Source organism: Aegilops tauschii, chromosome 7 (assembly GCF_002575655.3).
Source record: "Aegilops tauschii subsp. strangulata cultivar AL8/78 chromosome 7, Aet v6.0, whole genome shotgun sequence".
NCBI lineage: Eukaryota > Viridiplantae > Streptophyta > Magnoliopsida > Poales > Poaceae > Aegilops > Aegilops tauschii.
In genome coordinates, this window is record NC_053041.3 from 252135749 (window position 1) to 252424106 (window position 288358).

General features: G+C 45.9%; 5 protein-coding genes, 1 long non-coding RNA gene and 1 pseudogene across 57 annotated transcripts; 5 read left to right on the plus strand and 2 right to left on the minus strand.

Moving 5' to 3' along the window:
* The first annotated feature begins 121446 nt into the window (after positions 1 to 121446).
* On the plus strand, positions 121447 to 201577 carry LOC141027075 (uncharacterized; annotated as a pseudogene).
* A 1184-nt stretch (positions 201578 to 202761) lies between these two features.
* LOC109774328 (uncharacterized) lies at positions 202762 to 203256 on the minus strand. Its single transcript, XM_020333052.1, has one exon. The coding sequence runs from the start codon at positions 203254 to 203256 to the stop codon at positions 202762 to 202764; it is 495 nt and encodes a 164-aa protein (XP_020188641.1).
* A 4517-nt stretch (positions 203257 to 207773) lies between these two features.
* Positions 207774 to 214586, plus strand: LOC109774306 (pyruvate dehydrogenase E1 component subunit beta-1, mitochondrial). Of its 2 annotated transcripts, none has more exons than XM_020333028.4 (14): positions 207774 to 208048; positions 208135 to 208218; positions 208848 to 208928; positions 209014 to 209040; positions 209144 to 209206; positions 209316 to 209402; positions 210175 to 210300; positions 210713 to 210846; positions 210928 to 211000; positions 211107 to 211172; positions 212643 to 212681; positions 212791 to 212915; positions 212983 to 213097; positions 214155 to 214586. In XM_020333028.4, exons 1-14 carry the CDS (start codon positions 208019 to 208021, stop codon positions 214203 to 214205), a joined length of 1101 nt encoding a protein of 366 aa, XP_020188617.1. In that variant the 5' UTR covers positions 207774 to 208018; the 3' UTR covers positions 214206 to 214586. The 2 variants fall into 2 exon arrangements, with proteins under 2 accessions (XP_020188617.1, XP_073358904.1); XM_073502803.1 differs by having other exon boundaries at positions 207821 to 208048; positions 208337 to 208928.
* On the minus strand, positions 213240 to 213566 carry LOC123495046 (uncharacterized). The gene is made up of 2 exons (XR_006666881.2): positions 213318 to 213566; positions 213240 to 213276 (listed from the first exon to the last, which is right to left on the minus strand). It is a non-coding gene; the product is annotated as an uncharacterized lncRNA (long non-coding RNA).
* Positions 214587 to 215896: 1310 nt separating the features above from the next.
* On the plus strand, positions 215897 to 220981 carry LOC109774304 (uncharacterized). Its single transcript, XM_020333027.4, has 7 exons — positions 215897 to 216361; positions 216992 to 218491; positions 218586 to 218843; positions 219202 to 219282; positions 219916 to 220072; positions 220155 to 220588; positions 220780 to 220981. The coding sequence occupies exons 2-7, from the start codon at positions 217334 to 217336 to the stop codon at positions 220834 to 220836; spliced, it is 2145 nt and encodes a 714-aa protein (XP_020188616.1). The 5' UTR covers positions 215897 to 216361; positions 216992 to 217333; the 3' UTR covers positions 220837 to 220981.
* A 2124-nt stretch (positions 220982 to 223105) lies between these two features.
* Positions 223106 to 230897, plus strand: LOC109774302 (uncharacterized). Of its 50 annotated transcripts, none has more exons than XM_073502814.1 (14): positions 223106 to 223510; positions 223646 to 223708; positions 224374 to 224557; positions 224774 to 224821; positions 224883 to 225240; positions 225306 to 225778; positions 226156 to 226227; positions 226437 to 226534; positions 226673 to 226929; positions 227566 to 227603; positions 227697 to 227724; positions 229047 to 229160; positions 229262 to 229422; positions 230416 to 230897. In XM_073502814.1, the coding sequence occupies exons 9-13, from the start codon at positions 226803 to 226805 to the stop codon at positions 229333 to 229335; spliced, it is 381 nt and encodes a 126-aa protein (XP_073358915.1). In that variant the 5' UTR covers positions 223106 to 223510; positions 223646 to 223708; positions 224374 to 224557; positions 224774 to 224821; positions 224883 to 225240; positions 225306 to 225778; positions 226156 to 226227; positions 226437 to 226534; positions 226673 to 226802; the 3' UTR covers positions 229336 to 229422; positions 230416 to 230897. The 50 variants fall into 50 exon arrangements, 22 of the variants coding, with proteins under 22 accessions (XP_073358915.1, XP_073358920.1, XP_073358914.1 ...); XM_073502819.1 differs by having other exon boundaries at positions 225100 to 225240; XM_073502813.1 differs by having other exon boundaries at positions 224383 to 224688.
* A 5605-nt stretch (positions 230898 to 236502) lies between these two features.
* On the plus strand, positions 236503 to 239746 carry LOC109774346 (uncharacterized). 2 transcript variants are annotated; one of them, XR_005763400.3, is made up of 7 exons: positions 236503 to 237052; positions 237433 to 237756; positions 238181 to 238361; positions 238440 to 238632; positions 238867 to 239015; positions 239095 to 239194; positions 239450 to 239746. XR_005763400.3 is itself a non-coding variant. In XM_020333064.4 (6 exons), the coding sequence occupies exons 1-6, from the start codon at positions 236910 to 236912 to the stop codon at positions 239140 to 239142; spliced, it is 1038 nt and encodes a 345-aa protein (XP_020188653.2). In that variant the 5' UTR covers positions 236504 to 236909; the 3' UTR covers positions 239143 to 239746. The 2 variants fall into 2 exon arrangements, 1 of the variants encoding a protein (XP_020188653.2); XM_020333064.4 differs by having other exon boundaries at positions 236504 to 237052; positions 239095 to 239746.
* Positions 239747 to 288358: the final 48612 nt, after the last annotated feature.

The window sequence follows — 288358 nt, forward strand, 5'->3', positions numbered from 1 at the left end:
CACCACGGCTGCATCAGCCTCCGTCTTCCTCGAGGTCCTCGTCCTCGTCGGTGCCACAACTATCATGGCGCTGGAGTCCTCGTCATCATCATCCTCATCCAAGGCGAGGTTGGCATTGGTGTGTCTAGAGGCTGATCGCCGCTAGCGAGGATGCGTACAGGGACTCAGTGAGGCTACAGGCGTTGAAGTAGTGCGCTAGGGAGATGAAGAGTGAGATGGTGTTCAGGAACCTCGTGCTCACCAAGGTATCTTTGCACAACATCCACACGCCGATTTAGTGGCATATTGCTAGACGCAAAATTACTCAAGAGATCTCAAGGTGAAAGTATTGTTGGATGATGGATCATTTCAACTTTGCTTCCTATTCAATTAGGTGCATATTTCGTGGGATAATCTCTGATCTTATTTTAATTTTCTTGTGGATTTGAAGATAGGGGCCAATTTATATAGCGGGGGGGGGGGGGGGGTGGTGTCAATAAGCAACGTGATGATGTTCTGTCTATTTTTTTGTACGGTTTGTTCCGAGGAAGTCACACCGATTTTCTCGACACGTGTCTATTTGCGGAGAAATTGGTTAAAGGCAGGCTTCAGTTAAGACTGATCTCGGACTGGGCGAACAATGCCAACATTAGGTAGTTGTATGTCATTTAGGGTTGTCTAAATTTCGTAACACCCGGAGTTGTCTGATGTCTCCGAATATGTTCATCTCACGAGGTAATAATTTTTATAGCATTATACTTAGCATACTTCGGAATGACAATTTAAACATGCATGTGTTTAGGAACTAATTTCAAGTTGGATTCTTTAATTTCTAAGTTGCGAGCATTTTTTCTGGCAATTGTTGGGAAAATATTTGTTATGTTTAATTTACGTCTTTCTTACGCCTTTGGCCATCACGGTAACATATACTCCCTCCATCCTGAATTATTTGTCTAGATATGGGTAGACACGTTTTAGTGTTAGATACATAAACAAATTTAAGACAAGTAATTTGAGACGAAGGTAATATTTTGTCGTAATGCATGGACATTCAACTATGATATCAAGTAATTATTCACTGATTCATCAATGAAATTGCTAAAGGTTGCTCGTAACAACGTACAGGCATGGTCCAAGTGCACAGTGGTCCTTGGTCCCATTTTTGTTATATGAGAGGAAACAAAATGGTACTACCAAAGTGAAAAGATTGTTGCGTGATGGATCTTTTCAAATTTGCTTCATATTCAATTAGGTGCATATGTCGTTAGATAATCTCTGTTTTTTTTTCTTGCGGATTTCAGGATAGGAGGGCAGTTTTACGCGGCGGGGTGGGGGGGGGGGGGGGGGTCAATGAGCAACCTGATGATGTTGTGTCTATTTTTTCAACAGCTTGTTTCAAAGAAGTCACACTGATTTCTCTCGATATTTGTCCATTTGCAAAGAAGGTAGGCTTCAGTTAAGATTGATCTAGAACTGGTTGAACAATGCCAGCATTACATAGTTGTATGTAATTTACTCATTTAGGGTTGTCTAAATTTCATAACACCCGGAGTTGTCTGATGTCTCCGAACATGTTGATCTCACGAGGTAATAATTTTTACATCATTATACTTAGCATACTTCAAAATGAGAATTTAAATATGCATGTGTTCAGGAACTAAGTTCAAGCCGGATTCTTTAATTTTATAAGTTGCGATCATTTTTCCTGGCAATTGTTGGGAAAATATTTAGTTATGTTTAATTTTTGTCTTTCTTACGCCTTTGGTCATCACAGTAATATATACTCCCTCCGTCCTGAATTATTTTTCTAGATGCGGATAGGCACATTTTAGTGTTAGATACATCAACAAATTAAAGACAAGTAATTTGGGACAGAGGTAATATTTTATTGTAATGCATGGACATTCAACTATGATATCAAGTAATTCTTCACTGATTCGTGAATGAAATTGCTAAAGGTTGCCCATAGCAACGTACACGCATGGTCCAAGTGCATAGTGGTCCTTGGTCCCATTTTCGCTATATGAGAGGAAATAAAATGCTATTGGGTCGCGGACGGACCGAAGATGGATGTCCATCCATTTGTGTTGGCGCGTTGGGCCGCGTTATGTCGGCTTCAACCCAAAAGGATAGGGACGGACCAAATGCGGTCACGCATTGGAGTTGGCCCAAAAGGAAGCAAGAGACGAGAGGACGTGCCAAAAAAAGAGGAGCAAATGAAGGCCTACATCAAGCTCCAAACAAAGAAGCTCGAGGTTGAGCTGACCAATGCGAAAGCAAAAGAGGTAACGCTAGCTTTCATTGTGAAGGAGGTGAAGATCATGACGGTAGACTTGACCAAGATGTCCCTGAAGAGAAGAATTTGGTTCGAGAAGAAGCAAAAGGCGATGCTCGAGCTACCGCCAAGAGCGACATCATTTTGTATGTCGGCTTGAGTGCCGGCATGAACTAGGGTCGCGAGACATGAACTATGGCCTTTTTTGTGTGTTGGCAAGGTGTGCCGGTGTGAACCCTTGTTTTTTGTAGGATGGCATATGTGCTAGTCACTGATGCTCTGGTCGACATGAACTATGGGCGTTGGCATGGCTTTGGATGCAGGCTATTTGAGTTTTTATTTCAATTTGCATGGCGGCCGGATGAAATGCGTCTGCCAGTTGGGCGTACCAGCCAAGTTTGGTCAGGGGTGGCTGGACAACACCCCTTTGCCCGACCAAAAAGGGACAGAATTCGGACAAACCGGACGTCCGTTTAGGGTCGCGGGTTGAAGTTGGCCTTGAGGGCATCTCCAACGCCGATCCTCAAACCGCTCGCATATGTCCGGACGGCTTGCACCATCCAACGCGGGCCTTTATCGGTCTGCCGAGCAATCCAGACGCACTTTTTCCCGCAACGTGGAAGAAAAGTTTGGGGGGGGGGGCTTTGCGGGAGTCCGGACAGCATCCACGTAGGACTCCGACACCTCGGCCCACTAAATCCCCTTCTTCCATTCCACCCCTTCTCCCCTCTTGCTTTGCATTCGCACCCTCCTCCTCCGCCGCCGCCGCTATACCTCCCCGGGCGGCACACACGCATTGTCGGACCTCCGCAACCAGCACCGACACGCCCCGCTCGCCTTTTACAATGGCATCGTCCACCCAGGACCCGTTCGTAGGCAAGTACACTCTACCCCCTTGTCGGCGTCGCCCATGAGGGACACCATGCCCGATAGGTGTTCGGTCAAATGCTATTGCGCTTATTTTCCAACGCTCACCATCTACCTTGGTTGGTGAGATTTTTGAATTGAGCCTTATAAACCGAAAAGGAGGGAGTACTAGTCTAAGTTACTCCCCACTATGACCAGCCTTATTGCCACCGCCCGAGTGAAACACAACAGTTTTGCTTTTGTCTTAAATGAATGAGTAAAGTATACTTTTCGTCTCTTACTAACTTTTGACGCAATCTAGATTTAGTCTCTCATCTTCAAAACCGGATAACTTGCATCCCCAACTACTGAAACCGAACAAGATTCATCCGGTTTTGTGCGGTTTTGGTGCTGGCTCACCCCGGTTTTGACCGGTGCTGACTTAAATACGTGTATATATTTCAAATCTGTAAATCTTTTGAAATTCATGTGCTTTTTCCAGATCTCTACACTTTTTCACGTTTGCGTAAAAATTTCAAAATCACATACCTTTTTGAAATCCGCACTATTTTCAAAATCGACCTACTTTTTCAAGTTCACATAATTTCCCATATTCGCATACCTTTTTCTAGTTTGCGTATTTTTCTCAAATCCGTGTACCTTTTTCATGTTCGTTTACTGCTTTCAAATCCGTGTACTTTTTCAAATTTATGAACCTTATAGAAAGTACGCGGATTTGAAAAAAAAAAGCACTTGAACTTGAAAATGGTATGCAGACCTGTATAAAATAAACGGATTTGAAGATAGTACGCGAATTTGAGTCAAAAACCGGCAAAAGTCAGCACCAAAACCGGTCAAAACCTTGTCCAGGGACGAAACTTGTCCGGTTTTAGTAGTTCGGGGTGCAAGTTGTCCGGTTTCGAAGTTTAGGGACTAAAGACTCTGTCAAGACTTGAGAGACGAAAAATATACTTTTCTCAAAATAAATTTAACTTACCTTTTCTTTAATTTATTAATACTAGCACACTACTACCAAGCCTTGATCACACTACTACCAAAGTCTCCGGAAGCATGCTCTATCTTCGACTTCCGACCTATATGCCTTGTGCACAGCATGCCCAAGATTGCTTCCAAACTCCTAACCGCAAGACTCAGACCGCGCATGGGAGAGCTTGTTCATGCGAACCAGTCCGCTTTCATCAAAGGGCGATGTTTACATGATAACTTCCTTCTAGTGAGGCAAATGGCTCGCTCGATGCACCGAAGGAAAGCGAAAGGAGTGCTGCTCAAGCTTGACATAACCAAAGCGTTTGACTCCCTGGTGTGGCCTTTCTTGTTCGAAGTGCTACGAGCCAAAGGGTTTTCGGAGCGGTGGATATCATGGATTGCCACTCTTCTGACTACTGCCAGTTCGAGAGTGATAGTGAATGGTTGTGCAGGTGATAAGTTCATGCACGCCAAGGGTCTGAGGCAAGGGGATTCAATTTCTCCTTTGCTTTTTGTTATTGCCATGGATGTTTTTACGGCAATCATTATCAAGGCACATGAGGCTCGAGTGATGAGTACCATCAACGGATGTAGCCCGGTGCAGCGCTTGTCCTTATATGCGGATGATGTGGTTCTTTTCATCAAACCCACATGGCCAGACCTCTTGTTCGTTAAGGAAACCCTCACCTTCTTCGGAGTGGTATCTGGGCTTAAAGTGAATTTTACCAAATCTGCGGCAATCATGATCCGTGCGGAGGACGAGGACGAGGAGCTTGTTAAGTCCGCGCTACCTTGGAAGATTATCTCCTTCCCATACAAATATCTAGGGCTCCAGCTAAGTATAAGACAACTCAAAAGATCCGAGTGGCAGCCGGTGGTGGATGCGGCCTTGCACATCTTGCCCGGATGGCAAAGGGGCTTGGTGACTAGACCACGAAGGCTTATCCTTGTCAATCAAGTCATGAGAGCGCGGGCCACTCATCATCTCATGATTGCAGAGGCGCCTAAATGGGCTCTGTAGTAGGGCCTTCTTCTGGGCCGGGACGGACGAAGTGCATGGCGGCAAATGTGTGGTATCTTGGGCAAGAGTATGTAGGCCAAAGCACATGGGAGGATTGGGCGTCATTGACCTCTTCAAGCATGGCATTGCCCTAAGATTAAGATGGGAATGGCTTCGACGTACAGATGCATCCAGGCCTTGGTAGGGTCTCAACTTAACCGCGGACAAAATGGTAGATCAAACTTTCGGGAGCCTGGTTAAATGGAAGGTGGGAGCGGGAGACAAAATTCTGTTTTGGAAAGATCGGTGGCTCCACGGTGCAACCATCACGGATATTGCCCCTCTGGTCACGGCGACTGTCCGTACCCAAGTGGCCAACATGAGGTTGGTGCGTGATGCTATGTTCATGCACGCATGGATGAACGATGTGGTGGGTAACTTATGCACGGAGGGCCTAACCCAGTTCATCGGGCTTTGGGAGATCATTTTGGAGGTGCAACTTGACGCTCAGACTGAGGACAGCCCCATTTGGGCGTGGAATGTGGCTGGAGTATATTCTGCATCTTCAGCCTATAAGATGCTTTGTGAGGGAGGAGTCCGTTTCCACTCCTTCGGTGCCATCTGGAAATGTTGGGCACCTCTTGCGTGTAAGATCTTCATGTGGCTGGCCGTGCAATATAGATTATGGACGTCGGATAGAAGGACTAGACATGGGCTACAAGACCAAACATCTCAATGCTACCTATGTGACCAGGAGGAAGACACGGTCGACCACATTTTGCAGCAGTGTGTGTTCTCGCGGCAAGTGTGGTCTTGTTGCATTGCTAGGATGGGACTGAGGATGGAGCTTTGCCCAGCAAACGACTCTAGGTTGGTGCAATGGTGGTCAGATGCCAGAAAGCGAATACACAAGCAAACTCGGAAAGGATTCGACACGTTCGTAATGCTTATCTGCTGGGCATTATGGAAGCAGAGGAACGCGAGAGTGTTCGGATCGGGCCACATCAGGAACGAGTGGGATACGGTGGACACGATCTTCGACGACTTGAGGACTTGGGCCACGGCAGGAGCGTTTGGAGCACAACATGTACCTGAGTAGTAAAGTAGCGTGAGGAGCGGAGTGGAGGCTTGGTTAGGGTCGGTTTGTGGCTCTTAGCCAGCGCTTTGTTGTAGGAGATATGCCCTAGAGGCAATAATAAATGATATTATTTATCTCCGAGTTCATAATTATGTTTATGTTCCATGCTATAACTGCTATGGTTCTCGAGTCTGCAATAACCACGAGGCTCGGAGGAAGACTCATATGCACGTGTGGAATAATAAACGGTAAAATGTATTCCTAGTCTGGCCTCTAAGACTAGCTCAAGTGTTGCATGATGGTTATGTTTTCCTGATCATGGGCATGTCTATGTCAGCAACCTTGAGGGCATAATGTTAAGAGAACATTTGTGTTGAATCGACCCGGCATGATGTTATGCTATAAGATTCATTCGTCACAAGTTTATTGGTACATAACACAGAGATGGTTAACGTTTGCATGATTCCTTAGACCATGAGAGTATCGAGTTTCTTCATGCTTGCTTCATGAACTTTGGGGTTTGTTAAACGTCATCCGTAAATGGGTGGCTATTACGGCGGCTTACGGGTTCATGGAAAAGTGTGTCAAGTAACTTGATAGCTCAAGATTGGGATTTGCTCCTCCGACGATGGAGAGATATCTCTGGGCCCTCTCGGTGTTACGGTATCCATCATCGTCTGGCCAGACACTTTGTGATTTGATCACGGGGATGCCGGAACACGATAACGAGAAAAGAGAACAATACCGGTAACGAGGTAACTAGCATAGTGGACAAGTTGTTGATCCACGGGAATGCCAACATGTCTCACCTCGGGTATTTGTAACATATCGCGAAGCAACAGGAATAGCACACGACAACTGGAGGTTCACTCGAATATTTATTCGTGTGGGTATAGGGGTCAATATGGGTGTCCACGGCTCCGATGTTGATCATTGATCGGAAGGGGTTCCGGGTCATGTCTATACTTCACCGAACCTATAGGGTCACACACTTAAGGGTCATCTATCTGCTGAATACTAGACAGGGAGTCTGAGAGAAAATCACCGAAAAAGTTTCGGACACCGAAAAGTTTCGGACAGCGGAATCGTACCGCAGAGAGAGGTCATCGGATAAGTTTCGATGATACCGAAAAGTTGTTTCGGGATATACCATTAAGTCAAATTGGTTTCGGCACATGCCTGATAATTCTTGGAGGATGCCAGAATCATTCTGGAAGCTTTTTGGAATTTTCTGAGATAAAAACCGGAAATGTTCTGGAGCTGCCGGAGCCACTTCATATGCGTTTCGCAGATGAAAATCACTAAAACCGGAATTGTTTCGGAACGCGTTGAAAATCATTTTAGTGGGTACTGGAAATGTTCTTAGCCCACATAAATATTTTCAGTTCGATCAGACGCTGAAAAATGTCGTCGTGAATAGTGAAAATCAGCTTTATGGTTACTTTATGGAAAGCCACCTTTTCGGGCTTTGCTCCAAAAGATCTTGGGGATGACATGGATGGATAGGAGCCATTTTTTGGGCCCCTCATGAGGGTGTGGCCGGCCACATGGGGTATCCCCCCTTGGGGACCCTCTTGTTCCTTGGTTTCACTCCTAGGTCCTTGTGGAAGGACTTCATTCATGTGCATTTTGGGTTTTTTGTGAAACTACCCTACCCCCTTGGGATTTCCTATAAATAGAGGTGGAGGGGCAGCCCTCCACACTCATCCCTTGCTCTCATACACATGCCATGCATTATCTGGCTTCTTCTCTCCCTCCCACGAAAAGAGTTTCGTAGGGCCGTAAGGCTGTCTGGGTTCCGGCAGGAACTAGTTCTGGACGGCAAAGCCCTGCCGGATAGATGACACCGTATGTGTGCAACTCTGTAGAGAGATCGTAGTTTCGGTCTTAGTTCGTGAGTGCCTCCCGAAGGGCTGTCCGCGTGACCGTCCGAGTTTCGAAGGTCCTCCCGAAGGGCTGTCCGAGTGACCGTTCGAGTTTCGAAGGTCCTCCCGAAGGGCTGTCCGCGACACCGTCCGGGGGGCTGTTCGACCGCCTCCTGGAGGGCTGTCTGAGGAGCAGATGAGGGTATACATCCTCGCGGTTGGGAGGTTGTAAATCCTAGCTGCGGGGATCTGCACCGCCGATCGTCATCGACTCTACTTCCCGCTGCGCTACGAGTCGGTAACGAAAAAGATCAAACCATGTATGCAGTCTCCATAGTGGTCCTGGGCTGGTGCGTAGGTCGGAAATTTTTTTTTTCTGCTGCGTTCCCCTACATTTGTAATCTCTTGTACATATCTTTCTCTCTTCTATAAAGCTAAGATACGCCTTTGGCGTACCCTCGATATTAATACTAGCACACATGCCCCTGCGTTGCAACGGGATAAATAAAATTACATGCATCTGGCTCAATATAAGAATGGATCATGACCCCCAAATGTCCGTATTCTCTAGTTCAACACGACACCATTTAATTAGAGCCAAACCAGTATATTCTCTTTTATTGGCACGTGCCCACAATTTCCTTCTATTATAATTAACCAGCATATTCTCTTTTATTGCCACATGGAAGCTACCATCCACAATAATTTATGGTGTCCCTTATTCTGAACAAGCCGAATAAGCTCGATATGCCAGATGCGGAGCAGTCCAAGTATGGAAGTGATCGAATGCACGGCCTCAAAGACCCGATCACATGTTCCTAGCCACACAAACAAACGCGTCATGTTAACCAATGCAGAGCATGCCCAGTACGGAAGTGAATATTTAGGAATATATTGCAATCTCATATTCGAAACATTTATTCATTTTTTCCAAATTTTCAAAAAGAATGAGAAGTATGAGCTGCTAAACATACTTGGCAAAGCGAACAATTTTCCAAATTATGAGAAGTATTCTGAAAATTCCATACATTTAAAAAAACTACAACAAAAAATTGAACAGAACATTTTTTTGAAATTTACAGACATTTCTTAAAAGCAGGAACCTTTTATTAAAATACGAACATTTTTTGGAAATGGGAGCATGTTTTGAACATTTAGAAGAAAAAAAGTAGAAATGTTTTTTAATGCAAAATTATTTTCAATTTTTGAACATCTCACTAAAAGAAGAATATTATAAATTTTATAACATATTTTAAATAAATCTTGAACAAAATTTAAAGAACCCAAATATTCTTTTTCGATGATTGTTTTATCCCATTTTGAAAAAAATGGAATAACAAAATTGCAAACATTTTACAAATAGGATCACAATTTTGAAATGCATAGGTTTTTTATCAATGCCAAACAGTTTTTTGAAAATTTCGAATTTCGGAAAAAGGGGAAAATATTTTTGGAATGGAAAAATAAAAAAGGGACAGGAAACAAAAAGACAAAGAAACAAAAGAAGAAAAATAAAAACAAAACACAAAAAAAATGGGTGGCCCAGTCATTCGGGCCTTATGCCTACGTCGATCTATTTGCCGCACTGTACGTCAAATAGGATTGTTTTTATTACTGTGTGGGCAGGAAAAATGGGTTGAGTTTACTGGGCCATAGCATGCGCGGCCCATGTACATAATTCTGGAAAAAATAATTTTCCTTTGCTAACCGACGGATTACAAAAGTTTAGTACGTATGCGCAGCTAAATATACTTGGCAAAGCAAACAATTTTCCAAATTATGAGCAGTTTTTTGAAAATTCCATACATTTAGTAAAACACCAACAAAAAAATTGAACGGAACATTTTTTAAAATTCACAGACATTTCTTAAAAGCATGAACATTTTATAAAGATACGAACATTTCATAAATTTGTGAACTTTTTTTGCAAATGGGATCATGTATTGAGCATTTAGAAGAAATTTTTTAGAAAATAATTCATTAATGCAAAATTATTTTCAATTTTTGAACATCTCACTAAAAGAAGAATATTATCAATTTTGTATCATATTTTAAATGCAATTTTTAAATTTTGAACAAAATTGGAAGAACCCAAAAAATGGAATAACAAAATTGCAAAATTTCAAACAGTTTACAAATAGGATCAAAATTTTGGAATTCATAGGTCTTTATAAATGCCAAACTTTTTTTTTATTCTGAATTTCAGAAAAAGGGGAAAATAGACTTGGAAAGGGAAATAAAAAAGTAACAGGAAGCAAAAAGAGAAAGAAACAAAATAAGAAAAATAAACAAAAAAATGGATGGCCCAGTCTTGGCCGCCTTGTGCGTACGTCGATGTATCTACCGCACTGTGCGTAAAATAGGATTGTTTTTATTACTGCGTGGGCAGGAAAAAATGTGCTGAGTTTACTGGGCCATAGCGATCGCCGCCCATGTACGTAATTCTGGAAAAATCGATTTTCCTTTGCTAACAGATGGCTTACAAAAGTTTAGTACCACCTCGGATAGAAAAGAAAATTGGTGGTGAACGGTTGAAAAAATCGGAGAAACGCACCTTGCTTTAGGTATATAGCACACATGCCCGTGCGTTGCAACGGGATGATAAAATTACATGCCTCTTGCTCAATATAAGAATGGATCAAGACCCTCACATGACCGTATTCTCTAGTTCAACATGGCATCGTTTAATTAGAGCCGAAGCAGTATATTCTATTGTATTGACACGTGCCTATAATTTCTTTCAATTATAATTAACCTGCATATTTTTTTTATTGGCACATGGAAGCTATCACCATTAAAATTTATGGTGTCCCTTATTCTGAACAAGCTAACTTAGCTCGATGTTGCTAGCCACTCAAACAAACGCATCCTGTTAACCAATGGTCAGCGTGAACATTAAAGAACATAATGCAACGTCAACTTCAAAACATTTTTTTGAACTTTTCAGAAACTGATAACAATGAACTGCCAAATATACTTGGCAACGTGAACAATTTTCCAAATTACGAACATTTTTTTCGAAAATTCCATACAATTTAAAAACACGAATTTTTCTTTGAGCGGAACATTTGTTGAAATTCAAAGACATTTCTTAAAAGCATGGAGATTTTTTTAATTTATTTACAATTTTAGAAAATGTGTCATTTAATGCAAACATTATTTTCAAATTTTTCAATATATCACAAAAACAAGAATATTTTTCAAATTTGCAACATTTTTAAAATCTTCAACAAATTCGAAAAAAATAATATTTTCCAAAAACATTGGAATAATTTTTAAAGTTCAGAAGAAAATCAGAATGATAAAAAAAATTAAATTGCAAACATTTTTTAAAATGAACACAATTTTGGAATTCATAACTTGAACTACCGAATATACTTCGTAACGTGAACAATTTTTTGAAAATTCCATAGATTTTAAAACAAAGCAAGAACAAAAATTTGAATGGAACATTTCCTGAAATTCACATAAATTTCTTAAAAACATGAACCTTTATAGAAAATACGAACAGTTTTGAAGTTGTGAACAATTTTCTAAAATTATAATATGTTTTGAAAATTCAGAAGAATTTTAGAAAATGTGTTTCTTTAATGCCAACATTACTTTCAATTTTTGCACATATCACTAAAACAAAATATATTTCGAATTTGGAACATTTGTCAAATGCTTTTCTTTAATCTTGATTTTTTGGAAAATAACAACATTTTTGTTTGGAAAAATAGGAATATTTTTATAATTTTGAACAACTATTGGCTTGAGAGAAAATTCCAAACATCTTTTAGAACAGGAACACATTTATTAATTCGTAACTTTTTACGAAATTTCAAATAAAAATTGAAATTGCAAACATTTTTTGTAAATTTCGAATTTCAGAAGAAAAGTAAAAAATAGACTTAGAATGTGAAAAATAAAAAAGAAACAGGAACTACAAGGAGAAAGAAACAGAAAAAGAAAAATAGAAACAGAACACGAGCAAAAATGGTCCGCCGAGTCTTGGGTGCCCTGTGCGTAGCTGTAACTATTTGTCGCGTTGTGCGAGAAATATGAATTTTTATTGGTGCGTGGGCAGGGAAAATAAAAATATGAACCTTTATAGAAAATACGAACAGTTTTTAAGTTGTGAATAATTTTTGAAAATTAGAATATTTTTTGAAAATTCAGAAGAATTTTAGAAAATGTGTTTCATTAATGCCAACATTACTTTTAATTTTTGCACATATCTCTAAAACAAAATATTTTTCGAATTTGGAACATTTGTCAAATGCTTTTTTTAAAATCTTGATTTTTTGGAAAATAACAACACTTTTTTTTTGGAAAAATGGGAGTATTTTTAAAAGTTTGAACAATTATTAGAATGAGAAAAAAATTCCAAATATTTTTTAGAATAGGAACACATTTTTAATTCGTAACTTTTTACGAAATTTTAAATAAAAAAGAAATTGCAAACATTTTTTGAAAAATTCGAAGTTCAGAATAAAAGGAAAAAATAGACTTAGAATGTGAAAAATAAAAAAAAGAACTACAAAGAGAAAGGAACAGAAAAAGAAAAATTGATACAGAACAGGAGCAAAAATGGGCTGCCGAGTCTTGGGTGCCCTGTGCCTAGCTGAAACTATATCTCGCATTGTGCGGGATATATGATTTTTTATTGCTGCGTGGGCAGGGAAAACTGGGCTGACTTTACTGGGCCATAGCGCTCGGGCACAGGCACGTAATTCTGCAGAAATCGTTTTTCCTTTGCCAACAGACGACGACAAAAGTTTAATACCACCTCGGATAGAAAAAATATATTTTGATGGTGAACGGATGAAAAAATTAGAAAACGCACCTTACTTTATTAATAGGTATAGATATAGAGGTGTAGATATAGATATAAATATAGACTAGGAAACATGTCTGTGCGTTGCAACGGGAGAAAAAAAATTTACACGCTAGCCAAATAAGTTTGACTCAATACCTTGACATATGAGCGTTCTCTATTTTAACACAGTGACTGCGAACCAACCTGTGGTTGAGATGGTTAGGTGGACAGTGGTATCCCCAGCCCACCAGGGTTCAAATCCTGGTGCTCGCATTATTTCTGGATTTATTTCAGGGATTTTCGGCGATGCGCTTTTAGTGGGAGGAGACATTCCCGTTGACGACGAGGCGCCTAGGATGACTTCATAAATCTCAAGATGATATGCCGGCTCAGTCGTTCGGAGGTGCTCATAAGGGTAGGGTGTGCGTGTGTACGTTCATAGGGATGAGTGTATGCGCGTGTATATGAGTGCTTGTGTCTGTACTGATGCTAAAAAAAACACAGTAACTCGCGATGTTGCGAACATGTTTTTATAATTTGTGAACAGTTTTGTAAAATCTAATATTTATTGAAACTGCGAAAATTTTATGATTTCCCATACATTTCTGAATTCACAAACATTTTATGATTTCTCAAACACGTTTTCCAAAATTTGCAATGTTTTGAAATTTGGAAATATCGAATTAATTTAAAGAAGGAAAAAAAGAAATGAGAAAATAAAAGAAAAAGAAAAAAGATAAAATGAAAAAAATTGGGGAGTCACGCCCTGCGTGCCGGCCCATGAACACGCACTGGGGGAGGGGAGGTGCATCACAAAAAGAGGGGGGAAATCTGCAGAACCCGAGGATAAAGAATTACACTATAGCCAAATAAGTATGACTCAATACCCTGACATATGAGCGTCCTCTATTTTGACATAGTGACTCGCCATGTTGCAACTTATCTTTCTTCCAACCTTCGCTGATGATAGATGCGATATCCATGTGATCGCACTGTAGTCGACATGGTAAATCCCAAGGCAATGAGCTTGCCATTGCGCGGCACACTTTTAAACTTTTAAAACAAATCTCATCGACCACAAACTTGCAACTTTTTTGAGTTTTTCAATATTTTCGAAAATTTCATGGACATTTTTGTTATATTCACGATTTTTTTTGAATGCACCATTATTTTCAAAATCATGAACATAGTGTTATTTCCTGTCATTATTTTTTTTCCAAATTTTGATTTTTTTAATAATTTGCGAACACTCTTCTAAAATCACTAATATTTTTAAAACTGCGAATTTTTTGTGATGTCCCACACATTTTTTAAATCACAAATATTTATGATTTCTCAAACATGATTTAAATTTTTTTGCAACATTTTGAAATTTGGAAATCTCAAATTAATTTAAAGAAGGAAAAACACAAAAAAAAAAGAAATGATAAAAAAAGATAAAAGACGAAATGCAAACAAAGAAAAAAAACATAGGCGTCACGCCCTGCGGGCCGGACCATGAACGCGCACTGGGTGAGGAGGGGAGGTGCGTGACAAAAATGGTGGGGAAAATTAGTAGCAACCTGGGATTCGAACCCTGGTTTCTGCGCTGGGACAGAAAGGTTTGAGCCACTGCGCTATCTCTGTGTTTCCTTTATATTTTCAGTATCACCTATATATAAGAACTGAGGTACGACGGCGAATTTGGAGAAAACGAATCATTTTTTAATTTTACTTACGGGTGGCATTGGAGGTAATTCTTGCCAAATTCGAGGGTATTTTTTATGATGTACGACCAGAAACCCAATTTGCTTTATTATTTTATATATATATATACACTAGGTATATGCCCGTGCGTTGCACCGGGAATTGAATTTTTTATTGACGCGACAGGGGAGCATACGGGCACACATCATGATGCCAATAAAATAACAAAAAAGAGATTATGTTTTAGTTATGAAGCATAGAACTTCTGACAACTTTGTCCTGAGATATACTAAAGCCAAAGAATATCACAGAGGGAAATCAAATTATCTGAACGACATGATGTTATTTCCCAAAAGAAGTTAGCTTTACATTTAAAATTTATAATTTCCAATTGGTCCGCTTTATATGTAAATAAAAAGGTGGGTGTCAATATTAGAATACACTTGCCAAACATGTTTCTCTACGAAGAACTATGACCAAGAATCACCTACCAATAATAAAAACTGAGAGCAAATCTGCAAAATAACAAATTGTTAACAATACCTTCAATAATATAAATCTCACTGTTCTTGCACACCCTTGAGAGCATACCATTTTTTCCTTCAGACTATACTCTCGTCTATGAACAGAAAAAAAACCCATAGAAACTAAATTCAAGTCTGCAGAATAACACAAAGCATCATTAATAGTTTAGTAATATAATTACCTTTTTTTGCACACCATGTGAATGGAGACACACCATACCGTCCTTGTTACCTTCTAACTGCACTTCTATTTGTGAGAATTCCAGTAAGTAGATGGAAATTTAGCAAAGGAGCTCACTTAACAGTTTGTATAGCGCATGTAGAAGCTGGTCCGCTTATTGCTAATACGCGAATGCAAGGAGCTCACCTCGGCGGGTGCGACGGACATGGCAAACGGAGCGCGGAGGCAACGGCGGCCGTGGTGCAGCGTCACCGGGAGGACGGCCTTGAGGTGCTTTACACCGGTGAGCCCATCCCGGCTGCCGGCGTTTCGCCGACGTATACAGGTTCTCTTCCACGACTGATGAACATGCCAACAAAGGATCGGCTAGAGAGAGAAGAAAGAGATATATGCACACAAATGATTGGCTAGAGATAGATAAAAGAGATATATGCAGGATCGGTCAGAGATTTTTTTTTTATATGCAACAGCCTAGAGATTCATTTTCATTGGCGCGAGGTAAAACATGGTGATAGAAGAAAGGAAGTGATTGAAAGAAGGAAGGAGATTGATCACCGTTTGATTGAAAGAAGGAAGGAGATTGATCACGTCATGAATGAATTGATTGCCATGCATGAATTGATTGCGTTTGGATTGATTGCGCTTGGTTACCTTATGTGAATTATTTGTTACCAAAGATAGAGGAGGGAGAAAAGAAAATCGGTAAGAAGAAAACCGGTGGGGAGAAAACCGGTGGAGCGAGAAAAGAAAATCGCTGGAGGGCAGGGGGAGTCCTACCATAGGGTTGGACGAAGAGGCGAAGGTAAGAGGGGAAACGGATAGATATAGACTTTTAAAGGATTCCTTGTTCATTCGCATAAAAAATTCTTTGTTGACAATATGTACCATACGGCTCGGACGCGTGTATGCAACGGACAGTGCATTAATAAACAATTGGATGAACAAAGCAGATTTGATTCGTATTCGCATCGTCGGCCGAGAGGAGAAATCAGATTCATTCTTCCTGCCGGAGCTTAAGTGAGCTGTGAGCCGCATTGTCTGGAACATAATTTGAGAGCGCGTAAGCAAACTGAACTCGCACCAATGGACGTGCCTGGGCGGGCGGAAAGTTGCGTTACGGTTGATGCGCGTCCGTCTCGGAATGGTTAGCCGCTGAGAAGTGTACATATATGCACAAGTGTCTCTATGTCCTGCTCTTCTTAGGCCAACTCAATCGCACGACCCCAGTTTTGTCTGAATTCTATCCGTTTGGGATGACAATGGGTGTTAAAATGAACATGCATGTCCGGGTCAAGTTAAAAGCGCCCAACGCGCCGAGCGACCCCAAAATGTCCGCCTCGTCCTCGCGCCTCAACCGCCCGCGAGCTTGCGCTCTCGCTCCGCCGGTGCAGCCGCCGCTGCCGAGCTCGCCCGCTCCGCCCCGCACCTGCCCGTGCCCCCGCCGAGGCTTGCCAACCGCCGCGCGCACGCGCTGCTCCACGCCCCGCACCAGCCCGCACCGTCGCCGCGGCCTGCAGGCCGGCGTGCGCCGCGCCCGCCGCGCCACGCCCGCCCGCGCTCTGCGCCCCTTCGCGCCACGCCACTCCCAGGCGCGCCCGGCGGCCCGCGCCACGCCCCCACGGCCTGCGCCCCGCGCCCGAATGTGCCCCGCGCGCCCCGCGACGCACTGCTCCGCGCCCGCCGGCGCCAGCCTGCGCCCACCCGCGCCGCGCTGCTCCCGCCACGCGCACCGCCACGCGCCCTGCTGCGCCCGTGCACTGCCGCCTGCGCCCCGGGCGCCAGGCACAGCACGCCGGCTCCGCCGCGAGCCACGGGTGGAGCCCCGCGACCTGCGCGTGCTCGGGAGGCTGGTGCTGGTGCTTGTTGGTCCGCCGGCGGGGAGGAGCACCGGCTCGGCCGTGCTTTGAGCCATGGCGTGTGCGGCTGCATCTGGCGCCTGGCAGAGAAAGGGAGGGGAGAGAGAGAAAAGAGGAGCACCACCGCGCCCCAGCCTCGCCCGCTCGTCGTCGACTGCAGCCAGCAAAGAGCCGGTGGGCGGCGCGGCGTCGTGCGCTCCAGAAGTAGCCATGCAGGAGTGTTGGTGGGGAGAGAGAAAAAGGAAGAGAGAGAGAGAGTGATGGGAGGTGGGGTGTGTGGGTGACAAGTGGGGTCACCCCGGACTGGTGCGGACGGAGAGGACACAGAACGTGTCCGGTTCTGTCCGCTTTGGCCCCAAATCCAGCCCAAGTTTGGTCTGAAAATAGAGTCAGACGGACATAAAACGGAAGAGATGGGTCCAGTTCATTGCGCGCTGGATCGTGGGGTTTGTCCGTTTTATCCCAAACGAACAGGGCCGGACAGGATGGAGTCGTGCGGTGGAGTTGGCTTTAGTGCACCCCACTTCATCCTCAAAAGTTATATGAGGCGAAAATTTCTGTTTTGGGAATTAACATCGATCTAGCTCATCTGCCATTTTTCAGTTCAAAAAATAAATAGCTTTTCATCCATAACTTTCCCCTTGTCCCATTTTTGCACTGAGAAAAGCACGTCCCTGTAAATATAGGGAGACCGCTCCACTTCCCTATTCATGGCATGGCGGCTCGCATATGCCGGCCGATTGACCCGGGCCTGTTTATAAAATCCGGGCGCCGCCCTTCTCTCAAACCCTATCCCATCCCCACTTCAACTATTTTTGCCGTCGTCGTCCTTGATTCAAGCTGACGACGCCTCCCTCGAGCTCGAGTCGCCACCGTCCCTCGAGCACCGCCGCATCACGAGCCCCCGCACCGCAACTTCGATGTCGCAACTGCTCCCCGCGCGGCTCGCCGGCGCCCCCTTGATCTTCCGGCACTTTCTTCCTCGTCGCCACCTCCCTGAGCTCCCGTGCGACCACTGATCCCCGCACGGCTTGCCAATGCCTCCCTCATTCTCACGTCGACATCTTGAGCCTTCTTCCGAATCGATGTCGCCGAAGTACCATGGCATGAGGCTTCAGCCATGGAGCAAGTGGACGGAGGAGATCCGTAACCCGCAAGCGGTGGCGCGGGTGTGGCTTGTCACGTACCTACCCCTGACTTTTCTCCACGCGCAGTACTCAGGAGAGGAGGAGCGCCTCGCGCCTCTGTACAAACACGGCCCCGCCGGTTCCGGCCAACCAGGCTGCCGGTCAACGAGCCTCCCAGCAACGCCGACTCTGGCGCCACACAACACGCTTGGCTGCCTTCCATGGCCTCCGGCCACAAGATGAACATGGAGGTCCTATGCTAGCCACTGGGCGACGAAGCTGCATGTGCTCGGGCAAGGGCAGAGGACAGCCACCGCATCCGGTCATGCCCATCAGAATGGCGCCGGGCTGGACCTCCTCATGCCTAGGAGCTTCCCGGCGATGCAGACAAGGTCACAAAGTGGACGAGCTGGATCCGACGGGTGGCATGTCCGCCAGCACACGTGGAGGTCGCGTCACGCTCGGATCCGTTGTCGAGGCTCCATGAGGGGCCGCCGCCACTTGTATCTATTGCCAGGCAGCCTAGGGAAGTCGGCGGTGCTCGAATCCGTCGTTGGGACATGGAGAGTTGGCTGGCGATGGTCGTGAAGCATCGGGGGAGCTGTGGCGCGAGAGGTTGCTCCGAGGCGGTGTGGTGCCAGGCCGAGGCTGCTTGCTGGCAACGGGGTGGTAAACGACGGTCTGTGATACGTCTCCTTGCTTCATACTATTATATTATCATTTTCTATGCTTTATAAGTCATTTTTACGGGCTAACCTATTAACTTAGTGCCCAGTGTTAGTTCTTGTTTTTTGCATGTTTTTCTGTTCCATAGAAAAGCCATACCTACCGAAGTCCAAACATGATGAAACTATACGGTGATTTTTTGGAACATAAGCGACCCTAAAAGCTTCGGAGAGAGACCAGAAGACACACGAGGGGCCCACAAGACCTGGTGGCGCGCCAGGGGTAGGCGCGCCGGATGAACTTGTGGGCACCCGGATGTTCCGTTTGCCCTAATCTCTAGCCTATAAATTCCCTAACATTCCAAAACCCTTGAAGCGAGACCCGAAGCAATTCTTCTGCCCCCGCAAGCCTTTGTTCCCAAGCGATCCCATCTGGAGGCCTTTTCTGGTACTCTGTCGAAGAGGGGACCCATTAGGGAGGCAATCTTCATCGACCTTGTTGCCTCCATGATGATGTGAAAATAGTTATTACAGGACCTACGGGTCCATAGCAGTAGTTAGATGTCTTTCTCTCTCTCTTTTGATCTTCAATACAATGATCTCCTCTGAGATCAATTCGATGTATTTTTTAGGATATGCTTGTTGGGATCCGATGAATTGTGGGTTTATGATCAGATTATTCACTGATCCATTTTGTGTTCTTGAGCACTCATTATGTTGTATGTTTTTGAGTTGTAAGTAAAGTAAAAGTGTGATGATCATCATTATTAGAGTGTGCCCCTACCTGTGATGTTATGAAACGAAGGAGACTTATGATTCCTTGAAAAAGGGATGAGGTCCATGAGGCCACTTCAAAAAAAAAGAGGGAAAAAGAAAAAAAATGTGAAAGAAAAAGAAAAAATGAGAGAAAAAGAGAGAGGGGCACACTACTATCATTTTGCCACACTTGTGCTTCCACGTAGCACCATGTTTTTCATACACAGAGTCATATACTAGTGGGATTTTTCATTATAGAACTTAACTTGCATATTCCAATGACGAGCTTCCTCAAATGCTCGAGCTCTTCATGAGCAAGTAAGTTGGATGCACACCCACTTAGTTTCATATAAAGAGCTTTCATACATTTGTAGTTGTAAGTGCATCCGTTGCATGACAATCCCTACTCCTCGCATCATTATTGATTGACTCTCCATTGCCTAACGATCTAGCCTCATTGATGTGAGACTTTCCTATACTTGTTGTCTTCTCCTACAAACCCCAATCATCGTTATATTTTCCATTCTAAGTGCTAAGGACCTTGGTTCATGCTCAAGTATTGCGTGAAAGTTTAAAAAGTTGAAGCGATAAAAGTATGATTTAATTGCTCGGTTTGGAACCGGGGTTGTTCTTAATTTGATATCTCTATGCAGGGAAGACTGAGTGTGCCATGCTTATCATGATTAAGTGTGTAGAGATCACTTCCATTAACATCATTATCTTGAAAGGCAATAATTCTTTACTTACATGTTTATGTATTATTGTTTTAATGTCAAATTGATAGATTGTTGCCTTGAATCATTCATACCTCATTATTTATATCCAACTTACATTGTTTGATCAAGAACATGTTGGGTAGAATTTCACATCAAAAATTCTTTTTGTTGTCTTTTACCTACTCGAGGCCGAGTAGGAATTAAGCTTGGGAATGCTGATACATCTCCAACGTATCTATATTTTTTTATTGTCTCAAGCTATTATATTATAATTCTTGTGTGCTTTATATGCCATTTTATATTATTTTTATGGACTAACATGTTAACTTAGTGCCTAGTGTTAGTTCCTGTTTCTTGCATCTTTTTGTTTCGCAGAAAAACCATACCCACCAAAGTTGAAACACGATGAAACTTTACGGTGATTCCTTTTCTGGAACATAAGACACCCTAGAAGCTTCGGTGAGAGACCAGAAGACACACAAGGGGAGCACAAGCCCCAGCAACGCACCGAGGGGGGTAGGCATGCCGGGTGAACTTGTGGGCCCCCTAACGCTTTGTTTTCCCTAATCTTTGGCCTATAAACTACCTAAAATTCCAAAATCCTCGAAGCGAGAGCCGAAACAATTCTTCCGCCATCGCAAGCCTCTGTTCCAAAGAAATCTCATCTGGAGGCCTTTTTCGGTACTCTATTGGAGGGGGAAACCATTGGGGAGGCAATCTTCATCAACCTTGTTGCGTCCATGATGATGTGTGAGTAGTTCCTACAGGACCTACGAGTCTACAGTAGTAGCTAGATGGATTTCTCCATCTCTTTTGATCTTCAATACAATGATATCCTCTCAGATCAATGTGATGTAATCTTTTGCAATGTGTTGGTTGGGATCTGATGAACTGTGGGTTTATGATCAGATTATTCATTGATCTATTTTGAGTTCTTGAGCCTTCATCATTGTGTAATTTTATAGCTTTGTATTTCTCTCCGATCTATCGGCCTACTTTGGCCAAGTTTGATTGATTTATCTTGAGTGGGAGAGGTGCTTTGTGGTATGTCCAATATTGTGGTGATCCTATCCAGTGACAGAAGCTAAGGCAGTGTGCCTGCTCCCCTGGGCGCACCATGTGAGCTTGTGGGACCCACAGGCCCCCCTCAGTTGGTGCACTTGCCCACTACTCCTTCCTCCAGAAAAAATCATGCTTGCTCTAGTTCTCATGTTCTTGCTCATTTTCGTGACATTTCGATCTCCTTGCTTAGAGCTTCGTTTCCGAAACTGTTCGGAGGAATTGCTCCTTGGTATGTGACTCCTCCGATGGTCCAATTGGTTTTATTTTTCATATTTTGCTACTGTTGGCGGCCTTGAAAATGAGCTTGCATGTTTGATTTGCTTGATTCTAAGTAGTTTTGATGCATGATATAGCCTCTAGGCACTTGTGGGACTAATTGCTATCAATTTTATTAAGTTTTGTTCACCTCTTATTTGTGACCTAAAAATTTCAGAAATTTTTTAGATAAGGGAAAAATGCTTAGGAGGTTCTTGAGAGGCTCTTCAAGTTGGGGTTCTGCCAAAACACTGGAGGAGAGGCACAAGTACAACCTTCCTCACGAAGCCGAGGTGCGACTGTGCGAATGGTCATGCGATACGTTCATGGGGGAAGCGGGTTTCCAACATCACTTCTATCAATTGGTGGGGAATGCTGGACTCACATCCTTCCTCGAAGATAAGTGTGATCAGTATCTACTCCTCACTAATACTTTTGTGCAAAATTTTAGATATATGTCTAGAAGGGATGTGCCTACCGTATCATTTCATCTTTATGATAAAACCTTCGAGATATATGTTGCCCTGTTTTATCAAATATGCGAAATTCCAAATGAGGGCAATGTGCTAGAACCACACACTAGTGATTTTGAGGACTTCGTGCATGAATTAATTGTGGGAGAGATGAGAGGGGTCTCCAAAGCTAGGGTTGCTAGTTTACATTTTTCCTGTTTTGTGTTACTTTGCTTTATTTGCCGAGAGATGTCTGACTGATAGATGGGAGAGTGTGAAAGAACATGTGGTGCCCCCATGTGTGGTTTTGGTGATTGATGACATTCTCTATGGACTAATGGTTGCCTTGAGTTATATTCGTAGGTTTTGTACATAGGCTTTTCTTGAAGTCCATTGGTTGGTTTCAAGGAGTTTATGTGTTGGCCAAGGTGCTTTTCAAGGAATTATCCAAAGACTGGTCATGTGAGACTTGAGCTTATTGCAAGCTTGTCTTGAAGAAGAAGATTGTGTGAACATTCATGTTTTCCTTCGAGACATCATCCTAACGAAGAGAGTTGGAAAGATTCAAGGTTGATCAAGACTAAGTATAGAGAGTGATTCAAGTTGATCAACACACAAAGCATAGAAGATGTATCGAGTGGGATCAAGTGATCGCATGGTATGGTAAGTATTGTCCATTATGCTTTGTGTACTAACCCGTGTTCTACGTGAGAGTTCTATGTGGGGTTAGGTGTGTTTCCCATGAGCTTGCCTCAAGAGGAAGATCTAATACAAACCATGGAGGATGACATCAAGTGGTGATCGTCATCAAGTTGCGAAGTGCAAGTTCAAGTGGAGCATCACGAAGAGATCATACTTGAAGCTTGTCGTCCATTGCGGTGTAAATGGACTTGTGAAGATATTCCGAAGAGTGGCTCACCCATAGTGGAGTATGTTGGGAATCGTAGCATAATTTAAAATTTTCCTACGCTCACCAAGATGCATCTATGGAGTCTACTAGCAACGAAGGGAAAGGAGTGCATCTACATACCCTTGTAGATCGCGAGCGGAAGCGTTCCAATGAACGTGGATGACGGAGTCGTACTCGCCGTGATCCAAATCACCGATGATCGAGTGCCGAACGGACGGCACCTCCGCGTTCAACACACGTACGGTGCAGCGACGTCTCCTCCTTCTTGATCCAGCAAGGGGGAAGGAGAGGTTGATGGAGATCCAGCAGCACGACGGCGTGGTGGTGGATGTAGCGGTTCTCCGGCAGGGCTTCGCCGAGCTTCTGCGCGAGAGAGAGAGAGGTGTTGCAGGGGAGGAGGGAGGCGCCCAAGGCTGTTGTGTTCTTGCCCTCCCTCCCCCCCTTTATATAGGCCCCTGGGGGGGGGGGTGCGCCAGCCCCAAGAGATGGGATCTCAAGGGGGGCGGCGGCCACAAGGGGAAAAGGGGTTGCCTTGCCCCCCAAGGCAAGGGGGAACTCCCCCCTAGGGTTCCCAACCCTAGGCGCATGGGGGGAGGCCCAAGGGGGGCGCCCCAGCCCACTAGGGGCTGGTTCCCTTCCACTTTCAGCCCACGGGGCCCTCCGGGACAGGTGGCCCCACCCGGTGGACCCCCGGGACCCTTCCGGTGGTCCCGGTACAATACCGGTAACCCCCGAAACTTTCCCGGTGGTCGAAACTGGACTTCCTATATATAATTCTTCACCTCCGGACCATTCCGGAACCTCTCGTGACGTCCGAGATCTCATCCGGGACTCCGAACAACTTTTGGGTTTCCGCATACATATATCTCTACAACCCTAGCGTCACCGAACCTTAAGTGTGTAGACCCTACGGGTTCGGGAGACATGCAGACATGACCGAGACGCCTCTCCGGTCAATAACCAACAGCGGGATCTGGATACCCATGTTGGCTCCCACATGTTCCACGATGATCTCATCGGATGAACCACGGTGTCGAGGATTCAATCAATCCGTATGCAATTCCCTTTGTCAATCGGTATGTTACTTGCCCGAGATTCGATTGTCGGTATCCCAATACCTTGTTCAATCTCGTTACCGGCAAGTCTCTTTACTCGTACCGCAATGCATGATCCCGTGACTAACGCCTTAGTCACATTGAGCTCATTATGATGATGCATTACCGAGTGGGCCCAGAGATACCTCTCCGTCACACGGAGTGACAAATCCCAGTCTCGATCCGTGCCAACCCAACAGACACTTTCGGAGATACCCGTAATGCACCTTTATAGTCACCCAGTTACGTTGTGACGTTTGGCACACCCAAAGCACTCCTACGGTATCCGGGAGTTGCACGATCTCATGGTCTAAGGAAAAGATACTTGACATTGGAAAAGCTCTAGCAAACGAAACTACACGATCTTTTATGCTAAGCTTAAGATTGGGTCTTGTCCATCACATCATTCTCCTAATGATGTGATCCCGTTATCAATGACATCCAATGTCCATAGTCAGGAAACCATGACTATCTGTTGATCAACGAGCTAGTCAACTAGAGGCTTACTAGGGACACTTTGTGGTCTATGTATTCACACATGTATTACGATTTCCGGACAATACAATTATAGCATGAATAATAGACAATTACCATGAACAAAGAAATATAATAATAACCATTTATTATTGCCTCTAGGGCATATTTCCAACAGTCTCCCACTTGCACTAGAGTCAATAATCTAGTTACATTGTGATGAATCGAACACCCATTGCGTCCTGGTGTTGATCATGTTTTGCCCTAGGGAGAGGTTTAGTCAACGGATCTGCTACATTCAGGTCCGTGTGTACTTTACAAATATCTATGTCTCCATTTTGAACACTTTCACGAATGGAGTTGAAGCGACGCTTGATATGCCTGGTCTTCCTGTGAAACCTGGGCTCCTTCGCAAGGGCAATAGCTCCAGTGTTGTCACAGAAGAGAGTCATTGGGCCCGACGCATTGGGAATCACCCCTAGGTCGGTAATGAACTCCTTCATCCAGACTGCTTCCTGTACTGCCTCCGAGGCTGCCATGTACTCCGCTTCACATGTAGATCCCGCCACGACGCTTTGCTTGCAACTGCACCAGCTTACTGCTCCTCCATTCAAAATATACACGTATCCGGTCTGTGACTTCGAGTCATCCAGATCTGTGTCGAAGCTAGCGTCGACGTAACCCTTTACGACGAGCTCTTCGTCACCTCCATAAACGAGAAACATATCCTTAGTCCTCTTCAGGTACTTCATGATATTCTTGACCGCTGTCCAGTGTTCCTTGCCGGGATTACTTTGGTACCTTCCTACCAAACTTACGGCAAGGTTTACATCAGGTCTGGTACACAGCATGGCATACATAATAGGCCCTATGGCCGAGGCATAGGGGATGAAACTCATCTCTTCTATATCTTCTGCCGTGGTCGGGCATTGAGCCGTGCTCAATTGCACACCTTGCAATACAGGCAAGAACCCCTTCTTGGACTGATCCATACTGAACTTCTTCAATATCTTGTCAAGGTATGTACTCTATGAAAGACCAATGAGGCGTCTTGATCTATCTCTATAGATCTTGATGCCTAATATATAAGCAGCTTCTCCAAGGTCCTTCATTGAAAAACACTTATTCAAATAGGCCTTTATACTTTCCAAGAATTCTATATCATTTCCCATCAATAGTATGTCATCCACATATAATATGAGAAATGCTACAGAGCTCCCACTCACTTTCTTGTAAACACAGGCTTCTCCATAAGTCTGTGTAAACCCAAACGCTTTGATCATCTCATCAAAGCGAATGTTCCAACTCCGAGATGCTTGCACCAGCCCATAGATTGAGCGCTGGAGCTTGCACACTTTGTTAGCATTCTTAGGATCGACAAAACCTTCCGGCTGCATCATATACAACTCTTCCTTAAGGAAGCCATTAAGGAATGCCGTTTTGACGTCCATCTGCCATATCTCATAATCATAGTATGCGGCAATTGCTAACATGATTCGGACGGACTTCAGCTTCGCTACGGGTGAGAAAGTCTCATCGTAGTCAACCCCTTGAACTTGTCGATAACCCTTAGCGACAAGTCGAGCTTTGTAGATGGTCACATTACCATCCGCGTCCGTCTTCTTCTTAAAGATCCATTTGTTTTCTATGGCTCGCCGCTCATCGGGCAAGTCAGTCAAAGTCCATACTTTGTTTTCATACATGGATTCTATCTCGGATTTCATGGCTTCTAGCCATTTGTCGGAATCCGGGCCCGCCATCGCTTCTTCATAGTTCGAAGGTTCACCGTTGTCTAACAACATGATTTCCAGGACAGGGTTGCCGTACCACTCTGGTGCGGAACGTGTCCTTGTGGACCTACGAAGTTCAGCAACTTGATCTGAAGCTTCATGATCATCATCATTAACTTCATCCCCAGTCGGTGTAGGCACCACAGGAACATTTTCCCGCGCTGCGCTACTTTCCGGTTCGGAAGGGGTGACTATCACCTCATCAAGTTCCACTTTCCTCCAACTCAATTCTTTCGAGAGAAACTCCTTCTCTAGAAAGGACCCGTTCTTGGCAACGAAGATCTTGCCTTCGGATCTGAGGTAGAAGGTATACCCAATAGTTTCCTTAGGGTATCCTATGAAGACGCATTTTTCCGATTTGGGTTCGAGCTTTTCAGGTTGAAGTTTCTTGACATAAGCATCGCATCCCCAAACTTTTAGAAACGACAGCTTAGGTTTCTTCCCAAACCATAATTCATACGGTGTCGTCTCAACGGATTTCGACGGTGCCCTATTTAAAGTGAATGCAGCAGTCTCTAAAGCATAACCCCAAAATGAGAGCGGTAAATCGGTAAGAGACATCATAGATCGCACCATATCCAATAGAGTGCGATTACGACGTTCGGACACACCATTTCTCTGAGGTGTTCCAGGCGGCGTGAGTTGTGAAACTATTCCACATTTCCTTAAGTGTGTACCAAATTCGTGACTTAAATATTCTCCACCACGATCTGATCGTAGGAATTTTATTCTCCTGTCACGTTGATTCTCAACCTCACTCTGAAATTCCTTGAACTTTTCAAAGGTTTCAGACTTGTGTTTCATTAGGTAGACATACCCATATCTACTTAAATCATCAGTGAGAGTGAGAACATAACGATATCCTCCGCGAGCCTCAACACTCATTGGACCACACACATCGGTATGTATGATTTCCAATAGGTTGGTTGCTCGCTCCATTGTCCCGGAGAACGGAGTCTTGGTCATCTTACCCATGAGGCATGGTTCGCACGTGTCAAATGATTCGTAATCAAGAGACTCCAAAAGTCCATCTGCATGGAGCTTCTTCATGCGCTTGACACCAATGTGACCAAGGCGGCAGTGCCACAAGTATGTGGGACTATCGTTATCAACTTTACATCTTTTGGTATTCACACTATGAACATGTGTAACATCACGTTCGAGATTCATCAAAAATAAACCATTGACCAGCGGGGCATGACCATAAAACATATCTCTCAAATAAATAGAACAACCATTATTCTCAGATTTAAATGAGTAGCCATCTCGAATTAAACGAGATCTAGATACAATGTTCATGCTCAAAGCTGGCACTAAATAACAATTATTGAGGTTTAAAACTAATCCCGTGGGTAGATGCTGAGGTAGCGTGCCAACGGCGATCACATCGACCTTGGAACCATTCCCGACGCGCATCGTCACCTCGTCCTTTGCCAGTCTCCGTTTATTCCGTAGTTCCTGCTTTGAGTTACAAATATGAGCAACCGCACCGGTATCAAATACCCAGGAGCTACTACGAGTACTGGTAAGGTACACATCAATTACTTGTATATCACATATACGGGTGTTGCCGGCCTTCTTCTTGTCCGCTAAATATTTGGGGCAGTTCCGCTTCCAGCGACCACTTCCCTTGCAATAAAAGCACTCAGTCTCGGGCTTGGGTCCATTCTTTGACTTCTTCCCGGTAACTGGTTTACCGGGCGCGGCAACTCCCTTGCCGTCCTTCTTGAAGTTCTTCTTACCCTTGCCCTTCTTGAACTTAGTGGTTTTATTCACCATCAACACTTGATGTTCTTTTCTGATCTCCCCTTCCGCTGATTTCAGCATTGAATATACCTCGGGAATGGTCTTTTCCATCCCCTGCATATTGTAGTTCATCACAAAGCTCTTGTAGCTTGGTGGAAGCGACTGGAGGATTCTGTCAATGACCGCGTCATCCGGGAGATTAACTCCCAGCTGAGACAAGCGGTTGTGCAACCCAGACATTCTGAGTATGTGCTCACTAACAGAACGGTTCTCCTCCATTTTACAGCTGAAGAACTTGTTAGAGACTTCATATCTCTCGACCCGGGCATGAGCTTGAAAAACCAGTTTCAGCTCCTCGAACATCTCATATGCTCCATGTTTCTCAAAACGCTTTTGGAGACCCGGTTCTAAGCTGTAAAGCATGCCGCACTGAACGAGGGAGTAATCATCAGCACGCTGCTGCCAAGCGTTCATAACGTCTTGGTTCTCAGGGATTGGTGCTTCACCTAGCGGTGCTTCTAAGACATAATCTTTCTTGGCTACTATGAAGATGAGCCTCAGGTTCCGGACCCAGTCCGTATAATTGCTGCCATCATCTTTCAGCTTGGTTTTCTCTAGGAACGCGTTGAAATTGAGGACAACGTTGGCCATTTGATCTACAAGACATAGTGTAAAGATTTTAGACTAAGTTCATGATAATTGAGTTCATCTAATCAAATTATTTAATGAACTCCCACTCAGATAGACATCCCTCTAGTCATCTAAGTGAAACATGATCCGAGTCAACTAGGCCGTGTCCGATCATCATGTGAGACGGACTAGTCAAGATCGGTGAACATCTCCATGTTGATCGTATCTTCTATACGACTCATGCTCGACCTTTCGGTCCTCCGTGTTCCGAGGCCATGTCTGTACATGCTAGGCTCGTCAAGTCAACCTAAGTGTATTGCGTGTGTTCCGAGGCCATGTCTGTACATGCTAGGCTCGTCAACACCCGTTGTATGCGAACGTAAGAATCTATCACACCCGATCATCACGTGGTGCTTCAAAACGACGAACCTTTGCAACGGTGCACAGTTAGGGTGAACACTTTCTTGAAATTATTATAAGGGATCATCCTACTTGCTACCGTCGTTCTAAGCAAATAAGATGCAAAAACATGATAAACATCACATGCAATCAAATAGTGACATGATATGGCCAATATCATCATGCTCCTTTGATCTCCATCTTCGGGGCACCATGATCATCTTTGTCACCGGCATGACACCATGATCTCCATCATCATGATCTCCATCATTGTGTCTTCATGAAGTCGTCACGCCAACGATTACTTCTACTTCTATGGCTAACGCGTTTAGCAATAAAGTAAAGTAATTTACATGGCGTTATTCAATGACACGCAGGTCATACAAAATAATAAAGACAACTCCTATGGCTCCTGCCGGTTGTCATACTCATCGACATGCAAGTCGTGATTCCTATTACAAGAATATGATCAATCTCATACATCACATATATCATTCATCACATCTTCTGGCCATATCACATCACATAGCACTTGCTGCAAAAACAAGTTAGACGTCCTCTAATTGTTGTTGCAAGTTTTTACGTGGTTTGTAGGTTTCTAGCAAGAACGTTTTCTTACCTACTTATGACCACAACGTGATTTGCCAATTTCTATTTATCCTTCATAAGGACCCTTTTCATCGAATCTGTTCCGACTAAAGTAGGAGAGACAGACACCCGCTAGCCACCTTATGCAACTAGTGCATGTCAGTCGGTGGAACCTGTCTCACGTAAGTGTACGTGTAAGGTCGGTCCGAGCCGCTTCATCCTACAATGCCGCCGAAACAAGAAACGACTAGTAGCGGCAAGAAGAATTGGCAAACTCAACGCCCACAACTTCTTTGTGTTCTACTCGTGCATAGTAACTACGCATAGACCTGGCTCATGATGCCACTGTTGGGAATCGTAGCATAATTTAAAATTTTCCTACGCTCACCAAGATGCATCTATGGAGTCTACTAGCAACGAAGGGAAAGGAGTGCATCTACATACCCTTGTAGATCGCGAGCGGAAGCGTTCCAATGAACGTGGATGACGGAGTCGTACTCCCCGTGATCCAAATCACCGATGATCGAGTGCCGAACGGACGGCACCTCCGCGTTCAACACACGTACGGTGCAGCGACGTCTCCTCCTTCTTGATCCAGCAAGGGGGAAGGAGAGGTTGATGGAGATCTAGCAGCACGACGGCGTGGTGGTGGATGTAGCGGTTCTCCGGCAGGGCTTCGCCGAGCTTCTGCGCGAGAGAGAGAGGTGTTGCAGGGGAGGAGGGAGGCGCCCAAGGCTGTTGTGTTCCTGCCCTCCCTCCCCCCCTTTATATAGGCCCCTGGGGGGGTGCGCTAGCCCCAAGAGATGGGATCTCAAGGGGGGCGGCGGCCACAAGGGGGAAAAGGGGTTGCCTTGCCCCCCAAGGCAAGGGGGAACTCCCCCCTAGGGTTCCCAACCCTAGGCGCATGGGGGGAGGCCCAAGGGGGGCGCGCCAGCCCACTAGGGGCTGGTTCCCTTCCACTTTCAGCCCACGGGGCCCTCCGGGACAGGTGGCCCCACCCGGTGGACCCCCGGGACCCTTCCGGTGGTCCCGGTACAACACCGGTAACCCCCGAAACTTTCCCGGTGGCCGAAACTGGACTTCCTATATATAATTCTTCACCTCCGGACCATTCCGGAACCTCTAGTGACGTCCGAGATCTCATCCGGGACTCCGAACAACTTTCGGGTTTCCGCATACATATATCTCTACAACCCTAGCGTCACCGAACCTTAAGTGTGTAGACCCTACGGGTTCGGGAGACATGCAGACATGACCGAGACGCCTCTTCGGTCAATAACCAACAGCGGGATCTGGATACCCATGTTGGCTCCCACATGTTCCACGATGATCTCATCGGATGAACCACGGTGTCGAGGATTCAATCAATCAGTATGCAATTCCCTTTGTCAATCGGTATGTTACTTGCCCGAGATTCGATCGTCGGTATCCCAATACCTTGTTCAATCTCGTTACCGGCAAGTCTCTTTACTCGTACCGCAATGCATGATCCCGTGACTAACGCCTTAGTCACATTGAGCTCATTATGATGATGCATTACCGAGTGGGCCCAGAGATACCTCTCCGTCACACGGAGTGACAAATCCCAGTCTCGATCCGTGCCAACCCAACAGACACTTTCGGAGATACCCGTAATGCACCTTTATAGTCACCCAGTTACGTTGTGACGTTTGGCACACCCAAAGCACTCCTACGGTATCCAGGAGTTGCACGATCTCATGGTCTAAGGAAAAGATACTTGACATTGGAAAAGCTCTAGCAAACGAAACTACACGATCTTTTATGCTAAGCTTAAGATTGGGTCTTGTCCATCACATCATTCTCCTAATGATGTGATCCCGTTATCAATGACATCCAATGTCCATAGTCAGGAAACCATGACTATCTGTTGATCAACGAGCTAGTCAACTAGAGGCTTACTAGGGACACTTTGTGGTCTATGTATTCACACATGTATTACGATTTCCGGACAATACAATTATAGCATGAATAATAGACAATTACCATGAACAAAGAAATATAATAATAACCATTTATTATTGCCTCTAGGGCATATTTCCAACAGAGTATGGGAGAGAAAGTCAAGATCGTCACCATCTAGATCAAATGGACTTTGTGCAAGGCAAAGGTTTTCCCTTGATAGGTTTTCTATTTTACCAGTCTCATGATAGTAGTCGGGAGACCGGGTTATAGGATCGACTGTCGTACTATCATGGGGGGCTCTCAAGTAAGTAGCTTGATCGTATCGTTCATAGAGAGCTCAAACCATTGCATCCTTGCATCATCTTTCTTGGTTCTTGTTTGGTTTTTCTCTGTGTGAGTTTTAGAGCTTTTGGTCATCTTCATGACAAGCGTTCATCGAAAACGGAGTTCACATATGCATCTTTTATGATGTTTTCGATGTTGGAGTTTTTGTCGGTTCTTCACTGATAGAGGTTTCACTCCTATATATCTTAGGAATACTCCCCCTGCCTATTCTTACTATAACCATTCGCTGTTTGGATAGTACTCTTCGTCATCTATACAACAAGCTTGAGTTTGCTCATTTCAGAGCTCATATGCAATAGTTATAGTAGCTTCAATATTGGAGCATCCTTCTATTTTGCTTGGGCGGTTTTTTAGCTCTAAGCGGTAGTAGAGTGGGAGTAGAGCGGTAGTACCGCTTATAAGCATTACTACCGGCCTGCTACTTCCGTTGCTTATATTTATGCCTCTGGAACTCGTCACAAATTTTGCGGTAGTAGAGCGGTAGCACGTCTTATAAGCGGTAGTACCTCTCCCCCGAGCGGTACTACCTCTCAAGCGGTACTACCTCTCTGGCAGATCTACAACTTGTGTTTTTCTATCTCATTGGGCTTTTTTGGAGCGGTAGTACCGCTCCCCCAAGCGGTAGTACCGCTTGAGCACGACTTGTGGGCATAACGGTTGTATTCGGGGTGTCTTCTTCTCCAATGGTCCCCATCCTTTAAGCTCGTGTTCTTCCTCCATTGTTGACCTTCTTCGAGCTTGTTATCTCTCAATCCCTCCATGTATCCTTGCTAGTTTTGGTGGGAAAAGAGAGAGGATATCTAGATTCACATTTCCACCAATAACTTTCTCCTCTATGTGAGGGGAACCACTAGGAACTAAATCTTGGAGTTCTTGGTGTTCTCCTTCTTGTTCTTCCTCTCATTTTCCTCCATAGCTTTCATTGCTTTGGTGGGATTTGGAAGTGAGGGACTTGGGCACTCCGTGTGCCCTTGCCATTGCATTAGTTGCATCAGTTTGAGTTCTCCACGGTGATACGTGGAAGTGTGAAAGGATCGATATAGTTGACTAGAGGGGGGTGAATAGGCAACTAACAATTTTTAGCTTTTCTTTACCAAATTAAACTTTGCATCAAAGTAGGTTGTCTAGATATGCAACTAGGTGAGCAACCTATATGATGCAACAAGAACAAGCACACAAGCAAGCAAGGGATACAACTAACTATAAGATTGCACAAGTAAAGGTAAGAGATAACCAAAAGTGGAGCCGGTGGAGACGAGGATGTGTTACCGAAGTTCCTTCCCTTTGAGAGGAAGTACATCCCCGTTGGAGCGGTGTGGAGGCACATTGCTCCCCAAGAAGCCACTAGGGCCACCATATTCTCATCACGCCCTCACACAATGCGAGATGTTGTGATTCCACTATTGGTGCCCTTGGAGGCAGCGACCGAACCTTTACAAACAAGGTTGGGGCTATCTCCACAACTCAATTGGAGGCTCTTAACGATGCCACGGAGCTTCACCACAATGGAATGTGGCTCCGAGGTGATCTCAACCATCTAGGGTGCTCAAACATCCAAGAGTAACAAGATCCGCAAGGGATTAGTGGGGGGAATCAAATTTCTCTTGGTGGAAGTGTAGATCCAGGCCTTCTCAACCAATCCCTAAAGAATCAACAAGTTTGATTGGTTAGGGAGAGAGATCGGGCAAAAATGAGCTTTGGAGCAACAATGGAGCTTGGGGGAAAAGAGGTAGGTATACTTGGAGAAGAAGACCTCCTTTTATAGTGGGCGGAACCAATCCAACCGTTACCCCCCTTTTCAGCCCGCACAGAGTAGTACTACCGCTCAGTAGAGCGGTACTACTGCTGGTCGCAGCGGTACTACCGCGACCACCAGCGGTACTACCGCATAGACTGAGAGCAGAAGAACAGAGGGAGAACAGGAGAGAGAGAGGGGGTATGGGCGGAACTAGTAGCGGTGGTAGCCGCGATACTACCGCTCACGGGCAATACTACTCCTGCTATTGCCGCTACTACTGCCGCACAACCCAACACGAGAAAACATCCTCGAATCAAGGCGGCAGCGTTGCCGAACCAGGACAGTACTGCCGCCGATGCCCTGAAGCGGTACTACAGCTGTAGGATAGCGGTATTGCCGCTTAAGGACCATGGGTGGTACTACCGCGCTGGCGGCGGTACTACCGCTATCTCCTCACAGTCTCTACTTTCGTTGAAACAGCAAACTCCAAGGTGAGGAAAGAAGCTGGGGTGCAAAAAAGACGTGTGTGTGTGTGTGTTGATTCCACCCTACCCTTTCCATTGCGGACCCCCTCTTGATAGTAAGGTGTCTCCTATGACTCAAGTCCACCCTACGACTCAAGTCCACCAAAACAGAAACGAAATAGACTACACCGTCTTCACTTAAAGCTCCGAGGGGAAAGAATCGTCTCGTGCCAAAGAATGAATCTCTGAAATACTCAACGCACACGATTAGTCCGCAAAAGTATTGTCATTAATCACCAAAACTACTTAGAGAGAGATATGTCCTAACAATCTCCCCCTTTTTGGTGGATTGATGACAACACGGGATTTGCACAAAGGAATGACAAGAGAATAAGCGAATCCCAAGACTACAAAATATAGACGGGCTCCCCCTAGATGTGTGCACTTAATTAGAGGTGCCTTTGGATTGCAAAGTACACACATTAGGATCAACACTCCCCCTATATTTTATAGTCAGACAACAATTGCATCAAAGATAAGACATATATGAGCTAGGATGCAATAGATTGGCAAGTGGGCAAAGTAGACATATGAGATAAGCATGAACTCACAAACTAGTAAAGTACTTGACATACAAATATAATAATAGGATAGGGTAGCATATGTCTCACACCATATGATAGGGTACCAGGTCTCACGAGCACAAACCAAACCAAAGCACCTGACGATAAAAGAGAGTTTGCGAGAGAGAGAAAGACAAGGCAAATAAGACACTCACAACTCGACAAACACTTGCAACTCGACAAATCCCTAAACTCTCTCCCCCTTTGGCATCGAGACACCAAAAAGGGAAAAGAGTGCTGCTACGGCCACAGGTGATAACATAACTAAAGATCTCCAGCATCACATCCCCGCGAGATCGTCCGCTCCTCCATCATCGGCAGGAGGCTGCTCGGTGTGTGAGTCTATCCATGGGCAGTGCTGCTGAACCCATTCCTCCTCATATGTGATCTTGCCCTCAGGTCCGCTAGCAACTATTGAACCTAACTGACGCATGAGCTCCTTGTGATGGCTCCTGGCCTTCTTCTCAGACACATGAGCCATATACTGTCCATGAGACTCCATGCAGAAAAGTTTCTTCATCTTGCGCTTGAGCTTCTTTGCCCATGAGGGCTCTGCTCCACAGGGCTCATAATCATCATCATCATCTGCATCAGCCTCTGTCTCAACCTCATCAGCTCTAGACGTAATCCCAGACTTTGGAACTGATGTGCCCCAGTTCTCCTCATGAGGGATCAACTCGCCAGTCTCTAGCACGACATTAGGATAAGTGTGCTCCCTCGCCTTCTCAATAAGCAACATGAGAAAAGGCGCATAGATGGGGCACTTGCACTCAGAGATAGCAGTGATAAGCTCAGACCACATGACATGAGAGATATCCAAGGTTTCTCCAGTGTTTCCTTTCTTCTCATGCTGGAAGAAAAGTAGCATGTCCACGAGAAAGGAGTGAACCATATCCAAGTTCCCAATGCGAGGGAAGAGAGTCTCTCTGAAGATGCGATGAAAGATGTCCAGAAAGGCAGGCAGCTCATAGGTCTCCTTCTGAGTCTCGGGGTTAATCTTCAAAGTACAGTAGGACTAGAGATATTGCTTGTGAGTGGAAGTTGCATTGCGGTGAGGACGAAAGCCAACTGGGTGTTCAGGTCCTTGATCTTCAATCCCAAGTAACTCCATGAATGCCTTCCATTTGACAGAGAGAAGCTTGCCATTTGCCATCCAAGTCAGAGTTCTTTCCTTATCCGTTCCAAGATGGACCGTGGCATAAAACTGAGCCACAAAATCCGCATCAAAGTCCTTGTTGAACTCCATGATCTTGAGAATATTCACCTGAGAACACATCTGCAGAGCCTCTCCAAAGTAGGCACGATCCTTCTCCATATAGGCAGTGTCAATGGAGCGGACATCAACATAAAGATTCTTCTTTGCTTTGATCACATCAAAGTAGATTGCCCACTGAAAACGGTTCCAGAAAGGACGGTTGACAAGATTGGGATCTTGATCTTGCTCATAGGGATTGCGTCGACACTTCTCCCAGAACTCCTTGGTAGTCATCTCAGTCACGGACTTGGGCTTCTTCGCAGTACTCTTGGTAGGCTGCTGAGACAAAGTTGGTGGAACACTTGAAGAAGGAACACTTGAAGAAGCAGCCGCTGCCTCAGAGGTGCGATAGCGCTTTGAAGTAGAATGCCCGGGGTTGACATGGCGGACATGTTGCTCCGAAGGGCCATCACCTGGAACCAAACACACAGACACAAGAAACAACACAAAAGAACGAGCATAAGACACAAGAAAAAAAAAGCAACAAGGATCGATATTTGGTACGAGTACGGTGGAAGTTGGCATCCAGCGGTAGTCCGTGATCTAGAAGCGGTAGTACCGCCCGAGCGGTAGTACCGCTCCAGGCGGGGGAACGGCGGTTCCCTACTGTCGTGGCCAAATTCGGCACTATCAGGATGCCAAATTCAAAAATAAGCCTACCAAATATCAATCCAAACAGTCTAGAAGCCTTCACCATCCTATTTCCCATAAAGACTAGATCTGAAACCTAGAAGCAAAGAAAAAGGGATTGGGGTTAATACCAGCATCCATGGCTAGAGGAAGCGGTGGGGATCGATCCCACCGGAGGAAAAGGTGAAAGATGGCCCGGAGGAGGCGGCCCACCAGCGCCCTCCCGTGGCGAGTTCGTCACTAGCGAACGAAGAGGACGAGAGGGTGGAGTGAATGGGTGTGGGGGAGAAAGAAACTCCCCTGCCCCAACATAACCCCCTAGTCCCGCCCCGTAGCGGTAGTACCACTGAAGCGGGCGGTAGTACCGCTTGATGTATATAAGTGGTAGTACCGCGCGCCCCCAGCGGTAGTACCGCCCAGCCAAAAGCTCGAAGACTTAACAGAAAAAGGCTTAGCTCAAGCAGCAAGAAAACACGAAGAGACGAGAGAGCAAACAGAAAGGCAGAAGAGCGCCCACGAGAGGACAAGAAGCAAACACCACACAACTCTCAAAGAGAGGGCGGTGGCCGAGGCCGCTGAATCCTATTCAGCGCCTTAAGCGCCGAATACAGGCCATTTCGTACAGGGCGCAGACCGCCGTTTACACTTGGTTTCATAGCGGGCCGGCCCATCCTGCTTTGCTGTTTGTTTCTTGAAAGCACAAAAAAAGGTGCGCTGCCGCGACTCGAACCCCGCCCGTTCGTTTAGCTAGCGATCGCACCAACCAGTTGGACTAGATAACCTCATCTGGTAGAATCGTTCTTTTTCTTTTCTTTATAAAATGAGAAAAAGGCATCTGTTTTTCCAGTTTTCTTTCTTTTTTTCTATCTTTGTTTTTTCTCTTTCTTAAAATTCGTGAACTTTTTCAAAGGCGACCAAAAAAACCGGTGAACTTTTTTCAAATTCGATGAACTTTTTCCAAAAATCGGTGAACTTTTTTTCAATTTGATGAACTTTTTTTCAAACTCGATGAACTTTTTGTCAAACTCGATGAACTTTTTGTCAAATTCGACGAACTTTTTCAAATCCGATGAACTTTTTTTCAAATCCGATGAACTTTTTTCAAATCTGATGAACTTTTTTTCAAATCCGATGAACTTTTTTCAAATCCGATGAACTTTTTTTCAAATCCGATGAATTGTTTTCAACTTAGATGAACTTTTCTCAATTTTTGTGTTCAAATTTTGATTAACTATTTTTAGAATTGATGAACCTTTTCAAATTAGTGAACTGTTTTTGAAATTCGTAATTTTTTCAGATCCATGTGTTCTTGAGATTTGTGAACAAAGCAACAGAAAAAAAGAAAAAAAACAACGAAGGAACAAAAGGTGCACGATGGAAAAGGAGCTAGCGATCAACAGTTGACGGTCAACCACGAGAAGTGAACCACGATGCGATCGTCCTTTTGTGTTAGAAACAGGAAGCGATGGTCGAAAGGCGCACGTTGAACGAGCTGCGCGGCTCGTTTTTGGGCCAGCCCACATAACCAGGCGCGTGGGCGCCGGGTTCGTTTGCTGGCGCATAAGGCGCCAGGGAGGAGCTCTCGCCGAGGCCACCTATGATTGAGTCAAGTGGTATGGCACCGCGAAGATTTTAACCTTGGGCCCATGACCAAAACTCATCTTAGAAGCACAAGTACCATAAAAAATGGATAATGTGAAAGACGTAATCAATTTATGCATAATGGGGGGAGGGAGAGTTCATTGAGAGAACAACACTCCCCCTATGTCCATGCCTACACCTAAACAAGACATCACGATGAGTATGGTGGGGTGTGCAAAGGTTCAAGCCACATTGCTCGAATAAATGATATTTAGCTCATGCCTTAACTCATGAAATCTTGCTTCATCCAAGGGCTTCGTGAAGATATCTGCAAGGTTATCATGAGTGTTGACATTGTTGAGCTCGATCTCCCCTCGCCTAATGTGATCCCGCATGAAGTGATACCGAATCTCAATATGCTTCGTCTTGAGGTGTTGCACCGGTTGAGAGAAATCTTGATGGCACTTTCGTTGTCACACCAAAGAGGCACTTTGTCACAAATGACATCGTAATCCTTTAAAGGTTGCCTCATACATAGAAGTTGAGTTCTTTGTGCATGGCATTAAGACAATCCGGATCCTCGAGCGCCTCATAGACCTTTTGGGGTTCAACACAAGAAACAAATGCGTGATGTTCACAATAGTTTGCTAATTGTCTATGAGTGCTTACCCCCTTTCTTAAGCTTCCAAGCACATTCGTCATGAGATGATCTTTGGTAGTGAGCTTGGATGCAATCTTGGCGGCACGACGCTCCAATTCCTCCTCATGAGAGAGTTGAGGAGCGGTAACTTGATCATCTTGAGCGTTGTCTTGAGCTTGTTCTTGATCTTGAGCTTGCTCTTGATCTTGAACTTGATCGATGGTGAGAACTTGACCTTGGGCATCACTTGGTGTTTCACCACCATCTTGAGGTTGATCTTGCCCTTGATCTTGTTCATTTGGTTGAGGGCCTTAACTTTGTTCTTCGGAAGCATGTGGGTGTTGAGTTGGTGATGGTTCCACTTGAGTAGAACATTGTCCTTCTCCTTCGACCACAAGGGGTTCCTAAATGGGTAGGATATGACCAACACCCATTCTTCTTATGGCTTGGGGAGGAATTTCATCACCTACATCACAAGTACCACTTTGCTCCACTTGGGAGCCGTTATTCTCATCAAACTCCACGTTACACGTCTCCTCAATAAGTCACGTGGACTTACTGAGGACACGGCAAGCATGAGAGTTTGTAGCATAACCAACAAATATGCCCTCATGAGCTCTAGCCTCAAATTTAGACAAACGAACACCTTTCTTGCGAATGAAAACACTTACACCTGAATACCCGGAAGTACTTGAGGTTGGGCTTGTTGCCGGTGAGTATCTCATATGGAGTCTTGTTCAAGCCTTTGCAGAGATAGAGCCGATTGGATGCATGACAAGCGGTGTTGATGGCTTCGGCCCAAAAGTTGTATGGAGACTTGAACTCCGCCATCATGGTCCTTGTCGCATCCATCAATGTCCGGTTCTTCCTCTCCGCAACACCATTTTGTTGAGGGGTGTACGGTGCGGAATATTGATGCTTGATCCCCTCATCACTAAGAAACTCATCCAAGGTGTAGTTCTTGAACACAGTGCCGTTGTCACTTCTTATCGTCAAGATCTTTGCATTGTGTTGACGTTGAGCTTCATTTGCAAAGTCGATGACGGTTTGTTGGGTCTCACTCTTCCTCTTGAAGACGTATACCCAAGTGTATCTTGAATAATCATCCACAATCACCAAGCAATACTTTCTACCCCCAAGACTATCAAAGGATGGAGGTCCAAAGAGATCCATGTGAAGGAGCTCCAAGGGCCTCTTCGAGTAGATGATAGTCGTGGGAGGGTGAGCCTTCTCATGTAGCATTCCTTCAATACAAGCACTGCAAGCACGATCTTTGGCAAAACTAACATTTGTTAGTCCACGGACATGGTCCCCCTTGAGAAGAATTTGCAAAGATCTCATATTGACATGGACTAAACGGCGATGCCAAAGCCATCCCACATCAACTTTAGCCATTAGGCATGCCGCGGTCTTAGTGGGTCGCTCCGAAAAGTTAATCACATATAGACCGTTCTCGACATGCCCAATGATACGTCTATAATTTTTGATTGTTTCATGCCAATATTATACCACTTTCACATACTTTTGGCAACTTTTTATATGATTTATTGGACTAACCTATTGATCTAGTGCCTAGTGCCAGTTCCTATTTTTGCATGTTTTTTATGAGTATCCATATCAAACGAAGTACAAATGCAATAAAATTTCACGGAGAATTATTTTGGAATATATGTGATTTTTGGGAGTTGGAATCACCACAAACGGAGGCCCGTGGTGGGCACAACCCACGAGGGTGCGGTCCCGGAGCCAGGCATGCCGTGGTGGGTTGTGCCCACCTCGTACGTCGGTTGGAGCTCTACTTCGGGCGCAAGGAAGCTTATATCCGGAAAAAAATGTGTTCAAATCTCAGCGCAATCGAAGTTACGGATCTCTGGGAATAGAAGAAACGATTTTCGGCCAGATCGGGGGAACGCGGAACAGAAGAGAACAGAGAGAGAGAGATCCAATCTCGGAGGGGCTCCCGCCCCTCCGTGTCCATGGAGGACATGGACCAGAGGGGGAACTATCCTCCCATCTAGGGGGAGGCCAAGGAAGAAGAAGGAGGGGGGGCTCTCTCCCCCTCTCCCTTGGTGGCGCCGGAGTGCCGCTGGGGCTAGGATCGTGACAGCGATCTACATCAACAATCTTGCTACCGTCAACACCAACTTTCTCCCCCTCTATTCAGCGGTGTAACACCCCTTCTCCCCGCTGTAATCTCTACTTAAACATGGTGCTCAACTCCATATATTATTTCCCAATGATCTATGGTTATCCTATGATGTTTGAGTAGATCCGTTTTGTCCTATGGGTTAATCGTGATCTTGGTTGGTATGATTGTATATTTTATTTATGGTGTTGTCCTACGATGCCCTCCGTCTCGCGCAAACGTGAGGGTTCCCCACTGTAGGGTGTTGCAATATGTTCATGGTTCGCTTATGGTGGGTTGCGAGAGTGACAGAAACTTAAACCCGAGTAGGTGGGGTGTGGCGTATGGGAATAAAGAGGACTTGATACTTAATGCTATGGTTGGGTTTCATGACCTTAATGATCTTTAGTAGTTGCGGATCCTTGCTAGAGTTCCAATCATAAGTGCATATGATCCAAGTAGAGAAAGTATGTTAGCTCATGCCTCTCCCTCATATAAAATTACAAGAATGATTACCGGTACTTGTTATCGATTGCCTATCTAGGGACAAATAACTTTCTTGTTGAAAAAAACTCTCTACTAAAACTAACTTAGTTGTGTCTTTATCTAAACAGCCCCTAGATTTTATTTGCGTGCTCTTTATCTTGCAAACCTATCCTATCACACCTACAAAGTACTTCTAGTTTCGTACTTGTTCTAGGTAAAACGAACGTCAAGCGTGTGTAGAGTTGTATCGGTGGTCGATAGAACTTGAGGGAATATTTGTTCTACCTTTAGCTCCTCGTTGGGTTCGGCACTCTTACTTATTGAAAAAGAGGCTACAATTGATCCCCTATACTTGTGGTTATCACCCAACAAAGGCTACTTTAAGAGTCTTGCTCCACAAGAGGGCCACGGTATCAATATCAAAGAAAGTGGCAAAGCCCATGAGTGCAAGTTGACGAACGGAAAGTAAGTTGTATGCAAGGGACTCAACAAGCATGACTTTCTCGATCGTGAGATCATGAGAAATGACAACCTTGCCAAGAACCAATACCTTAGAAGATGAGGCATCACCCCACTCGACATTGGTGGGCATAGATGAAATCTTGTGCACGTCCACCACCAAGTCCTTGCTTCCGGTCATATGATTTGTGGCTCCACTATCGAGCAACCATGATCCCCCACCGGAAGCAAACACCTACAAGAGATCAATGATTGGTTTTAGGTACCCATTTTGTAATGGGTCCTTTGATGTTAGTAACAAGGGTCTTAGGAACCAAAATAGACCATTCAATGTACTCATAAAGAGAACCAACAAATTTGGCATAAACATGCCCATCACTAGCACGACATAACACATAAGAAGGGTTAAAATCGCCGGATTTGTTGTAAGGGGTGGCATTGCCCTTCTTGACACCGCCACCCTTCACATTGTTCTTATTCTCCTTAGAAGCACCCTCCCCCGCCTTCAAAAAAGTTTGCTTGAGAGGAGGAGGTTGTTTGGCCTTGTCAGTCTTCTTCTTGTTCTTGGAATTGGGTGCAAACCCAATTCCCTCCTTGCCCACAACTTCCTTTTGATTGCTCAAAAGGTCGTTGAGGTTCTTCTCTCCTTCTATGCAAGACACAAGGCCTTTATCAAGTTGCTCCTTCAACTTGGCATTCTCCTCCACAAGATGCACATGCCCACAACACGGGTTAGTAGCATTTGCATTATCAATTAAAACCATATGAGGAAATGTGGCTTTCTCCTTGGTTAGCTTCACTTGGAGTTGATCATGAGACTCTTTGAGGCTAGTATGAGCACCCTTAAAGGCCTTGTGAGCCTTGTCAAGTATATCAAACTCCTCCTTGAGTCTAGCATAGTCAACCCCAAGTTTGGCCTTCTCAGAAATTAGCACACGAGATACAACAAGAGCATGATCAAGATCTTTCTTTAATTTAGCATGATCATCGTTGTGTGATTCCTCAAGCGCATTAGAGAGATCCGATATCTCATCGGCATAGTCACGACCATGCCCTTCCATCTTAGAGATGGTTTCTTCGTGAGCCTCGACCATGTCATTGGCTTCACCAAGTTGTTCCAAGAGAGCAAAAAAAGTGCTTCTTGGATTTAACCTTGAGCTTACTCATAAAAGACTCAAATTCATTTTCCTCCTCCTTCGTCCCCTCACTTTCATCAATGCAATCTGTCAAGGAAGGATTGGTAATGATGGTAGTTTTGATGTTGGGGGTTACCTTGTTGGTGGCTTTAGCCATGAGGCATTTGGCGGTGATGTTCTCGTTGGGTGAATCAAAGAGGGACACCCGTGGAGTTGTTGCAATGGCAACGGAGGCCATGGCAATCGTTTCACCATCTTCATCATCATCATCATCCTCATTGTACTCTTCTTGTGCCACCAACCCCTTGGGAGGAGTCTTCTTGGTGAAGTTGTTCTTGTTGGGGAAGGACTTGGGCTTGTCTTTTTGGATAAGCTTGCCACCATTATCTTCCCTCTTCTCATATGGGCACTCCGCAACAAAGTGGATCACATTGCCACAATTATAGCATGTCCTCACACATTGCTTGCCCTTGGCGCCACTTGAGTTGTTCTTCTCGAAGTTGGGCCTTGAGTTCTTCTTGCTCCAAAATTGCCGTGAAGCAAGAGCCATGTGCTCATGATATGCATACTTGGTATCTTCGGGGCAACACTCTTCTTCTTCCTCTTCACCCTCTTCTTCCACACTAGCCTTGGCCTTCAAAGCAAGGTTGGGCTTCTTTGCTCATTGAGAACGCAACACCGCATTGTCGGTGGTCTTGTCCAAGATCCTCATTGCAACAAACTCATCCAACACTGCACTTGAGGACAAGGCGTGAAAGTCAGGCCTTTGACGGATGACGGAGGACATGGCCTTGAGAAACTTGTGTTTGATCCAATTTTCATCCATATCCTTGCTCCCATGATCTCGGAGTGAGACCGCGAGAGTGGTTAATCTCCGGTAAAGCTCTCGAGGTTCTTCATCTTCATTCATTGCAAACTCATCGGCTTCATCTTGCACAACTTCAAAATTTAAGCGTTGGATGCTTGCGCTTCCCTTGTAAATAGAAACAACATGTTGCCATGCTTCCTTGGCCACGGTGAAAGGTCGGAGATGCGCAATATCTTCGGGTGGGATGGCTTATTGGAGAATGAAGAGAGCGGACTCATTGAATTGATGATCCGCAGCTTCTCTAGGAGTGAAGTTGCTTGGGTCATGCGGGTAGAAACCTTGCTCAATAATTCTGCAAAGATTAGTAGAACTATGATTCAAATGACGTTTAAAGCGATAGACCCAAGAGGCAAAATCCTCATTTTTCACAAGCTTAGGAGGAGGACCAACATGATTCATATGCGTGGAGGGAATCGGTCCTCCATAAGTGATAGGAGGTTCAACATGGGCAAAGATGCCATTTCCACTTCTACCACTAGGCAAAGGAGCTTGTTCACTAGTAGCTTCCCCCTTATTGGAGATAGCATCCATCACCTTGTTAGCGGGGTCACCCACTTTCACCGGTGCGGAACTTGTTGAACATGCCTTCAACCTCGGTCGTCATGGAGGTTTTCAATGTGTCCAAAGCCGCATTGAATTCCTCACGAGAGACCGAGGATCCCCCATTGGCCGTAGACGAGAACAGGTTCACACCGGAGTGCTCCTCCCCACCGTCTACGGTGTCAACCATACTCTTCGGACGGCAAAGTCCTTAATAAAGAGACGAGGCTCTGATACCAATTGAAAGGATCGATATAGTTGGCTAGAGGGGTGGTGAATAGGCAACTAACAATTTTTAGCTTTTCTTTACCAAATTAAACTTTGCATCAAAGTTGGTTGTCTAGATATGCAACCAGGTGAGCAACCTATATGATGCAACAACAACAAGCACACAAGCAAGCAAGGGATACAACTAACTATAAGCTTGCACTAGTAAAGGTAAGAGATAACCAAAAGTAGAGCCGGTGGAGACGAGGATGTGTTACCGAAGTTCCTTCCCTTTGAGAGGAAGTACGTCTCCGTTGGAGCAGTGTGGAGGCACAATGCTCCCCAAGAAGCCACTAGGGTCTAGGGCCACCGTATTCTCCTCACGCCCTCACGCAATGCGAGATGCCGTGATTCCACTATTGGTGCCCTTGGAGGCGGCGACCGGACCTTTACAAACAAGGTTGGGGCTATCTCCACAACTCAATTGGAGGCTCCCAATGATACCACGGAGCTTCACCACAATGGAATGTGGCTCCGAGGTGACCTCAACCGTCTAGGGTGCTCAAACACCCAAGAGTAACAAGATCCGCAAGGGATTAGTGGGGGAATCAAATTTCTTTTGGTGGAAGTGTAGATCCAGGCCTTCTCAACCAATCCCTAAAGAATCAACAAGTTTGATTGGCTAGGGAGAGAGATCGGGCGAAAATGAGCTTTGGAGCAACAATGGAGCTTGGGGGAAAAGAGGTAGGTAAACTTGGAGAAGTAGACCTCCTTTTATAGTGGGGGAACCAATCCAACCGTTACCGCCCTTTTCAGCCCGCACAGAGCGATACTACCGCTCAGTAGAGCGGTACTACTGCTGGTCGCAGCGGTACTACCACGACCACCAGCGGTACTACCGCATAGACTGAGAGCAAAAGAACAGAGGAAGAACGGGAGAGAGCGGGGGTATGGGTGGCACTAGTAGCGGTGGTAGTCGTGGTACTACCGCTCACGGACGGTACTACCGCTGCTACTACCGCACAACCCGACACGAGAAAATACATCCTCGAATCTAGGTGGTAGCATTGCCGAACCAGGACGGTACTGCCGCCGATGCCCTGAAGCGGTACTACCGTTGTAGGACAGTGGTACTGCCGCTTGAGGACCATGGGTGGTACTACCACGCTAGCGGCGGTACTACCGCTATCTCCTCACAGTCTCCACTTTCATTGAAACAGCAAACGCCAAGGTGAGGAAAGAAGCTGGGGGTGCAACAAAGACGTGTACATGTTGATTCCACCCTACCCTTTCCATTGCGGACCCCCCCTTGATAGTACGGTGTCTCCTACGACTCAAGTCCACCAAAACGAAAACGAAAGAGACTACACCGTCTTCACTTAAAGCTCCGAGGGGAAAGAATCGTCTTGTGCCAAAGAATGAATCTCTGAAATACTCAACACACACGATTAGTCCGCAAAAGCATTGTCATCAATCACCAAAACTACTTAGAGAGAGATATGTCCTAACAAAGTGGAGTTGAGAAGCTTATTACTCTTGGGTGCTTGGTACCCTAGAGCTTGTTCCTCTTGGGTGCTTGGGCGCCCTAGACGGTTTGAGGTGCTTCGGAGCTCAATCATCGTGGTGTAAAGCTCCAGGCAAGCGTCGAGGTCTCCTATTAATTAAGTAGTGGAGATTACCCCGAGCAGTTTGCACTATTGCAGGATGGTCCAAACGTGACACTACGATCAGAGACCCTTCGACGAAACTGTGTACGATGCCATAATCGCAAACGATGGTGTAAAAGAACCATCAAAAAAGGTGCAAAACGTTTGCGATGGCAGAGCCATCAAACACGGTTCAGATTTTAGTTGTGTGCGCGATCATGGGCATACGGTTTGGCTCAATGAACTGTTTGCGATGAGGTGGAACAAAAGAAACGGGCAGCCTGATGAAGGCGTGTGCGATATAGAGCATACGGTTCACTCGGATGAACTGTTGTGATTAGTCAACACAAAAGAAACGATCAGCCAGATCAAGGTGTGTGTGATTGACGGGAAACAGGTCCGTAATCAGAAATGTGTGCGAAGACCAATAATAACATAGACGATTGCTGCTAATAAGCTGTGTGAATTGCTCTGTCTAGAGTAGAATAACATGTATATATATATAACTGAAATAAACATCTAATTACATAAGTGACTATACAGATCATTCGCACACACCTCAATAAACAATTGCATGCATTCTAAAGTAGGAGAAATGATCGTCTAGTTATCTACTTCTTGTGACGCTCCCGCCACTTCTATGTGGCTCGATCCCTCGTCTGGGTCAGGAAGAAGACAGTTCCTCATGTCAACGATCCGCCTGTACATCTCGTAGCTTGTGTACGCGTCCATGGTCGCGTACTTGACATGTTGTTCATCCAGTCTCTCATGCCACACACTGTGCCAGGCGTTCTTGTCCTTATTGCTCTCTTCCTTCATCTTCGCGTAGTAGGGGTCGATGATGGCCGAGGCAAGGTCAACCAGGGAGTTCGGTTTGTTTTTGTCGCTGCCCCAGACCTTATAGTGGTGCTGGATGTTGACAAGATTTGGGCATTTCAAGTCCGAAACCTTGAGTGCTTTTAGATCGTTGGTGGTGTCCACCGTAGCGAAAATGTAGTCGGAGCTGTTGATAAACCTGGAGAAACGCTCGCAAGGCCTTGTGGCAAGGTGGTAGTGGTAGACGAGGATGTCATGTCGCATGCACAACTGGGCGACGGCAACCTTCTGATCGTGCCTCGCACGACCGATGGTGTACTCGAGGTCGAAGCCAACCACTCGGTACTTGTCCTCGGCAAGGAACTACTCCATAGTTTGGATGGAGCTCTCCACTGAGACCGGATCGTTCGTGTACACCACCGAGAGGGCCTTCCCCCTCACATGGGTGTCCACTACGTGATGCGTGGTGAACTGCCCGCCGTTGTCGTCATCGGCCGCTGGGAGCGCCATTGGAGCCACGGGGAGCGCCATTGGAACCGCTGGATGTCCTCTCTGTATGTGTCCTCGTGGGTGTGCTTATTGTGTCGTGTGAGATGAGAGATGAAGGTAAATGGCCGCAGGAATAAAAGGGGGCCGGGCGGCGTGGATTCTCGGCGCGTCCGCATGGTAGGTTTTGCAGCGGGTAACTGCATCGTCGCGCCGCGCCCGGCGCAACCGCTTGCACACGAACGTGCGTGATCGTGCGCCGGCCCCAAACACTGGCAGCACGCATGGAGGGACGAGGGCAGAGCACCCGGAGGGATGCGAGAGCAGAGAGTGCCGCGGCCACCTGAACCGCAAGCAACCACACGCATAGAGCAGTTGAACGCGCAGGAAATGGTCGCCTACAAGCCGGCCGATAGTTGCGTCGCTGCATAGAGAGCGGCCGTGTGCTACCACCTCCGTCTAGTCTATAGTCTCCTTTATATTCTGTGCCATACTATGCCCTCAAATTTAACCAACAAAATGTTAATGCATGTTTTAAAAATTATATAATTGGAAACTATGTTCAAATACAAATCCAACTATATAATCTTTGGCGACATGCATTCGTATTTTATTAGTTAAATCATACTTATAAACCAGGACGGTGGTATAGTAGGTAATTAAATCGTGAACGTTTTTTTAACCGTATGTGTACGTCGCCTTTCGTCCTCCTCTTGCACGTCTTGTCACCCAGCTGCCACAGACGGCTTACAGCGCAAGCTTGTGCAGCGCGTGGGGGCGTTCTTTTGGCCAAATGGTGGCACCAATGAATCGTCGGTGAGCCCGTTCCCACGCAACCTCGCAGGTTCCTGCGCAAGCTTTCCGCCTGACTCGGTGAAATCCCCCAAAATCCCAATGCTTACCGGCCTGCTATAAAAACCCTCACGGTCGGCGATTCCTGCGTCGCATTTTCCCCTCCCTCCCTGTAGCTTATCTCGTCTACTTCTCCCACAATCGCCAATGGCACCGGTCCGTCGTCGTCGCTCAGCCACTCCGCCGTCATCAGAGGACAGCTCCAGCTGGGAGGGTACACCGCGGCGGCGGCGCAGTCCCCGACGTAGTGTAGTGCGTGTGGCGTCCCTGTTTGGTGTGCGCGGAACACCCACCACACGCTCCACCGCCGGTGCCCGTCGGCAGCTGTTGCCGACCGCCGTTACCGCCACACCACCGTCGAAAGCCAGGGCCATCGCCCGCTCCATCGGCGCGGCCCGAAGGCGGGAGGTGGTGGTCGTGGCCTCCACCCCATCATCAGCCGTCGTGGCAGCCAACCCGCCGTCCATCGCCGGGGTCATCACCCGCTCTGCCACCGCCGCCCGAAGGCGGGAGGCGGAGGTGGATGCCCGCACGTGCATCAGCGACCTTGCGCGCTACACCGAGTTCCTGCGGGAGGAGGAGGAGCGCCTCGTCAAGCACGCAAAGAGCCTTACCGCCACCGTGGCCGTGGCACATGCCGCCTTAGAGGCGAGGAATCAGGAGATCTACAAGGAGAACCACTGCTTCGAGAGGGGTTTTCTGGAGCGGTAGAGGGCGTTCGAGGTGAGCGTCGCTGAAGCTGCAACAATGGCAGGCACCGTATTGCGGTTGCCCAGCTTGTCGGTAGGCTCCTCCTCCTCCGCCTCTTACTGAGCGCGCTCGGCAGAGGAGAGGCAGCCGGAAGTAGTACAAAGCCCCTCCGCGGTAGTAGTAGTATTTAGGGGATATTTTGTTTAGTTCATCTGACTATAGATGTGGTGGAACTGTACAACGTACTTAAAATTAGCTAGTATATATAGTTGAACTAGCTATTTCAGTACGTGGTTGGCAACAATTGGGGAAAAGTTTGGTCGGTTCAGCTGTCGAGTTGAACTTTTTGTATAAATTAAGAACGACTGCTTAATCTATGAATGAACTCTATGCTTAATTACTGAATTTTAGTTGCAAAAATTAGATACTGCTAGTGATTTTTAGCTTCATATTTTGACAAATCGCAGTGTTACAAGGATTGACAAATCTTACCAAATTGTTTGTACGTGGTTGCACACGGGTCATCCAAAACAACCATTTGCGTTGAAGGGATGCACAAATCCTGCGCTGCTCTCACTTTGCATACGGGTGTTCTATCTAAAACATTTGCGATTAAGAGCTGTAGAAATCCTGCTCGGCACATTTTCTCTTGGCTTCCTGGGGGAGCTGTCGGTTTGCATATGGGTGCTCTAACTAAAATGTTTGCGATGAGTGTTTTATATTTAAAAAGCGAATAAAACTGCGGCTTGGGCGCCATTAATGGAGAGGATGTGAGCAAGGCGGGCGGCCATGGAAGTCAAAGGGCTCGCTTCCCAGTGAGCCTACGCAGCGTACAGCTCGCACGCTTCCCGGTGAGCCTGCGCATTCGAGGACAGCTTGCATGCCTCTCGATCAGCCTGCGCACCGGACGGCGCTCGCACGCCTCCCGTTCAGTCAAGGTCAAGCAGCTGTCCGCACGACACCTCCTACAGCCATTAAAACCAAGACACGTGGCGTCACATGAATGGTTAACAAAACGCACATGGTTTGAATTATTCAAATGTTTGAGATATTAAAGTGGCAACTATTTTTTCAAAATGCCTTTGTTGGCTGTCATTATTCGAGTGCGCCTTCTCTCAAAATGGACACGAAAAATACCACAGCATGTCCGGTGCCATTCCATGATAGCATGCCAAGTTTCATGAATTTCAGACGAGTTTTGGATTTACTAGAATTTAAAAACCAAGCATCTCAATGTTTTGCCGGCAATCAACGGTGCCCTGGTGTTTGAAATTTATTCCCATTTCTTGCATGGGACCTAAGCATGCACCCAAGGACACAGATTTGATTTTTCAACCAATTTATATGCACTGGAGCATGTGCATGTAGTTCAAATTTGAATTATGCACATAAATGCATTGAAAACTCAGTTAATGCATAAAAATGTCCAAACGAACCCCGAAAAATCACAAAAATTCACACAACACTCCTGTTGTTCTATGTTGACACGAGGAAAAAAAATTGAAATCAATAAGAGGCAATGGATATCGTTTCGTCCCCAAAGGCGAGACGTTCCCTACCGAAAACCATCATGCTTGTTGTGAGAAGCTCCGGTTTGTGAGAAGCATATACCCAAACCTGCCCCAAATGGGACAAATTTTTTACCACGGCATGTTGATGCCGTTCCATGATAGCATGCCGAGTTTCATGAATTTCAGATGAGTTTTGGATATACTAGAATTTAAAAACCAGGCATCTCAATGTTTTGCCGGCAATCAACGGTGCCCTGGTGTTTGAAATTCATTCCCATTTCTTGCATGGGACCTAAGCATGCACCCAAGGACACAGATTTGATTATTCAACCAATTTATATGCACTAGAGCATGTGCATGTAGTTTACTTTTGAATTGTGCACATAAATGCATTGAAAACTCAGTTAATGCATAAAAATGTCCAAACAAACCCCGAAAAATCACAAAAATTCACACAACACTCCTGTTGTTCTATGTTGACACGAGAAAAAAATTTGAAAGCAATAAGAGGCAATGGATATCGTTTCGTCCCCAAAGGTGGGACGTTCCCTACCAAAAACCATCATGCTTGTTGTGAGTAGCATATACCCAAACCTGCCCCAAATGGGACAAAAATTTTACCACGGCATGTTGATGCCGCTCCATGATAGCATGCCGAGTTTCATGAATTTCAGACGAGTTTTGGATTTACTAGAATTTAAAAACCAGGCATCTCAATGTTTTGCCGGCAATCAACGGTGCCCTGGTGTTTGAAATTCATTCCCATTTCTTGCATGGGACCTAAGCATGCACCCAAGGGCACATATTTTATTTTTCAACCAATTTATATGCACTGGAGCATGTGCATGTAGCTCAAATTTGAATTATGCACATAAATGCATTGAAAACTCAGTTAATGCATCAAAATGTCCAAACGAACCCCAAAAATCACAAAAAATAACACAACACTCCTGTTGTTCTATGTTGACACGAGAAAAAATTTGAAAGCAATAAGAGGCAATGGATATCGTTTCGTCCCCAAAGGTGGGACGTTCCCTACCGAAAACCATCATGCTTGTTGTGAGAAGCTCCAGTTTGTGAGAAGCATATACCCAAACCTGCCCCAAATGGGACAAAAAATTTACCACGGCATGTTGATGCCGCTCCATGATAGCATGCCAAGTTTCATGAATTTCAGACGAGTTTTGGATTTACTACAATTTAAAAACCAGGCATCTCAATGTTTTGCCGGCAATCAACGGTGCCCTGGTGTTTGAAATTCATTCCCATTTCTTGCATGGGACCTAAGCATGCACCCAAGGACACAGATTTGATTATTCAACCAATTTATATGCACTAGAGCATGTGCATGTAGTTTACTTTTGAATTGTGCACATAAATGCATTGAAAACTCAGTTAATGCATAAAAATGTCCAAACGAACCCCAAAAATCACAAAAATTCACACAACACTCCTGTTGTTCTATGTTGACACGAGAAAAAATTTTGAAAGCAATAAGAGGCAATGGATATCGTTTCGTCCCCAAAGGTGGGACGTTCCCTACAGAAAACCATCATGCTTGTTGTGAGAAGCATATACCCAAACCTGCCCCAAATGGGACAAAAAATTTACAACGGCATGTTGATGCTGCTCCATGATAGCATGCCAGGTTTCATGAATTTTAGACGAGTTTTAGATTTACTAGAATTTAAAAATCAGGCATCTCAATGTTTTGCCGGCAATAAAGGGTGCCCTGGTGTTTGAAATTCATTCCCATTTCTTGCATGGGACCTAAGCACGCACCCAAGGACACATATTTGATTTTTCAACCAATTTATATGCACTGGAGTATGTGCATGTAGTTCAAATTTAAATTATGCACATAAATGCATTGAGAACTCAGTTAATGCATAAACATGTCCAAACGAACCCCGAAAAATCACAAAAAATGACACAACACTCCTGTTGTTCTATGTTGACACGAGGAAAAAATTGAAAGCAATAAGATGCAATGGATATCGTTCCGTCCCCAAAGGTGGGACGTTCCCTACCAAAAACCATCATGCTTGTTGTGAGAAGCTCCGGTTTGTGAGAAGCATATACCCAAACCTGCCCAAATGGGACAAAAAATTTACCACGGCATGTTGATGCTGCTCCATGATAGCATGCCAAGTTTCATGAATTTCAGACGAGTTTTGGATTTACTAGAATTTAAAAACCAAGCATCTCAATGTTTTGCCGGGAATCAACGGTGCCCTGGTGTTTGAAATTCATTCCCATTTCTTGCATGGGACCTAAGCATGCACCCAAGGTCACAGATTTGATTTTTCAACCAAATTATATGCACTGGAGCATGGCATGTAGTTCAAATTTGAATTATGCACATAAATGCATTGGAAACTCAGTTAATGCATAAAAATGTCCAAACGAACCCCGAAAAATCACAAAAAATCACACAACACTCCTGTTGTTCTATGTTGACATGAGAAAAAATTTGAAAGCAATAAGAGGCAATGGATATCGTTTCGTCCCCAAAGGTGGGACGTTCCCTACCGAAAACCATCATGCTTGTTGTGAGAAGCTCCGGTGTGTGAGAATCATATACCCAAACCTGCCCCTAATGGGACAAAAAATTTACCACGACATGTTGATGCCGCTCCATGATAGCATGCCAAGTTTCATGAATTTCATATGAGTTTTGGATTTACTAGAATTTAAAAACCAGGAATCTCAATGTTTTGCCGGCAATCAACGATGCCCTGGTGTTTGAAATTCATTCCCATTTCTTGCATGGGACCTAAGCATGCACCCAAGGACATAGATTTGATTTTTCAACCAATTTATATGCACTGGAGCATGTGTATGTAGTTCAAATTTGAATTATGCACATAAATGCATTGAAAACTCAGTTAATGCATAAAAATGTCCAAACGAACCCCAAAAATCACAAAAATTCACACAACTCCTGTTGTTCTATGTTGAAACGAGAAAAAAATTGAAAGCAATAAGAGGCAATGGATATCGTTTCGTCCCCAAAGGTGGGATGTTCCCTACCGAAAACCATCATGCTTGTTGTGAGAAGCATATACCCAAACCTGCCCCAAATGGGACAAAAAATTTACCACGGCATGTTGATGCCGCTCCATGATAGCATGCCAAGTTCCATGAATTTCAGACGAGTTTTGGATTTACTAGAATTTAAAAACCAGGCATCTCAATGTTTTGCCATCAATCAACAGTGCCCTGGTGTTTGAAATTCATTCCCATTTCTTGCATGGGACCTAAGCATGCACCCAAGGACAGAGATTTGATTTTTCAACCAATTTATATGCACTAGAGCATGTGCATGTAGTTTAAATTTTGAATTGTGCACCTGAAATGGCTAGAAAACCAATTTAATGTATAAAATGTTCAAACGAACCCTGAATAATTCCAATTCTTTTACGACACACATATAGTTGCATGTTCACTCCTGATAAAAGGTCTAGCAATTCAAACACCGTCCATTGCCGCTGTGACCCCATTATGTAATTCAAATCAAGATGGAAAATCAAGTAGATCGCACACAGTTTATTATCAGCAACCATGTGAGATGCAGCACAAAATATTGTGGAGCACCGTCGGTGTATAGTACGCCTATGGCTTACACGAGAAGGTGCGTCGGCTACAGTCCACAGCCGGCGTCTCAAGCACACTAGCTCGCTCCCCCAATATCATTTAACTGTTCAATCATCGCCGATGAAAGATGGGCACGTGGACCCGCGTCGTGAGTGCAACTTCGGTGGACCACTCCGGCGAGAGCGCGGCCGCAGCCGCCATGCGTGTGCTAACAAGGTGCATGAGCGCGGCCGCAATCTGCGACCGGGCGGCAAAGGCAGCCCAAACGGCCGCTGTTGCTTCTCAGGTGGCGGAACCAACATCTGCCTCAGGGATAGCAACTGGCGAGAGCGGCACAGCAGTTGTCCGTTCTGTAGCGGTGGCCTTAGCCCTGATGGAGGCCGCCCACGACCATGTCGAGGCCGCCCACTGAGGGAGTCCTGGATTAAGGGGTCCTCGGGTGTCCGGGCTATGTGACGTGGGCCGGACTAATGGGCCATGAAGATACAAGACAGAAAACTACTTCCCGTGTCCGGATGGGACTCTCCTTTGCATGGAAGGCAAGCTTGGAGTTCGAATATGAAGATTCCTTCCTCTGTAAACCGACTCTGTACAACCCTAGGTCCCTCGGGTGTCTATATAAACTGGAGGGTTTAGTCTGTAGAGGCAATCATAATCATACAGGCTAGACACCTAGGGTTTAGCCATTACGATCTCGAGGTAGATCAACTCTTGTAAACCCCATATTCATCTAAGATAATCAAGCAGGAGGTAGGGTATTACCTCCATAAAGAGGGCCCGAACCTGGGTAAACATCGTGTCCCTGTCTCCTGTTACCTTCGACCCTCAGACGCACAGTTCGGGACCCCCTACCCGAGATCTGCCGGTTTTGACACCGACATTGGTGCTTTCATTGAGAGTTCCGCTGTGTCGTCGCCAGAAGGTTCGATGGCTCCATCAGTCATCCACAATAATGCTGCCCTGAGGGAGGTCTTTATCCCTGGCCAGATCTTTGTGTTCGGCAGCTTCGCACTCTGGGCCAACTCGCTTGGCCATCTAGAGCAAATCGACAGCTACGCCCCAGGTCACCATATTAGTTTTGGAAATCTGGATTATGTCGTCGATATCCGAGGAGACTTGATCTTCCAAGGGTTCGCGACCCCAACCTCCGCTCTGGCCTTAGATCCGAAGCGCATCACGAGGTCCGAAGACGGGATTCTCGAGCCCGCCGGACTCTCTGCGGCTATTAAGCCTATTACGGGAGAGCCGGAGAAAGTAGTGTCACCGGCAATCATCACGAAGCCGGACTCTTCTCCAAACACTGGCTCCGGACCCTCGGAGTCAGCATCGTGTGAGCTCGGCCAAGGAGTTTCTTTCCCGCCGTACTCCACGGACTCTCTTCTCCCTGGCCAAGCCTTGCCTTTAAGCGAGGCTCTGGACTTAATGCGATCCCTCATCATTATAGAAGGGCAACGTCCGAACTACGCCCAGCCCGGACTAGGGGCTGAGAGCGGGGAATTCTACGTCCCACCCACCACCCACTTCATAGCCACTGTGGAGGACTTAACCGACATGCTCGATTATGGCTCCGAAGACATCGACGGTATGGACGACGATGCTGGAGAAGAGCAGGCCCAAAACCCGCCGTTTACCGGATGGTGGACGGCCACCTCCTCATATGACGTGTACATGGTGGATACACCCAAAGAGGATAACGGCGATAACGAGAAGAATCTAGTTGAGGATAAACCTCCTGAGATACAACCAAAGCGCCGACATCAGCGGCGCCACTCTAAATCACGCCGTGGAAAAGACAGCAATACCGGCACCGGACATAACAATACTCTGGACGACGCCGAAGACCAAGAAGACCCCGTCAAACCAACCTCCGAACAGGACGAACGGGAAGATGGGAAAATTGACCCTGATGAACAAGCTGTAAACGAAGACTCGGAGGATAGTAATTATCTTCCACTCTCCGAGGATGAGGTGAGCCTCGGCAACGAAGACTTTATCGTGCCTGAGGAACCCCTTGAGTAGGAGCGCTTCAAGCGCCGGCTGATAGCCACTTCAAGCAGCCTGAAAAAGAAGCAGCAGTAGCTTCAAGCTGACCAAGATCTGCTCAATGACAGGTGGACTAATGTCCTGGCAGCCGAGGAATACGGCCTCGGGCGCCCAACCTAGAGTTACCCAAAGCGCAAGCTGCTACCTCAATTTGACGACGAGGCACTGGAGCCCGCGCCATCAGCGTGTAACGCGGCCGACCGGCCACCACGTGGCCGTGACAAAACGACAACTCAAGCCGAACACCAGCCCATACTACCTCGCCGTAAAACCAGAGACACAACAGCTCGGGGATATACATACGACCTACGGCAGGACTTGGAAAATAGAGCAGGTTAGACTAGATCGATCTACGGATCGCGGGGGCATGCCCCGACGCGCGAGGACGGCTATCTAGCCGGGCACGACAAGTATAACCACATCAAGGCCGAAAACCGCCGACGAACTCCATCCGAGCTGCGTCGCGACTTGGCCCTGCGTCGCGACTTGGCCCGATATAGAGGCACCGCACACCCCCTCTACTTCACTGACGAAGTAATGGAGCACGAATTCCCAGAAGGGTTTAAACCCGTGAATATCGAATCATATGATGGAACAACAGATCCCGCAGTATGGATTGAGGACTTCCTTCTCCATATTCATATGGCCTGTGGTGATGATCTTCATGCCATCAAATACCTCTCACTAAAGATCAAGGGACCAGCTCGGCACTGGTTAAACAGCCTGCCAAAAAACTCCATTGGCAGCTGGGAGAACTTGGAAGACGCCTTCCGCGACAACTTCCAAGGTACATACGTCCGACCTCCGGATGCCGATGACTTAAGTCACATCGTTCAACAGCCTGGACAGTCGGCCAGGAAATTCTGGACCAGATTCCTAATTAAAAAGAACCATATTGTCGACTGCCCGGATGTCGAAGCCCTAGCGGCCTTTAAGCATAGCATTCGCGACGAATGGCTCGCCCGTCACCTTGGCCAAGAAAAGCCAAAGTCCATGGCAGCCCTCATGTCACTTATGACCCGCTTTTGCGCGGGCAAAGATAGTTGGCTAGCCTGTAGTAGCAACAATGCAAGCGAACCTGGCACTTCTGAAGCTAGAAATAGCAACGGAAAGCCCCGACACAACAGGCACAAGCGTCGGAACAACAGTGACAATACCGATGACACGGCGGTCAACGCCGGAGTCAGTGGCTCCAAGTCCGGCCAGCGAAAGAAGCCATTCAAAAGAAGTAATCTGGGCTCATCCAGCTTGGACCGAATCCTCGATCGACCATGCCAGATACACGGCACCCCCAATAAATCCGCCAATCATACCAACAGAAGCTGTTGGGTCTTTAAATAGGTCTATAAGTTAAATACCGAGAATAAGGAGAAGGGTTCGCTGAGGGAGTCCTGGACGAAGAGGTCCTCGGGCGTCCGACCTATTATACATGGGCCGGACTGATGGGCTGTGAAGATACAAAGACCGAAGACTACCCGTGTCCGGATGGGACTCTCCTTGGCGTGGAAGGCAAGCCTGGTGGCTAAATATGAAGATTCCTTTCTTTGTAACCAACCTTATGTAACCCTAGATCCCTCCGGTGTCTATATAAACCAGAGGGTTTATTCCATAGAGGAGAGAGATATATACAATCATAGTCAGACAGGCTAGACTTCTAGGGTTTTAGCCATTACGATCTCGTGGTAGATCAACTCTTGTAATACTCATATTCATCAAGATCAATCAAGCAGGAAGTAGGGTATTACCTCCATAGAGAGGGCTCGAACCTGGGTAAACATTGTGTCCCCCGTCTCCTGTTACCATCGACCTTAGACGCATAGTTCGGGACCCCCTACCCGAGATCCGCCAGTTTTGACACCGACATCTTTCATTGAGAGTTCCACTGTGCCATCCTCAAAAGGTTTGATGGCTCCTCCAATCATCAATGACGATTCTGTCCAAGGGGAAACCTTCCTACCCGGACAGATCTTCCTGTTCGGCGGCTTCCGCACTTCGGGCCAACTCGCTTGGCCATCTGGAGCAGATCGACAGCTACGCCCCTGGCCATCAGGTCAGACTTGAGAGCTTGAACTACGTCGCGGATATCCGTGGAGACTTGATCTTCGACGGCTTGGATACCATGGCAGCCGCTCCCGGTCCCTACGATGAACATGACTTAAATCTGTCATCGGACCATGCTCAGGAAATTGCACCTGTAACTACTCCGGCCGTAGATCCGGAGCAGATCGCGCCATCTGAGGTCGGGAAGCTCTACCCCGCCATGAAAGCCGCATACTCCGCGGTGTTGGAGCCGCACACAGACCCAACCTCGGGTGATATCTGTGTCTCCGGAACCTCGGACTTGTTTCCGGCCATAAGTTCCAAACCATGCGTGTCCGCGCATGTCGAGCAGGATCGATCATCGATCGCCGAATTCAGCGCCGCGGGCATCTTCCGGCACTCGCCTTTAGGTGACGTGCTCAACTCATTAAGAAATCTATCCCTAGCGGGGGACTCTCAGCCGAATTATATCCGGTTTGAACTGGAGGCTGATGATAGGGATTTTGTTTCCCACCCACCGCCCACTTCATAGCCACTGTCGAAGACCTAACCGACACGCTCGATTATGACTCTGAAGACATCGACGGTATGGACGACGATGCCGGAGAAGAGGAGGCCCAAAACCCGCCGTTCACCGGACGATGGACGGCCACTTCCTCATATGACGTATACATGGTGGATGCGCCAAAAGATAATAGTGGCGATGACAAGGAAAACCCAGCGAAGGATGACCCTCCTAAGACACAACCAAAGTGGCGGTGTCAGCGGCGCCGCTCTAAATCGCGCCGCAGCAAAGACAGCAACACCGACACAGGAGACGATAACACTCCGGATGGTGCCGAAGACACAGAAGACCCCGACGAACAAACTGCCGAACAAGACAATCAGGAACATGGGCAAGTTAGCCCTAATGAACAGGCCATAGACGAAGACTCGAAGGATGGTAGTTATCATCCGCTCTCCAAGGAGGAGGTGAGCCTCGACAACGAGGATTTTATCATGCCTGAGGAACCTCTCGAGCAGGAGCGCTTTAAGCTTCAGCTAATAGCCACTGCGAGGAGCCTGAAAAAGAAGCAGCAGTAGCTTCAAGCTGACCAAGACCTGCTCAATGACAGATGGACTGATGTCCTGGCAGCCGAGGAATACGGCCTTAAACGCCTAGCCAAAAGTTACCCGAAGCGCAAATTGCTACCTCAGTTCGATGATGAGGCGCAAGAGCCCGTGCCAGCATCGCGCAATGCGGCTGACCGACCACCACACGGTCAGGATAAAATGGCAACTCAAGCCGAACACCAGACTGCCCCACCTCGTCGTAAAGGCAGGGATAAGACAGCTCGGGGTTATACATCTGACCTTCGTCAAGATCTGGACAGTAGAGCAGGACATACAAGATCGATCTACAGATCGCGAGGACGTGCCTTGACACGTGAGGACGGCTATTATTCGGACATGACAAACCTAGTCACGCCCGGGCCGAAAAGCGCAGACGGACTCCATCGGAGCTACGTGCGATGCGGCCCGATATAGAGGCGCCACACACCCTGTTTGCTTCACTGACGAAGTACTGGATCACGAATTCCTAGAAGGGTTTAAACCCATAAACATCGAATCGTACAATGGAACAACCGATCCCGCGGTATGGATCGAGGATTTTATTCTCCACATCCACATGGCCCGCGGGGATGACCTTCACGCCATCAAATACCTCCCACTGAAACTCAAAGGGCCAGCTCGGCACTGGCTAAACAATCTGCCTGAAAATTCTATTGGCAGCTGGGAGGTCTTGGAAGAAGCTTTCCTTGACAACTTCCAAGGTACATATGTCCGGCCACCAGATGCCGATCACTTAAGTCACATAGTTCAACAGCCTGGAGAGTCAGCCAGGAAATTCTGGACTAGGTTCCTAACTAAAAAGAACCAGATCGTCGACTGTCTGGATGCCAAAGCCCTAGCGGCCTTTAAACATAGCATCCGCGATGAATGGCTCGCCCGTCACCTTGGCCAAGAAAATCTGAAGTCCACGGCAGCCCTCACGGCACTCATGTCCCACTTTTGTGCGGGTGAGGATAGTTGGCTGGCCCGTAGCAAAAACACAGTAAGCGAAATGGGCACCTCCGAGGGCAAAAATAGCAACGGCAAGCTCCGACGCAGCAGACACAAACGCCGAAGCAATGGTGACAACACCGATGACACGACAGTCAACGCCGGATTTAGTGGCCCCAAGTCCGGTCTGTGGAAGAAGCCATATAAAAGAAACAACCAGGGACCATCCAACTTGGACCGCATACTTGATCGTCCGTGCCAAATCCACAGCACCCAGACAAACCAGCCAATCATACCAACAGAGATTGTTGGGTTTTTAAACAGGCCGGCAAGTTAAATGCAGAGAACAAGGAAAAGGGATCGCAAAGCGAGTACGATGACGAGGAGCCCCGACAACCGAACACAAGGGGACAAAAGAAGTTTCTCCCTCAGGTCGAAACGGTGAACATGATATATGCCACACGCATCCCTAAGCGGGAGCGCAAGCGCGCGCTCAGGGACGTCTATGCGATAGAGCCAGTCGCCCCAAAATTCAATCCATGGTCGTCATGCCCGATCACCTTTGATTGTCGGGATCACCCGACCAGTATATGTCATGGCGGTTCAGCCGCACTGGTCCTCGACCCAATCATTGATGGATTCCACCTGACGCGAGTCCTCATGGACGGTGGCAGCAGCCTCAATCTGCTCTATCAGGATACAGTGCGCAAAATGGGCATTAACCCATCACGGATCAAGCCCACAAAGACTACCTTTAAAGGAGTCATACCAGGTGTAGAGGCTCGCTGTACGGGCTCAATTATGCTAGAGGTTGTCTTTGGATCTCCGGACAACTTCCGAAGCGAAGACTTAATCTTCGATATCATCCCTTTTCGCAGCGGCTATCACGCACGGCTCGGACGAACCACATTTGCTCGATTCAATGCGGTGCCTCATTATGCTTACCTCAAGCTCAAAATGCCCGGACCGCGCGGCGTCATAACAGTTAATGGAAACACGGAACGCTCCCTCCGTACCGAGGAGCATACCGCTGCCTTAGCAGCAGAAGTACAGAGCGGCCTTTCCAAGCAGAACCTTAATTCGGCGGCCAAGCTCCCGGACACTATCAAGAGGGTCCGGACTGTTCTGCAGCAGGACAGCTCTGCTCGTCAAGAGCTCGACTAGCAATTTGGCCTCCGTCCCAGTCCTGATCAAGTGGCGGCATTCGTACTGCGCGTACATAACTATGCACTCAAAATACCATGGGCATAGACGGAGGCATAACTAGTTTGTGATCCGCAATACGGCTCGACCGCTCTTGGACACACATACTTTCACTGTTTATCTTTCCCCTTTTCAGGTTTCTTTTCCACAGGCTTTCCCTGATGGCTTGATCACCAGCCCTGTCAAAAGAATAAGTACACCAAGATGGCAAGAAGCGCAAACGTACAGGGGAATTTCTAGGTGTTTTCTTTAACGACAACTCTACCTGTTTTCAGGACCCACACGCAGCTCTCCCTTGGTCGTGGCATGTAAAATAGCCTGTTGCTTATCGCACTATTTGTATCAATACGCTTCGATGTATTAATCAAATTATAATGAAAACAGTTGGCGGCCCAAATTCTGCGGCCCTGGCTCATAACCTTTGCTCCTTTTCTGTTTTCCTTTATTTTCTGTTGATAACCTCACCAAGTAGCACCCGTACACTTTGGTACGTTTCCATTTGCCAGGGGCTTCATAGCGCCCCGCACTACGGCAACAAAGTCCGAACACTTTTACAGCATAGTTCGGCACCCCGAATTTAGCATTATATGCATTGGCTCCGAATCATGTCTTTGGTCCATAGTTGGGTTGCCCGGCTCCTGTGCTTGCTACCTTACGTTCCGCTATATCGGCTAAGGTAGTAAAGGGAGAACTACTGCGATTGTGCCCTAGTTTACCCGAAGGAGCACCTCAGTAGAGAAAGCCGAAAACTGACTGTCATGATGCGGCGAGAGCCGGTCAGCTCTTCGGAGGTCTCAAATCGTTGGAGATTTTTTCCGCATTATGCGATGGGTCGGTACTTACCCGATCAGGTGTTTACAGCATCCTAGTTCAGATACTAGGGGCTGCGCCTATATTTTTATTGTCAAACTCCTATGGCTAAGTGAGGGTGTTCAAGCCGCATAGTCTGATTGCCTGGTTCGTTGCGCTAAACACCTCCTTCAAGGACCAAACAATTGGATCAAGAGTCTTTAGATTACAACCCGAACACCCCCGTACTACCTACATGGGGGCAGAAGCCGACGACTGGCCAACTCTCAGATTTCACAAAATATGGCCGCACAGGAGGTAAATTTTTTTAAATCAAACATTATATTACATAACAACTTTGTTTCATTATACAAGGCAGCGACAATATGAATGTATTCATTCAAAGATAATGTCTTGCGAACATTGCGTCGCCACAATACGAGACCCCTCCAGGACGTCTTCGAAATACCGCTCGGGCGTGCCGTGCTCCTTGCCCTCAGGCGGCCCTTCGATCACCAGCTTGACGGCGTCCATCTTCGCCCACCATATCTTGAAGCGGGCGAAGGCCATGCGCGCGCCCTCAATGCAGACCGACCGCTTGATGATATCCAGCCGAGGGCAGGCCTCTACCAGCCGCTTCACGAGGCTGAAGTAGCTGCCGGGTATAGCGTCGGCAGGCCACAGCCGGATTATTAAATCCTTCATGGCCAGTTCGGCCACCCTATGCAGCTCGACCAGCTGTTTTAGCTGATCGGTGAAGGGCACTGGATGTTCTGGCGCAAGGTACTGCGACCAGAATAGCTTCTTCCTTGAGCTCCCTTCTTCGGCCCGGAAGAACTCCGCGGCGTCTGACACACTGCGCGGCAGATCCGCGAACGCCCCTGGAGAACTCCGAATCCAGGTTAGTAAGAAATACTTCTTCTTCACATACTTGCTTTGCATACTAAATGCCTTACCTGCCGCGATCTTCTTGGCCTCCTGGATCTCCCGGAGGGCGCCCTGGGCTTCAACCGGGCCTCTTCCGCGCTTTGGCGAGCCTTGGCGAGTTCGGTCTCTCGAGCCAAAACATCACACTCCAAGGCCTCACATTTTTTCATAGCGTCCTGGAGCTCTTGCTGGACCTCATTGAGCCTGGCCTTGAGCTTCTTGTGGGCAGCTTGCTCCTTGGCAGCTTTCTCCTCAGCTTTGGCTAGGGCCTTTTTAGTGCCTCGACCTCGGTCATCGCTCCTACATATATCATGACAATACTGTCAATACACATCATTTATTCTTTCCGAATATATAGTGAGTTATTACATACCTTGCTGGTCTTCCAGCTGCTTCCTCGCCTGGCCGAGCTCCTCTTCGGCCCGTTCCAGTCTCTGCTTCAGTCCAGAGACTTCGCCAGTGTGTGAGGTCGCGGCCAGCAACGACGCCTGCTTATTCATATAAGACACATTTAGTTAGTTTCCTGCGAAAAATAATTGATCCTCTGTCTGGCTTTTCTTTCCGAACACCAGACAGTGTCTCAGGGGCTACTGTCTATATTGGGACTTTTCTCTTCTGCGTCGCTTACCTGAAAACCTGTCAGCAGGCCGCTGCAGGCTTCGGTCAGTCCGCTTTTGATGGACTGAACCTTCTCAATCACCGTACCCATAAGGATACGGTGTTCATCCACAATGGAAGCGCCTCGTAGCGCTTCCAGCAGATTGTCCGGTGCCTCTGGTTGGACAGAGGTCACCGGCGGGATAGGCACGCCTCCATCTTTCGAGGGAGGCTGCTTGCCGAATCCCGAAGCCTTGCAGCTCTCCGGAACCGTATTCGGTTGGGGGCCGAACTGAACCTGGCGCCCATCGTCAGTCCCCATGGGGATCTGTTCCCCCATGTATCCGGCGGCCGAGGTCGCACCCTCTAGCGCCGCCTTGACGGCCTCCTGGACCTCCCCGTGGCCTGGGAAAGTCCTTTGGGACATCACCTCGTCGTCACCCTTGGCCAGGGGAGAGTGAGCGGCCGGTGATGACTCGCTGGCCATCGCCTTTGAATCCAACGAACCTCTTGACGAGGATCGCTGGGAGCTGTCGTGGGCCGGACTGCGATAGCACAATCAACCATGTTAATATAATGAAGAGGAGAGACCGGATACATGGACGAATACAAGTTCTTCAGTACTTACGATGCGGCCAGGGGCTTGTTCCATGGGCGTCGCTCTGGACTGCTGTCGACGTCCCATGCGGCGTTTTCCGCAAGGGAGCCCTTCCCCTTCTTGGGCGCCTCCGCCTCCATATTTGTCGAGGCCGCCCTCTTTTTCCTCCCCCCATCAGGGGGAGGGTTTCTTTCCTCCTCCTCCTCATCGTCATCTTCGGCGGCAGAGGAGTGAGTCTTGACTTCGGACATCGTGTCCGAAGCACCCTTGCGGCGGGGGCCACCTCGGCCCCCTTGGCCTTCTTCTTGGCCTTCTTCTCCGGCGGCTGATAGGGCACCGGGACCAGCATCTTCGCCAAGAGCGGGATGACTGGTTCTTCGGCCAGCGGAGCCGAACATTGAATCCGCTCCGCTTTCTCTGTCCATACCTGAAAGGATAAATGAGTAAAGTTTAGTTACCCTCCTTGGGCAAGCAAGTAGAGGGTACACCTTGAGATGTGAAGGACTTACCGCATTGGCGGGATGGGCAAGATCGTGCCCACGGTCCGAGTCTATGGCCGGCGGCTTCTCGTCACCCTTGAAGAGCAGCTTCCAGGCATCTTCGTGAGTGGTTCCAAAGAGCCTCACCAAGGTCTGGTGCTTCTCCGGATCGAATTCCCATAAAGGGGAAGTTTGGCTTTGGCAGGGGAGGATATGGCGAACTAGCATCACCTGGATCATGTCGACGAGCTTGATGTTTCTATCCACCATGCTCTGGATGCGCGTTTGCAGCGCCATCAGCTCATTCGATGAAGACCAATTTGGGCCCTTCTCCATCCAGGAGGTCAGCCGCATTGGAGCTCCGGACTTGAATTCGGGAGCCGCGGCCCAGGTGGTGTCGCGGGGTTCTGTGATATAGAACCACAACTTCTGCCACTCCTTGACAGTCTCCACAAACGTGCCTTTGGGCCATATGACGTTGGGCATCTTACTCACCATGGCTCCTCCGCACTCCGCGTGTTGGCCATCCACCACCTTCGGCTTCACGTTGAAGATCTTGAGCCACAGGCCGAAGTGGGGCTGGATGCGGAGGAAAGCCTCACACACGATAATGAATGCCGAGATGTTGAGGAAGGAGTTCGGGGCTAGATCATGGAAATCTAGCCCATAATAGAACATAAGTCCGCGGACGAAAGGGTGGAGTGGAAACCCTAACCTACGGACGAAATGAGGGAGGAACACCACCCTCTCATTGGGCTTCGGTGTAGGGACGACTTGCCCCTTGGCCGGAAGCCGGTGGGCGATCTCTTTCGCCAGATACCCGACCTCCCGAAGCTCGGAGATGTCCTTCTCCTTAACGGAGGAGGCCATCCACATGCCCTGCCCTCCGGATCCAGACATGGTTGGGTGCTTGCTCGAGGTGGAGGAGACGGGAACTTGGGCGCTGGAGCTCGAGAATGGAAGGGCAGAGGAAGAAAGAAGGCGTGGGTGAAGAAAGGGAATCCTTATCTCCTTATAAAGGCAGCGAATGTCAAGCGCCTCCCCACTTGCCTTAAAACTCGCTTGTTCCCAAGGGCTGTATAAGCGGCACGGTTGGGTTACCCATGCCCATATTGATGAGAATCCCGCAATAAGGGGACACGATCTCTGCTTCGACAAGACGTGCCTATAAGACCGCGTCTCGAAACGTGGAACGGCAGACGAAAACGGTTTGAAATAATGACCGAGTAGACGTGATGTCACGTAACAAAAGGTTGTCAGCTGATGGGACTCGTTAAATATTATACTCTCTGCGGTTGTGTGTGGTATTTGTGTTGCAGATCCAGACACATTCATTGCGTCTGAAGACTATTTTGGAGTATTCGGAAGGGGAACCCGCCTTGCAATGCCGAAGACAATCTGCACGCCAGACACCTCGTCATTGAAGCCTGGTTCAGGGGCTACTAAGGGAGTCCTGGACTAAGGGGTCCTCGGGCGTCCGACCTGTTATACATGGGCCGGACTGATGGGCTGTGAAGATACAAAGACCGAAGACTCTACCCGTGTCCGTATGGGACTCTCCTTGGCATGGGAGGCAAGCCTAGTGGCTAAATATGAAGATTCCTTTCTCTGTAACCGACCTTATGTAACCCTAGATCCCTCCAGTGTCTATATAAACCGGAGGGTTTAGTTCGTAGAGGAGAGAGATATATACAATCATAGTCAGACAGGCTAGACTTCTAGGGTTTTAGCCATTACGATCTCGTGGTAGATCAACTCTTGTAATACTCATATTCATCAAGATCAATCAAGCATGAAGTAGGGTATTACCTCCATAGAGAGGGCCCGAACCTGGGTAAACATTGTGTCCCCCGTCTCCTGTTACCATCGACCTTAGATGCATAGTTCGGGACCCCCTACCCGAGATCCGCCGGTTTTGACACCGACAGTCGCCAAGTGAGGACGGCGACGAGGAGCCCCATCCACCGAACACAGGGGGACAAAAGAAATCCCCCCCAAATCAAAACGGTGAACATGATTTACGCTACTCATATCCCCAAGAGGGAGCGCAAATGCGCGCTCAGGGATGTCTATGCGATAGAGCCTGTCGCCCCAAAATTCAATCCATGGTCGTCCTGCCCGATCACCTTCGATCGCAAGGACCATCCGACCAGTATCCATCACGGCGGCTCAGCCGCACTGGTCCTCAACCCAATCATTGATGGATTCCACCCCACGCGAGTCCTCATGGACGGTGGCAGCAGCCTTAACCTGCTCTATCAGGACACAGTCCGCAAGATGGGCATCGATCCGTCAAGGATCAAGCCCACAAAAACTACCTTCAAAGGAGTAATACCAGGTGTAGAGGCCCGTTGCACGGGCCCGATCACATTGGAAGTCGTCTTCGGATCACCGGACAACTTCCGAAGCGAAGGCTTGATCTTCGACATCGTCCCCTTCCGCAGTGGCTATCACGCACTGCTCGGACGAACCGCATTTGCTCGTTTCAATGCGGTGCCACACTATGCCTATCTCAAACTTAAGATGCCCGGACCACGTGGTGTCATAACAGTCAACGGAAACATGGAACGCTCCCTTCGTACCGAGGAGCACACCGTGGCCCTGGCAACGGAAGTGCAGGGCGGCCTTATCAAGAAGAACATCAATTCGGCGGCCAAGCCCCCGGACACTATTAAACAAGTCCGAACTGCTCCGCAGCATGATAGTGCAACTCGTCAGGAGTTCGACTAGTAATTCGGCCTCCGTCTCAGCCCCGACCGAATTGCGGCGTACGTACCGCGCGTACATAACTACGCACTAAAAATACCATGGGCAAAGACGGAGGCATAACTCGGTCATGGTCCACAATATGGCTCAACCTTACCTGGGCACTCATACTTTTCCTTTCCTCTCTACCCTTTTCAGGTTTCTTTTCCACAAGCCCCTCATGACAGCCTGATCATCGATTCTTTCGAAGGATAAACATACCAAGGAGGCAAGCAGCATGGACGTGTGGCAGAATATCTAGATGATCTTCTTGACGATCACTTTGCCTATTTTCAGGACCCGCACGCAGCTTCCCCTTGGTCTCGGCAGGCTAAATAGCCCGGTTGCTTATCGCATTATTTGTACAAATACGCTTTGACGTATCAATCAGATTATAATGGAAACAGCTTGCGGCCCAACATATGTGGCACTGGCTTACTCCTCCATTATATTTCACTATTTTTTGCACCCGTACACTTTGGTACGAGTTAACTCGCAAGTGGCTCCATTGCGCTCCATACGTTGGCAACAAGTCCGAACACTTTTTACAGTATAATTCGGCGCCCCGAATATAGCATTATATGCATCGGCTCCGAATCATGTCTTTGGTCAATAGTTGGGTTGCCCGGCTCCTGTGCTTGCTACCTTACGTTCCGTCTTATCGGCTAGGGTAGTAAAGGGAGAACTACTGCGATTGTGTTTCTGGTTCATCCGGATAAACACCTCAGTAGAGAAAGCCAAAAACTGGCTGTCATGATGCGGCGAGAGCTGGTCAGCTATTCGGCGGCTCAACATAAATCTCTCGCGATTTTTCCGCATTATGCGACGGATTGGCCTCCACCCGATCAAGTGTCTATAGCGCCCTAGTTCAGGTAAACAAATACTAACTAGGGGCTGCGCCTACACTCCTATTGACAAACTCCTATGGCTAAGTGAGGGTGATAAAGCCACATAGTCCAATTGCCTGGTTCGATGCACTAAACACCTCCTTCAAGGACCAAACTCTTGGGTCAAGTGTGTTTAGGTTCCAACCCGAACACCCTCGTACTACCTACGTGGGGGCAGAAGCCGACGACTGGCCAACTCTCAGATTTAATAAACGGCCGCACATGAGGAAATATTTTCACAAAACAATAAGCAATATAATACATATAGGCTTTGTTCCATAATACAGGACCGGATACATTCATTCAACGATAATGTCCTTCATACACTGGCCCTCCACAATGCGGGATCCTTCCAGGACATCATCAAAATATAGCTTGGGCTTGCAGTGCTCTTTGCCCACAGGCAATAATAAATGGTTATTATTATATTTCTTTGTTCATGGTAATTGTCTATTATTCATGCTATAATTGTATTGTCCGGAAATCGTGATACATGTGTGAATACATAGACCACAACCTGTCCCTAGTAAGCCTCTAGTTGACTAGCTCGTTGATCAACAGATAGTCATGGTTTCCTGACTATGGACATTGGATGTCATTGATAACGGGATCACATCATTAGGAGAATGATGTGATGGACAAGACCCAATCCTAAGCATAGCATAAAAGATCGTGTAGTTTCGTTTGCTAGAGCTTTTCCAATGTCAAGTATCTTTTCCTTAGACCATGAGATCGTGCAACTCCCGGATACCGTAGGAGTGCTTTGGGTGTGCCAAACGTCACAACGTAACTGGGTGACTATAAAGGTGCATTACGGGTATCTCCGAAAGTGTCTGTTGGGTTGGCACGGATCGAGACTGGGATTTGTCACTCCGTGTGACGGAGAGGTATCTCTGGGCCCACTCGGTAATGCATCATCATAATGAGCTCAATATGACTAAGGCGTTAGTCACGGGATCATGCATTGCGGTACGAGTAAAGAGACTTGCCGGTAACGAGATTGAACAAGGTATTGGGATACCGACGATCGAATCTCGGGCAAGTAACATACCGATTGACAAAGGGAATTGCATACGGATTGATTGAATCCTCGACACCGTGGTTCATCCGATGATATCATCGTGGAACATGTGGGAGCCAACATGGGTATCCAGATCCCGCTGTTGGTTATTGACCGGAGAGGCGTCTCGGTCATGTCTGCATGTCTCCCGAACCCGTAGGGTCTACACACTTAAGGTCCGGTGACGCTAGGGTTGTAGAGATATATGTATGCGGAAACCCGAAAGTTGTTCGGAGTCCCGGATGAGATCCGGACGTCACGAGAGGTTCCGGAATGGTCCGGAGGTAAAGATTTATATATGGGAAGTCTTATTTTGGTCGCCGGAAAAGTTTCGCGCTTTATCGGTATTGTACCGGGAGTGCCGAAAGGGGTCCGGGGGTCCACCAAGGGGGTCCACCAGCCCCGGGGGGCCACATGGGCTGTAAGGGGTGCGCCTTGGCCTATATGGGCCAAGGGCACCAGCCCCAAGAGGCCCATGCGCAAGAGATAAGAAAGAAGGGAGAGTCCTAAAGGGGGAAGGCACCTCCGAGGTGCCTTGGGGGGGAAGGACTCCCCCCTGGCCGCACCCTTCCTTGAAGGAAGGGGCAAGGCTGCGCCCCCCCTCTCCCTTGGCCCTGTATATAGTGGGGGGAAGGGAGGGCAGCAACATCTAAGCCTTGGGCGCCTCCCCCCTCCCCTGCAACACCTCTCTCTCTCTCGCAGAAGCTCGGCGAAGCCCTGCCGGAGACCCGCTACATCCACCACCACGCCGTCGTGCTGTTGGATCTCCATCAACCTCTCCTTCCCCCTTGCTGGATCAAGAAGGAGGAGACGTCGCTGCACCGTACGTGTGTTGAACGCGGAGGTGCCGTCCGTTCGGCACTCGGTCATCGGTGATTTGGATCACGGCGAGTACGACTCCGTCATCCACGTTCATTGGAACGCTTCCGCTCGCGATCTACAAGGGTATGTAGATCCACTCCTTTCCATTCGTTGCTAGTAGACTCCATAGATGCATCTTGGTGAGCGTAGGAAAATTTTAAATTATGCTACGATTCCCAACAGTGGCATCATGAGCCAGGCCTATGCGTAGTTACTATGCACGAGTAGAACACAAAGAAGTTGTGGGCGTTGATGTTGCCAATTCTTCTTGCTGCTACTAGTCGTTTCTTGTTTCGGCGGCATTGTAGGATGAAGCGGCCCGGACCGACCTTACACGTACGCTTACGTGAGACAGGTTCCACCGATTGACATGCACTAGTTGCATAAGGTGGCTAGCGGGTGTCTGTCTCTCCTACTTTAGTCGGAACGGATTCGATGAAAAGGGTCCTTATGAAGGGTAAATAGAAATTGGCAAATCACGTTGTGGTCATACGTAGGTAAGAAAATGTTCTTGTTAGAAACCTACAAACCACGTAAAACTTGCAACAACAATTAGAGGACGTCTAACTTGTTTTTGCAGCAAGTGATATATGTGATATGATATGGCCAGAAGATGTGATGAATGATATATGTGATGTATGAGATTGATCATATTCTTGTAATAGGAATCACGACTTGCATGTCGATGAGTATGACAACCGGCAGGAGCCATAGGAGTTGTCTTTATTATTTTGCATGACCTGCGTGTCACTGAATAAACGCCATGTAATTTACTTTACTTTGTTGCTAAACGCGTTAGCCATACAAGTAGAAGTAATCATTGGCGTGACGACTTCATGAAGACACAATGATGGAGATCATGATGATGGAAATCATGGTGTCATGCCGGTGACGAAGATGATCATGGTGCCCCGAAGATGGAGATCAAAGGAGCATGATGATATTGGCCATATCATGTCACTATTTGATTGCATGTGATGTTTATCATGTTTTTGCATCTTATTTGCTTAGAACGACGGTAGCAAATAGGATGATCCCTTATAATAATTTCAAGAAAGTGTTCACCCTAACTGTGCACCGTTGCAAAGGTTCGTCGTTTCGAAGCACCACGTAATGATCGGGTGTGATAGATTCTTACGTTCGAATACAACGGGTGTTGACGAGCCTAGCATGTACAGACATGGCCTCGGAACACACGCAATACACTTAGGTTGACTTGACGAGCCTAGCATGTACAGACATGGCCTCGGAACACGGAGGACCGAAAGGTCGAGCATGAGTCGTATAGAAGATACGATCAACATGGAGATGTTCACCGATCTTGACTAGTCCGTCTCACGTGATGATCGGACACGGCCTAGTTGAGTTCGGATCATGTTTCACTTAGATGACTAGAGGGATGTCTATCTGAGTGGGAGTTCATTAAATAATTTGATTATATGAACTTAATTATCATGAACTTAGTCTAAATCTTTACACTATGTATTGTAGATCAAATGGCCCACGTTGTCCTCAATTTCAACGCGTTCCTAGAGAAAACCAAGCTGAAAGATGATGGCAGCAACTATACGGACTGGGTCCGGAACCTGAGGATCATCCTCATAGCAGCCAAGAAAGATTATGTCTTAGAAGCACCGCTAGGTGAAGCACCAATCCCTGAGAACCAAGACGTTATGAACGCTTGGCAGCAGCGTGCTGATGATTACTCCCTCGTTCAGTGCGGCATGCTTTACAGCTTAGAACCGGGTCTCCAAAAGCGTTTTGAGAAACATGGAGCATATGAGATGTTCGAGGAGCTAAAACTGGTTTTTCAAGCTCATGCCCGGGTCGAGAGATATGATGTCTCCGACAAGTTCTTCAGCTGTAAAATGGAGGAGAACAGTTCTGTTAGTGAGCACATACTCAGAATGTCTGGGTTGCACAACCGCTTGTCTCAGCTGGGAGTTAATCTCCCGGATGACGCGGTCATTGACAGAATCCTCCAGTCGCTTCCACCAAGCTACAAGAGCTTTGTGATGAACTACAATATGCAGGGGATGGAAAAGACCATTCCCGAGGTGTATTCAATGCTGAAATCAGCTGAGGTAGAGATCAGAAAAGAACATCAAGTGTTGATGGTGAATAAAACCACTAAGTTCAAGAAGGGCAAGGGTAAGAAGAACTTCAAGAAGGACGGCAAGGGAGTTGCCGCGCCCGGTAAGCCAGTTACCGGGAAGAAGTCAAAGAATGGACCCAAGCCCGAGACTGAGTGCTTTTATTGCAAGGGAAGTGGTCACTGGAAGCGGAACTGCCCCAAATATTTAGCGGACAAGAAGAAGGCCGGCAACACCCAAGGTATATGTGATATACAAGTAATTGATGTGTACCTTACCAGTACTCGTAGTAGCTCCTGGGTATTTGATACCGGTGCGGTTGCTCATATTTGTAACTCAAATCAGGAACTACGGAATAAACGGAGACTGGCAAAGGACGAGGTGACGATGCGCGTCGGGAATGGTTCCAAGGTCGATGTGATCGCCGTCGGCACGCTACCTCTGCATCTACCCACGGGATTAGTTTTAAACCTCAATAATTGTTATTTAGTGCCAGCTTTGAGCATGAACATTGTATCTGGATCTCGTTTAATTCGAGATGGCTACTCATTTAAATCTGAGAATAATGGTTGTTCTATTTATTTGAGAGATATGTTTTATGGTCATGCCCCGCTGGTCAATGGTTTATTTTTGATAAATCTCGAACGTGATGTTACACATGTTCATAGTGTGAATACCAAAAGATGTAAAGTTAATAACGATAGTCCCACATACTTGTGGCACTGCCGCCTTGGTCACATTGGTGTCAAGTGCATGAAGAAGCTCCATGCAGATGGACTTTTGGAGTCTCTTGATTACGAATCATTTGACACGTGCGAACCATGCCTCATGGGTAAGATGACCAAGACTCCATTCTCCGGAACAATGGAGCGAGCAACCAACTTATTGGAAATCATACATACCGATGTGTGTGGTCCAATGAGTGTTGAGGCTCGCGGAGGATATCGTTATGTTCTCACTCTCACTGATGATTTAAGTAGATATGGGTATGTCTACCTAATAAAACACAAGTCTGAAACCTTTGAAAAGTTCAAGGAATTTCAGAGTGAGGTTGAGAATCAACGTGACAGGAAAATAAAATTCTTACGATCAGATCGTGGTGGAGAATATTTAAGTCACGAATTTGGTACACACTTAAGGAAATGTGGAATAGTTTCACAACTCACGCCGCCTGGAACACCTCAGAGAAATGGTGTGTCCGAACGTCGTAATCGCACTCTATTGGATATGGTGCGATCTATGATGTCTCTTACCGATTTACCGCTCTCATTTTGGGGTTATGCTTTAGAGACTGCCGCATTCACTTTAAATAGGACACCGTCTAAATCCGTTGAGACGACACCGTATGAATTATGGTTTGGGAAGAAACCTAAGCTGTCGTTTCTAAAAGTTTGGGGATGCGATGCTTATGTCAAGAAACTTCAACCTGAAAAGCTCGAACCCAAATCGGAAAAATGCGTCTTCATAGGATACCCTAAGGAAACTATTGGGTATACCTTCTACCTCAGATCCGAAGGCAAGATCTTCGTTGCCAAGAACGGGTCCTTTCTAGAGAAGGAGTTTCTCTCGAAAGAATTGAGTGGGAGGAAAATGGAACTTGATGAGGTGATAGTCACCCCTTCCGAACCGGAAAGTAGCGCAGCGCGGGAAAATGTTCCTGTGGTGCCTACACCGACTGGGGAGGAAGTTAATGATGATGATCATGAAGCTTCAGATCAAGTTACTGAACTTCGTAGGTCCACAAGGACACGTTCCGCACCAGAGTGGTACGGCAACCCTGTCCTGGAAATCATGTTGTTAGACAACGGTGAACCTTCGAACTATGAAGAAGCGATGGCGGGCCCGGATTCCGACAAATGGCTAGAAGCCATGAAATCCGAGATAGAATCCATGTATGAAAACAAAGTATGGACTTTGACTGACTTGCCCGTTGAGCGGCGAGCCATAGAAAACAAATGGATCTTTAAGAAGAAGACGGACGCAGATGGTAATGTGACCATCTACAAAGCTCGACTTGTCGCTAAGGGTTATCGACAAGTTCAAGGGGTTGACTACGATGAGACTTTCTCACCCGTAGCGAAGCTGAAGTCCGTCCGAATCATGTTAGCAATTGCCGCATACTATGATTATGAGATATGGCAGATGGACGTCAAAACGGCATTCCTTAACGGCTTCCTTAAGGAAGAGTTGTATATGATGCAGCCGGAAGGTTTTGTCGATCCTAAGAATGCTAACAAAGTATGCAAGCTCCAACGCTCAATCTATGGGCTGGTGCAAGCATCTCGGAGTTGGAACATTCGCTTTGATGAGATGATCAAAGCGTTTGGGTTTACACAGACTTATGGAGAAGCCTGTGTTTACAAGAAAGTGAGTGGGAGCTCTGTAGCATTTCTCATATTATATGTGGATGACATATTATTGATGGGAAATGATGTAGAATTCTTGGAAAGTATAAAGGCCTATTTGAATAAGTGTTTTTCAATGAAGGACCTTGGAGAAGCTGCTTATATATTAGGCATCAAAATCTATAGAGATAGATCAAGACGCCTCATTGGTCTTTCACAGAGTACATACCTTGACAAGATATTGAAGAAGTTCAGTATGGATCAGTCCAAGAAGGGGTTCTTGCCTGTATTGCAAGGTGTGCAATTGAGCACGGCTCAATGCCCGACCACGGCAGAAGATATAGAACAGATGAGTGTCATCCCCTATGCCTCGGCCATAGGGTCTATTATGTATGCCATGCTGTGTACCAGACCTGATGTAAACCTTGCCGTAAGTTTGGTAGGAAGGTACCAAAGTAATCCCGGCAAGGAACACTGGACGGCGGTCAAGAATATCCTGAAGTACCTAAAGAGGACTAAGGATATGTTTCTCGTTTATGGAGGTGACGAAGAGCTCGTCGTAAAGGGTTACGTCGACGCTAGCTTCGACACAGATTTGGATGACTCGAAGTCACAGACCGGATACGTGTATATATTGAATAGAGGAGCAGTAAGCTGGTGCAGTTGCAAGCAAAGCGTCGTGGCGGGATCTACATGTGAAGCGGAGTACATGGCAGCCTCGGAGGCAGCACAGGAAGCAGTCTGGATGAAGGAGTTCATTACCGACCTAGGGATGATTCCCAATGCGTCGGGCCCAATGACTCTCTTTTGTGACAACACTGGAGCTATTGCCCTTGCGAAGGAGCCCAGGTTTCACAGGAAGACCAGACATATCAAGCGTCGCTTCAACTTCATTCGTGAAAGTGTTCAAAATGGAGACATAGATATTTGTAAAGTGCACACGGACCTGAATGTAGCAGATCCGTTGACTAAACCTCTCCCTAGGGCAAAACATGATCAACACCAGGACGCAATGGGTGTTCGATTCATCACAATGTAACTAGATTATTGACTCTAGTGCAAGTGGGAGACTGTTGGAAATATGCCCTAGAGGCAATAATAAATGGTTATTATTATATTTCTTTGTTCATGGTAATTGTCTATTATTCATGCTATAATTGTATTGTCCGGAAATCGTGATACATGTGTGAATACATAGACCACAACCTGTCCCTAGTAAGCCTCTAGTTGACTAGCTCGTTGATCAACAGATAGTCATGGTTTCCTGACTATGGACATTGGATGTCATTGATAACGGGATCACATCATTAGGAGAATGATGTGATGGACAAGACCCAATCCTAAGCATAGCATAAAAGATCGTGTAGTTTCGTTTGCTAGAGCTTTTCCAATGTCAAGTATCTTTTCCTTAGACCATGAGATCGTGCAACTCCCGGATACCGTAGGAGTGCTTTGGGTGTGCCAAACGTCACAACGTAACTGGGTGACTATAAAGGTGCATTACGGGTATCTCCGAAAGTGTCTGTTGGGTTGGCACGGATCGAGACTGGGATTTGTCACTCCGTGTGACGGAGAGGTATCTCTGGGCCCACTCGGTAATGCATCATCATAATGAGCTCAATATGACTAAGGCGTTAGTCACGGGATCATGCATTGCGGTACGAGTAAAGAGACTTGCCGGTAACGAGATTGAACAAGGTATTGGGATACCGACGATCGAATCTCGGGCAAGTAACATACCGATTGACAAAGGGAATTGCATACGGATTGATTGAATCCTCGACACCGTGGTTCATCCGATGATATCATCGTGGAACATGTGGGAGCCAACATGGGTATCCAGATCCCGCTGTTGGTTATTGACCGGAGAGGCGTCTCGGTCATGTCTGCATGTCTCCCGAACCCGTAGGGTCTACACACTTAAGGTCCGGTGACGCTAGGGTTGTAGAGATATATGTATGCGGAAACCCGAAAGTTGTTCGGAGTCCCGGATGAGATCCCGGACGTCACGAGAGGTTCCGGAATGGTCCGGAGGTAAAGATTTATATATGGGAAGTCTTATTTTGGTCGCCGGAAAAGTTTCGCGCTTTATCGGTATTGTACCGGGAGTGCCGAAAGGGGTCCGGGGGTCCACCAAGGGGGTCCACCAGCCCCGGGGGGCCACATGGGCTGTAAGGGGTGCGCCTTGGCCTATATGGGCCAAGGGCACCAGCCCCAAGAGGCCCATGCGCAAGAGATAAGAAAGAAGGGAGAGTCCTAAAGGGGGAAGGCACCTCCGAGGTGCCTTGGGGGGGAAGGACTCCCCCCTGGCCGCACCCTTCCTTGAAGGAAGGGGCAAGGCTGCGCCCCCCCTCTCCCTTGGCCCTATATATAGTGGGGGGAAGGGAGGGCAGCAACATCTAAGCCTTGGGCGCCTCCCCCCTCCCCTGCAACACCTCTCTCTCTCTCGCAGAAGCTCGGCGAAGCCCTGCCGGAGACCCGCTACATCCACCACCACGCCGTCGTGCTGTTGGATCTCCATCAACCTCTCCTTCCCCCTTGCTGGATCAAGAAGGAGGAGACGTCGCTGCACCGTACGTGTGTTGAACGCGGAGGTGCCGTCCGTTCGGCACTCGGTCATCGGTGATTTGGATCACGGCGAGTACGACTCCGTCATCCACGTTCATTGGAACGCTTCCGCTCGCGATCTACAAGGGTATGTAGATCCACTCCTTTCCCCTCGTTGCTAGTAGACTCCATAGATGCATCTTGGTGAGCGTAGGAAAATTTTAAATTATGCTACGATTCCCAACACTAAACACCTCCTTCAAGGACCAAACTCTTGGGTCAAGTGTGTTTAGGTTCCAACCCGAACACCCTCGTACTACCTACGTGGGGGCAGAAGCCGACGACTGGCCAACTCTCAGATTTAATAAACGGCCGCACATGAGGAAATATTTTCACAAAACAATAAGCAATATAATACATATAGGCTTTGTTCCATAATACAGGACCGGATACATTCATTCAAAGATAATGTCCTTCATACACTGGCCCTCCACAATGCGGGATCCTTCCAGGACATCATCAAAATATAGCTTGGGCTTGCAGTGCTCTTTGCCCACAGGCGGTCCCTCGGTCGCAAGCTTGATGATGTTCATCTTCGCCCACTGTACCTTGACACGGGCGAAGGCCATCCGCGCACCTTCAATGCAGACCGACCGCTTTATGGCATCAAGCTGAGGGCAGGCATCGACCAGCCGCTTCACGAGCCCGAAGTGGCTGCTGGGTATGGCTTCGGCAGGCCATAGACGGATTATCAAATCCTTCATGGCCAATCCGGCCACCCTATGCAGTTCGGTCAGCTGTTTCAGCTGGTAGCTAAGGGGCACCAGATGCTCTGGTGCAAGGTATTGCGACCAGAACAACTTCGCCGTTTCAGTCCCCTCTTCGGCTCGGAAGAACTCCGCAGCATCAGCAACACTACGAGGCAGATCCGCAAAGGCCCCTGGAGAACTCCAAATCCGGGTCAGTAAGAGGTACCTTTTCTTCACAAATTTGCTCTGCATAATAAAGGCCTTACCCGCCGCAATCTGCTTGGCTTCCTGGATTTCCTGGAGGGCACCCTGGGCTTCAACCTAGGCCTCTTGTGTGCTTTGGCCAGCCTTAGCAAGTTCGGACTCTTGGTCCGCAATCTTGCGCTCCAAGGACTCGCATTTCTTTATGGCTTCCCTGAGCTCTTGCTGAACCTCCCCGACCCTTGACTCATGTTTTTTTGCGGGCGGCTTGCTCCTTCTCCGCTTTCTTCTGGGCCTTGGACAACGCGTTCTTGAGGGACTCCACCTCGGCTGCAGCTCCTATGAAACATCATCATAACATGATTAACACAAACAATTCATATCATTTTAGATCTGAACAGGCCATTGCATACCTTGCTTGTCCTCTAGTTGTTTTTTGACACGACTTAGCTCTTCATCGGCCTACTCCAGACTCTGCTTCGGTTTGGAAATTTCGGCAGAATGGGAGGTCGCAGCCAGCATCGACGCCTGCTTATTCACATAGACATATATGATTAGTCTCCTATGAAAATTATTAGATCCTCTGTCCGGCCTTTCTTTTCGAAAACCGAACAGAGTCTTAGGGGCTACTGTCTGTACTACGACATTCTTTTTGCATAATTACATCACATACCTCAAAGCCTGTTAGAAGGCTGGCGCAGGCTTCGGTCAGTCCGCTCTTAGCAGACTGAACCCTCCCAACCACCGTACCCATAAGGATACGGTGTTCTTCTACAATAGAAGCACCTTGAAGCGCTTCCAGTAGAGTATCCGGTGCCTCTGGATGGACAGAAGTCACCGGCGGAATAGGTGCACCTCCTTCTTTCGAAGGAGGCTGCTTACCTGATTCCGGAGCCGTATGGGCCTCCGGAATAGTATTCGGCTGGGGGCCGAATTGGGTATGGCCCCCATTGCAAGTTTCTAGGGGGGGGGTCTGCTCCCCCATGTGTCCGGCGGCCGAGGTATCACCCTCTGGCGCCACCTTGACGGCCTCCTGTACCTCTCCCTGGCCTGGGAGGGTCCTTCGGGACAACACCTTGGCGTCGTCCGTAGCCTTGGGGGAGGAGGCTGGAGGAGGCGACTCGCTGTCCATCACATTTGGATCCAGCGAATTCCCCGAAGATGAGGATCGCTGGAGGTGTGCGTGAGCCGGACTGCAGCGCATGATTCAACATGTTAAAACCACGAAGTAAAGAAGCTGGTTATATATATGTACATAAGTGCCTTTGAGTACTTACGATTCGGCTAGGGGCTTCTCCCTGGGACGCCACTCAGGGCTATCGGTGTCCGATTCGGAACTGTCCACAAGAGAGACCCTCCCTTTCTTGGACGCCTCCATCTATGCCTCCAGATCCGTGGAGGCCGCCCTTTTCTTCCTTTCCCCTCGGGGGGAGAACTGCTTTCCTCCTCCTCCTCCTCCTCGTCGTCGTTCTCAACGTGGGAGGGGTGGTTTTCGGCGTCTTCGGATGTTGCGTCCGAAGTGCCTTTACGGCGGAGGCCACTTCTTGCCTTGTTGGCCTTCTTCTCCGGTGCCTGGTAGGGCGCCGGAACCAGCATCTTCGTTAGAAGTGGGATAGCTAGGTTTTCAGGCAGCGGAGCCAGACACAGGATCCGCTCCGCCTTCTTTATCCAGCCCTGAAAAGACAAATGGAGAAGCTTAGACATCTTCCTTGAATGCACAGGTAGGGATACACCTCGAAGTATGAAATACTTACCGGACTGGCAAGGTAAGTCAGGTATATCCGTGGTCCTCGGTCGTCTTCGGCCACGTCTGATTGGCCTTCAAAAGCACCTTCCAGATACCTTCATGCGTGGAGCCGAAGAACTGTTGCAAGGTCTAGTGCTTGGCCGGATCGAACTCCCACAAATAGCAAGTCCGGCTTTGGCAAGGAAGGATCCAACGAAAAAGCATCACCTGGATCACATTGACAAGCTTGATGTTCTTGTCCACCATGCTCTTGATGCGCATCTGCAGCGCTGACACCTCGTCCGACGATGCCCAGTCCAGGCCCTTTTTTAGCCAGGAGGTAAGCCACATTGGGGGCCCGGACTTGAATTCGGGAGCCGCGGCCCAGGTGGTGTCGCAGGGCTCTGTGACGTAGAACCACTGTTGTTGCCACCCTTTGACGGTCTCCACAAAGGTACCTGTGGGCCATGCGATGTTGGACAGTTTGCTCACCATGGCGCCTCCGCACTCTGCATGTTGACCATCCACCACTTTTGGATTCACATTGAAGATCTTTAGCCATAATCCGAAGTGGGGTGGGATGCGGAGGAAGGCCTCGCACACGACAATGAATGCCGAGATGTTGAGGAAAGAATTTGGGGCTAGATCATGGAAATCTAGCCCGTAGTAGAACATGAGTCCGCGGACGAAAGGGTGGAGGGGAAATCCTAACCCGCGGATGAAGTGGGGGATGAATACCACCCTCTCGTTGGGCTCTGGGGTGGGGACGATCTGCCCCTTGGTCGGAAGCCGGTGGGCGATTTCCTGGGCCAAGTACCCCGCTTCCCGGAGCTTCGTGATATTTTCCTCTGTGACGGAGGAGGCCATCCACTTGCCCTGCGCTCCCGATCCAGACATGGTCGGAGTGCTTTTTGGGGGCGGAAAGGATGGAAGCTTGGGCGCTGGAGCTCGAGAACGGATGGGCAAAGAGGAAGAAGGCGTGGGTGAAAGAGTGGATCTTGATCCTCTTATAAAGGCAGCGAATATCAAGTGCCTCCCCACTCGCCTTAAAACTCGCCTATTCCCCAAGGGTCGTGTAGACGGCGCGGTTGGACTACCCACACCCGTATTGATGAGAATCCCGCGATAAGGGGACACAATCTCTGCTTCAACAAGACGTGCCAATGAAAACCGCATCTCGAAACGTGGAGCGGCAAGCTAACAAAAACGGTTCGAAATAATAACCGGGCAGGGACGTAACGTCTCGCTACAAAATTTGTCAGTAGATGGGACTTGTTAAATATTATACTCTCTGCGGTTGTGTGTGGTGCCTGTTTTGCAGAGCCGGACACGTTTTCTGTGTTTGAGGACTACTTTGAAATATTTGGAGGAGGAACCCGCCTTCCAATGCCGAAGACAATCTGCGCGTCGGACACATCATCATTGAAGCTTGGTTAAGGGGCTACTGAGGGAGTCCTGGATTAAGGGGTCCTCGGGTGTCCGGGCTATGTGACGTGGGACAGACTAATGGGCCATGAAGATACAAGACGGAAGACTTCTTCCCGTGTCCGGATGGGACTCTCCTTTGCGTGGAAGGCAAGTTTGGCGTTTGAATATGAAGATTCCTTCCTCTGTAAACCGACTATGTACAACCCTAGGTCCCTCCGATGTCTATATAAACCGGAGGGTTTAGTCCGTAGAGGCAACCAGAATCATACAGGCTAGACATCTAGGGTTTAGCCATTACGATCTCGAGGTAGATCAACTATTGTAAACCCCATATGCATCCAAGATATTCAAGCAGGAAGTAGGGTATTACCTCCATCAAGAGGGCCCGAACCTGGGTAAACATCGTGTCCCTGTCTCCTGTTACCTTTGACCCTCAGACGCACAGTTCGGGACCCCCCTACCCGAGATCTGCCGGTTTTGACATCGACACCCACGCCCAGCTCCTGGTGGTCACCGCACAAATCGAATGAAGCTTCTCCGACAACGGTCGGCAACCCACGGCCGAAGAGCTGGCAATCACCGAGAGCGTTCGAGCAGCCATCCGCTCCTCCGCCGCATACCTTGCGACGACGGAGCCCGTCCAAGCCCAGATCGCGTCCGCCCACGCCTAGCTCATGGCGGCCTTTTCCAAAGAGATGGCAGGCGCGGATGGCGAGATGCTTGCCGAGTATGGTGCGATGGATGCCATGGAGCCCCTTCCCCAGGAGACCGTCAGGCGCGAGTTGTATATGTTCTATATGTCGTGCAGTGTGGTGCTGACTTATTAACTGTTTTGTTAATTAGTTGTCGTCTTCAGTTAACTATTTGGTTCAATTCTGCAAATGTGATGTTCAATTCTTCAGGCTGCAATTTTGTATTGTCTTCCATGTGAGAAATAAATCAAATTTATCTTTACAAAATACATGAGAAACGAATACAATTGCTATATTTCCAAGTTGTCAAGCATGCTTGGTTTGGTTATACATTGTGCAATGTGGTGCTCAGTTAACGTTTGGTTCATCTGTGTTGTGGTGTTTAGTTAACTGTTTGGTTCAATTCTGCAATGCGATGTTCAATAGTTGTGGGTGCATTCTGTTATTGTATACCCTGTGAGGAATAAATTGAATTTGGCTGTAGTAAATACATGAGAAACAAATACAATTGCTACAATTGGTTGTAGTTAACTGTTTGGTTAATTGTCTGATCTTCTATTAGGAGTATGTTATATTGTGCAATGTGGTGCTCAGTTAATGTTTGGTTCATTTGTTGTGGTGTTTAGTTAACTGCTTGGTTCAATTCTGCAATGCGATGTCCAATTGTCGTGGGTAGAATTTTGTATTGTTGTGCATGTGAGGAATAAATCGAATTTGGCTGCACTTAATACATGAGAAACATATACAAGTGTTGTATTTCCTAGTTCTTAATCATGCTTTGTTTGGGTAAATGGGTTTTCCGCGTGGCTTGAATTAATCTGATGAATCTGTAATGTGCTTATTTTTCATCAACATATTTTACTGATAGCATGCGAACCCTTACTTAACCTGATGACTAACTACCTTATATGTGTTGCAGGGAAACAATGGGAAGCACTGAGGTTTACAATCGAGGTTAGCACGTGCATGGTCCGTTCTCTAATAGCACATTATTCTGCAATTGCAGGAACCATTCTAATATTTTGGTTTTTAACAATTTGGTCTTGCACATGTAGGTCCTGCTGTCAGAGGTTTTGACCCACTGTTCGACCCTTTTTGCATATGGGGAAATGAGTTGTCCATGAATATCAATCAAATCAAGAAACTTAGAAAGATTGTTAGGATAAAGAAATTAGCGACAAAAAACAATAAGATCTTTGTCTGCACAATGAAGAAGACATCAGTTCACTACAAGATAGTACAAACTATTATACCTTGCCTTTTTTATTCCTTTGCCCCATTTCCAATATAGAGAAGATATTTATGCACATCCTTGTTTTCAGGCCTTTCCAAAGCAGTTCACTGATGATTACCTCTCAAACCACCTCTATGGTCAGGAGGCGAGGAAGGTTTTCATACAACACCCACGGTTCAATATTGAAGTGTTCTTGAAGAGGACGAAGGACGCACGGTCAATCATCCACAGGCACTGGCCTAAAGTTGCAAAGACCTTCAACATGAATGAAGGCTCAATATTCGCCTTCCGCTTCAGCAGTTTTCCAGATGAGATGCATCTGTCTATATACCGTCTATGATGCTAATTTCAAAAGGTTCTACATGTTGCATGTGGAACTTGCTGCTGGTGCAGTTGTGTAATGGGGTAGCTGAGTGCTGAAGCTATATCATGTTGTACTCTGATTTCAATTATGAAATTCTGCTTCCTTAATATGGAAATGAAATATATTGTGTGCTTAATATGAAATGCCAATTAGATTAACAAATGGATTATGAATAATTGGATAATTAGCCTGCTAATTGGGTTTCGCTATTGCAAACGGTTGTTGAAAAAATACCGTGGGTGATGACCTCAGGCAACGCACACAGTTTCTAGGAATAAACCGTGTTGGATCAATGAACAATCACACACGACTTTCTCTTGAAAACTGTTTGCGTTAGGCCACCTTGCGCAAACGTTTAGCACATAAAACCTATTTGTGATGGACAGTCTTTGCCACATAGTTTCTTCTACGGACCGTGTGTGATACATTCAATAACGCAAACGATTTAACGGGAAAAATTGTGTGTGATGTACCTATGAACGGAAACGTTTTCCTTGGAGCGACTGTGTGGGATGTACATACGAACAGAAACGTTTAGCGGGCACTGACTGTGTGGGATGTACTTGCGACCGAAAACAATTTCACCGTGTAATTGTATTTTTTAGCTCTACTATACGTATTTCCGTATTTGAGCGCTCGCCGGTCGCACACGACCTCATTTTGCCGAGCGTGTGTGCTAGGAGGGCATATCCCCGACGATTTCTGGGTCGTGTGGGAAGGACCCCCCTATCGCCCACACTCACTTGGCGACGGTTCCAGATGCCGTCGCGGAAAGGGGTTAAAAACCGTTTGTTTAGGACCGACGTGTACCAGTGTTGTACGGGTTCCGGTGACCGCCCCCAAGGGTTGCTATTTGTACGGGTTAGGTGACCGCCCCCAAGGGTTGCTATTTGTACGGGTTAGGTGACCGCCCTGAAGGGTCCCTTAGTGGAACCACGACATCTTGCATAGTGCGAGGGCGTGAGGAGATTACGGTGGCCCTAGTGGCTTCTTGGGGAGCATTATGCCTCCACACAGCTCCAAACGGACATTAGCATCCACAAGGGTGTGAACTTCGGGATACATCGTCGTCTTTGTGTGCCTCGGTTATCTCTTACCCGAACCCTTTACTTATGCACTTTACTTTGTGATAGCCATAATGTTTCATGATATATATCTTGCTATCACTTAGTTATTTATCTTGCTAAGCATAAGTTGTTGGTGCACATAGGTGAGCCTAGTTGTTTTAGATTTTGCGCTTGACAAATTAAACGCTAGTTTTATTCCGCATTTTCTCAAGCCTAAACCGTAATTATTTTAAAGCGCCTATTCACCCCCCCCTCTAGGCGACATCCACGATCTTTCAGAGTGGAGCACTTAGTTCACCTGGTCTTGCTATTTTGTGTTGTGCACTCTATGGTGATAGGACCTTTATCTTGGGGGCTACCGTTTGCACGTTGATTACATACTAACCAAACTAAGGGTGTTATTTATGGTGGTATTTATGCTAGTCGCCTTGCTAAAATTTTTGAGATAGACATCGGATATAATGAGGATAACTTTTTACCTTGAAAATATTTGAATTATGATAGCATGGCGGAGCATGATTTCTTTAGTAAGGGTGACCCTCGTTTTCAGTATAACATGTTGTTCAACAGGGCACCCGTGAGGTCATTCCATTGCCTACACCTGCTTTTTTTATCTCTCAAGGAGTTGGTACGCTGTCATGCCAGAGGACATTATTGCGTACTGGAACCAGATAGCAGCGTCGACACCGGTCCACCAGTGGGAGCCTCAGCAGCCTCAGTATTTCCCCGGACCGGATGGATTCTTTCTGTAGCCATAGACGAAGTTAGGCCAACAACCTAAGCTTGGGGGAGTACGTATTCTCACCGACATTACATTCATGTATCACACATTCATTCCACTTGTCGGTATTCATCGTTTCCTTTGTATAATCATGTTTCACATTTTTTGTTTCTTTTTTGTGTTGGAAAAACTTTGAAAAATCCAAAAATATTTCTTGTTGCTTTTCAGCTTTTCATTCTTGATTAGTTAGTCCATAGTACTAAAAATAAAATGCACAAAGATTTCTAGTTTCTTCTTTTGTGTTTGTTGGGAGTTCTTCGGTGTAAATAGTTTTTCTCGCTTCCCGTTTTTCTTCTTTTGTTGGGTTCTTCAGAAAAACTAAAAAATCCAAAAACATTTCAGTGTGTTTCTCTTAGTTTCTTTTCTTTGAGTCATTATGAGGAGAAGACTTCATAAGAATTGTTAGGTGGCTATTATATGCATTATTATTGACCTAATGAAGGGCTTATTATTTCCTCGTCTTCTCCTTTGAATAAAGTGTTTGCAGATTTTAGCTTAGTCCATGGCACACTTGCACTATTATTATTTTCACATCATTCAGTCATGCAAATGAAAGGAAATAATGACGACAATTTGATGAGGTGACTGTGGTGAAGGGAAGCTGGTATGAACTCTTGTTGTTTTTGTTTTTGTAAATATGTTTAACTCAGTAGCCCTGATTCAACATATTATGAGTAAACATGTTTGTGATGATAATTAGATATTATAGTTTCTCATGCCATGCTTAAGTATCTAGGAATGGATAATATGTTATCTTGTGTATGCCTATTGTTGGTCATTGCAATGATGATAGTGTGCTTATTGTTGATAATCCTTCATCACTATCTTTTTGTAATGCTCCATATTTGGACTTTAACACTTCGAGCACCTTACATGTTTCACATGCTAGTGTTGATAGTCCATGCATATCATGAGAAATGGCTTGACTAAATCTCATGATGATATGCTTGCTATATCTTGTTGCCATGATAAAAATGCTTGTATTTCCTCGAGTTGTTGTCCTAACAATGTAGAGGAAACCTGACACTCCATGGAACAAGATGTGGTCTTGAATGGTACTTCAAATGATCTTATATCATAATTTATTACTTCTCACTTTTGCCTTATGGCTAAGGCTTTCAAGGTATCTCCTACTTGAAATCCCAATATATCTCTTGATGATGATGTTGATGCTATTGAGGATGAGAATATTGATGAACAAAATGATAATGTTGCTTCCTTAAAAATTAAGGGGGAAATGATTTTCAAAGCTCTTCATAAGAATAAAATTGCTTGTTCCAACTTCATGGAAATCATGTCTATTGCCATTGAGGGCAAGAAATACATTGAGGAGTTTGAATCTCATCTCGAGGGGCATGAGGTCACCATTGAGAAAATGTAAGGTCATGAGTGTGATTATGCTAATGAGATTGGGGACCTATCTCATGCTCTTGAACTTGAACTTGAACAAACCACCAAGGAATCTCTTGATGATACTTTTGCTCTAGAATTATCTAGAGTGAAGGGATCTCATGATAGAGCTCTTGAGGTGGCCAATGATTTCGAAACTAAAAATGAGAAGCTTGAAGTTGCGCATGCTAAACTCCTTGAGGACTTTAGGCACCTCTAAAATTGCTCAAGGGTCATTAAGAGTGAGCTCATTGGACTCACCGAGTCTCATTCACAACTTAAAGCTTCATATTCAAAAGAGCTTGCCAAGTTGCCTTCTCCTCTTGTTGTTAATGATGATGCTTGTGCTACTAACTCTATTTCTTGTGAAGCATACATTTTGAAGGAGAATGTTGAGCTAAGGGCTCAACTTGAGTTGCTATCTAGCAATTATGGGAAATTGGAAGAAAGTCATGAAAAGCTTTCTAGCTCTCATGGTGATCTTCTAGTATCCTATAATGTGCTTAAGATAGCTCATGAGGCTATGATTACTAAGGTAACATCTAATGAGTCTCATGAGGATACTAGCACTACTACAAGTCAAAATGCTATCATGCCACGTGCTAGTTCTCGTAATTCATCTACTCATAATGTTACTACTTCATATGATGAATTACTTTCCTTGCCTTGTTGCTCTAACGATGAAGCTTATACTTCCTCTAGTACTTGTATTGATGCTAACCATGTAGAGGAAATCAAAGAGCTCAAGGCCCAAGTCACTTCCATGAAGATTGACTTGCAAAAGTTTCATGAAGGGAAGTCCACACTCAAAAATACCTTGAGTGTGCGAAAATCTCCCAATGACAAGGGTGGACTTGGATTCTACTCCAATAATAAGAAGAAGTCCAAGAGCAACAAGAAGAAGGGCCAAGAAAAAGTCAAGAACTCAACCAAGATTATTTGTTTCAAGTGCAAAATTGAAGGGCATCATGTTAGATCTTGCCCATTGAAGAAGAAGACCATTAGCGACAACCAACAAGGGAAGAGGCCACGCCACATGTTCAATCTCATGCTCAACCACAAGTTGAAGAAAGGCCACTTCCCAAGAAGACTCAAGTTAATGCTTCTCATGTTGAGAAATCAAGTGAGAAGAAAGTGAAGAGTAGATGTTGCTACCTATGCCGTGAGAAGGGTCACCTTGCTTCTTCATGCACGAATAGTACGTTATCCAACCCAATTCTAATCGATGATATTTATTTTCTTCGGAAGGATAAGGTTGGCAATGTATTTTCCAAGTTTGTTGGTACTTAGAGTGGTGTCAAGAAAAGAACCATTTGGGTAGCCAAGCCTATTGTGACTTACCTATTAGGACCCAAGTTGGTTGGGGACCAACAAGCTCGAACTTGATCAATAGGTGACGTTGGAGGGCATTGGAGACTTGGCTACATCATGAAGAATTAAAGGATCTACATCATTCATATTGTCTCAAGCCAAGTCATTTGGATTATCAAGTTTATATCTTATATCCAATGTGCCTCCTTGCGGTAACTTGTACTTAAATTGTTTACATTGAAAGTTAGTTGCCCCTTTGCATGTTTTGGTTTTGTTCCTTGCATGTGTTTGCATATGTTGTGCTTACAATTTTCTTATCTTTGGAAATCAAGTATGTATATGTTGGTTTTCACACCATGTACATGTGATTCGTGTGTTGAGCCTTTGTGCATCTTGTTTGTATCTTAGTTGGCTCTTGTGAGAGATTAATGGAATATCCCATTTTGTGGCAGTGATGTGCCTTGGGCACTTCACTATCCTACAAATGTGTGTACATGAGGAATACCACATAGTATTGATATTCAAGATTATCTAGTCTCTATGTGGTATGTCTTCTCATGAGAAATTCAAATTCTGAATAGTCCATTAATTATCTCTTGTTGAATCCTTATTCCCTCTTGTTAAGTTTTCTTTGGTATCACATTATGGGGGAGTAATGTGCTATGTGCATATTACAAGCCTAGAAAATGTGTACATTTGAGATATTGTCACCTAGAGTTGATATTGCAAATTATCTTGTTCCTAGGTGACATGTTAGCTCTACAAGTTGCAATTTTCTTATGTGCTTTGTGTGAAAATGATGTTGGATATCGTTGCTATCTACCACCGGGAATTATTTCCAAATACTTCTTGTCTTTTGACAACTGGTACTCACTTATGTGGTAGGAATTATTGATCATCTTTACGTTGGCTTTTGTTTTACTTGCTTATCTCTTGCCAAGGAATGTGTCAACTCCCGTTGTCTTTCATGCCACCTGTGGAACTTGTTATTTCTTGATCTTGTCTAGTGTTGTTCTAAATATAGTGAAAGTGGTGATCTCATCTTGTGCGTTTTGCATTCTATTGCAAATTCTCTATAATGCGCAAATCTTGTGGGAGCTATCCTATTTTCTTTAGAACACTCATCTTGTGATCCTTATCAAGTGTGTGTTGGTGAAAGGCAAGCCGTTTCTTTTTGGTACTTTGCGCCGTCATGAAACTTTGTAGAGAGTTTGGTTTGTTCGGAACCTCCCTCTCTTTCGGGAGTTTCGTATCTTTCAATTAGTGTGTTTCAATGGATATCTCAGTCCTTGGTGTATCTTTTGGTATCTTCAAGTGATGATTTATTCATTTGGTATCTTTTCTTCACTTGGTATTTCTTTTTCAATTGGTATCGGTTCTTGAAAGTCTTGAGCATGCATATTTACTATATGTACTTTCTTTAGCATGCTTTCTTTCTTTGACCCACTATATAGGGGAATCTCCACCAAGTCTCTAATTGACTAAAATGTGCATGAAATTCAAGTCCATATCAAGTTGCACATATTTATGTGGAGTTTGTCCTATGTATTGTTGGTTCTCTAACTCTTTGGTCCCAATGAGTTTGGGTACCATTTTTGTGTGTTGTTGTTCTAGGAACAATTGGAGATACATTGGATGCTCGGCTCACTCACAAGGAAGGTGGTGTCACCATGTGCTTATCGGAGTCAAGCTGGGATGATCAACGAACCATTGTCTACTACATCATTCCAATGTTATCTCGGTAACAAGTATCTACTTCATGCATACATTTCTTGCATCCAACCTTGTGTAGGTTGCATCATGGCATGAATTTATTGATTCCTTCTTGTGATACTTGTTTCCTTTCTCAAAGCATCCCAACAATGATCTCTTGTTGCTAGTTGTGATGTCTTTGATGTTCGTGTGTGGAATTCATTGATATACAATAAGACAATATTAAGCCGTGTGCTATGCTTTCATGCAAAAATCTTATTGGTATATTTATGACTTCCTTTTGGATATCTTGTTCCTTCGTGTTGTAACTATTCGGGTGTACATCCTTCTTTGTAGATATATATCATCATGATTTTCATCTACCTAGAACCTTATACACTTGGAAGAAATTACATCTCTAGATGATATTCTTTCTTTCACGTCCATCTTGTCTTTCTTATAGTATTTCTTCGGTGGCTCCGTGAAAGCTTTTGCCTTGGGTGTAGGTCTTATCTCGTTGCATCTTGATGCACTCTTTTGTGGTGAAGTCTTTTTCCTCATGCTTGTCTTGACGAGTCTTTGCCATCTTAATTGGTATCCCTCGTCTTGATGAGGCCTTCATTTTCTATCTTCACCATGGGTTGTCACAAGCTTGGTTGTTTTTCTCTTTTTAGTGAGCTTGTGAATCCATTTGCTAGTTGTGTGTGGGGGGGAAGGACATGTCTTGCACCTTGTATCTCATTCATTCAAGACTATGTTCATACTTAATTCTCATCTTTATATTAGTCTTCTCAAGTGCTTTGCCATGACTCACACACATCATTTTGGTTGAGCATATTCTTAAGTTGCCTCTGTTTCATGTTGCTCAACCATGTCCTTGTTGCAAGTGTTATGCCTTGTTTATTATCTTTCCTCACTTGCACTTGTTGTGAGTTTCTATTGACTTTGGGGGGTGATGATCCTATTTCGTGCACGTTGTATCCATATACAAAAATAAATATTGCACAAATCATGGGGAGCTTCTCTATGTTCTTCTGAAAACTCCTTTGCTCATAATAATATCTTTTTTTCTTGTGGCTCGTAGGATCATTTGACTGCTTGTGTCAATTGGTATCTTTTGATTGTTTGCTACTCTCTTTGGTATGTCTTTGTGCCATATAATCCTTTTGTAATCTTTGGATCCTCAATATAGTTTGTCTTCCTCCAACTAGCTATCATTGGATATGTGTATTTCATTGCACTCATATTTTGAGAAATACGCACTTTATGGAGGAACACATATTATATTGGCCTTCTAAGTTTTTCACACATTTTGGCAATCGATGCCAATGGGGAAGAAGTTTCAAGAGTTTACTTTGGAGATCTTGAGGTTTTTTGGTATCTTGCTTTGGTTTTGTTCCTAAGCATTTGCATCTCATGCTCATGCATTATTAGTTGTTGCCTCGCATGGTGATGCTTAATTCCTTATATAAACTCTCTTGAAAGTGTTTGTCATCAATTACCAAAATGGGGGAGATTGAAAGAACATGTGGTGCCCCCATGTCTAGTTTTGGTAATTGATGACATTGTCTATGGACTAATGGTTGCCTTGAGTTATGTTCGTAGGTTTTGTCCATAGGCTTTTCTTGAAGTCCATTTGTTGGTTTCAAGGAGTTTATGTGCTGGCCAAGGTGCTTTTCAAGGAATTATCCAAAGATTGGTCATGTGAGACTTGAGTTTATTGCAAGCTTGTCTTGAAGAAGAAGATTGTGTGAACATTCATGTTTTCCTTCAAAACATCATCCGAATGAAGAGAGTTGCAAAGATTCAAGGTTGATCAAGACTAAGTATAGAGAGTGATTCAAGTTGATCAACACACAAAACGTAGAAGATGTACCGAGTGGGATCAAGTGATCCCATGGTATAGTAAGCATTGTCCATTACACTTTGTGTACTAACCCGTGTTCTACGTGAGAGTTCTATGTGGGGTTAGGTGTGTTTCTCATGGGCTTGCCTCAAGAGGAAGATCTAATACAACCCATGGAGGATGGCATCAAGTGGTGATCGTCGTCAAGGTTGCGAAGTGCAAGTTCAAGTGGAGCATCACGAAGAGATCATGCTTGAAGCTTGTCGTCCATGGCGGCCACAATGGACTTGTGAAGATATGCCGATGAGTGGCTCACCCATAGTGGAGTATGGGGGAGCAATCTACTAGTCTTCACCGAGCCAATGCAATCAAGAAAGGTGGTCCAACCTGAGAAAGTCAAGATCCTCATCATCTAGCTCAAATGGACTTCGTGCAAGGCAAAGGTTTGCCCTTGATAGGTTTTCTATTTTACCAGTCTCATGGTAGTAGTTGGGAGACCGGGTTATAGGATCGACTGCCGTACTATCATGGGGGGGCTCTCAAGTAAGTAGCTTGATCATATCGTTCGTATAGAGTTGAAACCATTGCATCCTTGCATCATCTTTTTTGGTTCATTTTTGGTCTTTCTCTATGTGAGTTTTGCAGCTTTTGGTCATCTTCATGACAAGCTCGATTTCATCGAAAATGGAGTTCACATATGCATCTTCTATGATGTTTTTGATGTTGGAGGTTTTTCCGGTTCTTCATCGATAGAGGTTTCACTCCTCTATATCTTAGGCATACTCCCCTTGCCTCTTCTTACTATAATCATTGGCTGTTTGGATAGTACTCGTCGTCATCTATCCAACAAGCTTGAGTTTGCTCATTTCGGAGCTCATATGCAATAGTTATAGTAGTTTTAGTACTGGAGCATCCTTGTGTTTTGCTCGGGCGGTTTTTCGGCTCTAAGCGGTAGTAGACTGGCAGTAGAGCGGTAGTATCGCTTATAAGCGGTACTACCGTCCTGCTACTTCCGCTGCTCATATTTATGCCTCTGGAACTCGTCACGAATTTCGCGGTAGTACCTCTTATAAGCGGTAGTACCTCTTATAAGCGGTAGTACCTCTAAGCGGTACTACCTCTCCCCCGAGCAGTACTACCTCTCTGCTAGATCTACAACTTGTGTTTTTCTGTCTCGTTCTGCTGTTTTGACCATGCTAAGTGGTAGTACCACTCCCCCAAGCGGTAGTACCGATTGAGCACGACTTGTGGGCATAACGGTTGGATTCAGGGGAGCCTATTTAAGGGGGTCTTCTTCCCCAATGGCCCCCATCCTTTAAGCTCATGTTCTTCCCCCATTGTTGACCTTCTTCGAGCTTGTTATCTCTCAATCCCTCCATGGATTCTTGCTAGTTCTGGGGGGAAAAGAGAGAGGAGATCTAGATCCACATTTCCACCAATCACTTTCTCCTTTATGTGAGGGGAACCCCTTGGATCTAAATCTTGGACTTCTTGGTGTTCTCCTTCTTGTTCTTGCTCTCATTTTCCTCCATAGCTTTCATTGCTTTGGTGGGATTTGGGAGTGAGGGACTTGGGCAGTCTGTGTGCCCTTGCCATTGCATCAGTTGCATCGGTTTGAGTTCTCCAAGGTGATACGTGGAAGTGAAGTTGAGAATCTTATTACTCTTGGGTGCTTGGAACCCTAGAGCTTGTTCCTCTTGGGTGCTTGGGTGCCCTAGACGGTTTGAGGTGCTTTGGAGCTCAATCATTGTAGTGTAAAGCTTTGGGCAAGCATCGAGGTCTCCTATTAAGTTGTGGAGATTACCCCGAGCAATTTGTACGGGTTCCGGTGACCGCCCCCAAGGCTTGCCAAAGTGTACGGGTTCGTTGACCGCCCCCAAGGGTTGCTATTTGTACGGGTTAGGTGAGCGCCCTCAAGGGTCCCTTAGTGGAATCACGACATCTTGCATTGTGCGAGGGCGTGAGGAGATTACGGTGGCCCTAGTGGCTTCTTGGAGAGCATTGTGCCTCCACACCGCTCCAAACGGAGATTATCATCCACAAGGGTGTGAACTTCGGGATACATCGTTGTATCAACGTGCCTCGGTTATCTCTTACCCGAGCCCTTTACTTATGCACTTTACTTTGTGATAGCCATAGTGTTTCATGTTATATATCTTGCTATCACTTAGTTATTTATCTTGCTAAGCATAAGTTGTTGGTGCACATAGGTGAGCCTAGTTGTTTTAGGTTTTGTGCTTGACAAATTAAATGCTAGTTTTATTCCGCATTTTCTCAAGCCTAAACCGTAATTATTTTAAAGCGCCTATTCACCCCCCCTCTAGGCGACATCCACGATCTTTCAGAGTGGAGCACTTAGTTCACCTGGTCTTGCTATTTTGTGTTGTGCACTCTATGGTGATAGGACCTTTATCTTGGGGGATACCGTTTGCACGTCGATTACATACTAACCAAACTAAGGGTGTTATTTATGGTGGTATTTATGCTAGTCGCCTTGCTAAAAAAATTGAGATAGACATCGGATATAATGAGGATCACTTTTTACCTTGAAAATATTTTAATTGTGATAGCATGGCGGAGCATGATTTCTTTAGTAAGGGTGACCCTCATTTTCAGTATAACATGTTGTTCAGCAGGGCACCTGTGAGGTCATTCCTTTGCCTACACCTACTTTTTTATCTCTCCAGGAGTTGGTACACTGTAATGCCAGAGGACATTATTGCATACTGGAACCAAATAGCAGCGTCGACACCGATCCACCAGTGGGAGCCTCAGCAGCTTTAGTATTTCCCCGGACCGGATAGATTCTTTCAGTGGCCATAGACGAAGTTAGGCCAACAACCTAAGCTTGGGGGAGTACGTATTCTCACCGACATTACATTCATGTATCACACATTCATTCCACTTGTCGGTGTTCATTGTTTCCTTTGTATATTCATGTTTCGCATTTATTTGTTTCTTTTGTGTGTTGGAAAAACTTTGAAAAATCCAAAAATATTTCTCGTTGCTTTTCAGTTTTTCTTTCTTGATTAGTCAGTCCATAGTACTAAAAATAAAACAAAAAAGATTTCTCGTTTCTTCTTTTGTGTTTGTTGGGAGTTCTTGAGTGTAAATAGTTTTTCTCACTTCTCATTTATCTTCTTTCGTTGTGTTCTTCAGAAAAACTAAAAAATCCAAAAAAATCAGTGTGTTTTCTCTTAACTTCTTTTCTTTCTTTGAGTCATTATGAGGAGAAGACTTCGTAAGAATTGTTAGGTGGCTCTTATATGCATTATTGTTGATCTAATGAAGGGCTTATTATTTCCTCGTCTTCTCCTTTGAATAAAGTGTTTGCAGATTTCAGCTTAGTGCACGACACACTTGCACTATTATTATTTTCACATCATTTAGTCATGCAGATGAAATAAAATAATGACGATATTTTGATGAGGTGACTGTGGTGAAGGGAAGCTGGTATGAACTCTTCTTGTTTTTTTTTTGTATATATGTTTAACTCAGTAGTCCTGATTCAACATATTATGAGTAAACATGTTTGTGGTGATAATTAGAGATTATAGTTGCTCTTGCCATGCTTAAGTATCTAGGAGTGGATAATATGTTATCTTGTGTGTCAACATGCATTAAAATGATTATGATATAGTATGTTAGGATGGTATCCTCTTCTGAAGAATTCAAGTGGCTTGACTTGGCACATGTTTACGCATGTAGTTGATTCAAAACTAATACAACCTTCATGATAATTATGTTCAGAGTGTTTATATCCTGCTCATGCTCATGTTCAATTTTAATTATTCACAATGCATTATTATGACCGTTATCACTCTCTGGTTGGCCGCTTCTCAATCTATCTGCTAGCCTTCGCATGTACTAAGCGGAATACTGCTTGTGCATCCAAATCCCTTAAATAAAAGTTGTGCCCAAGAGTCCATCGTATCTACCTATCTATGGTATTATATTGCCGTTCGAAGTAAATTTGCACGTGCCATCTCTAAACCTTGAAATAATCATTTGTTTTATGTGCTCATACTGCTCATGGAGCAACGAGGCGGTCAATATCTTCCATGCTAAGTGTGTTTAACTCATGACGAGAGTTTCTTCGCACGTTAACTTTCAGGGAGGTTGGTAATAGGGATACCCAGTCCTACATGCTTTGTAAAAATAAACTCCCCATGGATTGTTGATTTCTTGAAGGGCACCTAAGGATTTGGCTAGCCGTGGATTGTGTATGTATGGTTGTGGGTAAGAAAAACATTTTTCTTTTGGGAACTGCCATTAACGTGTTTAGCATGGAAGATATTGAAAAACTTTGTCGTGACATTGAGAGGAAAAGCACACCACCCAAATGTATTCATCTCTGTTTTGGCTCTGAGGTCTCGCACCTCTACAAATCTCTGCTTCCCTCTACGAAGGGCATACTTTTAATTTTATTAATTTACTTTTATTTGCTGAGTCATCACCTTCTTATTCAAGCACCAACTTTGAGAGCTTGTTGGTGCAATAATTTGCCTCCTTATGTTTTGGAGTTTGTTGACATAAACAATATGTGGGACTTATGTGTTTGCTAGTGCACACAGAGTAATAGGTCCCTGGAATCCAGAGGAGTTTGGTTCAAACACCGAAGATAATCCCCTGTGTAGTAGTGAATGTCGGCGTTCTGGGAACGGGGGTCCCCAGACTTGCCTGCCTGAGGCCCACGGCGTGGCTCCACCTGCAGCCCCGTACGGCCCATCTTCACCAGCAAACACTCAAGACCCTCGCGAGGGGCCAAGCCTCGCGAGGCGGACGACACAAGACCTCCTCGAGGGTAGCCTCACCAAGCTGGCTCGCGAGGGGCGAAGAGATCAAGGCAAGGGGAACCTCGCGAGGTTCCTATGACGTAAGCCATGACGACCAAGACCAGGCAGGCGCCAGGTGGGCGCCAGCGCGCACAGTGTCCTCGTTTCCTCTTTGGTCCTAAAGGGGCAAGCGCAGGCGAGGAGTCCCGAGGCATCAGGCAAAGGTTTCCATATCGGTGCAACGAGACCAAGACCAGCAGGATGGCAGGATGGAGGTCACCATGGAGCCCAAGATGGCGTCACCACCAGAGCCTTTGGCAGGCAAAGACTACTTTTGTCAGGATAACTTGTACTCGTTGTCCCCCTTCAAACTTGGCCGTTGTGGGATCCCTTCCCGCTCAATATTTGGGGAGAGGACCAGGGCCTCTATAAATAGGACTAGCCACCACCATAGGAGGCAGCTGATCTTGGATTGGATCCATTCCATCCTCACATCCACAAGCTCACCGAGCACAAGAACACCTCTCCTCAGGTGGCTGTTCTTCCCTTGTACTATTCATCCTCAGCACAAGAGGCAATCCACCACACCACACTGGAGTAGGGTATTACACCACATCGGTGGCCCGAACCAGTATAAACCTTGTGTCCCCTTTGTTCTTTGGGTTCGTCGAGCTAGGCCGTGAGATCATGAAGCATGCGAGCTAGAGGGAGGAGAGATCTTCGTGCGTACCCCATTGTTCGATCCTCAAGGGTTTTGCCGGAACCTGAAATCTGACATTTGGCGCGCCAGGTAGGGGTGCGCTGAAGCTTTCCTCTCGTCGATCCGCGTTTCGCCACTCCACCAAGTTCATGGCCAACGCTTGTCGGGCCCGCGCTGAGCGCCGGACTGCTCTCGCCACCCGTGTCGCTCAGACAGCCCCTGTCGGCGGGCCTCCTCGTCGTTCTCTGTCACCCGCCGCCAACGCCGTGATATGTCTCCAATGTATCTATAATTTATGAAGTATTCATGCTATTATATTATCCTTCTATGATGTTTTATATGCATTTATATGCTATTTTATATGATTTTTGGGACTAACCTATTAACCTAGAACCCAGTGCCAGTTTCTGTTTTCTCCTTGTTTTTGAGTATCGCAGAAAAGGAAAACCAAATGCAGTCCAATTGACCTGAAACTTAACGGAGCTTATTTTTCGACCAGAAGAAGGCCATGGAGTAAAAGAGTTGGGCCAGAAGAGTCCCGGGCTGCCCACGAGGGTGGGAGGCGCGCCCACCCCCTGGGCGCGCCTCCCTACCTCGTGGACAGCCCAGAGACCCCCCTGACTTGTTCCCGACGCCAAAACCTCTTATATATACAGAAATCCCCAGAACATAACCTAGATCGGGAGTTCTGCCACCGCAAGCCTCTGTAGCCACCAAAAACCAATCGGGACCCTGTTCCGGCACCCTGCCGGAGGGGGATCCCTCACCGGTGGCCATCTTCATCATCCCGGCGCTCTCCATGACGAGGAGGGAGTAGCTCACCCTCGGGGCTGAGGGTATGTACTAGTAGCTATGTGTTTGATCTCTCTCTCTCTCGTGTTCTTGATTCGGCACGATCTTGATGTATCGCGCGTTTTGCTATTATAGTTGGATCTTATGATGTTTCTCCCCCTCTACTCTCTTGTAATGGATTGAGTTTTCCCTTTGAAGTTATCTTATCGGATTGAGTCTTTAAGGATTTGAGAACACTTGATGTATGTCTTGCGTGGGATACCCGTGGTGACAATGGGGTATTCTATTGATCCACTTGATGTATGTTTTGGTGATCAACTTGCGGGTTCCGTGACCTTGGGAATCTATGCATAGGGGTTGGCACACGTTTTCGTCTTGACTCTCCTGTAGAAACTTTGGGGCACTCTTTGAAGTGCTTTGTGTTGGTTGAATAGATGAATCTGAGATTGTGTGATGCATATCATATAATCATACCCATGGATACTTGAGGTGACATTGGAGTATCTAGGTGACATTAGGGTTTTGGTTGATTTGTGGCTTAAGGTGTTATTCTAGTACGAACTCTAGGATAGATCGAACGGAAAGAATAACTTCATGTTATTTTACTACGGACTCTTGAATAGATCGATCAGAAAGAATAACTTTGAGGTGGTTTCATACCCTACAATAATCTCTTCGTTTGTTCTCCGCTATTAGTGACTTTGGAGTGACTCTTTGTTGCATGTTGAGGGATAGTTATATGATCCAATTATGTTATTATTGTTGAGAGAACTTGCACTAGTGAAAGTATGAACCCTAGGCCTTGTTTCCTAGCATTGCAATACCGTTTGTGCTCACTTTTATCATTAGTTACCTTGCTGTTTTTATATTTTCAGCAAAAACCTATATCTACCATCCGTATTGCACTTGTATCACCATCTCTTCGCCGAACTAGTGCACCTATACAATTTACCATTGTATTGGGTGTGTTGGGGACACAAGAGACTCTTTGTTATTTGGTTGCAGGGTTGTTTCAGAGAGACCATCTTCAACCTACGCCTCCCACGGATTGATAAACCTTAGGTCATCCACTTGAGGGAAATTTGCTACTGTCCTACAAACCTCTGCACTTGGAGGTCCAACAACGTCTACAAGAAGAAGGTTGCGTAGTGGACATCAAGCTCTTTTCTGGCGCCGTTGCCGGGGAGGTTAGTGCTTGAAGGTATATCTTTAGATCTTGCAATCGAATCTTTTAGTTTCTTGTTTTATCACTAGCTTATTCTATAAAAGAAAACTACAAAAAATGGAATTAAGGTTGCCTCATATGCTTCATCTTTTTAATATCTTTCGTGAAAATGATGGGAAGGAAAATTGTGCTCAAGTACTAGAAGAAGAATTACATAGAATGCTTGGCACAAAATATGTGAATGATGAGCATGATTGCAATGTTGTTAGTATGAATTCTTTGAATAACCATGATGCTAATGATATGCAAAGCCACAAGCTTGGGATGCTATGTTTGATGAAGATGATATTTTTTGTCCCCCAAGTTTTGATGAGCAAATTTATTATGATGATAGCATGCCTCCTATTTATGATGATTATATTGATGAAAGTGGGTTTGGAAGAGTGTCAACTTTAGGAAGTAATGATCCCACTATTTTGGAGGGTGTTAAATCTTATTGTGATAATTATGAAAGTGGATTTGGAGAGGTCATGACTTTATTTAGTGATGAATCCACTATTTCGGAAGAGGTTCCAATTGATTATGAGAACAAAGTTGCTATCTATGATGATTATAGTGATGACTTGTATGCTATTAAGAATAATGATAACCATGAAACTTATCATCATGATTTTAGTTTTCAATTGGATTATGCCTCACATGATAATTATTTTGTTGAGTTTGCTCCCACTATTATTCATGAGAAGAAATTTGCTTATGTGGAGAGTAATAAAAATTCTATGCTTGTGCATCATGAGAATAATGCTTTATGTGATGGTTATATTGTTTAATTCATTCATGATGCTACTGAAAATTATTATGAGGGAGGAATATATGCTTGTAGGAATTGCAATAATATCAAGTTTCCTCTCTAACTGCTTAAAGTTTTGAAGTTATGCTTGTTTTGCCTTCCTATGCTAGTTGATTATTGTTCCCATAAGTTGTTTGCTCACAAAATCCCTATGCGTAGGAAGTGGATTAGACTTAAATGTGCTAGTCATATTCTTCATGATGCTCTCTTTATGTTTCAATTCTTATCTTTTATGTGAGCATCATTGAAATCATCATGCCTAGCTAGGGGCGTTAAACGTTAGCGCTTTTTGGGAGGCAACCCAATTTTATTTTTATTTAATGCTTCTGTTTAGATGTGGTTTTATGTTTTAATTAGTGTTTGTGCCAAGTAAAACCTATAGGATCTTCTTGGATGATAGTTATTTGATCTTGCTGAAAACAAAATCAGAAACTTTCTGCTCACGAAAACAATTGTTAAAAATCACCAAAACGTGATAAAATACTGATTCCAATTGCAGTAGATCAATAAACAAACTATCTAGGTCTTCCTATTTTGGTAGAATTTTTGAGTTACAGAAGGTTTGCGTTTGATACAGATTACTACAGACTGTTCTGTTTTTGACAGATTCTGTTTTTCGTGTGTTGTTTACTTATTTTGATGAATCTATGGCTAGTATCGGAGGTTATTAACCATAGAGAAGTTGGAATACAGTAGGTTTAACACCAATATGAATAAAGAATGAGTTCATTACAGTACCTTTAAGTGGTGGTTTGTTTTATTTCGCTAACGGAGCTCATGAGATTTTCTGTTGAGTTTTGTGTTGTGAAGTTTTCAAGTTTTGGGTAAAGATTCGGTGGACTATGGAATAAGGAGTGGAAAGAGCCTAAGCTTGGGGATGCCCAAGGCACCCCAAGGTAATATTCAAGGACAACCAAGAGCCTAAGCTTGGGGATGCCCCGTATGGCATCCCCTCTTTCGTCTTCGTTCATCGGTAACTTTAATTGGAGCTATATTTTTATTCACCATATGATATGTGTTTTGCTTGGAGCGTCATTTTATTTTCTTTTGTTTTGCTTGCTGCTTGAATAAAATACCAAGATCTGAAATTCTTAAATATTAGAGAGTCTTCACATAGTTACATAATTATTCAACTACTCATTGATCTTCACTTATATATTTTTGGAGTAGTTTGTCATTTACTCGTGTGCTTCACTTATATCCTATGAGTAAATGATTGAATGATTTGAATGTCATAAATCTGAAATTATACATGTTTCATATGCCTTTCCCATGGGGAGTAATGCCTTCACATATAAGAAGTAGAGGTGGTATATTTTTTGAAGGTTAGCAAACATTGTATTGGTCACTTGAACAATTCATGAAAGAATATTGAAGGAAGAGAGATTTCACATATAAATATACTAGCTTGGACATCTTCTATGATTGTGAGCCCCATTAATTATTTTCAAACCTGAGCAAATTAGTTGAAGTTGGACAAGGAAGACAACATAATGAGTTATGCTTGGGTATATTTGTATAGAAGTTATATTGTTATGGATCCTCTAACATGTGGTGCTTGCTATTTAGAATCCTTTGCTAGCCAAAATATCTGTACTAAGCGGGAATACTGCTTGTGCATCCAAATTCCTTGAACCAAGTTTATTCCATGAGTGTCCACCATATCTACCTATATGCGGTATTTACCTGCCGTTCCAAGTAAATTTGCATGTGCCAAACTCTAAACCTTCAAATAATAATCTGTTTTGTATGCCCGAATCGCTCATGTAGCGATTAGGGGCTCTCAGTATCTTCCATGCTAGGTGGGTTATTCTCACGATGAGTGGACTCCGCTCATCATTCACGAGAAAATGGCTGCTAACTGGGATGCCCAGTCCTATGATCAAAAGATCAAAAACAAATTCGCAAATAATTTAAACAAACTCCCCCAGGATTGTTGATAGTTGGACGGCACCCGTTGTTTCGAACAAGCCGTGGTGTGTGATTGTTGGTGGAGGGGGAGTAAAATCTTTACCTTTCTGTTTGGGAACTGCCTATAATGTATATAGTATGGAAGATATTGGGAACTCTTGGTCATTATGTTGACACTGAAAGCATACCTCTCAAAATTATTTTCATCTTTGTTTTAGCTTCGAGCTCTGGCACCTCTGCAAATCCCTGCTTCCCTCTTCGAAGGGTCTATCTTTTACTTTTATGCAAGAGTCAATAGTATTCCTTCTCATTCCAACCTACTCTTTAGTTGGCAAGCATCATGTGATGGAAAGATCTAAGCATATATGTCCATTCAAATATATTTGGTCATGAATTATTATTGTTGACAATTATCTATATGATAAATAAGTTGGGAGGCGAAACATTAAGCCCCTATCTTTCTCTGTGTTCGATGGATGCTATTTGTTCTAAAAATATGCTTTGAGTGGTAGCAATCATGGAACACTATATGATAGTTGAGTATGTGGAATTTGCTAAATCAAAGCTCTTACATAGACCCTTCCTGAAAATAAGATGAATTGCAATTGTTTGATGACTGAGAACATAGTTTGTTAGTTTTCAAGGAAGTTTATGGTCTATGCTTTAACATGTGAATAGCTTGTTACTTGATCATGAAAAGTTTTATGAGTTGAGCTACTGTTATGACATATAATGATGCTAGAAAAGGTGATTGAAATTATCATTGATCAAACTTGTGCACCTGCTAGCATTCACACTTCATAAATTATTTCTTTTATCATTTACCTACTCGAGGACGAGCAGGAATTAAGCTTGGGGATGCTGATACATCTCAAATGTATCTATAATTTATGAAGTATTCATGCTATTATATTATCCTTCTAGGATGTTTTATATGCATTGATATTCTATTTTATATGATTTTTGGGACTAACCTATTAACCTAGAGCCCAGTGCCAGTTTCTTATTTTCCTTATTTTTGAGTATCGCAGAAAAGGAAAACCAAATGGAGTCCAATTGACCTGAAACTTGACGGAGCTTATTTTTGGACCAGAAGAAGGCCATGGAGTAAAAGAGTTGGGCCAGAAGAGTCCCGGGCTGCCCACAAGGGTGGGAGGCGCGCCCACCCCCCTGGGCGCGCCTCCCACCCTAATGGACAGCCCGGAGACCCCCCTGACTTGTTCCCGATGCCAAAACCTCTTATATATACAGAACCCCCCAGAACATAACCTAGATCGGGAGTTCCGCCACCGCAAGCCTCTGTAGCCACCAAAAACCAATCGGGACCCTGTTCCGGCACCCTGCCGGAGGGGGATCCCTCACTGGTGGCCATCTTCATCATCCCGGCGCTCTCCATGACGAGGAGGGAGTAGTTCACCCTCGGGGCTGAGGGTATGTACCAATAGCTATGTGTTTGATCTGTCTCTCTCTCGTGTTCTTGATTCGGCACGATCTTGATGTATCGCGCGTTTTGCTATTATAGTTGGATCTTATGATGTTTCTCCCCCTCTACTCTCTTGTAATGGATTGAGTTTTCCCTTTGAAGTTATCTTATCGGATTGAGTCTTTAAGGATTTGAGAACACTTGATGTATGTCTTGCGTGGGATACCCGTGGTGACAATGGGGTATTCTATTGATCCACTTGATGTATGTTTTGGTGATCAACTTGCGGGTTCCGTGACCTTGGGAATCTATGCATAGGGGTTGGCACAACGTTTTCGTCCTGACTCTCCGGTAGAAACTTTGGGGCACTCTTTGAAGTGCTTCGTGTTGGTTGAATAGATGAATCTGAGATTGTGTGATGCATATCGTATAATCATACCCACGAATACTTGAGGTGACATTGGAGTATCTAGGTGACATTAGGGTTTTGGTTGATTTGTGTCTTAAGGTGTTATTCTAGTATGAACTCTAGGATAGATCTAACGGAAAGAATAGCTTCATGTTATTTTACTACGGACTCTTGAATAGATCGATCAGAAAGAATAACTTTGAGGTGGTTTCGTACCCTACAATAATCTCATCGTTTGTTCTCTGCTATTAGTGACTTTGGAGTGACTCTTTGTTGCATGTTGAGGGATAGTTATATGATCCAATTATGTTATTATTGTTGAGAGAACTTGCACTAGTGAAAGTATGAACCCTAGGCCTTGTTTCCTAGCATTGCAATACCGTTTGTGCTCACTTTTATCATTAGTTACCTTGCTGTTTTTATATTTTCAGATTACAAAAACCTATATCTACCATCCATATTGCACTTGTATCACCATCTCTTCGCCGAACTAGTGCACCTATACAATTTACCATTATATTGGGTGTGTTAGGGACACAAGAGACTCTTTGTTATTTGGTTGCAGGGTTGTTTCAGAGAGCCCATCTTCAACCTACGCCTCCCACGGATTGATAAACCTTAGGTCATCCACTTGAGGGAAATTTGCTACTGTCCTACAAACCTCTGCACTTGGAGGCCCAACAACGTCTACAAGAAGAAGGTTGCGTATTAGACATCACGCCGCCACTGGTCCGGCAGGAAACGAGCAGCAAGCGTCCTCTCTGCACCCCTCCGTGCGGCGGGATGGCCGCACCGCCACTCCATCGCTGACCCAAGACGGCTCATCGTCTCGCGCTCGCCGCGCTCCCACGGACACGCAGGTCGCGCTGCTCATGGCACGCGAGCTCCTACGCTACCGCCCGGTCGACGACCTCTACGAGGACTGATTGGACCGCATTGACGAGCTCGTCAGCGCCGCTGGGGGCTCCCCCGCACCATCCCTCTCACTGCCTCGCCGTCCGCCAGCTGCGGGTGACGTAGCTCACGGAGCACCTCCACCACCTCTTCCCCAAGACGGCGCTCTGGCGCCAAGACGCGCGGACCCCCGACACGACCCGCCGAGCCGAGCACCCGCGCGGGAAGAAGGAAGCTACAAAGAAGTTCCCCGACCATAAGAAAACGCTCCACCGCACCCAGCACCGCCACGTCAGGATCGCTTGCCGCGGCAGGGCCGTGCGCCACTTGCCGTGGTGGCGCAGGGACACCAAGATCAAGCTCCGCCTCCACGACGGGCTCCGGTGGCCACGGCGGGCTGCCGCGCCTTCACTCCCGAGGTGCGTGGCATTGTTTGGCCGGGCAAGTTCAAGTCGGATCTGCCTCCTCGCTACGACGGCACCCCCGACCCTGCGGAGTTCTTGCAGCTCTACGAGTTGAGCATCGAGGCGGCCAACGGCGACGAAAAATTCATGGCGAACTGGTTCCCCATGGCTCTCAAGGACGGCGCCCGCTCATGGCTCCTGAACCTGCCCCCGATCTCGATCTCCTCCTGGGATGAGATGCGCGACCGCTTCATTGCCAACTTCCAGGGCACTCGCGACCGCCCTCCGGCCGCGGGTGACCTGCGTCGTATCAAGCAGCAGCCAGGAGAGACCTTGCAGAAGTACATCCAGCGCTTCAACAGCGTTCGTCTCAAGATCCCCAAGGTGACGGACGAGGCCATCATTTCGGCGTTTTCCGATGGCGTCCGGGACGTTAAGATGAAGGAGGAGCTCGCCATCCACGAGGATCTATGCACGGCTCTTGAGCTATTCAACCTGGTGACCAAGTGCGCAAGAGCTGAGGAAGGGCACCTTTCCCTCCTCGAGCTCCCAGCTGCCGACCTAGAGGAGAAGAAAGCCAAGGCCAAGGACGTGAAGCGCAAGGGAGTGGCCGTGCTCACGGCGGAGCCTGATACGAAGCGTGGCCGGGACCATCCCGAGTCGTCCAAGAGCAGCCGACCGTTCTGCGCCTTCCACAACGTACACAACCACAACACCAACGACTGTCAAGAGCTCAGGGCCATTCGAGATGGATGCTTCGGTCGACGCCCCGAGCACAACGACCGGGGCTATGGCCGAGGAGGAGGACGAGGCGGAGGTCGCTGGGACGATCGCGGCCCGCGCCAGGAGTGGCACGACCAGCCTCGCGAGAACCGCTGGCAGGATCAGCCTCGTGAGGAAGCCTGGAGGGATCAGCCTCGCGAGGACCGCCCTCATGGCAACGCTGGTCTTCCTCCGCTGCCGGCACCACCAAGAAGGAACGACGACCACCATCAGGACGAAGGAGCTGGGGGCTTTCAGGAACCGCGCGCTATCGCCTGCATCTTGGGCGGAGCTCAGGCCCCAGCGTCTCAGCGTATCTTAAAGCAGTTTTCTCGCGAGGTGAATGCGGCTCTTCCCAAGGTCGAGGCCACACGCCTGCTCAGGTGGTCCAAGTACGCCATCACTTTCAGCTCGGAGGACCAGCTCAAGTGCGCCGCAGCCGCCGGTGCTCTCCCAATGCTCTGCTCGCCTGTCATCAGCAACGTCAAAGTCACCAAGACCCTCATCGATGGTGGCGCAGGGCTTAACGTACTGTCCGTCGACATGTTCGATCGCCTTCAAGTACCCTATGATCAACTACAACCGACCAAGCTCTTCTCAGGAGTGACCGATGGTTCCACCACCCCAATCGGGCAGGTCCGCCTCCCTGTCACCTTCGATGGGCGCGACAACTACCACATCGAGCTCATCGACTTCGACGTCGCCCACATTCGTCTACCATACAATGCAATCCTCGGGTACCCAGCACTGGCCAAGTTCATGGCAGTGAACCACCATGGCTACAACGTCCTCAAGATGCCAGGGACTGGTGGTATCATCACCGTCGCCTGCGAGGAGAAGGATGTGGTGTGCTCCCTTGAGCGCGCCTTCTAGGCCGCAGCAATCGAAGACCCCGACAACGAAGGAATCCTATACCCTCTTGAGGCCATCCCCAAGAAGAAGAAGCAGCTGCTCCGTACAGGGCCTCAGGAGAGCAGCATCACCAGCAGCACCACCTAAAGACCTGCGCCCTCAGATGGGGCGCCTCCCTCTCGCGCATAGGAAGGCGCGCCCGGTGCCCTCCTTGGGCAGGGCTCGGGGGCTCTCTCCTGGAGGGCCTCAGACCTAGACAACATCACGAGGGAGGCGCTCGGGCACCACATGGAGGCGTGCTTCGCGACACGTTTCCCTTAGGAGGATGATACGTCTCCAACGTATCTATAATTTTTGATTGTTCCATGCTATTATATTACCCGTTTTGGGTGTTTATGGGCTTTATTATACACTTTTATATTATTTTTGGGACTAACCTATTAACCGGAGGCCCAGCCCAAAATGCTGTTTTCTTGCCTATTTCAGTGTTTCGAAGAAAAGGAATATCAAATGGAGTCCAAACAGAATGAAACCTTCGGGAGAGTTATTTTTGGAACGGAAGCAATCCAGGAGACTTGGAGTAGACGTCAGGGAAGCTTCGAGGAAGCCACGAGGCATGGAGGCGCGCCCTACCCCCTGGGTGCGCCCCCACCCTTGTGGGCCCCTCGTGGCTCCCCTGACCGACTTCTTTCGCCTATATATATCCATATACCCTAAAAACATCCGAGAACAGAATAGATCGGGAGCTCCGCCGCCGCAAGCCTCTGTAGCCACGAAAAACCAATCGGGACCCTGTTCCGGCACCCTGCCGGAGGGGGGATCCCTCACCGGTGGACATCTTCATCATCCTGGCGCTCTCCATGACAAGGAGGGAGTAGTTCACCCTCGGGGCTGAGGGTATGTACCAGTAGCTATGTGTTTGATCTCTCTCTCTCTCTCTCGTGTTCTTGAGGTGGTACGATCTTGATGTATCGCGAGCTTTGCTATTATAGTTGGATCTTATGATGTTTCTCCCCCTCTACTCTCTTGTAATGTATTGAGTTTTCCCTTTGAAGTTATCTTATCGGATTGAGTCTTTAAGGATTTGCGAACACTTGATGTATGTCTTGCATGTGCTTATCTGTGGTGACAATGGGATATCACGTGATCCACTTGATGTATGTTTTGGCGATCAACTTGCGGGTTCAGTGACCTTGTGAACTTATGCATAGGGGTTGGCACACGTTTTCATCTTGAATCTCCGGTAGAAACTTTGGGGCACTCTTTGAAGTTCTTTGTGTTGGTTGAATAGATGGATCTGAGATTGTGTGATGCATATTGTATAATCATACCCGCGGATACTTGTGGTGACATTGGAGTATCTAGGTGACATTAGGGTTTTGGTTGATTTGTATCTTAAGGTCTTATTCTAGTATGAACTCTATGATAGATCGAATGGAAAGAATAGCTTCATGTTATTTTACTACGGACTCTTGAATAGATCGATCACAAAGAATAACTTTGAGGTGGTTTCGTACCCTACCATAATCTCTTCATTTGTTCTCCGCTATTAGTGACTTTGGAGTGACTCTTTGTTGCATGTTGAGGGATAGTTATATGATCCAATTATGTTATTATTGTTGAGAGAACTTGCACTAGTGAAAGTATGAACCCTAGGCCTTGTTTCCTAGCATTGCAATACCGTTTACGCTCACTTTTATCATTAGTTACCTTGTTGTTTTTATATTTTCAGATCACAAAAACCTATATCTACCATCCATATTGCACTTGTATCACCATCTCTTCGTCGAACTAGTGCACCTATACAATTTACCATTGTATTGGGTGTGCTGGGGACACAAGAGACTCTTTGTTATTTTGTTGCAGGGTTGTTTGAGAGAAACCATCTTCATCCTACACCTCTCACGGATTGATAAACCTTAGGTCATCCACTTGAGGGAAATTTGCTACTGTCCTACAAACCTCTGCACTTGGAGGCCCAACAACGTCTACAAGAAGAAGGTTGCGTAGTAGACATCAGAGGACACCGGGCGAGGAGCGCTTGGTGCTCAGGAGTTCATCACCAAGACTACCCAAGAGCTTCAAGAAGCAAGAGCCATGCGCGGCGACCGCCGCCCACCCGGTGCAGCTCCCCATCCAGGCGAGGATGGCGGGTTGCACGTCTGCATCGACATTCCAGGGCTCAACAGGGCCGCATCTCAGGAGCTCTTCTGGCCATCGCGCGTGGGACGTTGCGAGGGCCCGCCTCACAGCTATGTTCGCATGCCATTCGGCCTGCCGAGTGTGGCAGCCACCTTCCAACGCAACCTGCGGAGCGTCCTGGCGGCTCAGGAGGCCAGGCATCACGCAGTCCTAGCAGAGATGGAGATGGTCCTCAAGGAACCGCATGGACCCCCAGAGCCTCCCGAGGCTCAGGGCCCCGGTGGCTCGTGAGGAGCAGCCCCTTCGCCACGCATCTTCAGCTGCCCCAACATTCCTTCGACAACGGAACCAGGTGACATTTTCCAAGTTTATTCAGCTAGGAGCGCCCCCTGGGCTGCATCATTCCCAGGCAGCGTGGGTATGTCCCCGCGGCATGTATCCTTTTACGTCTTTAGCTTACTTTGCTGGGAGCGCCCCTTGGGCTGCATCATCCCCAGGCCGCTCGGGTCCGACCCAGTGGTGTGTATCGTTCTTGCATTTACCTAAGCTAGTTTGCTTTCCATGCATAATCTATCTATGGTTATCACCTGCTTGATTGTCACCCCCATGGGAGCCGCGCGCCGATCGTCTTTCTTCAGGATCCTTCGCATCAGCGGCTAGGCACGGCGTCTGTGCTCGTGCCCGTCCCTGCAGCGTCGATAAACCCAACGGCTGAGCTCTGTCTGGCGGGCCGGCCCCGTTCACGTCACCTCCTGGGGTTGTTGGTGCTTGGCCTCCTCATGCGATAACCTCAGGAAATTCATTTGGCGCAGGTTGCCTAACCATCTCGCAGGAACACCACAGCCATCAAGAATCAAGACCAGGCGCAACCCGCCTTGAGGTAGGGCCTCGTGAGCCCCGCGCTGGCTCACGGGTGCCCAGACACACCTCGTCTAGCCCTGCCGTGCAAGCCACGTGTCAGGGCGGGGCTGTACACGCCCCGGGGGCTCTCCGCAGTAGGGAGTCCCCTCCCACGCACCAGTGGAAGCACCATGCTTCGTGTTGGCCGCCGACACTGCCGAGGAGCGGCTATGCCCGTGCAAGTGCGAAAGCGCTATGCTCCGCGCTGGTGATAAACAACTGAGGGCGGCCCCATGGCCGTATCAACCTCAGGGAGCCCTTGAGCTTAGTGTCTGGCCTCATCGCAACACCTCCCCTCGGGAGAGTCGCGCGAGGGGGCTGGGCACGGGGGCTGCGCTCGGGTCACGCCCAAGCGTACGCCACCCCGCCAGGTCCCCCGGACCTGGTCGTCGCGCGCCCCTCCCGAGCTGAGCCTTGGCGAGGAAAAAGGTACGAAGGTCGTTTGAGCGTCAAGGGGGACTCCTGAGCAGCGCGACTCAGGAGCCTAACTGGCCATGTAGCCCCTCACTCCTTGGTCTCGTCCTGGTGATCCAGATGACCCAACGGCGGCTGAGGTATGCGCGGGGTCGGGCCCTACCAATGTAGAACAGTAGACCTATCCCTGCATTTCCTTTCTATAAGCTGTTTGCACGTCAAGGGGGACTCCTGAGTATCGCGACTCAGGAGCCTAACTGGCCACGTAGCCCCTCACTCCTTGGTCTCGTCCTGGTGATCCGGACGACCCAACGGCGGCTGAGGTATGCGCGGGGTTAGGCCCTGCCAACGTAGAACGTAAAGCAAATGGGAAGGAAATCGCAAAATCTCAAGCAAATATTACAAGACATATTGTTCTCCCAGTACCAAACGCAAGTTTAAACGCGTCCAGGAGGCATGGTGCATGTTGCAGGAGCTAAACAGGAAAGGAGCCGTCGGCAAGTCATTTCATCATCCCTGGACACCGCCGTCGCCCGCAAGGGATGATTCTCCCTTGGTGGTGTCGCCTTCACCTGCACCGCCTGCCGGAGTTGCAGGTAGGCGGCACCACCAGTCGAAGGCACGGACTTCTTCAGTAGGGCCCCCACTTGGCCCTTCACGGCTTCGGCGGCAGCTGCACAGCGCTCGTCATCCACAGGCTCGAGCAGCTCGTTGAGGTTGGCGGCGGGATCACCAAGGTGGAGGTGGCTGAAGATGCGCGTCAACGCGGCTCAGGAAAGAATGCGGTATTCTTCCTCCGCCATGGGGCCGATGCCGCTCACGACTTCCTCAAGCGCCTCGACCAGATAGGGAAGCAGCTGGGTGGGGCCCTCGTCGCCGGCGGCGAGCGGCTCCTCCAAGCCCTTCACGTAGAGCGACCGCAGCGCCGTGCGAGACCTCTCCTCGAGGAGCTTGAAGGCCACGCGGTCCTCAGCCAGGATCTTCGCCTTGGCTTCAAGCTCAGCCTTTTCCACCTTCAGCTTCTACTCCAGCTCCTCCAGCCGGCTGCGCTCCGTGGCCTGCGCCTTCGCCAACTGCTCCAGCTCGGTGTCGCGATCCCTAACAGCGTCCTCTCGGGCCTTCATCTTCTCCTCCTCCGCCTTGCGGCCTCGGGTTTCTTTCGCGCACTTCCTCTGCACGGCCTCCAGCGACCGGCAGCGGTCCTGGGCGGCCCCGGCATCCTTCAGCGCCACCTCGCGGGCCACCACAGCTTGGGCGACGGCCTCCCTGTCCTTCTCGGAGTCCACAGCAGCCTGGCTCAGCGTCGCCCAGACAGACACATCAGAGTGAAGCCAGCCAGAGACCAGCTCCAGGCGTCCAGCCACCAGGCGACGGTCGGTGCCTTGAAGATCTTCTCGCAGCAGGGTCATCGCAAAAAGAGCGCGCTCCAGGACGTCAGGGGAGGCCGAAGGACCCGGGGACGGCAGTACGGCAAAGGGGGAGGAGGCGATGCCATCACCATGGCCTGGGAGGCCAGAGGCTTCTGAGCTTTGGGGACCTCGGTGACCGAGCCAGGCGTTGGCACCCCCGGAGCCAATGGGGCCATGAGGGCTGACTCCTCCCGAGGATGCTCCCCCAAGCCTCGCGAGGACGATCAGGCCGGAGAGGCATGAGCGCCAACGCTGCCCTTCTCCATGGATGGAGACGCAGCCGTAGCAGGCAAATTGGTCTCGAGCAGCACCACCGCTTCCTCCTTACTCTTCTTCGCCGCGGGCGTCAGCCTAATTGCACAACGGAGCGGCGTCAAGGATCAGCAACATAAGCAAGAGCAAGGCGGGGCGAGAACACTTACTGGTCCACCGCAGTGTAGTCCCTCTGCTTGTTAAGCTTGAAACCTGAGAGCCTCGCAGCCTGAGGCGCGGGCGCGTGGGCTCCAAGAGCGGAAGAAGGGGCAGCAGATGGGCCGGAAGCAGCTCCAGGCGGTGTCGGAGCGGAAGCATCATCTTGCGAGATCAGCGCCGACCCGCCCCTCGTCGAAACCTCGGCCGGTGGCCTCCTCTGAGGGCGGGCCTCGGGCCTCGAGGAGCCCCCAGCCACGGGCGGCTCCTCCCTCTCCGGGGGGATGTCGGCCTCGTCGTCATCGTCAGGCAAGGTGCGGAGGATGTCGGCCTTGCGCAGGGGGGAGGTCTCCCCCATCCCCTTGGGGGTCGCCTCCGAGTCGCGCTCCTCGTCTTCTTCCTCTTCCCCCTCCCCGTGGGAATCACTAGAAGACACGATCACCGGCGTTGTCACCACCGGGACCCCAGGGGGCGCCGGCGGCACCAGCCCGCGCCCATCAAAGGTGGGCATGGCGGCCGCAACCTGCGTCCCGTCCTCGCGAAGGAACAAAGGAACGAAGGCACTCGGCTGGTACTCCTGGTCGTCCCCGACTAGGAGGCGGAGAGCCACAGCCAGCTCTTCTTCAGACAAGGCCTTCGGACTCAAGCGAAGCTTATCCTCTGTGCCCTCAAGTGTCCACAAGGGGCGCGAGCGCGCCCGGAGCGGAGCCACGCGCAGCATCAAGAACTCCCTCAGGAGCATGGCCCCAGTCAACTTCGCTGCCTTCGCGTTGCCCGGCTTCAGGTCGGCAGTCATCTTCTCCAGCACCAACTTCGCCCTGTCATCAGTAAGCTTCGCGCGAGACCACCCTTTGTCGGACTGGGGCATCTCCGTCGGCGGCGTCAACCGCGGGTGGACGCACTTGGCATCCATCATGACCCACTTGCTCCTGAGGCCCTCGGCCTTCTTCCCAGCCTTCGAAATCGCGTTGGCCTTGCCGGCTGCGACGAAGTTGGCGCATCCAGAAGTATGACCGTCGTTGATTCGGAGGAAGAAGAAGTGGCGCAGCAGAGCCACGGACGGCATCACCCTGACATACGCCTCACAGTAGAAGGCAAAGATCGACAAGAGAAGGACAGAGTTGGGGTGGAGGACGGCATAGAAGAAGTCGGAGAAGGGGGAACCAGGCCCGCGATGATGCTGCTCATGAAGAAGGGGTAGAAGGTGCTCTTCGAAGCTTCCGGCTCAGGGGAGCCGGCCCGGAGCTCGGTCTTCCCCTTCTCGTTGTTCTCCCCCGCTGTCAGCAGGCGTGTGGCAGCGAGGTTCTTCTCCGAGACGTTGGGCGCATCCAGAGCTGGCTCGTACCAGGCAGGCGGCGAAGCAGCCTTGGCCTTTCGGGGCGCCATTGGTCAGAGGCTTGGAAGGGGATTGAAGCAGATTAGGAGATTTCGGAAGCAAGGAGCGAGAAAGGGTATCTGGAGCAAGGCGAAGGAAAGCAATGAAGGCAAGTGTTGCCCGCGCCAGTCTTTTGTCAGTCGGGCAGTTGCTGAGGCAGTGTGGGGAAGCGGAGACGCCCACGTCCAATCAATCGCCATGCGTCGACCAAGGCCGCAGGCTGTTTGGGCCCGCGGCACTCCGCACTTGCCCTTTGGCTTCGCCTCGAAGCCAAGTCCGAGCACACCTTAGGCCCGAGGGCTACTGTCGGCGTTCTGGGAACGGGGGTCCCTAGACTTGCCTGCCTGGGGCTCATGGCGTAGCTCCACCTGCGGCCCCGTAAGGCCCACCTTCACCAGCAAACACTCAAGACCCTCGCGAGGGGCAAAGCCTCGCGATGCGGACGGCACAAGACCTCCTCGAGGGTAGCATCACCAAGCTGGCTCGCGAGGGGTGGAGAGATCAAGGCAAGGGGAACCTCGTGAGGTTCCTATGACGTAAGCCATGACGACCAAGACCAGGCGGGCGCCAGCACGCACAGTGTCCTCGTTTCCTCTTTGGTGCTAAAGGGGCAAGCACGGGCTAGGAGTCCCGAGGCCTCAGGCAAAGGTTTCCATATCGGTGCAACGAGGCCAAGACCAGCAGGACGGCAGGACGGAGGTCACCGTGGAGCCCAAGACGGCGTCACCACCTGAGCCTTTGGCAGGCGAAGACTACTTTTGTCAGGATAACTTGTACTCGTTGTCCCCCTTCAAACTTGGCTGTTGTGGGATCCCTTCCCGCTCAATATTTGGGGAGAGGACCAGGGCCTCTATAAATAGGACTAGCCACCACCATAGGAGGCAGCTGATCTTGGATTGGATCCATTCCATCCTCACATCCACAAGCTCACCGAGCACAAGAACACCTCTCCTCAGGAGGCTGTTCTTCCCTTGTACTGTTCATCCTCAGCCCAAGAGGCAATCCACCACACCACACTGGAGTAGGGTATTACACCACATCGGTGGCCCGAACCAGTATAAACCTTGTGTCCCCTTTGTTCGTTGGGTTCGTCGAGCTAGGCCGTGAGATCATGAAGTGCGCGAGCTAGAGGGAGGAGAGATCTTCATGCGCACCCCAGTGTTCAAACCTAAGGGTTTTGCTGGAACCCGAAATCCGACAGTGAAGGTTATCACCGAAGATTATGATAACAAGAGTGGCCCCTCAAAAATTGCTGACGTGAAGCAATTAGTTTGGTGCTTGTCCAAAGGAAGTGACTGTGACCAAAGAGATTGAATAGGAAGTGAAAACGTAGCATCTATTTCATTGTTTCTCTTCTCTTTATTGAGTCACAGGACCACCTTACTATTAAGAGGGGTGTAGTGTTCGAAGCTTTGATTCTCTGATGCTAATCCTATGAAAGTTGCCGAGACATCTCTTTGTGTTCCGAGCAAATACTTGCCAGCAAGAGAGTGTGATCTTCTTCGCTGCGAGAGATTTGTCTCTGACCGAGGAGTTAGCATTACTTGGTCCTCAAGTAATGTTACCGTTGCTCTTGAAATCCGACCGTTGACAACATGTCGGTTGGCCATTGGCTGGACCATGTGTCCAAAATGGTCATTTCCCACCAGGGAAGGCTACGGCTATAAATAGCCACCCCGCACCGATGTTGTCCAGTTGCTGCTCCGTTTGATTGTGAGAAGATTGTTGAGCAACCCCCTCTCCAGAGTGATTTGAGTTTAAAATCCACCGAGAGAAAACCCATAGAGCCGAAAATTAGATAGTGGTTCAGCATCAGTCGAATCTAAGTCCAGTACGCTCCGCCTATTACTCTTGAGAGTTGCAAACTCTCTAGACTATTAGGTGTCAATTTCTTCAGAGACTAAGAGTCATTGTGGTTCTCGAAGAAGAAGTGTGTAAAGGTTCGGAGATCGCCTCAAGTATCTACCACGAGTGATTGGCATTGGTTGACGAACCAATTGTCGAGGAGAATAGGGCGAAGAGAGTTTATCTTCCGTGTTAAATCACACCCCCTCCAACCAGACGCAGTCCTTGTGCAAAAGGACGAACTGTTCTACCAAATACCTTGTCGTCATCGAGCATCACTGGTTACCACCTCTACTCCTATTTACATTCGAACTGTTTCAATCATGTGATTTGTCTTGATGCATGTTTCAGTTTCCATTTGTTAGTTTACATTCGCTCATTGTACTGTGTTTACATTTGCTCCGCTGCTGGGTTACGAGAGTTTTGATTTTTCTGAAGAAATTTTAAAACTCCCATTCACCCCCCTCTGGTAGACATACTTCGTTCCTACAGAGCTCTATTATCATTCTTATTTTAACACGCATTGAGTCCAGTTAATGTTGGGTGTGAGCATGACTGGATGTCTTCTACCCTGAATTGCAATGTTTAGTCGCTGCTTGAACTTCAGAGGTGCTCTGTATTTACGTTTTACTATCTCAGAAAGGGTTAGCGAGATATCATTCTATCAGATTGTATAATGGTTGTTTTGACAAAGTGTTGGCATCTGAGATATATTATTATTTCTCGCGAGTTAATTATGACATTGATATGAGTAAATATGAGTTCTAAGTGTTATCATTTATGTGGTTAGTTCATGATCTTTGCTGAAAACTAGGTTACTAGTTAAGCTTATATACGACAACAGAAGCAAAAGAGTTTGTAAAAGTTTTTCTTTATCACTTTCAGTTTATCAACTGAATTGCTTGAGGACAAGCAATGAGTTAATCTTGGGGGACTTGATACGTCTCCAACGTATATACTTTTCCAAACACTTTTGCTCTTGTTTTTTACTCTAATTTACAAGATTTGAATGAAACTAACATGGACCGACGTTGTTTTCAGCAGAAATACCTTGGTGTTATCATGCAGAAATAAAAGTTATCGGAATTAGATGAAATTTTACAGAGAATAATTTTAGAATATATAAAAAATGTTGGCGAAAAGATCTACTAGTGAGGGCCCCACCACAGAGCCACAAGTTCAGGTGGTGCGCCCACCTAAGCTTGTGGGCCCCTCGGTGCTCCGTTTGTCCTACCTCCAATTCCATAAGTACAGTATTCCCGAGAAAAAAATCAAAGAGAAAGTTTCATCGCATTTTGCGATACGGAGCCGGCACCTCCTGTTCTTCATCGGGAGGCCTGATCTGGATTCCGTTCGGGGCTCCGGAGAGGGCAAATTGTCGATGCCGTCATCAACAACCTCATGATTCTCACCACAGGGAGTGAGTAATTTCATTGTAGGCATACTAGAGGTAGATGGAGATGGATGGGACTCATCATGTAATCGAGTCAATTTCTTAGCGCTTGATCCCTAGTATCCACTATGTTCTGAGATTGATGTTGCTATGGCTTTGCTATGCTTAATTCTTGTCACTAGAGCCCGGGTGTCATGATTTCAGATCTGAACCCTTTATGTTTTCATGAATATATTTGAGTTCTTGATCCTATCTGCAAGTTATATGCACCTATTATTGTTCTAAACCACAGACCCCAAGGTGAAATAATTGGGATACTCTCTGCGGATGACTGTAATTTGAGGAGTTCATGTATTCACTATGTGTTAATGCTTTGTTCTGGTTCTCTATTAAAAGGAGCGCCTTAATTACCCTTATATTTCCATTAGGATCCAACTGCCATGGAAGGGTAGTACAAAAGATGTCATGCAAGTTCTTATTATAAGCATGTATGACTATATACGGAATACATGCCTACATTTAATTGATGAATTGGAGCTATTGTGTATCGCTCTAGGTTGTGACTGTTACAAGATGAATTCCATCCAAATATCCATCTCTACGCCATGCCTATGCTTTTCTCATATTGTGTTTGCTAAGTTACTACTATTGCTGCTACTGTTCCAACTACAACAAAAATGTTACTTTCACTGCTACTATTACTGTTGTTACCGCTACTATCAAACTATCATACTATTGTGTTACTAATACTTTGTTGCAGAGAAATAACTTATCAGGTGTGGTTGAATTGACAACTCAACTGCTAAGGCTTATAAATATTCTTTGGCTCCCCTTGTGTCGAATCAATAAATTTGGGTGAAATACTACCCTCGAAGACTGTTGCGACCCCCCATACTTGTGGGTCATCAAGTCTCTCCCATTGTTATAGTTTGCATGAATTTCTCAAACTCACTGGGTCGAGGCTCAAGTATGTCACCCTCATCAGGAATCATCCAAATACGGTAGAAATCAACAAATGGTGTCTCGAAGGTTTTATCATAAAGATGAAATGATACGGTAGCCATTTCCTGTCTAGGCTTGAATCGGAAATTTTGCACAAAAGTGTTCGTGAGGAGTTGGTACTGATCACACTTATCTACGAGGAAGGAAGTCAGCCCGGTGTTCTCCACCAATTGTTCGAATCCATGTTGGAAACTGGCCTCACTCATAAATGTATTGCATGGCCACTCGCATGGCTGCACCTCGGCATCACGAGGAAGATTGTACCTAGGTGTTTCTTGCTTAGTTTCCTCGTGATGCTTACGAAATTCATCGACTATATGCTCCCCAAAAGGAATCCATTAACAAGGTTGATCAAGTCTTATTAATGAACTACTTCCAAGAGACATAAACCAAAGAATCTTTGTGAACACTATGCTATCTCAAACGAAATAGGCATGGTTCCAATCATAAGAGTTTGATATTTCTTTTTGGGAACTGGAAGAGGAAATTCAAAGTATCCAATGGTAATAATTATAATCTTTTCAATAGAATTGAGGCTGTTGAATTATTCTGCTTCTTCAGAAAATATACAGCATGTTCATTGCCATTAACATGAAAAGTGACCTTACTTTTATTACAATCAATAGCATCCACTGTAGTATTAATAGAAGGTCTTCCAAGGATAACCAACATATTTTCGTCCATGGGCATATCAAGAATAACAAAGTCCTTTAAGATGATAACATTAGCAACCACAGCCGGAACATCCTCACAAACACCGACAGGAATAGAGTGGATTTGTTAGCCATTTGCAAAGAAATTTCAGGAGGCAACTTACTCAAGTCAAGTCCTTTATAAAGGGAAAAGGGCATAACACTAACACCAACCCCTAGATCACGTAAAACAATTTTAACATGGTTGTTCTTACTAGAGCATGGTATAGTAGGTATGCATGGGTCTCCTAGCTTTTCAGGTATTTTTTATTTGAAAGAATAATTTGGAAGCATAGTAGAAATTTCAGCCTCAGGAATTTTTCTTTTATTACAGAAAATATGTTTCATATATTTAGCATACGAAGGCATTTTCATAGCATCAGTCAAAGGTACTTGCAAGAATATAGGTTTAAGAAATTCAATGAAATAATTAAAAGCATCTTCATCCTTGGATTTTAAAGCTTTATTAGGGAAAGACATAGGTTTTTGAACCCATGGTCCTCTTTCTCTACCATGCTTCTGCTACTTCTTGAGCTTGCGTTGATTTTTCCCTTGAAGAGGAAAGGGTGATGCAGCAAAGTAGAGATAAGTATTTCCCTCAGTAAAGAACCAAGGTATCAATCCAGTAGGAGGCACAAGCAAGTCTCCAATATATGCACCTGCACAAACTAAAAAACACTTGCACACAACTCGAAAAAGGGGTTGTCAATCCCTTCACGGTCACGAACAAGAGTGAGATCTAACTGAGATAGGTATAAAAGATAAATAAAAGAGCAAACTAAAGTAAATATAAATAAATTGCAGCAAGGTATTTTTGGGTTTTTTGGTTTATAGATCTAAAAATATATGATGGAAAATAGCCCGGGGCCAAAGGTTTAACTAGAGGCTTCTCTCTTGAAAGAAAACATACGGTGGATAAACAAATTACTGTTGAGCAATTGATAGAAAAGCGCATAGTTATGATGATATCTAAGGCAATGATCATGAAAATTCGCATCACGTATCTGACAAGTAGATCGAAACGATTCTGCATCTACTATTATTACTCCACACATCGAACGACTCCTGCCTGCATCTAGAGTATTAAGTTCATAAGAACAGAGCGAGTGCAAGACACAAAACGTACCCAGGTTCAGGGCTCTCCGGAGAGACAACACCCCTAGTCCTGTCAAGTGGTTTATATGAGGTGGATACAGGCTTGCTCCTTGAGCTGTTCTGGGGAGGAAGGAAGACAGGCCAGTGCATGGGCTGCTCCTTCTCCGCGTGTGTGTGTGTGTTCTACTGGTGGTCGACCCTTTGCATGGAGGGGCACCGGGGGGTTACAATGGTAATGTTACATGGGCGCGAGGCCTTGATGTCAGTCTAGGAGCCGGCAGTGGGGGCCGCCGGGTCTGCCGGGTCCATCGGGTGCGGGTCTCGCCGGGTCCGCCAGATGCGGGCCGAACCGGGGCTGCCGGGCACGGGTATGGCCGGCTGCTGGGCACTTTGGCACGCCTCGTCGGGCGTCAAGGGATGGTCAGTGCTGCCTTACTACAGAATCACGCCCCCAGGACGCCGCCCACCCTAGGAAGTGGCTTGGTTGGCACGACTGCCGCGCCCACTGGGGCCGGCACAAAGGGGGGCGCACTGTAACCACGCTTGCTTGTCGCTGGAGGTTGACTTCTTGGGACCAGCCAACATGCGCCAGCCGGCCGGCCGGGTCACGGCACCTGGCCGGGTTGAGATGGGGTGCCGGCCAGGGGCAAGCGGGATTGAGGGGCGTCGGCAGCCCTGATGTTTTTGAAAAGGATCCTGGTTCCGTTGCCTGCCCGGAGGCCATCTCCCGGACAATATCGTTACGGACAAGTCTCTTTACTCATTCTGTAATACATCATCTTGTAACTAACTCCTTAGTCACTTTGCTTGCAAGCTTCTTGTGATGTTGTATTACCGAGAGGGCCCAGAGATACCTTTCCATCATACGGAATGACAAATCCCAATCTTGATCCATGCCAGCTCAGCAGACACCTTCGGAGATACCTGTAGAGCAACTTTATGATCACCCAGTTACGAAGTGACGTTTGATACACACAAGGCATTCCTCTGGAGTCCGGGAGTTGCATGATCTCATGATCGAAGGAACATGTATTTGACATTAAGAAAGCAGTGGCAATAAACTGAACGATCATATGCTATGCTAACGGATGGGTCTTGTCCATCACATCATTCTCCTATGATGTGATCTCGTTATCAAACAACAACTCATGTCTATGGTCAGGAAACCTTAACCATCTTTGATCAACGAGCTAGTCAAGTAGAGGCTTACTAGGGACTTGGTATTTGTTTATGTATTCACACATGTATTTAAGTTTTTGATCAATACAATTATAGCATGAATAATAAACCTTTATCATGATTAAGGAAATATAATAGGGATTTTTGTCTCTGTGCCCCTGGTTCCTTAGCTCTACTCATTCATCCCCACTCTGTTAACTTTTGCTCACTTTTCCCCACTCCCTTGCCCGAAACCCTCAGAACAGGTTATAACGGACATTGCCGTCGGGTCAATGCCTTTGACCGTTAGCTGATGAGTGGGGCCGCGTATACGTGGGCGCATGCAAGACTGCGGTCGTGGGGTAGCACGTGTCCATGGACATGACTGAAACGTCCCATCATATAAAGAGGGGCAACCACCTCCATCGCCCCTACCATTTTCCCCCAAATCCCCTCCCTGCTGCATCGTCTTCCTCTCCCCCACCGGTGTCGTCTCGCTCTCCTCCACTGCCTCCACCGCACCGTATCGCTCTCCCCCACCACATCCTCTTCCTCACCTTCATCGCCTCCATTTGTCAGATGGCCGACGTTCGTGGCGACACCGGCGCAGCGGCCGGAGATGTGGTGGAGCTGCAGGGTCAGGGCGCCGTGACCGCGGATGTCGGCGGCGTCCACGGCGGTGCAGGGAAACTCGCAACCGCTACGGATGTGGCGGGCTCCGCCTCATCGCTGCAGAAGGTGACGACGTCGAGCGGCACAGTCCACCCCGATACCCCTAATGCGCCGCCTGCCATGGAGGAGCAGGTATTTGCACTTGCTTAGCTTGTAGAGTTAGTTGCTCCCTAGTTGCATTGGTTAGATTGTGATTCATATGGTAGTTCAGATGGTTAGAGTAGTTGGTCTGACGGATGGGCCGGGGTTTTTTGTATGGGTTGGGGGGATGGGGGTTTTTGGACTAGGGTTTGTTGGATAAATTCTTTGCAAAAATGCTAGATGTTGTGAACATGATTTTAGGTGCTGCAATGATTGGGGTTTTTAGATTTGTTTTTAGATTTGGATAAATTCATTGCAAAAATGCTAGATGTTGTAAACAGATTGTTTTTTAATGCTATGATGCTTATTAGATTTGTTTTTAGTGCTCACAGATTGGGGTTTTTAATGCTACTCAGATTCGTTGCCTTAGATTGGGTCCCTATTAGATTTGTTTCTGAATGCTACTCAGATTGGGGTTTTGAATGTCATATGCCCAAATGGAATCCATTGATTAAGAAGTTATTTGATTCATTAGTATATAAATTTGTCCACAATATGTAGTTGTATTAGCTATGTTCTTCAATGTGTGTGCATGACCAATGATCAATGTGTTATTTGAATGTCATATTGGGGTTTTTGATCAATGTGTGTACAAATCTAATACATTGATATACTAGTGATGGATGTGGTTTTTGAATGCATAGAGCTAAGGGGCACAGAAATTAAAAAAACCCACTTCTAAAACATTTCTGATATTGGGAGTATATTAGCCCTATGATCAATGTGTCATGTGTGCATATCTAAATTTTCAATTGGCTACTAGTGATGGATGTAGTTGTATATTCAGGAGGATGATGGTTGGGGGGAGAAAGAGGAAGCTAACCGACTACGACCCGTACGAGGGGGCGTTTAGTGACAATTCTGAATATGAGGTAAGCCTATCCCTTGTTCATTTAGTTCCTTTGACATGGTGTATATGAATCTATAATGTATTAATGCAATTCATTCATGTGTGCAGTATGATTTTGGAGATGATGTGTACAAGGGCAACGTCGCGTCCTTCACAGCCAAGGAGGTGGAGAAGATCAAGGCCAAGGGACTTGCTTCCTTCTACAACCGCAAGTTCAAGAAGTGGCACTTAGTGATTTAGGTGTATTGAAGACTTATAGGTTAAGGGACTAATGTGTTTATGAGTGTACACAGGTCTATAAGTCTATGAGTAGTTTGATATTTACAGTGAAAGTCGACCCCTAAAAATGAAGTTCTTCGACTGAAGACTTTGGATTTCTGAAGACTTTCTGAAGACTTTGAAAGTGAAGAAATTGGTGTGACCTTGAAGACTTGGTATTCGTTTGAGGAACATGAAGCGTGAAGACTTTTGTTTTCGTAGTTTCATTTTCTCTTTCTTGAGTCATAGGAAACACCATACTGTTAAAGGGGGTCAAGGAAATACTAAGGAAAAATTTCCATGTGATGCTCAACTCAAAATCCTACACCTACCAATCCCTTCGAGTGAAGCCATTGGAAATCTCATACAGTTCAGTCATATTTTTCAGTGACAGAGACAAAGTTCTTCTGGTCTCTGAGGAATTTGTTCTGACTGAGGAGTTAGGAATTCGCCAGTGCGGATTGCCTACACCGTGAGGAATATGATAGCCCTCAGGAATTTGATACTCAAATTTCTGACCGTTGCTGTGCTATGCGCCAGCTGTCCCAAAATATCTACCCACCTAACGGTCATATCATTGAAGGGCATTTATGTCTTATCATGACGGGCTGCTCCCTAGGCTATAAATAGCCGCCCCCTACAACCACTAGCTGGTTGGCTGCTCCGAGAGAAACTGACACTTGTCATTTGAGAGCATCCCATCCTCCGAGGACTTTGAGCGAAAATCATCAAGTGAGGAAAACCCAAACCCAAACACCTACAAACCCAAAGTGATTGAGCATCACTGAGGAGATTGATCCTGCTTGGATCCGACGCTTGTTACCTTTGAAGACTGTGCTTCTTCCGGACGGTTAGGCGTCATGGTCTAGAGCATCCAAGAGGAATTGTGGATCGCCGAGTGACCGAGTTTGTGAAGGTTCGAAAGTCACCTGAAGACTTACCACGAGTGATTGGACGAGGTCTGTGTGACCTTAGTTCAAGGAGAATACGGTGAGGACTAAGTGTCCTGGACTGTGTGTTCAGGACTGGGTGTCCGGGACTGTGTGTCCTTAGGTTTAAATACCTAGCCGCTCCAACCAGATGTACAACTAAGACAACAGTTGGAACTGGTCTACCAAATCATTGTCTTCACCAAGCTTACTGGGTCTATTTCCTCAACTCTTTCATTTCCTCATTACTGTGTTGTGTGCTTGTCATATCTGTGTTTGAAGACTTTGACTGAAGACTTTCTCAATTTCCTCAGTTCAATTTCTTCAGTCTGTTTGTCTTCATCCTGTGTTATCCTGTGTTTACGCTTTCTGTACTCTGTGCTTGTCTTCATTTCATCATGATGACCATGCTTGTATTCTGTTATGTTTACTTCTGAGTACTTATTCCGTTGCAAGTAGTTCTTCGCTAAGGAATTTCCTCACCCGCAAATTCCTAAGTGAAGAATTCATAAAAATTGCCTATTCACCCCCCCCCCCTCTAGTCGATATAACGCACTTTCAATTGGTATCAGAGCAAGGTACTCCCTTGTTCTGTGTGATTTTGGTTTAACCGCCTGGAGTTTTAGTTATGTCGACCGCAGGTATGAAGAAAGTGACATGCCCTATCTTTGACGGTCACGAGTATCCCAAGTTGAAGGCCATGATGAAGAAGCGCCTCATGGCGATGAACAGCGAACTGTGGGCCGTCACTGAGATTGGTCTTACCGATCTGTGCAAGACGGCGGAAGCTGATGACATTCGCAAGTACACTCTTCTCAACCTCACGGCGAAGGACGTCATCTGCTCCTGTCTGTCTCAAAATCAGTTCAGGAACATCATGCATCTCAATCATGCGAAGCTTATCTGGGACCATCTCTCTGAGGTCTATAAAGGTCATCGAACCCGTCATGATCCTTGGTTTGAGGACTTCAAGGAATCTCTCAAAGCGATGACATTCGAACCAGAATTATCATCCTCTTCATCATGCCTTATGACAAAAAGTGCTGAGGTAACTGAATGCTACCTATCCGAGTCAAGTGATGATGAATCTGGTGATGAATTTGGACCCAGCTATGTCAAACTTGCTTCCCTTGCCACTAAACAACAAAGAGCTTTGGAAAAAGTTCAATACATGCTAAATAAGAGCGATGATATGTTGGGTGAAGAAATGGATCAGTCAAAAGCTTTGGCTGAAAGTTTTCAGAGACTTCATACTAAGTATGACACCCTTCAAGATCAACATAACACTCTCTTATCTGATCATGAGAAGCTTTCTTATGAATTTCTTCAAAGAAAGCAAGATCTTGAGAAGCTAAGAGTGAGTTATGAAGATCTTCAGAAGGAGCACGATTCATTACTTGCTCAACAAATCAGTGCTGCTCAGGAAGAATTTGTTCCTCCATGTTTGAAATGCATTGAACGTGAATCTGCTAATTCTTCACCTGAATGTTCAAATGCTTCTAATGCTACAAATTCTTCAATTGTCTCTGCTATCACTAATTCCTCATCTGAGGACATTGCTAGTATCACTGACGATGCAGGGCTGAAGGAATTGTACATGACAGGCATGTACAAAAGCCTCAAAGGGCATCAGACTCTTTGTGATGTGCTTAAAAAGCAGATCCTCAACAGGAACCCTAGGAAAGAGGGTATTGACTTTGAGAGGAGACTCAATGTTGATGGTACATATTGGAAGCCTGAGCAGTACCCCAAAACCTCATGGGTTGCTGCAAAGGGACCTCCAGTTGATCCATCTAATTTATCTGGCTTTACATGTGAATCTTCTCATTCTTCTGATGAGTCATTTGACTCCAACTATAAACTGTTTAAAAATCAGAATGGTGAAGTATTTGCTAGATATGTTGGCACTAACTGCAGGAACGGTTCTCCTATGAAGAAAATCTGGGTTCCCAAAAGGTGCCTTGAAAGTCTTCAGGTGAATGTCCTCATGACACCACCTGTGAAGAATAGGAACCCCATATCAAATTCTTCATATGGACCAAATTCTTCATATGGATCCAAGTTCTCATACAGACCAAATTCCTCACATGGATCAAATTCCTCAAAAGGATCAAAGTCCTCATATGAACATTATCATGCTAACAACTCTGTTTCGCAGGGAAGAGCTAAGGGCTATGAATATGAGCATTATTCTTCTAATCATTATGTTCATAAGTCCTTGAAGAATTTCTCTGCTTATTCATATGCTTACCCTAACTCCTCTTATGTGAAACAAAATGTATTGGCTTCTATGCCACCTTTCTCGTATGGTGCTTGCAGAGTGATGAACTCTTTGCCACCCCTTCAGATGTGGGTGGTGAAGAAAAAGAACTAATCTTTTATGCAGGGTCAGGTCTCCAGACGTACTTAAACGTCCGAAGAATTTGCTGGAGACCTGAAAAATGCCTAAAAGGACGCAGGCTAATCATGAAGAAATGAACTTTCATTTCTCACGTCCTCATACTGCTATAACTGTTGCATAGCTTGATGAAATTGGTCTGATAAATTGTGATGTCATATTCTTCACTGATGAAGTATATGAAGTTCGTAAGTTGCACTAATTCATCTGCAGGGTGATCAACCCAAAGCCACTGAGTGGGTCCTCGATAGTGGATGTACAAATCACATGACTGGTGACAAGAATCTATTGACAGATGCTCCCTTATCACCATCGCATCTGAAGCATATCATCTTCGCTGACAAAGGCAAAAGTCAGGTATTGGGTCTAGGTAAGGTTGCGATCACAAAGGATCGACACATGGACAAAGTCATGCTTGTCGAGTCCTTAGGATACAACCTCATGTCTGTCTCAATGCTTTGTGATCTTGATATGGTAGTTGTCTTTGGCAAGTATCGTTGTGTTGTGGTTATGGAAGCTGACAATTCCAAAGTCTTCGAAGGCTTTAGGAGAGGAGACTTGTATATTTTTGATTTCTCTACAGGACCGCAACCAGCCGTGTGCCTACTTGCAAAAGCTTCAGAAGGCTGGCTATGGCATCGACGACTTGGTCATGCAGGCATGAGGAATTTGCACATGCTTGCGAAGAAGAAGCATGTCATTGGCATTGAGAATGTCAAATTCCTCAAGGATCACTTGTGTGGAGCTTGTGAAGCTGGAAAGATGACCAAGGCTAAGCATCCAGCCAAGACTATCATGACCACTACTCGACCATTCGAATTGCTTCACATGGACCTCTTTGGTCCTAACCTTTACTCAGCTATCACAAATGATGCATCTCTCTATGGCTTTGTTATTGTTGATAATTACTCTCGATACACATGGGTACACATTGTTACTTACAAACATGAAGTGCAGGAAGTCTTCAAACGATTTTCCTCGAGGGCTTCAACCAACTTTGGTGTGAAGATCAAGCACATCAGAAGTGACAATGGAACTGAGTTCAAGAATTCTGGTCTTGATGACTATCTTGATGAACTTGGTATTACTCATGAGTTATCTGCTCCTTACACTCCTCAGCAGAATGGCGTCGTGGAGCGCAAGAACAGAACTCTTGTTGAGATGGCTCGCACTATGCTTGATGAGTACAAGCCACCTCGTCACTTCTGGATTGAGGCAATTTATACTGCGTTCCACATCATCAACAGGGTATATCTTCACAGATTCTTCAAGAAGACTGCTTATGAACTCCTCACTGACAAGAAACCCAATGTGAGTTATTTCAAAGTCTTCGGTGCTAAATGTTGGATTAGAGATCCTCATCACAATGCTAAATTTGCACCGAAAGCACATGAAGGTTTTCTGCTTGGTTACGGAAAGGACTCGCACACCTACAGAGTCTTTAACAACGTTCTTCACAAGGTTGTTGAAACTTTAGATGTGCGGTTCGATGAAACTAATGGCTCGCAAAGAGAGCACCTACCCTCTGTGATAGATGAACCAGCACCTGAGGAAACTATCAAGTTCAAGGCTACTGAGGATGTCATTCCTACCGAAGAATCTGCTGAAGAATTCATTCCAGAACATGAAGAACGTTGAGCTAATGCACCTGAAGAAAATGCTGAAGAAAATGCTGATCAAATTCCTCGACGACAACCAACTCATCCTCGCGTTGCAAAAGAAGTGCAAGTTGAAAAGATCATCGATGACATTAAAGCACCAGGTCCTCTCACACGCTCAAAAGCTTCACATTTATCTAACTTTTGTGGGCACTATGCTTTTGTCTCTATCACAGAGCCCACTAAGGTAGATGAAGCATTTCTGGAGCCTGAGTGGATTCAGGCCATGCAAGAAGAATTACATCAGTTCGAGCTCAACAACGTCTGGGAACAGGTCAATCGTCCAGATCCTCGCAAACACAATATCATTGGCACAAAGTGGATCTACCGCAACAAGCAAGATGAAAATGGCCTTGTGGTGAGAAATAAGGCACGGCTTGTAGCTCAAGGCTACACACAGGTTGAAGGAATTGATTTCGATGAAACTTTTGCACCTGTTGCTAGACTTGAAGCTATTCGCATATTACTTGCTTATGCTAACCATCATGATATCACTTTATATCAAATGGATGTGAAAAGTGCATTCCACAATGGTAAGCTTGAGGAAGAAGTATATGTTGCTCAACCCCCAGGTTTTGAAGATCCTAAGCGTCCTGACAAAGTCTTCAGACTCAATAAGGCCCTCTATGGCCTCAAGCAGGCCCCTCAGGCATGGTATGATACTTTGAAGGAATTCCTCATGAAGAAAGGCTTCAAACCCGGTTCACTTGACCCTACTCTTTTCACTAAATCTTATGATGGTGAATTGTTTGTGTGCCAAATATATGTTGATGATATTATCTTTGGCTGTACTGACCAACATTATAGTGATGAATTTGCCTATATGATGAGTGAAGAATATCAAATTTCTATGATGGGAGAGTTGAAATTCTTCTTAGGTCTTCAAATTCGTCAACAGCGCAATGGCATATTCATATCTCAGGAGAAATACCTCAAGGATGTACTAACGAAATTCGACATGCAAGATTGCAAAGGCGTAAAAATTCCTATGCCCACAAATGGCCATCTGTGCACTGATGAAAATGGTATTGACTTCGATCAAAAGGTATACCGCTCCATGATTGGTTCTTTATTGTATTTATGTGCATCTAGGCCAGATATTATGCTTAGTGTTTGCATGTGTGCCCGATTTCAAGCTACACCGAATGAATCACACCATAAGGCTGTGAAACATATTCTTCGATATCTAGCTCACACACCAACACTTGGATTATGGTACCCCAAGGGCTCGGCTTTTGATCTCATTGGATATTCTGACTCTGACTATGCTGGTGATCATGTGGACCGCAAGTCAACATCTGGTACATGTCATTTCCTCGGACGATCTTTGGTTTGTTGGTCCTCGAAGAAACAGAACTGCGTATCACTGTCTACTGCTGAAGCTGAGTACATTGTTGCCGGTTCTTGCTGTGCTCAATTGCTGTGGATGAAGCAAACTCTCAAGGACTACGGCGTCAACGTGAAGAATGTGCCTCTCTTCTGTGACAATGAGAGTGCCATCAAAATTGCTCACAACCCAGTTCAGCCCTCGAAGACAAAGCACATTTAGATTCGTCATCATTTTCTTCGCGATCATGTGTTAAAGGGTGACATTTCTATTGAGCATGTGAAGACTGAAGAACAGCTAGCCGATATCTTCACAAAGCCCTTGGGATGAGAAGAGATTTAGCAAGTTGCGGTGTGAGCTAAATATCCTAGAATCTTTGAATGTTCTTTGAAAAGGACACTCATCCTAACACTTATGCAAAATTGATGACTTAGATGTGCAACACATGAAGAAACGTTTTTCTTCAATCAATGAAGAATAACACTCTAAGTGTGAAGAAATTAATGAAGAATTTGATTCTCAGAACCCTACGACAATTGTACGCGGTGTCTGAAATCATCATTCTTATACGGTGGGTCACGCCACCACAAAAGTTGAAAATCTTCAATTTGAGTTTTTCCTCAGTTTTTTGAAATTCCTCGGTTGTTCATGTTCTTCAACTTTGCATTGTCTTCACCTTCTCCGTCGTGTTTCTTCATTGGCTATATATATATATATATATATATATATATATATATATATATATATATATATATATATATATATATATATATATATATATATATGAGTTTATGTCCTCTACAACATTCACTTATGGCTAATTCTTCAAGTTGGTTTTTCTGCTAAGTGAATGTGATCGGACCCTTCCCCCTCTATGCTATACTCAACCCAATCTATTCACAAATTCTTCATGTGCGTTCTATTTTAAACTCGTTCAAAATCTTCACTGTGTCCTTGTCAGCTGAAGAATTTGCAAACGGAACTTTTAGCTTATCTTATCCAAATTTTCGGCTTTGCCGCTCAAACCGTTCCGCATCCCACGAAATACGTATCTATTCACCCACGATCTAACACGATCTCCACTTCTCATTACGTGGGTGACACATGTCAAGCGAATGAGAAGGGTCAGGGGCACGTTCGTCCAATTTCTTCGGGCGAACAGTTTTTCACCGTGGCTATAAATACCCCCTCCCCCTTCCTCACTTCCTTTACTCCGCTCGATCTCTCTCCAGCTCGAGCTTCTCAAACCCTAGCGCCACCGCTATTTCATCGTCGCCGGTGAGGAAGAGCTTCACTGCCTCGACCTCGTCGCCGCCGTACTCACGCCGGCCGCGGAAATCTTCACTCTGCCGCCGCCGTAGCCGTCTTCCTCCGCCGAGTTAGGGCGTGGAAGATCTGCACAGACGAACTTCACTTCTCCACCTCACAGTTCGTCGTGTTCTTTGTCCAGGGTAATTAAAAGTTACTTTTACTGCCCTCTTTGATTCAAATGATTTCTACAAAATCTTCAAAGGTGTTTATTCTTCAAATTTTTCACACACTAAACACCTCACATGTCATCTGTTCTTGATTCGTTTCTCTAAGCATCATTTTTCTTCAAGATTCCTCAATTGTGTGGATCTTCGATCTATACAACTCTGGAACCTAAGACAAAGAACGCTTAGTGAAATTCTTCAAGACTCATCTGGTCAAATTCCTCAAACTTGTTCTTTTTGAAAAACCTTCTGAGAACTCATATGACCTCTCCAAATTCCTCGCAACTATACTCTGTTCATAGGTACTCATGTCCGCTGCTGAATCACTAGGTTCTCATCAACTTAACTCATTTGTAGCGTTCCTCAAAGAAAAGTTGCATACTTCTTCAGAGAGTTCAATTGTTCAAATTCCTCAACTGAAGAAAATGGCTGATGGAAAGAAGCCACAAAAAGGAGGAAAGAGGCCTGAAATCAATACTGCCTTTGAAATCCCTGAGGACATTTATGCTGGGTACTGCACACCCCCTGAGGAAGATAAAAATCAGCGCAAGGTGCGCATTCAGAGGATAGAGAGGAGATGGGCAAAAGGGTGGAGGGAGTACAGGTATGTGACTCCAAAATACATGAAGAAATTCGTTGTTACTCCTCCATGCTCAAGACCACCATTGGCACCTGGCCAAGAAGCAGATCCCACTAGCATCAAGCGCGGTGAGGATTTTCCTGGAGAATGGGCCAAGCGCCAGGCCAATTTGGCCAAATAGGCAAAAGATGCAGTGAAGAAATTCAACGAAGACTCTACTGCTGCTGCTGCTGAGGCCTCTGTAAGGCCGAAGAAATCCATGGCAAAGAAGCCTGCGCATAAGCCAAGTGCCTCTTCTTCAATGCCCTCACGGCCAATTTCCTCCGCTAAGCCCTCACGACCAATTCCTCACGCCGCTCCTGCTCCTCCAAAGTCCTCAGCTGCTCCGACCAAATCCTCAGCACCTGTGCATCTTGCCACGTGCCAAAGGACTACGGGCATCTCTATTGCCTCAGGAGCTTCAGCTAGTTCCTCAGCTGCTCCAAATTCTTCAATAGGACCCTCTCTGCTGAAGACAAAGACCACTGCTGGACGAGGCTCTCACCCAAGTCTTCACAAGAAGCAGGTCGCCTTCCAAGTGCCGTCTGAAGAAGACGAAGCTGATGATGAAGAACTTGCTGAAATCATCAGAGATAGGCAAGTCAGGGTCGCTAGAGCCAAGGGCACAAATGTGCCTCTGCTTTTGGATCCAAAGTTGATCCTCGACTACATTGATCTCTGGCACAAGGTCCCAAACACTCCTATCCCTGACTTCAAGCTGACTCCTGGTCAAAGTCATATGCTGACTGCCTTCATCCAAGAAGAGAAATGGAAATTTGAGAAGGCCAGGCAGCTCAAGAAAGCGCAGTACAGGAAGGAGAAATTCCTGAAGAACAATGTTGTCTCTATGACAACTGATGAACTTGTAAAGATCCAGTCTGAAATCAAAGTCCTCGGTGATGATTTCAATGCTTACTATGCTGATTGGAAAGGAGCCAAGGTCAGGTTTGTCAAACTGACTAAGATGTTCACCTCAAATGTTGCAGCCCCATCGCAACAAGAAATTCCTCAGGCTGAAGCATCCGCTCAGCCAACTGAAGAACATGCCAGCACCGCTGATGACAATCAGGCTGCTGAAGAAAATGTGAGTTCCAGGGCTGATGACTGCATTCCAGCCGCTGATGAAATTACCAGGGCATCCACTAGTGGTGCGCCTGAAGAAAATGAAGAGGTCAGGGCAACTGCATCAGTTGAGCCTGAAGAAAATCTACCACATTCCTCTGCTCCTCCTGCGCCTACCCCAACTCCAATTCTTCCATCTGCATCAGATGTGAAGAAGACCAAGGCTGCAGAGCGTGCAGCAGTGAAGAAAAGGAAAGCATCAGCTCCTTCAGATTCTTCGGCACTGAAGAAGATGAAGAAATTGACAAGCTCATTTGCTAATCCAATTGATGTTGTTCCAGTTTCCTCCATGGCATCAAAGGAAATCGTCCCTTTTGATGAAGAATAAGTGATCCCTAGCGGATCTGATGAAGAAAATCCTTCTGCTGCTTCGTCAGAGCAGATGGATGAAGAAATTGAAGTGGATAAAATCCCTTCAACCCCCACAGTTTTCTCGCCTATGCCTCAGTTTACTGCTGAAGAGGCTGGCATTGAAGAAATGGAAGATGAAGATGTGGACATTGGCTGTACCACACCAGTGATGAATGATGACTTCTGGGAAAGTCAGCACCCCAACTCTCCACTCTTCACTCCATTGCAACAAATTCCTCAGTCCCCAGCAACTACAGTTCAAATGGGATCTGATGAAGCTCATGAAGACATTCCAGCCGCTAGTGCTGAAGAAAATGAAAATGAAGAATTGAAGAACCAGGCTGCCACTGAAGAGGAACCAGAAATTCCTCAGCCTGAAGAACCTGAGATTGTGATTCCTGAGGTTGTCATGCAACTGACCGACACTCCTCTGCCCAAGCCAAAGGATCCATTCTCAAGGAAGCAAAAATTCAAGGCTAATGATTTCTTCGGCGAGCATGTATTCTTCACTGATTACAACCCCTATGACTCTGCTCGCATTAGGAAGAGGTGTTTCTGGACTGCCAGCCAGGCAAATTTCTATTCCTCAGTGCTGTTCAACAAAGACAAAGTCTTCGATCATGAGCACATTCCTCACGTGGATATGGAATCTCTGTCGTGCTTTGGGCCAGTCCTCAGTGTTCTTTACGACGCTGGACTGTTAAATTTCTGCACTAATATATGTGATTGGAATGAAGAGCTCATTCTTCAATTTTATGCAACTCTGCACATCACCAGAGACTCTGAAGATGTGAATTCATGGGTGCTGGACTGGATGTCTGAAAATACTCACTACAAGGCACCAGCTACTGAATTGATTCGTGCTTTGCCTCTCAGTCCTTCCCTTGAAGCTGCCTGTTGCGTCTACAATGAACCTGAGCTTACAAATCACTATATGCAAGTGTTGATGAAGCCATTGAAGCCAGGTCAGACCCCAAGAACAAAATTCCTTGTGAAGGAATTGTTATATGTGCCTCGGACTGTCTATCGCATTCTGACGAAGACATTGAGTCCTATCAAGGGCCACGACTCGAATGAAGAAGAAGTCATTGGCATCATGAAGAATCTGCTTTTCAATATCATTCATGGCGTTCCCGTCAACTTCCATGATTTCTTCATGAGGACTCTGGCCAATGTCGCAATGTCACCGTTTGAATTGAAGCCTTATGCTCCGTGGATTATGAGATTCATCAGAACAAGGTCTTCACTCAACTACAAAGCCGATACACTGAACCATTGCACCTACTTTCCCCCGATTGAAGTCCTCAAACGGACATTTCCCTCAGCTGATGAAAAGGGCAAGGCTACTGCTGTAATTGATGAAGGCATTCGTCCATTGGATGGTCAATTTCGCAAGGCTGCATCCTACTCCACCAATGATGACTCTGCCACCCATGACTCTGCCACCAACGCACCCAAGCAAAATCCTCAAGGCACAGCTCCCAGGGTGATGACTGACCGTGAGCTTCTCCTCAGTCTTCACCAGAAGGTTGATCGCAATCACAAATGGGTCAAGCGTCAGTTTGGTTCAATTCTTCACAACATGACTGCTACCCACAATGCAGTGAAGAAAAACCATTACTACCTTCATGAAACCCTCAACCGCACCTGGGTTGTTCTGTCGCACATATATGGTGAAGAAGATCTGAAGAAAATGGGTCTCAAGGAAGATTTTGACTGGGCTGCACCTCCTCCGAAGAAGTACAAGAAGGTCAAGGTTCCTTCCTTGGTGGCCAGCTCCTATTCTTCATCACGTGACACTGATGAACATGAAGACTTGGACGACACTGCGGCAGGCCCTACTACAACAAACGACCCCAACAACGCTGACGCTCCTTCATCACCTTGATATTCTTCAGGGGCGTTAGTCCTCATTTTCGAACCTTTTGGTCATTTGATGACAAAGGGGAGAAATTTGAGTTAGTCTTCAAGCGGGTCTATCTTATATGGGCGTTTTTTTCTAAGTTACAACTCTTGTTCTTCTGATGACTTTGTTGGATCGAGTTGTAAACTTAAACTCTATGGTGGCCTGATACTTTTGCTGTTCTTCTGCATGCTTATTCCTTGTTAATGTTATTGCACGCATGCTGAATTACATCAGTCACCATATTTCATCATGCATTTCAAATTCTTCATATATTATGTCAAATGCGTGTATGAATTACAAGATATAGGGGGAGATCTCCATGATTCAACTCTTCAAGTGTGCATTGCTTCAAAAGCAAATTCCTCACTATGCACATCTTCAGGGGGAGTTCTTCTATATCTTGCAATCAAATTCCTCAATATCAGTATTTACACTTCATATGTTTATCCCCGTTGAAAACTTAACATATATTGTCATCAATCACAAAAAGGGGGAGATTGTAAGTGCATCTAGTGCCCCTTAGTGATTTTGGTGTATTGAAGACTTATAGGTTAAGGGACTAATGTGTTTATGAGTGTACACAGGTCTATAAGTCTACGAGGAGTTTGATATTTACAGTGAAAGTCGACCCCTAAAAATGAAGTTCTTTGACTGAAGACTTTGGATTTCTGAAGACTTTCTGAAGACTTTGAAAGTGAAGAAATTGGTGTGACCTTGAAGACTTGGTATTCGTTTGAGGAACATGAAGCGTGAAGACTTTTGTTTTCGTAGTTTCATTTTCTCTTTCTTGAGTCATAGGAAACACTGTACTGTTAAAGGGGGTCGAGGAAATACTAAGGAAAAATTTCCATGTGATGCTCAACTCAAAATCCTACACCTACCAATCCCTTCGAGTGAAGCCATTGGAAATCTCATACAGTTCAGTCATATTCTTCAGTGACAGAGACAAAGTTCTTCTGGTCTCTGAGGAATTTGTTCTGACTGAGGAGTTAGGAATTCGCCAGTGCAGATTGCCTACAGTGAGGAACATGATAGCCCTGAGGAATTTGATACTCAAATTTCCGACCGTTGCTGTGCTATGCGCCAGCTGTCCCAAAATATCTACCCACCTAACGGTCATATCATTGAAGGGCATTTATGTCTTATCATGCGGGCTGCTCCCTAGGCTATAAATAGCCGCCCCCTACAACCACTAGCTGGTTGGCTGCTCTGAGAGAAACTGACACTTGTCATTTGAGAGCATCCCATCCTCCGAGGACTTTGAGTGAAAATCATCAAGTGAGGAAAACCCAAACCCAAACACCTACAAACCCAAAGTGATTGAGCATCACTGAAGAGATTGATCCTGCATGGATCCGATGCTTGTTACCTTTGAAGACTATGCTTCTTCCAGACGGTTAGGCGTCATGGTCTAGAGCATCCAAGAGGAATTGTGGATCGCAGAGTGACCGAGTTTGTGAAGGTTCGGAAGTCACCTGAAGACTTACCACGAGTGATTGGACGAGGTCTGTGTGACCTTAGTTCAAGGAGAATATGGTGAGGACTAAGTGTCCTGGACTGTGTGTTCAGGACTGGGTGTCCGGGACTGTGTGTCCTCAGGTTTAAATACCTAGCCGCTCCAACCAGATGTACAACTGAGACAACAGTTGGAACTGGTCTACCAAATCATTGTCTTCACCAAGCTTACTGGTTCTATTTCCTCAACTCTTTCATTTCCTCATTACTGTGTTGTGTGCTAGTCATATCTGTGTTTGAAGACTTTGACTGAAGACTTTCTCAATTTCCTCAGTTCAATTTCTTCAGTCTGTTTGTCTTCATCCTGTGTTATCCTGTGTTTACGCTTTCTGTACTCTGTGCTTGTCTTCATTTCATCATGATGACCATGCTTGTATTCTGTTATGTTTACTTCTGAGTACTTATTCTGCTGCAAGTAGTTCTTCGCTAAGGAATTTCCTCACCCGCAAATTCCTCAGTGAAGAATTCATAAAAATCGCCTATTCACCTTTCAGATGGCCACTTCGATCACCTTCTGTCTCATGCTGAGGATGTAGCGATTCGCGGGGAGGACTACATGATCAGGGGCAGCATGCCGCCCTGGCGAAGGCCCTGACTCCGGCATGATGTGATCGATGATGTGATGTTGTGAACTGAATCTTTAAGTTTATCTGTTGGGTTACTTTTGGTTTGTTGAACTGAATCTCGTTGGTTATGGTTTGTTGAACTGAATCTCGTTGGTTATGGTTTGTTGAACTGAATCTCATTGGTTATGCTAGTAATCTGGTTGCTATCTATATTTGTTTGTCCTTAAATTTGCCTGTGGTATATTTGTCTGTCCTGAATCTATGGTTAGTTATGTTTAGATGTTGTGAACTATGATTTTAGGTGCTGCAATGATCACACATGTTGCGTAGGAAATCAAATGCATGCTCCAAATGAGATCATGTATACCTTGGCAAACCTGGACAGTCTAAATTCAAGAAAATGCAAAAACAAGTAAAACCTTGGCAAACTATCTATGTTTGTGTAGGAGATCATGTGTGCAAAATTAGAAGTGATTTAGAGGAGGTCAAATAAATTTGAATTTGAGAAATGTGCTCCGAATGAGCTCCCAGGCTAGGGTAAACAGCCCATTTGTAATCAAGTTTTTTTGGACCTACTCTAAATGAGCCAAATGTTTTTTTATTAACACATATTCACTTTCCATAGTGTAGATTCGAAGTCTCACTATTTTTTGAATTAATCTTCATATTTTTACATTTCCTTTTGAAAACATATGCTTTAATATAAAAACTATTAAAAACACGTTTTGAAATATGAAAATGGAAAACTAACTTCAGATCCTTCTATTCACTTTAAATTAAAGCTTTGGTGATTTTTCTGATTTTTTTTAATTTTCAAAAACAGAAGGTAACACTACCTCCTCTCCTTGAACTCTATGAAATCATGTACATGATAGCTCATATGTGTGAAGGTTTTCTCATTAAAATGACCATAGACCAAGTTTATGATTTTTGGTTGGTAACATGTCACATAAGACAACATTGTGCGCAGGTTTTTTTATTTTTAAAAATTAATGGTGCTCATTTGACCTCGATCGTGCCAGCTAGGGTTTTTTCATGAAAATGACCGTAGACCAAGTTTAGTATTTTTCCTCGTTAGTTTGTCTTATAAAACAATGAACGGCGAAGGTTTCATATATTTCGATTTTTTTTAAATTAGTTAGGCTCAGTCAAAGCCTTTGAAACCCCGTTGACCAGCTCAAAACCCCTCTAAACCCGGCGGGGTTTCGCCTAACCCTAGCTCCCAACGTCAGCCGTCCGATCATACCCTCGCGCCAAGCGACATCCCTCTGATCTGGTCTTCTAGAAGGAATTAGGTGGGCTGGCTGCGTGTAGGCTCCGCGCCGTTGGATCACAAGGACGGCTCCACATCGTTGGATCATGGGGCGATCCGCGAGAGGAGATCCTATTCGTTGTGCTTGGCTGCTCGCCCACCACTGACTCCGCGAAAAAAACCGTTGTTATTGGGCCCAAAAGGAAACCAAGCTCTGGTTGGGCCGTCGAATTGCGTCATTTTTTTGCACCGTTTGCTCTGTTTTTTGTGAACATGCTGGCTCTGTATTTTTGCATCATTTGAAATCAATTGACATTGCGTAGCAAATGACCAAATTTTTAATGGACAAATTTATTTTTTATCATGCAAAATGGCCACAAACTATTCAAAAATTGTCTCTTCTTGTTCATATAATATATATGACCACGGATTCCCACGCGTGCAATTAGCTTCTTTTTCTTCTTCTTTTTCAAACCACCGTTTCCCACGCGTGTACACTCCCGATGCTGCGGTGGGTTTGAAAATGGGTTACTTCACATTTGACCCCGTTATTGCCACAACCAAATAACACGTAGCACTACGGCTATTTAAGCCACCCTCTGCCTCTGCCATCGATCCCTCATCCATCTCCCATCCTCTCTGCCATCTGCCCTTCTTACTATTCGACCACTTCTCCTTCTTCTAGCACATCCTCAGCCATGCAGTACACTGGACCAACCTACCACTTCCCACCCACCGTGCCGGAGAGGCTCTACCCTCTTGGCGTGTACGTTGAGCGCACACTACGTGTGTGGGCAATCTCAAGGTGGAGGACCACACGGAACTTCACCGAGTTCTTCCTCGCATCCGGCTACCACCACATCCCGCGGGGATCTCCAAGGATGTTCCGTGTCGAGGATGTCATCCAAAACGAGGTGGTAGTTGCTCTCCTTGCCCACTTCACCAACACATTCGACGCCTTCTACCTCCTCGGCCGGGTGTTTTGGTGTGGCTGCGAGTTCATCGCTTTCACCACCCACAACATGTTCACGGAGCACACCAACATCCACTACAAAAAAAGACACATCCGTGACATTTTGGGCCGAACGAAAAAAATTTCTGTCATACTTATGACACTTCTATGACAATAATTATGACAAAACGCGTTATCATCATAGATGTGGTGGGATCCTACATCTATGACAGAAAATGGGCTTTTCGTCCTGGGCGGGCCGGAGACGCAGCTGCATGACATTCTTTGGGCTGTCCATGACGGAAAAAACCGTGGTAGAAGCGAGCGCGAGGAAAATATCGGTGTGTTCCCGGTTACGGTGGGTGGTCGGGGCTGAGCGATGCGCGTTTCTCTCGTACACGCACGCGCGTGGGTACGAGGCGTTGGGCTCTAACTGAACCCGAGCGAGGCGTTGGGCTCTAACTGAACCCGAGCGATTGCACTCCAGGCTACGCGTTACTGAACCCGAGCGATCGATCGATGGCAGTTAACTGAACCCGAGCGATCGATCGATGGCAGTTAACTGAACCCGATCGAGTGATTCCTTCGCTACTGCTGCTAACTGAAGCCGAGCGATGCTGCCTCTGGATGAATAGTGAGCGTTGCGGGGGGGTTTGGATGAACAGTTCCCGGTGGGGGTGGATGAACAGGACCCCGTGGTGTTGCCTCTAGATGAACAGTACCCCAATCGATCGAGCCGGTTGGGGCTGGATGAACAGGACCCCGTGGAGGGCAGGATGAACAGGAACTCCCCGTGGAGGGCTGGATGAACAGTAGACGGTGGAGGGCTGGATGAACAGTAGCCCGTGGAGGGGTGGTTGAACAGGAGCCCGTGGAGAGGGCTGGTTGAACAGTAGCCGGTGGAGTAGCGCGCGGTGGAGGCTGGATGAACAGGAGCCCGTGGATGAACAGTCGCAGGTGGAGGCTGGAGGAGGTCGACGGTGGATGAATAGTAGCCCGTGGAGGCTGGAGGGGGTCGATGGTGGAGATGAACAGTATCCCGTGGAGTCCCGTTTTGCGGTACGCCCCACCCCTCCCGATGAACAGGACCCCCGATTCGACCGTAGCGCTCCAACACAGGTCCGTTTCCTCCGTTTTGTGGTACGCCACACCCCTCCCGATCAACAGGACCCCCGTTTCGACCGTAGGAGGTCCGTTTCCTCCATTTTGCGGTACGCCAGACCCCTCCCGATCAACAGGATCCCGTTTCAAACGTGGCCGGTCGAACACAAGGCCGTTTCCTCCGTTCTGCGGTACGCCAGGCCTCATTTCCATCGGCTGTTCCGTCCAAGCCGGTTGGCTCCCACGCGTTCCGTTGCCTCCCGATGAACACGACGCATTCCGTTGCCTCCCCATGAACACGACGACGACGCTGTTTCTCTGTTCCGACCCAGCCATGTACACGAGCCCTGGTCGTACGTATGCGCGAGTAGGCGTTCGAGACCCCGCTCGTATGTACGTACGTGGCCGTATTTACTTTCTTGCACCCTGGCCGCTGTACGTACGTGTACATGCTACGTGCGCGCCTCTACTATGACACGTGCGCGCCTCTACATCGACCAGTATGTATGTACACGTTCGCGACCAGAATGACAATGCTACGTACGCTTCGACCAGGTGGGTCCCGACTGTCAAGCACTTCCTTGCATGCAAAGATGTAGCTGGTGGGTCCCAGCAGTCAGGGGGCGAATCGTTTTTTTTGTTTTTGCCCGGACGCACTTCCTTGAGTGCGAAGATGTAGCTGGTGGGTCCTAGCAGTCAGGGGGAAATGTTTTTTTGCGAAATACGGTGGCCCATCCGGTGGGTCCCCGCTGTCAGGTGGAGGAATAATTATTTTGCGCGTAATAAGGAGGCACTTCCTTGCTGCGGCCGTGGACCCAGCTGTCAGCCTCTCCACGTATAGTCCACGTCCGATGGAAGCCGTTCCTTGACCACGTTGATCACGCCGCACCGAGAGCACCAGGGCGGTGGACGACGGCGATGCCTAGGAAGGGGACGGCGCGGAGCCGGGGAAGACACGGCAGTGGAAGCCCGCACGAAGAGGAGTACGAGGGTTGACTGGTTCGGCTGCGGTGTGAGGCTGCCGTCGCCGCAGGGCATGGCCAGCAGTGGGAATAGTAGGGGGCGGTGAGGCCTCCACGGCAGCACAGCCGGCCACGGGAGGCAGGAGCATGCGGCACGACCGGCGCTGCTTTGGGCGGCTGGAGCAAGAAGACCAGAGGTTGAAGAAGCACTACGACCGTTGGATGGACATCGTACGGTCACGGGAACTAGAATCATTCATATTGACTAAGTTGACAAAGCACTCCGTCCCCGTCAACTTAGTAGGCCCACAAGTCAGCCTCCCACCAAGGTGGGTCCCAACCAGCAGGGGGAATATTCATTTTTTTGTGCGTAATAAGGAGGCACTTCTAGTGGGTCCGAGCTGACAGTGGGGGGAACGTTTTTTCGCGCAATACGGTGGCTTGTCCGGTGGGTCCCAGCAGTCAGGGGGCAAACGTTTTTTTCGCGAAATGCGGTGGCCCGTCCGGTGGGTCCCTGCTGTCATGTGGAGGAATCATTATTATCCGCGTAATAAGGAGGCACTTCCTTGCTGCCGTCGTGGACCCAGCTGTCAGCCTCTCCACGTACAATCCACGTCCGATGGAAGCCGTTCCTTGACCACGTTGACCACGCTGCGTCGAGAGCACCAGGGCGGTGGACGACGGCGAGGCCTAGGAAGGGGACGACGTGGAGCCGGGGAAGATGCGGCAGTGGAAGCCCGCGCGGAGAGGAGTACGAGGGTTCACTGGTTCGGCTGCGGTGTGAGGCTGCCGTCACCGCGGAATAACAGGGGGTGTGGGTGAGTAGAGGGATGGCCTGGCCAGCGGTGGGAGTAGTAGGGGGCGGTGAGGCCTCCGCGGCATCACAGTCGGCCACGGGCGGCAGGAGCACGCGGCACGACCGGCGCTAGTTTGGGCGGCTGGAGCAAGAAGACCAGAGGTTGAAGAAGCACTATGGCCGTTGGATGGACATTGTACGGTCACTGCAGCTAGAATCGTTCATATTGACTAAGTTGACAAAGCCCTTGGTACGCGTCAACTTAGTAGGCCCACAGGCCAGCTTCCGAAACGGTGCGCCCCAGATGTCAGGGGAGGAATCATTTTTTGGGCGGGTGAAGCTAGAATATCCGAGATTGAAGAAGAAGCACGGCATCCGTTGGATGGACATCCAACGGCCACTGCTGCTAGAACCGTGTGTTGACTATAATAAGTTGACAAAGCCTTGCATACGCGTCAACTTCTTTTTTTTAGGGGACGCGTCAACTTAGTAGGCCCACAAGTGTGTGGGAGAGAACTTATAGCCCATTTGCGATTTGTAAGAATGTACAGCCCATTTTTGAATTCTAATGGAATTTACTACAGCCCATTTATAGTTTGTTAAAAGTACAGCCCATTTTCTAGCTAGGACAACGATTAATAATTTCAACCAACCGTTCAAGACAGAATTCAATAAAATTTCCCACATTTTGATGGGATCCGAAATATTTTTATCCCGAAATTTATAGTCGGATTAAATATAAATTTGTATTACGTAAAAATCTAACAAAACATTGCGTGCGCAACAATTAAAAAAAGATTTTCAAAATCCATAAATAATATTTTATAAACTAACTCCGTGCTTGGTGCATTTTTTTATAGTTACTGCCCAGTTTTTATAATTACATCCCATTTATTATTTTTTAAAGCCCATTTTTCCTGTTAAGCCTAATGCATCCCTCCTAGGAAAGATTTGCAGCCCAGCGGGGTGGAGAATAACAAGTTGACCTTGCCTGGGTATTCCTCAAAAAAACGTATAGCTGGGCTAGCCATTTTCATCTTGAAAAAAATTAATATCTGGGATAGATATCTGTCCTGGGCTAGACGGGCCACAGCCCACCCAGTTAATACCTTGCTCTCCTCTGAACAACAATGAAAACATCGCCAAGAAAAACTCTGCAGTGCTCACGCCTCAAAAACACAAATACTGCTCGAGCTGCTTAGCTATCGGCCGCACCTTGTGCAATTCTCTCGTTTATTGACTACATAGGTTGACAATGGTGTGGGACCGTGATGCCAGGAAACAAGGAGGAAGCAAAAACAAAATAGTTGTACATAATAAGGAGGCACTTGCGTATGTACGGCTATGGCCCTAGTGGGTCCCTACTGTCAACCAGTCAAAATAAAGTCATCTCCTGAATCCTCATGTTCATTGACCATGTTAACAATGCTCGGCGCCACGGCGAGCGCAACAACTCGAAGGATGATGGAGAGGGCCTCGCGGGCCCTACGGATGGTCTGATACAGCGCCCGCTGCTCATTCAGGAAGCCAGGATCATCGGACACCTATGAGCACCTTCGAGAGACTGAGACGGCATGAAACGGTAAGGCTGCACCTGGGAGCTCTGGTTAATTTCACAACTGTATTAAGATACAAGTGTAATTTACTCGTCATCGGAAACAACGCATAAAATACAGGTGTAATGAAATCGAGGGCCCGAGGTCTGTAAGTAAAACCGGCGGGTTACGCGTGTAATTTGAGAGACCAGTGTATATTTTACTAGTCAAAATCGACCAACCAAGCGCTTCGCCCGAGACCATCTGCTTTTATTTACAAGCGTCAGTTTTACAAGCAATTTTGGTTGGAAAACGACGATCCAATCACGGCCTCAGATGATGAGTTGGTCGGGAGATCATATGGTTTCACATCTAACCTACCCGACTTGTCGTATAGGCTATGAATGAAACATAATACGATGAACTTCTTAAGCACGGAAACAACAGAAGAGGATGATCTTCCTAACAATCAAATCACTAGCATTAGATCGACATGCAAAACAATACGAAGCATTATTCTCAGGAGGCACGGTGAACAGCTCGTGATGCCGCATGCCACAACATTCCAAGCTCAACTTTGCAATCAAACACAAGGCCTGGCATTACATAGACAATATTCAGAACAAACTCTTAAAATATCTTACATAAGTCAACATTCATGTGACTATGCATCTCAGCAGAGAAAATATTTACTTCTGAACTGAAGAGGGGAATAGGAAGAAACGATCGACGTTGCTCACAACAAAGGGCATCCCACTCAAAAATATCAAATGCATGTCTTCTAGCTAACATAAATCAGCAAAAATTGACAAGGTTTTCCAATTCCAATATATTAAACTAATGTCAACTTTGACAAGCTTTTCCCATTCAAAATATGTAATGCCTATGATTGTGGAACGGGCAGGGTTTGTCATCAGTTTGTCATCTGATAGTCCGGTGGCTCAAGGTGACGATGAATGATTAGAGAACCATTCGATGTATTGTGCATGATGAAGTATAATTATGGAGGACACGAACCATTTGAACATTTTGTGCAGTCCCACTAAAATCAAGCTGAGCATCCCTGTGGATTTCATATTTATATGCTGCCAGAAAACAAAGACACATCAGCACACACATGAATATTGGCCCCAGTGTCAACCCACCAATCGATGGACTAACAAACTGAAAGTACGGTAAACATATTACCATACCCAGATGCCCCATCATTGTTGCTTAGAGTGACATTGACAGACTTGGAGTCCTGTCCTGGCTTCTTGGTACTTGTTTGGGCACTTGTTTGCCCAGTGTTCCTCCGAACCACAAGTAAAGCAGCCATCTCTGCAGACCAGCCATGTCACCAGCGTCTACTAATACTCTGTAAAGCTTCTCGATCATTCCTTGTGTAATGTAGTGCAAACAGTGACTGCTTCTTTCTGCAAAGTGGTAAGACCAACTGGACCCACTAATGCAGCAGTTTGCCTTAGATACATTGGCTCCTTTTGTGCTGTTCAACTAAAATCAAAGTCGGAATAAAACCGAGCTTTAATTTTGATATCCCTGTAAGCAACAAAGGTATAAGGGAAACAATTACTGAGAAATAACGGTTGATGACTTGTACTCCCAGAAGAAAAACATCTACTGATCTACCTTATCTTAATGGGAAACAAAGCAGGAGAGTAGCAATTCTCAATTAGTGTGATTCATTCATATTAACTGAGACATTATCTTAACAATGCCTTGTTTCAACATGTATAAAGAACGACAAAGCAGAAAAGTATCATTCCTAAAACAATGCGACTGATTCATTTTAACAGAGACATTATCTTAACAATACCTTGGTTAAACATGTAGAAAGAACTACAAAGCAGGATAGTGCCATTTGTAAAACACTGTAACTGATATATAATAACATAGATATTATCTGAACAATACATTTCTTAAACATGTACTCCGGCCGATCCCTAACAGAAATGGTACTCCTGCCGATCCCTAACAAGTGTTGCGGTTTTGAACTAAGATTCAGTAGTTAATTCTGAGGAAAGTAGGTACTGACCTTTCAAGACCAAGATTTGAAACAACGCCTGAGGTGGATCTAAAAGAGATCTCAACACATATATGGAAATCCGGTCTCATTCTGTGCAGTTACACCAAAATTAAGCGAAGCAAAATGTCGCAATAGCAACAAGTTGAATAGATATCTCTGTTTTAACAGAGGCAAAAAAGGAATTAATTACTGGCTAATAAAGGAGGATGAAACATGTGTCCACAAAAATGATAATCCCACCAATCCCTAACAAGTGTTGCAGTTTTGAAATAAGATTCAGTAGTTAATTCTGAGAGTGGCATTGCTTAATTTTACCAGTGGCATTAGATTAACAAAAAGCATAAACAGTTCCAGGGGAGAGTGGGCGCGACAACAACATGTGATTCCATCTACTTAAAAAGGGGGTGATGCAGAGTTTGTTGTAACAAAGCAACAAGCATAATGTCTGGGCTACTCCCATTTTTGTTCACTACTTAATGGGAAAAGACAGCAATACAATAGCTTCAATTCAACATTTATTTAAACAGTACCAATACAAGTAGCACAGCATCTCAAAACACACTGCACGATCATGTGGATGAAGGCAAGTACCAACCTGTCATGACGCACACAAGATCACGTACGAATCTGCCAACACGAATAGGAAATCCGATCTCGTTTTGTGCAGTTACTCTGAAATCAAGTAAAGTCGCCGGTGAGACATTTAAGTTTGCTATAGCAACAAGTTGAATAGATATCCCTGATTTAACAGAGGCAAAAAAGGAAACAATTACTGCCAATAAAGGAGGATGAAACATGCGGCCACAAAAAGAAGCATCTACCTTATCTTGATGGAAAACAAAGTATAGGACAATAGCATTTCTAAAACGGTTGCATTGATTCATATTAACAGAGAAATTCCCTTAAAATAGTTCAGTAGTTAATTCTGAGAGTGGCATTGCTTAAAATACAATAGCTTCAATTCAACATTTATTTAAAACAGTACCAATACAAGTAGCACAACATCTCAAAACACACTGCACGATCATGTGGATGGGACATGGGACATGCCACCACCATGTGCGTCCACACGTATAAATGGGTGATGTAGAGTATGTAGCCAAGCAGCATATCTGCGTTGGTCCCATATTTGTTCTCTTTGAAACTTTTTCTGATGTGAGGGCAACAAATCTAGTCCTGCACAAACTACCCGACCCCCCAGTTTCTTTCCCTTTTCAACAAAGAGTTGGGTTCCTTACAGATATGTGTACTGGGTTACCCCCTTTTTTCCCTTTTCGACCAACAAAGCGGCTGGATAGCTAGTCTATACTACTTTCCCTCCCTCCTTTCCTCATTGAACCACGTCCTAGATTCATGCTCCATCCCACCGCACCCTTCTTTCCTCTTTGAACCAAGACCTAGATTCGACTACAGAATCAAAAAAAGATCAGCATGCAGCTAGACCAATGACGGTTTCAAAGAAACTTATACCTTAGGGTCGTCGGGATGTGGCAAGGCGTGCGGCGGGAGGTCGGATCTGCCCACACTACGTACGGCAGCGAGGAAGAAGGGGTCGGTGGCCCTCCCGCAGAGGCGTTGGGTGAAAGAGAAAAGCGCAGCCGGCAGTGGATTGCCTCCCTCGCCGAAGGCGATAGAGTGAACGCTGCACCTCCTCCCCTTCCCGGTGCGACGGGATCCGGACGCCTCCTTCGCCAGCTGTCTGTGAGGGGGTGAGAGAGACAGAGGCCACAATGCAGTCTTGTTTAGATCTGGTGAAGAGGGTGAGAGACAGTGAATATAGCAAACCCTAGCAAAGGAACGCTGAGCCTCCAGCGTGTATATATATGTAGTGCAGCGAGAGTGTGGAGAGTGCAAACCCTAGCGAACAAGCGCTGAGGCTCCAGCTTATATATATACTGTAGTACGGACTGAGCTCCGGTGCCTTAACTGCACCTGCTTTTGGCTGTATGACAGGTGGGCCAGCCACATTTTGGGCCCACCTGTCATAAACCCAAAGGCAGGTGCACTAAAGTCAATGAAGCTGCGTCCATATAGTACTCGTGTATACGACTAATATATAGTGGAGTGGTTTTCTTATTCTCTCCATAACAATCGTTTTAATTTGTGTAAGTACGAAACGAAACTCTTTATTTAATGTACACGTACCAGTGAAGAAAACTACTATTCCCTATGTTCCTAAATATTTGTCTTTCTAGAGATTTCAACAAATGACTAAATACAGAGCAAAATGAGTGAATCTACACCGTCAAAATGTGTATATACATCCATATGTGGTAGTCCATTGCAAACCACTTGAAAGACAAAAATTTAGGAACGGAGGGAGTACTTCCGATGAACTAACGATCCACGCGTCCTGGTCGCACTTCCTGTCCTTCACGTGCGGTACACTACCCTCCCTTAAGTGAACAACCACACATGCACCAAATTATCGGAAACGTGTGAGAGTGTGTACAAATAAAGAATTTTAATTTCAATTATCGGAAAGGTTTGAGAGTATGTACAGTTTGCCCTCTCTAATAATTATGGTTTGTTGTGTTCGGCCTAAACTTGGTCAAACTTTACAAAGTTTGACTTCAGTCAAATCTAATATGCGGAGTAAATAAAAATGGAGGGCAACTACGTCCATCCGGGTTTTTAGTCCACACCATTTTTTTAATCAAAGTTAATAGCTGGACAAAATTACAGGGGAGCTGGAGACAAAGTTGTGAGAAGGCTTAGAAATCAATACAAAACTTATGCTCTTAGTACCAACGTCGATCCTTCTTCGAGGAAACATTTGGTTCATAGCCAATTGTGTGATAAAATTTCACCAACGTGAAAGACGACTGCGTCTCCAATGCAACCAAGGTGAACTGGCGAAGGATATCATCTTTGTGGGTAACAAGCAAAGAGCACTGATGGAAGACAGCTTGTTTTTCATTCAAAATCAATCAGCTTCACTAGCCGACGCAACCATGAGGCGCAACCATGAGCATCGATAGGTCATCGTGGTGATGCATCATCCATTTGGCATCAAGTTTGGGTGAGGCACCTATGAAGTTCGACAAATCCTCACTGTGGTCTGTTTCTTCTCAGTAGTCGAGCTTGAGGAAGGAAGAACCACGTGGCAGAGGACAGTGAGGCGGAACAACAATGGCCATCCAATTTTGTGCAGTTCCACTAAAATTGAGGAAGACATGCCCGGGTATGGAGATACGCATCGCTGTTTCCAAAAATATAAAAAAGGATATAGTGTTGTTACTTTGTTTTAGAAGATTAACAACGACATCTCAATTGTCAATAAGAATTATGAAAAGTACACCAACAAACAAAAGCATCATGATTATCTTGATGGGAACTAAACCAGGATACTCGAGAAAAAAAAGCATTTCTTCATTTAACCAGTGATAGTATTAGATTAGCAGTAGCAATAGGAGCATATGGACAATGACCGCACAACCACCATGTACTTTTTGTCGAAACAAAATGTATACCTCCACCGAGGCATAAATCAGGACAACTTTTCGAGTGGCATTTCCTCTATAATAGTAGGTTATGTTGGACCAGCCGACGAACCCTAGCTACTATACATGGGGAGCTGGGGAGTAGTCGCATAGAAGAAAACCCGCATGCAGCGACCTGGGGAGCTGGACCAGTACAAGAAGTTATACCTCAGGTGGGCGAGACGTCGCTTAGGCGGGCGGGCGGGATCTTCCCACACGACGGCAGCGAACAAGGGCGCGGAGGACCTTCATCCGCGCCAGCGCCGGCTCCGAGAGGACGGTGCGCATCGGCTTCCTCCATCGCCGACGGCGACAACGTCAATGCTGCACCTCCTCACCTCCCGCAGCGGACGGGATTCGGCCGGATTTGTGACCACCGGTGAGGAGAGAGATAGTGTTGAGACTGTCATCTTGTTTTGATATGGAGAGGGTGAGAGAGCGAGACGCGAGAAACTCTATCAAACAAGATGCTATAATGGAGTAAAACAATCTCTCCATAGCAGGGGCTTTAAATAGAATACGCGCGTTCCCGGAAAAAGAAACGAAAACTGGCGGACAATTTTTTAACGTACCAAGAAAGAAAACTTGATCAAAAACACGCCCCCGCTTCCAGGTCGCGAGAGTCGTCGCGCACACACACATAGACATAGACATGCATATCCGTGTTTACGTAAAATTCCATTTCCATCTCCATCTCCAATCATATTTGTCCAACTGGCACATTATTTACGTTGTTAATTATATACGCGGCAATATTAACGTACAACATCTCTTGTTTGCGGGCGTCCGGACCGCTGCCACGGCTGCTCCTGACCAACCCGAACCTCTTCATCACCCGCGCGTGCTTCCCGCCCGAAATGGTCAGTGCCGCATTCATGCCCGGCCAGAGCGGACGCGACCTCTCACTGGCGCCGGCATTGAAGCGGCACGCCGGCCGAGAGAGCGTCGCCCGCGCCGCTTCCTGGTGCACACGACTGCTCCGCGTACAAAGGTCGCAATAGCCGGCCACAACATGCAGGTAAAAAGTTCTTGGGAGTCCGTGCTACAGCTAGCTGTCCTCCCCAACTCGTCAATCTCTTCCAGTAGTACTAGTACTCCATGGCGCGATCCATCGACAAGCAGGCGGGAAAGTTATCGTATACTCGGTTTGCGGTGAGTGGCATGCCGAGTGACCGTATGGGGTCGAGCCGTGGAGGAGGGTGAGACACGAACGCGACAGACGTGATTTAAACGTTGGTTTTGCTCGATGGCGCGATCCAACGAAACGAAAACGTTGGTTTCTCTCCGTTTCCATTTTTTCTCCGGAAAAACGGAAACTTTCCACTCCATTTTCAATCCTACTCCAAGGTTGCCCCGTTACAACATTCCATCAAATACAAAGGAAAACTAACACGCATGCTGATGCATCTCAATGATTCACAGATCATAGCCAATATTACTTCACAACTAAAGACAAAAGTTGTGAGAGCGTGTACGAAAGAAAACTATTGATGGGGTCACTACGACTTAAACCCTAAACCCTAAACAGGATTTAATTTCTTGGCCAGGTAGAACCTGTCGAAGGAAAGACAGCTGGCACCCTCAGATCACACGATGCTTTTGTGCAGTTCCACTAAAATCGAGCTGAGCATCCCTGATGGCAAAGATATTGAAGAAGTGTGATTAGAATAATAGTACTGGCACTAGTTCATGAGACATAAACTCATCACAAGTAGAAGCCGGTAGAAGTAGAGAAAGATCGACATGGAGATGGAGCTACATGGGGAGCTGCGGCAGTGGAGCAAGCCGGCTCCAAAAGGAAGATGGACTACCTGGGACGATGGGCTGTAGCTAGAAGGGCGGTTGGGACGCGGCATCGGCCCATACCGCGGTGACCCCCGATTGGGACGCACCGACTGTGGATTTTCTCCCTCGCCGATGTCGACCGCGTCTACGCAGAACATTGTTCCCTTCCCCCAGCTGCGGGATCAGGTCGGATATGTGACCAGCAGTGTGGCCACCGTCGTTCTATGCTTGTGAAGAGAGCAACCCAAGCAAGCAGGCTTGTAGCTTAGGCTCCTGCTAGTGTATATATAGTGGTTTTCTCTTTCTCTCCATATCAACCATTTTATATTGCGTACGTGTCGTTGAAGAGTGAAATGATGGTTGCTTCTTCCGACTAACTTACTGTGTGATTTGACTGCTCCTTTAGTGGCCCCTACACGTACTCCCCCTACGTGTATGCAACAGTCACACGTACAGATGGACGCAAAAACGCGCGCGACGCCCTAATGCATGCACGTCCGAGCACACGACGGAACACACACGGTCACACTCAAGCGCTCCACCTACACGTGCATGCACACACATACTCAGCCAGGGTGAGCTAGTGACCGTATAAACACCGAAAAATGTATATATTGAGCGCAATTAGCGTATTATGAAGTCCACTGACCGTATTTTTACAAATATACAGTGACAGACAGTGTGTTTATCTCATTTGAAATTAAGCCATATTAACCGGAGAGGAGGCAGTATGGACTAGCATTACTTTGCTGTGTCCCGTCAACTTGCCGAACGAGGAGAAGCTTGCAGGACGGGAGAAGCTTGCACGCGGTGGCTCGCAGGACAAGGAGAAACTTTTGACTAATGCAAGCTGTCCTTCGCTCAGGCAGTGGACGTGCAACAGTTAATTCGGTGTCAAATTGCCAGAAGCATACACTATACTACTACTACTACTATAGTCTATAGAGGTACTACTATACTAGTACTAGGAACCGGATGGAGGAGCATCTGCACTCTTATTATATTTTTAAAATGTGATAAAGCAATCTTCAACACATTTGGTTCTCTTCGAGGGTTCTCGCATGTGATAATGGAAGTTGATTGCATGGAACACTCACCACAATTCTCGCTTAATTCTGGCTCATATCCTGTTACAAATAGGAGCGCTCGGTAATATTTCCTCTTTTTTTGGTTATTCAGCATGTAAACAGGTCAGCAAACCTTGCGGCGCATCTTTGTGCAAACCGTGCTTGCTGCACTTTGAATGTGGCCAAGAGCTGGCTTGATGAAACACCTCGCTTCCTACTTCTTTTTTTGCGGGGTACCTCGCTTCCTAGTGACCAGTGTCTTGGCTAATCATCCTAAGAATGCTTATATATGAATAAAGGTCTCTCATTTACCCGCAAAAGGATTAAGCCATATTAACCGGAAAGGAGGGAGTATGGACTAGCACTACTTGTTGGTGTGTCCCGTCAACTCGCAGAACGAGGAGAATCTTGCAGGACAAGGTGAAGCTCGCTTACGCCTTTCGACTAATGCAACGTACCCTCGCCCAGGCGGTGGACATGCATCAGTTCATTTGGTGTCAGATTGCCAGAGGCATACACTGTAGTACCGAACATGCGGAGTACCATCATTGTTCGACTTCACGAAGAGGCGAAGAGCCAAGCGCAAGGTTTAGTAGTACGAGTAGTACTACTACTAGAACTGCATGGTGGAGCCTCTGTACTCTTATTTTTCTTAATCTCTGATGAAGTACACATTTATTCCGGAGAAAGGCGGAAAACGGCAGCCCAACATGTAATGATGATATCGATCAACCATGCTCGAATATATCTTGGCCTCCGTGCGAGCCCGTCTGTGTGTTCTCGCTCCTCGTCTCTCTCAAGGAACGGCGGGTTGGCCATTTTGCTGTCAATTGAGATCGGTTTGCTCACACTCCGGTCCCACATGTCAGTGATATGCCAAGAGGAGGTGCGTTGACCGATTGGCCATACGCGTACTTGGTTTTGCACCTTCATACTACTCCTCCCTCCGTCACAGTTTATAGGGCGCGCTTCATTATGATGCATTTCTCTCAATGCATTTCCACCACCAGAGAGACTTTAGACGCGTTTGGTTTAATGCTCAATTAATTAGGGCGTGGTAACCGCAATTTTCTCTCGATGTAGTACTACGGAGTGGAGTAAGTGCATGCATGTGTCTTCCCGGGGTGGAACCACTGCATGCATGTGTGTACGCATTATTTCCTCTAGTAATAGACGCCGTGCTATAACTACCAATGCTATTTTTCAGGCCAATCGCTAGTCGCCTTGGTCCCAGAGATTTTCTCTTTTTCTGAAGCGCGCTCTATAAACAATGACGGATGGAGTAGTATGTGCGGATTCAAAGAAGAGCGTATTGATGGTTGCTTCTTCCAAGCAACTTACAGTGGGAAAGGTGGGGCTTATGATTTGACTGCTCATTACTCACTATTAATGCGGCGCAACGACCGGTCTGAGTCTCCCATGCGGCTATGCACTACCCCCTCGGTTCTTAAATATACTTCGGAGTATGTGTCTTTCTAGAGATTTCAACGAGTGACTACTCAAATATTTGTCTTTTTAGAGATTCAAATGGACTACTACATACGGATGTATATAGACATATTTTAGAGTGTAGATTCACTCATTTTGCTCCATATGTAGTCACTTGTTGAAATATCTAGAAAGACAAATATTTAGGAACGGAGGGAGTACACATACGAAGCAAAACGAGTGAATCTACACTCTAAAATATGCCCATTTGAAATTTGTAAAAGACAAATATTTAGGAACGAAGGAGTATAATTTTGTGCATGGCACATGGACCCGGATGCCGAAGAGGCTTCTCGCAATGCTATCAAGCTTCCAGCATTTGTTTACATAATTGACGTACTATACAAGTAATTTTCCAGCGACATGAAATTGTACAATGGTGTGAGATTTCAGCTTTTGTTTCGTGTGTCTTGCCATCGATGCTCTTTCGGAAACAATAAAAAACTAACTTCCTTGCTAATCAGAGCTAATATTTACATCACAACTGAAGACAAAGTTGTGAGAAGGTGTTAAATTAAAATTGATCCATGCTTTCATTGGCAGCAACGTCCCCCCAACTCTGTCTAAATCAACAAGGCATGTTGGGAAAAAAAGTAGCTGTCTGGAGCATGCAACATTCCGATCATTTTGTGCACTTCCACTAAAATAGAGCTGAGCGTCCCTGTTCCAAAGATATTAAGTGTGATTACGATAATCACACAAATAGAAGCCGGTCACCTTTGCGGTCTCTCTTAAGACTAACTAGTTGGAGAAAATTAGGCTCGGAGTTGGATGAGGAGGATAGAGCAAAACCAATCTCCCTTTGTGCAGTCGCAATGAAATGTAGAGACGTTGCCCGTGTGACATTTTGGCAGAACTGCACAAAACACTCTTAAGAAAAAAGTGATTTGTGCAGTTCACCAAAAGGTCGCAATAGCAACGAGGTGAAATGGATAGCCCTGTTTGCAAAAAAGAGGTAGAAAGGAAACAATTACTGGCCGATAACAGTTGATGACACATGCGACGACAAAAAAGAAGCATATTCCTTGTCCTAAGGGAAGATAACAACGCGGTTGTGTTTGTCTAAAGCGGTGTGAGGACGAGATTGCAATATGGAAAGTACGCCGGACGAGCTACGTTTTGGGCAAAGAACTATGGAAGATCCATATGCAGCGACATGGGAAGACGGGCAGTGGAGCAAGGCCGGAGGGGATACCTGGAGGTCGTCGGGATGTAACTAGGTGAGCGGCGGCGGGCGGAATCTGCCCATACTGCGGCAGCGAGCAGGTGGCGTAGGCCCTACCACGCCGGAACTTGGTCAGGGAGAACGGCGTGTACCGCAGATCGGGACGTGCTGCCTCGGCGCCGTCGAACGGAGAAACGATGCACGTCCTCCCTTTCCTCCGGCGGGACGGGATGCGGCCGGATCAGTGACCAACGGTGAGAGGGAGAGAGGCCACCGCAGCCTTGTGTGAGATACTCTGAAGAGAGACAAACCAGGAAGGCAAGCTCCATTGTATATAGTGGAGCGGACTACCTTTTTCTCCATAAAAATCGTTTTATATTTTGTGTACGTGCCATTGAGCGATATAATTTTATTTAAAAATAACGCGCCAACGCATCAAGTCGAACTTTGTTTCGTGCACGCGTGGTACACGACCTCCGTAGGTAAACAACCGCTACACGCGTTCAAATTAGCACGTGGGCTGCCATTTCGTACAGAAATGAGCTCCACCGTGTACCCGCGCGGGTGTGGCTGGGCACGAAGCATGAGTACGTGCACGGTGCACCTATTCTCTTCTTGTATACGTACACCACCTACGTGGGGTTGTGTGAGAGAGATACAAACGTAGAGAGATATAGTGTGTGGGTTCGTGAGAGTTTTTTTTGGGGGGTGGGGTCAATAAAAAATGTAACATATGCAATGTGTGTGAAATAGAGTCCTGGATATATCATATATATAGAGGGGGCGATCCACGAGAAGAGAGTGGAGGTATCATCGGCTTGAGGTGTCCATAGAATCGAAGAGAGGGATGATGTGTGTGTGTGTGCGCGCGCGATCGATAAAGAGTGGCATCGAATTTGTGTGTGCCCACGTCAAAGATATAGAGTGGCTGGCCTACTGGAACGTGAGAGGGGACAGGTGCAGTTTGTCTCTGTGGCATGGATACCTACCTACAGCGCTCGACTATCGGTGTGTGGTGGGGGAAGGCCTAATTAACTATAGAGGTACAATGGCTGGTATATGTGTGGAGGAGGAGAGAGGCCTACCTCATGTATTAAGGGAGATCGATCTACCTCATGTATTAAGGGAGATCGATCGGCATCCATGCATATGTGTAGGAGAGGAATAAGGTTGGGAGAGAGACAGAGCTAGAGTGTTGGAGGGGGTGGTAGTGGAGTTGCTTCTAACAAATGGTGGGACAGGCTTGCTAGACAACCGGAGGGCACGCCTACAATATCAATAAGAGAGGGGATGGCTGCCTGTCTGTGCACATGCGTGTGAGAGACGGGTCAGGAGGCATGCACGAATGATGAGGGGGCGATATGGATGTGGTAAGCAGACATAACTACATAGGAAGATATCGTCCTTTGTCAGAGAAAGGAGAGACATAACTTGTGAGGTACGTCGATCGATGGGGGGAATAGTTAAAGTTGACCTAGGTATATGTTGGGAGATCGATCGGTATACATGCATGTGTGTGTTAGAAGCAAATGAGGCACGGGGAGAAGGATAGAGAGAGAGGGATACATCTAGGAGGTGGTGCGAGAGTCATACCATATCGAGGGGGGAGAAGTGTGCGAGTACGAGATCGATGAAAAGAGTGGTGGGAGTGAGGCATGGACGGTGATAAGAGAAGAGGGGAAGCTTGTGTTTTGTGCTAGGCACACCTCGCTAGAGAGGCATATCGATCGATGTGTACCGTAAAGAAGGAGCTGGGGGCCTACACACACCGTGGGTGAACGACCTAAAGTGAAAACACGAATTTGCGCGATGCAGCTAGAGAATGCTGAGGGAGGGTTAGAGGGATGCGGGCGTCTGCATGCATGAGAGAAAGTTAGCGCTAGCTAGCTACTAAGATAAGAGGATTGTGTGGGGGTAAAATACGAACAGAGATCATACTTCATTATAAAAAGCGAATTCGGATATTTGAAGAATTTATCATAGTGTTTTAAACCGATGCATGTGTGAATATATATAACGGTGATACACATGGTGTGGTTATGAACATGTTAACATATAACATATTTTATCTCTACTCTTATAAAAAACCGGAGTTGTTGATGATGGTGCCATCCTGCAATATAGGCCGTCCGATTTATATCTAACGGATAGGAAGGAAACTATGGCAATTTTGAAAAAAACATACCCACACCCCTCTCCATATTTGTAAATTAGGCCTCCCCTTGATCATGTTGATGTTCTGTGGAACGCATGGGCATCTTGCTAGTACTACGTATAACATATAGAACATTGATCATAATTTGGGCAAATGTGTGGCTTTTGCAGCTGAGGTCTAAATACTTGTCATAATGTAGGGGGCGGGGCACTATACTATGTGTGATAAACACTGTGTACACGTATGGAACATGGTTTAGATTATGAATATATAGTTAGTACATCAAATGTACTATTATTTGGAATCAACATCAAGTGTATTCAAAAAATAGAATTCGAGTTCATGTAGTACACTTAGTTCATATATATCTCTATAGTAATCATGTGGTGTGTTATTAAGGTAATACACGAATGATGGTTGAAGTTGGCAACAATCATGATTGTAGATTTGTTATTGAAATAGAGAAACGAATTCAAATTCAGTTCGAATTGCAGCGGTAGTATAGACATTTGGAATGCACTAAAATGTTGGTATGAGTAGGTTACATGCATTATATAGCAAGCAAAAAAATTTAATTGGACATAACATGGATTCATACTACCGAATAGCATTTAATTGCACTAAATTGTTGGTATGAGTAGCTTTAAATAGCATTTTTATAGTAAAACGGGGCAAGACTCTCTCTTTGTGTGGTGTGAATAGTTTTATTTTTTTGTTTTCTTGTTGGTTGAGGGAAGTGCGAATTGATTTGGTACTATGTACAAGTACAATATTACACGTTAGGCTTGTCCCTAAAATTCAACCCGCGCCTTGTTATATCCCAAAAATTATGATATCGTGCTCCCAAAACTGGTGCCTTCACAACCCGCGCCTTGCTATCCCAAAATTACAACGCGCGCGAAAACTCCCTCCAGCTGCCAAATCCCGACACGCGAAATCCCCCTTCTAACCCTGAGCCGAAAGGGCCGCTAGTTCAAATCGGTGTGGGGTACTTTTGTAACACACCCTACATTTTGGACAAGCGCGTCCCTAAGTCATGGTTCACCCCCTCCCATCGCCTCCTTTTTGCCATTCGAAATCCCAGGCCGCCATAACCTCTCCGCTCCAGCCGCGAAACCCCACCCTCCTCCGTCCGCCACCTCACTGCTGCCCAGCCGGAGCCTCTTCCCCGACGACGTCGTCCACCGCAACAGCTCGACGTCCCTCGTCCACCTCCCTGGATGAGGATCCGTCGTCCATCTCGTCGTCCCACCGGTTCAGCCGCCCCATCCTCCACCTCCAAGGAGCTGCTCCGACGATCGCCTCGTCTATCGCGGCTGCTCCATCCCCACAGCGCCGCCTTAACCTGCTCCACCGGAACCGTAGCATCCTCACCGACTCCTCGGACGAAATCGAGGCCTACTCGGCGCCACCAAAGAGGTTGTACACTCATCGCATCGCACCTTCTCCTTAGCTCGACCTCCCGGCGCCGACGGTGCTCCATCCTGCACCCCCATGGAGCGGCTACCTTGAAGACGGCGCCGCGGGCGACATCTCCACGGCGGCTCTCCCCCAGTGCGAGGCCCCTTCGGCGGCGGCACCCATACCAGCCGGATCTGCTGCTGCTCCGGCTCTCGCTCGATCGCTCGCTCGCCCAGCTGCTGCTGCTCCGGCTCTCGCTCGATCGCTCACGCTGCTGCTGCTGCTCTCCCCCTCGCTCGTGCTGCTGCTCTGCTCCGATTTAGCTACACTTCAGTCGACTGAATCGACTTTTGGGTCAGTCGATTTTCAGGGGGTGGGGGGGCTCGCCGGAGTTAAGGAAGAACCACCCGCAGCGGGGACGGGGGCTCGCCGGAGAGGTACCCCACTATCTATCTTAGGGTTCAGGGTGGGGGCGGGGGGGCTATAGGGCTGGCCGGGGCGGCGGCGGACCAGCGGTGGGGAGTTGTTTCGGGGCGGCGAGGCGGCGCTGGGCCGGCGGTTCGGCCGGTGGTGGCTGGCGGCTCAGGGGGGTGCAGGTTGAAGATGAACTGCAGGCCCTCCCTAAACTACATGTCAAGTGCCTCTCTGCTACCATTGCGTTCAGTTTCGACAGTAACATTCAGATTCCACAGTAAATTTCAGTTTCGACAGTTAAGTTCAGAGTCAACAGTTTTTACCTCATCTGTTGTAGTCAGGTGGTTTTTGGTGATGTAAATTTTACATCTATTTTACATCATCTATTGGAGATGCTATTAGAATCCCACTTGAGATTGACGATGTCTGTCTTGTGCTGCTTCAGCCTTGAGGTCTTACGGCTCACCGGGGCTGCTTCAGCCTTGACGTCTTACGGCACATATCGAGGAGGCAATGAATAGTATCTCTGTCTAATATCTGGTTCACCTAGGGTATGCCTATGTTGTTCATCTTGGGTGGGAAACAAATAGTAAAGCAATCATCATCTGTCTTTTTATTAAATTAAAGCAATCATCAGCCTGCTATCATTATTTTTGGATCCATCCACTGGTTGTTACCATCACTCTAAATTTCTGCATGCTCTCCTTACATAATCTCACCATATTTTTTCGTATGCATGTCAGATATTGTACACAGTCATGCTAAACATGTAGAGAAAAATAAAAGAGTTTTGCACGGCAATACAATGTCATGCAGACATCGCTCCATGGTGGGTTCAATGGCAAACCCTCCCCACCCCTCTCCAGATTGTAATCCAGAGGAAGATATCTGTTCTGAGGCGGATTCAGACGCCGCTCACCACTCCTATTTACCCCCCAAGGTGTTTGCTCTACCTTGGCATGATGATGTTAGTCATATCATGCATACGTTACCTTGCAGTGCCTACTTTTGACATCATATATGTCATCTGCTTAGTTTAGACATGTTCTGTAATGCCACCTGTTTAGTTTCTATATCATATATGGGAATTGTGCAGTCTCATGTCTTTTAGCCAGCCATAATATACGTGAAATGTGCAATGCCATCATGTTTAACCAGGCATCATATATTTGAATGATATCTTGCCCATCCTTTTCTTCATTACATTTCCATTTGTCGTCAATGTTTGTACATTAAACTACTCTTCCTGTGAATCAGCCATTTGGGTGGGAGATTGAAAAATCTGGAGTGAAAACAAGGCCTTCAGCGCAGACAGTGCTACCTGTCGAAGCAGATCTCTTGTTGGGTCCCGATAGCTCCTCAAAGATGGATTCAGAGACAGATGACCAGTCCTATTCCCCCACCGAGGTGTATGCTCTAACTTGGCACGGTTATATTGCTCATATCATGCATATGGTGTCTTGCATTGCATAGATTAGACATCATATACACAATATTCAACACCATGTTCTTAGTTCAGACATCATATCTAATGCCCTCTGTTTAGCATATAAATCACATATGTGAATTAAATGAAGCGATCCTGATTACTTAGATAACATGTAGGTGAATTATGTCATGCGATCCTGTTTAGTTATTTATCATATCTTTGAATTATGTTATGCTATGCTATCCAGTTTAGATAGACATCATATATGTGAAATTATGTCATGCTATCCGTTTTAGTTAAACAATATACATGTCAACTATTTCATGCCCTCTTTTTTCCACACTATCTATTGCATCTGTCTCTCATACAATGTCTGTACATTCAACTATGTTTCCTGTTTATCAGCCATTTGAATTGGAGCGGGTGATGCCAGCATCTAGCGGACTAAAAACACGGTGTTCAAATAAAACAGTGCTACCTCTTGGTGGAGATAGCACCCCGGTTGTACATGCACGAGAACCAGCCCTACCACACATAACCCAAACTCTCGCAGATTGTACCCCTACTGCGATGGACAGAGAACCAGCTTCACCCAATCTAACCCCAACCCCAGCAGATAGTAACCCAGTTCCTGTTGACACACCACCATCTCCACCACAGAGCTCCCAAACAAGAGCAGTTAGTAAGGCAGCTCCAGTGCCCAAAGGGCCAGTACTACCACGGCGAACCCCAACTCCACCAGTTAGTACGCCTATTCCTGTGGAGGAAGCACAACCAGCTAGTCGTAGTTTAGCATCTATCGCATTTGATGTTGTTAAATCGTATGTGCGTATCTTCCAACCTTGGAAATATTATACTGAAGATGAAGGAAAATGCCAGTTGCAGGTGTTTGTCCAGGAGTTATGTGTAAGTAATGTTATTCATGGCAATTACTTTGCTTTGTCCCATACATCCTACCTCCATGATGGTTATAATACAGCAAATTTCCCCATTTTTCTCTATAGAGAAGGACCGATTTGGAAACTCAGGATGAGATAACCTGTGCTAATACCTCTGCTATCTTCAAGAATGCTTGGTGGCAGTATCGGAATTACCTGAAGAAAACGTACTTCACCAGCAAAGAAACTCATCAAATTCCCTTACGTTCTCCTGAGACACATTTACTGGACGATGACTGGGAACGCCTTGTTCTATACTGGTCCCAAACCAAGAATGTGGTAAGGTCTATGAGCTCATTTTCTATTTTTAAGTACTATATTCTTGCGTCTTACTGTACTCTATTCATGTAGAACAAGTGCCTAAACCTGAAGAACAACTGTTCTAATTTAAGATTCCATTGCTATCATAGTTCAAAAAAGCGCTAGGCGTTAATTGTGCGTGTTGCCACCGCCTTGCGCTTTACTGACCAAAGCGCATGCTTATGTGCAGTTATGCATAGATTAAGCGTAGTTATGCGCAATGCGTTTCGCCAACGCCTAGAGCCTAGGCGCGCTTAAGCGCTCGCTTAGGCGCGCCTTTTTTAACTATGATTGCTATCGTGCATACTGCTTTGCTCTTGTATCACTGTATTTACTCATACAAACTTATTTTTAAATTGAAGAATCCAATCGAAACTTCAATGGCACAGCAGGTATGTTCACGCATGTTTCTTTAACAGGCTTGCTCTTATCAATTGCTCTGTTGATTTCAATTTCAATTGTGTATACAGTTGACTTCTCATATCATGCACATTACTAGCATCACAACAGAGCCAATAGTGTTGTTGTACATGTAGACCCGTGGTACCCATCTGAAATCTTGTTGTGCTGTGTAGTTTCCCACGCTTTGTATTCTTTCACTGTTGCTTTTTCTTGAACTGATATGACTTGAACCGTGTCTCTATTTTGATTTGGCAAGACAATGCAGTGACCATAGGACATAGATATATGTTTGTTTGATGCTTTTATTATGTACTAGTACTTGGCAATAGAAGACTTGCTAGTTTAATCCTGTCCACCTTACTAATGAACTGGTTCACCGAAATGAGTTTCATATACTAGTACATGCTAAACTATTATGTGTCTGCTTGTTTCTTCTTTTAGAATGTTGACAGAATATTGGGGAAGAGTGCCTTATTAAGCAATGGTAAAGGAAGTAATGCAGATAAGGTTTAGGATAGTGACACATCCTTGTTGGTCTCCAACAAAGCTGATAAAACAGCTAAGGAAGACTATCTCGAAGACAGTGAGACAACCCCAAAGTCCTGTCTTGGTTTAGTGTTGGAGTTACTGGCCACTACCGCTTGCACAAGCTATACAAACTCACTGTCTGAATCAGTTCGGTTTCTTGAGTCTCAACTACAAGCTGAAAGACATTGATCAGCTGTGCTGCGACAAGAAGCGGAAGGACTGCGGAAGTCCCTGGAGCATTCAGATGCATACTTTCTGGTGCAACAGCAAGCGTTGGAGGATTTTAGCGCCAAACAGGACAAAGCTAATAAGCTTGCTAAGCTTATTGCCAGCAGGGTGGATACCACGTTTCTTGAGCTCTTATGAAGTTGTTTCAGTTATGCCCTTGTTTTGCTGCCGCGTTTATTTGCACTGGTGGCCAATTTTGACGGCCAGTGTATGTAATATGTTGCTTTGTTCCCTATATTTGCACTGGTGGCGAACTTTGATGCCCAGTGGATGTAATATGTGTAATAGCGGTAATAGGCTAGCGTTAATTGCTTGCTTATTTATTTCCTTATTATCTTGTTTAGTTGTTTGCTTGTAGTCACTGCAGTTCTTTTTCTGTGTTTTTCTAGTGGCCACAATAACCTATTTTTGGAAACTAGGCCAAAATAATCATGGCAACACATAGACTGTTGTAACCATGGGCCTCCTGCGGGCCGTATGATCCATGGGCCTTCTACGGGCCGTAGGATCCATTGGCCTTCTATACGGGCCGTAGGATCCATGGGCCTTCTACGGGCCGTACGATCCATGGGCCTTTTACGGGCCGTAGGATCCATGGGCCTTCTACGGGGCGTATCGTCATTTTGCCAATCATGGGCCGTATTATTCGTGGACAATAACAGGCCGTTTATTGGCCGTATTTGATAACTCTATGAAAACAGCCCAACAGGTTTTTTTCGACATGAAAACGGCCCAACGTATTAACGGGCCACAAACGGGCCGACTGTAACCACGGGCTGAATTTGGCCCACAAGCAGAAAATGACAGTAACGGGCCGTAAGTAACCGAATGCTGGAAATGAGCCCACGAATAAATGGGCCCTGAGAAGGCCGAAAGATATCATGGGCTGGAAACGGCCCAACGAAATAATGGGCCGTTAATGGGTATAAAGTGATACACTGTTCATTGCGGGCCAGTTTTACCACGGGCCGTTAAGGGGCCAAGGGTTACTAAGGGCCTCATATGGGTCGAAACACGTCATGGGCCATACATGGGCCGGAAGTTAAAACGGGCTGGAATTATATTGGACGGCCCAGATGACGCTACTGGGCCTAATTCAGATAGGCCGTAAAGGGGCCCTAGGATAGCGGGCTGTAAATGGGCTATATGCGAACAGGCCGTTAACAGGCTTGCCGTGGGCTGGCCCGCCACCTTTTGACCAAGTCAAACGGGCCGGCCTTTTCACAGGAATGGGCCTCTGTTGGGCCGTGCCACGTGTCGGCGTATCATAGGTGCTTTGGGTCCAATGAGTGGATGACATCTGTCCCAACGGTGAGCCGACACGTGTTTCCCCCAGCCAATGATGATTTTACATGTGGAAAATCCCCATTGGTCGGGGCTGTTAACGGGTTATCGGATCCAAAACCGGACCTGATAGCTTAACGGCGTTCCGTTACGGTGGATGCCACGGGTCGGTCACCCTTGACGAAAGCACTTCTGTGACGCGCGATTTATCGTCATGGAAGTGGACACTTCCGTGATGATAATTTTGGTAATGTCATGGAACACTTCTACGATAGCACAGGTATGACTATCTTGATTCTGTCATAAATTTGTCATAGATGTACATGCATGACAAAAAACGTGACCTACTGTGACAAACACGTATCATCACGGAAGTGTATTTTTTTGTAGTGATCTTCCCCACCGCGTCCCGCATGCACACTCTTCCGTACCCCATCAACAACGCCCTGGAGGAGCGGTGAAGGGCACCCGGAGGAGGAGCGAGGTGGAGAAGGTGACCTCTAGGGTTCTAAACCCTCTATCTATTTTTCTTTTGTTTTGAGTCTATGTTATGTTAAGTTGTAATTGAACTATGTTGGAGATGTTATGGGCTTGTTGGCCCCTTTATCAAGTTCTATTATTAAGTTTTCTATCTATTCTATTATGAAATTCTTCCTAGTTTCAACTATGTTATCGTGCTATGGGCTTGTTGGCCCTATCTACATGTTTGTTGATTGTTTTCTTAGAGAGCTTGCTTTGTTAGTAACCACCTAGTGCATGCAGCCACAACGGACCCTTCTTTTTTACACAAGCCACAAATATGTAGCCACCTAGCTAGTGCATGCAGCCACAACATATTTGTTCAATTTATTTGTCGTAGCAAAACGGGTGCAGATGCGAGTGAATCGAAAAGGCTGCAACTGATCGTAAAAAATGATGCTCTAAATCGAGGAGACAAGCGTGCGAGAAGAGAGGAACCAGCGGCAACGACCGTCGCTGCATCCGTGGCGGCTGGCGTGCATGAAAGCGGCTTGGTCAGTGCATCGTGGCGACACGCATCAGCGCATGCATGCTCGGTCGGCGCATCGACGCATGCAGGCAGACTTGTTGGGTGCATGCATAGCAGGCTTCTGTCGTGGCGGCGCGCGCAGGCGTTTTAATGCAAGGGACGGCCCAACGAAACCACGGCCCAACGGTTGAACAACTACACCCCCAACGCTGCCCCACTCATCAGAGTTAACGGTCAAAGCACTGACCCGACAGCGATGTCCATTGTGACCTCTTCTGTGGGTTTCGGGCAAGCGAGTGGGGAAAACTGAGCAAAAGTTAAGAGTGTGGGGATGAATGAGTAGAGCTAAGGAACCAGGGGCACAGATATAAAAATCCCAATATAATAATAACCACTTTATTATTGCCTCTAGGGCATATTTCCAACAGTCTCCCACTTGCACTAGAGTCAATAATCTAGATTACATGGTAATGAATCTAACACCCATGGAGTCTTAGTGCTGATCATGTTTTTCCTGTGGAAGAGATTTAGTCAATGGGTCTGCCACATTCAGATCCGTATGTACTTTGCATATTTCTATGTCTCCATCCTTGACTTTTTCACGAATGGAGTTGAGGTGTCGCTTGATGTGTTTGGTTCTCTTGTGAATCCTGGGCTCTTTGGCTAAGGCAATTCCTCTAGTGTTGTCACAAAAGATTGTCATTGGACCCGATGCACTGGGTATTACACCTAGATCGGATATGAACTCCTTCATCCAGACTCCTGCATGTGCTGCTTCCGAAGCAACTGTATACTCTGATTCACATGTAGATCCCGCCACGACACTCTGCTTAGAACTGCACCAACTGATAGCTCCACCATTCAATATAAATATGTATCCGTTTTGTGACTTAGAATCATCCGGATCTGTGTCGAAGCTAGCATCTACGTAACCCTTTACGACGAACTCTTCGCCACCTCCATAAACGAGAAACATATCCTTGGTCCTTTTTAGGTACTTCAGGATATTCTTGACTGCTATCCAGTGCCCCACTCCTGGATTACTTTGGTACCTCCCCGCCAAACTTATGGCAAGGCACACATCAGGTCTGGTACACAGCATAGCATACATTATAGAACCTATGGTTGAGGTATAGGGAATGACTTTCATTCTCTCCCTATCTTTCGCCGTGGTCGGACTTTGAGTCTGACTCAATTTCACACTTTGCAACACAGGCAAGAACCCTTTCTTTGACTGGTCCATTTTAAATTTCTTCAGAACTTTGTCAAGGTATGTGCTTTGTGAAAGTCCTATTAAGTGTCTTGATCCATCCCTATAGATCTTGATGCCCAATATGTAAGCAACTTCACCGAGGTCTTTCGTTGAAAAATTCTTATTCAAATATCCTTTTATGCTATCCAGAAATTCTATATCATTTCCAATCAACAATATGTCATCCACATATAATATTAGAAATGCTACAGAGCTCCCACTCACTTTCTTGTAAATACAGACTTCACCGTAAGTCTGTATAAAACCAAATGCTTTGATCACCTCATCAAAGCATACATTCCAACTCCGAGATACTTGTACCAGTCCATAGATGGATCGCTGGAACTTGCACACTTTGTTAGCATCCTTAGGATCGACAAAACCTTCAAGTTGCATCATATACAACTCTTCTTTAAGAAACCCGCTAAGGAACGCAGTTTTGACATCCATTTGCCAAATTTCATAATCATAAAATGCGACAATTGCTAACATGATTCTGACAGACTTAAGCATCGCTACGGGTGATAAAGTCTCATTGTAGTCAACCCCTTGAACTTGTCAAAAACCTTTTGCGACAAGTCGAGCTTTGTAGATAGTGATATTACCATGAGTGTCTGTCTTCCTCTTGAAAATCCATTTATTCTCAATGGCTTGCCGATCATCGGGCAAGTCCACCAAAGTCCACACTTTGTTCTCATACATGGATCCTATCTCAGATTTCATGGCCTCAAGCCATTTGTCGGAATTTGGGCTCATCATAGCTTCTTCATAGTTCGTAGGTTCGCTGTTGTCTAACAACATGACTTCCAGGACAGGATTACTATACCACTCTGGTGTGGCACGTGTTCTGGTCGACCTATGAAGTTCAGTAGTAACTTGATCTGAAGCCTCATGATCATCATCATTAGCTTCTTCTCTAGTTGGTGTAGGCATCACTGGAATGGTTTTCTCTGATGTGTTACTTTCCAATTCGAGAGAAGGTACAACTACCTCATCAAGTTCTACTTTCCTCCCACTCACTTCTTTCGAGAGAAGCTCCTTCTCTAGAAATGACCCATTCTTAGCAACAAAGATCTTGTCTTCGGTTCTGTGGTAGAAGGTATACCCAATAGTTTCTTTATGGTGTCCTATGAAGACGCACTTCTCCGCTTTGGGTTTGAGCTTACCTGGTTGAACCCTTTTGACATAAGCGTCGCATCCCCAAACTTTAAGAAATGACAGCTTAGGTTTCTTGCCAAACCATAATTCATACGGTGTCGTCTCAACGGATTTAGACGGTGCCCTATTTAACGTGAATGCTGCTGTCTCTAATGCATAACCCCAAAATGATAAAGGCAGATCGGTAAGAGACATCACATAATGCACCATACCTAATAAAAGTACGGTTATGATGTTTGGACACACCATTACGCTGTGGTGTTCCAGGTGGCATAAGTTGTGAAACAATTCCACATTGTCTTAAATGAAGGCCAAACTCACTCAAATATTCACCTCCGCGATCAGATCGTAGAAACTTTATTTTCTTGTTACGATGATTCTCCACATCACTCTGAAATTCTTTAAACTTTTCAAATGTTTCAGACTTGTGTTTCATCAAGTATATATACCCATACCTACTCAAATCATCTGTGAAGGTAATAAAACAACGATACCCGTCGTGTGCTTCAACACTCATCGGACCGCATACATCGGTATGCATTATTTCCAATAAGTCATTAGCTCGCTGCATTGTTCCAGAGAACGGAGTTTTAGTCATCGTACCCATGAGACATGGTTCGCAAGTATCAAATGGTTCATAATCAAGTGATTTCAAAAGTCCATCCGCATGGAGTTTCTTCATGCGCTTTACACCAATATGACCTAAACCGCAGTGCCACAAGTATGTTGCGCTATCATTGTCAACTTTGCATCTTTTGGCATCAATATTATGAATATGTGTATCACTACGGTCGAGATTCAACAAGAATAGACCATTCACTAAGGGTGCATGACCATAAAAGTTGTTACTCATATAAATAGAACAACCATTATTCTCTAACTTCAATGAATAATTGTCTCGCAATAAACAAGATCCAAATATAATGTTTATGCTCAACGTTGGCACCAAATAACAATTATTGAGGTCTAAAACTAATCCCGAAGGTAGATGTACATGTAGCATGTCAACGACGATCACATCAACCTTGGAACCATTCCTGACGCGCATCGTCACCTCATCCTTAGCCAATCTTCATTTGTTCCGTAGCTCCTGTTTCGAGTTACAAATATGAGCAACCGAACCAGTATCAAATACCCAGGCGCTTCTACAAGCACTAGTAAGGAACACATCAATAACATGTATATCAAATATACCTTTGTTCACTTTGCCATCCTTCTTATCTGCCAAGTACTTGGGGCAGTTCCACTTCTAGTGACCATTTTCCTTGCAGTAGAAGCACTCAGTTTCCGGCTTGGGTCCAGCTTTGCGCTTCTTCATGGGAGCGGCAACTTGCTTACCGGTCTTCTTGAAGTTTGATGACCCACAAGTATAGGGGATCAATTGTAGCTCTTTTCGATAATTAAGAGTGTCGAACCCAACGAGGAGTAGAAGGAAATGACAAGTGGTTTTCAGCAAGGTAATGTCTGCAAGTGCTGAAACTGTAAATAGCGGAGTAGTTTGATAGCAAGATAATTCATAATGAGCAAGTAATGATAGTAGTAACAAACGTGCAGCAAGGTGGCCCGGTCCTTTTGAGGCAAAGGACAGGCCAAAACGGTCTCTTATGATAAGCAAAGTGTTCTTGAGCGTACACGGGAATTTCATCTAGTCACTTTCATCATGTTGGTTTAATTCGTGTTCGGTACTTTGATAATTTGAAATGTGGGTGGACCAGTGCTTAGGTGTTGTTCTTACTTGAACAAACCTCCTACTTATGATTAACCTCCCGCAAGCATCCGCAACTACGAGAAAAGTATTAAGAATAAATTCTAACCATAGCATTAAAATTTTGGATCCAATCGATCCCTTACGGAATAGCGCATAAACTGGGGTTTAAGCTTCTGTCACTCTCGCAACCCATCATCTAATTGCTACTCCACAATGCATTCCCTTAGGCCCAAATATGGTGAAGTGTCATGTAGTCGACGTTCACATGACACCACTAAGGGAATCACAACATACATACCATCAAAATATCAAACACATATCAAGTTCACATGATTACTTGCAACATGATTTCTCGCGTGACCTCAAGAACAAAAGTAACTACTCACAAATGATAAACATGCTCATGATCAGAGGAGTATTAAATAGCATATTGGATCTGAACATATAATCTTCCACCAAATAAACCATATAGTAATCAACTACAAGATGGAATCAACACTACTAGTCACCCACAAGCACCAACCTATAGTCCCGGTAACAAGATTGAACACAAGAGATGAACTAGGGTTTGAGATGAGATGGTGCTTTTGAAGATGTTGATGGAGATTGCCCTCCCCAAGATGGAAGAGTTGTTGGTGATGATGACGACGATGATTTCCCCCTCCGGGAGGGAAGTTCCCCCGACGGAATCGCTTCGCTAGAGGGCAAAAGTGCTCCTGACCAAGTTTCGCCTCGAGACGGCGGCGCTCCGTCCCGAAAGTCCTCCCTATATTTTTTCTAGGTCAAAATGACCTATATACCAGAAGATGGGCACCGGAGGTGCGCCTGTGTGAGCACAACCCACCAGGGCACGCCTGGGCTCCCTGGTGCGCCCAGGTGGGTTGTGCCCACCTGGTGGGGCCCCTCTAGTAGTTATTTGCTCCAATATTCCTCAAATATTCCATAAAAAATCTGCGTGAAGTTTCAGCTTGTTTGGAGTTGTGCAGAATAGGTAGCCTGACGTAGCTTTTCCAGGTACAAATTTCCAGCTGCCGGAATTCTCCCTCTTTGTGTATACCTTGCATATTATGAGAGGAAAGGCATTAGAATTACTCCAAAACGCATTATTATGGATAAAAACATTATAAATAACAGTAAGAAAACATGATGCAAAATGGACGTATCAACTCCCCAAGCTTAGACCTCGCTTGTCCTCAAGCGAAAACCGAAATCGAAAAACATGTCCACGTGCTTTGAGAGAGAGAGGTGTCAATAAAAACAAAATACGGACATTGAAGCATCATGTTGATTATTATAACAACAACAAAATTAAACATAAGACTCTTATCATAGAACTTTTATCATAGACTTCTCATGAATAAGTAACAATTCATCACACAATCGAAGTATAAAGCAAAAACTCTATTAAAAACCAACAAACTATGTTCTTAGTCAACTTTGCAACTACAATTCATCATCTTTTTAGGAAGGATCACGTATCGGAGCCTTTAGGCAAGTCCACATACTCAACCATCATATAGTCTTCTATGATTGCTAACACTCACCGCGTACACATGAGCAAAACGTTTCAACCTGACACATAGAAAGATAGGGGCTTATAGTTTCGCCTCCAAACGTATTCACCTCAAGAGTGATGCCAACAATAATAATTCATGCTATCCATATTCAACTGGACATATGTGCCTAGATCTTTCCTCACCACATGATGCTTGCCAAAGGAGAAAAATAAAGGGATAATTGTATTTATACCCTTAGTTGTGTCCCCCTCAACCGAATTGCCCCTAGTTTTTGAAAAACACGTGGTCTTGCCCGACCCACTTTGTCATCTTGTGCTTTTGCCCTTTGACCGTTTGACCATCACTTTGAAAACTTCATAACTAATTCATACTAAATCAGAAAAATTCAAATAAGATACCAAAATGTTTGGAAAAACATCACCTGTATGTCAATGTCACTTGCATTCATGACAAAAGTGTTGGTAAGTGCACATCTGAGTTTTAGCTCTTATCATACCACCATGAATAGGAAAGTTTACAAAACTTCAAGAAAAATTTGGTGCCAAAGAATTTTAGATGTTTTAAGTGCTTGCCAAGTTTCATCAGGGAATGACATTCGTGGAAGTCGTGGCAAAAAAATCAGTCAACACTCGAAAATAGACTGTTTTTTTTGCCACGACTTCCACGAATGTCATTCCCTAATGAAACTTGGCACGCACTTAAAACATTTACAATTCTTTGCCACCAAATTTTTCTTGAATTTTTTGAAGTTTTCTAGAGTTTACTATTCATGGTGGTATGATAAGAGCTAAAACTCGGATGGGCACTTACCAACACTTTTGTCATGAATGTAAGTGACATTGACATGCAGGTGATGTTTTTCCAAACATTTTGGTATCTTACTTGCATTTTTCTGATTTAGTATGAATTATTTATGAAGTTTTCAAAGTGATGGTCAAACGGTCAAAGGGCAAAAGCACAAGATGACAAAGTGGGTCGGGCAAGACCACGTGTTTTCAAAAACTAGGGGCAATTCGGTTGAGGGGTACACAACTAAGGGTATAAGTACAATTATCCCAAAAATAAAAAGGAATAGAGAGAAAAACTTTGAATTTTTGCATAGAAGTAAATACGTAAAAGTAAAAGATAGGCCCTTCGCAGAGGGAAGCAAAGGTTGCCATGCGCTTATTTGTTTGTATGATCAACCCCTTAGTGCAAAAGAACGTCACGTTGCATTGCCCCTTGTGATAGCGACCTTTATTATGCAGTTTGTCGCTTTTATTCTTCACCATCACAAGTTCGTGCAACGCTCAATTTTCCCTTACACTAAATGATCTCACACATTTAGAAGCAATTTTTATTGCCTTTTTGCACCGATGACAACTTACTTGAGGGATCTTGCTCAATCCCTAGGTAGGTATGCTGGACACTTGAAAATAAGATTTGGGTTTAAGGGTTTTTGGATGCACAAGTAGTATCTCTACTTAGTGCGGAATTTTTGGCTAGCAAAGATAGGGGGCAAGCACCACATGTTGAAGGATCTATGACAATATGACTTCTATGTGAATATAAACAAACATAAACCATCAAGTTGTCTTCCTTGTCCAACGTCAACAATTTTGGCATATAATATTTTGATGAGGGCTCACAATCACAAAAGATTTCTAGGATAGTATAATTATATGTAAATCTTCTCTTCCATTATTAATTCTTTCATGAGTTGCATCATTGACTAATGCTATGTTTGTCAATCTCTAATAAAATTTCCTACTTATACTTTTCCTTATGTGGTGTCATCACCTACCATAAGATTAGTATATGATCTTCTTGATTTATTTCCTTTCTCTTTTTCTTCCTTATTTCTTTTCTTTTATTTGCAACATGAAAGTAAACAAAGCAAAAACTCAAACTAACTTTATTATATAACTTGCACACGATTACAAGGATAGATCAGTAAGCAAACTCTCAAAGAAGAAAGAATCGAACTAAACTTTTATTCATCTAAAGAAAAAGATCGAACTAAAATAAGTAAAGGTAAAAACATAGTGGGATGATACGATGCCGGGGCACCTCCCCCAAGCTTGGTGGAAGCCAAGGGGAGTGCCCATACCCGATACTCAGTTCTCTTTTGGTGGTGAAGAGATGATGTTGGTGATGAAGAAGGGATCTTGTCCTCGGATTTCCATGGCAGTGGTCCACCATCATAAGAAGAGGAGTGAGTCTCACGGGTCCTGCAACTAGCAGCCAAACTCATACCTTTAAACCTCGCCTCATATTCAAAGACTTGGTTTTGGAGGTCATAGATCTGGCTTTGGAGGAAGTTGATTTGCTTGTTCAGGGTGAAGACGATGTCCTTCATGGGCTTGCCATCCACCTTGAGATCATGGGAGAGGTCCGTGATCATAAGGTGATTGGCGTTGAGTCCACGCTCCACCATCCCCTTGCACCGGAAGACGTCCTGCTCCATAGCTTCAAGCCCGGCCTCCACGGTTCCTGTCCCCTTGGGACATGGCACATCGCGGAGGTGAAGCACCCCCTCATGCATCTGGATGACCTGAGGGTGCTGCACCACCTCCCGAAGGTATGGATTGATGACGTTCTTGAAGAACTTGTCCTTGGAGGAGCTTGAAGCAGCCATGGTAGATGGGATTGGACAGAAAATAGCAAGAAAAGAAAACAGAGGATTTCTCTGCGATACGATAATTACCAGGTTCGGGAAGTGTATATATATATATCTTGGGGGACAAGCAAGCTGTAGAAAAAGGGGTCCGGAAGGTGTCCCAGGTGGGCACAACCCACCTGGGCGCGCCCTGGTGTCTTGTGCCCACCAGGGTACGCTTCCTGGAAGTTTCTTTATTTCCTAAATTTTAAAATATTCCAAAACTGATAAAAAATATTTTTGCGGATTTTTCGGAGTCTGTTTACTTACCGTATCACGTACCTCCTTATTTTCACAATTCTGGAGTGTTCCGGAAGGACTCTTTTATTTGTTCTTCGGTGTCAAAGTTTGGATAATATTACTTTCAACATTAATGGGCGTACCTGAGATATAATGTTTTATTCGTTGCCCATTGACAACCTTCGGGTTAATACCTTCGTAATTATTTATTTTGATGGCTCTAGACCGATAAACCTCCTCGATAACATAGGGGCCTTCCCATTTTGAGAGGAGTTTTCCTGCAAAGAATCTGAAACGAGAGTTGTACAAAAGAACATATTCTCTGACTTTAAACTCACGCTTTTGGATTCTTTTGTCATGCCATCTTTTAACTTTTTCTTTGAATAATTTTGCATTTTCATAAGCTTGGGTTCTCCATTCATCTAGTGAGCAAATATCAAATAACCTGTTTTCACCAGCAAGCCTGAAATCATAATTGAGCTCTTTGATGGCCCAATATGCTTTATGTTCTAACTCAAGAGGCAAATGACAAGCTTTCCCATAAACCATTTTATAAGGAGACATACCCATGGGATTCTTATATGCTGTTCTATAAGGCCAAAGTGCATCATCTAATTTCTTAGACCAATTCTTCCTGGACCTATGGACATTCTTTTGCAAAATTAATTTTATTTCTCTATTGCTAAGTTCAACTTGTCCACTAGATTGAGGATGATAAGGTGATGCAATTTTATGGTTAACATCATGCTTAGCAAGCATTTTACGGAAAGCACCATGAATAAAGTGTGAACCACCATCAGTCATTAAATATCTAGGGACTCCAAACCTTGGGAAAATAACTTCCTTAAGCATTTTAATTGAGGTGTTGTGATCAGCACTACTGGTTGGAATAGCTTCTACCCATTTAGTAACAAAATCAACAGCAACCAAAATATGTGTATACCCATTAGAGGAAGGAAAAGGTCCCATGTAATCAAATCCCCAAACATCAAATGGTTCAACAGCAAGTGAATAATTCATAGGCATTTCTTGTCGCTTACCGATATTACCTATTCTTTGACATTCATCACAAGATAAGACGAACTTACGGGCATCCTTGAAGAGAGTAGGCCAATAAAATCCAGATTGCAATACCTTGTGAGCAGTTCTATCTCCAGCATGATGCCCTCCATAAGCTTCGGAGTGACATTTCCGTAGGATTTGTCCCTGTTCATGCTCAGGTACACAACGTCTAATAATACCATCTACTCCTTCTTAATAACGATGTGGGTCATCCCAAAAGTAATGTCTTAAATCATAGAAGAATTTTTTCTTTTGTTGGTATGTAAAGCTAGGTGGTAAATATTTAGCAACAATGTAATTAGCATAGTCAGCATACCAAGGAGTACTATGAGCAACATTTATTACAACTAACTACTCATCAGGAAAACTTTCATCAATAGGTAGTGGGTCATCAGGCACATTTTCAAGCCTAGACAAATTATCAGCTACTGGGTTCTCAGCTCCTTTTCTATCAATGATATGTAAATCAAATTCTTGTAACAAGAGAACCCATCGAATAAGTCTAGGTTTAGCATCTTTATTTTCCATAAGATATTTAATAGCAACATGGTATGTGTGAACAGTTACTTTGGAATCAACAATATAAGGTCTAAATTTATCACAAGCAAACACCACTGCTAAGAATTCTTTTTCAGTAGTAGCATAATTTATTTGAGCACTGTCTAGAGTTTTACTAGCATAATGAATTACATTAAGTTTCTTATCAACTCTTTGTGTTGAGGATATAGACCTTAGAGTCACCCGCCAGGAGGGGCCGGGTTACTCATATGGTCACTACCAGAAGCCCGGCGCCAAGCTTAAAGACGGTGGGCCAAAGATGGGCTTAAGACCCGGATATGGCTTAAGGCCCGTAGTTACAATCATTATTATGGTAGAACTTGTAGTGTAAGGCAAGAATAGTTAAGAGTCCGAGCCGGGCACTCTTATGAGCCGGCCGGGACTCTGAGAACTGCTGGGCGTCAGCCTCCCTATATAAAGGGAGGACCCGGCAGCGGTTTAGGGACAAGAACGATCTCATCGAGAGCCGGGCATAGCAGTTTAGCTCCCTGGTGATCGTAACCCTAATCAATACCACCTCAAACTGGACGTAGGCTTTTACCTGCACCGTAAGGGGCCAAACCAGTATAAACCCTTGTGTTCCTTGTCCCACTTAACCCCTTCAAGCTTCCTAGTTGCGATGGCTCCACGACTAAGTCCTAGCTCGAGGACATCTGCCGTGACAATTCCACGATAGTTGGCGCCCACCATGGGGCCAGCGCACGGTGGATTTGAGTTCTTGAAGGGCAGCTTCGAAGGGCTCAAGGGATACGCTATGGGCCGGATGACCAAGAGTCATCGCGGCAAGCTCTACATCGACGATGCAAACTGGGGCCCCGACGCCGGCTCAATTGAGTACGGGTACCGGGTCCCCTTCGGCGGAATTCATGTTTTCATTGGCAAGATTGGTGAGCCGGGCCCTGAGCCGGATCTCTACGCCGATCTCATCGAGACGGCTCAGCGTGCACGACCCGCCCGGGCCCGGCCTGCCTTGAGGCACGCTTTTGTGGGATGTATTCATGGAGGGCCTTCTGATCGATCTGGATCTGGTGATGAGGCGGCCGCCGGCTCTGACGGCGAGTCGTCCACCGACGAATCAAACTCGTTGTATCAACTTCAAGATGGCAGGCTCATGGGTTGTTCCGATGGTGACAGTATTCCGGACCCGTTTGAGCCGCCAAACCAGGTTGAAGTCCTTATGGCCGGTGCGCAGCCTGTTCAGAACACCGCTGCTGGAGCGGGAAACCCGGTGCCTTCTCCGGCTCAGGTGCTAATGGATCTCACGGATAAGATGACGGCGCTGTTAACCTCTACGGTTGACCCGGCGGATCAAGCTCAGCATGATGCGGAGGTGGCACAGTTAAAATTGGATCTAGTGAAAGCTAAGGAGGATCTGGCAGTGGAAGGGATCAGGATGGCTGCGGAAAGGGCGGCTCTCGATGTCCAAACTCAGTTGATCCAGGCGCAGTCTTTCCGACTCACGATGGATCAGAACGCGTCCAATGAGGTCATGAGAAGGAGGCATCAAAAGACCCAATCTCGACTCCCTCCGGTCTACGATCCACGCAACCTCTTCAACACGCCAGGTGCAGGGTCTAGTAACCCGCCAGGGGTCATAGTGCCCGGGTCTGGAACCCCTATTCAGCCAATAGTGATGGGGCCTCCCCAGGTACCCCCTGCCCCGCCTCAGTACGTGCCAATACCCCCGGGTCATTATAATAACCCGCTGGAGAACATGGTCGCTGCGGCAGCACGGCTGGCGGCTCTCCCAGTCGACGGCGACTCTCCGACGGCTATTGAAACCCGCCGGGTCAGGGAACTCCTTCAAACAGCATTGGCGCAGCAAGAGGCGTACTCCTACAGCCGGGACAGGATCCACTCGACCCCTCGGCCAGGCCGGAGCCCGAGTTACAGCAGACACATGGTCTCGGCGACCGGCTCAAGTAACGTCCGACGCCATGACCCACCCCTTGGCCATGGCCCGGTTCATAACGGAGCCTTTCACGCAGCAGACCAGGACAGAGCGCGGCAAGAGGCGGAGCAGGTGCCTCAATTGACGGCTTACCAGACCCCCCCGGCTTATCCGACGACTTCCGTCGACGTGGGTATCCCTACCAGGACTGGGGGTGTCCCTTGTTTAGTGCCAGCTATCCGCAATGAGCGTCTACCCAAGGACTTCAAAGGCCCTAGGAAGGTGCCTAATTACACAGCAGACTTACAACCCGCAGCCTGGATCGAGAGTTACGAGATGGCTATGGAGCTGCTGGAGGTCAGTGAGGCAGCCATGGCTAAGTACTTCACCATGATGTTGGATGGGACTGCCCGCACTTGGTTGAAAGGGCTACCACCGAATTCCATTGGGTCTTGGGCTGAGCTGAAAGCCCGGTTCATCCAAAACTTCAAAGATACCTGTAGGCAGTCTATGTCAATTGTGGATTTGACTAACTGTAAGCAGCAGGAGGGTGAATCCACGACTCACTGGGTTCGCCGGGTCAAGGAGATCATACATTCATCAGATAAGATGGATGCCGGCTCTGCAGCCTTAATGTTGGAACAGAATTGTCGTTTCATACCCCTGAAGATGAAACTCGGACGGCTTAAGCGCGACTGCAGTGATATGGGTACGCTAATGGCGGCTCTTGTCAAGTACGCCGATTTCGATGGTACCAAGGATCCCCCTTCAGATGATGAAAGGGCAGGGAAGGGAAAGAAGAATGGCAATGGCAAGGGTCCTCAGTATAACCCGGGGAACCAAGGAGGAGGCAAGCGCAAGGCCGATGGCAGCCTAGAGTTTGTAGCCAACGCCAGCTCACAAGGTAATAACCAGCGACGCAAGGGGAGGCCCCCTCCCCGAGGCGGCGGGTCAGGCCCGACATTGGAGCAACTGTTGAATGAGCCTTGTCCAAGGCACGGCTCTAGAGAGAAGCCAGCGACTCATCTATGGAAGGATTGTGCAACCATGAAGGCCTTCAAGAGTTACAATGGCCCGGGCGGCGGCTCAGGCGCCGGCGGCTTTCATGGCCCGGGCGGCGGCTCAAATTCTAACCCTCAGAACGGTCAAGGGGGCTTTAATCAGCAGTCTGGCCAGGGTCATCAACAGCAGCAGGGAGGTTATCAGACCAATCCAAAGCAGCTTAGCGGTGGGCAGTATCATGTGTTTACCACCAGTCTATGCAAGCGAGATCAGAAGCTTCATAAGAGGGCCGTGAACGCTGTTGAGCCGGCAGTCCCACGTTACTTGCGCTGGTCAGAGCAACCTATAGTGTGGAGTAGGGAGGATCACCCTCCCCGGGTGGATAATCCGGGTCAGTTGGCCCTGGTGGTGGCTCCTCAGGTGGGAGGATATAAGTTCACTAAGGTGCTCATGGACGGAGGCAGCAGCATCAACATCCTCTATTATGAGACTTTTCGCCGTATGGGATTGGTTGATAAGAACCTCAGCCAGTCAAACACTATCTTCCATGGTGTGGTACCTGGTAAGTCGGCTTATCCGGTCGGCAAGATCGAGTTGGAAGTGGCCTTCGGAGATGAAAACAACTACATGGTGGAAAAATTGACCTTTGAGGTGGTCAAGATAAGAAGTCCGTACCACGCTATATTTGGGCGGCCGGCTTACGCCAAATTCATGGCACGACCGTGTTATGTTTACTTACAGCTCAAGATGCCGGGTCATAATGGGACCATCACGGTTCACGGCAGCCGGAAGGTGGCCTTGGAATGTGAGGAAGGCGATGCAGCTTATGCAGAATCTGTTTGTGCAACAGAGGAGTTGAAGTTTTATAAGGACAATGTTGACCCAACAGATATGACCTCTCTGAAAAAGCCGACTACGGAGCATGAGCCGGCGATGAAATTTAAGTCGGCTGATGAGACTAAACTTGTTGATTTCGTTCCAGGAGATTCATCTCAGCAGTTCAGCATCAGTGCCAATCTGGATCCGAAATAGGAAAGCGCGCTCATCGAGTTCATCCGTGAGAATAGGGACATCTTTGCATGGAAACCTTCTGACATGCCAGGTGTACCTAGAGAACTCGCTGAGCACACTCTCAATGTTGATCCGAAATTTAAGCCGGTCAGGCAGTTCCTTCGGCGGTTTAATGAAGAGAGGCGGAAAGCTATTGGTGAAGAGGTGGCCCGGCTCTTGGCGGCCGGGTTTATCGTTGAAGTCTTTCACCCAGAGTGGTTAGCTAACCCGGTGCTCGTGCTCAAGAAGAACGGCACTTGGCGGATGTGTGTGGACTACACAGACTTAAACAAGGCGTGTCCGGCTGATCCTTTTGCCCTTCCCCGTATTGATCAAATTATTGATGCTACGGCAGGTTGTGCGCGCTTAAGTTTCTTGGATGCTTATTCCGGGTATCATCAGATTAAGATGGCAGTCAAGGACCAGGAGAAGACGGCGTTCATCACTCCCTTCGGAGCCTTCTGCTATGTGTCTATGCCCTTTGGACTCAAGTGTGCACAGGCGACTTACCAGCGTTGTGTACAGAACTGTCTTCATAAACAGATCGGGCGCAATGTTCACGCTTATGTGGACGATATTGTGGTTAAGTCCATAAGGGAGGAAACCTTGATAGATGATTTAAGGGAAACCTTTGATAATCTCCGGGTCTACAAGATGATGCTTAACCCGGCCAAGTGTGTTTTTGGTGTTCCTGCAGGCAAACTCTTGGGTTTCTTGGTTTCTGACAGAGGCATTGAAGCTAACCCGGAGAAGATCAAGGCCATCACCTCCCTATCTAAGCCGGCGTGTATAAATGATGTGCAGCGTTTGGTGGGTCGCATTGCTGCTTTAAGCCGGTTTATAAGCCGTTTGGGTGAGAAGGCCATGCCATTATATCAGTTGATGAAGAAAACTGATAACTTTGTCTGGAATGATGCAGCTAATACTGCCTTTGAAGATTTGAAGAAGCAGCTGGCAGAGCCCCCAGTCCTTGCTGCTCCGGTTGATAAGGAGCCTTTATTGTTGTATGTGGCTGCTAACGCACGAGCCGTCAGTGTGGCCGTGGTGGTGGAGCGCAAGGAAGAGGGTAAGGAGCATCCGGTTCAGCGGCCGGTTTATTATGTCAGCGAAGTGCTCATCGAGTCCAAGCAGCGGTATCCGCATTGGCAGAAGCTTGTTTACGGTGTGTTCATGGCAAGCTGGAAACTTAAGCATTATTTTCAGGGTCATCCCATCACTGTGGTCAGTTCTGCCCCTCTTGGTGATATCATTCAAAACAGAGAGGCCACAGGGAGAGTGGCGAAGTGGGCTATAGAGCTTGGACCTCATGGTCTCAAGTATGTGCCACGCACTGCTGTTAAATCTCAGGCTCTGGTGGATTTCATCAATGATTGGACAGAGTCACAAGTGCCCGAGCAAAAGCCGGATAACACATATTGGACTATTCACTTCGATGGGTCCAGGCAGTTGGAGGGCTCGGGGGCTGGAGTTGTATTGGCTTCCCCTAAGGGTGACAAGTTCCATTATGTGCTACAATTGATGTTCCCTTGCACTAACAATGCGGCTGAGTACGAGGCCTTGCTCCACGGCCTTCGGATGGCTAAGGAGATGAGCTTGAGCCGGGTGAGGTGTTTCGGTGACTCAGACTTGGTGGCTCAACAAGTATCAGGCAAGTGGGACTCTAAGGACCCTCTCATGGCGGCTTATCGCCGTGAAGTTGATGCCATTGCAGGGCACTTTCAGGGCTACCAGGTAGAGCACATTGATCGCAGGAAGAACGAGGCGGCTGATGCTTTAAGCCGGCTAGGCTCTCAGCGAAAGCCGGTGCCGCCTAACACTTTCCTGGATGTCCTGTATAATCCTTCTGTTAAGTTGCCTACAGAGGAAGATTTGGCTGTCCCTGACCCGGAGGCACGACTGGTGGCGGCTCTCCATATCATACCAGACTGGACAATGCCGTATCTGGCTTACATGACCCGGGGCGAATTGCCTGAGGATGAAACTTTGGCCAGGCAGATAACCCGGCGGGCTAAGTCAATGATTGTTATCGATGGCGAGTTGCATCATCGCAGTGTTACAGGGGCGTTTCAGCGTTGTGTTTCCCCTGAGGAAGGGCAAGAGATCTTGCGTGAGATTCATGAAGGGGATTGTGGCCATCACGCCGGCTCAAAGTCCCTTGTGGCCAAGGCTTTTCGTCGTGGTTTTTATTGGTTGACGGCTCATGCTGATGCAGAGGACTTGGTCAGTAAGTGTGATGGTTGCCAAAGGTTCTCGCGACGGGCTCATGTACCGGCTCAAGAACTGAGGATGATCCCAATTACTTGGCCTTTTGCGGTCTGGGGGCTGGATATGGTTGGGCCTTTCAAAAGGTCCAAGGATAAGAAGACCCACCTTTTGGTGGCAGTTGACAAGTTTACCAAGTGGGTTGAAGCGGAGCCTGTTAGCAAGTGTGATGCAGCCACGACGGTTCAGTTTATGAAAAAGGTGATCTTTCGCTTTGGTTTCCCACACAGCATTATAACTGACAATGGCACCAATCTCTCCAAAGGCGCCATGGAGGAGTTTTGTCAACGAGAGCATATCCGACTTGATGTTTCCTCAGTGGCTCATCCTCAATCCAATGGTCAAGCTGAGAGCTAATCAGGAGATTCTGAAGGGTATCAAGCCCCGGCTTTTGGTCCCTTTGCAACGGACGCCGGGTTGTTGGGTGGAGGAGTTGCCCTCCGTGTTATGGAGCATCAACACTACTCCTAACAGGTCTACAGGTTTTACGACTTTTTTCATGGTTTATGGGGCAGAAGCAGTCCTCCCCAGTGACATCCGTCATGACTCACCTCGAGTGGCGGCTTATGTTGAGACGGATAACGAACAGGCGCGCCAAGATGCTCTTGACTTGTTGGACGAAAGACGTGATGTGGCAGCAGCCCGTTCAGCGATTTACCAACAAGACCTGCGCCGTTATCATAGCCGCCGGGTCAAATCCTGGGTCTTCCAGGAAGGTGATCTCGTGCTCCGGCTCATCTAGGATCAAACAGATGCGCACAAGCTATCCCCGCCTTGGGAAGGGCCCTTTGTGGTCAGCAAGAATTTGCACAACGGGTCATATTACCTCATTGACATTCGGGAGCACAAAGATTCACGTAAGTCGGAGGAAGAGACCCGTCGGCCGTGGAACATAGCTCAGCTTCGGCCTTACTACACTTGAGCCACCGGCTCTCATAATGTACATATTTCTCTCAGCCATGTATATATTATGATAAGCAATAAAGCAGGACCTCTATCCTTTTTTCTCCTCCATATGTGCACGTGTTGTTTTCATTGCAAGATTACATGATAACTTGAAGGAGGATCCGGCTTATGATCGTATTCGAATCTAGCCGTAGGTAGTAAGGTCACTTGGGGGCTTCCTGTTCAAACATGGGTTGTATTCGAACCAAAGAGAACATAGCTGTCGATACCCATTTGATTGGCAAAGTGCCGAGCTCATTGAGGAGTTTTCTTTGATCATATTTGAATCTTAGTTTAAACCCTTTGAGAACCGACGTGAATCGTATTCGAATCAGCATCGTTAAACAATTCTTAAAGTCATTTGGGGGCTTCTTGTTCAAACATGGGTCGTATTCGAACCAAAGAGAACATAGCTGTCGATACCCTCTTGATTGGCATCGCCACACCCACTAGGGGCTATATGATCGTATTCGAATCCTAGCATAACCCCTTTGGGCCGGGTCTGGTCGTATTCGAACCGGAAGCCCCTAAGTTCTTCTGTTTTATAGCAAGTTTCTTCTGATTATTTCAAAGTGTGTACGGCCGGGTTTCACTTTGCCGGTTTATCTTTGGTTTACAGTGTTGGTTGAACACAATGGGTGTCATTAAGACAAGTAAATCGGAATTGAGGTACCAACCTTATTACCCGGGTTATCTAAACCGGAAGTATGCTTGCAGGCTGCTAAGTATGTTATTACGGCTGTATTAAGGATATAATTAAGGACCAGTCTTTTGATTCATATTCCGGGTTATACATCTCAAACATATGATTCTCAGGGCGGTAAGCCGCCTGGAGACTTGTGATTCGTCTTTCTATGCAGGATAGTTAAAGACAATTATTTGAGACTCAGGAGAATGAATCACCCGGAGAAACATCAAAGAGACACCTTCAAAAAGACTTCAGCATTCAAATACGTGCACGATGGCACGGCAGAGATAAATTGTTGCACCTACTCTATTACAAGACTCGTTGAGTCTGAGGCATTGTTTGGTAAACCGCCAGCCGAGTTACGACGCTCGCTGAGTTGAAGTCTCCGGCTCATTCCTATCTTCTCCTCCGGCTGATCCCAAGACCTGGAGAGTTGATGACTTCTAGTCGATGCCGCTGAGAGCTTCGAATTGGGCTTCCTCGTCAATTAACCCGGCCGGGTCAATCTCCGGGGCGAGTGTGCTGACGAGCCGGCGGGATCAAGTTGAGGGCTTCATAGCGAGGGGTTGGAATCCTCTGATTCTCCGCATTGTAACCCGGCTGGTACTTGGTCAGATCTGTGTCGTTCCCGATAAGGGTGGCCACCGAGCGTACGGCCTTCACGCAAGCTGCGAAGTCCTTCTGATCGAAAACTGAGCCGTCTTCCTTCAGGCTTGGATAGCCAAGGGCGATGTCCGCCGGGTCTAACTCCGGCAGGAATGCCTTGGCCCGGCTCAGCGCGGCGATCGCTCCGGCTCTTGCAGAGGCCCGTCGCAGCTCTTGGATCCGTTGAGGCAGTACAGCGAGCCGGCGAAGGACTTCTGCCAGGTGAGTCAGCACCTCGTTGGATAGGGCCACCACAGCTAAGGCACGCTGTGACCCGGTGTAGAGTTGCTCCACCAGGGTATACACGGCCTTCAGCTTGGTTACCACGCTCTGGTTGAGGTTGGCACTTCTGGGACCTGTTTAACAGAGTCAGATAAGCCGCCGACAAGGATGAAATTATGAGATATAAACATTCTAAACTTGATGAAAGTCGGCGCGACGACTTACCGAAGATTGCGGCCACCATCTGGGACACTTGGCGCTTTAGGCCGGAGAGCTCGGCGGTCTTCTCAGAGAGAGTTTTCTCTGCCTGTTCCGCCCGGTTCACCAATGCGGCCTTTTCTTCGGCCCACGCCTTCCGCTCAGCGTCGAACTCCGTCTTCAGCTTTTCTTGCGCGGCGATGCTGGACACGAACTTGGCGTTTGCCTTCCGGGTCTCCATTTCTTGCATCTTCAGTCGGCTCTTGACATCAGCAAGGTCAGCCTCAAGCTTCTTGCCAGCAGCCTGTATAAATTTCCGGGTTATGGCATGAACAGTTACTATATAAGTCCCAAGCGTTTTCCAAGCAAAGACACTTGGCACTTGGGGGCTAATGCATATTGAACGTATCTATCTACAAACTGCCGGCTCAATTGAGTAAGCCGGAACCTAAGTCTACAACATATTCAATCATAAGTCGTTGACTTGGGGGCTAGCATGGTAAAGGTAACTATGCAGTAAGTAAGAGGACAGCAGAATGATACCTCAGATTTCTGCTGGATCTGGTTCACCATGGCAACCTCTGCGTCCCGGCTCTTGTGCACTTGGCTGATGTAGCCAGAGACGAGCTCTCCAATGCTCAGGTTGGTGTAGTCGGAGAGGTCCAGGTTCACCCGGTGGGGCTGCAGCAACTCCCCCTTAGCGGAGCACTTGGCCAGCACGGTAGGTCTCCCCGGCTCAACGAACTCCGTCTGGGTGATTACCACGTCCGGGTCGTCTACTGGTGGAGCCGAGCTGGAGGCCTCCGGGTTAACAGATGCTTCTGTAGTTGCCTTGGTAGTTGGGGCAGCGGCCTCAGGTGCCTTGTTGGTTGGAATGGTGGCTTCGGGGACGGAGGCAGCTGGCGGTTCTTGAGCCATCACCTCCGGTTCAGGTAAATCCGGCACTCCGGCTGACTTGGTCTTCTTCGCTCTCTTGGTGAGCTTTGCCTGGGCACTGAAAGGACAGAAACGTTCAGCACAAAAAGGGTAAGTACAGACAAGTATAATATGAGATGGTTGTCATTACCCGGGCGTGGTCTTGAAAGCCGGAAGACTCGACTGCATAGAGTCGCCCGAAGAGGAGGAGGTCTCCTGATAATTTGAGTCAGAAGAATTGAGTGGCTGACGGATAACACCCGCCAACGGATGAAAAGGGTACAAGTGGGAAATAACCTCAGTTCGGCGCTTCCTTGATGTGTCAGGTAACCCAGAGGAGAGGTCGGTGTCCTTGTTGGTCCGGGTGTGACGCCGGCTCTCATGAACCTGTCGCTTCAAAATAAATTAAGGATCTTGATAAGCTAAAGGATGTGAAAAGCTTACTTTCCGGGTTACCCTTCGGACTTTCAGCTTTGGCAAGGGCTCCGAGTCGGAGGAAAGTGACATTACCTCTTCAAACCACCGGGTTACTTGCGCCGGTGTCATCCTGTCAGTGAGCAAGTATTGATAAGGCGGACAGCAACAAACAGTGAATACAGCAAGGACTTAAAGGCTCAGGGGTTACCTCTGACTCGGAGTTGTCGCTTAATTGCATCAGCTCTGAAGCAGTAGGCCTGCTTCCTTTCTTGCGAGGGGCGGCTTTCTTGGCGGCTTTCTTCACCTTTCTGGCCTTCTTGGCCGCCTCATGGTCATATTTGACCCGCCAGAACTTGTCGTCAGCCTGAAAAATACAATGGTGATTTCTTTAAAAGATTCAGATAAAAGTTATATACAGAAGAAGATAGGATGTTCAGATTGGCGGCTTACCGCTGGGGCTGGGTTGGTTTTGTAGAAGGGGGCTAACCCGGTCCTTCCACAGTCTGCCAGGCTCTTGTTCAAGAGAGCCTTGGTCATCTCCTCTGCAACGTCTTCAGGAAGATCATTGCGGCTGTGTCTCTGAGGGTCGTCTTTTCGGCCCGTGTACTCACACATTAAGCCGGGGCGGCGGCTCAATGGGATCACCCGCCATGAGATCCAGACCCGGACCAGATCGATTCCATTCAGACCATTGCCCATGAGAGCTTTGATCTTGTTGATGGTGGGGAGCAGAGGCTGGCGCTCCGCCGGAGTCAGTTTGTCTGACAATGGGTGTGTTGACTCCAGACGTGATGGGCGAAAGCCGGGCAGCGGACTTTCATCAGCCGGTGACGTATCTTGGCAATAGAACCAAGTCATGTTCCTGTCCTTTGGGTGGCTCGGCGGCTCGGCATAAGGGAAAAGACAGTCTCTTCGCCGCTGAATGGAGATGCCACCTAGCTCTAGACTTGGTCCATTGGCGCACTCATTTTGACGGTTTAAGTAAAAAAGCTCTCTGAAGAGCAGCAGACTAGGTTCTTCTCCAAGGTAAACCTCGCAGAACACTTGGAAGTTGCAGATATTGGACACTGAGTTGGGTCCTATATCCTGAGGCCGCAGATCGAAGAAGTTCAGAACGTCTCTGAAAAACTTTGAACCGGGCGGTGCGAAGCCCCGGCTCATATGATCCGCAAAAATCACTACCTCCCCGTCCTTTGGCTGTGGTCTCTCTTCTGACGGGTCAGGGGCACGGTAGGACATGACGTCCTTCTTGGGCAGATATCCGGACTTGACAAAATCTGCTAGGGTCTCATTGGTGACATTGGACCTCATCCAGTTGCAAGTAATGGGAGCTTTGGGAGGCATGGTGAAAGTCGTCAGTCTATGATAAAAGGAAAAACGTCCGGGTTAATTATGAGCCGGAAGAAATCTACGGTTCAAGGTCAAGGTGGCGGCTTATGAAGGGGACTAATGGTATACATTTAAGTGCATCGGGCTATTTAAGCCGCCGAGGGATTGAGAGTAATTTGATTGTCTACAGGCTTTATCACAGCTAAGCCGGAAGTTTTTTGGCGCATGGTTTTCTTTAAGCCAGAAAGTTCTATGGCGCAGGGTTTCTTTAAACCGGAACTGTAAACCGCCGAGATTCACGGATTGCAATTTTTACTAAGTGTGGTAAAACAGGTTTCACACATCGCAATAAATTTTTTGGATCAAAATAGTCGGGCAAAAGAAAAGTTTCTAGACCTAGAAACAGACGCTGGAGAAGTTCTTGGGCTCGAACAAGGTTCTTATGCAGTAAAAAGATAGCTACTTGTATGTAAAATGGGTCCTCAACGTCTACCGTAGTAAGCCTATACAGAGCTAAGATCAAAAAGGGGCAGCAAAATTCAAATCTACTGAGGCCCGTGATGAACTACGAAGAACACGGACGAACTACTCAAGCCCTAGTACGGATCTGCCCTATGGAGTAGCGGAGACTCACCGGAGCTGGAGAGGATTGGAGGTTGCCGCCGTTTGTCTGGTCCGAGTCAGGGTGATGCAGCGGCCAAGGTTGACGAAGACCGGGGGCGCGACGGCGGCGGCAGTAGCAGAGCTCAGGCAGGGGAGCAGTGGCACGAGGAAGAAGATGGAGAGGGAAGTGGCTGAGAGCCCGTCGGGCCGGCCTATTTATAAGGCAAGTTCATAAGTGGGTGCGAGAATCAAGGAGACCACGGCGTGGTTATCTCCCCACGAAACGCCTTGATTTTCGGGATGACAGTAAAGAAAAAGATCCGTTGCGGATCTGGCGGAGTAAAAACCGGGCTTAATGGAAGATGACGTCACGGCGGATTATCCGGAGTCCAGAGGATGACGTCACGCCGGGTTATGGCCTTCATACAATTGTAAGCCGGAGGTTTTCTATCGAAGGAATGGAAGATTGACATGAGCCGGCTCAAATCAATCTGGGGCCTAATGTTGAGGATATAGACCTTAGAGTCACCCGCCAGGAGGGGGCGGGTTACTCATATGGTCACTACCAAAAGCCCGGCGCCAAGCTTAAAGACGGTGGGCCAAAGATGGGCTTAAGACCCGGATATGGCTTAAGGCCCGTAGTTACAATCATTATTATGGTAGAACTTGTAGTGTAAGGCAAGAATAGTTAAGAGTCCGAGCCGGACACTCTTATGAGCCGGCCGGGACTCTGAGAACTGCTGGGCGTCAGCCTCCCTATATAAAGGGAGGACCCGGCAGCGGTTTAGGGACAAGAACGATCTCATCGAGAGCCGGGCATAGCAGTTTAGCTCCCTGGTGATCGTAACCCTAATCAATACCACCTCAAACTGGACGTAGGCTTTTACCTTCACCGTAAGGGGCCGAACCAGTATAAACCCTCGTGTTCCTTGTCCCACTTAACCCCTTCAAGCTTCCTAGTTGCGATGGCTCCACGACTAAGTCCTAGCTCGAGGACATCTGCCGTGACAATTCCACGACACTTTGTCCTAGAACAGCACCAACAGCATAATCACTAGCATCACACATAATTTCAAAAGGCAAGTTCCAATCAGGTGGTTGAACAATAGGTGCAGAAATTAAGGCTTTCTTGAGTGTTCAAAGGCTTCTAAACAATCATCATCAAAAACAAAAGGAATATCCTTTTGTAAAAGACTAGTAAGAGGCCTAGAAATTTTAGAGAAGTCTTTGATAAATCTCCTATAGAAACCAGCATGACCTAAGAAACTACGAATACCTTTTATATCTTTAGGATATGGCATTTTCTCAATTGCATTAACCTTACCTTTGTCCACTTCAATACCTCTTTCAGAAATTTTATGACCCAAGACAATGCCTTCATTAACCATAAAGTGGCACTTCTCCCAATTCAAGACAAGATTTGTTTGTTCACATCTCTGCAAAACTCCATTAAGATTGCTTAAACAATCATCAAAAGACTTCCCATAGACAGAGAAGTCATCCATGAAAACCTCAACAATATTTTCACAAAAGTCAGAGAATATAGCAGTCATACATCTTTGAAAGGTAGCAGGTGCATTACATAAACCAAAAGGCATACATCTATAAGCATAAGTTCCAAAGTGACAAGTAAAAGTGGTCTTTTCTTGATCAGGTTGAGAAACGGGTATTTGTGAAAAACTAAAATATCCATCAAGGAAGCAAAAATGTGTGTGATTAGATAATCTTTCAAGCATTTGATCAATAAAAGGCAGATGGTAATGATCTTTTCTAGTTGCTTTGTTTATTTTTCTAAAATCAATTACCATTCTATAACATGTAATAATTCTTTGTGGAATGAGTTCATTCTTATCATTAGGAACAACAGTTATACCTCCTTTCTTAGGGTCACAATGAACAGGACTTACCCATCTACTATCAGCTATATGATAGATTATACCTGCTTCCAGAAGTTTTAATATTTCTGTTCTTACCACTTCTTTCATCTTCGGGTTTAACCGACGTTGGTGATCAACAACGGGTTTAGCATCAGGTTCCATATTAATTTTGTGCTGACATAGAGTGGGACTAATGCCCTTTAAATCATCAAGAGTATATCCAATAGCAGCTCGGTGCTTCCTTAGAACTTTCAATAATCTTTCTTCTTCATGTTCTGAAAGGTTAGCACTGATAATAACAGGATATATCATCTTTTCATCAAGATAAGCATATTTCAAAGTGTCTGGCAATTGTTTTAATTCAAACACAGGATCACCTTTAGGTGGAGGAGGACCTCCTAGAGTTTCAATAGGCAAATTGTGTTTAAGCAGAGGACGTTGTTCATAGAAAACCTTATCTATTTCATTTCTTTCATGCATATGAAAATCATTTTCATGGTCTAGCAAATATTGTTTTAAAGGATCAGTAGGAGGTACAACAATAGAAGCAAGACTAATTAATTCACCCTTACTAGGCAATTCTTTTTCATGAAGTTTTCTACTAAATTTGGAAAAAATAAACTCATGAGACTCATCACCAAAACTAACACCGACAGCTTGTTTCTCACAGTCTATTCTAGCATTAACGGTGTTCAAGAAAGGTCTACCAAAGATAATGGGACAAAAGTCATCTTGTGGGGAACCAAGAATAAGAAAATCAGTAGGGTATTTTATTTTCCCACACAAGACTTCAACATCTCTAACAATCCCAATTGGTGATATTGTGTCTCTATTAGCAAGTTTAATAGTAACATCTATGTCTTCTATCTCTGCAGGTGCTATGTCATTCATAATTTCTAGATATAAGGTATAAGGAATAACACTCACACTAGCACCTATGTCACATAAACCATGATAACAGTGATCTCCTATTTTAACTGAGATAACGGGCATGCCAACAATAGGTCTATGTTTATCCTTTTTATCAGGTTTGGCAATTCTAGCAGCTTCTTCACAGAAGTAAATAACATGCCCATCCATATCTTTTTCCAAGAGATATTTAACCATAGCAGTACTAGGTTCTACTTTAATTTGTTCATCAGGTTTAGGTGTTCTAATATAGCTTTTGTTAACCACAGTTGAAACTTTAGCATGTTCCTTTATCCTAACAGGAAAAGGTGGTTTCTCAATATAAGCAGAAGGAACAACTGGATCAACATTGTTAAGTATAGTTTCTTCTTTAACTGGTACCGGTTCTTTAATTTCTTCTTTAATAGGTGGGTGATATTTAAACCACTTCTCTTTAGGGAGATCAACATGAATAGCAAATGATTCACAAAAGGAGGCTACTATCTGAGAGTCAAGTCCATATTTAGGGCTAAACTTTTGAAAAGCATCGGTATCCATAAAAGATTTAACATAATCATACTTAAGCTTAATACCTCACTCTTTACCTTCGTCGAGTTCCCATTCTTCAGAGTTGCATTTCATTCTTTCCAAAAGATCCCACCGGAATTCAATAGTCTTCTTCATAAAAGAACCAGCACAAGAAGTATCGAGCATGATTTGATCATTACGAGAAAGCCGAGCATAAAAGTTCTGGATAATAATTTCTCTTGAGAGCTCATAATTGGGGCATGAATATAACATTGACTTAAGCCTCCCCCAAGCTAGAGCGATACTTTCTCCTTCACGAGGCCAAAAATTATATATATAATCCCGATCACGATGAACTAGATGCATAGGATAATTTTTTTGGTGGAACTCCAATTTTAATCGATTCCAATTCCAAGATCCAATATCATCGCATAGCCTATACCATGCCAAGGTTTTTCCCTTCAAAGATAAAGGGAAAACCTTTTTCATAACTTCATCCCTGGGTAAACCTGCGAGCTTAAACAATCCAGAAATTTGTTCTACGTATATCAAGTGCATATCAGGATGTTCGGTTCCATCTCCTGCATAAGGATTAGCTAGCAGTTTTTCTATCATACCCGAAGGAATTTCATATTCAATATTTTCAGTAGGTGCAGTAGGTTGAGAGGTAGCTAATTACGGTTTCGGACGAGGTGAAGATACCCCAAACAAACCCCTCAAAGGATTGTTTTCCATAGTAACAAGTGACAATAAATTTCAGTACACTATATAAATGTTTCCTTACCAAATTCCACTTACCAAAGGCGCTTCACTCCCCGGCAACGGTGCCAGAAAATAGCCTTGATGACCCAAAAGTATAGGGGATCAATTGTAGCTCTTTTCGATAAGTAAGAGTATCAAACCCAATGAGGAGCAGAAGGAAATGACAAGTGGTTTTCAGCATGGTAATGTCTGCAAGTGCTGAAATTGTAAATAGCGGAGTAGTTTGATAGCATGATAATTTGTAATGAGCAAGTAACGATAGTAGTAACAAAAGTGCAGCAAGGTATCCCGATCCTTTTGAGGCAAAGGACAGGCCAAAACGGTCTCTTATGATAAGCAGAGTGTTCTTGAGGGTACACGGGAATTTCATCTAGTCACTTTCATCATGTTGGTTTAATTCGTGTTCGGTACTTTGATAATTTGATATGTGGGTGGACCAGTGCTTAGGTGCTATTCTTACTTGAACAAACCTCCTACTTATGATTAACCCTCCTGCAAGCATCCGCAACTACGAGAAAAGTATTAAGAATAAATTCTAACCATAGCATTAAAATTTTGGATCCAATCGATCCCTTACGGAATAGCGCATAAACTGGGGTTTAAGCTTCTGTCACTCTCGCAATCCATCATCTAATTGCTACTCCACAATGCATTCCCTTAGGCCCAAATATGGTGAAGTGTCATGTAGTCGACGTTCACATGACACCAGTAAGGGAATCACAACATACATACCATCAAAATATCGAACACATATCAAGTTCACATGATTACTTGCAACATGGTTTCTCCCATGACCTCAAGAACAAAACTAACTACTCACAAATGATAAACATGCTCATGATCAAAGGAGTATTAAATATCATATTGGATCTGAACATATAATCTTCCACCAAATAAACCATATAGTAATCAACTACAAAATGTAATCAACACTACTAGTCACCCACAAGCACCAATCTATAGTTCCGGTAACAAGATTGGACACAAGAGATGAACTAGGGTTTGAGATGAGATGGTGCTGTTGAAAATGTTGATGGAGATTGCCCTCCCCAAGATGGGAGAGTTGTTGGTGATGATGATGACGATGATTTCCCCCTTATGGAGGGAAGTTCCCCCGGCGGAATCGCTCCACCGGAGGGCAAAAGTGCTCCTGACCAAGTTCCGCCTCGAGACGGCGACGCTCCGTCCCGAAAGTCCTCCCTTTATTTTTTTTCTAGGTCAAAATGACCTATATACCAGAAGATGGGCACCGGAGGTGGGCCTGGGTGAGCACAACCCACCAGGGCACGCCTGGGCTCCCTAGCACGCCCAGGTGGGTTGTGCCCACCTGGTGGGCCCCCTCTGGCAGTTATTTGCTCCAATATTCCTTAAATATTCCATAAAAAATCTCCGTGAAGTTTCAGCTTGTTTGGAGTTGTGCATAATAGGTAGCCTGACGTAGCTTTTCCAGGTACAGATTTCCAGCTGCCAGAATTCTCCCTCTTTGTGTATACCTTGCATATTATGAGAGAAAAGGCATTAGAATTACTCCAAAAAGCATTATCATGGATAAAAACAGTATAAATAACAGTAAGAAAACATGATGCAAAATGGACGTATCAAAGTTCCCTTTCTTTCCCTCGCCCTTTTTCTTGAAACTGGTGGTCTTGTTAACCATCAACACTTGATGCCCTTTCTTGATTTCTACCTCTGCTGATTTCAACATCGCGAAGAGCTCGGGAATCATTTTCGTCATCCCTTGCATATTATAGTTCATCACAAATCCTTTGTAGCTTGGTGGCAGTGACTGAAGAACTCTGTCAATAACACTCTCAATTGGAAGTACCAGCTGAGTCAAGTGGTTGCGGTACCTAGACATTCTGAGTATGTGTTCACTGACAGAACTATTCTCCTCCATCTTACAACTAAAGAACTTGTTGGCGACTTCATATCTCTCAACCCGGGCATTAGCTTGAAATATCAACTTCAGCTCTTGATACATCTCATATGCTCCGTGGCGTTCAAAACTCTTTTGAAGTCCCGGTTCCAGTCTGTAAAGCATGGCACACTGAACTATCGAGTAGTCATCATATCGAGCTTACCAGATGTTCATAACGTCTGCATTAGTTCCTGCAACAGGTTTGTCACCTAGCGGTGCATCAAGGACATAATTCTTCTGGGCAACAATGAGGATAATCCACAAGTTATGGACCCAGTCCGTGTAGTTGCTACCATCATCTTTCAACTTAGCTTTCTCTATGAACGCATTAAAATTCAAGGGAACGGTAGCACGCGCCATTGATCTACAACATAAATTTGCAAAGACTGTTAGGACTAAGTTCATGATAAATTTTAGTTCAAATAATCAAATTATGAATGAATTCCCACTTAAATCAACATCCCTCGAGTTGTCTAAGTGATACATGATCCAAATCAACTAACCCATGTCCGATCATCACGTGAGACAGGGTAGTTTTCAATGGTGAACATCTCCATGTTGATCATATCTACTATATGACTCATGTTTGGCCTTTCAGTCTCCAGTGTTCCGAGACCATGTCTATACATGCTAGGCTCTTCAAGTGTAACCCAAGTATTATGCATGTGCAAAACTGGCTTACACCCGTTGTATGTGAATGTAGAGTCTATCACACCCAATCATCATGAGCTGCTTGGAAACGATGAACTTTAGCCACGGTGCATACTCGGGGAGAACACTTTTATCTTGAAATTAAGTGAAGGGATCATCTTATAATGCTACCGTTGTTCTAAGCGAAATAAGATGCATAAAGGATAAATATCACACGCAATCAAAATATGTGACATGATATGGCCATCACCATCTTGTGCTTTTGATCTCCATCTCCAAAGCAACGGCATGATCTCCATCGTCACCGGCATGACACCTTGATTTCCATCGTAGCGTCGAGGTTATCTCGACAACTATTGCTTCTACAACTATTGCTAATGCATAGCGATAAAGTAAAGCAATTACATGGCGCTTAGTGATTGACACACATGTCATACAATAAATTAAAAACAACCCTAAGGCTCCTGCCGGTTCTCGTACTCATCGACATGCAGGTCGTGAACTTATTACAAAACATGATCATCTCATACATCAACATATATCATATCACATCTTGACCATATCACATCACAACATGCCCTGCAAAAACAAGTTAGACGTCTTCTACTTTGTTGTTGCAAGTTTTACGTGGCTGCTACGAGCAACTAGCAAGGACCGTTCTTACCTACGCAAAGCAAGAATGGTGATTATCCAGTTGCCATTTAACCTTTTGCAAGGACCGCCGTAGTCAAATAAGATTCAACTAAAGTGGTAGAAACTGATACCCGCCAACCACCTTTATGCAAAACAAGTTGCATGTCAGTCGGTGGAACCGGTCTCATGTATGTGGACATGTAAGGTTGGTCTGAGCCGCTTCATCCCACAATACAAGACATTGGTGGTAAGCAATATGAACATCACCACCCACAACTCATTTGTGTTATACTCGTGCATATCATCTACGCATAGACCTGGCTCATGATGCCACTGTTGGGGAACGTTGCATGGAAACCCAAAAAAATTCTACGCACACGCAAGATCTATCCATGGAGATGCATAGCTACGAGAGGGGGAGAGCATCTACATACCCTTGTAGATCACTAAGTGGAAGCGTTTATCAACACGGTTGATGTAGTTGTACACCTTCACGGTCCGTTTTGATTAAGCACCGAATGTACGGTGTCGGTGCAACAAACCCTGGGTCTGTTGCCCAGACTATGCACAGGCACGGGATCAAGATTGAAGCACCGGCCCAAGTTAGAGTACAAGGGACCAAGAGCACTGAAGGACCAGTATGCAGATCAGAGGGACCAAGATCAAGCTAGAGAAGCAAGATATCACTAAGAGAAAGGCCTCCCTTGCCGGGCAGGCGAGCTTGGCGAGGGGCGAGGCCAGCCCCAGAAGTAGATGAACCAAGGCGTCCCGGCAGGGCCTGCCGGGACTCACGGAGGCAAAACCACTTCACCAACCACTCCAACACGACCCACGTTATCGATCAGTGCGGTGTCAAGCCGCAGAGTGACTAAGTGGCAGCCATTCGCCACATGGCAGCCTCTCCCTATAGGAAAAACCCACAGACGATACCCGTCCTGCGACGTGTCAAGCGAACAGGCACGGGCTGGCGAGATAGCCCGGCAAGCCTTGTCGAGCAACCAACAATGCGACGTTAAGCGGTGCATTTAATGCGCCCTGTCAGCCCGCAGAGTTAGGTATGATAGCATTGTTGCTATCTTACTAGTGCGTAATGACTACTTTGCCATTGTGGTAACCCCTTGATCTATAAAAGGACGCCCATGGCAACCATAGAAAGGGTTACAAGGTTGGATAACTCACACCCCCATACGCGCGTAGTCGCTGCCGCCCTGAGGCAACCCTTGTGGGGCAAGTGTACTACGCTCCACCACCACCTTTCCACCATCAATCCACCAAAGCAGGAGTAGGGTTTTACGCCTCACGGCGGCCCGAACCTGGGTAAAAATGCTCGCGTGTGTGCTCCCCCACACTCGTCTGCTCTTTGTGTAACGCGATGCCCCCTGCCGAACCAGCAAGGGGCCTCCTGGTCCCATAGGTGGTCGTGGTTTCCCGCGACATACGGCACCTCTGTGTTCAGCACACGTTCAGCTCGATGACGTCCTCGCCTTCTTTGTCCAGCAAGAGGGGCAAAGTAGTAGATGAGTTCCGGCAGCACGACGGTGTGGTGACGGTGGTGGTGAAACTATTTCCACAGGGATTCGCCAAGCACAACGGATTTAGAGCATAGGATGAACTAGAGGGAGAGGAGGCGCCGACACATGGCTTGGTAAATCGTGGTGTGTTCTAGGGGCTAGCCCTACCCCTCTATTTATATGTTGAGCCCTGGGGTCGTTACTTGGAGAGAGGGCCTCCCCAAAGTTGGTTTGGAACGCAAGAAAGAGTCCTTTTTAGATTCCAGCACCAGACGCCACGGTCCTGGGCGTCTGGCCCAGGGCCAGACAGCAGGGTCCTTGGCGTCTAGTCCCCGGCCTCCGCACAACTTCCTTTTGCACCAACCTAAAGCCCGGTGGGCCTTACCCCTTGGCCCAACCATCATCCTATATATCAATCTTTACCTCCAGACCATTCTGGAGCTCCTTGTCATGTCCGTGATCTCATCTGGGACTCCGAACAACATTTGGTCACCAACATACATAACTCATATAATACTATATCGTCAACGAACGTTAAGCGTGCGGACCCTACATGTTCGAGAATGATGTAGACATGACCAAGACGCTTCTCCCATCAATAACCAATAGCGGGACCTGGACATATTGGTTCCTACATATTCTACGAAGATCTTTATCGGTCGAACCTTTATGACAACATACGTAGTTCACTTTGTCCATCGGTATGTTACTTGCCCGAGATTCAATCGTTGGTATCTCCATACCTAGTTCAATCTCGTTGCAAGTCTCTTTACTCATTCCGTAATACATCATCTTGTAACTAACTCCTTAGTCACTTTGCTTGCAAGCTTCTTGTGATGTTGTATTACCGAGAGGGCCCGGAGATACCTTTCCATCATACGGAATGACAAATCCCAATCTTGATCCATGCCAACTCAACAAACACCTTTGGAGATACCTGTAGAGCACCTTTATGATCACCCAGTTACGAAGTGATGTTTGATACACACAAGGCATTCCTCCGGAGTCCGGGAGGTGCATGATCTCATGGTCGAAGGAACATGTATTTGACATTAAGAAAGCAGTGGCAATAAACTGAACGATCATATGCTATGCTAACAAATGGGTCTTGTCCATCACATCATTCTCCTAATGACGTGATCACGTTATCAAATGACAACTCATGTCTATGATCAGGAAACCTTAACAATCTTTGATCAACGAGCTAGTCAAGTAGAGGCTTACTAGGGACTTGGTATTTGTTTATGTATTCACACATGTATTTAAGTTTCCGATCTACAATTATAGCATGAATAATAAAATTGTATCATGATTAAGGAAATATAATAATAACCACTTTATTATTGCCTATATGGCATATTTCCAACACGATGGAGTTCCCGTCTTCTCCCCTACAACGTGAGTGCAGTGCCGGCCTGCCTACGCCGGGGTTGCTCGCCACATGGCCGACCCGGAGGTGGAGACGTTGCGACCAGGTTCATCACGAAGCCGCATCCATGAACCTCCATAGCGAGGAATGTAGATCAATCTTTTCTTTGGTATTCCCTACTCTCCTGCTTCAATTGGCAGCCAATTAGACTGTGATACGTCTCCAACGTATCTATAGTTTTTTATTGTTCCATGCTATATTATATTCTGTTTTGGATGTTTAATGGGCTTTATTATACACTTTTATATTATTTTTGGGACTAACCTATTAACCGGAGGCCCAGCCCAAATTGCTGTTTTTTTGCCTATTTCAGTGTTTCGAAGGAAAAGGATATCAAACGGAGTCCAAACGGAATGAAACCTTCGGGAACGTGATTTTCGGAACAAACGTGATCCAGAGGACTTGGAGTCTACGTAAAGCAACCAATGAGGAGAGCACGAGGCAGGGGGCGCGCCTACCCCCCCCCCCCCCAGCGCGCCCTCCACCCTTGTGGAGCCCACGTTGCTCCACCGACGTACTTCTTCCTCCTATATATACCCATATACCCTGGAAACATCAGAGAGAGAGCCAAAACCCTATTTCCACCACCGCAACCTTCTGTACCTGTGAGATCCCATCTTGGGGCCTTTTCCGGCGCTCCGCCGGAGGGGGCATTGATCATGGAGGGCTTCTACATCAACACCATAGCCTCTCCGATGATGTGTGAGTAGTTTACCTCAGACCTTCGGGTCCATAGTTATTAGCTAGATGGCTTCTTCTCTCTCTTTGGATCTCAATACAAAGTTCTCCTCAATCTTCTTGGAGATCTATTCGATGTAATCTTCTTTTGCGGTGTGTTTGTCGAGATCCGATGAATTGTGGGTTTATGATCAAGATTATCTATGAACAATATTTGAATCTCCTCTGAATTCTTTTATGTATGATTGGTTATCTTTGCAAGTCTCTTTGAATTATTAGTTTGGTTTGGCCTACTAGATTGATCTTTCTTGCAATGGGAGAAGTGCTTAGTCAGTCTTGCGGTGTCCTTTCCCAGTGACAGCAGGGGCAGCAAGGCACGTATTGTATTGTTGCCATCGAGGATAAAAAGATGGTGTTTATATCATATTGCATGAGTTTATCCCTCTACATCATGTCATCTTACTTAAAGCATTACTCTGTTCTTATGAACTTAATACTCTAGATGCATGCCGGATAGCGGTCGATGTGTGGAGTAATAGTAGTAGATGTAGAATCGTTTCGATCTACTTGTCGCGGACGTGAGGCCTATATACATGATCATACCTAGATATTCGCATAACTATGCTCAGTTCTATCAATTGATCGACAGTAATTCGTTTACCCACCTTAATACTTATGCTCTTGAGAGAAGCCACTAGTGAAACCTATGGCCCCCGGGTCTATTTTCCATCATATTAATCTTCCAACACTTAGCTATTTTTATTGCCGTTTATTTTACTTTGCATCTTTATCATAAAAATACCAAAAATATTATCTTATCATATCTATCAGATCTCACTCTCGTAAGTGACCCTGAAGGGATTGACAACCCCTTTATCGCGTTGGTTGCGAGGTTCTTATTTGTTTGTGTAGGTGCGTGGGACTTGAGCGTGATCTCCTACTGGATTGATACCTTGGTTCTCAAAAACTGAGGGAAATACTTACGCTACTTTACTGCATCACCCTTTTCTCTTCAAGGGAAAACCACCGCAGTGCTCAAGAGGTAGCAGACTGCAACTTGTATGACTCTCCAAGTTCCTGGCACCTGGACCGGCATCTCTCTGTAGTTTTCGTTAGATTGCCTATGCAGAACTGAAGTTCGTGTCGTGAGGATTCAGATAAAGTTCCATCTAGATATGTTTTCTGTTAATATGTGTCAGTATAATTCTGTTCTGCATATTCATCTTAATGGATAATTTTGAATTGAAAGAAAAGGTATTAATTATTGTCCCGGCGTCCACAGAAACAAGTTGTGTACTATGGAGGTTAACTGAAGAATTGTTCACCCAAAAGAATTGGACTCAAAGAAGTAGAGGAGAGATGAGAGAAACTTGAGAGAAAAGTGAGAAGGAATTGACCCAATGTGGTACAATCAAGATCTTTGGTAGTGCGATTGGATCATGGGGAGATAAATGGATCTGTCCCAAAAGGGAAAGAGAACTGGTTTGATTTTATGTCAGCTTTACGTATTGCGTCTCTTCTTAAATTGACTCAAATTCTGATATTACCTACACAAGGGCACAATGATGCATTCTACGGAGGATGCTCCTGGTACACAACATCCTTACCTCATAATCACCTATCTGAATGGTGCACAACATTAATGCTTGTTAATGCTAAGTCCCTTGATTGATTTTGTGTGCAGGAAGGAAAGGTTGTGTTGTCTTAACAAGGATGGAAAGTATAACAGCATACACAAACCAACATGGACAACTCATATCTGGTAAATTGTTTATGTCACTTAAGCTGTCTCTAGCATTTGCTATAATGCATAAAATCCTAGTAGGGGTTAAATTGCTAAACGTTCAAGACTGCTCATTGGAGTGATGTGGTCGGACATTCACCCTACCATCCATTGACTCATTGTTGCAGATATCATAGTGCGCACAACCTTTTTCACATGTGTTATCTTATTTTACCATCGATAATGCATTGCTTATGTATATTCATTTGTTGTATGCTTTACAGGACAGGTGGGACCTGGAAGACACACCAGAAACATAAGAAAAAGTTCTCAAAATTGCGAAAGAGCGATATAAAGGCTGGCGATCAACTCTAACCTTGACTTACAAGACATACAAAACATATGCAGCTAGATTGGCTAATCCGCAAGAAGATTTACAACCAGAATAGTGGGAATGGATGATTGAGTACTTTGGCACTGATTCAAAATTTAAGGTTATCTCTAAGATCACTCTTTTTCTACTATGTGTTAAGATGAAATTGTTTTGTCTGACTGGTTATATTTGGTTTCAATGAATTGATATGAACACAGCCAAAAACACACCGATAATCGTAAGAAACAGAAGACAAAACACATAATTGGATCAAAATCTTACTCACAACTAAGTTTTGAGAAGGTATGAGTCTAACTAAATATGTATGCCTCGCTGCTAACTATGGTTTCATGTTTCAAGCATCTCATTGCTATATTACTCGCAGAGAAACATGAAAACTGGAGAAGAGCCAGATTGTATTGCTCTGTGGGAACTCACCCACACGAAGAATGGAACATGGTCTAACATAGAGTCCCAAGATGTTTATGTGAGTACACTGACTTTTGGTTATTCTATCGTTATTCAATGATGTGCATTTGACATGCTTCTTCATCAGCTAGGATTATTCATGCGTTGGATCATGTTATTCTTGTTTCATCTTTTATAGTGTCAATATTGATGCCGCACCTATATTCTTTCCATTTTTAGGACAAAGCACATCAAGAAGTTGAAACCATAGAAACTGAAACTCATGGCCCACTTTCAAGTGAGCAGAGAAACAATATTTTCCAGACTGCATACAAACACACTCTGCAATGCAAGTCATCGTAGCCTCGTGGGTATGGAATGATACATGGACAAACCTTCAACTTGTTCTGAAAGGTTTCGGGTCCAGATTGAAGAGCAAGCTTGTCCTATAGCAGCAACCCAGCAGCAAAACTCTGAGCTCAGCCAGTGGTCAACGAATTACAAGATCAACTACAAGCTGAAAGTGCAAACACACAAGAGAGGATTAACTTGGAGCATTCTGAGAGAGAACAACTTCATAAGAGGTTAAAAGAAGAGTGTGCTAAAAGAGAAAGATTGTTGGAGGAGGAGCGAACATCAAGACTGGAATTTCAAAAAAAAATGATGCCAAAGTTTGCAAAATTGAGCCAACATATGGGAACCCAATAGGTGATTACAGTCATATGCTTGCGACCTTGTAAGATTTATGTTGCTTACTTACATTTCTAAAAGTGCACTTCTATTTGGAGGTGCCTATGAAGAGGATTGACAAAGAAAATAGTAGTCCAAACTTGCAAAATACTCTTTTACAGAGATCTAGTCCTAGTAAGACTCAATGTGCAAGGCTAACTGTTATTTCTTCAAATGCGCTCATACAAGCTACAACAAGGAATTCTCGAATGTTTAAAGCAATGGTAAGTCACAACCTTGCTTTCTCTTCATGTTCACCTGCATTTTATACGTCATTGACCTTCATAATTAGCTAGTTGCTTCTTCTCTTTAACCATGTGTTGTTGTTGCATCGAGTCACAACTTAAAAAAATGAATATGTGCTAGCTAGGGACATGAACTAAGCTAAAACTATAGATCGAGTCACAACTTAAATCAATAGCGGAAGCTTTTAGTACATGTACTTGTGCTTATGCTTTAGACATTTACACTTGTAAAACTATTTTGATCCCTCAGTTACATGCTTGCGGACACAATATTACACTATTTACTCTAGCGACGATTCTTTTTAACAATGGGGCTGGAATAATTGTATGGTGTATGTTATGTTGGACTCATTAACTAGAACTTTTTTTTGATTTCTTGATTGCAGGATCCAAAGAACTAGCTTGACTGGACTCTAGATCACGGACTGTTTAGTCTTGGCACTTAATGGGTAAATTACATTTGAGTTTCATTTGATGGATATTTGCTATGAGAATTATGAATTTTATGAATCTACATATTATACGAATGGTTTTCAATATTGTAATTGAATGCCTGCATTTTTTATATGAATGCAATAGGCTATTACCACAACCCACTTTTGGTTGCCACATGTTATCGCCACGAGGCGACGAGGTAGATCTCAGCAAGGCGACAGACACAAAAGAAATTGAACCAGTCCAAGTAAGCGAGGGGAAGGAACAAGGTGAAGAAACTTATGTGCGCGCCAAGATCTGGGCGGCACCGCCGCCCACCCACACTCTCCCACCGATGCAGAGTAGCGAGGCATCGGGTGACCACCAGGCGCGAACTTGCCGATTTGGCTGCCGACGGTGCCCAGATCCCGTGAAGCAGCAACAGTGAGGAAGAACCATCACGATCACGATTAGGGTGGAGAGGAAGAACCATCTTTATCCGAGGAATCATCACCATCACGATCAAAAGCCCCAAATCGGTTGGACGATAGCCGCACCGGAGAACAGAGAGAGGAGAAGGGAGCGAGGAGCACCGATGGAGCGGGGGAAGGAGAGGAAGGACGGCTGCGACACGGGGAACCCTGTGCCGGGGGGGTCAAGACGGCAACCGGAAAAGGGGGCGGGTAGCTCACCGGCGAGGGAAGAGAGAGGGGCGCCGGGAGAGGGAGCCATCACCGATCACCACACTCGTGCTTTTAATGTCAGTGGAGATGGAGACAGAGATTATTTGTGCAAACATTTCAATGAACTGGAAAAAAGAATTATTATTAGAAGATTAAATTTTGAAAAGTCTATTAGATGAAGAAAAGTTGCCTAAAAAAGATGAAGAAAAGTTTAATTCCTTACAAAATAAGGAATTAAGAGCAACTCCAATGGGGCGACCCATTTCGTCCGCCACCGTCCGTTTGGGTCGGCGCGGACAGAAAAGTCGGCCCAACGCGCCGACCCAAACGGACGCGCGTCCGCTTTTCGTGAGCGGGCGACCCATTCCTGGCCCATTTTTGAGCCGGATTTGCGTTGGTGTGGACACAAGACGGACGCGCGCGCTCGCCCTCTCTCCTCCCCGGGCTCGCTGGTCGGTGGCACATTGGCCTCTCCACATCCAACAGCACACCCTCGCCCACCTGCTTCGTCGCTGACGCCGCCGGCCATTTTTTCCGATAGAAAAATGATACATAGATAGTTCTAGCGTACACAGATAAAAGAAAAGATCAACTACTCGTCGCTTTCCGACTCCGACTCGGTAATGTCCTCCTCCGACGTCTGAATGTAGGCGTGAGCATACCGCTCGTCCTCGAAGTCTCACCCCGACGTTTCTCGTAGCTTCAGTTTTAATTGAGCGGCCTGCTTCCGCGCACGCTTGTCCTCCCGATAGGCGGCTCGCTCCATCCTCCTCACCTTCCTCTCCGTCCTCCTTTGCTTGTAGAACTGGCACTCATCGATGATGTCCTGCGGGAAGCGTTCGCGCCACACCATCATGGCTTCCACGTCCATCTCGGCGATGGCGAGGCGACGTTGCCGCCTCCGGTGGACACGACGATCCTCGTCGGTGAAAAGCCGCGGGAGAGGCGCGAGATCCTGCGCCCGCTGGCTCGACACGTCGGGAAAATTCATCTCCCGACGAGGCCTCAGGAGGCGCCACGCCGCCGCGTCGTGCGCGCGGGCCGCCTCCTCTGCGGTGTCGAAGGTGCCGAGGATGAAGCGTTTCTCGCCAAACCAGATCTTGGAGGAGAAGGCGCCGGAGCGGCGCTCGCGGACTCCGCGAAAATCCGAAGCGCCCAGGCAGCGCATCGACATGGTGGCGCAGAGGGCGGCGAGGCTAGTGAGAGGGGGCGAGACGAGTGGGCGGCGGACAGAGTGTGGAGGGAGCGCCGGCGGCGGCGCGCCAAAACAAGCGCGCGAACCTTTCCCACGCGCTGGAGCGCCAAAACCAAGGCGCGCTAGGCCGATTTTCCCCGCGCGCTGGAGCGCCAAAACCAGGGTGACGACATGGCCGCTGGCATGATCTAAAACGCGCGCGGTCATGAAATGGGTCGGCGCGTTGGGTGCACTGCCGACCCAAATTAAAAAAGGGCGAACGCCAGGCGGGCGGCCGACCCAAACAGACAAAAGCGCCGTCCGTTTGGGTCGGCCCGTTGAAGTTGCTCTAAATGACGGAGATAGAATGAAATATCTGCAAGATATGCTCCTAAACGAGAAGACGTTATCAGACGATTAGGCCAGCGCATCGTAGCAATCTGTTCATCTGAAAACGAGTGATAGACGCTAGCAAGCTAGCAGCTGGGCGGTCGCCGTTGAGGGCTTCAGGAAGAAGAAAGGCATGCATTTGCTTGAACGTGGAAGGAAAATACGGCCCCTGCAGGCTCCAACGGACGGGGCCGGCCGGTGGCGCGGGTGGCTCCGGGCCTCGCCGGTTGGCCAGATGCTCGCACCACCCGTCGACAGCACGGATCACACCGCACTGTCACGCACGAACGTTCTTCATCTTGATGACCACACGAGCGCTGCTGCTGCCGCCTTTTCTAAAATAAAAAAAGTGTGCTGCTGCGGAGGCATGTCATGTCAAATGCTCCGTAGTCAGATCAGATGGGATAGATTCGATACGTCAGGTTGATGTTTGTGCAAATATGGTTTAGCTCACCTAGCTAGCCGAAGCCCGTTTCCTCACCTCGCCTATGCCAGTGGAACTCACCTGCAATATCTTTTTTCTGTTCACAGAAATACAGCAGAAACGCACAAACAACAGAAATTGAGTTTTTTTTAAGAGAAATTGAGGGTTTTTTAAAATAATGGAGGACCCCGGCCTCTGCATCTGGACGATGCATGCAGCCACTTTATTAATTATTCACACAAGACCTTACAAAGTCATACAACATTAAGACTGAAGCCATCATCTAGGCAACAAAAATGTCGCTACTCCTATCCAATTGATGAAGGGATGCTAATAGTCTGGGCCTAATACCAAACAGACCTCGCAGCCAGACCTAACATATAAGACCTGAGGTCCCAACCAGGACGCCTGCCGGGTATGCGCACCCACTAGTCCGGCGTGCTCCTCAACCAGGACGCCTGCCGGGTATGAGGCCGCCGCAGCCACCTGCCACCAATCCATCTTCAGAGCTGTACTGCTGCATGAACGTTGCCCGGTCTAGCTGCCGCCGACGCCACCACGACGCCAGACAGCGTCGACCTCCTACGCGAGTCCATCATCGCACATCAGACGCATAATCTCCAGAGCGCCATGCCATCGAGATCCGACCCCATCGATGTATGTGATGAAGCACTACTCCTCCTCTTGTCTCCTCCAGCCATCACTTGCTCCAAAACGATGCCCCCATGAGGGAAAGCGCTACTAAGAACACCATCATCGTCCGATCCGGGAGACCCAGATCTAGGGTTTCCCTCGGAGCATCCCAAGCCTGATGACGCCAACTGCAACAACGATGCCTCGACAAGGAAACGACATCAAAGACACCGCCATCGTCCGCCATGACCGTAGTCGACGCGATTTTCATCGGCAGTTGCGCCACCGGGCGCACGCCGCCGGCCTCGCTGGTTCCTTCGACCGTAGCAAACTTCAAAACGATGCCCTGAAGAGGGACTACGGCGCAAGAGCACCGCCATCGCTCGATCCCATGGAGATCTAGGGTTTCCCCCGGAGTTGCCCGGATTGTCAAGGACCAGACACAGATGGAATCCCGCAGATCCGTCCAGCTGCCGACCTGTCGCACTCTCCATCGCGCCGACCGTGACCCGGAGACCAAGCTCACGCCTGAGCCCTGATCCGGCTGTGCTGCCGCCGATCTGGTCACGCCGCCGCCGTCCATGGCGACCGTGGCGCCCCAGATCTTGAAGTCGCCTGCCATGGGGAATGGGCGCCGCCAGCCCCCGTCGTGACGTCCGGCCGCACGCCACGCTTTGGCCCGGGGGCGCCGGCCCGCGCCAGCTTCTCACGAGTGGGAGGGCACCTATTCCCCCCCGCCGCCGGCGACAGCAAGGCTTTGCCTGGCCGCGCCCTCAGGCGGTGGCGAGGGAGGGGGAGGACGATAGGGGGAGTCGGGGGCGACAGGATCTAAATATGCCATGAGTTATTGTATGAACAAAAAAACTTTTGGGAATCACGCGAGTTAAACACATAATTTGAAGATACAAAGGTCAAGCTTCTTTTTTGGCAAAACAAGTCTCATGTTTCTCCACCCCGACCTCCCCTAACGGTCTCTTTGTTTCGTAGGATTATAAAAACACAGGAATAGAAAAAACATATGATTAAAATGTCATACTCATGTCGATTTTATAGGTTTATGGGTTATTTGATTGCATCATAAGAAAAAAGCAACACACAGTCGTCAGGAAAGAGCGCTCCTACCCAGCTGCCGCCAGGGTTTCTTCTGCCTCTCACTGGCGCCGACGCCGGTCTGCCTCGTCTCCTGTGGCCTTAGGGCCATGGAGGCGTGGTGGATCCCGGCCTTTGCCTGCGGGAGGGCTTCGTTTTGGATGCTTTTTTGGGTTATTTAGGGTTTGTGTCTTGCTCAGATAGGCGAGGCGGTGGTGGCGGCTCTCTGAGGATGAAATAAGGTTCTCTCCGCCTAGTCGCTGTCCCGATGGTGCTTCTACCGTCATCGGAGGGTGTGTGGAGGTTTGTCTCTGGTGGATCTCGCAGGATACGGTCGGCGTTTGTCTTCAGTGGGTCCACGTGGATCCGATATTTGTTCATCTATGTTCTCGTGTCTACAGGTTGGATCCTTCCGATCTAAACTTCTCTTCAAAGGCGACGGTTGTTGTTCCAGTGCGCTGGTCCTATAGGGTCTTATCACGACGACTTCCCGACTGTTTACTACAACAGGTTTTACCCGACATCAGTGAGGGAGGGGCGATGACAGTTGTGCGCCTTCGCGTCCTTAAACTTGGTAACATAGCCAACAATCAATCTAGAGTAAAGAGACTTAACCGAAAAACACCCACAAGAAGTATGGGCCCAGATCCCCGAATTTGCCGCCTCCGAAAGCGTAGGGAAGATGGCAGCAAGACAGTGCCATTCTTCCAACTCCGCAGGAGAAAGGACACAACGGAAACCCAAATCCCAATTGTTGCGAGAGAAATCTGAGATGGAAATCTCAGGATCAGCACGGAAAGAAAAAGGAACAGGAAAAGACAAGCACAATGGCGCATCACTGTGCCATGAATCAAGCCAAAATCGGACTGAAACACCATCACTGACCACAAACTTAACGTGAGAACGAAACTCATCACAAACTTTAACCAAATCAGGCCCGAACTAGCACTCTCCAGACGCTGAGGCAGACAAGGGGCTGCAGGAAGGAAAGTATTTTGCTTTTAGAATATCAAACCACAACACCCCAAGAGAGGTGTTAAGAATCAACCACCCCTATTTGATGACCAAGCAATCAACATACGGAAAATTCCTAAGAATTCTAATCTTCCAATATCATATGAAAATCCTCTGAATGAAGAGAGCCCAGTTCATAGATTGTCTCATACAAAGGCCAATCAAAAGGTATATGGTGACTTTCTCCAAATCAGGCCACAAGATTTTCCCTATGTAAATCATGTCATCAAATACACTATGATTTCCATGTCCCAAACATGGCATAAGACTTGCAAGATTTTTTTCTTCTAAAAATTTCTATGCCGATTCCATATTCCATATTCATAATACTAGTGCATTCAGATCACCAAAACAAAAACACACACACATGCACACTCATCCTATGGAGGCATGGACCCGACAAATCTTGAAATTGGTGAGCCTGCATAAACACCATATTGCTAAAAGATTAGCGCCGGACAACCTAAAATAAATTCAGAAAAATGTGATTACTCTTGCCAAGTCTAGACCTTGAATCCGGATAGACACGTTCCGCCACAAGGGATCTAGCCATTAGATCTATGCTTAGTTCACAGCAAATAACGCTATTGACATGATACAAAGTCATCATGTCATAAAATTTCAAACCTAAATACAACCCACAACTTCTATAAAAATAAAAATAAAAATAAAACCAAGCTACTGATATTACAAAATCAAACCAATGAGGCAGTGACTGAGCCCCACCATGTGCATCATTCAATGTAAATTTATCTTCTTCTTCCCTCTTTATTTAATTTGCACTTTAATTCCGGCGTCATAGATCATATGCTCCCTTAGATACATCCGTATCTAGACGAATTTAAAATAAGTAATTTGAGACATAATAATTTTTATTTGTATCTTAAAATTAAAATGAGGAATTACAGGTAATAAACTGTGTACACTTATTATTTGATGTACCATACATTCAATACCGAACTTCCTCGATGTCCTTTCGACAAAATATAGCAAAAGGAGATAAACGCAGGCTGCAAGTCGGCGCGGCAATTTCGGCGGCGTCCTCTCCATCCATCTCCCTCGCCCTCCCCCGCCGCCTCAACACGGCGCCATCCTCATCACGAACCAACCAAACAAACAAAAGGCGGACCCAACTCCCCCTCCTCCACCTTCCCCGGAGCGCAAATCTCCCCTCCCAATCCCCACCCCCGTCGGTAGCCGATCGCGTCGACGATGCTGGGCGCCGCGAGGAGATCCGGATGCGTACGTGCGCTTCTCTGAGATGTTTCTCCTCCGTCCGTGCCTGTTGGTTTTGTCTCTGATCCGTGCGCGTGTTTCGATTGGTTCAGGTGCTGGGGCAACTGATGCAGACCCTCCGCCCGGCGGCGTCGGCGGCCACGGCGGCGAGGAGCTACTCCGCGACCCCGAAGGAGGTGAGCGCTTGGCTGGAACCCTAGCTTAGCTCGTGTTGTGAGGTGTGGCACGGTCGTCGGTGTGATTGATTAATCTGTTACTATTTGTTTGTTTGTTCTTTGGTGGTGAATGGTACAGCTAGGTGGGGTTAGTTTTCGAGACGGTTGATCTGTGACAGGGGTGGTCGCAAATTGGCCAGTCATGGGCTTTAAACACTAGAGGGCGTCGATTGTATGGAACCTTGCTGGGTTCGTGCAGCTCAGTTCTGGAAAATGGTTGATCGCTCAGGAGAATCAGTCGTTTTTGTTGTCGACTTCTCCAGGTGGAGGACATACCTTTGGTGTGAGGCCATGGTTTCAGTGAATTGAACGGTACTGTTTTGAGAAATGCATAGCAGTATTGTCTAAGCATGTGCTTGGACAGCTGGTGTAGAGGTATTCGGGGTTGTTCTGATTTCACAAGATTGAAAGAACCCAACATTGAGTTCTTTTGTCAAGGGCACTAAAATGCATCTCTTATTAGTTTTTTAATATGCTTGCTTGTTGAATTTTTGCAAGTGTTGTGTTTGTCTCTAGAGGTAATTTTTTGTTCTGTGTACATTGTGATTTTGTCTGGGAAATTTATGCAGTCCTCTTCTTTTGCTCTTTAGATGACTGTGCGTGAAGCATTGAATTCCGCCCTTGACGAGGAGATGTCTGCCGACCCTTCTGTTTTCTTAATGGGAGAAGAGGTACCACGATACCACCTGGAAGACAAGTTATATATTTTGTGTCCTTTTTTTGTGCACTCTAATACTCTTGTCATTTCTGTGGCAGGTTGGAGAGTACCAAGGTGCGTACAAGGTGAGTGAATTCTTCTCAGGACTCGTGATTTCTTTATTACTTCGTGGCAACTGAAAATTTGTGTGAATACTATTAGCATTTATATATTTTATGTTATTTGCAGATAACAAAGGGTTTGCTGGACAAGTATGGTCCTGATAGGGTTCTCGATACACCAATCACAGAGGTTATGAACTTAAACCCTTAAAGTAATCATTGGCGTCTGTTCATAAGCTGTCAGATTTGTGCGATCAGTTTTGGAGTATTCAGTACTAATATGCTTTTGTTCTGTTCAGGCTGGTTTTACTGGCATTGGCGTTGGTGCTGCCTACCAAGGTCTTAGACCTGTAGTAGAGTTCATGACATTTAACTTCTCGATGCAGGTCAGTCATTTTATTTTCGAAATTCCTGAAAACGCCAGTTTGTCAAATAACCTTATTATATGGCTGCATTGTATTTTTCGCTGCTAGTTTTCTAAGCAGCTTAAATTATGGTAGGTCGTGCTGATTTTTCCCTTGTGATGAGTGGTGATGTAGTCTGCTCTTGATTTGTTCTATATCATGCTGTGTTTAAGGGGACGGGAATATCCTTCTCAATTGTTCTATTCTTTTACAGAAATATGGTTACTAGAAACTGACATTGGAAAGTACTCATTGGAACAGTATCATCCTTCTGAAAATTAGATGATCAAGATCACTACATTTTCTTCCTGTTGGTAGTTTAAACAGAATACAGAACTTGATGGCCACAGTATAGTTTATGCTTAACTGCAAGTGCAAGAGTAATAAAAATCTTTTACTCGTAGTTTGTTTCGCATGTTGCCTATTGGACATTTGAGAACTTTGTTTTAAGACATAGTTCTTCCTTGTCTGCATATTCACATATTACTCTGAATGGTTGGATATTGAAATGATACCCATTAGTTACTGCTATTTTTGATTAAAACTTTGATCCCCATAATTACATATTAATCGCATACGGCTGCTAGTATGCCTTTCTTGTTGCACTCAGTTTGTATTCGGTTTGTACATAACTCTGTCCATAATTTTACTTTCATTTATTCTGTATATAAATCTCGTGAATATGTCTACATACAACAACTGTGTATTGCATTAGACAAAGTGTTTGCCTAATAGCACTGTTTTGCACATCCAGGCAATTGATCACATCATCAATTCAGCTGCCAAATCAAACTACATGTCAGCTGGTCAGATATCCGTTCCTATTGTTTTTCGAGGACCAAATGGGGCAGCTGCTGGAGTTGGTGCTCAACACTCGCAGGTTTGTGACTAAAGCTTACCTCTACCTATTTTTTTTTCAGAAATCCATTAGCACTGCCTTCTCATGTAGACAGAGATGAACAATATGTACAGGTTTTTGAAGGGAGCATGGCAAAACCCTATAGGACTAAACTTACCTCTACCTATCCATGTGTTGTTCGTCATCCTTGCTCTATTTCTTCTGTTGGTAGTAGAATGAAAGCCAAAACTGTCAGAATATGACTTATTCATCTCACTATCAATAAATGCATTGAATTGCGAGAGGTGCTTTAGTGTGCTTCTGGTGCTTCATGGTCGTAAGATGCATAGCATCTTTGGATCATTTTTTGTTTAACAATTTTTTTATCTATTTATGCAAGTAGTGGAACCGTAGTAGTCTAATTTACTTAGGTACTAATTGACTTCGTATGCAGTGCTATGCAGCATGGTATGCCCATGTTCCAGGATTGAAGGTCCTAACTCCTTATTCTGCAGAAGATGCTCGTGGCTTGCTAAAAGCAGCAATCAGGGATCCAGACCCTGTAGTTTTCCTGGAAAATGAACTACTGTATGTAATATCTTGTCCTACTTAATTATATTCTCTACATTCAAGTTGTCATTTCAGCGAATCATGTATTCTTCTCTACAGCTATGGTGAATCGTTTCCTATTAAGGCTGAAGTACTTGATTCTAGCTTCAGTGTCCCAATCGGCAAAGCTAAGGTATGTTCTTTAGTGGTCGGGAAGAGTTTAGTTTTGTCAGGTATTTTGTATGGATTGCCAGTAAGAGCTTATTTTTGTTGGTTTCACCTTTATTTTTGATCTGCAGATAGAACGGGAAGGAAAAGATGTTACAATTACTGCATTCTCTAAGATGGTTGGGTATGCTCTTCAGGTTTGTTACTACAGTACTTTTAAGTAAACGGAAGAAGTTGCTCATAGCTGTGTTCACTTGTGTTGTTGTCCATTAGGCCTTCTTGTTTTACATTCGTTAGTGAAATTTGACCAAATAGCGTAATAGTACTATTAGCAGCTAATGGTTTGTTCATTAACTAGATACTTCTTTTATGCAAATAATGGTTGGTTGTGTAATAGTGTCACCTTGAATGTGAAAGACTTGTTCACCCTGAACCCCTGCAAAATTGTCCCCACTTGTCCCTTTCACATTACCTTTGGGTTCGGATCATGCAGAAACTTTTTTGATAAACTGAGGTATAAGACTTCTGTGCGATATTAGTGATGTGTGCCCGCCTGCCCGGGGTACCATGTCAGAAAATGACACAGGGCCAACAGTACTTCCACCTTAAGAAATAACAATTGAAGCTGTGCTGCAGTCTCAGTCCAGTCAATACCAGCAAGAACACAAAATTAAGGACATTTGGTTTCACTTTTGTCAGTTCTTGGAATAATCAAGTTGCTCTAGAGGGGTGACTTCTGACCAAGTTAATTTTTTTTACGAGTTATGAGAAAGCTGGGGCTTCCAGAGTTTGAATAATATCCAAGTGACTACTGAATGCATTCGTGACATTCAGGACCTACACGTCTCGTATGTCTACATGGAGTGAATGATAAAAATTAAATTCAAGATGATCTTGTCTATACTGTCAAAACAATTCAGGATTCAGTCTTCATGATCTTCAGTTCTGAGAATCCTACGATATGTCATGCTTCGAAATTAACACATTCATGCAACATAATCGCATAAAAGAAAGAAGACCAACCTTCACATGAAGTAGCATTAATTAGATAAGCAAAATCTGTCTTGACATGAATCAGTGCATTAATTAAGTGGATTGTATAGTCATAACCGCTGTAGCTCAGTGCCAACGATAGTGCTGTTAAGACCATGCAGCTCAACCCTGAGTTCTTCAGCACTATCCTCCTGCTGATTCTGCTTCACCATATTCCACGTTAGAGCATAGACTGCTATGGAACTCAGGGCATCTATGATCTTGATGATAAGGTGCTATGCCTCAGGGCCTGGTGTCATGGCGCTGAAAAAGAAGGTCCTGCATGTTAGACTATATGTAGTATAGTACACGTACAGCCCATGTATATGGTCAAGGCTGTACGCATCATGGGCATGTTAGTGGTGCACGACCTGTTGAGCAAAAGAGCTAATCAAATGTGTGTTGAATTCTATAGGCTACCCCCTTCTAATAATGGTCTCAATGTCCAAATTTAGAGAAGTTCAAAATTGGGCCAACCATAGTGAGATGACATTTTGAGAAATTGATTCTGTTTGAGATGATTTACTTACGTGAGTGCATTTGTTTAATTACTAGCATCAATGTTTTTTTCCCACTGTATATAAAATACTTGACCTATTGTTCTGGTTACATTCTCATGCTCAGTCAATTTTCAGGCGGCAGAGATACTGTCCAAGGAGGGAATCAGTGCTGAGGTAGTTACTTTTCACAAAACATATTTGTAGTACAATTATGTGACCAACGTACTTTTTAAACTACATCCATCAGTATTTTCTTATTATCCACTATAATATCTGTTAACAGGTGATCAACCTTCGGTCAATTAGACCATTGGATAGAGCTGCTATCAATGCATCCGTTAGGAAAACCAACAGATTGGTAACCGTCGAAGAAGGCTTTCCACAACATGGTGTTGGTGCTGAAATATGGTTCGTCTATCTCTCTCTCTCTCTCCTATGCTTGGGTGTTGGGTTCTCAGATGTATCTTTATTGCAGCATGTCCGTAGTGGAGGACAGCTTTGAGTATCTTGATGCACCAGTTGAGAGGATTGCCGGAGCTGATGTACCTATGCCCTATGCGGCAAACCTTGAAAGATTGGCAGTTCCACAGGTCTGTACTTGCTGCTTCTTTTACATTGAACCCAAACTATTGGGTCCCATTTTTTATAGATATTATTGAGAAAGTCCGCCTAATCGATAATAGCATAGCATTTTTCATGACTAGTACTGGAAATAGCATAGTTTTACCATGATTTTTAGTTTCTTGCCTTCATCCATCTACCGTGGAATCTTTATCTATAGCCAGTATCATTGGTTGGCTACCGCGCAACCTTTATCTGTAGCCAGTATTATTGATTGGCTACCGTGCAATTTTTATATTTGGACTGCCTTGTGTTGGTTTCGTACTTTTTCATTGTCAGCGCGCTCCATTGTTATTAGGAATTTAGTGAATCATATGTACTGTTAAGCCGGGACTTGCCTAGTGGGGCATCAGTGAGGGAATAGTTTTTGCTTTTGGGGGGCAGTGTGTCTGACAGGAAACCAGGAACCTAGTTTGCTAATAGCTCGTAAAATATGAAGGCTAACGCCCTGTTAAACTGGGAATTTTCCTAGTGGGTAATGAATGAGAGTGCAGTGACGAAACAACAATTTCTTTTGTAGCCAGAGTATCTGTCACCAGCGTTGTTACTGATAGCTTGGAAAATTTGAAGGTTGGGCATTAGACAGTTGATATGTTTCAGAGACAGGATCCTCCGCCCATATTTTTAATCTTTGTAGGCATACATCATCACTCTTTAGACTGCTAGGATTTAGCTTACCAGATTATGTTGGACATGGGGAGTCGATTCTTCAAACGTTTCTAGAGAGATGAGTAGGCAGAGCCGCATAGGAAAGGTGGCTATATAGTATGTTGAATTGTCTGAGAGAACATAAGACCTACATATTAAGGCCTCCGTTGATTCATGGGATAGGAATATCACAGGAATAGGGAAGTCATATTCTGGGAAAATTTACTCAGGTTCAGCCAATCATCTTAGGAGTAGGATGGTGATATTAGACGTAGGTTGAAGTATTCATTCACCTAGTCATATTAGGAGAAAGCAGGATCATGCATGAATAATTTATTTCTTATCCTCGCCTCACTAACGTTTTTGGCATGCTTGCAGGTTGAGGACATCGTCCGTGCTGCAAAGCGAGCTTGCTACAGATCATCATGAATGGCGGCAACCGCCTAAGCACAAATGCACGTTTTGTTTATCGGCCTTCTTCTTTGTTCCTTGTCCAGAAAAGATGTACTGAATCGCATAATTGTATCCCCCAACTCTTGTGAGCTAATTTTGTAGATCTGCATGCATTGTTGATTCCAATCTGTCGGCGGCAGTCGGATGACTGCATTCAGTTCATGGTTCATCCTGAGGCGTTTGAATCGTGCAACTTCTGGAGGTTTACATCACTGAGGGATGTCTCAATAACATGTATGTAACTGAATTACAGACGTTCACATGATTTTGCTGTGGCTTAGGCCGATCTGTAAGTGTGATCAATATCGCGGAGAAAACTGGAACATTGAAATGCTTCCCTTAGCGTTTGTTTGTTAACTCACACGTGTATGCATACTTGAGTCTGAGAGTGACACCTGTGGCTGACGCCTAGATGTCGCTCATGATGTGTCAGGGCTGAGAGGCTGATTCTACAGGCGAGGCAGTCTCCAAGATTAGTATATACGCGGAAAGCAACAGGTGGAACGCGACCCATAAAGGAGAGCTCCACCACATGTGGAGCAACTTCCGTTGCTGTGGGGTTGTGGCCTCATCATGGACCATGATTCTTCCTTCAGCTGGAAACTACCGAATTGTGGCAACACGTATGAGATAGCGATCGACCGTTGCTTTGTCTAATCTGTAGATAATATCATTCCCGCTAGCTCATCATTGGTGTGTGGTGCTCTGGATCAAGCGCTCTCTCTCTCGTCCCTAATCCACATCGCCTTTTGGCCGCTGTTTCCGCTAGTGGACAGTCCTGTGCCACGATTCAAATCTCAAATGACATCTTCTGTCGTGGTCAACATTACTTTGGTCCATTGAGCCTTCTATTGTAGAGTACTGTAAAAGATTCTTACATCATCCAATGAGCAGTCCATCGCTCAGGTACCACAAAGCTACTCCGAGGGAAGGAAAAAAGATGAAGCGAGAAAAAGATGATGCATCATGGCAGGGGAGTGTCATTGGGAAGAAATGGACCAGGTTCTCAGTCTGACCGGTCTTAGATTTGATACCAAAGTAGAGCGTACGGATCTTAGCCGCCCAAGGAGTAGGTCCAGTCCACTGTTTTGAATCTAGTCTTCTTTTCTTCTGCGAAACTATAAACAGGCCCTTGAAAAGATGTGTTTTCGTGTGTACAGGTCATCAGTCGTCCGTCTTAAGACGGAGGTTCGGTATAGTCTCCTACAACTTGCGTGCGTGCATAACAACAAGATCTGATGTCAGGTGTTTTAGATCGATTTAATGGTTTAACAACGACGACTATGGCTTTATGGTGCTGGTCTTTAGGGTACCTTCATGAAAACTTTTCAACTGTCATCGATTAGGCTAGGCTGGGTCTGATATGGGAGCCGCGACAATGGCATGTCGGTGCCTCGTTCTGATTGCAGTAGTGGTCGGATGTAATCTTTATTATGTTTGATGTGCTTTGTATTTTCCATTAACTTTTATAACAGATAACAGATATAAGTATTTTACAAAAGAAATATATGTCCTCTGGGCAGCAACAGAATTTGTTACAGAAGCCGGTACATTAACCACCGCCGCTCAACCGCCCCAGAGTCTCAGAAACCGAATCTGTGAGACGTGAAGGGCCTGAATGTTAGAAACAGAAGCCACAAAACAGACGCGAGAACATTTTCTCTATCCACTCCGGAGAAAAAAAAAAGCAACCGAACGAGAACAAAAGCGAAACCAAAACAGCCGAGCTGATTGGAAACATCCAGATGCCGCTGCCGCTGCCGCTGCTACTAACCCAACCCAACCCGGCGTTTCCCCTCTAGAAAATATCATCATTTCTAGCGCCTAATCAAGGACCCTTGGTTAGTTGCTTGCGGAATTATATACCCACCATTGGAGCAGCAAGCGATAGAGGGGAGCGAAGAAGAGCAGCCAGAGGAGAACGCAGGAGAGGAGAAGGTCCGGCGGAGGTGGACGTCGAGAGCCCGGCGGAAATCGCCCGGAGCGATTGAGCCGCGGAGTCTCCCCGGGCGGGCTGGTTCCCGGCGGTCGGATCGAAGCGGCCCTCAATCTCGGGGCACCCCGATTCGATTCGGCGGCACGGGCCGTGCCGCTGTTGATTAATCCATTTGGCTCCATGGATGGATAGGCAGGTAAACCTTTATTACCGCCGGCTTGTATTTCTGCGATTCCCGTTGCTCTGGTGGGCTCTGCCCGTTTATCGGTGGGGAATTTGGTTCTTCGTTTCGATCGGTGACGGTTTCCGCAGTCCGTCCCCAAATTTGGGTCTCTCATTTCCTCAAATTTGGCCGCTGCCGTGCTCCCGATTTCGGTAGTTTTGAGGTTTAGCCCATGCATGTCTGTTTGCTCGGCGATTGGCTGACCATGTCTCCATTTGTGCCTGGTCTGGGCAGCAGTATGGAGTGGAGTAGATAGCATTGTGATGGATGCGCAATCATTGGTTGGGAACTTGCTATTTCTATGCATCAGGCGGAAGATATAGAATACTGACAAGTTTGTTGCTCCTGAGCTAAATATAGTAACCGTAGCACGTAGTATTGATTGAGCTTCTGTTCATCACGTAGTGGGATTAATTGAACTCCTTCTATTCATGGGTTTAGTCATGTGATGGGTGTAAGAATAGTTAGCAATTGAGCTTCTCTTGGTCATGTAGTGGGATTAATTGAACTTGTATTCATGGGTGTAGCCAAGTGATAGGATCAATTGAGCCTCTGTCTGCTCATCAGTTTGCTGAATCAATGTTTGTCGATTCGTTTCTGCAGGGCTGTGACGTGATCTTCTCGCATGGTTCATCCTAGGCCAGGTCCCTGGTTGCTTGCCCAGCCTCCAAGTTGTGTGTCATCTCCAGTTGTGGTAGCCAGGGGGCATGATTAGTAGTGGCAAGATGGTAACGTTGCTTCCAGTGGGTCTGAACCAGAAATGCCGGTGTGGTTCGGCCCTTCCGGTGGTGATTGGTTTCAATTGATGATTTGTCTAGGCATCGATTTGGACACTGAAATGGCAAGATACTGAGAGGGCCGTGGAAAGGAACTGGATAGGTGTACTGCAGGAGCGATTACAGATTGGGGGTCTTCCTTCTCGCTGAGTATCAGAGATTGGTTGCGATGGGTTTACCCCAAGTTTCTTCAGTCAGGGAGGATGTCTCTACAGGATCAAGGACACCTGTGTCAAGCCCTTCACGTACCAATGGTGTTGGTGCCTGCGATTTGGACGGGCTTCCTCGAGAAAGCCCAAATGGCAAGGCTTCATATCGATCGATTGGCAATTTCAGTAGACAGATTGCATCAGATTCCCTGGATGAATCAAACGGGTATTTTAGAGACAGCCATGCGTTTGATGGACTCACAGACTTCCAAGGATTAAGAATTGATGATTTTAGAGATGCAAATTCTAGATCTTCTCATAAATTGCAGCAGCCTGCTGTCCATATGCCCACAACAAGGGTTGTGGGCTTTGAATCAAACTGTATTGGAGGTCCTGATACAGCAGAACTGGATACAATATGTCCATCTGTGGCCAGTCATAATTTTGGTTCACCATGTGATCAGCATGAACTTCAGGCAAGGAAAAGACTGCTGCCTCCGTTGAAAAATGTGCTCTCTAGAACGTTCCATGGTGATTCACTGAATATTGCTTCTGGTGATGCTAGATTTCAGCATTTCGAGCCAGGTAAGAAACTCTACAGTTCTGACTTCCAAGATAATAAAATGGTAAACACTGGAAGCCTCAGTTCTTTTGAGTCACAGGCATGTCCGACTCCTAGATGGTCCAGTCGGACTTCAGAATTTGATGTCAATAGGATGAATTCTAATCATTTCACTGATGGCCCTTTACTTGGGAACAAGGAGTCATTATCCTATTATGATCATCTAGCTGCCAGTGCAAAATTAGCACACTCTCCGCTCTCACTGTCTCCTCTCAGCCCTAGACGTATTCATAAAGTCAAAACTACAGGATCTCCAAGGCATGTAATGAAAGATATTGAACATGATTTCCTAGATTTGAAGGAACAGGGAGGATTTGATGGAATTAGGATGCTAGATGTGGTAGAGGAAACTAACAGATTACATGATGAATATGATACTATGACCCCTAAAAGAAGTTCATGTAGAAGATATCAAAACTGGGGTTCTGAATCTCCACCCACGTCTCCGCGAGTTGGTTATGGACGGAGTTTGAGTCTCCCTGCAAGGAGGTCACTAGTTGTCTCCTTTGAGGAATCCCTTTTGTCTGGCCGACTTTCTTATGGAAAAGATAATCAGGTCTAATATTTCTTTCTGTTCATCATCTAGTATAATATTACAATTCCAGGGTATTGACTGTTGAATTTGATTGCTTAATTCTCTGTGGATGCAGACAATTGATGGTTTCTTAGCTGTCCTGAATATTGTTGGTGGTAGCTTCTCTCCCCCAACTCAGAAACTTACATTTGCAGTAGCAAGCATCGACGAGGATAGCTCCTTATTGTACTATTCTTCTATTGATCTTGCTGGTAGATTGTCCACTAGTGCAGCCAACAGCAATAGCCCAAAACTCCAAAGAAGCCTTAGTAACAATGATTCAAGATCAGCAAAGAGTCGCTTACGCATCCCTGCCAAGGGGCGCATTCAACTGGTACTAAATTGCTTGACCCTTAGCTCATGATCATATTTGTTCTTGTGCATTTTGTTTTGCAAATACTTTGTCTATATTAACCACTCCATCTTTTCTCTATCTAGTCATGCTTTATAGTAATGAAGATATCTCGTTTGACAAGCCATTTTGGATTGTCTGCCTTTGCTTCAACAGAAAACACAACTCTGTATACTTTCTAGACCTGTTTCAATGTGCCAAACCAAATTTCACTTGTGATGGCTAGGTTTCCTTTTCTCACAGCACCTGGTGTATTTCTATGCATATTTAAGCTACTATTTGAAATTGTATTGAATTGTTATATGCGTTCCCATCTTGAGTTAAACAATTGCCTCGTCAGGTTGTGAGCAACCCTGAGAAGACCCCACTCCATACATTCTTCTGCAACTACGACTTGACTGACATGCCATCTGGAACCAAGGTACAAAATATTATGACTAGTTGACTCCTTATCCTTTATATATTGACGAAAACCAAAGGCTATTCTAGCACCAAAACACAAATGTGCTTTATATCTAGTCCTTCCTTGCTTGCAAGTTGCAACTTCCATGCTATAACATTTTCCCTTAGCTTTAGCCTTACACCTAAGGAATCATGCACATAGTGTGTCCTCATGTTTTATATTATCACTTAATCACTATATCTATACTAAGCGGGTTGCCTAAGGAAGTGAGGAAGATTGAAAGAGGGAGAAATACGGCAGCCCACGAGCTGGCATGCCATGCTAGATTACATGGAGACTTTTTCTGTTTAGCAAGTGTTCCACCTAGTTTTGACCATATAATCTGTATGGACAACTTACGTCCTGAGTAATATCTCTCTCTTCCTTGTCCCCTAAAAAAAGTAACTAAGTGGGTCGCCTAAGTTTGAGATCAGGACACAGAACAGGTAATTCACCATTTAGTGCATACCTTAACTTAAGAAGTATCATGTCGTGCACAGAGAAATATTTTCCTTTTTCTCAAAGGATTTAGTGTCTATATAATCACATTAACCACCTTTTGTTTTCTCTATCCCTCATCTCATCTTATTTCCCTTGTGTATAATGAGACAGACGTTCATGCGGCAAAAGGTCACTCTGTCTCCCACTGTTTCTCCCTCTAATATAGTGAAAGAAGAAAGCAAGACCAGTGACACAAATGTTGGCCCGAAAGCTCAGTGTGTCTCATGTGGGAGTGAACTTGCACAACGAGGAACTCTATGCTTGGAATGTAATGGAGCTGATAGCCTGATAACAAGAGTTGAATCCAAATTATATATGTTGAGTCTCTGATTATTTCTTTGTCTTTGCAGACTGCGGGCAGGGACGGACATGCAACTCAGCTGATGAATCAGAAAAGAGACGCACAAACACAAAATGTTACTCATCGGGCACTGACATGAAGGAATCAGATAAACCCAATTCTCTTGGGAATAAGCAAAACAATACTGATTCTGATGATTGTTGCTGTCAGATGGACAGCGTCCACTCAGGTGCGAAGAAATCATGTTGTGCGTCTTCCAGGATCAACGACAGTTCAGGTGGAGGCGTGCTCCGCTATGCTTTGCACCTGCGGTTTCTCTGCCCCGCCTCGAAGAAATCCTCAAAATCTATGCTACGTTGCAAATCCGATCCATCATCTGTACCGCACAGCGGCAATACGGTGACTGAGGATAGGAGATTCTATCTCTACAACGATCTTAGAGTTGTATTTCCTCAGAGGCACTCGGATGCAGATGAAGGCGAGGTAATCATCCTAATATCTTGAAAGTTATCTAGTGACAGCTTTCTTCCAGGTTTTCTTTTTTCGAGCATCCGCTTGCAATTTAGAAGACCTATGTAAAGTTTGTCGTTCAGCTTACGCATAAATAGTTGCTCTCTTGTTGGTTGATCGGCTAAATTCGAGGATTTAATCTGCTGATTCCATTTCTGTTGCAGCTGAAGGTGGAACACGACTTCCCTGCTGATCCCAAGTACTTCGACATAAGCAACTGAAAATTTGCTTTTGCTGTCATGTATAGCCTGTGCTGTGGCACACCGATAAACGAAAACTCTGTATATATTTATTCCACTAATTTGCCAGCAGTCCCCAAAATGTACAGGTTTTATCTTCCAATAAAATGCCTCATTTTAGTTGTTACTTTCTGTATTTCTGCTTCTGCCTTTTGAAACTTTTTAGGGTCATCGTCCATAAGTCTGATGTACCCCCTCCGTCCTGAATTACTTGTCTTATACTCCCTCTGTCCCAAAATAAGTGACTCAAGTTTGTACTTGACTACTTGAGTCACTTATTTTGGGACGGAGGGATTATTTGTTTAGATACGAATATCCATATCTAGACAATCTAAGACAAGTAATTTGGGACAGAGGTAATACAATATTCTGGATCATGAATATTGTGTATCGTGTTCCCAGGAACACATGCTTGGAGTAAGCGTACGTACGTGAAAATTTTCAAAATAACTATGAGATAGGAACTACATAAAAATTTCAAAATAATTATGAGATAGGAACTACATAGAACAATCATCTATAAACAAGTTTTGAATCCAAGACTAAAACACATATCTAGAAACAAAGACAAATCTGGAGATGAACGGTAGCTAATTCAAACTGGGCTGGGAGTTCAGCCCATTTACAGTATCAGCTTGAATTTGTCCTTTTGTTTCTCAAGCTACAGCTACAAGCTGCGTATGAATTTGGATGTTTTATTTGACATAGTATATACGTGCAATATTAGTATTAGACATGAATTTTCATAATAGAAAGAAAACCGTAAGGACAGGGTGCATCAGGAGTACTCAAGCGTGGGCGTATTGCTGATCGGCTTGCCAGGCACGGGCTTCCTCACGCGCCCCTCTGCCTGTTCTGTGTGACCAAGAGCCTGAGAGTATGCACCACCTGCTCTTCGGATGCTCCTTCTCGAGACAGCTATGGCACGAGTTCCTTTCCTGGTGCCGATGCACCTCGAGTCCACCAAGGCGAGACTGACCGATTTTCAAGATTGGTGCCTATGCTCGTGCACGTACACGCCCGTGCCTGCCCGTAAAGGGCTCTCCTCCTTGCTACTTATAGGCGCATGGCTTCTCCCGAAGCATTGGGACAACATCGTGTTCCAAAACGAGGCTCCCTCTCTTTCGAATCTTCTCAACCCCATCATCAGTGAAGCCTGGTTCTGGGGCTCCGCTGAAAACATCGGTTTGGGCAACATCCTCCCTGAGTAGTTCCCATGAGCCAACGTCCTCTTTTCCTCATTGTAACCACCCCTCCTCCTAGAAAGATGGCAGAATAAAATTAGACATTTAAGATAGTTCTTACGCGGTTGGGCCAAACATTTGAGTGGTGTTTATAAGGTTGAAAAAGAAAAGCTCCTTAACCTTATTAATTCGTTCGATTTAAAAGCCGAGTCCTCCATTCTAGATACCAGAGAGCTGGAAACTAAATTGGAGGCGAAAATGAGACTGAAAGAATTGCTTCGAGAGGAAGAATTGAAGTTGGCGCTAAGCGCTAAAGTACGAAAAGTCGTCCAAGGGACGATAACACACAATTCTTTCATATGATTGCGAATAGCAAGCATCGAAAGAAGAAAATCTTTCAGCTCGAGCAAGATGAAGGGACGATTTTAGGACATAAGAACCTAAAACTATACATCACCAATTATTACAAGCAGCTGTTTGGGGGCATCTGAGGATAGTTTTGTGTCCTTAGACGAGTCTATGGTTGAGGATATTCCTCAACTTGCGACGGACGAGAACGAAATATTGACCGCCCCATTTTCAGAGAAAGAGGTGTTTGAGGCAATTTCACAGATGAAGAATAACAGAACACCTAGGTCGGATGGTTTTCCGGCTGAGTTTTGTAAAAGGTGCTGGCATATTATTAAGGGTGATTTGCTTCCAATGTTTCATGATTTGTTTTCTGGGCATTTGCAGTTATTTCACTTAAATTTCGGAATGATAACTTTACTTCCTAAGAAAACAGAGGCGGTGCGGATTGAGCAGTTTAGACCGATATCTCTACTCCTAATGTCTCAGTTGGTAGTCTCCGTTTCAGATTTATTTTCGTCCCACCTCACCCGATTTTTTGTACCTATTTTGGTACCTCCTCCCACCTCAGGCTGACCCGCCACTAGCCGAAAAAACCACGTACCGAGTCCTCCACCAGCCCCCGCGCTCTTCAGGACGAAGAAAAAATCTACCACGATTAACCAGCGATAAAAAAACCTACGAAAAATAACCAGCGAAAAAAAACCCCGGACGTACGAGCAAAGTCGCATGCCCTCGAGCGAGAACGACTCGCACGCTAGACTCCCTGCCCTCGTTCGTCGCCGCCTTCATCCCTTCGCCTCCGCCGCCCTTCATCCCTTCGCCGCTGCACTCGGTCTCACATCAAAGGCGCCCCACTCGCGGGAGAGGATGAGCTGATCTCCATGGCCAGATGAGGGAGGAATACGGGTGACGGGATGGATTTGGATCTCAAGGCGGGGAGGCCAACGTAGCCGCCCCTAGCGCGTCGAGCGAAAGCGAAGGATTTGGATCTCATGGATTTGGCTGCGTCGACCAGCAGAGGACCGCCGCCGGCTCGGCTCCTCCACCACAAAGCAACCTCCTTCCACCCCGTAGCCGCCGCCCAAAACCCTAGCAATCGAGCCCCACCCATGGCGCCCTAGGTCAGATCCCCTTCCTTCTTCTTCTTCGTCTGGTTTTCTTCCTTGTTCCCGTGATGCGTGAGTGAGTGAGTGATGTGCAGGCGGCTTCTTCTTCCTCTGACCCCTACGTCTCTCTCTCTCTTCACTTGTCTCTAGGTGGTACAGCGGCCAGAGGAGAGGAGAGGAGAGGAGGTGGAGCAGCCATCGCCTAGACGTGAGGTGAGCTTCCCCCATCCAATCTTATCTACCCCCACCACCAGGTGGCTCACAATATCTATCACCTGCAGCAGCATCTTGTGCATGCATCCATTGAGGACGTGAGGTGCACACCACATTTTGGTTCAGTTTTTCCCTTCTTTATTATAATTATGCCAAGGACATCTTACGCCTTACAGTAGTATTTAGATTCTCAAGTTTGTTTATTTATTTTTAGTGCAATACTGCTCTCCTGTCTGCAGGAGATTGGAGGAAAAAAAATCAGAAATCGGAACATGACGTTTTGGATCAGTTCTGGATCATTTTCTTTTTTGGTTCAGTTTATATAAGTGTTTGTTGTTTTATGTTGCTGCTAGCCATCAGAAAACGAGTTCACAGTAGGTTTCCATCCTTATAATTCATTTTGTGTTGCTCTGAACTGAAAAAATAGAGGGGATATTGTTGTGCCTAGCGTGAAGTTCACAGTAGGTTTGGCATCAATCGAGCAAACTTTGTTACAGTTTTTAGTGGATGTTGTATGTATTACATTTTTGCTTTTTCTAAAACCACATGTATCCAATAATCTGATTGCTTTTCTTTGTATGAGCACCAGTTTCTGAGCTTTCCCTCCACTATTTTTTTCCTCTCTCTCTCTTTCTCTCTCTCTCACTCAATCTCAACTTGGCAAGCGATGGCAGCGGTGAATGGGCAGCGCGGGCGTCGAGCAGGATCATGGGGGAGCAGGGGAGGCCAGAGGCTGCTCACCATATACATCGCCATCCATAGCCTCCCTCGTCCGCCAAGAAGCTGAGGAGGGAGGCTGACCTCCAGTGACCACTCTGCACCGCTCTGGACGACACCCTCCCCCACCAGGTTCATCCTCCTAATTCGTTTTAATCATCCCAAATTTTTTTGTCTTACCACAGTTAAGAAATACGATTCATGTTTGCTATTGCATTTGGAGCTCCATCCTTACAACTTATGGATAATATGAATACATCAAGGTGTTTTGGTTCTCCCCATTCTGTATGTTCGCAATGGAGTGTATATATTGTTGATTTATGTCATGGTGATTGAATTTGATTGCAGAGAGAAAGTGCAAAAGCTATGGGCAATCCTATATGACTGGCGCCATCAGTAAGGATTTATTTAAAGCTAGCTTACTTTTGGGTCTAAGCCAAGTTTATTTCTTTCGCAGATTTATTCACCTTATTGGGACGGTGGGGTTAATATATATACATCAACTTTGAGCATCAGCAACGCATGAAGCTTGCTTCTGAGGCTGCAACATACTTTGCAATCCCCCTGTGAAACATACTTTTGTCACTATGCACATATGGTTATTCGAACGAATTGATTTCGATTAGACTATCTTTTTCCTAATTACTTGTTATATGATGTTCTTTACTATTCAGAGGTTGTTGAAGGGAGATGGGGCTCTTCTGGCCCCTTTGGTGCAAAAGCACAAGCAACAGCATCTACAGCTGACCACTCATAGCCTAGGATGTCCTGCAGATTTGATCTATTTTGGATAGAGACATGGAATCAAACCACAGGTAATCAATTTGCTATATTCACGTGATTAGCTATAAGGAATTTATTACCTCTGTTTTATTTGCAGGATACCCAAGCAGTGCGTACAAATTGTAGTGGTGCTTGTAGCTTATCATCAATCTGCCATTATTATTTGTATGTATGTGTTCAAAACGACCACCTAGAGATTCTTGATTTGCTCCTGGCTGCACCGTTGGGTTTCTCGCGGCTTTGTTTCGTTTGAGTTCTATTGTTCAAAACTGAATTTGTTGATGCTTAGAGTTTGGACTGGTCCGTTTGATACGTCTGCACTCGTGATGCGGAACATTTTCCAACATAGTGTGGGTTCAGAAGTGAGGAAAACAATTGGCTTGCAGGGTTCAGGCTACTTTCTTGTGCTTGTTTTGCCTTGTGATTACTTGAAACTGCAACCTGCAGGTTGAATGGGCGCTTTATATTTTAGGGCGGAAGACTGAAGCAAAGAAAACTGCGGCTCTTTAGTATATCTTCAGATTTGCGGCTCTTTGAGCTGTGGTACATTTGATTCGAGACCCGGATGAGGTCGGTTAAATTAGGATTAAAGTCCGCACAATAACTAGGAACACTGAACAAGCAAGGCTATTCAGATGAAGTCTGCACTTAATACTATAGGTTTCTTTTTGGGCTCTTGTACAGCTTCGCTAGCATCATGAATTAATTGTGGGATATGATGCACAGTAGTAGCTTCTTCTGTTTATTTTAGAAATCTTAGTTTATAGGTTTCCTTTTCGTCTCTTGTACTAATGTTCAGGGTAATGGAAATCTTGTATGATAATCTGCACATAGTTGATACTAACAACATAATGATGACATGTTTGTTTTTGGGCATAAAGTTATGTGCTGATCCTCTTGCATTTGGATTCCGGTCTTACCCTGACTATGCGGATATGCTATTCTAGGTTGGTTTTACGTTTCTTATTGGAAGAGTGAGATGCCCAGGACAGAATCCAGTTTGTATCAACGCCTCATTGGTAAGCACGCTCAGGTTTAATGTTACTGCAATTTCCTCCCTAATTTCAGCCCTAGGAACTATACCAGATCATCATAAGGGTTTGTGAACTCGCACCTGGTCTTGATGCTATTTTTGCTGCATGGTAGTCATTATTTTCTTATGTCTTGCCTGATGACCTCTTAAGTTCCTATTTTATTTTATTTCTCTTAAGAGTGGTGTCTCTTGCAGAATAGAATCATGTAGATTCTGCTTCATACAAGCTTCATAAAGAAATAGTTTTAACGGAGGACTTCAAAGAGTATTTTGCCAAATTTGGTAAAGTGCGGGTAAATTGATTTTTGGTTGTCCTTTTTCTTTACAATTGGTTCTCATACTATTACTTGCAATGTTTGTTTACATACTATCCACCACCGTCTTCGCCCCATCTTAGCTTCTCCTCATCTCCACTCTCTCTCGTCGGCTAGGGATGGAGGGCAGTCAGCATCCACCTCGAGGCAGAGGGGTGGGCAGAAGGACGGTCGGTGTTCAACTCTCTACGGTTCAAAACCAAGTCCATCCAAGCCTCAAAGTATAAAGAAGGCGCCTAGACACTCGATGGGTGGTGTAAACCGTAGGGTGTCCATTGGTGGAGCCATGATGCAAGCATCCAAAACAGACATATTGTATACGAAGAATGTTCATGCTGCCAAGAGAAGTGAAGACATTGCCCATTTGTCCCCTGGTAAGCATCTATCAAGTTTGAGAGCTATTTGTTGTGCTACATATATATCTTTGCTACAAGTCTCGAGATTTACGTGGGTGGAGTATCAGAAAATTAGGGAACCAGTTTCTGACATAAACTCTCTGTAAAACACTGTATATTAAATATTCAGACATAGAAGCCTTGCTGTGGTAGAGATCACATCAATTAGAGATAAGGGAACTTCTTAATCATGCTTTAATTTCTTAAACAAACAAGTTTTCTTATAATTTATATCCAACCATATTTAGTGGGTTTTAACTATAGTTAATTTCTGACAACCAGGCTGGTGTTACACTTTTGTTCATAATAGAAAAGGTTGTTGCTACATTTGCATCCAATCCAACAATGAATTAAAAAGCGTGCATGTTATTTGGTTATTGGCCTTTGTAATTAAAAGAATCATGTTTATGCATTTAAGAAAAGGATATGTGCATGTTACTGAACAATGAGAAAAACACTGTCGACCATATCTCAAATCAAGTTATTTGGTGTATTTCAGGATGGGCGTATAACTAGAGAACAAAACACTATGGCGGCAAATGAGACTATCGAACCGAACTGATTGTACTGAAAACTAGGACCTAAACTTGTGCTGCTGGCCAACCTTTTCTTCAGGGAATGCCAAGATATTCGCCAAACAAAGCCATAGGATGGTATGTTCAAACATACACCTTTTACTCATCATGACATGATATTTTATTCTGTTGTGCCCTTACTCCTTTTCTATCTCCCGACAATACTTTCAGGTGCTATACACAGAGGACAACCTATCAGGTGAGAATCGATTCGTGGCTCTTTCTCTTTTTTGAACTGGTCGTTATGTGGTTCTTGGGGACTCGCACTCTGTTTTGTTTCTTTTTTTACCTCCTATTTATGGGCTCCCTTCTGTTAGGGAGTCCACTAATGACCAGATGGGTATCTTGTCGCTCATCTACAGCAAGTCGGGCTCCAGTGTGTTTGGGTCAGCGTCCACGGAGGAGCAGATAACTGACGACATTTACGCTGCCGGGCTCACTATCCTCATCACACATGACCACAACCCACCCAACCGACTGTAATTCTTTGTTCTTACATTTCATTGCAAACCTCATGGTTGACTGCACATCTTGGTTGTGTCATGTGATGGGAACATATTTTGGGTATTTGTTTTGTCATATGATGATGATTTCTTTCCAACAAGTAGTCACACTAATTAAATTCACAAATTTGTTGGACAAGTCAACTTTGTAGATTCATAGTGTATGATTAAAGTTGGCATTAGACAAACAAAGAATGTGATCTGCCTCTCTAAATTTCCTCTAATTCTAATGTGGCACCAAATCGAGACGGAGCTGATGTGCAATTAGCTTGTTTTTTTAAGTGTGCAGCGACTTCTAGCGCTTGATTAAAATGGTCATTTGCTATTCATCATTTATTTTCTATTTTAAATCTTATTATATCTAATCAGCCCACTATTTCTTTTTTCAAGATTCTATAGTTAACCCAAACTTGTTTGGGACTAAAGGCTTTGTTGTTGTTGTCTATAGTTAACACAAAATCCAATCTTAGAGTTAGCAATATAGTATACACTACCAGTCTGATACAAGCTTTATGGTAGCTTGTAAGAGCGGGGATATGTGAGCATATACCGAGCCATTCAATTATGTTACTGAAATCATTCCAAGAAAATATGCAGATTTTTAAAACATGTAAAAAGAGAAGAGAGTTGTTAATAATGATTTATAGGAAATTGGATTGGGTAGTGCCGCTAGCTCGGATGGCGCCACTGAATTAATGACACTAATGCAGAGGATTGAAGTAAAATTGCAGAGATTAGAACTTGGTCTCGCCAAAGCCCCTTAAGTGATAAGGGAGACAACCAGCATAGACAACCGGCAACCACTAACCGACAACGATAATGTGCTTGTTGGCTCGGTGTATTGGAATGGCTATGCATTTTAGTAGTATGCAAAATCCTTTTGCATCTATATACTTTACCATTAGGGCGCGAAACTACTAAAGAGTAGTATTGGAAAGATGCATCTGACTAGCTTATTATGGGAGAGAACACAACTACAACGTCACTGAATCTGATATATGTTTCCTCATTTTTGTAGGTTACAATGGTCGTGGAGCTTCTTGGATTAAAATTGCAAAGAGTAGTACTGGAAAGCTTCATTTTCGTAAGATGCTCTGGTATTTCCGAGTAGAAGAAAGCAAAGCCAACAAGGGTCGTTAGAAATTATTAGTACTCTACAAAATTTGTAACACATCATATTAATTGGGAACTCAAATCTTGGTTGCAAAAATTAGATCTGTGCTATAAATGCAGGCAATACAAAAGGTAGGAAGACCATACGAAGACCAATACAAAAAGGAGGATGCATGAGCTTCAGATCTGATTGAATTTAGTCAGAAGATGGAGACTTGAAGGAGGAATTAGTGGAGAATGGGAAGGTGGATAGAACATGGGAACAAATCAAATACGTGTAGGTATGACATGGTGCTTTTTTTAACTCTTGCGTATGTCAATATTTTTCTACAGTTACATATATACAACTGAATCACAAAGGATTTTTTTTGATTAGGTACACCATAGAATAGTCTCACATCTTGGTTTATTTATTACCCTGTTTAAATATCGACCAACATGCTTGTCAAATTTATAATTTGTTATTTGCTTGCCTCAAGGCAATATTCTCCCAATATATATATATATATATATATATATATATATATATATATATATGTGTGTGTGTGTGTGTGTGTGTGTGTGTGTGTGTGTGTGTGTGTGTACACATATACATATACACACATATGTGCATGCGTGCGACAAAAACACTCCCATACCTGAGGTCTCAGTTAATGTTAATGTACTGCTGTTGAATTCTTCTGTCACTTTTGATACAAAGCTATAGCTAGCTATACTTTCATTTGCCAAGAAGATAAAATTGGTTATATACAGTGATTTTACTTTCAGATTTCGGTTTTTTTAGAAGTGCTCCACAAATATCAATGAAAGGAGCTTGTATTTGAGGTAATAGTCTAGGAAGTTTCCGTGTCAACGAAAAATAGTACTACACGTGTGAATAAAGGGCACCTATGACATACAAAGTACTGCAATAAAATTGGAGGGCTGGGGAAGTGTTGGACTGGAGCTTCGCCCCCATGCGGTATGCTCTATCCAAGTATGTGCTCCTGTTTGCCGCATCTACATATTGGATGAAACCTGTGTGCTAATTGCGAATTATGTGCAAGTGAGTATTGAACGCTCTGTATTTCCAGAGAAGTAAGTTTCAACAGTTTCCATGACATTTCATGTCTGTTCCATGCAGTAGTGTAGGTGGGAATTGTATTGATGATTTCATTTTACCTTCATATCTGCTGAATTTTCTGACCAAACACAAAAGCTTTGTGAGGTGTTGATAGAAGTGAACATAATTCATGATACAATCCTAATACTCTGAAAATATTTTTATGGTTCAGTATTCCTATGAGGGGAGTGAGTGGAGACAGAAATGAGTGCACGTGGAGCAGCTGCTGCCTATGAGGCGAGTGAGTGGAGACGGCCAGATCTATGCGGCGGAGGGGCTATAGAAGCTTGAACGAAAGATTCGTCGCCAGCATCGGAGCAATTTATTGGGCAGATCGACACTAAATCTCCTGCATGGACGTGAAGGCATGTCTTTATTAAGTTCAATCTTTGAAAACTTGGCATGTGACGCTGTGTAAAAATAGAAGATGCTAGAAAATTGTCTCTGGCCAATTTCGTATGTAGCCGTGAGCATTGCTAATTTCTGTCAACATGAACGATATTTGGTCTGTTTATATAGCTACCATGTGCTGAACAAATTGTCTGATTAATGTAATACTCCTGAATAGATTGGTGTGCGTGCCATGTCGTTTGGTCTGCGTTACACTAACAGAATCATTTTGTCAATGGCTGGTCCATTAATACTCTTTCAAAATTTTGTCTTGACTGCAACATTGTAGTTTTTTTTGGTATGTATAATAAGCATAGGTGTTAATTTTGGAGCAGATGATAGATTGTTGGTTGTAGTGATCTGATATTTTCATGACTATTCATATCAATGATTATGCTTGCCCCATGAGAAACACACGAAGAACAAAAGATTGTGAGATAGGGAGGGGAAGGGAAAGATGACGAGGAGATGTATTTATCTACCGCATCAAAAGCATGCAATATCATCGCATGTTGTCTATCACTCCCATATCACATGGCATTTCTCTTTGTATATACATTTTTAGTAGCATATATTTTGTTAGCCCGTGGCAACGCACGGGCATCCTACTAGTATCTTCTTAATGTCAGCTTTAAAATCTTCACCAAGGTGGGGACTAACAGGCTAACGCAGATTGCATATAGTGTGGTGCAGCCATCTCAAACAGCTTTCATGCCGGAGAGAAACATCCTAGAAGGGGCTGTGATCCTACATGAAACGCCCCATGAAATCCACATGAAAAACTAGATGGGGTGGTTTTTATGGTGGATTTTGAGAAAGCGTACGATAAGGTTAAATGGCCATTTCTACAGGAGACCTTGCGGATGAAAGGATTCGATCAGTCCTGGAGAAAGCAGGTAGATTTTTTTACGCAAAAAGGCAGTGTCGGAATCAAAGTGAATGATGACATATGTCATTATTTTCAGACACACAAGGGTCTGAGGCAAGGAGACCCGATGTCACCTATCTTGTTCAACATAGTAGTGGACATGTTGACAATTCTAATAGGAAGAGCTAAAGACAATGGCCAGGTAGGCGGGCTCGTCCCGCATTTAGTGGACGGAGAAGTGTCCATTATGCAGTACGCTGATGATGCTATCATCTTCATGGAGCATGATCTGGCAAAAGTAAGAAACATGAAGCTTGTGTTATGCTTATTCAAACAGTTGTCGGGGTTAAAGATTAACTTTCATAAAAGTGAATTGTTTTGAGCTAAAGACGAACAAGAAGCTTACAAACAATTGTTCGGATGTAAATTAGGTTCGTTGCCTTTTACATATTTGGGTATACCAATTCGCCATAGCAAGCTATCTAACAAAGAATGGAAGTGCATTGAGGATCGATTTGAAAAGAAACTAATGTTGGAAATATGCCCTAGAGGCAATAATAAATTGGTTATTATTATATTTCCTTATTCATGATAATCGTTTATTATCCATGCTAGAATTGTATTGATAGGAAACTCAGATACATGTGTGGATACATAGACAACACCATGTCCCTAGTAAGCCTCTAGTTGACTAGCTCGTTGATCAATAGATGGTTACGGTTTCCTGACCATGGACATTGGATGTCGTTGATAACGGGATCACATCATTAGGAGAATGATGTGATGGACAAGACCCAATCCTAAGCATAGCATAAAAGATCGTGTAGTTTCTTTTGCTAGAGCTTTTCCAATGTCAAGTATCTTTTCCTTAGACCATGAGATCGTGCAACTCCCGGATACCGTAGGAGTGCTTTGGGTGTGCCAAACGTCACAACGTAACTGGGTGACTATAAAGGTGCACTACGGGTATCTCCGAAAGTGTCTGTTGGGTTGGCACGGATCGAGACTGGGATTTGTCACTCCGTGTGACGGAGAGGTATCTCTGGGCCCACTCGGTAATGCATCATCATAATGAGCTCAATGTGACTAAGGCGTTAGTCACGAGATCATGCATTGCGGTACGAGTAAAGAGACTTGCCGGTAACGAGATTGAACAAGGTATTGGGATACCGACGATCGAATCTCGGGCAAGTAACATACCGATTGACAAAGGGAATTGCATACGGATTGATTGAATCCTCGAACCGTGGTTCATCCGATGAGATCATCGTGGAACATGTGGGAGCCAACATGGGTATCCAGATCCCGCTGTTGGTTATTGACCGGAGAGGCGTCTCGGTCATGTCTGCATGTCTCCCGAACCCGTAGGGTCTACACACTTAAGGTTCGGTGACGCTAGGGTTGTAGAGATATATGTATGCGGAAACCCAAAAGTTGTTCGGAGTCCCGGATGAGATCCCGTACGTCACGAGAGGTTCCAGAATGGTCCGGAGGTGAAGAATTATATATAGGAAGTCAAGTTTCGGCCACCGGGAAAGTTTCGGGGGTTACCGGTATTGTACCGGGACCACCGGAAGGGTCCCGGGGGTCCACCGGGTGGGGCCACCTATCCCGGAGGGCCCCATGGGCTGAAAGTGGAAGGGAACCAGCCCCTAGTGGGCTGGGCGCCCCCCCATGGGCCTCCCCCCATGCGCCTAGGGTTGGGAACCCTAGGGTGGGGGGGCTTCCCCCTTGCCTTGGGGGGCAAGGCAACCCCTTTCCACCCCTTGGCCGCCGCCGCCCCAACCCTAGATGGGTTTTGGCCGGCCCCCCCTCCCAAGGGGGCCTATATAAAGGGGGGGGAGGGAGGGCAACAAGACACAGCCTTGGGCGCCTCCCTCCTCCCCTACAACACCTCTCTCTCTCGCAAAAGCTTGGCCAAGCCCTGCCGGAGACCCGCTACATCCACCACCACGCCGTCGTGCTGCTGGATCTCCATCAACCTCTCCTTCCCCCTTGCTGGATCAAGAAGGAGGAGACGTCGCTGCACCGTACGTGTGTTGAACGCGGAGGTGCCGTCCGTTCGGCACTCGGTCATCGGTGATTTGGATCACGGCGAGTACGACTCCGTCATCCACGTTCATTGGAACGCTTCCGCTCGCGATCTACAAGGGTATGTAGATGCACTACTTTCCCCTCGTTGCTAGTAGACTCCATAGATGCATCTTGGTGAGCGTAGAATTTTTTTAAATTATGCTACGATTCCCAACAACTAAGCTGCTGGAAGGGCAAGCTTATGTCATATGGAGGCCGACTAATTCTCATTAATTCGGTGCTCACGAGTATGCCAATGTTTCTCTTGTCCTTTTTCGAGGTACCAGTTCGGGTTCGGAAAAGACTGGACTTCTATCGATCGCACTTTTTCTGCCAGAGCGATGAGTTAAAACGAAAATACAGACTTGCTAAATGTGATATTATCTGTGAACCAAAAGATCAAGGTGGTCTTGGCATTGAAAATTTAGAGGTGAAGAACAGATGTCTTCTCAGCAAGTGGCTGTACAAGCTATCTGTAGAGACCGATGCCACATGGCTCAGATTCTGCGTAATAAGTACCTACATTCTAGAACCATATCCTAGGTGATGGCCCGATCGACCGATTTGCCGTTTTGGAAAGGACTGATGAGAGTGAAATCAGCCTTCTTCCAAAGGACAAAATTTATCGTTGGAAATGGTACTTCCACGAGATTCTGGGAGGATACATGGTTAAGAGAGACACCTCTAACTATCCAATATTCTTCTCTCTATAATATTGTTCAGCGTAAAGATGTTTATGTTGCAACAGTATTACAGTCCAACCCTCTTAATATTCAATTCAAGAGGACTTTAGCGGGAAACCGTTGGAAAGTTTGGCTCCATCTTGTGAGAAGATTGATGGATGTTCACCTTTCTCAACAGCCATATCAGTTGCACTGAAAACTAACCAAGAATAGAGTGTTTAAAATCCATGTATTTGGATATTATCAACTCTGGCTCTATCCCTCGATCTATGTATATTTGGAAAGTCAAAGTGCCCTTAAAAATTAAAGTGTTTATGTGGTTTGTCCATAAACAAGTCATTCCAACTAAGGACAATTTGGCAAAACGTAACTGGACAGGACCTCGAAGATGTATCTTCTGTGATCATGATGAATCTATCAAACACCTCTTTCTTGATTGTCCAATGGCAAACAATTTATGGCGGTCTGTTCACATAGCGTTTAACATTACTCCTCTGACTACCATCCACACGTTATTTGGGACGTGGCTAGATGGAGTGGAGTCAGAAACAACAAAACATATCCGTGTAGGAGTATGTGCTTTATTATGGTCTGTATGGAACTGCAGGAACGATTTGGTTTTTAACAGAACAACACATAATCATTTTTTGCAGGTTATTTTTCGGGCCACTACACTTATCCGTATGTGGTCGCTACTCACTCCGACGGATGCCAGAGAGCGTATGGTTACTGGGTCTATTCGGTGGGAGACGGTAGCGCGGGTTATTTCGACCGGTTTGGATGTGGGTCATGTAATAGGATAGGTGTTTAGTTTCCTATTTATCTTTATTCCGCCGGTTGTGGCTATCCCGTTTCATGTTTTTTTTTGCTTTTTGTGAGTTTTTTTTACTTTTTGAGACATGAAGACTTTGTTTAACTGTTTGCTTATTAATAAGATGACCACATGCATCATTCTGATGCAGGGGGGGTAACCTCTTTTTCGACACCCCCCCCCCCCCCCCCCCCCCCGCCCTCCATGCCCTTTTTCGTTCCTGATTTGGAACCCTGCCGGGGCACCTTGTACTCTATGTACTTTCTTTCTTCTACTATCAACTAAAGATACGCAAGCTCTTATGTATTCGTGAAAACAAAAGCAGTCACACAAGGTGTTTTTTTAAGGCACACAAGATTTATTAATGTACTCTACTCCTTTTTTGAGAAAAAATGTACTCCTACTTGCCATCATTTGGTGATCTCCAAAATGATCTCAAACTTATATGCGTTGTTTTGAAAACACGACCTGCCCGAGTTCAGGGAGCCGTAAAACAGAATAATTGCTTGGATCTAAAATTGCAGCGTCTGAGTAGTTTTTTTTTGTGAAAATACTAACGATTACACGTGTGGCAGTTTTGCAACTCGCCCACACGCGTAGATCACCGTCCAGTCGAGTTTGCACGAATCTTGACACATTGAGGCGGATTTTGAGTGCCACGTAGGACGGGGCTGGTGTGCGGGCGCTGGAGAGTTCGCTCACACGCCCCGCAGCATGCAGTTTGCCAGCTGCGTTGTGTGGGCGAACTAGTTTCTGCCCACAGCCACCACCTAGTCCACGCGTGTGTGGGCGAACTGCTTTTCGCCCACACCACACTCGTACGTTGTTGGATGGCAACTGCAGTTGCGCGTACGTGGCAACTAGGTAAACACATATGTCAACTGTGATTCGTTGCTAGACGGCAACTTCAGTTGCGCGTACGTGGCAACCAGGATAAACACACATGGCAACTGTGATTAACCATACATGGCAACTATGGTTGTACCACACGTGATAACTAGATAAACACACATGGCAACCACTGTTTGACCATATGTGGTATGTAGTTAATCATACACGGCAACTATGGTTTGATTACACGCGGCAACTACCATAAATTAGACATGTCAATTATAGTTAACAAAAGCAGATAGAGTTGCCATACTTTTACAACTATATTTGTCATCCCGGATAACTACATCTGCCATCCCGGATGGCAACTAAATCGTTATCCCGCGGGGTACCTAACGTAGTTGCGGCAGGACGTGTGGGCATTTTTGCTTCGTGCCACACGCCCGGGATGGAGATGATAGTACTTGTTGGGCGTGTGGCACGATGTAGCTGCGCCCACACATGTGGGCAATTCTAATGTTCGCCCACACACAACCCGTGTGGGCTGCCTCCTGCTCACGCCATACATGATGTGTGAGCGGATATCTAATATGCTACACGTGTGGCGTTATCGGCGTCCTTTTTTTTAAAGGAGTTTGAGTAGTTTAGTTTAGTTTTCAGCACAATTGTTTTGACTCGGAAACTTTTTAAGAAAGGGAGATGTTTGGGTCGGTGTCCGGTACCGCTAGTAATACGACTCGTAGACAATGAATGCTTTGCCGGTATAGGAATAAATAAAATTATTATAGGGGGAGATTACGAAGATAGCCTCTTAATTTGTGACTTGTGAGACCAATCCAGGGCACATGGTATAATCTTCATCTCGTCGACTAGTCCCAATCGAGAAGAAAGTTGACGGATAATCAGGCTCTAGCAGCAATGGCAATTAAGAATAATCTAGATACGCAAGTGCCATCTCTCTCTCTCACAACCCTTTAAAATTCTTTCATATTCTTATTCGTATATATTAGATGCGCGGCCCGTGCTGCGGCGGATCGCTCAGTCGCGTTGGCGGCGGCGGCGGCGCGACACCACCTCCGCCCAACTGTCTGCCCCCTCCTGCGGTAGCGCCGTCCCCGCCCAACTGCCTGTCCCGTCCCGCGCCCCCAAACCCGTATGCCTGCCATCTTTCGTGTAGGTTTATCATCTAGACTAATCAGCAGAAAAGGCGTGGATAGAAATCTAGTTTATCGTTTGCCTAGCTAGGGAGGTGGGTCTAATCTACTTTGTCTGATGGTTGCAACAACAAATTATCAACTTTTACACAAATCAGCAATTTTTTTCATCGTTTCTGTTAAGCTTTGTCCATAGAATGCTGCTAAGAACTGTTCACTCAGCTCCTATGTCAATCTGAATCGCTATTTTACTTCTATACTCACCATAAGAATGCTGCTGCCCTTGCAATGTTCCGCCGTCCGCGTCTCTGTTTTTCTTTGTCTTCTTTATAAAACAGAAAGAAGAAGAAACTTCTACTCATCGATTTACTTAATTCAGGTGCCAGGATCATGTGGCTGGGCCTCCATCCGCACGGACGCAGCCGCAACCGTCTGTCTCGTACTTGAGCAAGTTGCTCGGCAATAAGGCATTCAAGGATACTGCCACTTCCTCATCCTCCCCACAGGCTGTAGCTGAGACCCCGCCACCGAAGCCAACCATTTATGTCAACGACCCTCCTGATTGGTACTTCAGTATTTACATCAGGATCGATCGTTCAGGATTTTTCCACACATATCCTCGTCTCGGTGGACCATTCAAGAGCTTACATGAAGTTGAAAAGGCTATTGAGCGCTATCTTGATGACAAGCGGCATAAAACGCTGTATGGTTTCTCAATTTCTTCCATGTCTATTTCTTCTCAATTTCTTCCTGTTTACATACTTGCATCTGCACTTGATTATTTTCCCTGAGATAATACCATATAAGAGCTGTCAAGTTGACCGCAGAAATGCTACCATATGTTTGGTCTCCTCTTCATGTTCCTGTTGTGGAATACCTTAAATTATCTCAACAGTTTGAACTAGAGCATAATTCGCAAGTATAGCTCAAAATTAAGAGAGTACATATTCGAGCTGCCGCATCTGAATTGTATCTTGTACAATTATTTAAATTTTAGCTTGGGACGCCCATCTAGCGGTTCTTCATTTGTTACAAAACACTGGTGATTAGGATCTGAAAATGAGGATGCGCATCTTTTTACAATAACAAGTAAATATTTTTTCCAGAACCTAATGATACACTTGTAGGTGGAACGAGCAAGCTGGGGATTCTGGAATGGACATGGTTATAAAAAAGGCTCTTTACTGGCCTGATGGCAGAACAAGGAAATGTTCAGACAAGGAAGTAGTGGATCATACCCGTGAGCAAATGAGTTTAATGCTTCAAGCTTTACTGGACAAGTATAATGAGGATCACAATCTTGTTGGGGTATCTCTCTCTCGCCTTCACATCGTTGTGTCATGTTTCCTTAAATGTAATGATTGCTGATCCACCCCGTTCTTTTAGGATCTTGCATATGAATTCAAGGATTTTTTGCACTATCGATCAATTTGTGAAGACTATAAGTGGTACAAGCATTTCAATTTCACTACAAAGACTAAAGATGGAACTGAGGATCTTTTCTTTGCTGAAGTGACAGAGGGAACATGCGATGAATTAGTGGCCAACTGTTTCTGCAAGATTGAATCCAATGAAAATGGTAAGTATCGACAGAGGCCAGAAAGACCAGTCTATTCACTAGAAAGTTGCAGATGGATCTTGTCTTTCTATCTGTTCAACAACAGGCAAAATTGTGCATCCTGTCCTTTTCCACTCTTGTTTGAATTCAGAAAGCAAATTCATTGTTGTCTTAACTTGCATCTTGAGAAGTTTTACCCTCACCCAATGATATGACGGAGGTATGACAGTTGTCTTTTGATCTTTTTTAATGAAGGCCACTGCTATGGTTGCATAAATCATGGAATTACTGATATGAAGCACCCCGACAAGGCTGATGCATACTCTGGTGGCCACTTGAACGTATATTTGCCATTTGGTGGGTGTAGAAGCCGTCCTAACACGTGGACAGGATCTAAGGAAGATGTACATACTAAAACTTTGGTCATACTAAAAAACCGGTTGTCACTTGGATGTCGTCTTATTATCTTTCTATTTATTACAGGTGACAGCTGAGGAAGCTAGGCTGAGATACATCTACGGTATACAATGATTATTACGAACCGGATCCTCTAACATACACAAGAGATGTTAGAGAAGCTATAGTATCCTAACTTTCCTTTTGTTTATCCATACAATTAAGGCTAAAATAATTTAAATTAATTTTTAAATTACAGATCTAATATGTACATTCATAGTAATTACATACAAACAAGTTAATGGTGAGGTAAAATTAATTTTGGATTTTATATCTACAGTAATTATCAAAAATAAATAACCTGCTAATAGTCCTTAACATTTCTTCTTCATTTTACATTAGACGAATACTGTAGCACCGTGACTTCCCTTATCTAAGTTAGAGGATCCGGCTCCGGTTATTACTCCTTTCTCAAGTGTGTGTCTGTGAGCTAGCTTCACTACTAGGTGTGTGCGTGTGTCCACGGCAGCAAGTCTGCTTCACTAGTGTGCACGCTAGTTTTACACTGCATTTTATCCAGCAATAGTTCATCTCCAGTTCTTGCATCCTCTTCGGTTGATTCGCGGACAGTTATCTAGTCTGTAGTTGGGCTAACAGTTGTTGGAGTTGTGGTGGAAATAAGCAAATATTTTTATTGTTTGTGGCGTGTATTATCGTGCTAGTTCTTGGAGTTGTGTTATGTGTTTTTTCTTGAAAATGTTATTTTTTAACAAATCCCAAAACAAAATGTCCAAATTCATAAATTACACTTCTGTTACCCCGTCGGCCTCCCATAGGCCGAAGAGTGACTCTTCGGCCTCGCTTGGCCCGAAGAGGCCCTTTTCGGACTCTGTTGGGCCGAAGACCACTACTTGCTCTCACTGTTGGGCCAAGACCACTCTTCGTTCACGCAAAGGCAGAAGAGTTGCTAAAAAAAGGTAAAGGGCATAAGAGGGTAGGGTTGATGGTGAATGAAGGACACTCTTCGGCCTTGACGTGAACTAAGAGTGGGTGCGAAGAACTAAGGGTGGCTCTTCGGTCTAAGGGAGATGGAAGAGTGGTCTTCGGCCCAACAAAGTCAGAAAAGGGCCTCTTTGGGCCAAGCGAGGCTGAAGAGAATAGAAGTGTCATTTACGAATTTGGACATATAGTTTTGGGATTTGTTAAAAATAGTAACATTAAAAAAAATCGGTGTTATGTTTACTTGCACAGCTCAATGCTCCTTGTGGTTATTATCCTTTTGTTGTTCCGTGCTGCAGTTCTTACCTCGCTCTATGAGACATACTAGAGTGACCATCGTCAAGATAATATTTTGCTTTCTGTTCCTTGTATGAAATCTCCATTGTTTGCTATCCTTCCTAACAAGTGTCTGTCGAGGTAAACGAACATGGGTATATATTTCCCCCTGACTCGTGCACGGACAGTCGACCACCAGGTCGGCAAAGCACCCAGATCAGATCAAGACGTGAGGATCAGTTCTTTAAGGATCAAAAATGCGGATCAAGAAGACCAAGTCAAGCCAGAGAAGCAAGATATCACTAAGGAAAGAACCTCCCTTGCCGGGCAGGCGAGCCTGGCAAGGTTGGTGTTGCCCTGGAAGCAAGCCTCCAGGATTGCCCCGGCAGGCCTGCCGGGGCTCGCGGAGACAAAACACCCCACCGCACCACCTCACCACAACGACCTGCCGGGGCTCGCGGAGACAAACCACCCCACCTCACCACCTCACCGCGACGCACGTCGTCGATCAGTGCGGTGTCAAGCTCCTAAGTGACTAAGTGGCTGCTCCCTGTCACATGGCAGCCACTTCCTATAGAAAATACCTCCAAGTGACACCCGTCCTGATACGTGTCAAGCAAGCAGGCGCGAAGCTGACAAAACAGCCCGGCAGGGCTTGCCGGGCAAGCCGTGATGTGACACTGAGTGGCGCATTTAATGCGCTCTGTCAACCTGCAGAGTTAGGTATGATAGCACTGTTTGCTATCTAATCAATATGTAAAGACTGATTTGCCACTGTGGTGACCCCTTAATCTATGAAAGGAGGCCCATGGCAACCGTAGAGGGGATTCAGACCCTCGCACACTCATACGCGCGTAGCCACTCTTGCCCCGAGGCAACCTTGCCGGGCAAGAGCACTGCGTTTCTCCACCATTTTCCACCATCAATCCACCAAAGCAGGAGTAGGGTTTTATGCCTCGTGGCAGCCCGAACCTGGGTAAAATTGCCCGTGTGATCTCTGTCGCGCGGTGTTGCGCTTCTGCGCTCTTTGTGCAACGTGCCCATCCCCTCGCCGAACCAAAAGGGGCTCATGGCCCCATAGGTGGCCATGGTTTCCCACGACATCTTTGGCGCGCCAAGTAGGGGGATCACTTGCGCGAACCCGAGAGCGTAAGCAGCGCGTCATCTTCATCGCCATTCTCATCATCGACTATGGCGCCCGAGGAATGGCGGAGAAGGACAGGGACAGAGTGGGATAATGACATCATTTCCCCTGCCCGAGCTCCGTCACCTCCTCCCGTCGCGGCCACAACAACGGCGGAAGCCAACAAATAGGGCGATGAGACCGCCCCGGGCGGATCAAGCAGCGTGGATGCACCACGGGCTCGGGGGAGAGGGCGATGCGCGAAGGTACATGGCTCTTTCTCTCTCTGCCACTCTCACTTTTCGACAATCGAGCTGCTTTGGGTCCTAGTGTCATCAACGTCGATGAGCCCATGCGATACTCGGTTCAGCATTTACCCTGCTTAGGGAAATCATGAGTAGAGCGCCGGTGCGAATCCGTTGATCGATGCCCCGACAAGCACGCTCCGGCAAGGTCGTCCGCGTTGGCATGACTTCTGTGCCAGACGCTATTGGATTGTCCAGAAAACATGAAGAGAAGGAGAGAGAAACCCGCCATGCCCTGCATCGCATCCTGCCGCCCGCCATATATATATATATATATATATATATATATATATATATATATATATATATATATATGAATGAATATGACCGACCCCTGCCGGGGGTCAGAAGTCGATATGCATGCGACACCATCCTTCCCGAAGCTCACGGGCCCAACAAGTGGCCGCAACAGAAAGGGATAAATAGAGATACAGGTAAGAGCTAAGTTCATGCCACCCTTGCGTTATTACGGTTTCTTTTGGATCTGCATGATTGTTTATCCTTGAGTACCAAAGTGTTCGTATGATGAAATCTTTCGCAAGGAGGTACCTCTGCTAGATTCTTGTCTGCACCCTCGTTCCGTCCAGAGCCAGCTTGCGGAACGAGTGGCTGCGTTGGAAACTACTGAGGAAAAACCTGCCGGGACGCATCCACGCCAAAATAACTGTTGTGGGCCAAGCCCTCACGACCATTTCGGCAATATGATACCGGCAGGCAACCAAGAATGAGCAATAGAGACTAATCATACGAACACAGCATGGATAAAGCTCAAAAGGGATAAACATGCAATTCAGATTAAGCAAAAGTATCAAGCACCACATGAAGCATGAACATGACGAAGTCTAAACATAGCACATGCATCATTGTTTTGATTACAGGACCGCACAGTAGTAGGGATAATTGAAGGACGGGCCTGCCGGGCTCGTACGTGGAGAACCCTGTCGGCAAAGGGAGCGGCCTTCTCCTCAGCGGCGGAAACGTCAGCACCCCGTGGCGACTTCCTGAAACCATCAGCAAGGTCGAGATCCGGGTGGCGGAAAGCAATGTTGCTCAGGACCATGAAGAGGGAGTTGCGGGCAAGCCTCCGGGATTCATCCTCGAAGCGACCAGCCCTTCCCTCCTCGTGCGTCTTCAGCTTGGCAATCAGCTCGTTGAAGAAAACCCCCAGCTTAGCACCGGGGGCCTCCTGCTTGCTGGCCGAGTAGACCGGCCCCTCCATTCCCATCGCCGCGGTCTGAGCAGTAAGGCGGTCGGTGATGTCGATCAAACTTTTGATCCGGAGGTCGACTTGGCCAGAATGGTTCTTCAGCTTGTCCTCTGCATCCTTCCGGAGGCGCCTTGCGGTGTCCAGATCCTATGATAGCTGCTGCTCGCGGGCCTCGATGGATTCCATTGAGCCCTCCAAGGAGCCAATCCTGGCTTTTAGATCTTCGATGGTGCCGTTGGCAGCCTCGAGGCCTTGGCTCTTGGAGGAGAGCTGCGATTGTGTGTCCTTCAGAAGGGACTCTGCTTTCTGCACCTCCTCCTTGAGGTCCGAGACTTCCTTGGCACTCCCGGCAAGCTTCTCCGATAGCTCGACCACTTGTCGGTCGAGGTCCACCTTGGCGGTAGAGGTGGCAACGAGGTCATCGGCAAGCTTCTTGAAAGATCGAGGATGTCGCCTAGAGGAGGGGGGGGGTGAATAGGCGCTTTAAAATAATTATGATTTAGGCTTGAACAAATGCGAAATAAACCTTAGCGGTTAATTTGTCAAGCACAAAACCTAAAACAACTAGGCTCACCTATGTGCACCAACAACTTATGTTGGGGAACGTAGTATTTCAAAAAAAAAATTGCCTACGCACACGCAAGATCCATCTAGGTGATGCATAGCAACGAGCGGAGAGAGTGTGTCCACGTACCCTCATAGACCGAAAGCGGAAGCGTTTAGTAAGGCGGTTGATGTAGTCGAACGTCTTCGCGATCCAACCGATCCAAGTACCGAACGCACGGCACCTCCGCGATCTGCACATGTTCAGCTCGGTGACGTCCCTCGTACACTTGATCTAGTTGAGGCCGAGGGAGAGTTTCGTCAGCACGACGGCGGGGTGACGGTGATGATGAAGTTACCTACGCAGGGCTTCGCCTAAGCTCTACAACGATATGACCGAGGTGGAAATCTCTGGAGGGGGCACCGCACACGGCTAAGACAACTGTCAACTTGTGTGTCTATGGGGTGCCCCCTCCCCCGTATATAAAGGAGTGGAGGAGGGGAGGGTCGGCCCTCTCTATGGCGCGCCCCAAGGGGGAATCCTACTCCTAGTAGGAGTAGGTTTCCCCCCTTCCCTAGTTGGAGTAGGAGAAGAAGGAAGAGGGAGAAGAAGAGAAGGAAAGGAGGGCCGGCCCCCTCCCCAATTTGGATTGGGCTTGGGGGGGGGGCGCCCCCCACTTGGCCGCCTCCTCCTCTCTCCCACCATGGCCCATTAAGGCCCATTGACTCCCCGGGGGTTTTGGTAACCCCCCGGTACTACGATATATGCCCGAACTTATCCGAAACCATTCCGGTGTCCAAACATAGCCTTCCAATATATCAATCTTTATGTCTCGACCATTTCGAGACTCCTCGTCATGTCCGTGATCACATCCGGGACTCTGAACTACCTTCGGTACATCAAAACACATAAACTCATAATACCGCTCGTCATTGAACGTTAAGCGTGCGGACCCTACGGGTTCGAGAACTATGTAGACATGACCGAGACTCATCTCCGGTCAATAACCAATAGCGGAACCTGGATGTTCATATTGGTTCCTACATATTCTACGAAGATCTTTATCGGTCAAACCGCATAACAACACGTTGTTCCCTTTGTCATCGGTATGTTACTTGATGATGCGGTTTACAGATGTCTTTTGATGATGCAGGAACCCGTGTTGCTCATCTTGGCTCAGATATGCGGAAAAAACTGAAAGCCACCTATACACTCATAGAACAGTTATATACCGGCGTACAATGGGTTATCTGCACAGCTTCCCATAACAAACCGCCCCCAACTTTGATCAAGGAGACGTTGGAAAGGCTGTCGATGATGCGTGCACGGTTTGAAGAACTAAAGAAATCAGCTGCAAGAGCGGGTGCTCTTACCGCACTGACTCGGGCCAAAGCATGGATATCTGATCTTGATCCGGCCGATTTGGCAAACGGCTGCCCAAGCATAAAAGAAAACGGGTGAAAGGATCGATATAGTTGACTAGAGGGGGGGGGGGTGAATAGGAAACTAACAATTTTTAGCTTTTCTTTACCAAATTAAACTTTGCATCAAAATAGGTTGTCTAGATATGCAACTAAGTGAGCAACCTATATGATGCAACGACAACAAGCACGCAAGCAAGTGAGAGATATAACACAAGTAAACTAGCTAAAGTAAAGGAACGAGATAACCAAGAGTGGAGCCGGTGAAGACGAGGATGTGTTACTGAAGTTCCTTCCTTTTGAGGGGAAGTACGTCTCCTTTGGAGCGGTGTGGAGGCACAATGCTCCTCAAGAAGCCACAAGGGCCACCGTATTCTCCTCACGCCCTCACACAATGCGAGATGCCGTGATTCCACTATTGGTGCCCTTGAAGGCGGCGACCGGACCTTTACAAACAAGGTTGGGGCAATCTCCACAACTTAATTGGAGGCTCCCAACGACACCACAAAGCTTCACCACAATGGACTATGGCTCCGCGGTGACCTCAACCGTCTAGGGTGCTCAAACACCCAAGAGTAACAAGATCCGCTAGGGATAAGTGGGGGGAATCAAATTTCTCTTGGTGGAAGTGTAGATCGTGGCCTTCTCAACCAATCCCGAGCAAATCAACAAGTTTGATTGGCCAGGGAGAGAGATCGGGCGAAAATGGAGCTTGGAGCAACAATGGAGCTTTTGGGGGAAGAGGTGAGTCAACTTTGGGGAAGAAGACCCCTTTATATAGTGGGAGGAACAAACCAACCGTTACCCCCCTTCTACCCCGAAGAGAGCGGTAGTACCGCTGTGCCACTATAAGCGGTACTACCGCTACACAACGCGGTACTACCGCTTGGCCCACAGCGGTACTACCGCGGAGGGAGGGCGGTACTACCGCACAGGAGCGGTACTACGGCCCCCCACAGCCGCGGCCAGTACCGTAAAACCCGACACGAAAAAGGAGCCCTCGAATCGAGGCGGTACTAGCACGAGACCACCGCGGTACTACGGCTTGGGCCCACTAGCGGTACTACTGCTCTGGAGTGGTACTACCGCTTGTGGCACCCAAGCGGTACTACCGCTCCGTCCCGCGGTACTACCGCTGGGACCAGAGTTAGTACACACATGGGGGCTACTAGCGGTACTACTGCTCTGGGCGGTACTACCGCTTGTAGCACCCAAGCGGTACTACCGCTCTGGCCCGCGGTACTACCGCTGGGACCAGAGAGGGCACAAAGAGAGGAGACCAAGCCCATCATCAAAACGGAAAGGCTCGGAGGGAGGGGCAAAGGAAGTGTACGTGATGATTCCGCCCTAGCCTTTACAAAACGGACCCCCTCTTGATAGTACGGTGATCCCTATGAAACTAGTCCACCAAACTAATCCGAAAGGACTACACCGTCTTCGCTTTAAGCTCCGAGGGGAGGAAATCGTCTCGTGCCAAAAGGACGAATCTCTGAAAAACACTCAACACACACGATTAGTCCGCAAAAGCATTGTCATCAATCACCAAAACATCTTAGGGATAAATATGCCCTTACAATCTCCCCCTTTTTGGTGGATTGATGACAATACGGGATTTGCACATCTGGGAAAAAACAAAGGACATAAGCAAACCCCAAATCTCTAAAATATAGACGGGCTCCCCCTAGATGTGTGCCATCAAGATAAGTGCTTTGAACTGCACGACACACATACTAGGATCAACACTCCCCCTGTATTTTAGAGACCAACAACCTAAGCGAGATACAAGATAGCAGGATATATAACATAATGAAGCATATAACTCATGAGATATCAAATGACTAGAGACAAAGATAAAGATAGCAGGATATATAACATAATGAAGCATATAACTCATGAGATATCAAATGACTAGAGACAAAGATAAAGATATGATAATGATAGGGTAGCATATGTCTCACACCATATGACTTGAACTAAAGTGTCACTGAACACAAAACCAAGCAAAGCACAAGGTCCAAGCAAAGCACAAAGTAGCACATAATGAAAGTACAAAGGAAAAGACACACTCGCAACACAACGACGCAAATCCCTAAATTCTCTCCCCCTTTGGCATCGAGACACCAAAAGGGGCAAAGAGCTAACCTACGGCTCCAGGTGAGAGCATGCTGAGGATCTCGAACATCAGGACTCTGCGTGATCATCTGCACTGCCGTCCTCGCCCGGAAACTGCTTGGCATCTGAGTTGGTCCACGGGCAGTGCTGCTGGATCCACTCCTCCTCCTCAGTAATCTGACCCTCAGAGCCGCTGGTGACTGTCGCACCCATCTGACGCATCAGCTCCTTGTGACGTCCTCTTGCCTTCTTCTCAGCCACATGAGTCATGTACTGACCATGAGACTCCATGCAGAACAGCTTCTTCATCTTGCGTTTGAGCTTCTTTGCCCAAGAGGGCTCTGCCGCAGAAGGCTCTGTCCCAGGAGGCACATAATCCTCATCATCATCACCGGCATCAGCCTCGTCCTCGGTCTCCATGGCAGCAGTAGAAGATGGAGCTCCAGATCTACCCCAATTATCCTTCTTCCTCAGACGCTTGATCTCATGAGAGACCAACTCTCTAGTTTCCAGCTGCTCCTCAGGATAGGTATGTCTCTAGGCCCTCTCAATAAGCAACATAATGAACGGACCATAAATTGGGCACTTGCGCTCAGAAACAGCCGCCAGAAGCTCAGACCACATGACGTGAGAGATGTCCAGGGACTCGCCGGTGTTTGCGTCCTTCTCACGCTGGCAGAAGAGAAGCATGTCCACAAGGTAAGAGTGTACCATGTCCAGATTCCCAATACGAGGGAAGAGAGTCTCGCGGAAGATGCGGTGAAGGATGTCTAGATAGGTAGACAACTCATAGGTTTCCTTCCTGGTCTCAGGGTGGACCTTCCGAGTACAGTAGGGCCGGAGGGCTTGCTTGTGAGTGGAGGTGACATTTTGGTGAGGACGAAAACCAACTGGAGTCTCGAGCCCTTGATCTTCCACCTCAAGCAGCCCCATGAAGGCCTGCCACTTGACAGCTAGCACCTTTCCATTTGTCATCCAAGTCAGAGTCCTGTCTGCATCAGTTCCTAGGTGAACAGTGGCAAAGAACTGTGCCAGCAAATCTGCATCAAAGTCCTTGTTGAACTGCATGATCCTGAGAATGTTCAACTGAGAGCACATCTGAAGGGCATCACCAAAGTACTCAAGGTCCTTCTCCATAGCATCCGTGTTGATGGAATGAACATTGACAAAGAGGTTCTTCTTAGCCTTGATCACATCAAAGTATGTGGCATACTGAAACCGGTTCCAGAACGGGCGATTGACAAGATTGGGTTCTTGGCCTTCCTCATAGGGGTTGTGCCGACGCCTGTCCCAGAATTCCTTGCTAGACATCTCAGTCACTTTCTTGCCACTTGGCTTCAGTCGGCTGGCAATCTTCTTCTTGCGAGGAGGATTAGCACTTGAGGAAGCACCCCCTGCCGGCTGTGGAGCACTGGAAGAACCACCTGCAGTCTCAGATGGGCGGTACCGCTTCGACGTTGAACGCCCGGGGTTGACACGGCGGACTTGCTGCTCAGGATGTTCATCACCTGGAACCAAACACACGGACACAAGAAACAACCAGAAGGAACGATCAATACCAAATAAACACAACAAATATGGATCAACATGTGGTAGGAAACAATGGAACTGGGCATCCAGCGATAGTACCGTGCCTGCTCAGCGGTAGTACCGCTTAGCCACATAAGCGGTAGTACCGCTCCAGCAGTAGTACCGTGCCAGATGGGCGGTAGTACCGCCCGAGACGGGGCACGGTGGATCCCTACTGCCGTGGTCAGATCCGGCACTATCGGGGATGCCAAATTCAAAAATAAACCTACCAAACATCAATCCAAAGAGTCTAGTTGCCTTCTCCAACCTACTCAAGCCTAGATTTGGCCAAAAATCTAGAGATGCAACTACTATTGCCCCTAAAACGCGAGATATGAAAAATAGACAAGAAGAGAAGAGGAACGGGGGCAATACCGGCATCCATGGCAAGAGGACGAGGTGGGGATCGACTCCACCGAAGGAAATGGAGAGGAACGGTCCGGAGACGGAGGGCCGCCGGAGCCTTCCCGCGGCGAGATGGCGCTGGAGATAGAGGAAGAGGAACCAGGGGACGAAGCAAATGGGTATGGGGTGGAGGAAACCACCCCTGCCCACGACTTAACCCCCTGGCCCCGCCCCACAGCGGTAGTACCGTGGTGAAGGGCGGTAGTACCGCTTAGCCACATAAGCGGTAGTACCGCTCCAGCGGTAGTACCGCTCCTGCACAACGGTAGTACCGCCCAGCGCAACTCAAACCAGACTCAACACATATGGTGCAAAAACGAAAGACGGGAAACAACGACAAGAAGACCAACAAGAGCACTAGCAAGAGAACAAGAATCACACGCCTCTATACGAGAGGGCGGTGGCCGAGGCCACCTATGTTTGAGTCACTTGGTATGGCACCGCGAAGAATTATCCTTGGGCCCATGACCAAAGCTCGTCTTTGAAGCACAAGTACCATCAAAAATGGCTAATGTGAAAGAGTGAGATCAGTTTATGAATTGTGGGGGGAGGGAAAGTTCATTGAGAGAACAACACTCCCCCTACGTCCATGCCTACACCTAGACAAGAATGCACAATGAATGTGAGGGGTGTGCAAAGGTTCAAACCACATTGCTCGAATCAATGATATTTAGCTCATGCCTTAACTCGCGAAATCTTGCTTCATCCAATGGCTTCGTGAAAATATCTGCAAGGTTATCATGAGTGTTGACATCGTTGAGCTCGATCTCCCCTCGCCTAATATGATCCCGGATGAAGTGATACCGAATCTCAATATGCTTTGTCTTGAAGTGTTGCACCGGGTTGAGAGAAATCTTGATAGCACTTTCATTGTCACACCAAAGAGGCACTTTGTCACAAATGACACCGTAATCCTTTAAAGTTTGCCTCATCCATAAGAGTTGTGCACAACAACTTCCGGCTGCCACATACTCCGCTTCGGTGGACGAGAGAGACACACAACTTTGATTTTTAGAAGACCAACTTACCAAAGAGCAACCAAGAAATTGGCACCCTCCGGAAGTGGACTTCCTATCCACTTTGTCTCCCGCCCAATCGGAGTCCGAATAACCTACAAGCTTGAAGTTTGCTCCTCTTGGGTACCATAGGCCAAAGTTTGGGGTATGAGCCAAATATCGGAAGATTCGCTTGACCGCCACAAAGTGGCTTTCCTTAGGTGCGGCTTGAAACCGTGCACATATTCCCACACTCAACATGATATCCGGTCTAGATGCACAAAGGTAAAGCAAGGATCCAATCATAGAGCGATATACCTTTTGATCCACCGCTTTACCATTGGGATCAATGTCAAGTTGGCACTTGGTGGGCATTGGAGTGGAAGCTGGCTTGACATCACTTAGCTTGAATCTCTTTAGCATGTCTTGAGTGTATTTGGCTTGGTTGATGAAGGTTCCTTCTCTTCTTTGTTTGATTTCGAATCCGAGAAAGAACTTCAACTCTCCCATCATAGACATCTTAAACTTTGAGGTCATGAGAGCGGCAAATTCTTCATTGAAGGCTTTGTTAGGGGAACCAAAAATAATATCATCAACATATAGTTGGCACACACACAACTCCCCTTTGACCTTCTTAGTAAAAAGAGTGGGGTCGATTTTCCCGATTTCGAATCCACGATCTTGTAACAACTCCGTAAGATGCTCATACCACGCACGTGGGGCTTGTTTAAGGCCATAGAGCGCCTTATGGAGTTGATACACATGATCGGGGAAATAGGGATCTTCGAACCCGGGGGGTTGTTTGACATATACCAACTCATTTATGGGACCATTAAGAAAAGCACTTTTCACATCCATTTGTTGTAATGTGAAATTATGATGAGAAGCATAGGCAATCAACAAACGAATAGATTCAAGGCGAGCGACAGGGGCAAAGGTTTCACCGTAGTCGATACCCTCGACTTGGGAGTAGCCTTGTGCCACCAAATGAGCATCTTGCTTGTTCTTGAATATCCACTTGGTTCCAATGACATTATGATTCCCGGTTGGCCTTGGAACTAACTTCCACACTTGGTTATGTTTGAAGTTGTTGAGTTCTTCATGCATGGCGTTGAGCCAATCCGGGTCCTCAAGCGCTTCATAAACCTTTTGGGGTTCGACACAAGAAACAAACGCATGATGTTCACAATAGTTTGCTAATTGTCTACGAGTGCTTACCCCCTTTCTTAGGCTTCCAACCACATTCTCCATGAGATGACCTTTGGTGGTGAGCTTGGAAGCGATCTTAGCGGCACGACGCTCCAATTCCTCCTCGGAAGTGAAGTGAGGAGGGGTTAGTTGATCATCTTGAGCGTCGTCTTGAGCTTGTTCTTGATCTTGAACTAGCTCGAGGGGAAGAACTTGACCTTGGGCATCATTTGGTGGATCACCACCATCTTGAGGTTGATCTTGCCCTTGATCTTGTTTATGAGGTTGAGGGCCTTCACTTTGTTCTTCGGAAGCGTGTGGGTCTTGGGTTGGTGATGGCTCCACTTGAGTGGAGCATTGTCCTTCTCCTTCGGCCACAAGGGGTTCCTCAATGGGTAGGATATATCCAATACCCATTCTTCTTATGGCTTGGGGAGGAATTTCATCACCTACATCACAAGTACCACTTTGCTCCACTTGGGAGCCGTTATTTTCATCAAACTCCACGTTACACGTCTCCTCAATAAGTCCCGTGGACTTATTGAGAACACGGTAAGCATGGGAGTTTGTAGCATAACCAACAAATATGCCCTCATGAGCTCTAGTCTCAAATTTAGACAAACAAACACCTTTCTTGAGAATGAAACACTTACACCCGAACACCCGAAAGTACTTGAGGTTGGGCTTGCTACCGGTGAGGATCTCATATGGAGTCTTGTTCAAGCCTTTGCGAAGATAGAGCCGATTTGAAGCATGACACGCGGTGTTGATGGCTTCGGCCCAAAAGTTGTATGGAGACTTGAACTCCGCCATCATGGTCCTTGCCGCATCCATCAACGTCCGGTTCTTCCTCTCTGCAACACCATTTTGTTGAGGGGTGTAAGGTGCGGAATATTGATGCTTGATCCCCTCATCACTGAGAAACTCATCCAAGGTGTAGTTCTTGAACTCGGTGCCGTTGTCACTTCTTATTGTCAAGATCTTTGCATTGTGTTGACGTTGGGTTTCATTTGCAAAGTCAATGACGGTTTGTTGGGTCTCAGTCTTCCTCTTGAAGAAATACACCCACGTGTATCTAGAATAGTCATCCACGATTACCAAGCAATACTTTCTACCCCCAAGACTATCAAAGGATGGAGGCCCAAAGAGATCCAAATGAAGGAGCTCCAACGGCCTCTTCGAGTAAATAAGAGTCGTGGGAGCGTGAGCCTTCTCATGAAGCTTTCCTTCGATACAAGCACTGCAAGCACGATCTTTGGCAAAACTAACGTTCGTTAGTCCACGGACATGGTCCCCCTTGAGAAGACTTTGCAAAGATCTCATATTGACATGGGCTAAACGGCGATGCCAAAGCCATCCCACGTCAACTTTAGCCATTAGGCATGTCGCGGTCTTAGTGGGTCACTCCGAAAAGTTAATCACATAGAGACCGTTCTCGACATGCCCAACAAAGGCTACCTTAAGAGTCTTGCTCCACAAGAGGGCCACGGTATCAATATCAAAGAAGGTGGCAAAGCCCATGATAGCAAGTTGACGAACGGAAAGTAAATTGTATGCAAGGGACTCAACTAGCATGACCTTCTCGATCGCGAGATCATGAGAAATGACAACTTTGCCGAGTCCCAATACCTTAGAAGACGAGGCATCACCCCACTCGACATTGGTGGGCATAGATGGAATCTTGTGCACGTCCACCACCAAGTCCTTGCTTCCGGTCATATGATTTGTAGCTCCACTATCGAGCAACCATGATCCCCCACCGGAAGCAAACACCTACAAGAGATCAATGCTTGGTTTTAGGTACCCATTTTGTAGTGGGTCCTTTGATGTTAGAAACAAGGGTCTTAGGAACCCAAATAGACCATTCAATGTACTCATGAGGAGAACCAACGAATTTGGCATAAACATGCCCATCACTAGCACGGCATAACACATAAGAAGGATTAAAGTCGCCGGCTTTGTTGGAAGGAGTGGCATTGCTCTTCTTGACACCGCCACCCTTCGCATTGTTCTTCTTCTCCTTGGAAGCACCCTCTCCCTTCTTCACAAAAGTTTGCTTGAGAGGAGAGGTCGCTTGGTCTTGTCATTCTTCTTCTTGTTCTTGGGATTGGGTGCGAACCCAATCCCCTCCTTGGCCACAACTTCCTTTTGATTGCTCAAGAGGTTGTTGAGGTTCTTCTCATCTTGTATGCATGACACAAGGCCTTTCTCAAGTTGCTCCTTCAACTTAGCATTCTCCTCAACAAGATGCACATGCTCACAACACGGGTTAGTAGCATTTGCATTATCAATTAACACCATATGAGGAAAGGTGGCTTTCTCCTTTGTTAGCTTCACTTGGAGTTGATCATGAGACTCCTTGAGGCTAGCATGAACACCCTTCAAGACTTTGTGAGCCTTGTCGAGAATGCCAAACTCCTCTTTGAGTCTAGCAAGATCAACCCCAAGTTTTGCCTTCTCGGAGTTTAGCACACGAGACACAACAAGAGCATGATCAAGATCTTTCTTTAACTTAGCATGATCATCGTTGTATGACTCCTCAAGAGCCAAACGAAGACCACGCTCTTCGTCAAGAGCATTGGAAAGATCCGAAATCTCATCGGCATAGTCACGACTATGCCCCTCCATCTTAGAGATGGTATCTTTGTGAGCCTCGATCATGTCATTGGCTTCACCAAGTTGTTCCAAGAGAGCAACGAAGTGCTTCTTGGATTTACCCTTGAGTTTACCCATAAAGATCTCAAACTCATTTTCCTCCACATTTGTCCCCTCATGTTCATCAATGCTATCCGTCGAAGAAGGATGATTAATGATGGTAGTTTTGATGTTGGAGGTTACCTTATTGGTGGCTTTAGCCATGAGGCACTTGGCGGTGATGTTCTCATTGGGTGAGTCGAAGAGAGACACCCGTGGAGTCTTCGCAATGGCAACGGAGGCCATGGCAACCGACTCACTATCTTCATCATCGTCATCATCCTCATTGTACTCTTCTTGAACCACCAACGCCTTGGGAGGAGTCTTCTTGGTGAAGTTGCTCTTGTTGGGGAACGACTTGGCCTTGTCTTTTCTAATGAGCTTGCCACCATTGTCTTCCCTCTTCTCGTAAGGGCACTCCGCAACAAAGTGGCTCACATTGCCACAATTGAAGCAAGTCCTCATCCGTTGCTTGCCCTTTGCGCCACTTGAGTTGCTTTTGTTGAAGTTTGGCCTCGTGTTCTTCTTGCTCCAAAATTGCCTTGAAGCAAGAGCCATGTGTTCATGATAGGCATACTTCGTATCTTCGAGGTTGCCCTCCTCTTCTTCCTCTTCATCCTCTTCCTCCATACTAACCTTGGCCTTTAGAGCAAGGTTGGGCTTCTTAACTCTTTGAGAGCGAAGAACCGCATTGTCGGCGGTTTTGTCCAAGATGCTCATAGCCACAAACTCATCCAACACTTCACTTGAGGACAAGGTGTGAAAGTCCGGCCTTTGACGAATTACGGAGGACATGGCTTTGTGGTAGGGCATCATTGCCTTGAGGAACTTGCGCTTGATCCAATTGTCATCCGTGTCCTTACTTCCATGATCTCGGAGCGAGACCGCGAGTTTGGTCACTCTCCGAAAAAGCTCACGAGGTTCTTCATCTTCTTTCATTACAAACTCGTCGGCTTCATCTTGCACCACTTCATAGTTGGAGCATTGAATGCTTGCGCTTCCCCGATAAAGGGAAACAACTTGGAGCCACGCATCTTTGGCCACGGTGTAAGGCCGGAGATGAGGAAGATCTTCGGGTGGGATGGCTTCTTGGATGATGAAGAGAGCATTCTCATTGAATTGATGATCCACAACTTCTCTAGGAGTGAAGTTACTTCGGTCATGCGGATAAAAGCCTTCTTCAATGATTCTCCAAAGGTTAGTGTTCACATGATTTAAATGACGCTTAAAACGATAGACCCAAGAATCAAAATCTACATTCTTCTCAATCTTAGGGGCCGGGCCGGCATGATTCAAATGAGTGGAAGGGAGCGGTCCACCATAGACAGGTGGAGGTTCCACATGGGCAAAGATGCCGGTCCCATTTTTATCACTAGAACAAGGAGCCTTCTCGCTCGAAGCTTCCCCCTTGGCGGAGGTAGCATCCGTCACCTTGTTAGCGGGATCACCCACTTTCAACGGTGCGGTGGTAAGTTTAAGCCCTTCTAAGAATTTATTCAACATGCTTTCGACCTTGGTCGTCATGGAGGTTTTCAATGTGTCCAACGCCACATTGAATTCCTCACGAGAGACCGCGGTTCCCCCATCTCCCGTAGACGAGACTGGATTCTCACCGGAGTGCTCCTCCGCACCGTCTACGACGTCAACCATACTCTTTGGACGGTAAAGTCCTTAATAAAGAGACGAGGCTCTGATACCAATTGAAAGGATCGATATAGTTGACTAGAGGGGGGGGGGGTGAATAACAACTAACAATTTTTAGCTTTTCTTTACCAAATTAAACTTTGCATCAAAATAGGTTGTCTAGATATGCAACTAAGTGAGCAACCTATATGATGCAACGACAACAAGCACGCAAGCAAGTGAGAGATATAACACAAGTAAACTAGCTAAAGTAAAGGAACGAGATAACCAAGAGTGGAGCCGGTGAAGACGAGGATGTGTTACCGAAGTTCCTTCCTTTTGAGGGGAAGTACGTCTCCGTTGGAGCAGTGTGGAGGCACAATGCTCCCCAAGAAGCCACAAGGGCCACCGTATTCTCCTCACGCCCTCACACAATGCGAGATGCCGTGATTCCACTATTGGTGCCCTTGAAGGCGGCGACCGGACCTTTACAAACAAGGTTGGGGCAATCTCCACAACTTAATTGGAGGCTCCCAACGACACCACAAAGCTTCACCACAATGGACTATGGCTCCGCGGTGACCTCAACCGTCTAGGGTGCTCAAACACCCAAGAGTAACAAGATCCGCTAGGGATAAGTGGGGGGAATCAAATTTCTCTTGGTGGAAGTGTAGATCGTGGCCTTCTCAACCAATCCCGAGCAAATCAACAAGTTTGATTGGCCAGGGAGAGAGATCGGGCGAAAATGGAGCTTGGAGCAACAATGGAGCTTTTGGGGGAAGAGGTGAGTCAACTTTGGGGAAGAAGACCCCTTTATATAGTGGGGGGAACAAACCAACCGTTACCCCCCTTCTGCCCCGAAGAGAGCGGTAGTACCGCTGTGCCACTATAAGCGGTACTACCGCTACACAACGTGGTACTACCGCTTGGCCCACAGCGGTACTACCGCGGAGGGAGGGCGGTACTACCGCACAGGAGCGGTACTACGGCCCCCCACAGCCGCGGCCAGTACCGTAAAACCCGACACGAAAAAGGAGCCCTCGAATCGAGGCGGTACTAGCACGAGACCACCGCGGTACTACGGCTTGGGCCCACTAGCGGTACTACTGCTCTGGAGCGGTACTACCGCTTGTGGCACCCAAGCGGTACTACCGCTCCGTCCCGCGGTACTACCGCTGGGACCAGAGTTAGTACACACATGGGGGCTACTAGCGGTACTACTGCTCTGGGCGGTACTACCGCTCCAGAGCGGTACTACCGCTTGTAGCACCCAAGCGGTACTACCGCTCTGGCCCGCGGTACTACCGCTGGGACCAGAGAGGGCACAAAGAGAGGAGACCAAGCCCATCATCGAAACGGAAAGGCTCGGAGGGAGGGGCAAAGGAAGTGTACGTGATGATTCCGCCCTAGCCTTTCCAAAACGGACCCCCTCTTGATAGTACGGTGATCCCTATGAAACTAGCCCACCAAACTAATCCGAAAGGACTACACCGTCTTCGCTTTAAGCTCCGAGGGGAGGAAATCGTCTCGTGCCAAAAGGATGAATATCTGAAAAACACTCAACGCACATGATTAGTCCGCAAAAGCATTGTCATCAATCACCAAAACATCTTAGGGATAAATATGCCCTTACAACGGGTCAGACTTCAATACTGATGACCTTACTGCCATTATGAAGGAAATGCGTCCACTGGCTAGTAAATTGGCTGAAGAGACCGATCTTTCATATTATCAGTCGGTTTATGATGCCAACAATAAGAGAATTAAAGCGCCAACTTATGATGCTCCAAATCTTACTCCTCCAATCCGTAAGCACACTTATGCCCCCGATGTTGACCCCTCCACACTTATAAGTGATGAAGCTGTATTCAAAGCCTTAACTGGAATCGATTGGACAACCATTGACTTCTAGTCACTGTGTAGAGAGGAAGGAGATGAACCGGCGCTGGAGATCCACAACCTTCAAGTCAACCAGGCCAAGATTCATAAACCGCAGGCTGGCTTAACATCTGCTTTCTGCAAGACTTGGTTAAACAATTATTCTTTTGGGCACCAGACGCCTTTGTAATAGGCGTAGCTGAAACTCCTAGAGCTGATATGCCATCGTGCATAAGTTATCTTGCATGACCCTGTTGACGTTGAAACTTAAGATCTGTCGTTTTGCATTAAAAATACCATCCATGTGAATCTGTTCCTGCATATAATCAGATTACAAATGTCCTAGCGGTTTATCACAGGACGGGTCATCATACCCCATATGTGATCATAGGTAATCAAAAAAATTCATAACCATGGCCGGTTTAACCATGACCATATGTAATCATACCCCACAGTGGGCGCCAACTGTCGTGGAATAGTCACGGCAGATGTCCTAGTGTGAGGACTTAGTCGTGGAGCCATCGCAACGAGATTAGCTTAAAGGGGTTAAACGGGACAAAGGACACAACGAGTTTATACTGGTTCGCCCCCTTGCGGTGAAGGTAAAGGCCTAATCCAGTTGAGGTGGTATTGCTTGTGTCTCGATTACCAGGGAGCGAATACGCTTGACCTAGCTTTCGATCTCTTCTTTTCTTACCCTAAACCGCCGCCGGGTCGTCCCTTTATATACACAGGTTGACGCCCTGCGGCTCACAGAATCCCGGCCGGTTCATAAACGTGTCCGGCTCGGTATCTACTCTTTCATACCTTACAATACAAGACATACACACATATGGCGGTTTACATCTATGGGCCCTAACCCGCCTTTGGGCTTTGGGCCTTCTTAGTAAATCTCCTTCGTAAGTCGCCATCTTCTACGTCTTCATGGGCTTCAATACTGGTAAATCGCCATGAGTATAACCCGGCCCCTCCTGGGCGGTTTATACTCAATAGTTATATCCCCAACACAAAGTGTTCCTCCAGTATTCGGGAGTTGCATAATCTCATAGTCATAGGAACATGTATAAGTTATGAAGAAAGAAATGGCAATAAACTAAATGATCATAGTGCTAGGCTAACGGATGGGTCAAGTCAATCACATCATTCTCTAATGATGTGATCCCGTTAATCAAATGACAACTCTTTGCCCATGGCTAGGAAACTTAACCATCTTTGATTAACGAGCTAGTCAAGTAGAGGCATACTAGTGACACTCTGTTTGTCTATGTATTCACACATGTACTAAGTTTCCGGTTAATACAATTCTAGCATGAATAATAAACATTTATCATGATATAAGGAAATATAAATAACAACTTTATTATTGCCTCTAGGGCATATTTCCTTCAACTTATGCTAAGCAAGATAAACAACTATGTGATAGCAAGATATATAACATGAAACACTATGGCTATCACAAAGTAAAGTGCATAAGTAAAGGGCTCGGGTAAGAGATAACCGAGGTACGTGGAGACGATGATGTATCCCGAAGTTCAGACCCTTGCAGATGCTAATCTTCGTTTGGAGCGGTGTGGAGGCACAATGCTCCCCAAGAAGCCACTAGGGCCACCGTAATCTCCTCATGCCCTCGCACAATGCAAGATGCCGTGATTCCACTAAGGGACCCTTGAGGGCGGTCACCGAACTCGTACAAATGGCAACCCTTGGGGGCGGTCACCGGAACCCGTCAAATTGCTCGGGGTGATCTCCACAACCTAATTGGAGACCCCGAAGCTTGCCCGGAGCTTTACACCACAATGATTGAGCTCCAAACACCACCAACCGTCTAGGGCGCCCAAGCACCCAAGAGGAACAAGCTCTAGGGTACCAAGCACCCAAGAGTAATAAGCTTCTCAACTTGAAACTTCCACGTATCACCGCGGAGAACTCAAACCGATGCACCAAATGCAATGGCAAGGGCACACGGAGTGCCCAAGTCCTTCTCCTCCAAATCCCACCAAAGCAACTAATGCTAGGGAGGAAAATGAGAGGAAGAACGAAGAAGAGAACATGAAGAACTCCAAGATCTAGATCCAAAGGGTTCCCCTCACATAGAGGAGAAAGTGATTGGTGGAAACATAGATCTAGATCTCCTCTCTCTTTTCCCTCAAAATCTAGCAAGAATCCATGGAGGGATGGAGAGATAGCAAGCTCAAAGAAGGTCAACAATGGGGGGCAAATGCGAGCTCAAAGGATAAGGTCCATTGGGGAAGAAGCCCCCTTAAATAGGCACCCCCGAATCCAACCGTTATGCCCACTGGTCGTGCGCAAGCGGTGCTACCGCTTGGAGGAGCGGTACTACCGCTTGGAGGAGCGGTACTACCACTTAGCATGGCCAAAACAGCCCAACGAGGCAGAAAACACGAATAGTAGATCTGCCAGAGAGGCAGTACCGATCTGGGGAGCGGTACTACCACTTGAGCAGTACTACCGCTCTGGGAGCGGTACTACCGCTTGAGCAGTACTACCGCTCTAGTAACGCTTAGGGAAAACAGGCAACAGAAACATGCACAACCATTGAAACACAAGAGGTACTACCGCTCGGAGGTGCAGTACTACCGCTTGAGCGGTACTACCGCTCTACCACCGCTCTACTACCGTTTAGAGAAAACAGGCAACAGAAACATGCACAAAAGACTTTTCCCAAACGGTAGTGGCAGCGGTAGTCCACAACAGAAGTACCGCAAGTGGTACTACCGTGGTACTAAGCGGTACTATCGCTTGGGTGCTGCAAAATAGCCCAAGCAAAACAGAAGAAACAGGTTGGACCGAAACAATCACAACATTTGCATATGAGCTCCAAATTGAGCAAACTCAAGCTTGTTGGATAGAAGACGACGAGTAGCATCCAACAACAACTGGTTAAGGTAAGAATAGGCAGGGGAGTTATGCCAATATATAGAAGAGAGAAACCTCCAACAGAGAAGAACCGACATAACCTCCAACATCAAAAACATCATAGAAGAAGCATGAGAACTCCGTTTTCGAAGAACTCGAGCTTGTCATGAAAATGACCATAAGATCTGAAACTCACCAAGATAAATACCAAACAAGAACCAAGAAAGATGATGAAAGGATGCAATTGTTTGAGCTCTCTACGAACGATACGATCAAGCTACTCATCGAGAGCCCCCCTTGATAGTACGTCAATCGACCCTATAACCCGGTCTCCCAACTACCACCACGAGACCGGTAAAATAGTAAACCTATCAAGGGCAAACCTTTGCCTTGCACATAGTCCACTTGAGCTAGATGATGACGATCTTGACTCCCTCAATTTGGACCACCTTTCTTGATTGCGTTGGCTCGATGAAGACTAGCTAGTTGATTGCTCCCCCATACTCCACTATGGGTGAGCCACTCTTTGGCACATCTTCACAAGTCCATTGACACCACAATGGACGACAAGATTCAAGCACTTGATCTCTTCATGATGCTCCACTTGACCTTGCACACCGCAATATTGATGACGATCACCACTTGATGTCATCCTCTCCATGGGTTGTATGATATCTTCCTCTTGACGCAAGCCTATGGAAACATACCTAACCCCACATAGAACTCTCACGTAGACCATGGGTTAGTACACAAAGCGTAATGGACAATGCTTACCATACCATGTGATCACTTGATCCCTCTTGGTACATATTCTATGCTTTGTGTGTTGATCAACTTGAATCACTCTTTGTACTTAGTCTTGATCATCCTTGAATCTTTCCAACTCTCTTCATTTGGATGATGTCTTGAAGGTAAACATGAATGATCACACAATCTTCTTCTTCAAGACATGCTTGCAATAAGCTCAACACTCACATGACCAATCTTTGGATAATTCCTTAATAGCACCTTGGTCAACTCATAAACTCCTTGAAACCAACACATGGACTTCAAGAAATGCCTATGGACAAATCCTTCAAATATAACTCAATGCAACCATTAGTCCATAGTGAATATCATTAATTACCAAAAGCACACATGGGCGCACCACATGTTCTTTCAATCTCCCCCATTTTGGTAATTAATGACAATCACTTTCAAGAGAGTGTATGTAAGGAATTATGCATCACCATGCAATGCAACAACCAATAATGCATGCGTATGAGATGCAAATGCTAAGGAACAAAACCAAAGCAAGAAGAAATAACTCTGTAAATTTCTCCACAAAACTCTCTGAAACTTCTCCTCCATTGGCATCGATTGCCAAAATGGGCGAAAAGCTTAGAAGGCCAATATAAATTGTGTTCCGCCATAAGTTGTGTATTTCTCAACAAGAGAGTGGAAAGCAATACACACATACAAAGGTAAATACTTGGAGGAAGACAATTATATTGAGGCTCAAAGATTGCTAAAGGATGATATGCCACAAAGACATAACAAAGAGAGACACACGCAATCAAAAGATACCAATTGAAACAAGCAGCCAAAATATACCAATTGAACTAAGTAAACCAACGATCCTACGAGCCACATGGAAAAAGATATTACAATAAGAGCAAAGAAGTGTTCTATAGAAACTGGAGAAGCTCCCCATGATTTGTGCATTATTTAGTTTTGTATTTGGATACAACGAGCACAAAATAGGATCATCACTCCCCCATAATCAATAGAAACTCACAACAATTGCAAGTGGGCTAAGATAAGAGACAAGGCATAGCTCTTGCAACAAGCACATGGTTGAGCAACATGTAAAAGAGGCAACTTACGAATGGACTCAACCAAAAGAATGTGAGTGAGTCATGGCAAAGCACTTAATAAGACTAATATATGGATGAGCATTAAGTATCAACATAGTCTTAAAGAATGAGATACAATGTGCAAGACATGTCCTTCCCACACACACACACACACTCAACAAGCAAATGGGTTCACAAGCTCATTAATAAGTAAATTAAAATACCGATGCTTGTGACAACCCATGGTGAAGATAGACAATTATAGCCTCGTCAAGAGGAGGGATACCAAACGAATGGCAAAAGCCTCGTCAAGACAAGCATGAGGAAAACAATCTTCACCACACACGAGTGCATCAAGATGCAACGAGAAAAGACCCGCACTCAAGATAAATCCTTTCACGAAACCACCAAGGGAAAAGGTGAACGTGAAAGAATAAGGATATCAACTAGAGATGTAATTTCTCTCAAGTGTATAAGATTCTAGGTAGATGGAAGATATCAATCCACAAAGAAGGACGCACACACGAAATAGTTACACAAAGGAAATAACAAGATATCCACAGGGAAGTCCTAAATTTACCAATAAGATATTTGCTTGAAAGCATATCACATGGCTAGATATGGTCTTATTGTATATAAATGAACTCCTACCACACCTCCATTAAAGACATCACAACTAGCAACAAGAGATCATCGTTGGGATGCTTTGAGAAAGGAAACAAGTATCACAAGATGAAATGAATATCATGCCAAGATGCAACCTCCACAAGGTTGAATGCAAGAGAGGAATGCATGAGCAGATACTTGTTACCGAGATAGCATTGGAAGGATGTAGAAGATACCAATTGAAGGTATTAGATAGTAGTTCATTGAACATCCTAGCTTGAATCCAATAAGCACATGGTGACACCACCTTCCTTGTGAGTAAGCCGAGCATCCAATGCGTCTCCAATTGTTCCTAGAATAACAACACAAACAAAATGGTACCCAAACTCATTGGGACCAAAGAGTTAGAAACACCAATACATAGGACAAACTCCACAGAAATATGTGCACATATATATGAAAATAAATATCATGCACATCTCATCCAATTTGAGACTTGGTGGAGTTTCCCCTATATATAGGGTCTAAGAAAGAAAGCATGCCAAAGAAAATACATGAAGTAAATATGCATGCTAAATACTTTCAAGAACCAACACCAAATGAAAGAGGAAAACCAAGTGAAAAGGATACCACATGGAGAAATCATCACTTAAAAGATACCAAATAAAAAAACATAAAGGAATGAGATATCCATTGTTACACGCAAAAAGAAGGATGTCGAACTCCCAATAGAGAGAATGGTTCCAAACAAACCAAACGCTCTACAAAGTTTCATGATAGCACAAAGTACCAAAAAGAAATGGTTTGTGTTTCACCAACACACACTTGATAAGGATCACAAGGTGAGCGTTCTAAGAAAAATAGGTGTAACATCCCAAAATTCTAAATTTTGGAATGTTATATTAAATAAATAGTTTTGATTGTTGTTCGATTGTGGTGTGGTTGCTTGTGTGAAATTGAGTGAAATTTGAAACTTTTTGAAAGTTGAATGAGAGGGAATGAAATGACTTTCCCAAACTTTCACCTTGCATTTATGATCTCCATGAATTCAAATTCATTTCATCACAAAACCCTAGAGTGAAGATGATATGACTTCTTCCATTTAAATAAATGAAAAGGGTTTTGAAAAGATTTGAAATCCATTCGGGTATATTTCAAATTCAGAAACTTTTGCAACTCAATGATCCTCATGAGAGAAGATAAAATGACTTCTTGAAAGATGAGTTGGAAGTTTAAAGGAATCAAAATGAAAGTCCCTTTGAAGGTATTTTGAAACCTACTATCAATTTGGAGTTATTTGGCTTTTACTCAAATTATTTTCTCCAAATAAATAAATAAATGGAAATAAGGGTAAAATGAATCCCTTCAATGGAAAATTAGGAGAAAATAAATTTGACATCATTTTGGTATTTAAAAAAATGATTTTATTGGGTTTTAATGCAACACTAGCATTGGTTGCTTTATTTAAGTTACTGAGGATTTTAGTTGCCTATGAAAATATGTTCATCCTTTAGGATTTATTTTTCTTAAGATTTTGATATACTATATGTCTATAGGGTATTTTTATTTTCTTTGTATTACATTTGTTTTTCCCTCTCTGTCTTTATTTAAAAGAAAATGGCGTTGTTCTGTTTTTTTCTTTAACGGCCGAAGCCAACTAGCCCAACAGTGCCCAGCACCGTGACCCATCTCTCTCTCTCCCCCGGCCCACCTACCTCGTCCCGTGCTCGAACCGCTACAACCCGGTTGCCCGCACCTCTCTCTCGCTCCCGCACTCGCTGACAGCGGGCCTTGCCCGTGTCTTCTTCTTCTTCTCCCGCACGCCATGCCGCACGAGTGCCCGCGCCGCCGCCGGGATCCCGATCTTCTCGGGATCGCAAAATCCCTTCACCCCCTCCTCCAAGCACCCCTTCCCCTATAAATATCCCTCTCCCTCGACCCGTCCCCCTCCTTTTCCCTCACGGAGAAACCCCGCCGCCTCCTCGATTCCTCGCCGGAGCAGAGCACCGCCGCCGCACCATTGTTTCCTACTTCATCACCCTGACCACCCCGCCACCGCCCAAAGCTACCCACGCACCGCCACCCTCTCCTACACCTCCCCGTGCCCTCACCCGAGCTCCAGCAACGCAGGAGTGCCATCGCCATCAACCACCGAACGTCACCGCCACCCCGAGCTCGCCGCCGTCCTCCTTCGACATTCCCGAGCTCCACCGAGGCCACAACCGTGATCGCCTTCGTCCGCTGCATCCTCCCGACGAGTTCACCGCGCTCGCCGACGACCGGAGCATCGTCCCCGTTAACCACCGAAGACGGAGCATCTCGCCGGAGCTCGTCCGCCGCCGCTGTAAGCTCTCGCCTCTCCCTCCACCGTTCGATCTACAATAAACGCCGTAGATTAGATCTATTCTGAACAGTTAGTTTTTTTACTAGATCAGTTTTGCTTCGGTTTATTTACAGTTTAGATCTAATCGGTTTAGCTGGTCGGTTTTTCCTTTACTAGCACGTGCGGCCTCGTTAAGTATCGGCCGAGTGCTTTATAGATCGGATCACACATCCTCTAGGCCCAATAGAAGCCCGACGCGTAGCACCTGTCCGATCTGTTTTCTTTTAGTTTATTTTCGTTTCTGTTTTAAAAACAGATAAGTTTCAATCTTACATATTTAATATCTTTTTGTGTGCTTATCCAAATTGAGTGATTCTTTTCGCATTAGATTCAAAATTTGTTAAAGTTTCTGTTGGTGCACTCAGATTTCAATTTTTTTTACCTTAAATTTGAATTTGATGAAATTTGTTGAAATCACTAATTTGGTCGTATCTTGAGTTTTATAAAATATTTTTGATTGATTCTTTTTGCTACTGTTTTGTTATTGTTTTGTCTATCCAGTAGCATATTGTGATTTATTTTCAGTTTATTTTAAATTAGGGGTTTAGACAAAACAATACTATTTTAGTTTTAGTTTAGTTTTTGTCTTTTATTTATAGTTTTATTATTTTTAATTTATTTCTTTTTGTCACTTTTGACAAATTTATTTTGTTTATGTTATTTAACAATAGAAAATTTTATTATTATTTTAAAAAATTGTTTTCTTTAGTTTTGTATGAAAACTTGTATAGGTCATAGTTAGAGTTTTATAAAAGCTTTTTATTTGTTTCTTTTTGCTACTAAAAGTTTATGAAAAATTCTTTCTGTTATTTTAATGAAAAATCTATTTCTTTTCTGTTAATTTATTAGTTTAGTATTTTATTTACTGTTAAGTTTAATTAGGTCAAAAACTACTTTTGTGTTGGTTGTTGAAAAAACTCTATAGTTCCTTGTAGTTTTCCTTGAAATTTTCTTTGGTTTTCTTATGGATTTCTTTGTTGCTTTTCTTTGTTTTTTTATTGTGAGTATTAGAATTGCTTGCTAGTATGTTTATTTATATGAGTGCTATGTTTGACTTAATAGATTTACATCGGAGTGACGGATAGTATCAAGTTATTTTTTGAGAGCGCTATCATCTTCATCAACTTACCAGGCAAGTTCACTTTGACCATGTTTTCCATACCTATGTTTTATTTGCATGTAGTAGCACCCTTTCAACAATCCCTCCAGTAGTGTTATTGAATCTTGTAGTTGAGTAGAATGCATGAGGTAGGAAACCATCTCCCTGTTATCAAGACCGGGACGTTGTTTAGTTTCAATGCTACGCTATAGTAGACGGGGTTGGTATGAGTTCTCGGGAGTGGTGTGAGAATGGAGGACTCTACATCAATGATGACAACTTCATGATGGCATCAACAAGGACCGCATCTTCAGGACCTCAAGACTTTAAGACCACAAGATTTCGAGACTCGAGACAAGAATTCAATACACACTACTAGGTGAAGGACGGATTTGATGGGCTCCCTGGAGCAACCAGTGGATGGCTGGGATGCATGGTGAAGTGCCATGACATCTTGCGGAAAGCTTCACCCAGACTCAAAGAGACAGAAGAATACTTGATGCCCGGAAGCTTACCTGTGCAACCGCAAGTCATTATGGGCTCTTGCTTGGTTGACCCTAGTGGTGACTCTGGCTGGGACGGTGCTAGCAGATGTAGAACTACGGTAGGATTGGATGAGCACCAGACAGTGGTCAGGGGAACTCTTCGGAAGAACATGGTTCGGTCGTCTTGTTCTCAAACACCCTGAAGTGCAAGAACGTAAAAAGAGGGATCGAATCTTGCGGGTAAAGTGTACAAACCTCTGCAGAGGGTTAAAACCTAATCGATTAGCCGTGTCCCCGGTTACGGACAACTTGAGCCTCTAGACTTGGATCTATCTCGGAAATCTCAACACCAGACTGATAACTTAATTATGGGCAACTTATGATGATTTGGGCTATGAGACATCTGTTGGCGGAACCATGTCATGATAGGTAACTCCATAGTACAGGCTCCGGTTCTTTCTTTTGATGTAGGGAAATAAAACCAGCTTTTACCAAAAACAACCTAGACACAGAGCCACAAAGCCATATTGCATATAAAATAGTTTTATCATCTGCATTCTTATTGTGATCTTGCCGGTACATTCAATGTACTGACCTACACGGCTGCAACGTATCATGTTGCAGGATTATTTATACGTTGAGTGAGTTTCGTTGTTGGGTTACGGTCTACACTCAACCTGCTGATGGCGTTGATGGGACTCCACACCCGTTGATTGTTTCCACTGAGACATATGAGGTATATATTAGTTTGACGTTACTTATACATGTGATTGCACTTTGATATATACATTGATGTACTGTGTGTGCCAGCATACTGATCCAGGGATGTCACAGATACACAGAGACTTGACCGTTTGAGGTCGGATCGCTACAATAGGATAGCTCCCCCAAGTGTTGTGCATTATAGAGAACTAGATGATACCCCACGCGTTGCTGCGGGATCTTTTTATTGGCATTAAAAGTAGAATAGAAACTAAATAGAACATCAAACCAACACTAAAAATTCCAATGTCAACATTGTAATAGTAAGAGAATTGACTTTCCGTTGGTAGCGGACTGGGTAGTGGGGGTGAACTTCTTATGTATATAGGATAAGAGAAGGCCAAAGCCTAAGAGTACAACGACAAAGAAATGACCGTACAACAACCAAAAACAGTTTTGAAAAACACCCCAAAACAAAAGGAAACAACGAAAACAGTTGAACTACCACTTACGGCGAGCAACATGGCCAGAAAATGACCAGGAACTAAATCTTTCCTAACCAGTAGCTAGCATCAGCTTTCAGCTGGCTCATAACCTGAATAAATGGCGTAGCCAAATGACCATTTGCCTGACACAAACTTGGTTTTTTGTTCTGCATTTGTTCAACAGTGAAAAGGGCCAGGTTGCGAACTTGATGATTGTCAATCTGTTATGATTGTATTTTTTATGTTTTAATTAGTGTTTGTGCCAAGCAAAGCCTTCACTACTGCAGGATGCTGCTAACGCGACACTATGATCAGAGACCCTTCGAGAAACTGTGTGCGATGCCATAATCGCAAACGGTGTTGTATGAAAACTGTCAAAAAAGGTGAAAACATTTGCGATGGAGGATGCATCAAACACGGTTCAGATTTTAGTTGTGTGTGCGATCCAGGGCATACGGTTCAGTCCAATGAACTGTTTGTGATGAGGCGGAACAAAAGAAACGAGCAGCTTGATGAAGGCGTGTGTGATATAGAGCATACGGTTCACTCGGATGAACTATTTGTTATTAGGCAACACAAAAGAAACGGGCAGCCAGATGAAGGTGTGTGGGATATACAACATACGGTTCACTCGGATGAACTGTTTGTGATTAGGCAACACAAAAGAAACGGTCAGCCAGGTCAAGGTGTGTGTGATTGAGGGCATACGCTTCAGAAGGATTAACTATTTGCGATTAGGCAATAGAACAGAAACGGGTAAGCTAGATCAAAGTGTCTGCGATTGATGGCATACACTTCACATGGATGAACTGTTTATGATTAGCCACAACAAACTGAAACAGTTAGATAGATCAACGTGTGTGCGCTAGACGGGCACACCCGTTCTAATTAAAAGACGTGTGCTGACATTGCCTATTGTGGTGCACCCTATGGTGCAAACACCACGTACGCGGCCGGGAAGGCGTACGTGCCCATGTTATGCCTTCCGGGAATAGTGCCGCACTTATAACCGTCAGTAAATTTTGAGCATGCGTCCCGTCACATTCCAAATTGCAAACCTGTTCACACCGATCAAAACCTAAACGGTTTCCCACTTAGGAGCGTATTACTACGTGGTTATAAATACTACTACTCCAAGATGACTGCACATTCCTCCTCAACTCCTCATCCACAAAAAGTCAAAAACAAACAAGTCATTCATCATCGTTCCCTTGCGTCCGCCATGGCCAGCGTGAGTTCTGGGTCGAGAGATTGCGACCAGGGAGAGGCGAGCCTGGAAGCGGGAGCACGAGAGATGTCCCGCCTCGTCGCGATAGCAGCCAACATGTCCTGCCGCACGGCCGTAGCAGCAGAGAGGTCCCCGCCGCGCCGCCGAAGCAGCACGGAGGACCCGCCGCGCCATCGATTCAGCAGACTGGTCCGGCCGCGCCGCGGAAGCAGAAGAGATGTCCCGCCGCGCCGCAAATGCAGCAGAGATGTCCTCCCTTGCTGCGGCAGCCTGGGAAAATGCCTCACGGGCAGGCGAGGACTCTTACAGGCGCATGCGTGCCCTCGTCCATAGGCAGATGGATCAGATCTCCAGGTGGGCAAGGTTACAGGATGACCTGCAAGCCTCGTTTGAACAGTCTACCGACGTCATCCGGCAACTAAATGAGAGCAATGCGAAGCTCTGGGCCGAGCGTGACCTGCTAAGGGCGAAGATCGTTGGAAGTGCGGAGCAGCAAGAGCAGACCACTGCCTTGTTGAAGAGGACCGGCGCCATCGTCGAGAAACTTATGGACGAGAATAACAAGCTGCGCATCGAGCGTAGAAGGCTGGTGGAGGAATCCGTGGATGCTCTCAAGCAGCATCTTGAGGACAAGAAAGAGCTCGTCGCCGCTTGCCGCGGAGACTAGTTCCCGCGGCCTGCAGCAAAGCATCAAGAAAGTAGAGATCAGCGAGCCAAATCGTTGTCTTCCTTCTTCCTTTGCCCTTGTGTATTTCGGGCGTTGCCGCATGTGGCTTTTTTAATTATGTTTCTAAATATGTAAGACAATTATTATCCACTGTCATCGTCCTTATATTCATCATGTTTGCTATAAGTCGCAGTCAATGCTATATAGGTCCGTCGGATCTTACATCAAAATCCGTGCAAAACTTTCTTTTCAGATTTTCATTTTTCTCCCTTAAATCTCAGTCCAGTGAGACATATAGCCACGCCGTAGAACAGGTGCTCAGGCGCCATTAATGGAGACGTTGGGAGGGAGGTGCGTGGCGGGTAGCGGTCAAAGGGCTCTCCTCCCGATGAGCACGCGCAGGGGTCTGATCGCACGCCTCCCGTACTCAAATAGCTACCCCGCACGGCACATCCTAGCCAATAAAAAAGGGGACGCGTGGCCGCACGTAATTGGTAAGTCGAACGCCCACGGTTTCAATAATACTTGTGTTTCCGATTTGCAACGTGACAGCACTTGTTGCAAAATGACTTTGTTGATTGTTAATGTGTGGGCCTTCGCAAATTGGACAGAAAAATTACCACATCATGTTGGTGCCATGTCATGAGACCATGCAAAGTTTCATGATTTCCAGGCGTGTTTTGGAACTAGAGGAATTTAAAAACCAAGTTTCTCAATCTTTCCGGCCGAGCCACGACGCCCGGATGTTTGAATTTCACTCCCATCTCTTGCATGGGACCTATAAATTCACCCAAGGACACACATGTGATTTTTCAAACAACTTTGGTGCACTGGAGCATGTGCTTGTAGTTCAAATTTGAATTATGCACATTAAATGCCTAGAAACTCAATTAATGTATAAAAAAGGCCAAACAAACCCGGAATAATTCCAAAATTTAGTATGGTACTTCTATTTGGTCTAATCTGGCTGTGTAAAAAAATAAGGCAGGAGAAGGCAGTGTAGGTATGTCGTTTCGCACACGGAGGTGACACATTCCCTCTCGGAACCACGAGGCTTCTTGAGGGAAGCTCCGGTTTGCAAGAAGCTTACACCAAAGCTTGTCCCAATTCGGCCAAAAATATTACCGCAGCATGTTGGTACCATGTCATGACACCATGCCAAGTTTCATGATTTTCAGGCATGTTTTGGAATTACAGGAATTAAAAAAACCAAGTTTCTCAATCTTTCCGGCTGAGCCACGACGTCCAGATGTTTGAATTTCACTCCCATCTCTTGCATGGGACCTAGAAATTCACCCAAGGACACACATGTGATTTTTCAAACAACTTTGGTGCACTGGAGCATGTGCTTGTAGTTCAAATTTGAATTATGCACATTAAATGCCCAGAAACTCAATTAATTTATAAAAAGGCGAAACGAGCCTGAAATAATTCCAAAATTTAGCACGGTACTTCTATTTGGTCTAATCTGGCTGTGTAAAAGAAATAAGGCGGGAGAAGGCAGTGTACGTATGTCGATTCGCACACGGGGGTGACATGTTCCCTCTCGGAACCACGAGCCTTCTTGAGGGAAGCTCCTGTTTGCAAGAAGCTTACAGCAAAGCTTGTCCCAATTCAGCCAAAAATATTACCGCAGCATGTTGGTGCCATGTCATGACACCATGCCAAGTTTCATGATTTTCAGGCATGTTTTGGAATTACAGGAATTAAAAAACCAAGTTTCTCAATCTTTCCGGCCGAGCCACGATGCCCAGATGTTTGAATTTCACTCCCATCTCTTGCATGGGACCTAGAAATTCACCCAAGGACACACATGTGATTTTTCAAATAACTTTGGTGCACTGGAGCATGTGCTTGTAGTTCAAATTTGAATTATGCACATTAAATGCCCAGAAACTCAATTAGTATATAAAGAAGGCGAAACGAGCCCGGAATAATTCCAAAATTTAGCACGGGACTTCTATTTGGTCTAATCTGGATGTGCAAAAAAATTAAGGCGGGAGAAGGCAGTGTACGTATGTCGTTTCGCACACGGAGGTGACACGTTCCCTCTCGGAACCACGGGCCTTCTTGAGGGAAGCTCCGGTTTGCAAGAAGCTTACACCAAAGCTTGTCCCAATTCGGCCAAAAAATTACCGCAACATGTTCGTGCCATGTCATGAGACCATGCCAAGTTTCATGATTTTCAGGCATGTTTTGGAATGACAGGAATTAAAAAAATCAAGTTTCTTAATATTTCCGGCCAAGCCACGACGCCCAGATGTTTGAATTTCACTCCCATCTCTTGCATGGGACCTAGAAATTCACCCAAGGACACACATGTGATTTTTCAAACAACTATGGTGCACTGGAGCACGTGCTTGTAGTTTAAATTTGAATTATGCACATTAAATGCCCAGAAACTCAATTAATGTATAAAAAAGGCCAAACGAACACGGAATAATTCCAAAATTTAGCACAATACTTCTATTTGGTCTAATCTGCCTATGTAAAAAATTAAGGCGGGAGAAGGTAGTGTACGTATGTTGTTTCACACACGGAGGTGACACGTTCCCTCTCGGAACCAGGAGCCTTCTTGAGGGAAGCTCCGGTTTGCAAGAAGCTTACACCAAAGCTTGTCCCAATTCGGCCAAAAAATTTACTGCAGCATGTTGGTGCCATGACATGACACCATGCCAAGTTTCATGATTTTCAGCCGTGTTTTGGATTTACAGGAATTAAAAAACCAGGTTTCTCAATCATTCCGGCTGAGCCATGACACCCAGATGTTTGAATTTTATTCCCATTTCTTGCATGGGACCTATAAATTCACCCAAAGACACACATGTGATTTTTCAGCAAACTTTGGTGCATTGGAGCATGTGCTTGTAGTTCAAATTTGAATTATGCACATTGAATGCCCAGAAACTCAATTAATGCATAAAAATGCCAAACGAACCCGGAATAATTCCAAATTTAAACACGACACTCATGTACTAGTTGCATGTTCACTGTACGTAAATGTTCTAGCAATTCAAACACCATCCTTTCCCTCCGTAACACCATTTTGTCTCTCAAAACATAATGAAAAAAATCAGGTATACCACAAACAGTTTACTAGAAAGAATCGTGTGGGATGCGATATAAAATATCTTGGCGCACCGTCTTGTCTGGCTTACGCAGGAAGCTTCGTCGTCTATAGTCCACCGCCCCCGCTTGAACCACACTTGCGCGCCAGTTTCTCGTGGCACCGAGCGAATTTTTTTGCCACCGCGGAAATATCTATCTCCCCGCCCCCTTCCTCCTACCAAAAGCCACATTTCCACTGTTCCTCCTTACTTTCCAAGTTCAAACCTTCACTGCTGCTTACTGGTAGCTCAGCCTCCTCGTCGGTGACCCTTCTTCTTGCAGCGCCGCCTCCTCGCCGGCTACCCTTCTTCTTGCAGCGCCGCCTCCTCGCCGGCGACCCTTCTTCTTGCAGCGCCGCCTCCTCGCCGGCGACCCTTCTTCTTGCTGCGTGACCTCCTCGCCACCGACCCTTCTTCTTGCTGCGCGGCCTCGTTGATATGGTCAGGTAATCCACACCCCACCCATTCCTCCTTTCCCGTCCCACATGCCCCGACTGACGGAGCGACACCTTCCACCAAAATCACTACCCCCTCCTCCAATTAAGCGCCGCCCACAACCATTTTACATGCAGTATAACATGGAGCTGAGTAGCATGCAGCCGCACGCGTGAACAAGGTCACTATGGCTGAGATGCGTGTCGACCGCCAGATCTTGGAGGAGCACCTCTTCTTCGAGGCCACCGTTGACACCGCCGCATGGTTGTCTACTTTAAAATACAGTTCGTGATGTTTTCTCGAGGCCACCGCCAGTGCCTTCTAGTGATTTGTCCTCTGTAATGTTAATATGCAATTTGATGTTCAGTTAACAGTTTGGTCCTCTGAAATGTAATGTTCAATTAACACTTTGGTCCAACAATTGCTACATTTCGTAGTACTGTTCTCAAGCATTCTTTGTTTTGTTAACTGTCTTATCTTCTAGTACATGTTTCTATTCTGCAATGTCGTGCTCAGTTAACTATTTTGGTTCATTTGGTCTGTTGTCCATTTAACTGTTTGGTTCAGTTCTGCAATTTGATTTTCATTTGCTGTGGGTACAATTTTGTATTGTTATGCATGTGACACCAATCGAATTTGGCTGTACTCAATACATATTCTACTGATAGTATGGCAACTCTCAGTTAACCTGATCAAGATCTTCCTTATGTGTGTTGCAGGGAAACAATGGGAGACACTGCGGTTTACCATCGAGGTTTCTTCAAGCAGGGTCCTTTGGCTAATAGCACATTATTGTGTAGTTGCAGGAATCATTCTAATATTTAGGTTTCTTACAATTTGGTCTTGCACATGTAGGTCCTGCTGTCAGAGGCTTAGACCCACTGTTTGACCCATTTTGCATATGGGGAAATGAGATGTCCATGAATATTAGTCAAGTCAAGAAACTCAGAAAGATTGTTAAGATGAAGAAACTTGCGACGAATAACAGCAAGATCTTTGTTTGCACAATGAAGAAGACATCAGTCAACTATAGGATGGTACCAACTCTTTTACCTTGTTTTTACCCCTTGCGCCATTTCAAAATTTACAATAGCGATTTATGCATAGCTTTGTTTTCAGTACTTTTCAAAGCAGTTCACCGATGATTACCTCTCAAACTACCTGCATGGTCAAGAGGCGAGGAAGGTATTCATTCAACACCCACGGTACAATATTGAAGTCTTGCTGAAGAGGACGAAGGTTGGGCGGGCAATTATCCATAGCCACTGGCCTAAAGTTGCAAGGACATTCAACATCACTGAAGGCTCAATATTTGCCTTCCGCTTCTGCAGTTTCCCAGATGAGATTCATCTGTCTATTTACCATGTATGATGCTACTTTCCAAATGTTTTTGATGCTGCATGTGAAGCTTGGTGCTGCTGTGTAATGGCGTAACTGAGTGCCGAAGCTATCTGATGTAATTTGATTATGAAATTCTGGTTGCTTTTATACGGATATGAAATATCTGGCGTGTTTTATAAGAAATATCAGTTTGATTAGTACATGGATTATCAATAATAGGCTAATTACCCTGCTTATTGGGGTTTTCTATTGCAAACGGTTACTCAGACAGCACCGTGGGCGATGAACTCAAACAACCCGCACTGTTTCTAGAAAGTAGGCGTGTTCGATCAACTAACAATCACACACAGCTTACGACAGCGAACTGTTTGCGTTAGGCCACCTTGCACACACGTTTCCACACAAAGAACTGTGTGGGATGTACATACCTACGGAAATGATTTTCTGGGATTCACCGTGTGGGATGTACATACCTACGGAAGTGATTTCTCGGATTCACCGTGTGGGATGAACATACCTACGGAAATGATTTCTGGGATTCACCGTGTGGGATGTACATACCTACGGAAATGATTTCTGGGATTCACCGTGTGGGATTACATACCTACGGAAATGATTTCCGGGATTCACCGTGAGGGATGTACATATCTACGGAAATGATTGGGTTTCCATGCATCTCTCGATCGCACACGACCCCAGCCTGGGTCCCACGAGGGCCTATCCCCGACGATTTCTGGGTCATGTGGGAAGGACCCCCCTATCGCCCACACTCACTTGGCGACGGTTCCAAATGCTGTCGCGGAAAGGGGTTTTAAACCGTTTGTTTAGGACCGACGCGCACCAGTGGCACCCCTAAATCAAAACTGAAAAAGGCAATTAGACCCAGCGCTCCTTCTCCGCGGTAGACCACTACTCCCTCTGGATCGGGGTCACCCTCCTCCTCGCGTGCCTGTCGGCCTTCTCGCGCGCCTGGCCGGCCTCCTCGCGGCCACCCTTGCGGACGCCGGGCCCGGAGACGGGAAGGACACCATCGCTGTCGCCGCGCACCTCGACGCCAGCGTCACACTCCTGGACGCCTGCAACGCCATCGCCGCCCGCGTTGACCTCCTCTACCGGCGCTGCCTCCTCTCCCGCCTCGCGGTCCACCACATCTCGTTGTCGCCCCAGTCAGTGTCGTCACTCAGCTGCTCGCGCGCCGCGCTCAATGACCAAGACAGCCGCGGCGCAGGGGGCACTTCCTCCCCTGCCTTGCCAGCGCTCCTTCCATCCCGTTCGTCGACCTGCCCCGCGGCAGCCGCGGCCATCAGCTCTCCGCCGTCGTGCGCGTCGTCCTCGCCTTCAACGCCGTCTCCTCCCTCACCGCGACAGCCGCGACCACCATCCTCACAGGCGGGGTCGCGCTCAACGCCACCTTGCCCCTGGTCTCCGGCCTGCTCAAAATTGGGAACGAGATCGTCTCTCGTGGGTGTGTGGGGGTGTTTGGGGGGGGCACGACGGTGGCGGCCTGGGGAGGGAGGGGCGGCGCCGAGCTCGTCTCCCGGCTGCGGATGGAGCGAGGGCGTGGTTGGAGGGCCTGAGATGTAGTGGGGAGAATGTAGGAGGGCGTTTTCGCATTAAACGTAAACAATTATGCCACATAAGCAAAAAAACAAGCCCCATCTGTCATAAACTCTCTTAAACGACCCAAATCCATCGATCGGTGGTTTTTGCAAATCGATTTTGCAAGACGTGGTGTTTTCTGTAGAGAAACTGTATCCTAGTGTTTTTCGCAAACCTAGCCCTCAAAGTGGTGGTTTATGCAATTTACTCAAGAAAGATACCATGCCACCATGCATGCCCCACGAAATTTAGTTATCACAACATGCAACTACGCCAACCCAGCATGTCACTATGCATGAAGAAAACTCACATTAACATGCACCATGCATGCTACTCAGATTCAATACATATTCTACGAACATATAATAATAAATTTTCTATAGTTTAGTTTATATTTTCACATTGCTAATACAAAAACTAATTACAAACAACATCAGATCTACTGAGTCACCATAGGTAGGAAGCACACCAAGTGTTAGTCCATACAGGTCTTGTCCATTATCCCCAAACCTGCATAAATCAGATACACCAACTATGACACCCCCGGACTAACTGAAAAGATGTCCGGGTGAGTGGGTTCTTCAGATCTTCAACACTCTGATAAAGAACTTTTGATTCCCATTCATTAAGACTTATTCTGGTTTCATATCATAGTATAAATTGAAGCAAACAATATACTTTGAGTCGATCAGCAAAACATGGACCAATGAATGGCTACTTCACAAATAGAAGACTGTTTAACATGCCCACAACATATCCTCTATGGAGATATTAAAAAAAGAAGCAAAAAGAGATCGCATCTATTAGATGCCAGCCTACGTCCATTGTTGTCCATTAAGTACAATTGTTCTTTTTTCAATGGAAAATGTGCTAGTTTTTGGAATAGAGGTTGCTAGATGATACATTGGTTGAAAAGATAAGCAAGAAAAAACATGTGTTAAATAATTGTACTTCTCACAGAACTGATGAAAGAAGCCTCTCCCAATTGGAAAATATTTCTTGTCGAATTTCTCATTAGGATTGTAAAGCATAACCTGCAATGGTATATATGAGATTAATTTAGGAGGACCCAACATCACTACTAATCATAGGTGAATGCATCAAATACTTGATAGGCATGCAACCAAAAGTAATGATAGATATACACATTGTAAATAAAAAATATGTCGCTCCAGCTATCCCCATAGAACTTACCTATATTTTTTAAATGGGGAGAACATACATACAAAATAGTTCCATCAACCTTATCTTGAGACAAGGCTTATGTACAAACAATTATAAACAATTACACGTGCCATAAACATCCGTATGATTGAACATGAAATCAATATTTTGCCCAAACCATGTACATCCATAAGCCTACATAGCAAAGATGTGGAAAGCAACTATGGTAATTATAATTTCGTTGGATCTATAACAATCCCTTGCCTACAAACATGGAGAGAAATACAGTCCATGAAAGTGTAGTCATCACGGCTGAATCTGTAACAATGGCTGCCTGTAAACAACACTAAGAGAAGTAAAATTCCACAGAAGTGTATTTATCCAAATAGCAGATCAAGATGAGCCATAGTACTGGCTCATGTATCATCATAAATCCTATTATTATTCACCGTGTAGATTGGGGGGAGATGAACATGCGTCCCGCAGTGTCAAATTGTTGGAAAAACAAAAACCAATCTGTAATTGTGTCAATTAGGAGTGAACGAAAAAAAACTGACCGCTTCCTCCTAGTAAATCCAAACAACTTCGATGCAAACAATTGAATCTCCCTCGTGTGTGAAGTCGCCTCGAATCCTCGATGCGAGGTTTCCTTGCGCATCACCTCGTAGATCTGGAGGAGGCAAAGCATGTGCCTTGCCGGTGCTTGTAGTGGAGCGCGGGGGAGGTAGCGGTATGGCACAGCAGGAGAAGCAGAGGGGGATGGGGAGGGCCAGAGGAGAAGTAGAGAGATGTGTCGAGGGAATGGGAGGAGACGGGCTGGTGGCGAGAGGTGGGGGACGGGCGATGAGATAATAGATCCATTCGGGAGATGGAAACGGAAAGCAAAGTTGATTGGGCTTCTTTCTTCCGTTTGTACCATTGGGCTTCGGTCGCTGTCTAGGAAAAAGGAGCGACACACCACGTCTAAATGTCAATAAAAATTGGTTCAAAAGAAAGAATAATTGCTGATGTGGCAGACTGCTGAGGTGGATAGGCTGCATGTCAAGATAAATGAAGTGGTGGGGGTGAACTTCTTAGGTATATAGGATTTGCATTTGAATACAAAATGCACAAGATGGGATCACCACTTTCACTATATCTATAAAAACACTAGACAGGCTCAAGGAATTAACAAGATCCACAAGTGGTACAGAATACAATGGGAGTTGACACAATCCTAGGCAAGAGATAAGGCAAATGAAAGCAAAGGCCAATGTAAAGATGATCAACAATTTCTACCACATAAATGATTACCAATTGTCAAGAGACAAGAAGTATTTGGAAATAAATCCTGGTGGTAGATTTCAAAGATATCCATCATCATCTTCACACCAAACACAAAAGCAAATTGCAACTTGTAGAGCTAACATGCCACCTAGGAACAAGATAATTTACAATATCAATTCTAGGTGACAATATCTCAAATGTACACATTTTCTAGGCTTGTAATTTGCACATAGCACATTACCCCCCGTAATGTGATACCAAAGGAAACTTCACAAGAGGCTATAAGAATCCAACAAGAGATAATTAATGGACCATTTAGAATTTGAATTTCTCATGAGAAGACATACCACATAGAGACTAGATAATATTGTAATATCAATACTAGGTGGTATTCCTCATGTACACACATTTATAGGATTGTGAAGTGCACAAAGCACATCACTCCCCCAAAATGGGATGTCCCATTAATCTCTCACAAGAGCCAACTAAGATACAAACATGATGAAAAAAAGGCTCAACACAATACTCAAATGTACATGATGTGCAAATCAACAAGCAAATTGGAAGCACAACATATACACACACATGCAAGGTACAAAACCAAAACATGCAAAGGGGCAAGTAACTTTCAATGTAAACAATTTAAGTACAAGTTACTGCAAGGAGGCACATTGGATATAAGATAGAAACTTGATAACTCAATTGACTTGGCTTGAGACAATAAGAATGATGAAGTCCCCTTAATTCTTCGTAATGTAGCCAAGTCTCCAATGACCTCCAACAACACCTATTGATCAAGTTTGAACTAGTTGGTCCCCAACCAAGTTGGGTCCTAGGAGGTTAGTCACAATAGGCTTGGCTACCCAAATGGTTCTTTTATTGACACCACTTTGAGTACCAACAAATTTGGCAAACACATTGCCAACCTTATCCTTCCCAAGAGAATAGACATCATCAATTAGAATAGGGTTGGATAAGGTACCATTCGTGCATGAAGGAGCGACGTGACCTTTCTTACGACATAGGTAGCAACGTCTACTCTTCACTTTCTTCTCACTTGATTTCTCAACTTGAGAAGCATTAGCTTGAGTCTTCTTGGGAAGAGGCCTTTCTTTAACTTGAGGTTGAGCATGAGAGTGACCTTGTGGCTGTTTCCCTTGTTGCTTGTCACTAATGGGCTTCTTCTTCAGTGGGCAAGATCTAACATGATGCCCTTGAATTTTGCACTTGAAGCAAACAATCTTGGCCGAATTCTTGACTTATTTTTGGCCCTTATTCTTGTTGCTCTTGGACTTCTTCTTCTTATTGGAGTTGAATCCAAGTCCACCTTTGTCATTGGGAGATTTCTGCACACTCAAGATATTGTTGAGTGTGGACTTCCCTTCATGACTGTTTTCCAAGTCTTTCTTCAAGGAAGTGACTTGGGCCTTGAGTTCTTTGATTTCCTCTACATGGTTAGTGTCAACACAAGTACTAGAGGAATTATAAGCTTCATCGTTAGGGCAACAAGGCAAGGAAAACAATTCATCACAAGATGTACCAATGTTATGCATAGATGAATTATGAGGACTAGCACATGAGAATATAGCATTTTGATTAGGAATGGTGCTAGTATCCACATGAGGCTCACCAGGTGTTACATTAGCAATCATAGCCTCATGAGCTATTTTTAGCACATTATGGGATACAAGAAGATCATCATGAGAGCTAGAAAGCTTTTCACGACTTTCTTCCAATTTCCAATAATTGCTAGATAGCAACTCAAGTTGAGCCTTTAGCTCAACATTCTCCTTTAATATGGATGCTTCACAAGAAATAGAGTTAGTAGCACAAGCATCATCATTAACAACAGGAGGAGAAGGCAACTTGGCAAGCTCTTTTAAATATGAAGCTTCAAGTTGAGCATGAGACTCGGTGAGTTTGATGAGCTCACCCTTGATGACCCTTGAGCCATTTTTAGGTGCTCAAAATCCTCAAGGAGTTTAGCATGCGCAACTTCAAGCTTCTCATTTTTAGTTTCAAAATCATTGGCCACCTCAAGAGCTATATCATGAGATTCCTTCACTCTAGATAATTCTAGAGCAAAAGTCCCCAAGAGATTCCTTGGTGGTTTGTTCAAGTTCAAGAGCTTGGGAGAGGTCCGCAATCTCATAAGCGTAATCACACTCTTGACCTTCCATTTTCTCAATGGTGACCTCATGCTCCTCGAGATGAGATTCCAACTCCTCAATATATTTCTTGCCCTCAATGGCAATGGACATGATTTCCATGAAGTTGGAACGAGCAATTTTATTTTTATGAAGAGCTTTAAAAACCATTTCCCCCTTAATTTTTAAGGAGGCAATATTATCATTCTCTTCATCATTATCAACATCATCATCATTCTTATCATCATCACAAGATATATTGGGATTCAAAGTGGGAGATACCTTTGAAGCCTTAGCCATAAGGCAAAATGCAATATATGATGATGTAGGATCCCTTGAAGCACCATTCAATACCACATCTTGTTCCATGGGGTGTTGTGTTTCCTCTACATTGTTAGCACAACAATTCGAGGAAATAGATGCATTTCTATCATGGCAACAAGACATAGCAATCATATCATCATGAGATTTAGTCAAGCAATTTGTACATGATACGCACGGACTATCAACACAAGCATGTGAGATATTTGGAGTGCTCAAAGTGCTAAAGTCCAAAGATGAAGCATTGCAATAAGAAAGTGATGAAGGATTATCAACAATAAGCCCACTATCATCATTGCAATGAACACCACTACTCACCATGTCGTTACCTTGTGGCAAACCACATGTAGGTGAAGTAGAAGAAGTTGAGAAGGCAACATGGCCGGAGGTGGAGGGAGAACAATCATCCCAACAAAACTTGGACGCACCAAATTTATCTTGAAACTTTGTCCACAACTCATGAGCATCCCGAAACGGCATGAGTTGAAATATAACTACATTGCTAAAAGCATCGAAAAGCGCATTAGAAGCTTGAGCATTTAGATAAGAGTTTTTCTCATCCTCTAAAGATAATCTTTGGGGATCTTTTGGAGGAGAAAAACCCATATCTACAATTCGCTCTAAATTTGGGTCCATGACCCTAAAGAGATTAAGCATGCGAATTACCCAAACATCAAAATTTGTGCCATCGAAACTAAGAGTGTCAGAGAATCCTAATCCCCTAGTCGACATCTTTACTCTCTAGGCGGTTAAGCCTAACAAAGAGAGACGAGGCTCTGATACTAATTGAAAGATTGAGGATGTCGCCTAGAGGGGGGGGGGTGAATAGGCGCTTTAAAATAATTACGGTTTAGGCTTGAACAAATGCAGAATAAACCTTAGCGATTAATTTGTCAAGCACAAAACCTAAAACAACTAGGCTCACGTACGTGCACCAACAACTTATGCTAAGCAAGATAAACAACTATGTGATAGCAAGATATATAACATGAAACACTATGACTATCACAAAGTAAAGTGCATAAGTAAAGGGCTCGGGTAAGAGATAACCGAGGCACGTGGAGACGACGATGTATCCCGAAGTTCACACCCTTGCGGATGCTAATCTTTGTTTGGAGCGGTGTGGAGGGACAATGCTCCCCAAGAAGCCACTAGGGACAACGTAATCTCCTCACGCCCTCGCACAATGCAAGATGTCGTGATTCCACTGAGGGACACTTGAGGGCGGTCACCGAACCCGTACAAATGGCAACCCTTGGGGGCGGTCACCGGAACCCGTCAAATTGCTCGGGGTGATCTCCACAACCTAATTGGAGACCCCGAAGCTTGCCCGAAGCTTTACACCACAATGATTGAGCTCTGAACAACACCAACCGTCTAGGGCGCGCAAGCACCCAAGAGGAACAAGCTCTAGGGTACCAAGCACCCAAGAGTAATAAGCTTCTCAACTTGAAACTTCCACGTATCACCGTGGAGAACTCAAACCGATGCACCAAATGCAATGGCAAGGGCACACGGAGTGCCCAAGTCCTTCTCTCCCAAATCCCACTAAAGCAACTAATGCTAGGGAGGAAAATAAGAGGAAGAACGAAGAAGAGAACACAAAGAACTCCAAGATCTAGATGCAAAGGGTTTCCCTCACATAGAGCAGAAAGTGATTGATGGAAACATAGATCTAGATCTCCTCTCTCTTTTCCCTCAAAAAATAGCATTAATCCATGGAGGGATGGAGAGATAGCAAGCTCAAATAAGGTCAACAATGGGGGCAAATGCGAGCTCAAAGGATAAGGTCCATTGGGGAAGAAGGCCCCCTTAAATAGGCACCCCCGAATCCAACCGTTATGCCCACTGGCCGTGCACAAGTGGTACTATTGCTTGGAGGAGCGGTACTTCCGCTTAGCATGGCCAAAACAGCCCAACGAGGCAGAAAACACGAATAGTAGATCTGCCAAAGAGGTAGTACTGCTCTGGGGAGCGGTACTACCGCTCTAGTACCGCTTAGGGAAAACAGGCAACAGAAACATGCACAACCATTGAAACACAAGAGGTACTACCGCTCGGAGGTGCAGTACTACCGCTTGAGCGGTACTACCGCTCTACTACCACTTAGAGAAAACAGGCAACAGAAACATGCACAAAAGACTTAACCCAAACGGTAGTGGCAGCGGTAGTCCACAATGGAAGTACCGCAAGCGGTACTACCGTGGTACTAAGCGATACTACCGCTTGGGTGCTGCAAAATAGCCCAAGCAAAACAGAAGAAACATGTTGGACCAAAACAGTCATAACATTTGCATATGAGCTTCGAATTGAGCAAACTCAAGCTTGTTGGATAGAAGAGCCAGGGGAGGTATGCCAAGATATAGAAGAGAGAAACGTCCAACAGAGAAGAACCGACATAACCTCCAACATCGAAAACATCATAGAAGAAGCATGAGAACTATGTTTTCGAAGAACTCAAGCTTGTCATGAAAATGACCATAAGCTCTAAAACTCACCAAGAGAAATACCAAACAAAACCAAGAAAGATGATGCAAGGATGCAATGGTTTGAGCTCTCTACAAACGATGCGATCAAGCTACTCATCGCAAGCCCCCCTTAATAGTACGACAATTGATCCTATAACCCGGTCTCCCAACTACCACCGTGAGACCGGTAAAATAGTGAACCTATCAAGGGCAAACCTTTGCCTTGCACATAGTCCACTTGAGCTAGATGATGATGATATTGACTCCCTCAAGTTGGACCACCTTTCTTGATTGTGTTGGCTCGATGAAGACTAGCTAGTTGATTGCTCCCCCATACTCCACTATGGGTGAGCCACTCTTTGGCACATCTTCACAAGTTCATTGACACCACAATGGACGGCAAGCTTCAAGCACTTGATCTCTTTGTGATTCTCCACTTGACCTTGCACACCACAATCTTGATGACGATCACCACTTGATGTCATCCTCTCCATGGGTTGTATTATATCTTCCTCTTGACGCAAGCCTATGGAAACATACCTAACCCCACATAGAACTCTCACATAGACCATGGGTTAGTACACAAAGCATAATGGAAAATGCTTACCATACCATGGGATCACTTGACCCCTCTCGGTACATCTTCTATGCTTTGTGTGTTGATCAACTTGAATCATTCTCTGTACTTAGTCTTGATCAACCTTGAATCTTTCCAACTCTCTTCATTTGGATGATGTCTTGAAGGTAAACATGAATGATCACACAATCTTCTTCTTCAAGACATGCTTGCAATAAGCTCAACACTCACATGACCAATCTTTGGATAATTCCTTAATAGCACCTTGGTCAACTCATAAACTCCTTGAAACCAACACATGGACTTCAAGAAATTCCTGTGGACAAATCCTTCAAATATAACTCAATGCAACCATTAGTCCATAGAGAATGTCATCAATTACCAAAACCACACATGGGGGCACCACATGTTCTTTCACTTCTTCAACTGGGTAGCAGAGTCGACAGTAAGGGCGTCCAGGGCAGCCTTGTGCTTGTCCTCCAGTTCCTTAGTGTGCTGTTGAACAAGGGCCTCCAGAGCATCATCCTTGGCGCGGAGAGTGTGGCTTCGAGGTTTTCCTCCCGGAGGGTGATGCTCTGCTCCCTGGCATCTAGAAGCGCTTTGCGCTCCTCCAAACACGCCTCCCGAGCAATGACATCCTCCCTCACCATTGAGATTGTCTCTTGCTGCCTCAAAAGGACCCGGAACTTCTTGCCATGCTAGTCGCGCAATTCGACACCTTTCTCATTCAGCTTCTGGTCCACCTTGTTGGCGGACTGGCACCGCTCCTTCAGATCCTACCACTTCTGGCTGTGCCGCTCCCGCATCTCTTTGAGGCCGGCCGCCACGGACTCCATGAAGGACATGTCCATGGCGATGGTGATGGAGTCGTCCACCTCTTCGACTCCTTGGTACAACGACGCAGTATGCGCTGAAGCTCTTCATCGAGTTTTGTGTTTGTCACCTTTGACGAGCCAGGGGCTCCAAGTCCAGGCTGTGCAAGCACTGGCGCCAAGTTGCTCGAAGATGGTGGCGGGACTTCCATTGAGGTGCCAAATGAGGGGAGGGGGCCCATGGTTTGGAGGGGTATCTTCTCCTCAACCACGACCCCTGATCCAGACGTGCTGTCGGGGATTCCCTCAGACTCCTTTAGGAGCCCCAGAGCGCCCCCAGCAACATGTTCCTACCCCTCCATGGTAGCGATCTTGGCGGCCTCGTCCGCGACATCCTTCCCTATGTTGGCCACCTCCTCTAGCAGATCCGGCTCCTCACTCGAGAGGACTGCAAGCAGGCTCAGTAATCAATAACGGAAGGACAGAGTTGCTGGCAAAACAGGAGAGCAAACGAGATGGTAAGAGAGAGAGGAGAACAGATAATACTCAGAGGAGTCTGCCGGGTAGAAGCGTCAGCTTCTCCGGCAACGTTAGTTGTCGGGGCAAGGCCGGGCTCTTTCACGGGGACCCTTGGCGGGGATCCATCGACTCTATCAACGAGCGGAGTGGGCCCCTCCTGGAGAGGCTCATCTTGAGTGGTCCCCTCTCCTCCTTTGACCTCAACGAAGGGGAGCTCTTCACCACCATCCCCGGCAGAAGGAATCTCCTCTGCACTTTCGGGCCGGGGGCTGAGCTGGGGGCTTGGTGCCGGAACGCTCGTGCTACTCCTTGTCGGGCACATTCCTTCCACCGTCGTTGGTGGCTCCATGCGTTTGAGCCACCTGGCCTGGTGGATGAGGGTCTCCGTCTCCTCCTCCTCCTCCCTGTCGGCAACAAACAAGTAAGACCAGTCAGCAAAATGCAGGCGAGGCATACTGAAGATAATACAAGAGAAGGAGGAAGCGGTCTCCCTTACTCTTCATCCATAAGCATGGAGTTTAGCTCAAATTCCATGTGAGGCGTAGGGGCCCTGCTCCTCTTTTGGGGCGGGGGAGTGGAGCTCTCCGGCAGCTTCGTCTCCTGCCGGGACGTAATGTTCTTCGACGAAGACGAGCTCTGCGAAGAGCTCGAGCTCAATCGGGCGCTGGGGACGTTTTCCATGGCTGCTGGCTATTCGGCGGGAGGAACCTTGGCCCCGGATACCCGAGGGGAATGCCGACGCATGGCTTCAGGGATACTGCTCTTGGAGATAGCCTCCTTCGCCTTCTTGGCAGCCGACACAGGATCGGAGACTGCCGCTCCTCGATTAGCAGCCCGCTTGCGAGGGCGTGGGTCCAAGACTGGCTCAGGAGCCTGAGGGCCTGCCGCGAGCCACTCCTCCGCGGGCTCCTCCGCCTCCGCAACCTGTTCTCCATCTTGGGCCTCCGTCACCGCGGTGTATAGAGCCTCCATCCCGGAAGGATCGTCCCCGGCAGGTTTGTCCTCAGCACCCTTTCCCCTGGTAGGATTATCCCCGGCAACCCCTTCCGAGGCCCGCGCCTCGCCTTTGCCGCGGGATGAGCCTTCCTCCTCAGTCTTTTCCCTTCTTGCCGCCGCTTTCTTGGCCTTCGCCATCGCCGCGGCCCTCAGTGCTTGGTCCTCCTCCAACCGCTTCTTGATGTATGCCGCCTCCACCTTGGAGGTGCGTTTGTACACTTTGGTCTCAACCCTCGAGGCCCGCTCCACCAGGGTGGAAGCCCATTCAAGCTCTTCGTCGAGCGTGGGCAATCGCTAAACGCTCGCAACTCCATGAGTGTTACAATCTGGCATCCACTTTAGAATCTGATCCCTGGCGAGTTGATGTTCAGTGGGATGATGTTCGCTGGCAGTTTGAACAACCCAGGGCAGCCGAACAATTGATCGCACAACCGAGCATGGCCATATACCGACATGTTATTGGCCAGGCCAGGGAGCAATGTCATCCTGTCTATAGCATCTCCGTACTCCTAGGCAAATCTATCCCACTGCTTTAGCGGCGCAATCCGATGAAGGAGGAAGTCGGCCCCTACATGCTCGATAGTTAGCCCGGCAGCTTTCAGACGGCCGGTCCTGTTTATTGCCGGGCGGAGCCTGTCCTCGGTAAGGCTGAACGCTCTCCAATAATCGTTGCGCTCGAGGCATTCTGTCCATGCCTGGCAAAACTCTGGAGTATCCTCATCCTGAATCCAACACCAATCTCCTCTCCACTCCTCCCATCTGTTGCACTGTTGGCCGGGGATGTAATCCCAGTTCTCCCTTGGCACTACCCGTGGCATCCAACTTATGTTTCCGGAGCGGTGGTTCTTGTTTTCCACCCTCGGAACGAAGTAGTGCCTAAACAGATCAACGTTGGGGGCAACCCCAACAAAATTCTCGCACAAGTGGGCAAAGATTGCCATGCACACCATTGCATTTGGTGTGAAATCCAAGAGATGGAATCCATAGATTGCCATCATCGCCTCAAAGAAATCTAAGAAGGGAGGGCAGAGACGACAGATGAAATATGCACAGAAAAATTTGTATGAATTTGGCAGGTCCTCCTCTCCCTCCGCCAGAACCTTGGGAGCGCCATGCCCCTTTGGGACCTCCCTCCCCCACAAGTAGCCATACCTCGCCTGCAGCATGTTTCCGTCGAGGTTCGATGGAAAGAAGACGACATCTCCTTTTTGCTTCCTGTCCAGCTCAGTCGCCCTCTTACTCCCCTCGACGGCCTCCGCCTTCACAGCGGTCGTCCGCTGCCCCCTGGCAACAGTTTTCTTCCCCATATCCCCTCAGATACGGTGGGAGAGCAGAAAGGAAATCAGAAGGGGATCGGCGACGAATGTGGGCGAAGGGAGCGGGTGGTTGCTCGGCTTGCGGAGGAAGATGATGGGGAGGTGAGGCAGACGATGAATGAGCAGTACCTTTCCGCGTTTTCCCCTCTTAAGGGAAACGTGTGGGAGAGGGCGCGACTCTTCAAAAAAGTTACCGTTTTTACACTAACTGCTGCAGTCCCACACTCCCACGCCTCGCGATAATTATGCGAAGTGGACGTTGGGTTGACTGGTCGTCATGGCGAACCATCGCACAACCTTCTCCTGCCACCTGTCCATGCACTGTTTGGGGCCTAACCCAACGTCCCGGCGACACGTATGGCTCAGGCTCGGGGGCTACTATCGGGGTAAACAAACTGTGGTATATGTTTCCCCCTGACTCATGCATGGACAGTCGACCACCAGGCCAGCAAAGCACCCAGATCAGATCAAGATGCGAGGGATCAGTTCTTTAAGGATAAAAAATGCGGATCAAGAAGACCAAGACAAGCCAGAGAGGCAAGATATCGCTAAGGAAAGAACCTCCCTTGCCGGGAAG

Coding starts and splice junctions, on each gene's coding strand:
- LOC109774328 (XM_020333052.1), bottom strand. CDS start 203,256: ATGTCGATGCGCTGCCTGGGCGCTTCGGATTTTCGCGGAGTCCGCGAG.
- LOC109774306 (XM_020333028.4), top strand. CDS start 208,019: ATGCTGGGCGCCGCGAGGAGATCCGGATGC. Junction 208,219..208,847: donor ACTCCGCGACCCCGAAGGAG/GTGAGCGCTTGG, acceptor TTTGCTCTTTAG/ATGACTGTGCGTGAAGCATT. Junction 211,173..212,642: donor TGGTTGGGTATGCTCTTCAG/GTTTGTTACTAC, acceptor GTCAATTTTCAG/GCGGCAGAGATACTGTCCAA.
- LOC109774304 (XM_020333027.4), top strand. CDS start 217,334: ATGGGTTTACCCCAAGTTTCTTCAGTCAGGGAGGATGTCTCTACAGGA. Junction 218,492..218,585: donor CTTATGGAAAAGATAATCAG/GTCTAATATTTC, acceptor CTGTGGATGCAG/ACAATTGATGGTTTCTTAGC. Junction 220,073..220,154: donor AGGAACTCTATGCTTGGAAT/GTAATGGAGCTG, acceptor TTGTCTTTGCAG/ACTGCGGGCAGGGACGGACA.
- LOC109774302 (XM_073502814.1), top strand. CDS start 226,803: ATGGGTGGTGTAAACCGTAGGGTGTCCATTGGTGGAGCCATGATGCAA. Junction 226,930..227,565: donor CATTGCCCATTTGTCCCCTG/GTAAGCATCTAT, acceptor CCTTTTCTTCAG/GGAATGCCAAGATATTCGCC. Junction 229,161..229,261: donor AGAAAGCAAAGCCAACAAGG/GTCGTTAGAAAT, acceptor CTATAAATGCAG/GCAATACAAAAGGTAGGAAG.
- LOC109774346 (XM_020333064.4), top strand. CDS start 236,910: ATGCGCGGCCCGTGCTGCGGCGGATCGCTCAGTCGCGTTGGCGGCGGC. Junction 238,633..238,866: donor GATTGAATCCAATGAAAATG/GTAAGTATCGAC, acceptor TTTTTAATGAAG/GCCACTGCTATGGTTGCATA. Junction 239,016..239,094: donor GGACAGGATCTAAGGAAGAT/GTACATACTAAA, acceptor TATTTATTACAG/GTGACAGCTGAGGAAGCTAG.